The following is a 288,358-nucleotide window of genomic DNA, read 5'->3' as shown; positions in this document are numbered from 1 at the left end:
GAACATTTGCATAATAGGGCCCCTTTAAAATAAGGTTGATACTCAAATTAAAACTTAAGGTTTAAGACTTAAACATTTAGCTGGACTTTTGATTATTCTTGTCTCGAAGTACTGCATAAGTTCTGAGGTAACCTTTGGGAAAGGAAACTCTTATTACAATTGATCATGGTTGACCTGAACTGATCCGGTACAGTGGATCATATGGGGAATAAAACACAGATCTCAAAGAATCAAAGGGAGAAAAACGTATCCATCCGCACTACAGTAATATCATTATCTCTGCACTGTTGCCACAAAAAGCTTTTTTTTTCTTCTTTTTATTTCTTCTTTTGATTGAAATGCATCCAGTTGATCTATCAATGTTGAATATTCACCTGCAGTGCTTCACAAAGAGATTTTCAGTGAATCACTTTTAGTAATGGAAAACATTTCATAACAACTTGTTGGTCTGGGATCACAATTTGGAATTAATAGTTCATACCTATTGAACAGAACATCAGGGCGAGGACGCAGACTGACCTAATCGCTCAGATGTCATTTTTTTACTTGTTGTTGCTTCACCTCTTGGCTTCCTGTACAAAGTTACGATTAGGGAAACTACTGAGTGGCCCAAGTACACGAAGAAATAAAGAAGACACTTAAAAAAAGATGACGAATCTACAATATAACGTTCTGTGTCTGATGATCCTGATGACAATAACAGGAAAACCAGTGACGCAGAGTTGTGATCAAACCAATCTTTCAAGAGAAATTAAAGGTGTGTGCATGTTATGTCAGTTCATCTAATGTCTTTGGCTTTTTATATGGAGCCAACACTAGACACAACAGCACCAGACATAATGCTTTTACGTCAGGCTAGAGAAACAATGAGGCATCATTCATCGACAGTCTACAGCTGTGTGAGCTCTACTCCTATGTTCTGTCAAATATCTCTGCTCACTTATCTTTTTACTGCAACGATTACCTCTTTAAGAAGTGGGAACTGGCCACCTTACTTTGAAAAAAAGGGGGAATTAGGAATGGCATTCTACGGAGCCCCTAAAGGGACATGAAAAAAACAAAAAAAAACAGAGATTTTATTATTATTAGTTTTATGAAAGAGATGTCCGGTCACCAAGGCGCATGATGGGCGGACTGGGACTAAAAATCAGCCCGGGAATCTCACCCAGCCCAGCCCACGTAAACTGTCAACGGAGGGGGGGCTAGTGAACTGTCAACGGGGGGGAGCCTCGCTGCGGGGAAACGGTGGCCCACTTCGGTACCGGCCCATCGGGATTCGTCTCGATGGCCAGTCCGCCACTGGCTCTGTGTGTGTGTGTTCTGAGTGTTTGTTTCCCTTTAAAACAGCTGCGGGCAGCAGGTAGCCTACTCTGAGAGTCACGGACATTAATTCATAGATCAAAGCAGACTGGTTTACAGATTCTCCTGTTTTGCCAATCCGGTGCTTAAACAACTAGCTCTACACCCCTGGCCGAAATGTCCTTAAAATTAAGTCTGAGTTCGAAATATATCTCAAATAATGTATGCACTGTCATTTCCCCACGTTAACATAACAGTCTGCAATAAAATGGTTGTGCGCTCCACTTCCTCCTTGGCGCACCGGTAACTTTCTCAACAAAAAATAAAAATAAAGTCGGGATAAAGGGTTAGTTTTTCTCGTGCGCACGAGATACTAACCGTTATCCCGACTTTTTTTCTCTCTCTCTCTTTTTTTTTTTTTTTTTTCATGTCCCTTTAGGGCTCCGTAGAATTCAACACAACAGGAAGACAAAAGGACAGCAAGGGGTCAGGCAAAGATTAAGGGCAAAAACAGGTGTATTACTGCCCTGTTTAGTAAATACTGAGATCCAATCTCTCAGCCTTCCCGTTCCGCTGTCTGTTTGAGGGTAAATACCACCATGTGGCCCTGCAGAATAAATAAAGAAATGACAAAGCACTTTTGCCTAGGGAGCAGGACTACTGGAATAACAATCCTAAATTAGAAGCTCCCATTGGTCGATATGAAATATCCTGTAGTCCTCACTAGCTCAATCTATCATCATACCTCATTATAGAGAAATCCAAACATTCCCGATGTTTGGGTGTTTTTACACCACCAGTATTGGACTCACAGATGTGTATGCTTTGAGCGCCTGGTTGCATGCAAAATGACATAACGTTGACAGCACATGCTCTTGCATTACGTTCCTGTGTTTGGGAGTGTTATTCACCGAAGTAGATTACACTTATTTTCCATGCTGCTCATCCCCTGTGATGTATTATCCACCTAATTCAACTGATTATGAAGTCTTGTTTAATGTATTTAATCACTGACTTAAGATGAGTCTGATTCCACTTTGCGTCTCGTTGGGTAGCTTTTTGCTAGGAATCCACTTTGAAGTGGAAAGCCTTTTTCCCTGAGTGCACCTTGCAGAACAGCGCTGGTGGAGGGGACAATGTTTTAGTGACAACAAAGGACAAACATGACATAAACACACAGTCACGCTGCAAGCTATTTGCTGCACCTTGGAAAGAGTGTGCGTTTCATTAAGGCTATTCGCTCATCGCTTAGATTTTCCTAAAATCAAAAACAAGAAACTGGTCGTGCGGATTCGGGTAAGGATGCTGAATTAATCTCCATTAAGAGTTTACTTGGAGGTTAACCCTTACAACCTCCAGAGAATGAGCTCTGTGTAGATATGTAACACACGATACATGTGTAAAATAGCGGCACAGAGATTTTTCCCACCCAGATGGGCTGTTTGGATCTTTTTAAATGCCTGTTTTACCTGACTTCCACTTCAAAATGATTACCTCCTGAGAGGAAAAGAAGGAAACATGGAAAACCTTTGCAATGGAAACAAAAATATATGCTCTCATGTCAATTAACATGTTTGGATTTAACTTAAAGGACATTTTTGATTGAGTTACCATTCACTGCGGATGAAACTGGAACTTTGTCGTCTTCATTCAAAGCTTGTTTCTAATTTATTAAGCTTCTCTAACAAGGCCTTATGCGTTGACATTTATATGAATTCTGCAAAGAAATCCCCAGGCAAGAGTTTGATTACCGTACATTAGTAAGAAAATGTCATCACTTACCAACTTGCAGAAAAGATAATCTGATTCAGAGGTCAGCTTCACAAATGAGTCCCAGGGGCGGATAGTGAAGACAGGAAGTGCATCAGTCCTTCTGTTTCCTCCGAACGTAACTACAACAAGTCGTTGTCAAAGTGCGAGACTTGACTTGACTAAATAATGATTTATATTTATTCTGTTTCTGAAAACACTGTTTAATGTATAGTATAGAGTAAACTATTGGCTTTATTTAATATAAGGGATATTAAATGTGCAATGGAGGAAGTGGTTTCCAATCAATGAGCTGTACAATGGGCCGCACCCAGCAACTTTCTTTGATACTTAGAATTTCACTTTTTGTTTTTTACAAAGCATCCAAATCTGCTCTTACCCATGATAGCTGAGTAATGAATCATACCTGATCAGTAATCGTCGTAGTTTTTTTTGCATAGGTAACACTAAATAAGGACAGGTGTTTCTGGCACATGTCCAACAATTGGAGAGAAGCCTCCAAATAAAAATATTTAAGAATAGGAATTTAATGCAGTTCAGAAACTGAATGCATACAATATCATCCATCAATAGATCAATAGTTAAATTGGAGCCATTCACAAGTTGTAACAATTTTACAACTAATGTTATAATTTCATCATTATGATACTTAATTCAACATGTATATCTTGCCATTTGTTTTATGTTCCTTACCTTAGACAAACACTTACTGTAGTGGATTGTGAATTGTTAAATTGTTATCTTGACCACTTGTAAATGTTTCTCCAATCATAGAAGAGAACAAAAGTGGTGAAGTGGTGAATACCAAAAAATGATTTGGAAATTAGCCCTTGAGTTGCTTCTTGCATGAGGCCCCTTTGAGCTAAATGCTAACATGCTCACATTCACATCGCTAATATGCTGACACTAAGCAGCAGTTCAGGGTTTTTTAAATACTCATAACCCAATCAGTTATGAGAGCCTATCCACACTGCCTGACATGCAAGAATACGCGTTAATCAACCCACCAAATTCGACCGAAATTAGCAGATTTTCTACAAAAAACAGAGCTTCTGCCACACCTGGTGTCGATACCAGTATTTGTTTCCCATGTTTCCTACTTCCACACGCTTGGGCCCATGTAGAAAAGCAGTGTTGAGCAGGCCCTGCAGGAGAGAGATAGACTAAGCACAATTAGGGGGCTTGCATTCCTCTCGTTTTTCTATAAATACCCTGCACATTTCCTCTCTTCTGTCTGTGATTCTCATTAAACCAGTGGAAAATCTGCCTGCCTTGGCTGCTAGAGAGAGCCCCTTTTATTTTTCCCGGCCTCTGAGAGGGGACATACTGGGTGGCAGTGCTGGAGGGGAGGGGGGTGGGGGGCAGGCAGGCAGGCATGGGGGAGGGTGGGTTAAAAGAGCCCTTATTGGCAGAATTAGAGGTATTGGAGCAAGCATTAAGTTAAGTTAAATCACCTGCTACGTGTGAGGATTGCAAACTTTCCCTCTTCAAAAAATGTCATTGTATGCTCAGGCTTTGAATTATGAGTTCCCTGAGTTCGTGTGAACTTACAGAGCTGTGAAGTTAATGTCCTCTAAATGCCCCTAAGAGACCATCCCAAGAAAAACAACATATGTTTATGTTCAAGTGACAAAGCAGGCATAGTAATTATGCAGGAGGAAAGGACACATTTTCTTGACTTTCTTATAGAGCAGTATCAGCCACATAGGGAGTGGAAAGGTGAGTCAAAAAAGTTGACTTCATAAAAGCATCAGACATGTGACGCCGCTGTCTGTTTCCAGTTTTCGTCCAAGAGTCACTTATATTCAACCTTGACCACAAACCTGGTCATTTACCCCATTTTATTATTATTTAGGTAGATTTCCTTAACCCTGACCAAACTTTAAACGTAGCATTGTTGCATCGTAAAACAGAAAGAACAAACAATGTCACCTTGCAGATAGATCCATCGGATCAGAAAAACCTTATGACACATTTGACACATGCTTTATACGACATTTACTTCCAATTTGCCAGGATGTGACTTGTGTTGATCCTGGAAGTTGCAATACCCCATGAGGCCACAACAGAAAAATAGATCACTTTTTGAATTGCATATGGCTGTTCATGGCAGAAATGAAACAGATGTCCCAATTAGGTACATCACGGGAAACGTCAGTGCCCTCTTGAGACTAGCATGAAACATTGTCTAGTGAAATTGTAATTCAATTCTCATACCATCGTGGCAGTTTAGTTTTTAGCATGTCTTCTGTGTTTCCCCCCATTTCAATACAGCAATACTTTGTCAAAGGTGCACAAAATGCAAATTCAGCATGTGGCTACGTACACATGTACACATGATAATAAATATACTTTTAAAACTCTACAGACAAAGCCCTACATGAAAATAAAAACCTCCTCGACTCATGTGCAGCTAGCAACAATGTTGGGATATTTTGAATGAACAATAAAATGAATCCTACTGGCAACAAAATATATTTGTTGTTGTTCCCTTTTATTAATGTAACCTGCAGTAAAATCCAACGTGCACAAGGGAGGAGGTGAAAGGTGTGTGAGGCCTGTTAAAAACCTAATGTTCTCTGTCACTTTGAAACCAAAGGTATTCATAAAATGGAAACGTTTTTTATGGTCCGAACAACGGAAATGTTTGACTCAGCTCAGCCTTTTCCCCAAAGCACAAACCTGGAGCCCTGTGGACATAATAATAATAAATGCATATAAGCAAACACTTGATATCACATCATCATGCTCAAGTGAATCATAAATGCTTGGACATGAGATGGTAATAATGAGATGAGGAGAGAATGATCGATCCGCCCTGGTGATATGAGGTTCAGTGCATGCAGCTCTGACGTCAATAGGAAACAGAGCTGCTTCTCGACGGGTCCTGTGGTTTCGCTACATGAAAGGGACGGTGCAGAGTCCACACGAAAACGACTCTGAGAAACTCTGCTCCTACTCCTTCAGTTCTGGCTGTCCTCTCTGTAGCTGCAATGAACTTTCTAAAACCCGATGCCTTCATGGGAAGAGCTTTGTTTCATTGACCAGTAAAATTCTTTCTAATTTAAAGTATTCTGCTGAGCGGATGGAAGAAAAATCCCAAAGTGGAGCACTACTGCATGGATGGATGGATGCAATACAGACAAATAAAACATTAATAAAATAATAAAGTCAGAGACAATAGGTGTAACGACAACAAGGACCGTACTTTAAATGTAAATAGTTCTACTAGATAGTGCTAGTACTGCTATTTCAGGGTGCGATTTTGCCACAAATTATTAGGTTTCAATGTGAGTCAATTCACACATTTATGGTAAATGCACAACAGCCAACGAATCATGTGCAAAAGATTCTTTGAAAATGTTATGACTATCATTGGAAACGTAATGATACGGACAGGCGCAATCTTTTGCAAAGGACAACAAACAGTGGTGTCACCTAGTGGTCATTAGAGGACATGGATGCAGTGTCTTTTTTTATGTCTGTCTATTTGCACTTTACGGCTTAGTGCTCGCAGGTAGACCAGGTTTTCTACAGAACCGCTGATCCATATCACTTCACCTGCAGCACTTCCTTGGGTCCCAACACACACACCAAGTGCGAAGTAGATCTTCTAGTTGTATCTGATATTTTATTAATTGTAAAAAACCTAGAGAACAAGGATGGCACAACTCGGATAGTTTCCTGAGATTCCTAGTTGTTGTTATATCTCACAGGCTCCGCCCTCTACTGGACTCTATGGGTACTACCCATTGACCTTACTATGCGAGCGTTCACCTACTGAGATATCTTTAAATGTAGGCGGGCCTACCTGAGTGCGCGCGCAAGCCCACCCTATATAAGGCGGCCTCGCCTCCTGACTTTCATCCTTTTCTCTTCAGCCAGCAGGATAAACAACTGAGAGAAGCGGAAGAGAAGGAAGAAGAAAGAGTAAAAGAATGGACTCAACAATCCTCGAACACCGACACTGTCCTACGTGCACCGGCCTAATTGCAGGTGCCGATCCCCACCGCCTTTGTTTCGAGTGCCTGGGGCCTGAACACGCCGGGGACGGCCTGACCCAGTCTCCCTCCTGTAATGCCTGCCGGATGCTACCACAACTTAGCCACTGGCACCGCATGGAGCATTTTCAGGCCTACTATGTGTCGCCGGAGGAAACGGACGACCACGTGGACCTCGAGGTGGTGGAGATGGAGGATGCGGCTGGGGGGTGCCATTCGTTTTCGCCATCCCGGCATCCCGGCGGGTAAGTATGACAGGTATCTTGAGGGCGCAGGGCCGCTCGGACATGGTGTGTCCTGGCGTGCCCCCCCTTGATGAGAGCCTGGCGGCCCATCTGCTGGCAGCTGGATGGGCGGAGGGGAAAAAGCCTCTGCCCCCGCTGCCTCGTGACCGGGAAATGCTGGACTATTTGGACAGAATATTCCGGCTCGGTACGCAGATGGCAGCAGCGGCCAATAATCTCGGTGTGTTGGGCATCTCTCTGATTTCCCCTCAACAGGATTATTCGGACCGCTGTATTGGTCAGATGAACAATCTGACCCATGGTGTAGCCGCCGTGTGATGTCCCTGGCCACAGTGGCGTCACGTCACGTGTGGCTGGGACTCACTGCACTATCCAGGAAGGACTGCAAGGATCTCCTTGGGGCCCCCGTAAACACGGAGGGGCTCTTTGGGTCGATCACGTCGGTCACCCAGCGCTTCCGCCGCCTGGAGGAAGAGAGGCTGCAGCTCAGCCGCATGCTTCCACTGGCTCTACCTCGAGCTCCTCCGCAGGGGAGAGAGCGTGGCGCGACGATGAAGAGGAGAGAGAGGCGACGGTATAGAGCCCCTTCGGCTCCCGTTGCCCCCTCCACCTCCGCGGCCGGTCCCACGGACCCGGCTCAGAACCTGCAATTGCGGGTACGGACTGGCCGACCCCGGCAGGTTTCGGCTCCGGCCCCACCTCAGCAGAGGGCTGCGGGCTGGGGTGCACCGTCCTCCTGGAGCTGACTGGCGGGGGAAGGAAGCGCCCGGGCGGAGAGAGGGACCTCCTCCACCCAGGACGCGAGGGCGAATCCCTCCTCCTCCCTCTTTAATCCAGAAATTGTTAAATGCACATTTAATAAAAAAGATGATTGCATTTATCCCAGTCTAAATGTCATTTCTTTCCACAATTCCACACTTCCACGTAAAGGAAGCAGCTAGTGGGCATGCGCAGGTGAGGGTAATAAACCGCAGGAAATGCTATCAGAGCGCTCTGCGGGTACAGGGGCATTATGGCCGGCGTGTTTTTGTCAGGAGGCACACAGCACTTAGCGTAAAAACTCCGATTAATGCTTCTTTTCGTTTGGGTGAGAATTGCATTATGGCAGAGCGCGCGCTCCCACGAGAACGCGCAGCGGTGCGTTCAGGGACCTCAGTAGAAAATCGGCCCTTTCTGTCAGCCCCCCATCGGCCGAACTTCCTTTCATGGGGAGTTTGGCGGCGGAGTGGGCCACCAGGGAGTACCACAGCTTCCTAGCTCCACAGCTGATGGCTCATCCCCTAACACTACACTGGCTTCCAGTTCGGTTCAGAATTGATTTTAAAATCCTTTTATTTGTTTTTAAAGCACTAAATGGGCTGGCTCCAGCCTATATAGCTGAACTCCTCCAGCGCTACACCCCAGCCAGAGCTTTAAGGTCTGCTGACCAGCTGCTGCTGGTAGTGCCCAAGACCAGGCTTAAAACCCGAGGGCACCGAGCCTTCGCAGCAGCTGACCCTAGGCTCTGGAACACTCTGCCCCTCCATGTGAGGTCGGCCCAGACCCTAGGGGTTTTTAAATCTACACTAAAAACACACTTCTTCTCTCTGGCTTTCTAGTTAGAGCGGAGCACAACTCCTGACTTTTTCTTGTGTTTATTTTATTTTATTTTTTATATATATCTGTTTTATTGTGATTGTAGTAATGTGTTTTTATTACATGTACAGCACTTTGGCTCGACCAAAAATCGCTTTTAAATGTGCTATATAAATAAAACCTGATTTGATTTGATTTGATTTAGTTATGCGGAATGGAAGCACAGCTGTGTACTAACAGAGTGGATGGACAGGACGCTGAAACAGGCGTAAGAGAGACAAATCTACCATCCCAGGAGGTGATAGGTTTTCTTTCAGCTGAGATTCAGACCCTGTTACAAAAACAAGTGGTGTCTGTTGTGCACCCCCAGCACAGGGAGAAGGGGCGTTATTCTATGTACTTCCTGGTTCCCAAGAAGACAGGAGAATTCAGACCCATCCTAGATGTCCGCAGCCTAAATCGGCACATCGCCTGCAAAAAATTCCAGATGTTAACTGTGAAACAGTTACTGGGGCTGGTGCAGCCGGGCGATTGGTTTACAACCATCGACCTAAAGGACGCTTACTTTCATGTCGAAATTGTTCCAAGACACAGAAAGTATTTGCGTTTTGCCTTCCAGGGGATAGCCTACGAGTACAACAGACTGCCGTTTGGCTATTCCCTATCCCCACGCACGTTCGGCAAATGTGTGGCCACGGCGCTTCAGCCGCTTCGCGACCATGGCATGAGGGTTTTCTTTTATCTGGACGACCTCATAGTCATGGCCAGGTCCAGGGAATGGGCAATGTTTCACACAGCCCAATTGATCCTACACCTAACCAAGTTGGGTTTTGCGGTCAATTGGAAGAAGAGCAATCCCATACCTCACCAACAGGTGCAGTATCTAGGGATGGTGCTCGATGCAGGCAGGCTACGCGCCACCCTGTCAGAAAGCAGACAGGCGTCCCTGCTGCGGGCAGTTCGCAGACTGCGACAGGGGGCAACAGTGACAGCTTTGACCATCATGCAGACTCTGGGTCTCATGGCGGCTGCTCACTCCATGGTGCCGCTGGGGTTGCTGCATATGCGCCGTCTACAGAGGTGGTTTGCCGGCCTTCGTTTAGATCCCAAGAGGCACAAACAACGTCTGGTGACCGTCCGCCCCTCAGTGGTGGGCAACCTCCGGTACTGGGGGTCCCCAGTGCATCTCCGGAGGGGAACTCCACTGGGGCGAGTGACCTCCTATGTCACGGTGTTCACAGACGCATCCGTGACAGGATGGGGGGGGACCTGCCTAGAGAGAGCTATAGGTGGTCGCTGGTCTCAACGGAGACTCAACACAGCAACCTTCTAGAGCTGCGGGCAGTAGGATTGGTCCTCCAGCACTTCAAACCCGTAATACAGGGCAAACATGTGCTGGTGAGGAGCGACAACCGCACCACAGTGGCGTACATCAACAGGCAGGCTTGTTGACCACAGCAGAGAACCTGTGGTTATGGGCCTCAGAGATTGTGTTGTCTCTGAGAGCCCTCCACATCCCGGGACTGGAGAATGGGGGGGCCGACCTCATGTCAAGAGGCGGGCCCCTGCCACACGAGTGGGTGCTTCACCCGGAGGTGGTGTAGCAGATCTGGGCCCAGTTCGGGAGAGCGGAGGTGGATCTGTTCGCCAACAGGCGAAACAGCTACTGTACCCTGTGGTTTTCCATGGCTCAGCGGGACAATCCGCCCTTGGGGGTGGGCGCGTTTGCACACGTGCCATGGCCAAGAAAGCTGTTCTACGCCTTTCCACCGCTGCGCCTCATTCCCCCTCTCCTGGAGAGGGTGAGACGAGAACATCTGTCAGTCATCCAAGTGGCCCCAGACCGCCGCATGGCGCTGTGGTTCGTGGAGGTGACACAGATGATGGTGGGCCAGCCCTGGAGCTCTCCTCCCTGAAGGCGCTGTCATTAAAAACAGCGTTGCTGCTGGCCCTGACTTCGGCCAAGAGAGTGTCTGAACTGACCGCTCTGTCGGTACACCCGAGTTGCCTGTGGATCCGGGGTGACCGTAGCGGGGCGACACTCAGACCGAACCCCTCCTTTGTTCCCAAGAGCCTAAGGAGTTAATTCAGGTCAAGGGCTATACAGCTGGGTGGCTTTAGTCTTCCACCCCATATTGGGGACAGGGAGGCTAAACTGCACCTCCTCTGCCAGGCATGTTATGTGGAGCGCACGGCTGCCATTAGGCGCACTGAACAGCTGTTTGTGTGCTTCGGGGGTGGGTGTGGCCGGTAAAGCTCTGTCCAATAAACGCCTGGCAGGATGGCTCTGCGAATGCATTGTACATGCCTACGGTCAGGCGGGGAGCGCCTTCCCCACGGGGGTCCGTGCGCACTCTACACGGGCTATGGCTGTGTCAACAGCCTTATTTAGCGGAGTGAGTGTGGAGGACATATGCACGGCGGCGTCTTGGTTCACGCCAGGCCCCTTCATAAGGTTTTATCTCTTGGACATGTCTGGCTCCTTCTCATCGTATGTGTTTGCTGGGGCAACACAGGACTGGTGAGGGGGGGAGGCTGGCTGTGGGTCAGTAGATGTCGGACCTCCCCCACTCCCTGGACATAAGGCACTTAAGGTTTCCCATGCTCCTTAGGGACCCGGGGAACATGGTGCGCAGTGAGACCCATACAGGGCTGGAGGATTCTCCCTGCCTACCTATGGGCAGGCGGGGGGGAGCCTTCCTCACTATTTTCCATGCACACTCTTCACGAGGCAAGCGTGTCTGAGTGTGCTCTATCAGCCAAGTAAACTGCGGCCCGACTCCTCCACGGTCATAGCCGAGGGAGGAGAGGTTGCGGTGCAGTGGCTGCTAACCAAAAAGCCGGTCAGGGGCAGTGTGATGGGTTGTTGGACGACAGGGCGTGTATCCATCAGGGCTCCACCCACTGTACCCATAGAGTCCAGTAGAGGGCGGAGCCTGTGAGATATAACGATGGGTTACGTATTGTAACCCTAGTTATATAAGCACAGGCGGAGCCCTCTACTAGGGGCCCTGTCTGTCCTATGCTGCTCGCTGAAGAGGGTGTAGGATGACAGTCAGGAGGCAAGGCCGCCTTATATAGGGTGGGCTTGCGTGCGCACTCAGGTAGGCCCGCCCCGAAGGACCGGCTACGTTTAAAGATAAGGTAGGTGAACGCCCGCAGAGTAAGGTCAAGGGGTAGTACCCATAGAGTCTGTGCTTATGTAACTAGGGTTACAATACGTAACCCATAATTTTGAGGCCCTTTTACCCCCAGTCGAGACCATTAGGCCTCCATTTTCCTCCCTGAACACCCATTACATGATGAGGCCACACACCATCTAATTTCATACCTGAGCGCATGTCTTCAATATGTGTAAATACTCACTTGCATTACAGGCCACTTTTAGTTCTGCATTATCACCTGCAGCGGTGAGCGGAGCAAAACACACACTTCAGGTTTGAAAATCACACTTAGCTATTTTAATTACCTCTCAAACAGTACCTAAACTAGTTATAGATATGTTTATTTTTACTGTCGGGTCACTCATTACTGGATCAGCGAGCTGCATGAGATACTGACGGGCTGTCAGCAGAGGGAGAGAGCGCTCCGTTTATTATTCCCGTGTTATTGTAAGTTACTGTACACTTTTGAATAATGTAGTTAATCTCTCTAATATTGAATCATATCAATTTGTTTTAAAGCTCAATAAATAACAAAGAAGACCTTTGACTGGCATTTTTCTCATTTAGTCCGGAATATTTCAACTTTAACGGACATGTTGACCGGCAGAGAAAAATTATAATGGAAACTCTGGGCACAACAACTATGAAAAGTCACCTGAATGCTGTAAGTACTAGCTTTGCTTAGATGTTGTCCAGTTGCCATGATGAAGCTGCTTTATCCGCAGTTTAAACAGTAACGTTGCACATGATAAAAACTTGCGCGCGCCGAATATTCGCTGCTGATTACTACTACTACCAAGCTGTGTTGTGTTGGTGAGTTCAGAATATAGCACTGGAATGAAGTTGGTCCTATGACCTGTGACCTTTAACCTGTATTAGACATTCTTTGACTATTACAAAGGATTGATAAAACAAAGGACTTCAGTCCTGTCTCAAACTCCTATGTGGAACACTACAGTATGTTCCCCCTAAGTTTAACATATAAGCATGCTAACATTAGCTTATTAGAACTGATGCTGAGGGGAACAGTTTTGCAGGTATACAGTCATAAACCCAAGTATTGGACAATTGATGTATTACTATTTCGGCACTAGCCAGATGCCAGAGTGGCTCCATTTTCCGGGTGCCGAGTCCAGCCGCTGAGCACTGACACCAGACTGCCCGGCCAGACGCAGTCCGCTGGCAGAATGAAGCAGCTACTGCTCCTTTTTATGAGTCTCCACGGCTGTTTAGCTCCAGTCTGGTAGAATCATTCTGGTGTATTATTACTAAGTGTGCATGTGCACTACATGTGTGTGCTGTAATATTCAAGTAGTTAAACAAAAAGGTCTCCAAAGCCTTAGAAATGACAACTTTTAATAGGATAAGGGACATTTGACCGTTGGCTGACGTTAGACACTGTAGGAATCGGAAGTCAGGACATTTTAGTCGTATTTAAATGAGTTCTTCCTTAATTGTCAAACTATGAGCGATTGTGTGGTTTTCTAGAAGACTATTGGGATCAATTCAGAGCAGCACATCCCTGCAGCCCCTGTTTGTGAACCTGGAGACGATCAAAATGAGAGGAAAATGTGACATCATGAAGCATACCATAAGTCAAGACAGAACGTTTGTGGTTGGACATGTTTTTCAGTAGTTACAGAAGCCTGAGTCGCGTGCGCATGCCTCCTTTGTGAATAATCTCTATCTGACAGTATTCATTTTCTGTTTTACAGTATTTGTTTTGGTGGCAGATTTTTGTTGATTTCGATGCAGTTTTTTTTTGTTTTTTCCACTTGTGCCAGATCTTGTGGTTATCCATGACGAAAGTCCGCAAGCACAGCCTTTTCCGGAATAGGGTTCACAGACCCGGCCAATAGGTCCTTGAGTTTCCACCGCATAACAACAATGTTTCAATTTGTCTAATCGGGGGTATTTAGGCTAAGTAAACTATCACTCTTCGGGATTTCATCTGCAGCCACAGCCCAGTCATGCAGCCTTCTTATTCAAACCATTTGTGTGCGGTCGAAAGTGGGAGTGGAGAGGGCCGCCAGTGGAGATGACAAGGGGATTGGATAACTCAGGGAGAAAGTCTGGGACGCAGAGAGTGAGAGGTCTTGGCAGGGACCTGGAAACCACACGCAGCTTGCGTGATTGTGGTTCTCTCACAGACTTCTCTGCTTTTCCCTCTTCACTTCCTCCTGCAGCTCTCTAAAGCACCTGCAGGGCTTGCTGCTTGACCTCTTTGACCTTTGAACTTGGCCAGAGAGACAGTTCTCATGTAACTTCTATTTGCCAGAATATCGTGGTCTGTGAGTATTTAGACAGCAACATATACATTTTCTATGTTTTTGGCCATACTTAAGCATATTAGATTTGAGACGAATTACTTTGATCATTGAAGTGACGTCTTTCAGTAAACATTGTAAGATTCATAGACTTTCTTACAGTATATCGTCTAGCTCACTGGAGTTTCTCAAAAAGAAGCGTCCACTTCTCGTGCATAAAGTTAAAAAAACATTTAATCTGATGGCTGTTTCACTGTGATATTCAGAAAACATAGACATCCATCCATCCATCCATCCATCCATCTTCTCCCGCTTATCCGTGGTCGGGTCGCGGCCCGAAAACATGGACAATGCAGGTTATTTGCTATCTCATTTATCTCGCGAATTGGAGGTTTTCTTTTTTTTCTTCTTTTGTGTGCAAAAGAGCACATTCATAACACTTTTTCAAACCTTCAAGCAGACAGGACTTTTCAATTGGATTTTTGTTTGTATGGAGCTCAAAATTACGAATCAACAAATGCTACCAAGTTTAGGGCTATAGCTACGTAGAGTACCTTTTACTTGTCCAAATTAAAGGTTCTCAATAGTAACAGTATTTACAAGATATCTATGAGAGCATCACTGTTAAACACAAGATTAAAAGTGATGTTTTTTTCATGAGTCTTTGTGGAGAAACTTAGTTTAATGATCTTTTGGTTCAATTAAATAATCAATTGGTATGCAGAATTTTACGAGTGTTGGTTGACAAAACACACTGTACTAAATTAGGATCACTTGACAACCAGGAAGGCACTCGAACAGCACAGATCTCGCTAAGGCCAAGTGTCCTATCTTGCAATGTTACAAACCGTGAATGATTATGCATGAATCTGCACCGTGTTTCTGAAACCGCTCCAACATTTTATAAATATTTCCTAGACAAAAAAAACAAATGGAAAGCAAAATCTTCTTGGTGTAAGTAACTATAAGCTAGGCTAGTTGCTAAGCTAACAAAACGGCAACAACAAGCTAACATCTAGCAATGGATCAAAATCTAAAACGTACTTGCACTACATCAAATGAAACTCCATTGTCATTGACCTCCAGAACCACCGGCCGATCTCCAACCTTCCCTTCCTAAGCAAAACTCTAGAAAGAGTGGTCACCGGCCAACTCCATCTGTACATGTCCAACCATGAGCTCTATCAGCCCTTCCAATCCGGCTTCAGACAGCAACACAGCACTGAGACCGCCCTCATCAAGATCACCAACGATCTCCTCATTGCTGCTGACTCTGGCCGCCTCAGCATCCTCATCCTCCTGGACCTCTCTGCAGCGTTTGACACCATCTCTCACAACATCCTCCTCACCCGCCTCTCAGACCTCCTAGGTGTCACTGGCACAGCGCTGTCCTGGTTCACATCCTACCTCCATAACAGGAAACAAGGATCCCTCCTCTGTTGCTCTCCCCGAGGTTTCTCCCATTTTTTCCCTTTAAACTGTGGGTTTTTTCTCTGGAAGTTTTTCCTTGTACGATGTGAGGGTCTAAGGACAGAGGGTGTCGTTTTCTCATACTGATATTCTGAACAAACTGTGCTGTTGTATTAGCTGTAAAATGTCTTTACTGTAGGGTATTTTTATTATTTGTACAGCACATATAAATAAAACTTGATTTGATTTGATTTGATTTGATTTGAAACAGTTTGTCTCCATCAGTGGCTCAAACTCACCCCCGGCCCCAGTCCACCACGGTGTACCCCAGGGCTCTGTGCTTGGCCCCCTCCTGTTCACCATTTACATGCTCCCCCTCGGCCAGATCATCCGACATCATGGACTCAATTTCCACTGTTACGCTGATGATACCCAACTGTATCTCAGCACCACTCCATCCTCCCAGCTCCCCCCTCAGTCTCTCATCAACTGCCTGCATGACATCAAAGCATGGATGTCTTCCAACTACCTTAAGCTAAAAACCAAAACTGTGCTGCTAGGGTACTCACACACACAAAGCCGTGGCAGCACATCACTCCCACACTCATCCACCTCCACTGGTTGCCGGTCAAGTCCTGCATAGCATACAAAATCCTCCTCCTTACCTACAAGTCCCTCCATGCCCTTGCCCCCCAGTACCTATCGGACATCCTTCACCCACATGCCCCACCCCGGAACCTGCGGTCCTCAGACTCTGGCCTGTGTGACCCACACAAAGTGTAATCACAATTGTATGTTTATATTTAATATGATTTTATATGACCTGTTTAACAATGGACAGCAGGGGGCAGTAGATGGCAGGGTATCACTGCCGCAAAGGGGTTGGTTATTATTTACGCGTCTGCCGTAAAATGTCTGTTGTTAGCTTGCCATTCTGGCAAGACCCGCCAAACGAGCAGCAAAAGGCATTCTCTGCTCATAATTTCTCCTGTTCTACAGGTCAGTAATGTGTACAGATTGTCACAAATGTTATAAATCGCAATGTCTTAAGTTTGAAGTGATGTTTAGATGTTGTTTATTATGTTTAATGCCGCGTAGAAGACCACCTCGTGGTGGCTGTGTGTGTATGTGTAATGGCGGTCGCTATTTAGATGTAAGACCACCTCGTGGTGGCTGTGTGTATGTATAATGGCGGTCGCTATTTAGATGTAGTAGACTCACGCTCCCTGATGAAAGTGAATGCAAGTTAATTGTTTATAGCTCCTGTGCACTTTATTAGCTACCTATTTTCAGTGTTTATATTCCAAATGACAATGTGTGTTCTGTATTATCTATAGCCTATGTGTACTATGGTCAGTCGTTCTTTAATTATTGTAAATGCTTGTTAGATGCTAATGCTAGCACATTTTAGACTAATGCTAATAGTTATCCTGAAAAGGTACTTAACAGTACATTCTTATTTTTAGTCATGAAGTTAATGACATTTGGTTATAGACAAATGTGTTTATTTTGAATACTTCAAGCATGTTAAAAGTATATTTTGAAGACATGAACATATAAACATGTGTTTATATTGAGAGTAGGAAAAGGGCAAGAACAATTGTGTTTTGTTTTGTGCCAATTGTGAATAAATTCTGGCAAGACCCGCCAAACGAGCAGCAAAAGGCATTCTCTGCTCATAATTTCTCCTGTTCTACAGGAATATAATCTGTCATCGCGCCCTGCATAGCGGGGCCTGCTACACCTGCTTACAACCCCCCGCACCAAACTGCGAACCTTCGGGGACAGAGCCTTCAGTGTGGCAGCCCCCACCTTCTGGAACGCTCTCCCTGCGGAGATTCGCAACATCCCCACACTTGACGCCTTCAAAAGGGCCCTCAAGTCCCATCTGTTTGCCAAGGCTTTCGGCCCCTAATCGATCTGTTGTTTTGTCTGTCTGACTTTTGTTTTGTTATGTTTGTTTTTGCCCTATTATTTGTAAAGCGACCGTGGGTTCCTTGAAAGGCGCTATATAAATCCAAGCTATTATTATTATTATTAGCACTTAAACTTCACACTTCCTTTTTAGTTCATGGAATATAAAGTACATTTACTTTGTTAAGTATGGACTTGAGTATTTGAATTTGTTGCCACTTTATAGACTCTTATAGGCTGTGACGATGGTGCAAATAGCCACACAATCACCAGTACTACCTTTTTAATTTGTGAGGTCATGGCACCGCTTACCTTACCCAACTCCTCCATCTCGGTTTCCTGCATCGATTTAGAATCATAACTGGCCTCATAAAACTTTGAGAGGGGACGTGAGAGCCAAAATCCAGACCCAGCCAGCGAGTTTTTAATGGTACAGGTTTATAATGAAACACTCCTTGAGCCTTTCTCCCAAAGCGCTGACGTTATCCACTGGACACACGCGCATATTAAAAGCGCACGCTATTTATAAAGTGTGGGACTATCAGCGAGGCAGGCTGGCGGGGAGTTGAGAGGATGTGGAAGGCATTGTGTGAGTTAGTGTGTGAGAGAAAGTGCTTCAAAATGACCGCTACCCTGAGGTTTATCTGCCTCAGTTTCACTGTAGTTTGAGCGGATGAGCGGAGTGCTGTGTTGTTGTAAAGAGCAGATGTTTTGAGGTCACTGCTTCTCGATCCGCTTCCCTGCAAGTGTTGACACTTGTGGGTAGGATTCATACTTAATGAGGGATTCATGATGTATGGGTTGTGGCCCATAGGAAGCACAGAATGAGCGGCTGGTCATATACTCAAACTCCGATGATTAGCTACAACTACAATTCCCATCGTCTGATCAATGTGCAGTGACATTTCCGCAACCTGAGATATTTTAAGCCACACAGAAGGAGGTTCTATAATTGTTCAGCCACTGCAGCGTTTTTATTTCCATGTTGTTCATCCCTGTTTGAGCCCATGGCCTCCAGCTGCCCTCTCCACTCAGACTCTAATGATTTCTTCTGTAGTTCAAATATTCCCATGTGTGGTCACCTCCAGTCTGTGGCGTCTGGTTACCACTCTCACCCAGAAGGCTGCTTTCAACATTCCTGCACTGCCCGGTCAACCAGCAAACACATGTGATGTCATTTCCTGCTCCAGGGGCTCCCGCTCTTACCTTCATGGTTAACGGGAAGTTTTTTCCGTGCAGCAGACAGTATCTCAAACGTGACTCAGGTTAGTCTTGATCTGATACCTCTGAGCGTTACCTCCTGAAAACAAGTCTTCCCTCAAAGTGACTTGAAAATACTCGCTGATCAATTATGGTTGTTGCACCAAACAGCACGCAATCTCCAACAGCTGCTAACCTGCCCCAAACTTTAATGCGTGTCATTTTTTAGCCAAACACTCCCAGAGGAGTGTCATGCAAAGATGAAGTCGTCATTTCACATGGCTGTTATCTCGACCCGGCAGCACTGACACATGGAGAACACAATGACTTAATGCATCACAGAGGCTGAGAGGGCCCTGGTGGCTGCGGACGTGATTGGTGGATGCTGAGACGGGAGTAATGAACTCACTGTGGGTAATGAGCCAGAGCAGGAACTCAGTACAGTCTAGTTATTTTTGTTGTGCTTGTGCTGCTATCTGCTGGTGAAAATGAGGAATATTCCCTTTCTAACAGCCATTCACCCTATATTTAAAATTAGCATTTCCTTTTTGAAGTCAAAATTAAAACATGTTTCACTGCACTTTTTGGGATATCTTTCCTCCATTAAATTGTGTTAATCAATTAAATTAATCATTTATTAGGTCACCATACCAAAATACAAAACATTTTCAGTCAGGAAGACTGGATTTACATTAATTCATCCCTCAGCTGCATCTAATCAGCTGATTATGGGCGTCCAATTACATTTCATTCCGATCTCCAGCCGCCAATCACAGTGCTGCAGTCAAAATGTAATTTATTGTCTCCTCTCTCCTGCAGTCAGCAGTCATTTCAGGCTTAATGCTGTGGCCCTCCTCCACCTCCAGTCATCATATCCAGTGCCCAGGTCTCATCCAAAGACCAATCTTTATCAAATCCAGATCTTCAGCATCTTCTTCATCCCATCTCCTCATCAAATACAATCCCAGCTACATTACCACCAGTGTTCGGACCCAGCGGGCGTTTTAGACTCAATGTGAAGAAAGAGTGCATGTAAGGATGATAGATTATCAGATTTTAGGGTTATTAATGAAGGTTAATGGATGTTTAAAATGGTAAAACAGTGTCTTACAATATAAAGTCTACATAGAAAACAGATGACATGTGCAAATGGTTCTCTAAATACATGGAATAATATTACATATGCCAGACTAAATGTATGAACTCTCAAACACAAATGTAACTAAAAATTAATTGATATTATTACAATAACAGTCTGTATAAAAGTAACCAAAGTTGATACTGGATAAACGTTCAAAAGTATTACAACATCACACAGTATACCAACACTTAATTTATCATTAGAAAAAGTTGTAATGTGGGAATTGTTAAAAAAAGAGTTTATATAATAGAAAGATCATGTGCACTCTTTAGACTTGTCGAACTTCCTCTGACTTCCAGGATGTTTGATCGTGGAGTAATCCAGTCTCCCAGAGGAGACAAACGGACCGCTTCCTCCTGGATAAAAATAAAGAAACCTGTTAAATTTAGTGGAGGGAGGGTGTTTGTATTTGTACAGCTGCTGCAAGGGGTTGATATTTGTGTGTGTTTGTGCACGTGCTGCTCTAAATGTATGTGTGTTGGTATGAACGACGTGATTCACACAACGAGGATGGAGGGACTGAGGGGGAAGTGGGGTCAGACAGGAACACTGGAGCGGACTGATGACTACAGCTTTCTGTTCAACAGTTCAATAACTATGGGATTAGTTTTGTTTCATAAAGATAAAGCATCACTTTCTCAGAATCAAGCAAAACTAAGAGTTTAAGAGAAAAAAAAACTGAGTCAAGCAAAATAAATGTAATTTCAAAAATAAAACTAGAAGTTGCAAACAAATCATTTGTGTAATCATGTAAACTATAAGTCTTTTTTCTTTGTTTTAACATATCTTTTTGTTTGCAGTTCTCTTTGCTTCTTTCTCAATGATCAGACTTTTGGTCTCGCTGCAGCTCTTCTCGTTTGCACTCCCTCATTTTTTGTTTTAGATTCTGACACAAACGTCCCAGCTGGGCGGGACTTTCAGGGGTGCGTCCCCATTGGCTACTCAGTTTTTGAGTGACAGCCCACTACACCACAGATCATACAGTCCAACTCATGCAGCAAACTCCGGAGTCCACTCGGCCACGTTTGTGTTGGCGTCTCCTGAGGCCTGTACTACGAAGCCGGTTCAACCTAACCTGGATATGTTAGAGTTACGCGCTCTCGCTAAACGGTCCTACGACGCTGGTTATCAAGTGGATCGCTCAAGCCAGCCGTGCCCTATCTAGTTAGGTGCGCGTTCATATGAAAGGGGTGGTATTTGGAGCATTCGACCAATCACAAACTTGGCCAAGCGTACTGACAGCGCAGCGTCATACTTCCTGAATGAAAAGTGAACTTTAATATTAGTCAAATATGAAGAAGTTAAACTTTAAACATCCATGACTTAAACACTTTATCCAGGATAAAAGCCACATAGCTGCACCTGCAAGGTGAATACAGCTGGTAAAAGAAAAAGCGTTTGAATGCGTACATTAACAGGTTTATGATATCACTGCCCCGTCCAAGACACGAGTGGATCTGACTTTAATTACATTTGACTCGAGTGTTTCGTCAACTTAATGTGTTGCTTAAAATAATACTTCTGCATACAGTATGTGACACTGTGAGTGTTGCACGGCCAGATACGGCTCAAGAAGCTGACTCAGATAAGGAAATATGATACATTATGATGTGATATGATATGAATGATAATGGGACACATCGACGTCTGCACTCACAGTGCTGCGGACTGTACTTAATGTTACTCTGATCCGGTTACTTATGTTGTGGCAGATATTTAAGTAAGCTTTCTTAACGCTAATGTTATAATAGTCAGATTGCTCTGAAGATGGGAGGTGATATTCTATTCATTTTCACGTTCACACAGTCAGTTGATTTTTGCCGGCCGTCTTTCTGTATTTCCTTTCTCCTGTAATATTAATTGATCGCTTTAAACTCCGCACACTGAGCTCTGATTGGTCAGCAGGCGGTGCTTTCACTGAGTTGATCTCTTAGCCTGCAACCTAACCTGCTCCGGAGCAGGTTAGCCGCTCAGCATAAGTTACCATGGAGATCTAGCCCGCTAAAAAGAGAACCAGCGTCGTAGGACCGGAAACCCCGAGTTTTCCCTGAAGCTGCTAAGCGAAAATCCGGCTTCGTAGTACAGGCCTCAGGGGAGTTTTCATGAAAATATCGGATTTATCTTATGGATTGCTGTGCATTATACTTGTGTTGTGTAGTTTAGTTTATACTTTATTCCAACTTTAAATATTTTAATACCTGAACACACTGCTGCTGTAAAATAATTTCCCAATTTGGGATTGATAAAGTGTCTGTCTGTCTATTTATTTATTTTATAGATAAAAAAAACACATCTATGTATTTTCAAGCTAAAGGCAGGGGCGGCGGGTAGAGAGGCGTGTGGCATAGTGGGTTGTCCGTAGGTATTCGGATCAGGGGGTCACAAGTTCAAACCCCACTGCAGTCAGCATGTCGTTGTGTCCCTGAGACACTTCACCCCAAATTGCTCCTGTGGGGATTGCCCACAGTATTGAGTATGTAAGTCGCTTTGGATAAAAGCGTCTAACAAGTAACATGTAATGTACTGTAGGCTAGGGAAGGCTTCCCAAATATTTGTGTCACTGCATCCTGGTAAAATAAATATATAATGTATAATGTTTGTGTCTTTGACATTAGCGCTGCTATGCAGCCACCTGTGCCCTGTGCACTACGAAGCCAGTTCAACATACCCTGGATATGTTTGAGTTATCTTAACTAACCCTAACAAACGAGATCTCACTAAGCGGTCCTACGACGCTGGTTATCAACTCGGTAAATCAAGCCAGGGGGTGTTTCTCAATCGCGAGTACGCTTGCTTGGTAGCACATGTCTGCCGAGCATCTTGCTTCAGAAGCGAGGCAAGAATACTTCCTGGCATTCGGAAAACAAAGAGTGGAACAGGCTAGCAAGTGTGCAGGTGTGCGTCATATGAGAGGCCACGCCTTACATCTTCCGCCACAGATTTGGGGAAATTGGTCCGTGCGCAAAGCATTGTGGGGATTTTAAGACCGCGGAGTCTACACATGTGCAGCCTCGAAATTTCTCCTAACGAAGTACGCCGGGCTCGGTAGATTTCCAAGTATGCTGGAGATTGGAACAGCACTTCGGCGGCACTCGATGACGTAGTATGCTTGAAACAGTGGCTCTGCAGCAGCTTTACTCGCGCTTGAGAAACACCCACGGTTTCTCTCTCCAGCTGAGAGCGCGTTCACGTGAAAGGGGCAGGGTTAGCTACATTTGACCAATCACAAACAGGGACAAGTGTAGCCTACTGACAGCGCAGCGTCATACTTCATTTATGAAAAGTAAACTAATATTAGACAAATATGAACTTTAAACATCCATGATTTAAACATATAATCCAGGATACAAACCACATAGTTGCACCTGCAAGGTGAATATAGAACAACTGGTTAAAAAATAAATAAACGATACCGAGTGTTTGAAAGTGTACAACAGTTTTATGATATCACTGCCCCGTCTAAGACACGAGTGGATCTGACTTTAATTACATTTGACTCGAGTGTTTCGTCAACTTAATGTGTTGCTGTAAGTGATGCACGGCCAGATACGGCTCGAGAAGCTGACTCAGATAAGGAAATATATGATAGGCCTACATTATGATATTATATGATCGATGATCTGATTGATGATGTGATGAATGATGAGTGCGACACATCGGCGTCTTCTCTGCATACGGCAGTTTAAACTGTATTTCCTTTATCCTGTAATATGACTTGATAGATTTAAACTCTGCACACTGAGCTCTGATTGGTCAGCAGGCGGTGCTTTCATTGAGTTGATCTCTGTTCTATAGACGCCGGAGGCGGGCAGCGTCAGGTTAAAAATAGTTATTTAGCCTTCCCAAACCTGAGACTCACGCGCCACCTATGGCTAAAGGTGATACACAATATAAACTGTATACTGTTATTTTTTCAAAACATGTTACATTTCAAAAGCATATATTGCTATGTTTAGGACAGACAATTAAAGACTGCTTTCATTTAACAAATTCTACAATATAAAAGTGGCAGATTTGCTTTATTAAACAGACCAGACCTAGGTTGCATACCAACACAATTAGGAACATGCTCACATCTTACTATGTTGGTCTGAAGAGCTGAAGCATTCATACACAATGGATACAAACTGTGTTGTCTCCTTCTATATCCTGTGAGAAAATGATATACATTTAGCATTAAAGATTCGACATACTATTCCTAGCCTGAGGAAGATCTGAATTATCAACAGATTTGAATGGAATCTAACATTTTCATGTAGAATAAAGACAAAAGAGTGATTATACAAATTACATTTATTGAAATTTTAATCAGAAGATGAAGTCTCAAATAATGTTTTAAATAAAAGGACATAAAACAAAAAGGTGGATAATAATCAAATCTATTAAATGTATATGTAAAGACATTTGGTCAAATGAAATGACACTGAGCAAGTGATAACAGCAACGCCCAGCGTGGATGAAGCTGGTGCAGGTCTTTCTTCATGCCCCCCCTCCGTACTGTCCCCTCAGAGGAAGTGGGAAAACGGGATAAGACCTCTGGACACCACGCTGTCTCAATGATCCACACTGTTAATATGAGAGGAAAATAAATGTTTTAGGAAATGAAAAATATGAAGTTAACAAATAAAACTCAGCTCAGGGGCAGTCATGGACCGTAGGTTTTCCTACAAAGAGAAGTAGTTAACTCAGCCTCCATTGATTTTCACATCAAATTAGCGTGTTAATAAAATAAGCTATCATGGCTTATACTTGCATATCTAAACAGTATCATGAAAGCCTGTTGGTAGAGTCAGGCACACAAGTTCGTTTGAGTGTGTGCGCTGGTGTCTGAACGCTCACTCACTGCTACGGTAGCTATGTAGCTAACTGTCCCTGCTGTTAGGCTACTTAGCTTGCATTGTTATGGATCTAAAGGTAGCAAAAGCTAACTTTCATAGCACAGCTTTTCTTTACTTCTCACTTAACACAATAACCCACCCTTTTGGAAATGTTGGACTTTTAAGGGATGTCTTGAATCCGTCCCTTGAGGGGGGGGTTATGTAATGATTTGAGTTTTATGTGTTAAGTTTTGGGTTTATTTTGCTGTTCTGTGTTCCCTGTCTCATGTTTTCCTCCTTGTGTCTTGTCTGGTCCTACTTCCTGTGTGTGCCTTCCTGTCGTTAGTTTCCCTGGTGTGTCTGATTGTCTCATTGTGTTCACCTGTTGCCCTTGTGTTTCTCCCTCCTTTACCCAGCTGTTTCTTGTCCCGTGATTACCCCTCTCTGTATTTAGTCTTGTCTTTCCCTGTGTTCCCCTGTCGGTTCATTGTTTGTCTTCCCTTCACGTCACGCTCCATGTTTGTCCTTGAAGTTTTTGATCCTGGATTCTTTACTCGTGCTCCCCTGTTTTGGTAATGTTAAGTTTGTTTCTTGTTTTCTTTTGTCATCGGCTTTTTGTAAAATAAAGCTCACTTTTTGTTAATACTGCATTTGGGTCCTACCTTTTCCACGCACTTTATCAATTAATATCTTTGGACGTCCTGCACTAAACTGTTTTATTGTAGAGATCACTTACAGTATCTTATTGATATGTTCTATTCTATATTTCTATAATTGACCTTCTACTTTCCCCATATGAAAGTATGTACTCTTAATATTTTTATGTTTTCATCAAATATAACTTATCAACAAAAAAATTAAATAACGTGCTTTAACCACTAGGCGGTTACAGCACTCAGGTTTACAGTGTTAACACAATAAAATATACTGCTGTTTCCAGTTTAGTTTATGATGGATGTATTTTGTTATCTACACATATATTGTTTTTATATTTGTAACACCAAACCGACAGAAAAGATGGTCTTAACATGACCCAGTGGTCTAGTTAATAAAAAATATATTATCAAACATAATATTAAAATGAACTCTTATTTTGAAAATACAGCTTCCTGTGTTCGAATGAGCTGCTCCGACCCTCAGTCCTGACGGACTCAAAGTCCGACATTATACAATCAAACAAATACATAAACACAAGGATAATTGTGTCTTATTGTTGAGTAAATAACAGTGTGTGGTTTAGAAAGGAATACAAAATTAGAAGGAAAAAACTATGAAACAATACAGATTTCAGTTTTCTGAGCCCCTACTCTCCCCCTAACTGACGGCAACAAAAGTCCTACATTATTCAATTAAAATAAAGAAGTAAAAACAATAAGTGTGGCTTGATATTGAGTTAGAAAAAGGGTGATAAACGCTGTGAGAATGGGTCTGCGGAGAGCATTTCGCCGCGATCCCAACTCGTCTATTACCAACGTTCAGGGAGCTCTATGCAAGTCAATGGGACTCCCTGATAGTTGAAACTCGACGCTAAAGGCCCCCCCCCCTTGCGTTGGAAAGTGACGACAGGGACCCTGACATAACGTCAACATAGGCCGAGTTGGGAGTGAGAATGTGTTGGTATAGTACAGCACAAACAACACAAATGATCAATACTTACATATATTTTCACTTGTAGTATTATAATAATTGAAATGCTGGTTCTTCTGGGGGTGTTCTATCCACGCTCAGCTACCGCACCGCAGCTGCACTGTACAATCGCTGGAGGACTGGGCTGTCACTCAAAAACTGAGTAGCCAATGGGGACGCACCCCTGAAAGTCCCGCCTACCTGGGACGTTTGTGTCAGAATTGAAAACAAAAAATGAGGGAGCGCAAACGAGAGAGCTGCAGCGAGAGAAAAAGTCTGATAATTGAGAAAGAAGCAAAGAGAACTGCAAACTAAAAGATATGTTAAAGGGCCCATGTCATGGCCATTTCCACTGATCATAATTACATTGTTGAGGTATACTAAAATAGATTTATACTGTGCAATTTTCCAAACTCACATTGGTTTCGCATACAGCATCTCTGTAAAGTATGTGTATTCAGCAGTATTCACTCTCCACTAAACGACTCGTTGGAGCACTTGCCCCCCCCTCCCTGTGAGCCTAGTGTGCTCCGATTGGTCAGCTCGGCCACTCTGTTCTGATTAGTCAACCACCAGAGAGGCTCCGCCCATGTCTAACAGTGCTTTTTTCGGCTCGCTCTCAGCGGAACATCAGTCTTATAATGGCGTCGGTACAGCCGTATATTTTATACGCTAACTAACCGAACTTTACCTACAACTGTTGTTATAGAAGAGTGTGACGGCCCCAGGGCCTTTGTGCAGGTGTGTTGCAGGCATGGGCGTCGCAGCCATTATATGAGGGTGGGACAAGTCCCCCCCACTTTTTCAAATGATTAGTTTAGACCCCCCCACTTTTACTATGTGGAAAGTCCGTGAATCGGTCTATCCACTCGCCGCACTTTGTAGAGCGCTGTGTCAGTGCTTCACTATCAAATGAAATCCATTCCACTTGCTTATTGAGAGAATGCCCAAATCAATGAAACTCTGTACCATGTTTTCACTGCTACTTTGTACCAAGGCAGATTCTCACATAGCGCGCGCATGTTCAAGGAGTGTTGTCATAGTTGGACAGCTCAGATCTGTTGTATGAAGCGATGCCGGTAGCGGAGGTAAGGCACACACACCAAATGTTCAGGAAATGGTTAATACAGCGAAAATCAAAGCTGACGATCTCTTGGTTTGATATGTTTTCTCCCCCAGACAACATGGACATAAGAACATTTTTTTCAAAGAAGAGGAAAGTAAGTCATCAGCTGGTAGCAGTTAATCAGTTAACAGTGATGGCGGCGTCTCACTTCTGGAGAGGAGTTTCGTCTTTATGTCATGATAGAGAGATACAAATACTGAATAGTTTTAGATGAGAAAAGGCATCGAAATGCCAGGTTACTAGTATTTATCATGTAAACAGGGAACATGAATAACCCGATCTCTCTGTGCTCATGTAAACACCATATCCCCAATATGATCATAACCGGGATAATACTCATAAACGGCTTACTGATGTCCATGTAGAGAGGCAGTCAGTGTGTTTTACTGGAGCCTCAGTTCGATAAGAGATTCTTTTCTGAGTTCTTTAACTTAGGTACTCTCAAAATGGTAATGTGCATTATGTTTTAATTATACTTATCATTCAGAAGCTTTTTGTGTGTGTTTATGTTTTACTGAGTGCTTATAGGCTATTTCCATCCCAGTATTCAGTTAACTATTTATTTTCTGTGCACATTACATAGACTAGCTCATATTCTACCTACTGCTTGGGACTTTGAGTCTTCAAAATGTCCAATGTCACAGACTGGGACTTACTTTAGAGTCAGTTGTATTTACATTCAGTATGACTTGTTATGATTCAATGTGAAAGAGTATACTGCTCAATAAATAATTATCACTTCACCACCTCTCTTGACATCTAGGCACTTGAGAGTGAGTCAGAGGCAGAATACAGGGACAGTGGAGAGAGGTCCATTGCTGAGGTGAGTGATGAAAGGGAAATGACAGTTGAGAGTAAATTGTGATGTGGACTCTCATCCCAGGATTTTAAGGAAATCAGTGGGGATATTGAACAGGAAACATTTCAGTCAAGGGGCATCATATGACCAATATAGACAGAAGAGCAACATTTATTTGAACATTTAAGTCAATGATACCATTCCTAGGTGAACTTAACATCAGTATGGAGTCAGATCAGTCTCAATATTAATAAATGCTCACAGAAGGATTCACAAATGTATTTTGCGATTTATATATAAATGACTCTCCACAACAATATCTCTCAATGCACTCACAAATATTTATTGTTGTATATAAATGTACAAAAAATGGGCATTTAAACTGCTTTTTATTAATTCATAGACAGCTCTGAATTAATAATCAAATATGTTTCCTTTCTTTACTACTGGATGAAATTACAAAATGTACCCATCATTTTCCTCATGCTAGTATAGCCACATAAAAGTATCAAACCACCTGTTAAAATGCACCAGAATACAGGAAATCTATATTGTTTCGTTAAAAATGTCCCCCCCACATTCAGGATGCTTCCTACGCCCATGGTTGCAGGTCTTACGATGGGGTGGAGCTGAAGAGGCTAATCAGCGCGATCACGGACACCTGGCCGGAGCCGAGGTGCTATTAAGCCCAGCTGCCCGGAGTCACACGGCGGCCCCTGTCTCTCTCCAAAGCGGCTACAGAAGGACGAACTCGGCGATCCTCTCCCCTCGACCACCTATCTCTGCATTTACCACAATAAATGTGCCGTGGTTTTGTAAACTCGTGTATGTCTCCTTGTCTTTCCGTTGTGGCCTACGAGCCGGTCATAACAAAGAGTAAGTTATTTTTACCTGTAATAAACTACTACTGTTTGATGAGAAATCAAATCATGGTTTGCTATATATGAATGATATGTTATAGGAGCAAATAATTCAGGGAAGAAAGGATAGGCCTACTAAGTATTTCCATTAAACTTTATTTTTAGAAATGTACAAATGAACATAAATATACATATATACACGGTATATCATCAATTCCTCCCCGTTGTCGGCATCTTGCCTATAGCAGCCGGGGCTTTTTAGGACGATGCATCAGTGTGGTAGTCCCGTCATGTATTGTCCGGCAGGATCTCGCTGGACGAAATCAAATGCAAATCACAAAATATTAGAGAAACTTAGTTGTTTTAGATTCGTTAGTAGTAGTTGTGGTAGGAGTCTATCTAATGAACACAGTAAGCTTGCCAGCTAATATGCTAACCTAGCTTTGTTTACTTTGGTAGCTAACACGATATGAACGCTAGCTCGGAGGAACGGCAACTATAATGTAGAGTAATAAAACTACTATGGACAAAAGCTAGTGGTTCATATTAGGCTAGTAATAACGTGTTTATAATTGCAATCTTATACGGGTAGTCTGCTACGTTCGGTCATTCATTGTAACTGGCATGAATACATTGTTTTTGCGCTAGCATGTATAGCTAGCCTCGTTAGCTATACATGCAGTATGTACATGTACCGTCACAATGTACGGTAAATCACCCGGAGTATACTGTATGAGTATTCCGTGTGTGACTGCAGACATTCTCCTGCCATGACAAACATGTAAGGCCATCTGCTGACATTGTAGTTGATATATTTAAACGCTAGCAACGTCGTTAGCCCAGTAAGCTGGGCTTGTTTAGTGTAATAAAACCACTATGAACAAAAGCTAGTGATTCATATTAGGTGTTTACAAATGCAATCTTATACGGGTAGTCTGCTACATTCATTGTAGCTGGCATAACACAAAAAAATTCCAGAGCAAACCCATGTCTAGCTCCGTTGGTTAGCTCGGTAGCATATACGCCAGCTATAATGTAATTACGTTTTGCGACTGACCGTACGGCAAATCACCCGGAGTATACTGTCTATGAGTATTTTGTGTGTGAATGCAGACATTCTCCTGCTATGAGATACATGTACTGTATGCAAGGCCATCTGCTGATATTAGAGTTGATATATGGAAACGCTAGCAACTTAGTTAGCACAGTTAGCACTGTGTCAATGGCTTAGCAGTCCGACACAGTTTATACATTTAAACAGTCTTGTTTGATAAATACACAAATAACAATGCAAACTTACAGGTTGTGTACCCGAATCTTCCCCTGTTCCAAACGGTCCAAACAAACTAGGAATAGCATCGTCCTTCAGTTTCAAATGCTGTGCATATCCGGCCTCAAACTGGGCAATGTTTTGGAAGCTTTCGTCTGTGAAATGCCGCGCACACAGTAACGTTCTTCGAAGCTCTGAAGGAACAGTGTTAAAAAGAAATTTCAACCACTGACTTCGTCGTGGTTCTTCCGTCGGTAGGACAAACAGCTCAGATTTCTCCTCACATTTCAGGAAACAGGTCCTTGGCATTGGCATGACTGGATCGATTGTGAACTGAACCAGAGCTTCCAACAGTAAATGTTAGGCTGGCAGAGGGTGCGGCCAGCGCCGCTGGGTGTGACCATAGCTCTTCCGGATTGGTCCATTTTGTTCCGGGTACCGCATGACATCATGCCGTACCCGGAACTAAATGGAAGACTCAAATGGGCAGTGACGTATCTCCAACGAGGCGTTTTGGGGAGGTATTTTCTGTGTTAGAGTTTTACTCCCTACAGGGTGTACTTTGAGGGTTTTGACTCTGCACACCGTTTACATGCATAAAAACCTTCATAACACACAAGGGGACGGGTAATAACCGGAAAAGCATGACATGGGAGCTTTAAAACAAAGAAAAAATACTTATAGTTTACATGATTACACAAATGATTTGTTTGCAACTTCTAGTTTTATTTTTTAAATTAAATGTATTCACACCTAATAGTCCGTTTTCAGGTGCGCACCAGACGACAGTTTGTTACATTGTTACATTTTTCAGAAGGTTCGGTTTGCGTTCACACGGGCAAAACTCAAACGGACCATAAACTTTAAACACAAGTCATGTGCACGGAAATGCTGTTCAACCATTGGTCAGACATTAAGGGGGTAAAAAGGCAAATCCCGACAATTTCTACCGGAGCCTCCGCCATGGAGCATCGGCACTTTCGGCAGGTTATTTTCATGCTGCTGTTAATCTGGAGATCAACAGACTCTATCGGCCCGCGCATATGATTATATAATCAGACAACGTCCGTTAAAAAAATTATAACACATAATGAGAGACGTTCTGCAGTAAGAAGGAGGTTTCACAGACGACAGGTGGCTCTGACTTTTATGTATAGTTGACGGAGCATTTACTGTTACGACACTGTTCAACACTTCATTCTGCTTCACTCTTTAACTAAACAACCGCGGAGGTCTTCAAAATCTTTAGCGAAAGAGTCTTTCGCTAAAGATTTTGAAGACATCCGCGTTCTTGTGACGCGTAAATATTACGCTTCCTATGTTTTGGTGCGGACTGCGTTCACACCAGCGATTAACCGCTCCGGAGTTCACTAGCAAGCGCTCCGAGACCGCCTCTTTTAGGCGGACCAGAGTCCGGTTGTTTAGTTCACTTCAGAGGTCTCGGACTGCGTTCACACACCAACCCAAACGAACCGCACCAAGCGGCTAAACGCACCAGGGTTCGATTCAACCGGACTATACAAGGCTGGTGTGAATGCGACCTAGTTTTGCTTGATTCTGAGAAAGTGTTGCTTTATCTTTATGAAACAAAACTAATCCCATAAATAACTCCTATGCAATCCTGGTTAACGATAATCAACCACTGAAAGTCAAAAGGTAACGTTTTCTTATTGATATTAACTTTATATCTCTCAAAACTCTTTAACATGAGGTTTTTTTTCCCCCTATCGTAAATTATTTTTAGACTAGATGAGATTAGAATCAAAATTAAAATAAACAAACAGTATATATATACATATTAACAATATAAATATTTATATTTGGTATCACAATAAAAAAATATATATACAGAACATGTAATCTGTAGCATAATCGATAATGGAAATAATCATTACTTACAGCTCTGTTTACAATAGATTATAATAATTTTAAAAAATGGGTTACTGCACAGGAACCATCTCTAACTAAATTAATTGATATCACTGATTCAATGTTGGCGGTTTGCAGGCCAGCAGAGGATGAGCAGAGGGAGCGAGAGGGGGTGAACTCCTGAAGGAGGTCAGCTAGATAGGGGGGCCAGGTTGTGGAGGGCTTTGAATGTGAGCAGGAGGTTTCTGTAATCTATCCGGTGTTGTACAGGGAGCCAGTGCAGTTGCATGAGGACGGGGGTGACCCAGCCAGCAGAGTTCTGAATGATTTGGAGTTTATTGAGGAGTTTGATGGGAAGGCCAGAGAGGACAGCATTGCAGTCAACACAGGATGGGATGAATGTGTGAACCAGAACTTCAGTGCTGGATTGAGTTTTGTTTTCAGTCCATCTCACATACAAATATGAATCAAATCTCCAGAAAATAAAAGTGAACAGTTCAGTTATAACAACATTAATTCTAATAAAATATTGAATACATTAATTACTTTTAACATGGGAAAGATCGCACAGCATATTGCCCTCCCACCTCCTCTCCTCCTCTCCCTCTAACGGCCTGTCCACACGGCGGCGTGCGTTGTCGCTTGCTGGCGGGGGGGGGGCTGAAACTCGACCAACAACCAATCACATGAATCTCCCGCCCCGGACACACAAGCACGAGGTTTGATTGGCTAGAGCTTGTACTGGCATATGATTAGATTGGCTGACGCTTCCGCCGAAGCTTCAAAAGTTGAACATTGCTCAACTTTCGTCGCGAGCAACACGAGCAAATCTACGCTTCGCTCCCACAATGTAGTTCGGCGAAACGTGACATCACCCTATTCAAAGTGAATGGGCAGAAGCGTTGAAGCTTCAACGCACACCGCCGTGTGGACGGGCCGTAACAACAAAAGGGAATAATAGTTCAAAACGTAAAAGTCATACAGATAAACTAAATTCCATGAAATGTGGTACTAACATCAAATTATTCGATTTATACCTATTTTTGTGAGAGGTCAAACTTCATTTTCCCTCCCTCCTCCTCCCCTCTCAGGTCTCTGGAAAAAATAAAGGGACTACATGTTAAAATCTTCAGATAACATGTGAACAGAACTGTGTGAAAATCTAGTATCAATATTAGATCCTTTGATTTGTACCTGTTTTGCGTCAGAAGTCATGCCTAGTTGTGCCACTCCACCTCCTCCTCCCATCCCCTCCTCTCCACCTCCTCTCCCATCCACCTCCTCTCCCATCCACCTCTCTCCACTCCACCTCCTCTCCCATCCCCTCCTCTCCCATCCACCTCCTCTCCCATCCACCTCCTCTCCACTCCACCTCCTCTCCCATGCCACCTCCTCCTCCCATCCACCTCCTCTTCTCCCATCCAACTCCTCTCCACTCCACCCTCCTCTCCCATCCACCTCCTCTCTCATCCACCTCCTCTCTCCTCCACCATCACCTCCTCTCTCCCATCCACCTCCTCTCTCCCATCCACCTCCTCTCCCATCCACCTCCTCTCCACTCCCCTCCTCTCCCATCCACCTCCTCTCCCATCCCACCTCCTTCTCATCACCTCCTCTCTCCCATCCACCTACCTCTCCTCCCATCCCACCTCCTCCTCAGACCACCCTCCTCTCCCATCCACCTCCTCTCCACTCCACCTCCTCTTCCATCCACCTCCTCTCTCCCATCCACCTCCTCTCTCATCCACCTCCTCTCTCCCATCCACCTCCTCTCCCATCCACCCTCCTCTCTCCCATCCACCTCCTCTCTCCCCCATCCACCTCCTCTCTCATCCACCTCCTCTCTCCACTCCACCTCCTCTCTCATCCACCTCCTCTCTCATCCACCTCCTCTCTCCCATCCACCTCCTCTCTCATCCACCTCCTCTCCCATCCACCTCCTCTCCACTCCACCTCTCTCATCCACCTCCTCTCTCCCATCCACCTCCTCTCCTATCCACCTCCTCTCCCGTCCACCTCCTCTCCCATCCACCTCCTCTCCACTCCACCTCCTCTCTCATCCACCTCCTCTCTCATCCACCTCCTCTCTCCCATCCACCTCCTCTCTCATCCACCTCCTCTCTCCCATCCACCTCCACTCCACCTCCTCTCTCATCCACCTCCTCTCCCATCCACCTCCTCTCCCTCCACCTCCTCTCCACTCCACCTCCTCTCCCATCCACCTCCTCTCCATCCACCTCCTCTCCCATCCACCTCCTCTCCTCCACCTCCTCTCCACCCTCCCCTCCACCTCCTCTCTCATCCACCTCCTCTCCCATCCACCTCCTCTCCCATCCACACCACCTCTCTCCCATCCACCTCCTCTCCCATCCACCTCCTCTCCACTCCACCTCCTCTCCCATCCACCCCTCCTCTCCCATCCACCTCCTCTCTCCTCCACCTCCTCTCTCCCCATCCACCCCTCTCCCATCCACCTCCTCTCTCATCCACCTCCTCTCCCCCACCTCCTCTCCTCCACCTCCTCCATCCTCTCCACTCCCCCCCTCTTCCATCCACCTCCTCTCTCCATCCCTCCTCCCCACTCCTCTCTCATCCACCTCCTCTCTCCCATCCACCTCTCTCCCATCCACCTCCTCTCTCCCATCCACCTCCTCTCCCATCCACCTCCTCTCTCATCCACCTCCTCTCCACTCCACCTCCTCTCTCATCCACCTCCTCTCTCATCCACCTCCTCTCTCCCATCCACCTCCTCTCTCATCCACCTCCTCTCCTCCACCTCCTCCCACTCCACCTCTCTCATCCACCTCCTCTCTCCCATCCCCTCCTCTCCTCTCCACCTCCTCTCCCGTCCACCTCCTCTCCCATCCACCTCCTCTCCACTCCACCTCCTCTCTCATCCACCTCCTCTCTCATCCACCTCCTCTCTCCCATCCACCTCCTCTCTCATCCACCTCCTCTCTCCCATCCCCCTCCACTCCACCTCCTCTCTCATCCACCTTCTCTCTCATCCACCTCCTCTCTCCCATCCACCTCCTCTCCCGTCCACCTCCTCTCTCATCCACCTCCTCTCCACTCCACCTCCTCTCTCATCCCCCTCCTCTCTCATCCACCTCCTCTCTCCCATCCACCTCCTCTCTCATCCACCTCCTCTCCCATCCACCTCCTCTCCACTCCACCTCCTCTCTCTCATCCACCTCCTCTCCTCCCTCCACCTCCCTCTCCCGTCCACCTCCTCTCCCATCCACCTCCTCTCCCATCCACCTCCTCTCCCATCCACCTCCTCTCCACTCCACCTCCTCTCCTCCCATCCACCTCCTCTCCCATCCACCTCCTCTCCCATCCACCTCCTCCTCCTCCCATCCACCTCCTCTCTCATCCACCCCTCTCTACTCCCATCCACCTCCTCTCCACTTCCACCTCGTCTCTCATCCACCTCCTCTCTCCCATCCACCTCCTCTCCCACCACCTCCTCTCCCATCCACCTCCTCTCCCGTCCACCTGCTCTCCCATCCACCTCCTCTCCCCATCCACCTCCTCTCCAATCCACCTCCTCTCCACTCCACCTCCTCTCCCGTCCACCTGCTCTCCTCTCTCTACAAATATAAGGAAATGATGTTAGAATCTTCAAATAACATGTGAACAGATGAACTGAACTTGCTGAAATCTAGAAATGATATTGAATAACTTGGTGTTTACCTTTTCTGCATGAGAGGTCACGCTTGATGTTGTCCTCCCACCTCCTCTCCTTTCCTTTCCATTCCTCCTCTCTCTAAAAATAAAATGGAATAGTAGTTAAAATCTTCAAATAACTTGTCAACAGATAAACAGAACTTTGTAAAATCTAGTAATAATATTAGCCCATTTGGTATTTACCTTTTTGTGTGAGAGGCCACGCTTAATGTTGTCCTCCTCTCATTGTGTCCCACATCCTCTCTTCTCCTCCTCTCATTGTGTCCCACATCCTCTCTTCTCCTCCTCTCATTGTGTCCCACATCCTCTCTTCTCCTCCTCTCTCTTAAAGCAAATGACAAACAATAATAAATAACAGTTAAAAACGTACAGATAGCTGAATTGTGGTAATAACATTAAATAATTAGATTTATACCTTTTTTGCATGAAAGGTCATGCTTAATTTCCCCCTCCAACCTCCTCTCCTCTTTTCCTCTCCTCTACCTTAAAACAAAAGGAATAAATGTTCAGATCTCCGTAACGTGTGGACCCTTTATATATACAGTCTGTGAACCCTTTATATACAGTCTGTGAACCCTTTATATACAGTGTGTGAACCCTTTATATATACAGTCTGTGGACCCTTTATATACAGTCTGTGAACCCTTTATATATACAGTCTGTGAACCCTTTATATATACAGTCTGTGGACCCTTTATATATACAGTCTGTGGACCCTTTATATATACAGTCTGTGGTGTGAACCCTTTATATATACAGTCTGTGGACCCTTTATATACAGTCTGTGGTGTGAACCCTTTATATATACAGTCTGTGGTGTGAACCCTTTATATATACAGTCTGTGGTGTGAACCCTTTATATATACAGTCTGTGGACCCTTTATATATACAGTCTGTGGTGTGAACCCTTTATATATACAGTCTGTGGACCCTTTATATATACAGTCTGTGGACCCTTTATATATACAGTCTGTGGTGTGAACCCTTTATATATACAGTCTGTGAACCCTTTATATATACAGTCTGGTGTGAACCCTTTATATATACAGTCTGTGGACCCTTTATATATACAGTCTGTGGTGTGAACCCTTTATATATACAGTCTGTGAACCCTTTATATATACAGTCTGGTGTGAACCCTTTATATATACAGTCTGTGAACCCTTTATATATACAGTCTGTGAACCCTTTATATACAGTCTGTGAACCCTTTATATATACAGTCTGTGAACCCTTTATATATACAGTCTGTGGACCCTTTATATATACAGTCTGTGGTGTGAACCCTTTATATATACAGTCTGTGGACCCTTTATATACAGTCTGTGAACCCTCTATATATACAGTCTGTGAACCCTTTATATATACAGTCTGTGGACCCTTTATATATACAGTCTGTGGACCCTTTATATATACAGTCTGTGGTGTGAACCCTTTATATATACAGTCTGTGGACCCTTTATATACAGTCTGTGAACCCTCTATATATACAGTCTGTGAACCCTTTATATATACAGTCTGTGAACCCTTTATATATACAGTCTGTGGTGTGAACCCTTTATATATACAGTCTGTGAACCCTTTATATACAGTCTGTGAACCCTTTATATATACAGTCTGTGAACCCTTTATATATACAGTCTGTGAACCCTTTATATATACAGTCTGTGAACCCTTTATATATACAGTCTGTGGTGTGAACCCTTTATATATACAGTCTGTGAACCCTTTATATATACAGTCTGTGAACCCTTTATATATACAGTCTGTGGACCCTTTATATACAGTCTGTGAACCCTTTATATATACAGTCTGTGGACCCTTTATATATACAGTCTGTGGACCCTTTATATATACAGTCTGTGGTGTGAACCCTTTATATATACAGTCTGTGGACCCTGTGGAACTGAGGTAATGGTTTTTGGAGCCAAGGCAGAACGTATAAAAGTTAGCGCTGAGCTTCAGTCTGCAATGTTCAAAACAACAGATAAGCCAGAAATCTAGGTGTAGTCATGGACTCTGACCTGAGTTTCAACAGTCACATTAAAACAGTTACTAAATCAGCCTACTATCACCTAAAGAACATATCTAGGATTAAAGGACTAATGTCACAGCAGGATTTGGAAAAACTTGTCCATGCTTTTATCTTCAGTAGACTCGACTACTGCAATGGTGTCTTTACAGGCCTCACTAAAAAATCTATTAGAAAGCTTCAGCTGATTCAGAACGCCGCTGCTCGAGTCCTCACTAACATTAAGAAAGTGGATCACATCACTCCTGTTCTGAAGTCCTTACACTGGCTTCCTGTGTGTCAAAGAATAGATTTCAAAATACTGCTGCTGGTTTATAAAGCTTTGAATGGTTTAGGCCCAAAATACATGTCTGACCTACTGCTAAATTATGAACCATCCAGAACCCTCAGGTCTTCAGGGACTGGTCAGCTTTCTGTCCCCAGAGTCAGAACTAAACATGGTAAAGCAGCATTCAGTTATTATGCTCCAAATATCTGGAACAAACTCCCAGAAACCTGCAGGTCCGCTGCAACTCTTACTACTTTTAAATCCAGGCTGAAGACTTTTCTTTTTGCCGCTGCTTTTAATTGAACTATTCACATCTTAAACTGCACTGTAACTTTTAACTTTTATCCATGTATTTTTTCTTTTAATGTTTATTTTATTATCTTTCCTTTTTAATGACTGATTTTAAATGCCATTTTTAAAATGTCTTCCATTTTTGTAAAGCACTTTGAATTACCTTGTGTTGAAAGGTGCTATATAAATAAACTTGCCTTGCCTTGCCTTGCCTTGCCTTGCCTGCCTTGCCTTGCCTTGCCTTGCCTTGCCTTTATATACAGTCTGTGGTGTGGACCCTTTATATATACAGTCTGTGGTGTGAACCCTTTATATATACAGTCTGTGGTGTGAACCCTTTATATATACAGTCTGTGGACCCTTTATATATACAGTCTGTGAACCCTTTATATACAGTCTGTGAACCCTTTATATATACATTCTGTGAACCCTTTATATATACAGTCTGTGAACCCTTTATATATACAGTCTGTGAACCCTTTATATATACAGTCTGTGAACCCTTTATATATACAGTCTGTGAACCCTTTATATATACAGTCTGTGGACCCTTTATATATACAGTCTGTGAACCCTTTATATATACAGTCTGTGAACCCTTTATATATACAGTCTGTGAACCCTTTATATACAATCTGTGAACCCTTTATATATACAGTCTGTGAACCCTTTATATATACAGTCTGTGGACCCTTTATATATACAGTCTGTGGACCCTTTATATATACAGTCTGTGGTGTGAACCCTTTATATATACAGTCTGTGAACCCTTTATATATACAGTCTGTGAACCCTTTATATATACAGTCTGTGGACCCTTTATATATACAGTCTGTGGACCCTTTATATATACAGTCTGTGGACCCTTTATATATACAGTCTGTGAACCCTTTATATATACAGTCTGTGAACCCTTTATATATACAGTCTGTGGACCCTTTATATATACAGTCTGTGAACCCTTTATATATACAGTCTGTGAACCCTTTATATATACAGTCTGTGAACCCTTTATATACAATCTGTGAACCCTTTATATATACAGTCTGTGAACCCTTTATATATACAGTCTGTGGACCCTTTATATATACAGTCTGTGGACCCCTTTATATATACAGTCTGTGGTGTGAACCCTTTATATATACAGTCTGTGAACCCTTTATATATACAGTCTGTGAACCCTTTATATATACAGTCTGTGGACCCTTTATATATACAGTCTGTGGACCCTTTATATATACAGTCTGTGGACCCTTTATATATACAGTCTGTGAACCCTTTATATATACAGTCTGTGAACCCTTTATATATACAGTCTGTGAACCCTCTATATATACAGTCTGTGAACCCTTTATATATACAGTCTGTGAACCCTTTATATATACAGTCTGTGAACCCTTTATATATACAGTCTGTGAACCCTTTATATATACAGTCTGTGGACCCTTTATATATACAGTCTGTGAACCCTTTATATATACAGTCTGTGAACCCTTTATATATACAGTCTGTGAACCCTTTATATATACAGTCTGTGAACCCTTTATATATACAGTCTGTGAACCCTCTATATATACACAGTCTGTGGACCCTTTATATATACAGTCTGTGGTATGAACCCTTTATATATACAGTCTGTAGACCCTTTATATATACAGTCTGTGGACCCTTTATACAGTCTCTGGTGTGAACAGGTGAGCTGAACTAAAGCCACCTGGTAATGACATTAGGTATTTAGACTTTGACCTTCTTTCTGTGACGGGTCACTTCATTTGGCCTCCCTCCTCCTCCTCCTCCTCCTCCTCCTCCTCATTTCCCCCCCTCTTTGCTCCTCTCTGGAAACAACAACAAATGCAAACACTGGTTCAAAAGAAGTGCAGCTTATCGAAAATGTTAAAATGATATTTACCTTTTTAATAATGAGAGGGCTCACACGGGCCCTGCTCCTCTCTCATCTCTTCTCTTTACTCTTGTTTCTCGTCTTCCCTTTCTGTTTCTACTGGTCCTCTTCTCATACTTACGCTTCCTTTTTCTGTCTCTTCCGTCTCTTCCGTCTCTTCTGTCTCTTCCGTCTCTTCCGTCTCTTCCGTCTCTTCTGTCTCTTCCGTCTCTTCCGTCTCTTCTGTCTCTTCCGTCTCTTCCGTCTCTTCTGTCTCTTCTGTCTCTTCCGTCTCTTCCGTCTCTTCTGTCTCTTCTGTCTCTTCCGTCTCTTCCGTCTCTTCTATCTCTTCCGTCTCTTCCGTCTCTTCCGTCTCTTCTGTCTCTTCTGTCTCTTCTCATCTTATTTCCTTCCCCTTTTTCATGGAACTCCATCCATTTCTAATGTAATAACCCTTTCCTCCCATTTTAGACCCTATTGATGGCAAATATCGTCTTGTACCACTACAGTGATCCATCACAACTGAGGCCCCTGCTCTGTGGCCCCTGTCTCTGTGGCCCCTGTCTCTGTGGCCCCTGCTCTGTGGCCCCTGCTCTGTGGCCCCTGCTGTGTGACCCCTGCTCTGTGGCCCCTGTCTCTGTGGCCCCTGTCTCTGTGGCCCCTGCTCTGTGGTCCCTGCTCTGTGGCCCCTGCTGTGTGACCCCTGCTCTGTGGCCCCTGTCTCTGTGGCCCCTGCTCTGTGGCCCCTGCTCTGTGGCCCCTGTCTCTGCAGACTCTTCTTGGCTGGGGTGGGCGTCGACAGACATATGGACCCCCATGATATGGTGTCGCCATCCTTCTCCTTCTCCACACAGCGGGGCTTCACTGATACGCTTTCATTTCATTCAGTCCAATACTTACCGTTCACATTAAAAACGAAGCAGTGCAATTTAAAAATATGAATTTATAGAAATTCAATTCAAACAAATGTAAAAATGAATAATAATAATAATGAAGTGGAAGGTCAGAAGCGCTTAGCTTCGTTATCTGCAGCCTCGGCTCCTCCCTTGCGCCACCTGCTGCCCACCTGGCTCCTCTTCTTCACCAGGAGCCGGACGCTCTTCATCCACTGCTGCTCCGGGACCCTCCTCACCGGCCGAGGCTGACGGAGGGGCTGGGTCGGGGGGAGGAGCCAGACCGCTGCGGCCCCCGGAGGACGATCCTGGTGGGATGAGCACACGGCACCAGAGACCAGCCCTCCTCGGGAGCAGGTGGGGGGGGTCTGCAGGAGAGGTCAGGGGAGGAGGGGCAAGAGGAAGAGCAAGAGGAAGAGCGAGAGGAGGAGGAAGAGGAGGAGGAAGAGCGAGAGGAGGAGGAAGAGGAGGAGGAAGAGGAGGAGGAAGAGCTAGAGGAGGAGGAGGAGGAGGAGCCAGGGTCAGACTTACCTTCATCTTCAGCGCCTCTCCTGCCCCCCCCACTGCCAGCCTGGTCCCTCCTCTTCATCAGAAGCCTCAGGTTCTTCTTCCACTTCGGCTCAGGGGCGGGGCCAGCTGGGGAGCCGGAGGAGGAGCTGGGGGAGGAGCTGCAGACGGCCCTGAAGGGGGAGCAAGAAGAAGTAGATCCAGAGGCAGCTGTACCTGGGGAGCCAGGTGAGGAGCTGCTCTGGGAGGGCAGGGCTGGGGTCCTGCGCAGGATGAGGCGGGGTCCACTGGGGTCTGGCAGGAGGACAGCTGTCCACATGTAGCGCCGGTCCATCTGAAGGTAGAAATAAAAACAACAATCAGACCACTGCTCCACGTCATGACGACACACCAGGGAGGGTTACACAATCATCACTCTCTCATCACATACTGAATGAAAAGGAGGACAATGCAATAATACATTGTTCAACAAACGCTGCATAAAGTGAAACACACACGAGAGCATTTTACTGCAATATGAGCAAAAGAAAAAGGAAGCTTGCAAGAAACAGCCATGGCTGTAATGTGCAAACTTTAAAAAACATGTCTTGCCTTTACTTTTGTCAAGGACAATAAATCTGGGGTTTGGGAGGAGGACAGATGTCCACTTGTTTGCTCGGACCAACTGAATGTAATAATCACATCACATCAGGTTAATATACCATGGAGTGTTATATCAGATTGACTACCACATTTTGCATTTAAAAGATCAATATTGCAATGCCAAAACGTGAAAAAACATGCACGAAAACTAAACAAGAGCAAGAGTAAAGAGTGTTTGCAGTATAAAATAACTAAAGTTAACTTTTTGTTCACAAAATGGTATTTCTAATAGGCCTAATAGTTTGTACTGCTCAGTCTGCAGTAGCTTTTTTACAGTGAGGTTTACATAAAGCAGGCCTATATAACTTTTACAGAGGGAAAATTATGCCACAATGTCATCAACAACATATGTATAATTTATATAATGTTTTATCTCTTTTTTTGCAGTTATTTCACTAACTGCCGTATTGATCAAACACGCAGCCAATTAAACATGTTTGTGTTGTGTAAAATACTCGTAAATTACCCTAATATTTGTGAATTTCAAGTATATTCAAATATATATATAATCTATATAATATAATATAATAATGTTTACAATGCTTGAAACACTATGGTATACCGAATACGTAGCACTACAAAGTAAAAAGAAGGCTATGCACATATGTTAGCATGCTAACTTTTTCAACAGGTGAAACGGGTGGTCAGTATTTGATCACAACAGGATTATTTAACTCAAATTTGATGAACTAACACTGAAGATAGAATACATAGGCAATATTGTCAGTTATTTCGGTGATTTTTTTAGGGATTTCGGAGAGCGTCCATGGCAAAATTAATTTGATAACAATGGGTGAAAAAAGTGAATAATTGTATCACATCTAACCCGAAAAACGTCCTGTAAGTTTTGACAGTAGGGTTTAGGGAGAGGTCCGGAAGCAAAAAGTCTCAGGTTTGTGGGGTTTTTTCAGAGAAATTGTCGAGTGAGAGCAGAAATGTTGAGTTTCTGACCGTCAGCAAGTTTGTGTTTTTTCAAACTAAGCGCATAAAGGTGCAGGCTGCATAGCAACCATGGATGGAACCCCCAAGTCTCGCGCAGAGCTCTCGTGAGGCCAGCTCAAACTGTATTGTTTTCACGTTTAATTTAATATAATGGAAATACCTAGCTTGGCAAAACGAAAATAAAACAAAAATAATGCTTAAAACTAGATTTTGAATCATGGACTCCTGATATAAACGAACCTAAAGACGATCTAGATGTGCAAACACAAAGTTTGACAACATTTGAGAAAAATGCAACCTTGCCATTAATAAATGATCCACTTATTGCAAAACACTGTCCTTGACCATGGGAAATAATATATATAAATGCATGAATGAATATCACTAACCTTAATACTTTAGTTTCCATCACAGCATATGGGCCTCCTCCTGTAATACAGTTTCCTCCAATGATGCAATTTGAGAAACACATGGACGATTTTCAGACACAAAATAACACAATTATTTTATTTCGTAAGGTCTGCATTTTGTCTTTTTTCATGCATAAGTAAACTATAAAATTAGATCTACAAGGTTAAAATATGTTTTTTACTTGAAGAAAACAGCGTTAAACACTTCTTTGTATCAAGTGCAGTCTGTTCGAAGGAATAATCTTCATAATATATATTCTCTGCAGGTATTTTTAGTCCTTGACAATTTGACATAGTCCAGACTTTGTATGGAAGTGTATATAACATGATAAATGGCATGGTTTCTTTTCAGGAAGTGAAGGCACTTATTTGTGTGAAATGTCGCCACCCTTTGGCGTCTGTGCGTTACTACTGTTTGTTTTCCTCCATTACAGTTAACAGTTAAAGGGGACCTATCATGCAAAATGCACTTTTGTACGTCTTTTATACATGAATATGTGTCCCCGGTGTTCCAGGGAACTCACCAAGTGTCAGAAAACACAACCCTCTCTATTTTCCTCCATACCCAAATCTCTAAAAAAAGGGGCTGCAACGGATCTGATACAGACTGATCCAGATTTGAACACTTCTATGACGTCACAGAAGTGGCGCTACGGCTATTGGGCCAACTCTCCACCTATCAGGGGAATGTGGGGTTGGGCCACGGCCGGCCATTGCCGCTCGAAAGCGCTGGAGACGCTGTAGTACATATGCCAGGCCTGTAAGTAGCGGAGGTGGGCGTATCTGAAGCTTGGGGATTTTTTGCGAACAACCAATCACATGAATCTCCCGCCCGCGACATACGAAGCAAAAAAGTTTGAAGTAAACTGGATATAAACTCCCCAAACAGGCGAAAACATACCACTGTCTCTGCCACCTCCCTCCATGCCTGGCTCCTCCGGTTTATATCCCGGTAGGTAAATAGGGACTGGTCATAAAGCACCGGGTGATTCCCTACCGCTCATTTCTCCTCCATTTTTTGGAATATGAGGAAATGACCTGCGGTATGTCTCTCCCAGCATACACGCTGTTTGATTGGCTAGAGCTTGAACTGTCAGATTTGCGTACACGGGATTTGATTGGCTGACGCTTCCACCTCAGCCTCAAAAGTTGAACATTGTTCAACTTTGAATCCTGAAAATCCTGAAAATCTCCGCTCGCCTGCCCACAATGCAGTTCGGCGAAAAGTGAGGGAAAGTGACGTCACCCCATTCAAAGTGAATAGAGTGGCGAAGTCCCTCCCACTTACTTCTGGGGTATGGGACCTTATTTCGGAAAAATTATGCATTGAAGTCAATGGGGAGAGAAAACTTATCTTTCGATCCCGTTTGAATTGTGCCATGAATTACACATATGATGTTTGTCAATCTTAAAAAATCATTTCCATGTCAAAAAAGTCACAGTTTGTCTTAAAACTGTTGAAATATAAGACTTTGAAAAATACGAAACTAGAAAGACTACAAATCCCAGAGTCGCGTAAGTGATGTCACAATTGAGACACTACGATACACGTATAATACCGTATATATACGATCAGCGCCATATAGATAGAATCTATCTATATGGCGCTGGCTAAGATAAGATAACTTTGTGCCTGTGTGCTTAGTACCAGGTTGTTATTATACCAGCAATGGGTCTTGCTCGTTCTTTCGCTTCCCGTCTGATGAAAGAGGAGTGTGTGGATCAAGTTAGCTACCTAGCTAGTAGCTAGCACGTTAGTTAGCATTACAGCCTTGTCATTTTTATTAGCCTTAACATGAAGTAACATTAAGTAACCCAAAATGTTAAACAGTAAGAGTAGTAGTCATATTTCGTGAACCCTTTGAATAGTACTGTCACCGGTGTGATCATTCTATAATACACAATTTAAGCCCGGGGGAGAAATGCTAACGCTAACGCTAGCGATCTTCTCTACTTCATGCTATCTGCACAAATGGTTGACATTAAACATTAAAACGACCAGGCAGTTCAGAGAGAATCAAAGGAAGGAAGGCAGGCAGCTTTGCATGACATTCTTCAGGACGTGTTTCATTGTAGTGATAGTGAGGGTAGTCTCTTGTGTTGACAAGACAGTAGTGACGGCCATCTTGGTGACGTGTGTTGTTGACCACAGATCAGATGTAGTTCTTTGAGCGTTTCACACAAACAAATGTGTTACTTCACAGTTTTACGACACATTTTTTTTTTTTTACTTGCAAAATTATCTTTTAAATTGACAAACAACATATGTGTAATTCATGGCACAATTCAAACGGGATCGAAAGATAATCTTTCTCTCTCCATTGACTTCAATACATAATTTTTCCGAAATAAGGTCCCATGGAGGTCCACCGGAAGGGGAGGGACTTCGCCACTCTATGGGCAGAAGCGTTTCAAGATTTTTTTAACGCTGCTGTGTAGACGGTCCGTCAGTGCCTCACCAGCCATGAACCTCACCGCACGTCACTGTTAAATATGTATATGATGTCACCAGACATGGTTGTGTCCAATACGCTGAAGCAATGATATGGATGTGACCTTTTGTCTGGGGATGAAGCAGTCCTGTCTGCAAGCAAAGCTGCAAGGGACACAGGGCCACCACTTGCTAAGATACATTTCACTTTTGTGACCACTTTTGTCAAGGCAATATCATGCAAGTGTGCAGATCTGTGCTCAGTTTTAAAACGATTAACTTATTAATATTATCACAGTACAAATGTGTGCAGCAGACACAACCTCCATTCAAATAGCACTGCTGCAGTCGCTTTACTGATATCACGGTGTAAATACACAGCAGACATGCAGTAAATGATATCCAGCACCAACAGTGCAGGGGGCCATTTTGGCCAAAGGGGGGCGGACTGCTCTTATTCTCACAGATTGAAATAAAGAGGGTCAACAGGTGACTGAGAACAAGCAGTTGGGTCATTTGGCTCGTTTTGCTCAGTCAATGCAACCCTAAACAGATGAGTATTTTTATTATTAGAATATAGTCTTTTATTCTTTAAATAAAAGGTATTTTCCTGGTCCACACTGAATTGTAACTAAATTAATGGTGGCTTTTTTATTTATATATTTTGCAAGGCAAAGCATTTTTTTTGCAATATTTTTCTAATCGTGTTGTGAGGAGTGTGAAAGCCTCCTTTAGTCCCGTACTGTGGAGGCTTGTTTCACAGTCAGTTGAATAATCCGGGTCCGTCTCCTGTTGCGCTGAGTCTGGATATGGAAATGTCGCGCGCAAACGCACGGCGCGTCTCCATGAGCCTTTCCTTAATGTTGTTGGACGGATTTCGGACCGCGTGAACTATGAATGAATATAACCTAAAGATGAATCTCTCCTTGGTGAACTCCTCCTCTTGGAAAGCGGAGTCGCTGGTCATTTCTTTGGGCTTTTCGGTAATTTTCCTGCTCGGCACCGTGGGAAACTCTCTGGTCCTCGCGGTTCTGTTCCGTAACGGGCAGATGAACACCAAAACCACCAACATGTTCATCTTCAACCTCGGGATAGCAGATCTGTGCTTTATTGTTTTCTGCGTGCCCTTTCAGGCCACCATCTACACCCTGGATGAGTGGGTGTTCGGTCCTGTGGTATGTAAGGTGGTGCACTTCATCATTTTCCTCACCATGTACGCGAGCATCTTCACCCTGACAGCTGTTTCCCTGGACAGGTACGTCTGCTACATTTTATAAAAGTATTCCTAGATAATAAAATGGTTCCTAATTACACAACCTGCACATTCAAAGGAAAACATATTATATGTTGGAGGTGCAGTTGGCACGTTACTTTAAATGTTAGGTAACACTTTATTAAATTGTCAGTACATGTAATACCAACAGGGGCGTTTCTGGATTATAGATGGATGGATAATTCCTTACGTGTTACAGCAGTTTGTTCACTTAAGACATAAATACTAAAGTATGTAAGTAAGGTACAAATAATAAGCAAAATAATGAACAATGAAAGATTGAGATGGAATTAAACGAAAACTCCGAAAAAAAAGTGCCACAACCATTAAGGCTTTGCTTTTTGACAACAAAGCCTTAACAATACAAAAAATACATACTGTTTATTTGCAAATTATAAAAAAATAATATTGCAAACACAATCCAAATTATTGAAAGCAAAATCAAATCAATTTGAAAGGACAAGATATGGACATAGATAATTACTTTAATATCAGGTTTATTAAATGTAAAATGTTTATGACATCAACGCACTTTTAAATCATATGTTGTATACGCAAAATTAGACTCAGTCAATATGTATGGGTTTGTTTTCTTTTATTGGGCTTCATGGTATTTTAACAAGTACCATCCTCGACATGTACAATACATAGGCTAGGTGAAGATTATTGATTTGTTTAGTTGTATAGAAATCAACTTGAGAATCACCTTTAGTAACTGAAAACAAATTGTCCATGCAGAGTATCACCTTAATCAAACCACAAACTACTAATGATTCACAGTAACGAACATCTGGATCTCTTGCAGGTATTTAGCTATTTGCTACCCGCTCCGCTCTAGAGGGATGAGAACCCCCAAGAACGCGGTCATCTCCATCTGCCTGGTCTGGGCCTTGGCGCTGGTTTTCTCTGGCCCATATCTCAGCTACTACTCACAGATGGACCTGGCTGGCACTGTGGTGTGTATTCCTGACTGGGAGTCCAAGCCACGCATCATCATGGACGTGTGCACCTTCGTCTTCGGCTACCTCATCCCCGTCCTGGTGCTCGGCCTCACTTACGCCCGCACCATCCGGTACCTGTGGACCAGCGTGGACCCCGTGAAGGACATGTCCGAGTCGAGGCGGGCCAAACGTAAAGTCACCAAGATGATCATCGTGGTGGCGGCTCTCTTCTGCCTCTGCTGGCTGCCCCATCACGTGGTCATCCTCTGCATGTGGTTCGGAAGCTTCCCGCTCAACCACACCACCTACGTCCTGCGCATCCTGTCCCACCTGGTGGCCTACACCAACTCCTGCCTCAACCCCATCGTCTATGCGCTCATCTCCAAGCACTTTCGCAAAGGTTTCAGGAAGGTGTTCAGCTGCTCCCTGAGGAGGAAGGAGGTCAACAAGGTGCACGTGGTTCAGGCGGTGAACACGGTCAGCAGCATGGAGACGTCCAACTGAACACAAACACATTGAACCTGACAAGATGGAGGACAGGATGAGCCAACTGAAAATTATGAACATACTCAAAAACGTGCTTTAGATGAAACTATGTCCCAAAAGTATTACATTCACTGAACTAAAAGCATCAAGCCTGTGGAGCAGACTTGTCTTTAAGGAAAGACCCTAATGACACAACTGTTACAAATGAGAATACCTTAGACCTCAGAAAAGCTGAAGAGGCTTCCTGCACTGAATTATTGACCGGTAATTACAGAGAAACTGATGAATGGAGAAGGGATGTCAATGATTAAACACTACGTGACGATTAACACAAGTGTTTTTGACCAGTGACGCATGTAGGTCTAGAGGTTCATTTACAGTCTAATTGGGCTGTTCAGAGAGGATGAGCTTCTCCAATGAACCCAGTGAGTGTGCGTCCAGCTGTGTTCGCTCTCAAAGCTAATTATATAGCAGGCGAGAAAGCAAGCAAATGATTGTTGAAAACATTTCCATTCAGAATCTATGTCTCATTTGATTGGACTTTAAAGAGACAAGAAAATCCTAGCGCCCGAAAACAGTCAATATGTGATCGATCATCGCATGCTTCACAATGACCAAGATCATTACCAACAAATGAACATTTTGGCACAGCCTTTTTGGCACTGCCAAAGCTCATCAAGTCAACAAAGTGCCATACCTAAACACTTTTTGTACTTCACTACATTTTGTGTTTTATTTCTTTAAAATGTACTGGGTGGCTACCAGTCAATGGATGTTGGGCTAACACAAGCAACATTCCTCTATATTGACCTCCCTAGAATGTATGAAAACCTTTACCTTTGAGGAAAATAAATAATACTGTATTTGAAACAAAGAAAGGAGGGTGAGGCTAATGTTTTAACCATGTTTTGGTATATAAATGGATGGCAAAATACGTTTTTCAGAATCAGCTCAGACCATGACACAAATTGATTGATCAAGAAATTGCTAGGCCTTCACTTTTTTTTCTGTGACCCAGAGACATTTCAGGAGCATGGATCTAGAGTGGGTTTGCCACTTTGATCCAGACTGAAATATCACAACAACTGGGTTGCGATAGAAATTGGTAGATACATTCATTATCCATCCGGCTTCTACCGCTTATTCGAGTCGGGTCGCAGCGGTAGCAGTTCTAGTAGTATATGCATTATCCAAAGAGGAAAGAGCATGTATGTTGTTGTCTTCCCCTTAATTATCCTCTAGTAGGAGGGGGGGTTGACATTTTTCATTTTGGTTCAATGTAAGAGTAGTTATCGCCTAAAGTGACATTGACATTGGCACAGATAATCATGGTTCCCAGAGGATAACTTGCTATGGTTCTTCTGAGTTTGCCACTACATTACATTACATTACATGTTACTTGTTAGACGCTTTTATCCAAAGCGACTTACATACTCAATACTGTGGGCAATCACCACAGGAGCAATTTGGGGTGAAGTGTCTTGCCCAGGGACATAACGACATGCTGACTGCAGTGGGGTTTGAACATGCAGGATCCGAACACCAACGCTCTAGTCTACTGCGCCACAGCCTCCCTATTTATTCCAAATGCCTGAAGGACTTATGGCATTCCCATCCGCCTCAGCTGTATTTCTGTTTAGTGCTGATCAGCTAAGTTGCTAACACACTAAACTAAGACAGTGCACATGTTAAACCTTTCAAAGTTCAATATTTTAGACCTTGTGAGCATCTTGGCTTGCTCACATTAGCATTTAGCTAACATAATCATGTCTGAAAGAGCTGCTAGCATTGCTGTAGACTTTCTGAAGCACATCAAGAACAAATTGTAGCAAAACCCAAGTGATTACTTATTTAGATCCATTTTAAAGGTATTATTCAATAGGACAATAAGAGAGTATGACCTTCATTCATGTCTAATCAATATTCTTTGTGTCAGAAACTAGCATACTGTAGGCCTTAACTGCAACAACATGTCTAAACACAACGAAGCAAGGTGTAAATGATTCATCTAATACTATGAACCTGACTTATGCTTGGCCAAATGATGAAGTACCTTTCCTGGAAATCACATAACTTAAAAGGTAAGACCCGCCAGACAGAGCCATGTTAGTAATTTACTTGAAATGAAATGAGCTGAGTAAGGGATATTACCACTATCATATTCTGTGACTTGAAGTACTTAACAGAAAACAAATCAAGTTGTAAAGATGTTTTTTAAAGACAATGCCAGATAAAATATGAATGACTTAAATGAAGGATTTAATACTCAACTAAATACAAAGCTAGAATGTAAATATAAAGAGCTACCTTGCCTGATCAGGGTCACCCAAAATAATAAGAACTTTCAAAAGGAGTGAGTCACTACAGTTAAGGGTTGAAACGCTCAAAGGAGTCCTGCATCGTGAGGGTCAGTGGTACAAAATGTGTCTGGAAGTTGACTGAGAAGCTGTGTGTGAGAGTTGCTCTGAAACAAGCTGAAGTCAGATAGATTTTCAACTCCAGATCTGAACATTTATCTGTTGTGTAATTCAGCATTTTGTACAGAAACTTCTACGAGCCCAAATGTTCTGCGTGATTTTTACTTGCTGCATGATAATTTGTCGTCATTGGAAACCTCAGTGTTGTATGTTGATTATATATGGCTGTGAATATATGATAACATAAAGAATATGCCTTGGTGTTATATACAGTTAACAAGTTTCTTTGTGTGTTTTCTGGCAGTTTTATTGTGACAGTCGTTGAAATAATAAAACCATACATTTGTGTCTCCATTTCCATAGCTCATTAACTTCAATTCTGACATGTGTTTTAGCTCCAAGAGCTGATCCTTTTGAGATATCCTTCTGAGATGTCACACATGACGAGTGGTTCCTGTTACTTGTCATCGCATAATGAGCTGTGCTGCTGAATATGTACACTTATACGGGTATTGATCGTTTCTCAGATGTACAACTCACGAGTTTATGAAGGAAGATGACAGTTTCTGTTTCATGAGGTACAACAAAGATTCCTGAGCTTAGGCGATCGTTTTTAGTTGTTTAATATTTATAAATGTTTTAAAAACTTTGAGCTAAAATGGGAATTCATCCACAGTAAAAAAGTAAAGTAAAAATAATTCCTCCTGACTCTACTGACTCTAAAATGACCCAAAAACATGCGGCAATGTTGTTTGGCCCATTTGCCTGAAGTAAATGTTGTCTTTTTGCTTTGTCAGAGAGTACCAGAATGCGTAGTTTACATCCCCCCCAGACCCCCCTGCAGGGATTCGGTTTGCAAAAATCGTTTCCACAACATGTGAGTGAGCGTCGCTGTCGAGAACAGGTGTGTTCAAGACTCTTAAATCATTGGCTTCCTCAATAATTCCCCCCTTTTTGGGAGGATGTTGGGATAACACTGTGGTATCGCTCATGCAACAACTTTTTACTGACATACTAAACCCAGCAGTGTTATGGCACCCTATGCTATGACTTTTGTGTGACTATGTGTTATATGATGACCTTTTATCATTACTTTTTAATGACATACTATTATTGTTATATACTTGTGAAATTCATCTCTATGACTTTTTTGCCTGACATACTCTACAAAAACTCCTTGATGGCATTCTCTACCGTGACGTTTTTAAGACATGCTATACAGACAGACAGACTATATCAGGCCCCTTTAAGGCATGCTCTGACCTCTTTGTGATATACTATGACGTTTTTTGGATTAATTATGCTATGGATTCCTTGTTATACTATACTTTAACAGAGTATAGTATATTCTATACTTTACTATGAATTTTTCTATACTTGTAAAAATGAAATACTATTTAATGACATACAAACTATGACTTCTATGTGTTTTTAGTGGAATATTCCATCATTCTTTTCTCTCTGTTTCCATTTTCTCTCATGGCTCACGCATGTAGCCTTTGGAGTTGCTTTTATCTCTTTCACATAGCTGTCTCTTTCTATTTCAAATGTTGGCCAGCACAAGCTTACACAAGATGGTGGATTGTCCAGGGACACCTGGAAGTCCAGTATATCAGATGTAGTTCCTCTGGCAGACAACCTTAAATTATGGACAAAAGTCTTAATATTAAGAATGTTAATTTATTCTTTCTGAACTAGTTAAAATCTCTGACTAAGGGAAAGATTCTTCAGAATTGGTTTGGGGAACCGCTGTGTCACCCTGTGGCTGCAGCAAATGTCTTTGTCAGTTCTCCGGCCGTAACTTAGAATAATCCTTCAGCTGTTTGCCGTCAGTTCCAGCTCTCCCGTGTTTCGTTGTGTTTCGACTCCATTGTTTCAGACGTTTCCCATTACATTGTGTATGACATATCAAACTAATACCTTTTAGTGACATGACATTATTATGGCATTCTATACATGTGGTTTAATATTATTATAAAGCAAACTATACTACAAATGTTTTATGACTTTTTTAAATAACATATAAACTAGAATGCTGAAATCATTGACTATAACTTTTTGATGCCATTTTTATGACGTGCTGTAGTTTATATAATGCTAATGACTGACTATATAATGAAATCTTTAATGACTTTTTATGACAACATTCAACAACACGCATGGTCATGAACATGAACTAATATTTTGTAACTTAAATCTTTAAAATGAATAAAACAAAAAAACAATTTCAATAGGAGTCATAATGATACTTGAAGGCATAACCAACTGTTTTCTTCATTCCCCATCTAAGATTACCTTCAGTCAGCAACACGCTCATTTTCACCCCAACAACCTCAAACCTTGTAACATGGAGAAGGGAAGAATGGATATTGGACACTTTTGTTATCACCATGGAAACCTGAACCTCATGAAGGTCTGGTTGTCTTGGTGATCCCAAGTGCTGTCTTTGACTCTCCAGCAGCACACTTCACCTGTCAGAGGTATAGAGACGCAGCCTGCCGTCCTTCAGACAGCACTCCAGTTTTACATCTTTTACTCAGAGATGTTGTTGACAGGAAAAGTGAAATGTACCATCAACAAAAAGTGAGATCTATTGATACTTTTCTTGGTCTTTTCACAATTATTTTTCCGTTTTTTAGGATTTTTTTGACACACTATACTATTGTTTTCTTCAATATTATTCACATACAATACCGAGTGCTTTATTTTCTAAACATATTGAACTATGTCGTTTTTATCTGATATTATTGATATAACATACTATGATTTATTATTCAATGTACTATACTTTTAACTTCTTACATTCTAACTAAGGGATTTTTTAAATATATATTACTAAATGCTATTCTATGACTTTTTCAGATTTATTTAACATACTAAACCATGACTTTTTTTTGGTATAAACTATACTATAACTTAACCTCTTCCTTTTTGTGCGATCAACGTCTGTAAATATCTCAGCAGCTATAACACTGCAGCAGTCGTTCCCATGGAAACACACAAGCAGGATCTACCACTCTAACAGCAGGCTGTAAACTCCCCACACATGCATTTGGATTATTTGGGCTCATTAAGTGTTTTTGTCACCAACACAAAGGTCCCAATCCGGTGAAGACATCCCAAGTGTTCCTCCTACAGGATGTTCATCGGGAGGCTCTAATGATGTGATTCTGAACAGAGGTACAGAACATCTATGTCAACGTTGAGTTCAAACTGAAATAAAAAGGGAAGTTGTATAGAAGTTGCATAACAAGCTGCGTCTGGCACTCATTCATGTCAGGGATGCAGTCTAATTACATGCCTTGTGTAACTGTCAACAACAAAACCAACAACGACCCCGCTGCTTCAGAGTCCCTTTATTTATTTTGAAATGCTGATCTGGAACGGCTAAATTACATACATACATCAGGTTCATATCTTTGTACAAAACATCCATCAGACACAGGCAGGGTGAGTGCCAGGTGAGGGTTATGAAGTGTCTGGAGGGGGGGTGGGGGGAACATGAGTCGGGGGGGGTTTAAAGTGCAGCTCAGGCGGACGTGTCGAACAGCCTCCCGATCATCTCCTCCACTTCCTCCGGACGGTACTTGTGATACTTCTCGGGGTTCTTAGTGAAGGAGACGTTGGCGCACCTAGAGAGGAGAAAGGGTTCAGAGTGAAGGGTTCTGATTGGCTGGTAGATGTAGTGCCACATAAGAGTGATTTCTACATCCATCAAGTCTGATTTTGTTAAGTCATTCTTCAGTAATGTGTGAATGAAATTGATCACATGTAATTAACAGGATAGAGACACGCTTGGGAAATAATGGAAAACATGTAACAGGATTACATAATCAGGATGGAAAAAAAGGTGCCTGTATTCCCTTATAAACATAACACAACAAATAAGGAAGTTTGTGTTTGGTAGATTATTTCTTTGTTGTAACATGCTGGCATCACAGGCTCTGCCCTTGCATGGTTCAGGTCCTACCTGACAGACCGTAGCTTCTCAGTGCAGCTAGGTGCCTTCTCCTCTGCAAAAGCCCCTCTTACCTGTGGGGTTCCCCAAGGCTCGATTCTGGGCCCCATCCTTTTTCTACTGTACATACTGCCCCTAGGTTCAATACTCACAAAACATAACATTCCCTTCCACTGCTACGCCGACGATGTACAGATATATCTGCCTCTCAAAGCAAATGTCACACACTCACTACAGCAGCTGATGGACTGCTTAGCAGAGATAAAATCCTGGCTGAGCAAAAACTTCCTCAACCTCAACGAGAGCAAGACCGAGGTCATCTTTTTTGGACCCCAACCTCCAGCCTCTCCGGTTGATATTCTGGGCTCTATCAAAAAAAACATCCTCCCCTCGGTCATGAACCTTGGAGTGACCTTCACTAGCACTTTTAAATTCGACAAGCAGATCAGCACCGTAGTAAAATCCTGCTTTTTTCAAATAAGACTATTGGCCAAAACCAAGTCGTATTTATCTTTTAAAGACTTAGAAAGGGTTATCAACGCCTTTGTAACCTCGAGACTGGACTATTGCAACGCTCTGTATGTGGGTATGGACCAGGCCTCAATCAAACGCTTACAGCTAGTCCAAAACGCGGCTGCACGTTTGTTGACTGGTCACAAAAAGCGCGACCACATCACCCCTATTCTGGCCTCACTACACTGGCTTCCAGTTCGGTTCAGAATTGATTTTAAAATCCTTTTATTTGTTTTTAAAGCACTAAATGGGCTGGCTCCGGCCTATATAGCTGAACTGCTCCAGCGCTACACCCCAGCCAGAGCTTTAAGGTCTGCTGACCAGCTGCTGCTGGTAGTGCCCAAGACCAGGCTTAAAACCAGAGGGCACCGAGCCTTCGCAGCAGCTGGCCCTAAGCTCTGGAACACTTTGCCCCTCCATGTGAGGTCGGCCCAGACCCTTGGGGTTTTTAAATCTAAACTAAAAACACACTTCTTCTCTCTGGCTTTCTAGTTAGAGCGGAGCATGACTCCTGACTCCGTGTGTTTTATTCTTATTTTGTTTTGTAAGATATATCTGTTGTAATTTATTGTCGTTTATTGTGTTTTGTAGTAATGTGTTTTTATTACATGTACAGCACTTTGGCTCGACCAAAAATCGCTTTTAAATGTGCTTTATAAATAAAACCTGATTTTGATTTGATTTGATTTCTTGGCATACATCTTATGTCGTTGGAAAGCCTGTTTATTTCCCTTTCAAATGGTGCCACATTTGTGAGGAACATGCATTTTCAAATTGCCAAAATGTCTTGTTTCATCAGACTTCAATCATCCAATCCACCAAACAACACCAAACAAGAGTCAGCAGCAAAACAAAGCTGCTGAAGCTCACATGGGCGCAACCCACATACTCCGCTCTGCTGCCCATCCCACAAATGCATGTTCCTCACTAATGTGGCACCATTGAAATAAACAGGCTTTCCAACATTTATTGCCAAGAAGCTCTGTCAAATAAATAATCTACCAAACCCACATTTCCTTACTTTTTGTGCTATGTTTAGTTTCATAAAAAAAATACCTTATCAGATTACTGTTACCTTAAAAAAAAATGGGGGGATTACTGGTATCCCATGGTAGCATCTACAAGTCTTTCAGCACATGCACATTGTTACAGTGTTACAATCACAGCATTTTTGGGACTGGCTACAGCCACAACAATTGATTTGTTCAAATATTTAAATAGTTAGTAAGGATAACAAAAATAAATGGTTTCCTGACTAGTAGTTTTTGAAACAATTACTCCTTTAATCCTATTGGAGCCGGTGGTTAGTCTGACTCTTGGAAGCCTCTTTTTAAATCGTTGTGGAGACTTCACACTCAACGTACTGTACATAAACATCTCGAAGGTAATATCATCTCTCAGGAATATGAATTAGTTGAAACTAAACAGCTGACATTAGGACTGGTCCCCCCCCCCCCCACCTGTGCAGGAAGGCCCTGTAGGTGTCCGACACCACCCTCCTCTGGGCCTGGCGGATGAAGTCTCTCTGCTCTTTGTCTGGGATGGCCCAGCCCTTCTGGATCTTACACAGCTCCTCCAGCCCGTCATTAAAGCCCTGAGGGGGGGGAGGGGGGAGAGAGAGAGAGGTCAAGTCTGTTTGTTCTTCACATCCATGCTACCAAAGACACTGTGGGATGAAGATATTTGACAACGTGGTGCCAGCGTCGTTCTGACCTCACCTTGAATTTGTCTTTTATCACCTGCCGCTCCTTGTCCTTCAGCTGGAGGAAGACAACATCAGTTACAACATTCTGCCAAGACACTGCAAATGACTCATAGTGAACACTTTGTATAGACAGAGTGTAGATATGTTTAGGACATTAAAGGGATGGTTTGAAGTGGGGTTTTATGGAGTACTTGCACATCTCTCCAAGTCTTTGGAAAGGGAGTCGTATCAGTTGCTTTCCCTGAGGTTCCTTGGATTTGTTCACCTTGTTTAATGGGCTACTTTGGGAGGAGTCTTTCTTTATTTGCTGCAAAAGTCTAAGGTCACATACAGTACAATTTGTAAAGCCCCTTTAGGCCTTTTTGTCATTTATGATATTGGGCTAGAATTAGATCATTTATAGACTGGAGATTGCAGTCAGCAGGTCCCAAGTTTGGAGATACCATGGAAACCAAGCGATGTACTGCTTTGGACTGGAGCAGCAGCAAAACATATTTATATCAACCCAACAAAAAAAATCAGTGTAAGTGTATTTGCACTCTTTAAAAAAAAAACTAGACTCTATTGAAAAAACTGTAATCTTACCCAACAGAAGATGGGACTTGCTGGTCTGTTTGTGTAATTGTTTGAGCTGGTAAATCTGAAAAAAGGAAAGAGGCAGCGAAACCCCAGCGTGTTCTGCAAGGTAACATTGTTGTCTTTTTCAATGCAGTCTGGTAGCTGTACTGATCACACAGATAACAGTTTTAGCTCCTCACTAGAAACATAGACTGTGTAAATGTTTTACCACAAGGTAAAGTGGTGAAAATATTCAAAATATAGATAGAAGTAGATATAATAATTGTTGCAGCTAAGACTGTACACAGCAGTACATGCCGTCTTCTCTAGGTAAGTACCTCACACATCCCCATTTAAAACATGTTGTGCTATCCTAATGTATTTATATGTGTTTCTACAGTGAGCACATGTTGGTACTGAGTGCTGTGGTGATGGACCTGTAGGAGACACACTCTGTTCAGCTGGCCCACTACCACCTGATCTTCAGTGGTCAAAATTATACAGGCGTGTTAAAGTCGACACTCCTGTTCCAAAGCTGGTGCTTTTCTCAGAGATGATAAAGTTCTGACCTTGGTGCCGGGCTGGAAGACGGGCATGTTCCTGTCCGTCAGGTGCTCCGTGACCTTCAGCCAGCTGAGACAGGGTCACATACAGCAGTCAGAATGAGTGGGTTAAAGACATAAGAAATGATAACTCTGTTTAGAGCTGTACCTAATGTTTTTAACCTTAATATTGACTTTCAAATACTACAAATGTGTCTTTTTTTTTTGCACATTTATTCATTCTATTTAAACTGTGCATTTGCAAAGTTTCAGATAAAGATTTGGCACTACTAGACTATGATTCTATTATTATAAGCCATTCGTAGAAATAGAGGCAAATGCGTAGGATTTGTTTTAACTTGTTTGTGTGATGCAAACATTTCCAATATATCATAATACTGTACATTAAAACTGTAATGCAAATCATAAATGCGGTCGTTTCTAACATTCACAATACATTACATACAACAAAAATGAGTTTTATTTTATATATTGTTTAGGGTGGTGGCATTATAAAATATAACGACTGACCATTGAAGCTTAATTTGAAAACTTTAAAAAAATGTTTGCAGTTAAAAGAATACAATGTGGTGCTGCCCCTCTGTATTCCAGATGTTTACCTGCGCTGGTACATCTGGATCTGCTGCTCGATCAGCTCTCTGTAGGAACCCTCAGCTTTCTTCTGAGTCACCGTCACCAGCTGGATCAACTCTGACCTGAACCGATCACACACACGACACATTAAACGTTTAAATACAGATAACAGATCTCTTACTCTGACTATCATTCCTGTGGTTTGAACAGGATGTTTTAGACCACATCGAATCCATCACCACTTACTGCACGGCTTAGAAGGTTAGCAAACCATGCTGCTGCCTTTTTAAAGAATAGTTGTCATTTCTTTGAGCTTCATGCAGCCGTTGCTTTTCATTTATTTCTGCAGCGTATGGAAATCAATAATGAAACTTGTTCTTAATTCATCAGTGTGAGCCGAAGGGTCTGCAGTTAAATAACTCTTGTTCAACTCTGACAACATGAATGCAGATGTTCACTGTGATTACACACGCCTGTTTAAGAAGTCTGCTCATAGATCCTCATTACATACAGAGATGAATGGAAAACAATGCCATTTATCACTCTTTTATAGTACCAATTCATTTGTATTAATGATATTTCTAAAGATGGTATCTTCTACTCGTCTGTCATTACACTTCATCAACACTCACTGTATGTGTAACCCCCCTCCTTTATCCTTTACCCTCAGTGTTCGAACATCTTAATGAGGAATAGTTGTTGTGCAGATGGTTTCTAAATGCGCTCATGATTTATTTCGCTACATTCTCATGAATGCCAAAATTAACATAAGTATTCAAGATGTGCATATTGAATTAGCGCACAAGGTAAATGAGTAACATCTGATATGATATGATTACAATCAGCAAGTTTAATATTTTCCTCTAGGTCTGCAACTAGCAAACCTTTTTTTTGTAGTAACCGTTTTATTTATCAAAAGTTCAAAAACAGATTAAACTGGTCATCATGTCTTTGACAACAGGACAATAATGTTGTCAAAGCTGGTGTTTTTGCTTAAAATGTAGTCCATTATTAACATATATTAAGATGGTCGCTAATTTAAATTTCAGTTTGTTAATGTGGTTGTTTTTTCTTTCTCCTCTACCGTCATGCATTTGAAAATGATTGGCAGAAATATTTAAATTTGAATAAATGTTTAAAGGTAGGGTAGGTAATTTTGGAGAAACCAGCTCGAGATCGCTAGAATTTGAAAATACACAGCCGGAAAAAATCTGCCACTTCCTTACAGAGCCCCTCCAACACACACGAACGCGCACATGACCAATGAGGGCACGAGATAAGTTTGTGCACAGATGGAAGGCTGACAGGCAGGTAGGCCATCCAGTTATTTTAGCCGGGCCGGCTCAGGGGCCTCATTTATAAAGGGATATACGCTCAAAAAATGGCGTACGCCAGTTTCTACGCAATGTTTGCGATTTATAAAATACTAACTTGACGGGAAAATGTGCTGTCCTCCACGCAAACTCTAACCCATGCGTACGCACTAAGCATAACAACGGGAGAGACGAGAAACTGCGACACCGTTGGCAGAAGGAAGAATGGAGAGAAATATGTGGAAATAAATCAAATGTTACCTCTCATTTATCATATGAAGAATTCATTTTCAAACATTGATTAAAGCCAATCTTAAAATGATTAAACAAACGCCTGTTTGAGACTCCTCAGTGCACACAAAAACATAACTTGGAGAAATAAATAAATACGGATATGTTATTTAAAACCACCTCGAATATGTTGTGTTAATGTTATGAAATGTTTTCTCATAAATGATGCGGTAAGCAGGAGGACAGAATAACGTCTAAACTGACGCCGTTTTGCATTTCTATAGGTTGTAGATACGAGCATGGTTTTATATCCTATCACGTTTAATCGTGTTTTATGCCGTTTGCCAAGACTTGATAAGTCGCTCGTAAAACACAGGAGGTATTGAAACTAAGAACACCATATGTGGTAAATTGTACAGCTAATATAACACAACACATTGTATTTCCTTTAACTGGTGGATTATGGATATATAGTTGCTGATCGACAGCTGGAACACAAACCACCAAATACAACAAAATAATTCAGATCCAGTCGTCATGACTCCACTCCGGAGGGATTCCCCGATCATTTCTTACAGTTTCTCATCAAGGGGGTGTCTCCTGTCCCCGGGACAAACACACTGCCTGAGGAAGGTTATGTGTATTTGTTTTGTCATTAACTTTTTTCGGACCACTTATTTATTTATTTTGGTGACGATCCGACCTCCATGCTGCTACTCTGGTTCAAACTGCATCCACCAAACAATATGATTTATCTCGACCTCCCCAAAATAACCAAAATCTGACACGGTGTGAGATGTCTTTTTTAGCTGTTCTGTCGTCATTTCCTAAGATCTTCTTCATGCAGTCAGTCAACATGAATGAATGAATGGGCGTTTCTTTGACTATGTATAGGCAAATATGGGCATTACGAGTCGATTGTGATTTATAAAGGGAAACAGGCGTAGGGAGTGCCGTACGCACTTCCCTCGCCGGTACGCAATGTTTTGTGAATCGGAAAATGGCGGAAAATGTATGTACCTATTTTTGTGCTTTGTACTACGTAAGCAACCTTCCTACGTCAATCCTACGCAAGGCGTTATAAATGAGGCCCCAGATGATTGGTCGTGCTCTTCACAGTGCTACGGCTTCCACAGATGACATTTTTTTATGTATTTATTGTCAAAGCATTTAATATATTCATTGCTATCGGGATGTTAAGAGCATTCCATGGAATATAACAAAAAGTGTTTCTGAAATAAATGACCTACCCCACCTTTAAGGTTTAGTCGCTAAACAGTGATGTAGCCCATTCAAGATAGTCCTGAAGAATATACGTTACTGTACACTGAATTATTAATATCTCCGTCTCCATTTTGTATTTCATGTCTTTATAATGGAACCAGTTCATCAGAATGGCGATTGCAGTTCATCTACACCAGGGGTGCACAATACGTCGATCGCAAAGGTAGTGTGGGTAGATCGCATGGCATTGAAAAAAAAAGAAAGTTAGCCTTTCATCTATCCTTACTATGGCATTTGCCACTTGATTGACGTACAGGTAAGCCAGTCTGTGATCTCATCTTTTCGCATGCGCAGTTCACCACGCATGCACGGTCAACCGCGCCAGCTGCAAATCACCGGCGAGCTGATTACCTAGTTAGCCTTCCAATTTATACAATTCTACTAAAGAAAGGGTATAAAATTGACGTAATGACCAAAGATGTACTGACTTGTATTGTGCCATACGGGTTCATGCATTTATGCAAGGTACACCAACATCAGGTATACTCAGTATATAGATAAATAAATATATGTTTAGCATTTTTAATGTAGGTAGATCATTTTGACTTGGTCATTTTAAAAGTAGCTCCCAAGCTGAAAAGCGTGGGCACCCCTGATCTACACAGATATATATATAAAATAAAAAGAAGGAAGCATACTTCTCCAGAGACTTGAGGGTGTAGTTGTAGTTGTTGTGCAGGAAGATGGCGCTCAGAGCCGAGTCCTCGTACACTTTGGATTTACTGAGCAGGTTCAGCTGCAGGTTCCCCAGTACCTTACCTGAGGAGGAAGACTCGCATCACTTTCCAAAACTAAAGCTGGAGATTTCACAGCAGAGAGGAGGGGGGGTGTTTTGTACTCACAGATATAAGTGCTGAGGAGCCTCTTGTTGAACTCCGAGGTGTAGCTGACGGCTGAAGAGCTCGTCTCTGGAGATAAATACAGACGCTGTTAGCATCTGCTTCAGATAAACTCAATGACCCACAATGTACTACTTAATTGGATCTATCAGTACGTATTTCATGTTCTATTTAGATAGAAAATCTCCACTCAAACGAAAAGTATTCACAACAGTCAAAGCACTCATGTTCCCATGGTAGCATCTACACGTCTTTCAGCACATGCACATCAGATGAGGGGCTAATATGGAAGAATTATCTGCAATTATGGTAAAATAGCATCAAAATAAAACACTGTAACTCCTCACCGGGGGCCTACACGTGGCCTTTTGCTTACCTCGGGGGTCTAAAGGTATATTGTAAGTGTCCCCCAGTACTATTAGGGCCGAGGCAAGGCAGAAGAGAGAAGAGAAAGAGGCACAAGTGCAAAAGGGTTAGAAGAGATTTGTTAGTGCAGAGTAAGTCATCAGCCATGCATTGAGGGTGGAGGGTCCGAAAAGAAGGCAAAGCAAAGCTGAAAACAACAGGAGGGAGCCACAGAGCATCACAGAGGGGTTAGGGCTGCACAATTTAACAGAACTAAATATCAAAAATCAAAGTAAGCGCAGTATTTGGTAAAGGCAAAATAAGTGATAAAGATCATTCTGAGTTAACCCCGGCCTACAAACGGTACAGACTTAAAGGGGTCCTCTTATGCTCATTTTCAGGTTCATATGTACTCTGTGTCTCTCCTGGGACATGCTCCTGTCTCCATGCTTTAATGTTCAAAAAGCTCTTTATTTCTCTCGTACTGTCTGTGCTGCAGCACCTCTTTTCACCCTCTGTCTGGAACCAGAGCCCAGTCTGCTCTGATTGGTTAGCTGGCCGGCTCTGTTGTGATTGGTCAACTGCTTAGAGATGTGACTGAAATGTTCCAGCCCTTAGCCTATAATATACAATGTGTTGGAGCGCTAGCCACTAGAAGTAATGAGTGTTACATAGTGATGTCACCATGTTATGGAAGTAAACAATGGAGGCGTTTCAGGCAGAAACCCAAAAAGCATAATAGGGTCACACTAGGATCATTTACATTGTTCAACTGTTATGTGATTAATGTTTAAAAAATGTACTCTTAAATTGTATCGCAATGCATTTCTAGTCAAACCAATCACAATTATTGATTTGTTTCGAAATCATGCAGCCCTAACACTTATTATAACCCTACAACAACAAATCAATAAAGTACATCTTATCTTTACATTAGAGATGATTAACTGTAACAAATGAATACATCTTTGAAGAGATTATCACTGGGACTCGTGCAGTGAGTGTAATCACGAGCTCCCTCTGGAAGAAGAGCAACGTTTTGGAGCTGCAGAAGGAGAGTTTAAAGGAGGTGACGGTGAGGGCCGTAACAGACACAGACAGCCATGGTGTGAACACAGAGGAGATAATAAGGGTCTTTCGCCCTCATACATCAGGACTAGGGTTTCAGATACACTGCAGTCTCAGTGACGGTAACAAGTGTTCCTGTTTCCACTCTGTACTAACATTTGGATTAAAGAATGAGGTTAAAGCAGATTTGTCTTTGGCTGCTTGGGAGAAGCAACATGTGCTGTAAACACAACATTGACATAAATCTCAGAATATATGAATTACTGATATGAGTTTAATAGAGCTGCAACAATTAGGTGATTAATACAAAAAACATTGTCTATTATTTTGAAAAAACTCATTTCAGCCTCCCAAATAGAGTATTTCCTGCTTTTCTCTATATTAAAATCATAGTTAAGTGAATATCTTTACATTTTGAACTGACAAAATACAATTATAAAGACAATACCTTGGACTTTGAAGAACTAGGATGGACATTTTCCTCTAACAACTATTTTGTTTTCAATGTTCTATATTACTTGACAATCTGTTTACAATATGATTTTTACAATTGTCTATTATTATACTGCTGCCTTTCAAAGTATTTGATTTTATAGTGAATTTGTTTTTTATACTTTTGCTGCTGGACTATGTCTTTCACTTATAATTGTTATGAAAATGACAATAATTAACTTGAGCTTTATTATCTAAAATCGTATTAACGCCCGCTCTGATAACCTTTCACCTTCATCCTTCCAATAAACCACTCTTATAATCTAACCCTCAGCGTGAAGGACTCGGAGCTGGAAGAACTTGAGAGACTGTTATAGTTGTCATGGTGACTGACCCATGACTTAAAGTAATTTTCTTCTCAGCCCTCCTGATTATTTTTAAACGGTGTGACCTATAGTCTGACCAAACCAGACATTTGAAGCGTAATGCAGAGCTGACAAACTGGGATGAATATTTATCCAACATGTCGACGTATTATAGATTTATCCGACAATTCTTTTTTTCAATGAATGGCTTAATTGATAAAGAATATTGATATTATTTTGGTTCGACAAAACAATGTGGACTCTGACAAACTATTTTTTACATTTTATTGACTAATTAGACAACTATTTTTTCAATGAATAGTTAATTGATGAAGAAATAATCAATGATAGTTGCATCCTAACATCTTTACTAGGAAATGATGGAAAAATGATGAGACCAGAGAAATAAAGTGTCGATAAAGTCATGCTGATTTTTAGCACTTATTTGTTTAGGAACATACTTAAATAAATCGAAGGAAACAGGATTTTGAACATATTGTATACATTCCAACTGAATGTGTTGCTGTACTGTCCAGATACTCTGACAGGATACTAAGTGTTATTTGCAAAGCTACGCTGAGGTTATTTCCAGCTCACAATAAATAGCTTAGTTTAAATCACAGACATGCACCACTGGTGTTAGCACTGAAGCAAACAGCCTCTCAGCAGGATAGCAGGGGGGTGGGGGGTGCAAGGTAACGAAGGCTAACGCTGCTGTGGGGGGGTCTGTACCTTGTGAGGCCAGCATGGCTCCGGCTGTCTCGTGGAAGTCCAGCAGCTGCTGCAGGAAGAGGATGGCCTGCAGGACAGAGGGCAGGGTGAGAGGGGCCCCCGCTTATTCATTACACTGAGGGCTGTTCACCGTTTCCATGGAGACCACCCGGATCCACGGAGACGGACAAAACAAGCCTCACGGAAAGGTGTTGAGTTTGAAGTGCAGAGAGAGCAAATAAATCCTGCCGTGTTACGCAACAGGAGTGAGTGAGAGTGAGCTTACATTGCTGGTCAGCTCGTGCACGGTTCCATCCTTGGGCATGTTGTACTCTTTATCCGGATCATTCTGAGGGTAAAAAGAGAGCAGACATTTACTGAATGAGTCATTGGTGACAGAGAATGGTGAAAAGTGACGAAGTAGTACATCAACTCAAGTAATGTAAAGAGGCCATATTAGGCTTTTTGGAGTGTTCCCTTTTGTTATTATTTTTTTGTGCATGTAAATGGTCTGCAAAGGGGGAAATCCCCCAACCTGCCTGAAATGCCTCCATTGGACTTGTTTGTTTACTTCCTTCAAATAGTGACATCACTCTGTAACATACACAAATGTAATTATGACGCACTATTATAGATTAAGATACAAGGTGGAGATACGTTTAATAAAAAGTAACGTATGTCCATCTTTACCTGATGCAGAATTGAAATGGTTTACCATGAATGGATATTTAATTAGAAACCAGTGATATAATATATACTATTCCTAAAGTGGCCATTCTATATAATGAGTGACTTTGAGTTTTGGTACTTTGAGTATATTGTGATGGAAATTAATTTGTACCTAAGTAACATTTTGAATGCGAGATTTGTACTTGACGTAATAGAATATTTCTACAATGTGGTAGTATTCCTTTTACTTAAAGGGGACCTATCATGCAAAATGCACTTTTGTACGTCTTTTATACATGAATATGTGTCCCGGGTGTGTCAGAAAACACAACCCTCTCTTTTCCTCCATACCCAAATCTCTAAAAACGGGGCTGCAACGGAGCTGATACAGATTTGAATTTTTATGACGTCAGAAAAGGGGTGCTCCGCCTATATGGGCAACTCTCCACCTATCAGGGGAATGGGGGGTTGGGCCACGGCCACGGCCATTGCCGCTCGAAAGCCCTGGAGACGCTGTAGTACATATGCCAGGCCTGTAAGTGGCGCTCTAGTCTGCCACAAAAGCAGCGAAGAAGACTTCTCACAGAATCAGCCCTTGCAAAAACAGGGCTGGAAAAGAGCAAATAGAGCGAAATGAGGCATGGCTAAAATGCATGATCTGTTTGGTATTTTGAAAAAAAAACTTCACAGACATGTTTTATATAGGTATGGCCCTACAATATATTATTCAAATATAGCATGATAGGTCCACTTTAAGTACTGGATCTGGGTACTGGGAGACCGATGTTAAAATATGAGCGTCTTGCCTTGATGCTGTCTGCGAACTCCTCCAGAGCTTTGGCTCCGATGGTTTCCATGGAGGTGATGAGAGTGGGCAGCTTGTTCTTGGTACTTGCTGCTGTTCCCTGCACACACAGTTACATTCAATTGAATTAAATCCACATATCCAGCATGTTTACTTATCATGCTGTGCAAATAATGAGACTCAAGTGATGAAGACCTGCAGCGTGGAGTCAAACTCAGCCTTGTTCATCTTCAGGTGTCTGAGGATGGGGAAGATGGTGAGCACGGCTGAGTAGTCGTGGCGCATGATGGCTCTGCGAGCTGCAGACACGATGTTGTCTCCCTCCAGCATCAGGTTGTCCAGCGCCTCCTGAGGACAGCAGAAGGAAAAAGGAAGCAGGTTGTTTATAGTAAAAACTGATGAGGTGCGGAGGCAGCTTCAGACGTAAATTATATTAACGTGAAAACAGGTACAGATCACAGTTTAATTACTATAAAAAGCTTCTGTTTCAAATCAAACATCAGGCAATTTAATGTGGCTGAGCCCAGGTTATTCACTTAACATCTCAACATGTTAATACTCATTAACATCTTCCTAAGCATCTCCTAAAGCAGTCAATCAGAGGGTTCCACATAGAGACAAGCAGTCCTTTCATACTTACATTTCTTTATGTATTTTTCAATATACTAACCCCCAACAAAACAGGGCTTTTGGCCATTATTTAAAAATGTTAACTCACAAACATTGCTTTCGATGACGATGTCAATGGCTCTGGCTTTTGGAAGCAAAACAAGCTCTCACACTTGGTTGTGACCCCTTTAGAGCTCACTAAAAACCTGCTGTTTTATTGATATCTTATGATGCTTCAAACATTTTTTACGTCAAGCAGCAATATTAACCTATCTTTGTTTACTTGTTAAGAGTCTATGAGATCAAATGATATGGTCAGGATCCCATAGAAATCTAGGAATTGAGTAAAACGCCTGAAAGTCATTTAAAATAATTGAAATACTACTTTAAATAAGTCACACTTAGGGGGAATAATCAGAAGGACTATTTAACAGTTAGAAATCCTGAGTATAAGCCTCAAACGTTTTAGTATATGACCTATACCTTACATTTGAATGAATGAATGAGTGTCACTGACCTGAATGAGAGAGTCGAAGGTCTTCTTCTGGTGGTGCTCGGGGATGATTTCTGCCAGCAGGGCGTACTCGCTCTGGGCCAGCTTGACGAAGGCACTGATGCAGTGGATGTAGGAGTCGATCTCTATGTCCAGAACATCGTCTTTTCCTGAGAGGTACACGACCAAAGATCCAGTAAACAAAAGATTTTTCTACAATACATGGTCTGTGGTGTTCTGGATGGTCATGAAAAGACAGTTACTGAGTTTGTGTTTGACCTGCAGGCTGTGACTCTACTTGTTTGGTAAAAGAAAATAAGATGTTTTATTAAAGCTGCAGTCGGTGATACATTTATATATCAACTATGGAAGCCTATTTATGCCATTAAAAGACAAAAAAAAGTCTTGTGGAAAAAAAAACAGATCCTGTATTTTATGATGATGAACTTTGTCAAATTGATTACTAAGTTACTTGAAAATATGACTTTCTGAGTTTCTCAAAATGATGACAAATGTTCTTACAATAATTGGCCTAATATTAAATGCCAATGACATAAACATTTAAATTACGACTTAGTATTTTTGAAATAATGACAAAGTATCTCAAAAAAATAATTAACATTTTGTAGTAATGACTAAGTATCTCAAATTAATGACTTAGTATGTAAGGGATAATGTGCAGCGAGGCGGTCATTATGGGGAAAAGAACACCCGACGGGCAGATCAGGATCCCGACGCGTAGCGGAGGGATCTTGATCAGCATGAACAAAGTTCTCAACAAAGTAACGACATGACTCCCAATATTAATTGAAATGCTTTTATGGATTTAGAAAATGTTTTTATTGATTTAAAAAATAGTTGTATGTATTGATTTAAATTGACATGCATCCGCTAAGAAAAATAGTCCGTTGTTACCGTTTGAAAAACGTAGCAACGGCAGGAAGGCGGAGCTTTTTGATTACAGATTTGAAAACATCGTTGCTTGCTTTAAAAGTAGCACAATTCATTATGTCAAACCTTGGAAAGTATCTAAATATCCCTGCCCTAATGCCAAAGTAACTGGCAACTGAATATGTTTTGCCGTTTGATGTCTATGTCTGGACCGCTGCGTAAAAAGGAGGGTTTCTGCCCCTTACTTCTCCGCTGTTTTCTTGTCGCTCTTGTCTTGTCAGTTCGAAACTGCCAACTGTATACAGTTAAATCAAAGTGTTGTGCAGATGTGAGCGTCCTTAACAACGGTCAATAAGTCCTAGACAGCGGTCTGTCTGTTCTGGATTAACAACGTGTCACGTGTTCTGAATTGACCAATCAGAATCGGGTATTCAACTAAGCCATGTAATAACTGTAGATAATGACTTAGTATTTAAAATAATGACTTAACATGTAGTAGTCATGATGACTAAGTATCTCAAATTAATGACATAGTATCTTAAAATAATGACTTATTTTAAAATGACTTGGTTTAACAAAATAATTATAGTATAGTATTGCAAAATATTATTATTTAATAATAATTGATATTATAATACATTTTAGATGCTAAACCTTATTAGAAAAAGTCTTCTCATTATGATGACATACAGGATCCTCTCTTTTTCATCACATTGGCGGAAATGGGCTTCCATACATCAGTTGTTTTGTTGGATGTGTTCCTTCTCTTTCCCACTGTTCCCCTCACTCACCTGCGGCGGCCCCGTGCTTCTCGGTCACGGCGTCAGAGAGGTGTTTGACCCGAGAGTCATGATCGTAACCTGGTGGGTGGGGTGGGGGGGCAGCAGGGACACAGGCCGAGTCAAACCTCAGAGGTCGTGACTAGGCCCATAGTGAAGGGGGGGGGGGGGCAAACCTGAACCTGGATCATCTGTACCGACCACCACCAAGCACCCAGCAGGGGGGGAGGGAAGCAGGGGACACCCTTTGAAGTCAAGTGTTGGGATGTGTGTGTGTGACTCATTAAGTCAGTGTGTGTTTCAGCTACATGAGAGCAACGAGCTTCAAGAGAAATGTCACAACAGCTTTTGATCCCTGCAGCTCTATGAGTTCTTTTTCATCCTTTCACACTTTGAAACTGTTAAATATCAGATAAGAAATAAAGCTTTTTTTTATTTTGGGGTACCAAAATAATACAATTTGGCCAATTTCCTATAAACCTGACTTGTCACTTCTAGTTTTCCCAGAATGCCATTCCCCAACCCCAGTTGGATATTTATATGTAGCAGAGGACACAAAACAAACAAAAGGCCCAAGAGCTCTGTACAGCACCTCTAGTGGCTCAAAACTCCACAGGTTGCCTTTAATATGACTTGAATAGTTCAATTGAAAAATGTTATATTGTCTCCTATGAAAAAAAAAACTTGGTTTCAAGTAAATTATTATATATTTAATTTTGTCGATATAGTACACTAGTTCTTTTTTTTTCCAATTGTTTCCCCCTTTTTGTGAGGTTATATTGTCATGTTGTATTGCTGTGGTCATGTGTAAAAAATCAGCAAAATATAACTGCCAGTTTTGACAATAATGCAATACCTTGTCATTTCTAAATAAAAAATTGGAAGATCTGCCACTTATGTGATTTTTTTGTTTTAAAGGTAGGGTAGGTAAGTTTGAGAAACCGGCTCGAGATCGCTAGAATTTGAAAATACACAACCGGAGAAAATCTGCCACTTCCTCACAGAGCCCCTCCTCCAACACACACGAACCCGCACATGACCAATGAGGGCACGAGATAAGTTTGTGCACAGATGGAAGGCTGACAGGCAGGTAGGCCATCCAGTTATTTTAGCCGGGCCGGCTAAAATGATTGGTCGTGCTTTTTACAGTATTACGGCTTCCACAGATGACATTTTTTTATGGATTTTTTGTCAAAGCACTTAAGATATTCATTGCTATCGGGATGTTAAGAGCATTCCATGGAATATAACAAAAAGTTTATCTCGAGCCGGTTTCTCAAACTTACCTACCCTACCTTTAAGTATTAAGGAACTCAATGTTTTCTAATGCACATTTAATGCAATTTCAATATTTGACGGTAATTCTTAATTTGTTCAAAAACAATTCACACCTACTGTTAAGATAACAGACATGTTGTAGTTGTGCTGTATGTTGCTGTGATGTCTACATTTAGCTAATAATCCATAGCAATTAGTCAAATACAAAACAGAGATTCAGAAATGATAGCTTTGCTAGTTATATATTATTGCTCATATCATTTTTAACAGTGAAAAGGGTTTTAGGGTGGATTTCAATGCTTTAAAACATTATATGTTTGGCTTCATACATTGATAGGAGACAAATACAACCATATTTAGCTTCCTTTTTTGAGGATTTATCAGATATTTGTATGCTTTTATGTAACATCTGCCTGATCTTAAAGCTGTTGTGACGGTTCTGAGGAGATGTATGTGTGCCTGTTGCTCTGAATGAGAAACATGGAGGCACAACATAACCAGTACACTGTGAGCGAGGAGGGAGAGAAGACACCGAAGAGAAGACAGAGGTGCGTTACCTTCCAAAGGAGTGAGGTTAGAGCCCCCCTTTTTCCCATCCAGCCCATGCTGTGAGTACTGTTTCAGAAGGTTCTGAGCCTTGCGAATGGTCCCTGGTCCCATAAACACAGAGATAGAGTCCAGAGGAGGAGGGGGGGGCAGCGAGGTCCAGACAGCCAAGAGGAAACAGAAGAAGGAAGAAGAAGAAGAAAAACGGAGAGCTAGGAAGTGAGTGATGAAACACAGAAACCACCACCGAGACAGGCAGCAGAGGTTTGTATGTGGAGGGGGGGGGGCACAGCCTAGCACCACAGCTACACAACAGGATGACCAGGTGAGACAACTACAGCTAGGTCATGAAAACACAGCTGGACACATGTGCTGCACACACAGTGCCCAGGGTCATGTAAGAGCAGAATACACAGGTTAGGTCAGGAGTACACAGCCATCACAATTAATACAATTAACAGTCATATACAGGATTAATATTACCATCACATTCTAGTTTAGACAGGCACAATCTACAGAACATTAATATTCTCAGGATTAAACAACAATATATTAGTTTGGTTAGTGAGATTGTTAGCATGTTGCACACTGAAAGCTGCATTCATTGATTTGAAAAGATTGGCTTTGTGGGAAGAAGAAATTCGCAAAAAGCTGAAAACTGGCTTATTTCCGCTGGTGTAATGGCTAGCGTTTAAGCAAACAGTTGTCTACATACACATGCAGCAAACACACAGCAATGTTATCATCTAATTGGAGTGTCCAACAAATTAATTAAAGTCCAATACTAACTAGGGATGGGAACGATTAATCGAATATTCGAAATTACTCAAGTATTGTAATTATTATTATTTATTTTTTATTTTTTTTGAGAATGAGTATTGAATAGCTGCATTCTGTGCATAGGCCCTGTTATAGGTTGTTGATCTCTGTTGTAATAGGGTTACGTTACCTAACCCGTTATGTTGTTCATGTATGATCCCTCTTTCATTTAAAAACCAAGTTATGTTTTAAGCATGAAAGCTGTAGGCCTATAGCTGTGAACTGTTCAAACTGTGATCACCAGTTCAATACATTTGACAAATTCGACTTGGTTTCTATACTTATTTGAACATGTATTTATTTATTTTTCAAAATTAAAAATATACTTTTTTTTTTGTAAATTTGTTCCCACATTTTTATTTTTTTTTATAGGATATGTACATTTCGGTTAATCGGTTAACCGTTTTTTTTGGGGGTCGAATATTCAAATATACATTTGCTTTCAAATTCCCATCCCTAACCAATTTTAGCTCCGGTTTGGTCTCCACCACGCGTCATTTCAGCACACTATACTGTTATCTAGCCATGTTTTTCCTTTGCAAACCTTCTAGATGTTATTTTAAAAAGATGGATCCAGTGGTTTGGATCTTTAAAAAGGTATTTATGTGATCTGACAGATGCCGACATGAAAAAATAATAATTGCCCAGGGTTTAACAAACGTTAAAATATGTTGTTATTGTCCAAGTGAAGACCGAACACAGTGTGACAATTTGTTCTATATCTATATATATATATATATATATATATATATATATATATATATATATATATATATATATATATATATATATATATTGTTGGTTATGTTCGAGGGATACTTTTTTGTATCGATCCAGTTGAATAGAAGACATCTAGGACACCATTCCCATTCTCATAAACATATAACCTGCAGCTGGATGATAGCTTTAACATTTGACTATGTGACTAGATAAAGAATTATTGGCTGAGATGCCATTGAAATCAAATCTCCATCTACTCCTAAGAACAAATCTGTCTCCATATCAGCTAAATGCTTTACTTTACTCAGCAAGTTAAAAGTGAACTGTGTCTGTCTGCAGTTTGATGGTAGCAGCAGGTAGCGTACTAGCTATATCAGAGCTTTTTTTAAATAAAAAACAGTTGGCTGTGAGACAGGAACATGCAGTAAAGGTTCTGTAGAACCAAAAGGAGCTAATAGAGTATCATCACTGTAAACGACATATTTTACATCACAGTCATCTGATCCATTTATAATAATACTAGTGATAAGTGAAGCTTTCAAGAGGGTTAGATTAGGTAAGAAAAATATGTCCAAACTCTTCACTGCCAGGACATTTCTCTTGACTATATCATTTTTCTTGTAATGGCGCTGTTATGTCACCGCACCGCATGTCCAAGCTGTTGGTGGAGCTCATTCAAATCTGAACTTTCAACAAAAGAATAAATTGAATTTAATAAATAAAAAAGGCTGTTTCATTATTTCAGTGCAGACGGAATTGGGCCTGAGGTTCAGCTGTGTAATTGCTATTTCTGATCAACACTACACACAGTTCTGTCACAGCACACACACTGAAAACTCTACAAGCTCTAATTTCATGGTGGCTAACTGCTGGAGATGCAGAGGCGGATGGGATGTTTTGTGTATGCCTATGAGCATACCAGTGTTTTCATTCTTTTAAATATATATCATTTATTGGGAACACGCTTGTATATGACACTTTATTTCAGGCACTACGAGTCAAAAGACTAACACATCGGCAACTCAAATTCTTTTAAATTTAGCAATAATATATTTATTAATAATAGTAATAAACCACCAAAAATATATATTGTAATATACATATTTTTACATCTTTATGCTTTTTGAATTGTTACTTACCCTAACCCTAACTTCTTATGTTTACATAAATATTTTTATTCTATTTTATTTGATCTTTTTATTTCACATTTTTTATTTAACTTCTTATGTTTATATTCATAAATGTATGCTATTTTGTTTTATATTATATTTTAACTGCTCATGTTTAAAAAAAATATTATTTAAAAATATCTTTATTGATTTTTTTGTTTTATTCTAAAGTAGAGCAACTGTCTGATTTGGATTCTTAAAGGACTTCAATTGTATACTCATAATATTATCAGTGACACTGAGGTAGTCTGCTATTTAAATTGTAATTTGTCTTTGTAAATGTTGTTCCTTATTATTAATTTATTAATTTAATTTTGTAATTAGTATAGGTTTGACTGTCTTTTTCAAAGTAGAGGCTTAACTCTTGAATATTTGGCTCTTTTCTTCTCCCTTCCACATACAAAAACACACCCCACATATGTGTGATATAATATAGACATACAGTCACGACAGCATGGGAGATACATTTACTTATTTTTAGCACGAGGGAGCACGTTTCTGTCACAGAGCTGCCAGTAAAATCTATTTCAAAGCTGGTTGAAAGTCATTATTTTTAATAAATTCCACTTTGTCAATCCCATAACGCTGCGGAGGTTTCCAGCAGTTCATTAACAACAGTAAAACTAGAGGACAACCAACTAAAACTACAACATACTACATGTCTCCAGAGAACTAATACACTTCTAACATCCTGCTTCTCACTGCTAAACAAACTCATGCTGCCTTTTATTTGCCGTGAGGTTTCACATTGGACGGACAGAAGCAAGCAGGAGGCACACTAAAGCTTTCTGTTTACCTGGGATGTAGACTGTCATCATAACATAGGGATTATAAAAGAGGAAAAGGATGAAGGATTAGTTGGAGATGACTGTAAAATCAAAAGGAAACACAGCGTGGAGTGCTAGTGAATAGGATCATTACAAAAGATGGTGGAGGATGCTTGAAACGGAATAATGTGGCTGGATGGTGATCTGATCAAACAATGGAGTGACGGTGCGGCTATAATGAAATAATCAACATTATGCAGAATCATGCTTGTTTGTTAGACTAATCTTGTAAGGAGAGGCTTGTAAATCAGAGTGTTGAGAGGAGTGCAGTGATCATGGGTGTCGTCTGCTGCTGACCTGGTCTCTTGGGGGCCTTTTTGGTGGGCGTGTCCTTGCGTTTGGTTTGGACGGCGGGCGAGTAGAGGATCCCAGAGTTGGCGCTGTTCTTGCGGAAGTGATCCTTCAGGCCTTTGATGGAGCGATCCAGCTGGTTGGACCTGATCTGGAAGTAGACGTTCATGAAATCTGCAAGAAAGAGAAGAAGAGTTTAAGAGTAAGGTCGAGGTTCATGGGGTAACTTCAGTAATTTTTGACAAAAAACTGGACATCATTTCCGAATGACTGATCAGAAAAAGAAGATTTTTGATATTGGTCCAGTATTGAGCAATAGCGCTGCAGCTTCTGTACAGTCCGTGGAAGTCTTGCTCAATACAGGACCAATGATGATGTCTCATTTTTGTGTCTAAGTGAGTCATGGAGACAACATTTTTTGACATTGGTCAAGAGAGCTCTGCAGCCATTAATGGGCTGAAATATAACCCTAAAAAGCTAACTGCGCAATGTCGGTCCACTAAAAGTGCTTGTTTTTGTCTGTTGTTACTATTATTAATGTCTGACAACATTAGGGAATTGAACCTACAAAATAATAAAACTGAATTGCTTTGCAAATAGCGCCCACAGCTGCCGCGCTCTCTGGTTCAATTTCAAAAATAGTTGTCGATTAGTTACTTGGACAAAATACATGGATACAAAAATGAGGTTTTTCTTTCAAATATGGAGCTTTATCTTTAAACGGCCATAAAGTTGGAGACGTCGATGAGTGTCTGTTGACCGTGTTTTTTGCAATGTGCTCCACAACACTTTTCACAACAAACAACTGATTATCTGTTCAGCTTGTTAAGATAAGATAAGATAAGATAAGATGGACCTTTATTAATACCCGTGGGGATTGTTGTCCTTAGTTTGATCTTTATTGCCCTTATTGTAAGTTGCTTTGGATAAAAGCGTCAACTAAATGCTATGTAATGTAAAAATTGAAATTCAATAGGGCACACATGGAGTCTATTTAAATTGTTCGTCTTCATCTCATCTGATCATTCTAAAACACAGATATTTTTACAAAGCCAGGGCCATCTGAAAAAAGGCTAAGAAGTGAGTTAAAGTGGTTGCCAAAACGGTATTTCCCTTAATACACGCACATAACTTACGTTGGCTGTAGTCTTTGCGGCGTGTTCAAGTAGGACTTTTTGGCTAAGCACAGGCATTGGGAGGCAACAAGTTCTTTTGACATTGGTTTTGTGTGTCGCTTTCACACCAAGTACTTTTCCCAGGAATAGTTCCCGGAAGTCTTTAGTTCCGGAACTATCTAGTAGATCGTGTTCACACCTGAGGGAGGATTACGTAAATGAAGCCGTTGACGTCACTTGTTCTTCTTCGGCTGCTTTGGGTTTACTGGCAGGCCGCAAACAACTTCACGGGCGTATACTGGGGGACTCGAGACTTCGAGTGGCAGTAAATCACGACCCGAAGTCCCGGGTAAATCGCCAGAAGTGCCGACACCTCCTCATCACTCCACCGCTCCCACGTTTTATTTTGTGTTGCCATAAGTTATTCTCTCTCCGTTGGTGCGCTGGGCTAATGCTAATGCTAATAATGCTAATGCGAGCAAATAAAATGGCGGCTTCACAAACATTTTCGGAGTTTTACGGGGCTTGGTTTGCAATTCGCCCAGCCAATCAGAAATTGGAACCTTTTCCTCCCCAGGAAAGTACCTGCTCTCTAGCAGGGACTGACAAGGGGTGAAAAGGTTCCCGAAAAAAAGTTCTAGTTCCTGATCTTTTTGGTGTGAACGCAAAATCCCAGGAACTATCGGAACTGTTGCTGGGAAAAGTACTCCGGTGTGAAAGCGCCTTAAGGCTAGTACACAGCGTAATTTCAGAATAGATGTTTTCTGGTTTTCCCACCTGAACACAACATCTCTCTCTGTGTGAGACATGGAATACAGGAAAACTAAAAGACAAAAGGAAGGAAAGCTAGAGTAGGAGCAGTATGGAGAGCCCAGCAGGAAACCCACCCTGGTTGCGTCCGTACTCCACCAGCCAGCCGGCGATGCAGATGATATCTTGGAGCACAGCTTCTGGCAGATGTTCCAGCACCACATCCTCCTGGACCTCCAGCTCCTCGTCCACACTGATGGCGTCCAGGATGAGGATGGGGGGAACGGGTTTACTGTAGCGGGTCAGGAGGCTGCGGAACTCCGCCTCCAGCAGCTCTTTGCCCTTCTCAAAGCGCGCTTTCTGCACAAAGGAAACATTTGTCAATTTCCTGGGAATTTGACTTTTGTTCTCTTACACATAAAAAACGTATAAACCTGCACTGCTTGTGATATGTATATCTGGCTGGTTATTTCAATGTAATTAAGGTCAGTTTTACATTTAAACAACAAATGGCATGATTTCTTTCTCATTTACACAGATTTTTCTGCATCCAGCACCTCATAGACTTTTGGAAGTAAGATATTGTAGAAATATATTTACAAGGCAAATCATGGCATTAATAATTGTAGTGACAATAATCAAAGATCACTGCTACAACGGAATAAAATGTGAGGAATGGGATGCAATTCATTCGTTTTAAAGCCACCAAGAAAGAAAAAAGAACGTGTGTCAAATATGAAGAAATACTTTGCCATTTTAGAATTACGCTTATTATCTTTCTTGCAAAGAGATAGAAATGAAGATTGATACCATCCTTATGTCATATTTGTATGTTAAATGTGAAGCTCGAGCCACTTAGCTTAGCTTAAAGGCTAGATGTAAGGAGAAAAATAGTGTCACTATCTGGTTTGTTTTACTTTATACGTATAAAAAAGTTAAATTATATCTAAATCTCAGCAATGAGGCATGTAATCGTTTACCAAAATGTACATACATATTCAAATAAAGCTGAATACTGTACCACTGTGTTGAGTTCGGGGCTGTCAGGGTTGTTATCCTGGAAATATTCCACAGCTTTCTGAATCTTTGCAATACAAGCAAGGTACTCATCCAGTCTGCCTGTCGGCCTGAAACAAAAGGATTAAGGATACGTCAGTTTTCTACATCTGCTCAAAATCCATCAACTCTGCCAAGAAATGGAAGTTGTTGTTGTTGTTGTTGTACCGATCAGGCAGAACAACCCACGATCCCCTCAGTCTCACCCCTCTCTGATGATCCTGTCTGTGTCTTTGGCCACGTGGTAGTAGCTGATGACGTGGTCCATGCAGGACAGAGTCTTGTCCACGTTCTCCTGCAGGCGCTGCAGGTTCTCTGTCTGCTTGTGCACCGGGATGATGGAGTTCTCCAGCTGCATCAGGCGGCTCTCGAACGACGACAGGATGGAGACCTGGAGAAACAAAATCATAATAAGTATTTATCCGCCGACAAGAAACAAGAACAAAGACCATAACATCCCATCTCTTCTTTTTTGTTTTTGGTGTTTGAAGCTGAGATCTGAAGAGCAGGAGGGTTTTTTAAATCGAAGCACTAGCTAGATTAAAATGGTTGTGCTTAGACTTGTCAAACCTGGAAAACAGACTATAAAGACTTGTTAAAACAAGATCATGAGCCTTGCTTTTAACTTTCATTTTTTTATTCTGTTATATCTTATTATTGGTTGGCATTGTTTTCTTATTTCTAAATGTTCACCCGTACCATTGTATTATTTTTGTTGTGTCTATTGTGCATATGAATATAAAGCCTTGGATCTCTTGAATGTTTTAATTTTTAAAACACTATATGTAGTCCTTTTACGACTGGACATGGAAACTATAATATCTTTTTTTTCCTTGTGCAGAAATCAAACTAAGTAAGGTGTTTACTGGAATAAGGTCAATCTTAGTGTGTGTGTGTGTGTGTGTGTGTGTGTGTGTGTGTGTGTGTGTGTGTGTGTGTGTGTGTGTGTGTGTGTGTGTGTGTGTGTTTGTTCATACCATGCCCTTGGTCAGCTGATCACTCTTCTCCAGGTTTTCTCGGATGAATGACAGCGTCTCTTGCTCCTGTAACATCATACAGAAAAACATTAACTTCACATTCTCACGCTGTCAGTGGGAGTTAGCATGTTATATGTACTAATAATTACAATGCATACAGCAGGTTAAATAAATATTCCACTAAAAGGCTCGTCTGTGATGCTTCCTTCCTCTCCAGCCATAACTGACCTGCTTCAGTTTCTCCTCTATTTCCCGCTTCCTGGCGGACGCATCCTCGGTAGGAATCATCCTGGAGGTAATGCCCATCACAGGACGGCCACCAGTGTATTTATAAAGATTAAAAGCTCGATTAAAGTCTTTAAAATGACAACAATGACGAGCAAAACGTACTGTTGTGGCTAGCTAACAGCAACGACGTCAAGCTAGACAGTTTTACGATTACAAGAGAGAGTTTTCCGGTTTGAGTTTCAAAGTAAAAGACACTGTTATTGAAATGTGTCAAGACGTTGTTTCAAATGGAAATTACTTACCATACTAAACTAAGAAATTGATAATAACCCTAAATGTAAGTTATATTTATAACCCACTATTAAAGAATTTTCAACAAACGTGACACTAAAATATGCAATTATTCGTCCAAACAAAGATATGTAGTTACTAAGTTACTTAATTTAAGTCAATTTTGCTTTTGCGTGTTAATCATGTTTACAAATGTACCGCTCAATAAAATGCATATTGGACTGTTTACTAGATGAAATGTGAATGGTCTTTATTTTGAAAATAACATCTTAGTTCCGGTCTACATGTACACTCAAGGCTTCTCTTCCGTGTCCGTCTCATCCTGGGAGTGTTTGGAACCAAAATGACGCCATTTAAGTTTTGGTTGATACAATAATGTAGTTAATAATTGATACATTAATCTGCATAGTATTTGTGAAATACTGTCAGGTCTTTTATACACACTCTATCGGTTAGCAACAACATAAAGCACTTTCATTCAATGACCTAAACAAACCTCTGGTAGTCGCTGTAGTACACTCAATGATCCACTGTTTTCCAATGGCAAATACTGATTATCTCAGTTTACTTTATTTTTATTTTCAAATTGTTCCCCTAAGCTTTTTCCTCAATCTGATTAAAGTGATAGATAATCACACATGGTTATCTTGATTGAAGACAAGGATTTAGTGATTTTAAAGTGGAATTGGGTATCGAAACCAGTCTTTTAGAAAATTATGTTTGAAATCAAAGAAAATGGTGGAATTAATCAAAAATTAAATGCAACAAAATCTCAGTCCTTGTTTGTATTAATTCATGTCATTTTTTCTTCATATGGTCTTATTTCACTTTGAGTTTACATAGTTAAATTCCCTGACTTTTAAAATAATTCCTTTTCACAAGTTGAGCAGTGAATAACAACTTTTATCAGAAATAAAAACAACCACGCTGTTCGGAAAAATGTTACAAATGTATTTGCACATAAGAAGGTGTTCCACATAGTTTCTTTAAATACATATTTACAAACTCCTGGAATACTTAACACTGTTACTTTACAAACTCGCCTGTTATACAAACAAAAATGTTTGTACAATACCTCCCAGAAACCACATTATTAGTTTTATAAAGATAAAATAAAGAAAACAAATAATTAAAACAAACTAAATAAGATACATCAGTGAGCTGAGAGACTACATGACACATCAAACTAGTCAGCTTAACATTTCAAGCCATTACGCCCTTTTTTTTTTTTTTACTCATGCACTTACGCTTAAGTATCAGTTAAAGTCAGCGAGGGTTTATTGCTGGTGTGCAACTGCCACACCTCTGTGGAAAACAAAGAAAACTCCATATGGGGACTGGTTGAGTCACACAGTACATTAGTAAGAAAAGAAACACGATTTTTATCAGTTCATATAGCAAAAAAGATGTCTTCCCACGGATCCACTTGGTAAAATAATTGATTTCCTAGCATTAAGAATAATGCAAACATGTTAAAATCGCAGAGCGGCACCCTACGATTCCTCTTCTTTAGACATCGCCTGTGGATGATAAACATGACACAAGTGAGAATTTTTAAAACAACAAATAATGTGACTTCACAGTATATTACTCAAAATGTAAGTCACCTGTTTGAGAAACTGTCGTCCAAAATAATTTGTAGCCATATTCTTTAGGCTGGTCTTGCCTCCCACTTTACACTTCACATAGCCATAGAGGTTGGCTCCTTGTAGCACCACTCCCATGATCACCACCGGCTGTGTGGAAGAGGACAGTCACAGTTTGATTTGACAGCACTAGCCAAAATGATATTTCTCTCATGATGAATAAATCCCACATTAAGACCAAAACCAACCATCATGAATCTGCTAACACGTTTTGTGTGTACCAAAGCCTGATATATCTGCTTCCTTTGTGCCATTGTTGTCAGAAAAACTGTCACATCAATGTGCCATGCTGTTGACTTCATTATCATAGAAATACACTGTAGTTTATTGTGACTTAATCACACATACACCACCCTGCTGCCACAAATAGTTTGCAGAGACCCAAATGTGGATTGGTTCGTCACTGAAAATAGTCCCCAACAAAAGCTGTTTTTTACATTTATTTTAAAGACTTGCAGACTGGCAGGCTCTAGGGAACCCACGCAAGGCAACAAAAACAATTTGTTTAGTGCCAAAAATATCTCCAAATATCCATTCCAGTGTTTTTATGAAATGGCCAAGTGTCTGTGGTTACTCTGTATTAACAGTAGGACATTTAAGTGTCTGTTATCTAAATTACTGATGTCAGTTATGAAATGAAGTCAAGATAGCCGTGTTGGTAGTCTACCAGTGACAAACTTGCTCTGTAGTGCTAAAATGCCAACTTTTGTTTGCTGTGCAACATCAGAGGTTGGTTAAAAAACAGATATGGGATGCTGTTTTGCCCTTATTGTTTCAGTTCAGCTTGCTGGAAGTGACGTCCTTTTAGTCCTGGAGTGTTTTGGGAAAAACATCTGATACATATTATAGATTGGAATTTGGTGTGGTGTAATTTTGTGAGCACATTGGGCTTTTTATGGAATTTGTTGAGATAAGAATAATACAAAACATATATTTATCTTTTAAAGTTGAGAACTTACCACCCATTTAAGCTTGAAGGAAAAGAGGGTGCTGAAAGCAAAGATGACCCAGAGGATGGGACAAACGATCAGACCAATCCAGAAGATTCGGGACTCAGAATCTGACGCTTGTTGCTTCACGGTCCCCTGAAGAAAAACAGGATATTCTCACAGTTAGGACATCTGCAAATACTCTAAAGATTGTTGAGAAGAAAACAAGTACATATATCAACTCCATAGAGTACAAGAGGTCAGTATCATGAGGGGTTAAAGTCCCAAGTGTGGGACAGAACCACTGCTTAAACACCAACACTGTGTCTCAATGTAGATACTCTTCTTAGTATGCTGTCATGTCGTACACTGTGAACACTTGTGCAGTGTCTGAATTTCGGCCATGTTGTTTGTTTCAAATCGCAAGCCACTGCTGTGACCTCAACTTAAGTGACCAATGCTGCTGTTAGCTAGATACCTAGCAACTAATATTGTTCATGGAAGCACATCCTTACAGAATGTTCAATTAACCCAATCAAATTAACAATGGCTCCTTTTCATCAGTAGTACATTAATATATGTATTCAAATATGAAATAATAAACACTTCTACACAATTGCGGCTGATCCCGCAACTTCCATTATGTACTGTAGTGAAAACGGTGGTTGTTGAGTGTGACAACTTACTGACCATTATAAGTGCCATATTTCGTATTGGGAAGCACGTATGCCCTCAAAATGGCACATGTAATTGGTCATATTGAGACACATCACAAAGCAACACATCTTACCTTCCTAGACTCAAACACCCAGTGGCTGCGTCCATCATCGTCCACCTGGTTCCACCACCTCAGACCCACCAGCAACCTCCCACTGATGTTCTGTTAATACACATTATATTTGTGGTCTTAAATTAACATCAGCATTATGAAAATATTTCCTGTTCTCGACTAAAGAGTACTAAATTGACTAAAACGTATTGTGTAAAGTGACAAGACACACCTTTACTGTCCAGAAGTCACATGAGAGCAGGAGGATTATTGTGACCATGCATGCGATGAATGTGCTGCTGAAAATCTCACAGAGCAGGTACACGATGACGGCGCTGACTCTGAAGAAGAGGTGGAAGAAGCAGGCCAGTGGATGCCTAAAAAAACGATTTTCAACACATTTAATGCAATGTTACAGTACGGCAGGGATGCAAGTTAATATTATTCTATTTATTTACGTGAATAAAATGAAAATTCTTGATGTTTGGTGCAACAAAATAAATTGAACAAAGTACAGAAAGTGTTTTTACAATATGGCATTAGTATTTTTACTCGAACATGTTTTCCACTACTGCTATCATATATGAAAACAATCTAATCCTTTCATTTGAGAAGTTGCAACTATCACATATTTGGTTTAAGTGATAAGCAAGCACTGAGATACAGTAATAGCAATCGGTCCTCTGTAAACTTACTTCATATTTGACTTCTTTGACCTTTTCCCTGCATCTTCCTCTGCGTCAAACAGAGACACGTCTTCATCATTATCCTGAGGGATCAATAAGGAAGAGGATAAACCCACAGAGACTCAGTACACAGACATATTTCAACTAAGGCTTCATCTTTGTTTCCATACACACTATTCATGGCTCATATGAACTTCGGAGGTAACTGCATGTTTATTTAAATCCAGAACATTACATTTAAGTTACTACAAGACTTCATAATCAGGAACAGGTGTTTACAATGGGATGAATACAATAAACGCATCAGGGTGAAATTAACACAGGCAAAGCTGAAGTCGAGAATATAATAGAACCAGAAAAATAACAATACAAATGTGTAAAATAAAATACTTGGCAAATAATTGTACGAGTTTATAAGTGTAATTTTGATTAAGAACAGTCAACTGCTCAAAGCTTATCCATACACCGAAGATATTCGCTTGCTAAAATAAAAATGGCTAATAAACAAACAACAAGTCAACGTCCGGTTTCCCAGTGTTGTCGTAGGTTTTAATGCTTCATGATTATAAGGACGGGACCATGTAGCTAACTTTAGCTAACGTAAGCTAAACTGGAAAATGTAAAGCTACTTGCTAAAGTTAGCTGGCTATTAGCTACTATGCTTGAACATATGTAAACAAGCAAGACATTTTATTACAAGTTAACGTAATCGTTTAGTGGTTTGGGAAAGGTAAAGCCAAGATAACGTTAGCTGTAGAAATGTAAATAGCTACAATAGCTAGCGTGCAAGCTAACTACTTAGCACTACAGATATTCCCCTCAGCTGGAGAATATTACGTGTTTACGATTTCATTAACTGTCATTGGTCCTACAAGATGAGGCTAAATTAGCTGAATGACATATTTTATTTAATAGATAAACGATGAACATTACAAATGTGTCACTTACTTCTCTTAGCATGATGAAATTTGCAGTAGCAGTCTCTCTTCCTGGTTACATGCTCAGTTGGATATCACGTCACTGTACAAGGTGGTCAGGTGACCCAAGCGTGCCACGTACATCGCTACGTAAAGACAGTAATGAAATACATTGAAATTGAGTGTTGACATTGTATGACTATAATATTTGATGCATCTTATTACTGATATATTCATAGTAGGCCTACTGTTTGTAATTAATTTGTAATTATGTAGGTTATGGTTACTACCTTTACATGTAGCCTATTTCTACTCACAGAATGTTATTGGATAATAATAAAATGCTTATATAAATAAGAATACACATAATAATAATACGCTTTATTTATAGACCACTTTTAAAACTAGAGATATAACTCAAATGTTCTCTACAAAACAATCGGCAAATGCAAATTAACAATAAAATTAGACAATAAAAAGACATTAGAATAAATATGAAGTGAATGTCAGTGTATTTAAAAACGGAACAGAAATAATGAGAGCTTGTGAAATATTACAAAACGACGAATCTTTAAAATATGTCAATCCCAAACTATTAGGTGCTTTAAAAAACTTTTAAAATATCCCTAAAGTTCATTCTAAAACATAGGAAAATGTTAAAATGGTTATTGGAAACTTTTATTATGCTCAATTAGACGTTTTAGAAATTTAGAGTGAACATCATGTTTCTACATTATTTTTTCATTATTTTTTCATACAGCACATCATAATGTGTAAGACTGCACTCTATTATCATACACCACTTGCACTTAAACAGGCAAACATTAAAACTTACCATATGTGATTATGACAACGACATCTCTCAGACTCTTTTTTGATTCAAGAGCCCAAATACTTCCCTCTACGTTGGTTTGTGTCACAGATTTTCCATTCATCGTTTGGAGAATTTACAAAGTAATCGATTATGGTTAAAATGATCCCAAAAATTATTTAATTTAGGATGTTATTTTAATGATGTGTGAAAGCTCAAGCTGTGAACAAAAACAGACACAAAAGAAAATGTAAGTAGCACTTTTTTATTTTCAAGGAGAAAAACATAGAACACCTCTGAATTCACAGTAAGACCAAAGTAACAGAAGTCCCCTACGAAGAGTAGTATAAATACGACTTGGGCCAAAAAAACATGATAAACATTCACAATTTATCCAAACAATAGGTTGCTGTAAACAGGTTTACCATGGGAAGACTGTCCATATTTTAGAGTTAAAATAAGTCTATTGTGGGATAAAACATTATTAAGTCTCACCAGGTTGAATGGTGACATAAATGATCCGGAAAGAACCGACTTCTTATCAATGCTATGCCGCTGTTTTTGGAACAATTGCTCCGTTTGCAGGTGAGGTTGGAGGAGAGGGGCTTTTGAGTCGTAATAGCTCCCCTGGTGCCACCAAGGCGACGATGTTCTCCTTCTTGGACAACCAGAAAGCCGGGTAAATAGGCTCAAGGAACTCTGCCTTGTACTTATGTATGAGCGTCATGGCGTCATCGACACCGTAGAAAGCCAGGAGGCCTCTTGAGTAGTCCACGTAAACCCCGATACGAGTAAACTTCTCCACATTGAGAGGGGTTTCCACGTCGCTGTGCCAGGCGGAGAAGGTGCGTCCGTTCCACTGTAGACACCAGGAGAAGTTGTTTCCCGTGATGCAGCTGTTGCTCTCGTTGCCCTTGCGGTCGATGCTCTTGTAGGTCAAACCCAAGTGCGTGCCCTCGCCGCTGATGTCCACCTCAAAGTAGTGCCGGCCCAGATAGAAGCTCTCCGTCGCCAGAACTTGGCGCCAGTTCTCGAACCTATCAGGTACGTCAGGGTAAGGGTGCTGCCAGGGTGTGGTGTTCGTCACCTTCCTGTTTTCTTCCGTCAGCCGCAGGAACTTGTGGGCGGTCTCCGCGTCAAAGCTCACGTTGGTGGAATCTGGGAGAGGATTGTATAAATGTTATATGTTGTAAGAGTTATGTAAGACTAGTCAGGAGTGTAAATACCACTGAGGTCCCAGAGGTCATACCCTATAAAGTGTTGCTTTTGTTTGTTTCCATTTTTATTTTCAGTCACAACTTTGGCTTGTGACTTTGTACAAAGAAACATGTCTTTGAGGCCCAAACAGGGAAGGGATTTCATATTCCAAAATATAAACATAACTGTGTGAATCATAACTTAGTTTTTCCTACATTTCTCTGCTATTAATCATCTCACGACCCTTTCACATTTATCTCGTGACCCTCCAGAGGGGCCTGACCCTAAGGTTGGGAACCACTGGACTAACTGTATACAAAGTAGTTGTTACTCCTTCTCTTAATAATGTCCTATTTTGCTGCAGAGCAAGAACCTATACTTTTGATAGGCTTGGCTGATAACACTATATATATATACTACTGTATTTAAACAACGTGTTACTTGTGATATAGTATTTATACATTGGTGTGCTTTTAAACATTGTTGTCTCGCTATTTTGTGCCTCTACTGTGACATGTTTACATGCTTTAATGTTTAAGGGAGTGTGTGGGAGAGAAACTCCCTCTGGAAGGAACTTTGGGATTTTAGCCTTTGCAGACCATTTACATGCACAAAAACCTATAACAAACTACAGGAAAGGGCTAACCCCCAACAAATATAATGTGTCCCCTTTAAACGCGAGTCATTCCAATGTTCTCGAAAATGTAATTCCGATCAAATTCAACGTGTTGCTTTTCTTAAATGGATTTAAGGGTAGCAGGATGTTAGGGAATGGGGACTCATTATCTCATATTTTCTAAATTCCTCACTCCAACAATGACTGCAGTTTCTCAGCCAGATGGCTCATATTCAATTACCGAAAAGACTTACACTTGAGGAAGTCGGTGTGTGTCACTGGATCCGGTATAGTCATGTTCTGTTTCGCTGCAACAATTTCATGAACTGTTGTCTTGATTCCCATTTTGTCTGCAATTAGAGAAAGTTCATTTCAGTTAGAACATAACTCAAGTTAGATTTATTAGCTTTGTCATCAGCTGGCACAAGAACGCATCACAGGGAAACTAGTATGAGCTGTCTGTCGGCTCTGTAAGTGACACACATAAATAGGTGTGCCTCGAAGCCCACAGGTGGTTGGAAAGCATATTTGTGCGATAACGCTATGACACACAGGCTGAAAATTCTTTACATGTGTGAACACGTCCTGACAGCGAAACAACTATCAGTACATTTATAATTAAGTCAAGGTTTTTGAGTTTCCCTACTGGTATCTTTTCTTCAAGTTTCTCCTACCGTTCTTGCAGGTCTCTTTCACTTTCTCTATGTATGAAGACACCAGCATGGCACACAGCTCGTGCGTGGACTCAACGATGACGCTGCTGAAGGAGGTCAGACGGTCCATCAGGCCGATGGAGACCCCAGGCAGAGAGTTATCAGTGGCCTCTTTCTTCCACTCCGAATACTCCTGTAAGACAAACACAGCAACATTCAGGTATAAGAAGATTTTAGCCTTTGGTTTCACTTTGTCCTTGTCTTGGCTTTGTTCCTTACCTGTAAGAAGTCCACATCATTTTTGTTCTTGGAGAGCTTCTCCACCTGCACCTGCGTCTTCTTCAGCTCCGTGCACCTCTGCTCCAGGTGGACCCGGATGCCGTCGGCCTGCCTCAGCGCCTGCTTCTCGTCGGCCTCCAGGATCTCCGTCACCTCCCGCTTCGCCCTCTCCATCACGGCCTGCAGCTCCTCGAACTGGGTCTCGATCACCGCCTTCACCTCTGTCACTGAACTCTGTGGGACAGTCAAGTCAAGTTAATTGATTTTATACTGAAACTCTGAAATGAGAGCAAACTACTTTTGTACATTTTTCTGTTATACTCTTTTTGTCCTGTATATAACTTATAATGTCTGTAACTCAACTAGATCTTTTCTATTTATCAGTTCTGACTTAAAGAGGACAATGTGCTTATTTTCAGGTCCATATTTTTATTGTGTGCCTCTAGTGGGACATGTCTCCATGCTTTAATGTTCAAAAAGCTCTTTATTTTTCCCATACTGCCTGTGCTACAGCACCTCTTTTCACCCTCTGTCTGAAACCAGAGCCCAGTCTGCTCTGATTGTGTGGCTGGCCGGCTCTGTTGTGATTGGTCAAAACCGCTTAGAGATGTCCCGCCCCTTAGCCTATCATGTACAATGTAGTTGTGAGGTCACTTTATTATGGAAGTAAACAAAGGAGTCCGATGGAGGCGTATCAGGCCTTTGCAGACCATGTACATGCACAAAAACCTATATAGCACTACAGGAAAGGGAAAACCCCCAAAAAGCATAATAGGGCCTCTTTAATTAAAGGTCCCATGTCATGGCCATTTCTACTGATCATAATTCCATTGTTGAGGTATACTAGAATAGATTTATATTGTGCAATTTTCCAAACTCACATTGGTTTCTCATACAGCATCTCTGTATAGTACAGTATGTATAACCCCAAACGCGGTGCACCTACAGTGTAAGCGCGCCACAGTTTTGCTGCTGCGAGAGTGTGTGTGTGTGAGGAGCTCCACGGATTGGTCCATTTGGACCAATGGGTCCATTTGGGTATGGTCACGTCACTGTACCCAGGAAGAAAAAGAGAAATCTCCAACGAGGCGTTCTGGGGCAGCATTGACAGGTCTTTTCTGTGTTAGAGTTTTACTCACTACAGGGTGTACTTTGAGGGTTTGTGACTCTGCAAACCGTTTACATGCATAGAAACCTTCATAACACGGGACGGGTAATAACCGGAAAAGCATGACATGGGACCTTTAACATTCTGTTTGTCTTGAGCCCAAATATTACTATTCTGTAATATAATTGTTTTTATTTATATTACTCACATTTCCTCACACTTCAACACAGTAGCAAATACTGTGTACAGTATGCCTCTTACATCCAAAGATCTAAACAGTAACTATAGAGGTCACATTGTGTGGACTGAGGATCATTTACATTCCCAGAGAGGGAGTGATGCATATCTACCGCTCAACAGGTAACAGGTAGGGAGTGCATGAAGTCACATGATAATCTTACATAACATGCTCAGTGAGGAAATGACATTGACGTTCCCTCCCACACCTCAGGGCAACTTCTCCTCTTGGGGCGGCTCTAACACCTCAGGGCTTACACGGGTGGCTTCTCAAGCCAAATATAACTGCTGAGTAATGAAGTATTGTGACATCCATGTGTCACACACACAGTGAGTCCGTTTCACATTACTCAGACGGTGTGTTTGTTTACCTCGATAGTCACTGTGTTGAGTTGGAGTTTGTTGATGGCGTTCTCTGCTGCGGACACGGTCTTCCCCATCTCCGTCTGCTTGTCCCTCAGTTCCTTCTGTGAACACGAGGAGAAGAAAGAATTCAGCATTTAGAGTCTTCACAGTAACCACAAACCATGCTGTCATGCTGAAAATATGTCAGATCCTGGCAGACGCAAACTGAATGTATTGATGTAATGATGTAAACATCGTATTCTGCACTGTGACATTCGTAGCTTTCAAAGCGTGGCCTTGTTTTATGATTCAAGTCTGAATTCCTCGGCAGGTCCAGACATCTCTGGAGCTGAAGCTGGTGAAAGAATTATTTCCAACCTTTCTGTCTAAAGGTTAGACCCTGAGGGGGAATCTACAAATCCCTTACTTGAGACGTAGTAATAGAGCATCAAGTCTATGTCTTTTCTAACTTACATTTTTTAAATGATTATAGACATCTGCTCCCCTACAGCTAAAACGTATTGTCTGAGGAATTTCATTTGGAGAGAGGTTCCAGACAGGGACTACTTCCTCTCTCAGTTCTGCTAGATTTGTTGTTAAGTGTGACATATGTAGGGCCAACAAGGACTAAAAAGACAACAGGAAATGCAAGTGCAGTGGTGAAAAACAGAAACATGTTAATACAGTTAAAGGTAGGTAAGAATGGAGAAACCAGCTCGAGTGCGCTAGAATTTGAAAGTCCACAACCGGAAAAAATCTGCCCCTTCCTTACAGAGCCCCTCCTCCAACACACACAAACGCGCACATGACCAATGAGGACACGAGATAAGTTTGTGCACAGATGGAAGGCTGACAGGCAGGTAGGCCATCCAATTATCTGCCGCGGGCCGGGGCAGATAACTGGACTTGCTTTTTACAGCGCCACGGCTTCCACAGATGAAATATTTGTATATATTTATTGTCAAAGTATTTAATGTATTCATTGCTATCGGGATGTTAAGAGCATTCCATGGAATATAACAAAAAGTGTTTCTGAAGTGAATTACCTACCCCACCTTTAATACAACTTTTATCAATTTATTTGCAGTTGATATTCTGATATTTAACCAATTTGGAAAAATAAATACCATAACTGACAGTATATCAACATTTTTGCTGTAATGTTTTTTGGATCTTGCTTGTATTTTGTGAAGAACTTTGTATCTATATATGTATGTCTATGAGATTAAAAACATGGCTTTGACATTCTATTCATCCATGTTAGATTAATTGATTCACCAAACTCAGGCCAAAGCATAAGCAAAGTTTCTGAACCACAATGAAGCTATTACTGTTACTGTCTTACTTCCTTTCCCAAAAAACACCAAGGAATGCTTAATTGTTGGTTAACTGGATAGGAAATACTGTCACAATTTGAGCAACAAACCGTTATTTGACCTACAGCGAAAGGAAACTTGTTTTAATCTAGACTCAGATGACAGATTCTAGAGGTCAATTATGATAACAAAAAACTCTAAATTCTTCAAATATTGCATATTAATCTTGACTAAAAACAGATGCTAACCGTTGACTCCAATGTGACGCTAACACACATGCTAACACACAAGATGCATCCACTGGTGTCTGGTTTCTCCCCCTGAAAACATTGCGGGAGTAGACAAGCGAAACGGAAGAGTGAGACATGTCATGAGTTCTATTAAAGGAAGAGTGTGAAAATGTGGAACATGACCCGAACAGGAAGTCATGTCACTCACACTATTGTCTTCAGGTTGTCATGTGGAAATACATATTTTTTGAAAGGGAAATGATTGAGTGCTTAAAACATGCAACTTGATGTCCTCTATTAGAATCTATTTGACTTCTTCTTTTCTATGTATAGACAGCGGAGGATTCTTTATGCAGCTCACAAACTTAACCTGTTAAGCCCCAAGCCTGTTTTTCAGGTTTCAGGCTCGAAAATGACATGCCCAAAACAAATGACTACAACTTAACTTCTAAAAGGGTTATATGAATAATTTCTTTTATCAAAGCAAGGTTACATCTGTGAGTTGGATGTAGAAGTGTCAGAATCAATATAGATTTTTCTCAGTCAGAGTAAATTCAGATGGAACATAGCAAAAAAAGGTAAATTCTTACCTCCGCCTAAAGAAAAAACATTACTTATAGTGAAAACCACCTTTGAATGATGGGATAGTAGACTAAAAGCTTTAGGAATCCAAACTATAACATATAATAAGTACCCTGTATCGAGATTGAAGCAAACAAGTTAAATTTGACCTTTTTAGAGAGGTTTAGCAAAAATAAGTTCCAGGCGGAATAAGCTTTCGGCACATTTGGGTACATCTGGTTCCATCAGTGCCATTTTACCTTTTTCAGGTACCAGACTATAAAAATGGTGTATTACATTGAATTATCACCATAGGTATTCATTCCATCATTTTTTTTCATTTGTGAAAAAAAAAAAGACTCGCCGACGGGGTCTTTGGGGCTTAACAGGTTAAAGTGTGTGAGAAGCATCCATGGTATTTGAACCGTCATTCTCAAACAGCTCCAGTGAGCCACCCATCACTGTTTGATGTACAGCTCTGATGAAGCACTTTGAGGTTGAGCAACAACACACACTGCAAATAACAGGTGTAAGCTAGAAGCTACAGCTCCCTGCAGGAATCTGGACTACAGTTGTTTAACCTGAGGGTCATGAGCTGTCAGAAAAAGAGACTGATGACTCTGGAACTTTGTTTCTGCGTCAGAGGGGCTAAATAGAATTTCCAGAGAACCAAATGATGTTGTTAATCACACAAAGCGAGCCTAGAATATGATGACCTTTACAGTGGATATTAAGTGAGAATTACTGTCCTAATTAGGTTTAAAGAGATTATAGATATCATTATTGGACATGTGAGAACAACTGTGGTGTATTTTGAGGATACATTCCCATCTACACTGGTGCTCATCAAATCCTCTCAATTAGACACATACCTCTTTTCTATTACATGAAAGCAGGACTTGGGATATCATTGAAAAGTAATTACACTTTTGGTTGATTTTATGGCTCAATAAAACATATTTTAGCCCTCATGTGTCTGCTCAAACTGTAATGGACTCAGCCTTTGCCACACAGTGAAAAATCGATAACAAATAAAAGCATTCATCGAGGTTTAAGATAACAAAACCGCACTCTAGACATGCTGTAATATGAGAATACGTTGTTTTGTTCAAATCTGCTGCACCCAACAAGGATTATAATCACCCATATATACAATGTCAACATTTTGTAAGGGAAGTCTTCAAATTCCCTGTTTAATACGAACAATGCTGAATATAGTCTGGATTGTTGGGTTAAAACAAGCAATATATATTGAATATATGATGACAGACAGAGAAAAGCAACCTGCAGCCAGTGAATATTTGAGAAATTGCTTGATAAGATAAGATAAGATCTTTAATTTGTCATTGTACAAGTACAACAAAATTACAATATGAACTCAAGGTGCCAACACGCAACAACAAGACAATATGAAAACAACAAGACAATATAAAAACAAGAAATGGAACTTAAATAGACATGATAGGGAATATGTACATAAATAAATAATACATTAAATTGCACAATTCCCCTCATATTGCACGGAAGACATGATTATTGCACGGAAGACATGATAACTTAAATATTAGCAGCGTTAAGTGCACATATGGCCCTGGTGATTTATGAACATTATGTACAAAATTAGAATTTTCCCTGATTTCTCTTTTTCTTTTGTCAAGTCAAAAACTGGACTCCTTGATCATTTGAGGTAACACAAATATTTCATAAGGAGAATTTCTGAATATAAATGAATTTATGACCTGTGATGAGTTTTTTTAAAGTTAGTTTATCAACTAATTACTCAAAAATATAGTTGTATCATACAAGGGACTTATTTCTTGATATATAGTATTGAGGAGTTCTAATTAAATACAAAAAAAGATTATTTTTGATAAAAGTATCACTCGCCTCTATCCGACTGCGAGCCTCCACCACAGGGATGGTGTTGTGGCCCTTGTGCTCCTCCGTCACACAGTCCTGACACACGCAGCAGGAGTCGGCGCAGCAGAACAGCTCCAGGGGCCACTTGTGGCTCTCGCAGGTCCGCCTCTCGATGTCCCTGAGCGGCTCCACCAGCCGGTGGTTCTGAAACTTGGGGTTCTCCAGGTGGGGCCGGAGGTGGGCCTCGCAGTAGGACACCAGGCAGGTGAGGCAGGACTTGAGGGCCCTGCAGGGGCTCTCGATACAGGAGTCACACACCACATCGTCGGGGCCCAGAGGTTCCTCCTTCACCTCCTCTTCTTTCACCTCTTCTTTCTCTCCATTTGTCTGTGGTGGCCCCTCTTTCTTCTCCTCCTCAGGCTTTTTAGGGTCTTCAGACTCCTTCAGGTCTTCTTGGATTTTGATCTCCCCCGTTGTTTTAGGGTCTTGCTCCTCTTTGCTCTTGATCTCCGGAGTTTCAGCCTCTGTTCCGTTCTGTTTGGGTTCAGGTTTAGGCTTGTCTGAGCTCTGCAGACACTTGGGACATCCTTTGTTTTTGTCCCCCAAACAGGAGCCACAAACAGAGTGAGGGCAGGCTGCTGTCAGTGCACCTGAGCAGACAGCACACTGCTGCTGGGAGACTGGAGCTGCTACAGCTGCTGTGTCTGCCATGTCTTCAGAGTCTCTGTCTGTCAGCCTTCTCTCTTCTGCTCTCTGGAGAGAACTGGCTCGGCCACTCTGTCAGCCGGCAGTTCCTGGATCAGTCTGAAGAGCCTGAAAGGCCACACCTAGAGGATGTGAGCGGGAGTCAAAACCCATAGTTTCAGTCTAAAAGCTCTCCGCCCCTACACATGCAACCAGTGATACAGCCAGAGACACACACACACACACACACACACACACACACACACACACACACACACACACACACACACACACACACACACACACACACACACACACACACACACACACACACACACACACACACACACACACACACACACGCCCTCCCCTTCCCCGAGGAAAAAGAAGCCACAGGGTGGAGCCCACACTGTAAATGAGGAACAGAGGTGTAGAGTTGCATTCCCCCACATGCATTGTGGTTGAACATGAAGCGAAACACACAAATCTCTTATCTTACCCTTACTGTTGTTTGTTTGTTCATGATGTATCATCGTGATTAGACTGAGCAGATCACTGCTGCAGCCTTTTGTCTGCCAGCCTGCTTCCTCTCTAACACCATGGGAGCATTTCTGTGCTCCAAAGTTCAAGTGGAAGTGAGAATGCAAATAGTGAGTGAATCAGCGGATCAGAGAGCAAACATCAGGGCAGCTGCTGCCATCCAGTGACCAGCCCGTCACAAGTGAGTTATTTGCTGAAGTGGGGATTTGGAAATGTGGAAACATGTGATTAATCACATGTGTGCTCAGCCAACCAGAGACAAGTCTTTTTTTCATTTTCTCTTTTTGCAAAGGTCTACAAAATATTTATATATTAAAGGGGACCTATCATGCAAAATGCACTTTTGTACGTCTTTTATACATGAATATGTGTCCCCGGTGTTCCAGGGAACTCACCAAGTGTCAGAAAACACAACCCTCTCTATTTTCCTCCATACCCAAATCTCTAAAAAAGGGGCTGCAACGGATCTGATAAAAACTGATCCAGATTTGAACACTGTCCTGACGTCAGGACGGTGGCGCTACGGCTATTGGGCCAACTCCACCAATCAGGAGGAGACCGCCACGGCCATTGCCGTTCGAAAACGCTGGAGACGCTGTAGTACATATGCCAGGCCTGTAGATGGTGCTGTTCTCATAGAATATGCCCTTGCAAAAACAGAGCTAAAAAATTGAGCAAAATGAGGCATGGCTAAAATGCATGATCTGTTTGGTATTTTGAAAAAAAAAAAGTATAAATATGCCTTATATAGGTATGGTCCTACACTATATTATTCAAATATATAGCATGATAGGTCCACTTTAAGGAAATTCACACATGAAACTAACAAAAGTTCCCAATAGTGGTAACTCAAAAAGAATGTAACTGGAGCAAGAAAGACAGTCTGCTTCTAAGGATACACATTCAAGAAAAATATATAAGAAGGGACATTTAGAAACATGTTGAAGTGTAAAACAAACATGTGTGGGAAATACCCTTGTCTAAATGTACCATCATTTATTCAACATCCACTTTTCCTTTTTTTATCCAACTTTTTTTCACATTTCTTTTATAATTATTATCTAATGCACCTTTTTTTTATATACATTTTCCTGTTGTCTTTATTTAAAGTGAACATAGAAATAATTACAGATCGGAAACTAATATGAACTTATTTTTTTCCCTCATACGTGTATGATAATTGACCCTTTAAAAATAATCGGTTCATTTTAAGTAAACATTTTTAAATATCTTTTAATGTCTTAAATACTTTTCCCTTTTGTTCAACTGCATTTTTTTACTTGGAATACCCAAAAAGAAGAAACCCTGTTTTTGGAACCTGAGGAAGACAACAAAAAAGGAAAAAAGGCTGCGGGAACATCCTGAATGTATCTTAGAAAAAGTACGTAAAGAAAAGTTATGTTCTTAAAATATACTTATTGTTTAAAAGAACATGGGTGTTTCTCAATGTCGAGGACGCTTCCTTGGTAGGACATGTCTTCTACAAAAAAATCGCTCCGTGCGCAAAGCATTGTGGGGAATTTAAGACCGCGGAGGATACACATGTGCAGCCTCGAAATTTCCCACAACCAAGGACGCCGGCCTCGGTAGAATTCCAAGGATCCTGGACATTGGAACAGTCCTTCGGCGGGATTCTATGACGTAGCATCCTTGAAATAGTGGCTCTGGAGGAGCCTTCCTCGACATTGAGAAACACCCCATGATTATCAATCAATGACAGATTTGTTTTAAAGTCCATAAAATTGACAAGAGAGTGAATATTATACTTACATTTTGCATCTCCTAATCAATCAGAGAGGTGGGGACTCGAGTCACATGACTTGACTCGAGTCGGACTCGAGTCGCATATTTTTGGACTTGAGACTTGCTTGACTAACATTGATAAAAGACTTGACTTGACTTTGACTTGGTATTCATGACTTGAGACTTGACTTAAGCTTGAGACAGATGACTTGAAAGGACTTGACTTTTTAAAATTAAATATTTGCGTTTGTTTTTGTATTGAGATATTACATTTAGTTTTTTCGAAACGTGATTGGGTGATTATAGCGCCGTGCGCGCAAACCTGGCAACCCACTAGACGGCAGGAGTGTCAGTTAACATGGCAGCGGCTAGCGTTACTCCAAAAATAGTCAAGTTTGGATTCAAGGATTATGTTGTCGATGGCGCTAATAAGAAGAGAACAGCGGTATGCAGGGTCTGCAGCATAAAGATCAGTGACACGACCACCACAACATCCAACTTCATTCGTCACTACAAAAAAACCCACAGAGAAAGGTGCGTGAATGTGTTGTGTTAGCTAGAAAGCTAACGTTAAAGTGGACCTATCATGCTATATTATAATAATATAGTGTAGGACCATACCTATATAAGGCATATTTATACTTGTTTTTTTTCAAAATACCAAACAGATCATGCATTTTAGCCATGCCTCATTTCGCTCAATTAGCACTTTTTTACCCCTGTTTTCGCAAGGGCTGATTCTGTGAGAATAGCACCACCTACAGGCCTGGCATATGTACTACAGCGTCTCCAGCGCTTTCGAACGCCAATGGCCGTGGCTGTCTCCTCCTGATTGGTGGAGTTGGCCCAATAGCTGTAGCGCCACTGTCCTGACGTCAGGAAAGTGTTCAAATCTCGATCAGTTTTTATCAGATCCGTTGCAGCCCCTTTTTTAGAGATTTGGGTATGGAGGAAAATAGAGAGGGTTGTGTTTTCTGACACTTGTGGCGCGTTTCCACTACAGCGCGGAGCACGGTTTAAGAGGGCTGTGACGTCAGCGGCCCGTTTTTGGTTGCGTTTCCACTTGGCCTAGTACCGGCTAGCGGGTCCTAATTCACAGTTTTTCTGGCCTCATAAAATCGTGGTTCTAGGGCCAGGGACAACCAGGCCGAGTGTGTGACGTCAACACTCTCGACTGCTGATTGGTCGGAGAGAATCGTCACAATCGGCGCGCGACATAATCCCTAGCGTCGCATATATATATAGCGAAGCTTGCAGCATTTTTGTTAACAGAGGAGCTACAACAATGGCAAAGAAAAGCACGCCATGGTCGGTCGAGGAAGTGACGACGTTCCTCCATTATATTGCAGATGATAAGGTCCAGCGGGAGCTCGACGGGACAACTCGCAATATCAAAGTCTTTCAGGAGGTCTCTACACAGACACTGGACTCTGCAACGGCGTTACTGGAGTACGTTTTTGCTAACGCTCTGTTATTTGCTTGAAAGCTTTGTGTCCCTATCTGTTCTAAAGCTCACTTCTAACAAATAAGTCTATTTTATCCTTACATTTATGTTTGACAACCCATGCTTTTATGGAGCCCCGAAGGCTAGCTAGCTAGCTAAGGCAGATAGCATTAGCTAGAGCTATTGTTTGCTAACACCATATATGCCATTGTTTACGTTCAGTTTGTCTTTTCTATAGTTGTTGTTGCTATTTATAGTATTGTGCTGCAGTAGTTTGTGGAATTTACAAGTCATGTTTCTGTTCTAGATGATTACATTGGGACTAGCGAGGAGGAACAGTTCCGAACAACGTCTTCTGCATCGACATCCTCCACATCAACAGCACAAACTGGTGCAATGCCATGCCTTTTTTATGCTGCTGCAAGAAAACACTTCCCAAATTGTGTTAAATAAAGTACTTCTTTGACTTATCTTATTGCTTGTTGATAAATAATTGCACCCAACAGCGATCACACAGAAAGATGGCATCATCTAGGCGTCCCTCTGCAGTCAGAAATATCATAAACACCATCATCGTCCACAAAGCACTGTACAGGGGTTTATGGATTTAAGAGAATACTTATCACAGTGAAACCTTTATCATCTGTTGCAATTAAAGCAAATAAGAGAATAAATACTTGGTTAAATAATACATTTTAAGTCTTTAGCAGGACAACTCTGCATACTGTTTGAAATTGAGTTTGCTAGCTTGAGGTCCTCTAAAACATAACATTACATATTTTGTAATGGTATTAAGAATACATGATAAATAAATACATGTCGTAAAAATTACTCAATTGTAATACCCTCGTTGTGCTAGACTCAAACACATTGCTTATATATTTAAAAGAGAAGAGAACAAAAGAAAACACCTATACAAAGAGAGCGGTGCACAGCGCTTAATATTTACTTGCACTATATTTCTGTTTATCTGGGTTATTGTGTTGCACTGTTGGAGGAGCCTGTGACCTAAGATTTTCATTGTCATAACTACACTGTAGCTATGTTCGTATGACAAAATAAAAAACCTTGAACCTTGAGGCTGTGTCTTTCAGACAAACCATCATAATCATATTATTTTATGCTGTGGATACTTTAGCCTCCATCCATGTTAACAATTTTTTACACTTGCATTTATGAATATAGTTCTGCTGTGTTTTACACTTTTGTATTTATGTTTATAGTTTGCTTTGATATTTGCTTAATTTATTAGATTATTATTATTATGGGGCAGTAAGTACTGGTGCTTGAAATTCAAATATTTACTAAATAGTCAGTTCTGATAACATTTTTTTGGTTTAAATAATTTGACAAACACATGTATGTGAAAAAGAAAAGATTTATTTATGTTCAATACAATACAATGAATATTTAGGTATTGCATTATACATTCTAGGTATTCAGGTAGCGCATCAGACCCTCTCGTATGTCCCTGCCCTCCTCTGCACCTTGTGCCACTGCTACCCCTGGTAGACGTAGGTTTCCTCAGACATCCTGAAGTTCTCCACCCACTGAATGTGTGTGAAAGATGGAACAATCACATTCCACCACTCGGTAGCTCGGTCGAGCATCCAAACACACAACACAGTCTCACGGCATTTCGTGTTATAGTCACGAAATTAATCTATTGATTCGTGTTCACCAACACGATTTCGCCATTCTTTTCGTGTCACACAGAACGATTTTAAAAGCAATGTAAAGAATAACAAATTAGAAGGAAAAAGACATTTAAAAAAATACAGATTTAAGTATTCTGACACAGAACGATTTTAGAAGCAATGTATTTATATTGGTAGTATGTTTCGTGCCTTCACCAAATAATAACAAATTAGAAGGAAAAAAAGATGACATAAAATACAGATGTCAGTATTCTGAGGCTCTGAGCCCCATTTCTTTTCCTCACTGACGGCAAAAAAACTCAGACATTATACAATTTAAAATAAAAGGGATAGGGTTAGGCTTAGGGTAAGATATTGAGTAAGAACATGTTTTTATGAACCACACAGCTTCTGGTCTTCCAAGACCCGACCGGACAAAAAGACGTGTTGCAGGCACGAAACATACTACCAATAGAAATACATTGCATTTAAAATCGTTCTGTGTGACACGAAAAAAAAGGTGAAAATCGTGTTGGTGAACACGAATCAATAAATTAAATTAATTTTGTGACTAATAACACGAAATGCCGTGAGACTGGGTTGAAACACATGGTCTAAGGCGGCGACGTAACTTCTGAAATACACGCAACTTCTGAAATACACAAACAAAAGCATACATATTTTAATACGTAAAAGTGGTAGCTACAATTAATTAAATACTTGAAATACTTTGGTCGTATAGGGAGCGTGAGCCTAAACACATTGCTAGTTAGCGAACGCTAGCTTACCAAGTAGCATTGTAGTTAGTAGTAGTGATTCGAGTCGTCCTGTAGTCTCTGCGGCGTAGGACTGCCCGAACTCTCGCGTCAGCTTCTTCTATACCTCGTCTTGCTATAAGTCGCCTCTTTCGAAACAACTCTTGCCTATTTCTTGTGATAATAAACCACACAGCAAGAAACAAGCAAACGATCGCTTCCACATCTCCACATCCTCCATTGTTGTGTGTTGTGTCGCATTGAAGATGACGTCACGGCAGTTTTAAGCAGCGTCGCTCCGCCTACACTGCGTTACTATAGATACTACCCCAGTTCCTAAACTGTAATGGAAACGCGCCATAAAGTGAGCTGGTCCTAACGAGGCCAAGCGCGGCCAAGCGAGGCCGTGTAGTGGAAACGCGCCATTGGTGAGTTCCCTGGAACACCGGGGACACATATTCATGTATAAAAGACGTACAAAAGTGCATTTTGCATGATAGGTCCCCTTTAAGTTTAAGCTACGTTAGACTTGGTTTCAAATCGATTAAGTATTGCAAAGAGAAGACAAAACGGTAAATGAACACTAGAACCTCCAAGGGATTCATTTGTACTAACCACCCTGATACTGACGGGCTGTCAGGAGAGGGAGAGAGAGAGAGGAAAAGAGATGCCTCGTTTATTTCCCCTGTGTTATTATCAGAAGTTACTGTAAACTTTTGAATAATGTAGTTCATCTACTTTTAGTAGTTTGTTTAAATGTTTTAATTATGTTGTTTTTGTTTGTAGAAGTGCATCATTCCTTGATTTATTGTAAAATGAATCTGAACTTTTTGATCTGTTATGATGATAAACTGAAGCCATTTCTAAATTAACCCAATTAAGTGAGTTTTAAATCGTCCTACTTAGTTTATAAGGAAATTATGAAGAGGAACAAATTAAATGATTTGAAAATGATATCTATGTAGGTGCTGATGCTGTTAGCGGTTCTAGTGTTAACAGACATTTAAATTAAATGTGTAATGGCAAATGCCATATATCATTTTCTTACCTGGAATTCTGCCTTTTTGAACAGACTTTTTGATTGAGTCCTAGCTATATTGTCTGCAGTTCTAGGGTTAATATGAATCTAATATGATTGTCATCGGTCTAAATTAGATTTCAAATGATTAACTGTGTATGTAATGAAGATCATAGTGTGGGTTGAATCCATTTTCATAACCACTGTCTTTTAACTGATTTAAATGCGGAAACTGGGCTTATTCATCAGAATTTCGTATGACTTGACTTGACCTGAGCAATGACTTGACTTGACTTGCTTGACCTGAGCAATGACTTGACTTGACTTGCTTGACTCTCACCACAGTGACTTGGGACTTGCTTGATACTTGTAGGTCAAGACTTAATTAATAAAAAAGATTTTTTTTTAAATGTATTATTATTAGAAACACACTGAAGCACCTCTGTGTGCATGTGTATTGTAACTGGAGCTGAGGAAACAGCAAATGAAACAGTAAAAACATATTTATTGTACTGCTGTTTCTATTATACTACAATTGTGCTTTATTAATTGTTATGTTATTTGTGCTATAATAACTCTATCTCCCTTAGATCCTAAAATATGATCCTCTAAATCTCCTGATGATGCTAGAATGTGATTACATTTAGAGTTAAAGGAGGTGTTTTGAAACAATATCTACATTGACTTATACATAATCAGGTCAACTTTTGGTTGAGTGCTTATCTTTGTGCTATTCATTAAATTACCGCTAAAAGTGCAGAACATTCATTCAGTTCACATAATGATATTTTCTTTTTACATAATGGATGTAGCTCCTAATATCAAACTACATGTGTGCTATTGATTAAAGCCTATATTCTGCATGTTAGAGACTTAAAACCTGGACAGTAGGTAACACTTGAACACTAGGGCTTGTGCTTTGGAGCAGCAGCAGCAGTCTTTAGTCTGGGCAGTTTGTCTCCTTCACTGCACCCCCACCAGCTCTGTGATCGGCGGGGCAAACACCATCAGTTCCTGGTATTTGTTGAAGAAAAGACGGAGGCGGGAGAAGTAGCTGTCCTCCTGGTACGGGAGCTTCTTTTCCGTCAGATACTTGGAAACAACCGGCTTCACCTGGAAAGAGGAGGAATATATATATACAAGTCACATGTCATTTCTTACTAACTAAGAAACAGTATCTACAGTAAATGGGCATGCAATACTACAGATGATATGAGAAACAACTGTATTTGTATTTCTGGGCAGCAGACAGAGTGAGAAGAGGGCAAACATTAAAAGTCTAGGGTTCAATCACAATAAGGTGCAAGTCCAAAAGAAAGGTGATAATCAATGAGACCCACTACAAAAAGGACCACATCAAAATCTTAAATTACTTTGTAACTGGAATTGAGTTACTCTCTACTTTCAGATATAAGTGGTTATAAGTGGATATTTAGTTTAAAAACAAATATAATACTTCAGAGAGTATTGCTCTCCTATTCAGTGTTGTATTTTTTGATGTTTTGGTTGCAAAATTAGTGTTTAGCTAGACATTGCTAAAGTTAGAAATCCTCAGGAAGTAATTGTTCCTCTGGGATTAGGGGTAATTCTTTTGGAATCACAATCCGATTTATTGCTGAGAAGGTTTAAACGTACAAGGGATTTGCTTTGGTGTTTATGGAGCTTACATACGCAGAGTCAGAGGGCTTAAGTTGTGAAAGAAGGACCAAAGTCTAGTATCAAGACTATTTTACAAACTATTATTGGAATAAATTGATTGGATTCTGAAGTTGATTTAGATTTTCTGTGTCATTTTTGCTCTTAAGTAAGACTTAGTGCTTTAATTAAATGGGTGTTCTTTATTTAAATGAATCAGGTTTGAACACTTGACAGTTCATAAGAAAGAACTGGCAGGCAAAACGCTTCATTAGACGGATAGCACAATTGCAAAAAAAAAAAGGTATATGGTCAAATTAACCAATTCTTTTTTGGATATGGGCTATATGAACACTAACAGTGTGCAGGGTATATATTTTTTTTTTATTCTGTTTTAAACATTTAAATCATTCACAAAATAGTTTTGTGGTTAGCTAACTGACCATATTATACAGCGTTCAGGCACATGCCGATGGGTTGCACCTAAAATCAGGGTGGTGTTGTTCGCACACGCTCAAATGTCCTCAAGAGAACTCACCATGAGGAGTGAACTGACATGCATGTGTAATATCTGTGGGTGTGTTTTTACAGCCTCCTCTACAAATGATGGCCCACAGAATAATAAAGCTCTGTGAGCCCAGGGAGATTCAAAATCAATATCAGTGTTGATCCATAATATTTGCTTTAAAGGTGCCTGTCATATCTACTGTAATATATGAGTGTAATTATCGTAACAAATAAAAAATGTGATTTCCTGCCAGATGTTCTTTGATAAAGATATTCCCTAATTATAATACATTACTTATTATAGGCATTCATAAAGTAATTATTGATACATAACTGTAATTCTCACAATATAAACTGGATTTCTTTTTTTTTCTTTTACAGGGAAATTAACGAAAGCTATTTACATATAATATTCCACTAATTATTGCTGCAGAAAATGCCATTATACATTTTAAAAATGTGTACAAAGTATTTGCTTCGCATGCCTTGTAAAAACACAACTAATTACCCAATACAAAATTACAATATTAAAATAATAGTAATACTCATATTATAGGCATGGAAAGCTTTCATATAGACTATTTCAAACATGTTATAAGGGAAAACTCATTGTAGTAGGTTGAAACACGTTTAAATTCATATGTAATGAGTGACAATCTACACAAGTACTTGGTAATTAGGCTTCTGTTTTAGCTAAATACCTATTGATTTGTCAGTAAATGCTAAGCAATTATTCTAGTTGACAATAAAGTTGCTTTGTGTTAATTCTCACCTTTTAACTCTCAAGTAAATAATTATCTTTTTTTGTGACATAAAGCATAAATCTCCCTTTGTGTTGCAAAACAATCCTCTAGATCTGCAGTGAAAGTCCATCTAGCATGTGCAAACTGATAATATATAATGATATGGGGATTAAACGTCACCTTTAGACACATGTTATCAGAGAGGAAGGGGAAGAGATGGTGCTCCACGTGGCAGTTGATAAGCGAGTGTCCAAACATCCAGTCCAGCAGGGGGTTACGCGGCAGGTTCAAGACCCCGTGGGTCATCTGGTAGATCCTCTTGGGTCGGCTGGTCGCAGAGAACATGTGGAGGCCAATGTGCTGTCAAGAACACAATATTTTAGACAAGTTGAGTAATAGTATATAAGAAATGACAAACTGTAGGTTAGATAATTTGTTGACCACGATGTCCAGGTTTACAAAGTGTACAAATGTGTAAAACGTGTTTTCTCCAACATAAAGAAAGAGTTTTAGTACACAATGTTTACAAATGAGAGACAAGGTTATCGTCGGCTAAAGGACAGTAACCTTGTGTTCAGGGGAAAAAGATAGGACAATGGCCAACAACAGCACCAGGATCCAGGGGAGGGCAGGTTTTCGTGACCCCCCAAAGAGAACAAACAGAACCTGCCTTTTCTAATCCACCTTCTCACACTTTGATCAGAACAATGCACAATGACTTGCAGCACTCAGACTCCATGTGGGAAATCATGCATGAATTGTTCCTTTTTATCCCTTTAGTTCACTGGCTGGTCTGATCTATGGGAACACAAGGCTGCGCTGAAAGAGGTGCACTCATGACTGTTTGGCATGAAATGACCCAACCAGCATTCTTCACCAAATCTGTGAGAGAGGAATGTATTGCTAGCAGAGTAGAAGTTGATGTAGAAGCTGTTCTGGAGAGTTCATTTATAAATCATAAAAATCGAAATATTATAAAATCAGTAGCCTATATCTATATTTGTCAAACAATTCGATTAGTCATTATGACATTTTCAACAGATGATCGCGACTTTTCATTGACTAGCAGGTTGGCGTATTTTTGGAAAATATTGGCAGGTGATTGGATGAACATACTGTCTAGCAAAGTCTATCGCAGGCTAACTTCAAGCAACCAATCAAATAAACTCATTCAATATTTAAAAGTCTTGAGAAGGGCGAAAACATATTTTACATGGAGAAAAGTGCTATTCTTTGCTCCTATATCTGATAGAAAATACTCTCGTTCTGATATACCTGATACTATTGCAACATCTAGGCTAACCATCTTTGGAGTTACCATTTTATTTTTAAATAATCAGATGTCTTCGCTCACCTAAATGACGCATGTAGCTATTTATGTAGCTCTTCACAGGATGCTAATTGAAACGCTGACAAATTATGATACCTTAAGCCTGATAAGTTGGATTTTTGTGTGATCTAATCATATTGTGAGAAAGTAAATTAGTTTGGTTCGTGAGTGCAAATTTAAATCCTTGAGATCAATTTTCCTCTAGCGCCATCACCGTGTCAAAATTAACAAATGTTAGCATGATAATAGCATTTTGAAATTATAATAATGCTGCACTTTATGCCTGCTAAACATCAGAAAAGTATCATTATCATAATCTCTGTAAACAGATGTGAATCTGTAGACAACTGAGCAAGATTGTTGGAAGCAATTTGGCTGATCGGTGTCGAGAGCAAAAAAGCTTTTGGCGCATTTCCACTACACGGCCTCGCTCGGTATGGCTAGGCCTCGTTAGGCCTTGTTAGGACTGGCTCACTTTATGGCGCATTTCCATTACAGTTTAGGAACTGGGGTAGTAACCAGAGTTGGGTGTACTTTTATAATTCAGTAATCACACTACAGTTACTAACATTGCCCCGACACGCGTTACTTCGTTACTTTTATAAAATCAGTCATAATCACACTGACAGACAAGAGGGGTTTCCGCCGCAGGTTTATATGTACGTAATCTGCGCGACTTGCGCGTCCACATCTCCACGTGCAGTGCTGCATAAACATGGCTGAGTCAGCGATAACTTTCGAGGGGTGGAGGTATGCCCATTATTTTGAGTTCGTCCGAAGGATAGACAGGAATGTGACGGTGAGGTGCAAACTGTGTCCAGGCCAGAAGCTGTTATCCACTGCTGCAAACACCACGTCAAACCTCAACAAACACCTGCAAAGAACACATGCTAAGGTGAAGCTAATAGCTAAGGACCCCGAACCCAGAGTGAGGATGTTGTGAGTGCGCCGCCGCCGACTCAGAAGCTGCAAAAATTAGAATTTGGAGGACCGGTAACCAAAGCAGAGATGGACAGGCTTGTAGCATCCTTCATAGTAGAGGTAATGTTGCCCATTTGCACAGTGGAATCACCATCGTTCAGAGATATACTGCGCAAAATACAGATAGCAGGAGACAGAGGACAGCCATAGTCAGAGCTATCTGGATCAGTCTTATGCGACAATGGAAACTGAACTAAAGAGAACATTTGAAACTTTAGCAGTCTGCGTGATCTGCCTGTAGGGAGGGGCGGGGCGGCCCTGCGAGTAAAGTAACGAGTAAAGTAACGAGTTACTTTATGTAGAGAGTAACGAAGTAGTGTAATATGTAATATGTAAATATATTATATTTTTTTTAGTAACGACCCCATCTCTGGTAATAACTATAGTAACGCAGTGTAGGCGGAGCCGTGACGTCATCTTCAATGTGAAACACAAAACCAACATCAGCCGTTAGCTGTTAGCCCTCAGAGCTCACAGCTCCTCATATCTGTTCAGAAACTAGACAAAAGTTAAACAAGTACAAACCACAGACTGTCTGTGTCATGGCGAATACAGTCGCTGGTTTATTTATGTCTGTAGGCCGTTGTTGTGAGTGTGGACGGTCGGAGCATATACAACGTTAGCTTAGCCAATCTCCATTTAGAAAACACGCATTTTAAAAGGTTTTTCGCCTGCCGTCTGTCTGCAGACTTGTCAAAGCATTAATTCATGGTTTTTACTAACCGGTATCAGTATGTTGTTACTTCGGCATCATTTTGAAACGTGTATTACAATTAAATCACGGTCAAATATGTTCATCTTGTTGTAGTTGTAGCCCCCTTGCCAGCGATTCTCTCTCTAGTTTAGCATACTCAGCCCGACTCAGCATGGTTGTTCCTGGCCCTAGAACCACGATTTTATGGGGCCAGAAAAACTGTGAATTAGGACCCGCTAGCCGGTACTAGGCCAAGTGGAAACGCAACCAAAAACGGGCCCCGCATGGCTCGGCGCGCTTAAAGCGAGCTCCGCGCTGCAGTGGAAAAGGAAAAGGCGCGTTTCCACTGCAGCGCGGAGCTCGCTTTAAGCGTTGCCTGAAATGCAATCTCAGAACCCATTGGCCAAAGTCTGATGATGAATTAGCTTTTTATTAGCTCCAAATTAGCTTGCTAACGTAACAAGTGTGAACATTTCTGATCTTGGACATTGGGTTTGAACTCCATCCTCTCGCTTCAAGTTGTTTACTTGAAAAATAGTATTTGTTAACGAAAAATAGGCTACAGAAACCCCAAAGATATGGCCCCTTGCTCATAGAGGTTTATCATCGTTGGACTGTTAGCAAATGGGTGGCAATATTGCCATTGTTATAGTAAGCATGTTAGCATGCTGCTGTTAGCATATAGCTCAAATCTGTGTCCAAAAATACCCTTACAATGTAGCTAGCATGACTGCAGACTCATCCTTGTTTGAGGATGTGCACTGAACATGTAAAGTACAGGTGCCTCCTGAAGGTATTTCTCACCTGGAAAATGTTGACATGGATATAGGTCACAGAGAACATTGCTCTGCACACAAGCATACAAAGCAAAGCGCTGAGAGGCGACAGGAATCCGGAGACGTGTATCAGCAGCCAGTACTGGGAATACAGGCCCAGTGTTACCATCAGGACGGTCCGGACCATGACAGCCACAGAGTTTCCTCTGAGGTGAGCTGCAAAGCCAGAGAATCACATGTATAAGAATAAAGTTACAGCTAAGTGAGAGAGGCGAGGTAGCAGGGGAACTTGAACAGGATCAGAGGGTAGGAAATCTCAACTTTATGCTGATAGTCACATTTAATGTTGAAGTATTTGAGCAAACTCATAAACTGTCTGGACTTCCTTTGGTGCTTTGGCGCCTCTTACCGAGTGCAACAAGTGGAGTGATGATAGGCACGGCCAGGGGTGCTATGAACAGGTAGACAGTGCGAGGCAGGAAGGGGGCCTTCCACACGCTGGAGTCCCCCAGTCCAATGACATTAGTATGAGCATGATGCATCTTAATGTGGCCTTGAATGCCGGCTTGCGCTGAGAATGAGCCACAGATCTGAGTGGATGAACACAAGCACAGATGGGTATGATTATGAACATCAAACAACAAAACCATCACTGATGCAACTTATAAAACAAGCAGGGAAATAAATAGGCTTTGCATGGTATTGATGGACTTTACCCTAGTTTTGTAAGGCTGTTTTGCTGTTTTTTGCTTTCATAAGCAGCCAATAGGGGCAAAGAACAGAATTCACAGGTTCAAGGGTTTACTGAATTGATTATTCTAGCACTGGGTCAATGCCTCATTTGTTGTTGTTTTTTCATGGGGATATGGATAAGGCCTAGTTAACATTTCTTTAAACCCTATTAACCTTTAGTGTCTTGCAAAGATTATTGTTGTTTTTAGAACATTGTCTTTAATTGATTTTGTTTTTACAGTTTACAAAGAAGAAATACAATCTGATACATGTAATCCATGACTCCTTAAGCCTGTTAACAATCCCTCGGCATCCTCTGTAGGTGCATTCAATCACAGGAAATCACATTACACCTCCCAGCTTTACAACAGAGGGGTTTCTTCATATTTATTGTATAGCTTGGTTTATTTCTGATTTATCCCTAAAAACATGCAGAAAATGTAGTTTTTTTATGGCTGCTGGCAGTATATTTTGATGTAAAGTGGGAATACAAAGACATGTCCAGAGCTCCCTTTTTTATAGTTCCTTGTCTCTAATATGTTAACAAAACAAACTGTTGAACCTGCATGTGTGTATGCAAATGAGCAAATATTTATTAAAAATAATGTCTCATTTGGATATATAAATACAATATAGGATAACTTGTAATAGAATAATGTTTTGTCCCGAGCATGTAATCAACTGGGGAAGTTTCACTGTAACAGCTGGGAGTTTGGTTAATTAGTCTGACATAAATACAATAAGTTTATTTACTTTCCCGCATGAGAGTTGGATAGGAAGATTGATAGCACTCTCATGTCTGTGCGCTAACATGTAAACAGTTAGTTAGCGTAGCATAAAGACTGGATTTAGGGGGAAACGGCTGACCTGGCTCTGTCCAAAGGGAATAAAACGCTCCCACCGGCATCTCTAAATGATAAACACTGTACATCTTGTTGGTTTTATTTTTAGAACTAAGTAATAAACAGATTAGGTTTTATGAAGGCTAACATTTCTTGGATTTGGCAGTGACTTCCCGGAGTCAGCTGGTGGTTTCCAAGAAACCAGCAGAGCCAAGAATGTCCGGGACATAACAATCCCTGTACATAACTTCCCTGTACACCTTGTCTTTTGTGTATGAACGGCTTAAACAAACAAGACATGATTGTTGAATTACTGACCTTTAAAGCTAATCTGTTACACTACATTTGGACACGGGTTATCTGGTCCCCCTGTTTGCAGGCTTTTAGGCTAAGCTAAGCATGCTTGCTTTGGCAGATGGTTCAGAAATGAGATAGCACTATGAGAGACAATTTCCTGTATCTGTGTAGCTTTCTCCACTTTCCTGTTCCATTAGAAGAGAACAGAGATGCTGTGGCTCATTGTGCAATCATTACCTGAGAGGAGTCGTATTCCAAGGAAAATGATACTTCATGCTAAAACAATCACCAAAGCCAAATGAGTCCACGCATTATGTGTGTGAGTGTTTTTGTCAGTTCTGTGGAAGTCACTCATCCTGACAGGGTGACAGTTTCATTGGAAGAACATTGAGAAAGAATTGTGGTGCAAAAACACCGATTTTAGCTGATTCTTGCGACCAATTGTGAGTGACTAAGGTAAAAATTGGGCCCATTTTCACACTTCTCAATATTCTGACACTAAAATGACATTTTTAGGACGAACAAATTGAGAGAAAATTAACTCTGTTCGAGACCTTTCTCTGTCCAAGCAAGGTAATGTTCGCTAACACCCTTGCCAACCTATTTTCAGAAAATAAATGCTGCTGTTAGCTGTGAGCAAAAAAAGTCTAAAAGCCTTGTCTTAGCACAGCTTGTAATGCAGTATCTTGAGTTAAAAGCACATTTTCTTCAGTTACATATCTTCTTGTTTAACTCTTTGCAAGAAAGCAAATTTGATTTTTTTGGCCAAATATTAAAGTATTTCTAAGTTCCTATCGCATTGCCACTTTAGCAGTACTGTAGCAACAAAGCTACAGTGCAAATAAGCTTCAAGTGTCTCATCATAATCTGTGGTTTAAAATTATTTCTGAACATCTCACCTCGATAAAGAAGACAGCCCAGACCTTCGCCCAGGCCTGTGACTCGCTCAGGGACCCGTGGCTGGCCAGATGTGTCCCTTTGAAGGTGATGACAGCATGAGCCATGCCCATCAGCAGCATGCCCGCCGAAAAGTACAGAACCTGAGAGGAGCCCAGCAGCAGGAAGGCTGCAACACAGAGCACAGGGACCTTCATCTACACTTCCTTTATAAGAGGTACGGGACACTTATGGAAGAGTAAGAGGGCATGAGGAAAAAACATTTGACAAAGATACTTTAAAAAAAAAAAGTTTGCATAGTGTCTATATGTGAAGACTAAAGTCGAAACTTCAGTATTAGTGCCAGGCTTTGAAGTCAGTAGACAAAACGTTTTGAATGAACAATATGAAAGTTTGGGAATAAATCTGCCGTTAGCTCTTATACTGAAAGTTTAGACTTTATTTGCAAGATTCAGACTTGTTCTTGACAGTTCCACTTCACAAAACTTCAAATGTTTAACATAAATGTTCCTCCTTTTGACCACCTTACACCTGGCACTGTAGTAAGTCACAACAGACTAAGGACCCACACTGCCAGGATCAGTGTTTCTGTTATCAGTGAGCATTAAATGCAGCAGCGGTGTGACTTTCAACCATGACATGCAGGAAGATCAGATGAAAGAAAGTAACTTCATTCTGCATCTTTCACACCTTTGCATGGCGACATTGCCGTGTATGAAAAGCAGCCTCGATGTAGCCTCACAGATTTACTCTTTAATTGTACACAAGCAGCCGGTGAGGATCCTCTGTCTGAATTTTACCGCCAGGTTTTAGGTGATGTGTTTCCCTTCCTTACTCAATAAAATGGTGCTAATATACTGCACCTCCTATTTCAAAGCAGACTATTTTGAGGTGATAAGTCACGGTCTGTGATACACAATGACAGATGCCTCCTTAGGCTCACAGTGAGATTAAAACCCCTCTCTCGGGATATTAAAGATAGGGATATGCTGTATGTAACTCACTAATTATAAAAGCTGAAGAAGAATGCCGTAGTAAAAATACATTCACATGTAAATGTACATTTCTGCCATAGTCTCTCAATAAAAACAAAAACAAAAGACAGTGTTTGGTTAGCGTTAATTGTCATAATGGCACTTCATTGTTCATCATTCAGGATGATTTGACCAGAAACCAAATATCCACAGTGATCCTCTCCAAAACAAACACTCTGAATAAAGCAGCTTCACTTTAAACATCAGTGTTTCAGTGGACTGCTACTGTAGCTAGCCGCTACCGTTAGCTTAGCTTGTTCCTCTGATCATTTAAGATTCAGGCTAAAATCCTTCATTCAGTCAGAAATATATAGTTAAAAACAACAAAGATTTAAAATGTACTATAATAATATGGCCTAAAACTGGATAAAATGTTACATTTTGAACGCCTCTGACAAACATAACGCTGATGTAGGTCAAAGGGGATACAACGTCATTAGTAGATCAAATAAAACCATTGCATTTGTATTAGAAATACAGATTTGTATTGCTTATAAAATGGTTGGATATCTAGTCATCTTTAAGATCTTTTAATGAGGACATTTTAGGCAAGGCAAGGCAAGGCAAGGCAAGGCAAGGCAAGTTTATTTATATAGCCCCTTTCAACACAAAGCAATTCAAAGTGCTTTACAAAAAATGAAAGACATTAAGAAAATATTTTAGATATTGAACCTTCAATTTATCGTTTTAGACGTATTTTTTATTTGTATTTAGTGAAGCAAGATATGACATAGAGTGACATAATAGGATCAACATTTATGGGCAAAACAAAAAGATAAAAAAAAGATAATAAGTTTAAGACCTAATGGTGGGGGGTGTGTATTAGTGAGGGTTCAAGGGCAGTCTATTGTGTAGGGCTTAGTGGGATAGAAGATCCATAGTGGGATACATATATAAAACATTGTATTTTCCTGGTTGGAGTGGCTAGTCCCAGCTGCATGCTGTAGTAATGTGTTAACTGGCAGCCAGTCTACCAGTCTAGATTACAGCTGCAGCTTGAACCAGGTGTCCTGCTGCTGGGAGCTGTCACTTCCAATGATCGAGTGACATGAGTCACAATAGGCATCAGTCCTAATGAGGTCAGTAACTGACCACCAGTGACCCAGATACAGGGATCCATAGGATGCTGTGAATATGTAATGCACTGATGGATAACAACACTGTTGGACTGAGACTAGAGAAAGTTGCATTTATATTTTCAAAATAGCGATTTAAAACATGATTGATAAAAAAATAACTATGTTTAAGATGCCAATTTTTTTTTTTAGTTGTCTTAAAGGTGAGTTGCTAGCCTATTTTGGACTTTAGGTGATTGTTAGTATACATTTTTCCCCAAGTGTTTTTGTTCATAATAGTCTATTAATTAATAAAAGAATGGACAGACTTATATTGAAATAGTCCTTAGTTAAAGCCGTTGATATAAATATCTTGTAATTAAAATCAACATTAGTTAACATCAATATGATATCTGCAGTCCAAGTTGATGTGTCTATCTTTTGTTACACAGTCCAATCCATGAAAATAAAAAGGTTGATAGAAAATAACAAATTAAGATAAACAATAACATGTATAATAACAAGTACAAGACATCCTGTATAACGTATACAGTACTTATTATCACCCCAACATTTAAGATGAGATACTGATGGAAAAAAACTTTCTTCAGACACTGGTCAGTTTTAAGGGTTTGAGCACTTTTGCTTTCAGACTAATGGAAAAAAAACATCCACATCTGAACCTGGCTTTATCAAATGTTTAGATTTATGTTTGAGAAAAGAGGGAACAATAGCATATTTAATACAATAATACCATACATGCATATTCAAACATACGTTTTCAGAAAACCTTTAATACAAAAAATGCTTGTTCCAATGAAAGTAATCTACCTGGGAAATGTCATAATGATGTTCGTTTGATTTTTCACCAAAGCATGCCTGAAGTCTTACCCGGGGCCAGACAGAGGAATGCTGCTGCCAGTATGCTGCAATCGATCCCTCTCCTCTCCCACCAGCTGCTCTCTTTCACAACCTTCTGCACCAGCTTGGTCAGCTCCATCATCAGCGACTCCTTCTCCCCCTCTCCACCTCCTTGCCCTTCATTCTTCTTCCGCTCTGAGTCCACCTTCCTCTTCACTACCATCTCCCCTATCCTCTCCTCTCCTTCCCTCCACTCCTCCGGTACATTCTGCATGTCGGCTCCCGTGCTGGTGACCGGTTCACAACAAGCTCACCATGCGGTTAGTGTCCTCTTACAAACAGCCGGAGATAAACTGCCTGCACGCTGCGCCCTGAGAATAAAGTCCACAAGTCAAAGTATGCATTGCGAAGGTCTTTATTGGCTACACGAGCATTGTCAGAGAGGCCCAGCCCCCTTCCTTCTGCTTCATTAGCTCCTGCACCCTCCTCCTCTATACCACCTCATCTCTTACTCTTTCCTCTCCTTTTCCCCCCAGTCAGCTGACTCCTGACGCAATCCAGAAGCATCCGAATGTGTTGTCCCACTACCCAAAGATGTAATGTAATGGATATCTTTGGAAAATCCTGTCACAGGCTGTCTCACAAAACTGCAGCTGCTCCGCTCAGAGTGAACCTCTCCCTCCTCTGAGCTGTCTACATTCTGCATGCGGCTCACCCCCCCTGTGCTTCTTTGTGTCAGCTCCCCTCCCCTCCCCTCCCCTCCCATCCCTGTAACCTTGGCAAATGTCCTGGGAACGGAGAGGGAGAAAGGAGCTGATTAACAGTGGCTGTTCAGTAGTTTCTTCACAAGGAGAAGGTTCAGAACTGAAAGGAATAGATGCTGATGTGCAAGAATGTGTTCTGACAGTCGGGGTGTGTGTTTATGACCAGAGCATATGTATCTGGTGTCAGTGCTGCCTTTTTGTTTCTGGAGACAGACCAGTGTTCTGGGCTTGAGGCCAGGCGGACTGCAATGTGCTCTTTAAAGTATACACAGTGTGTATTTTTTACTCTGAAGGACAGCAGATGCTGCAGAGGAGAGGTCTGCCAGCTCAGCTTTCACTCTCCCTCAGCCTCAGCTTGTTGTTTGCTTGTTGCTGTGGAGATGCCCCAGGTGAATAGGTGAAACAACATTTCAACAATTAGATACCACCAAGAAACTTTCTGCGGTTCAACCTGTTGAGCCCTGAGCCTGTTTTTCAGGTCTCAGGCTCGAAAATGACATTCCCAGAACAAATTACCATATCTTCACTTCTAAAAGGGGTAAATTAATCATCTTTTTTCTCAAAGCAAGGTTACATCTGTGAGTTAGATGTAGAAGTGTCAGAATCAATATAGATGTTTTTATTTTAAAGTAAATTCAGATTGAACATAGTAAAAAAATGTAAATTATAGTGTCCGTCCAAAAAGAAAAAATTACTTATAGTGAAAACCGCCCTTGAATGATGGGATAGTAGACTAAAAGCTTTAGGAATCCAAACTATAACATATCATAAGTACCCTGTATCAATATTGATGCAAAACAAGTGAAATGTGACCCTTTTAGAGAGATTTAGAAAAAAAAACACTTCTGGGGTCATTTGGGTGCATTTTCCTTATCTCTGGCCCCCCTTGTTTGATTTTGATGATTGACATCTCTTTTGAACCATTAGAGCCAATAGAATCGAGGGGAAGTTCCTAAAATCCATCTAAACATTACCCATTGGTGAATGAGTGCTGCGCAGCCAGAATGCCCCGGAACCGGAAGCTGCGATACACTCTGGTGGCTACCATTAGCAGCTAATATTAAATCTCCAATTTTTACATAAAAATTGAATGATGGATTATCAGTAAGCATTTCAAAGTGACAGACACATTGGATTAATCATTGGATTAACCTTCAGCAGCGTTTTTATCATTTGAATGCCATTGAACACGACTTTTGATCAGAATAACAGCTAAGGTGAGACGATCTCCCGTGTTTGCTCCATAATGCAACGTGTTGTGATGTCTGTGTTTGCTTCCCCTGTCGCGAGTTCTGATCGCTCAGTGATGATACTAATACCTATATAATCTGTGGAATCTCAGCTTTAATCGGATATCTTGTATGTGCAGTTACGATAAGTAATAAGGGTATTTTTACCTTGAGTTCTGTGCTAAGTGTGTTAGCATTTTTTCACTCAGGGGTCATTTAGACGCTTCTTATGAGACTTGTGTTTTGTTTTGGTAAAAATGGTTTGTACTGTCAGTTAGCTGAGTTTCTTCCCATTAATCTGGTATGACACATTAATAGGTTTTTAAATATTAAGAAGCCCTGAGACACAGTTTCGTGAAAAAAAAACCCCGCAGGCCCCTCTACCGGGGGCTCTCGGGCTTAACAGGTTAAAACTATTTTTCTTTTTGTATTACATGGAACAGAAATCTGTTATTGGACAGGTAAAACAAACAACAGTTTAATTTTTGTTGACATTTTAGATTTTTACAGAGGGAAGTTCAACTAACAATACACTTTCCATAGTTCATTAAGACAATTGTTTTTTTGTGTTACACGGAATGGAAGAGGTTAAAGGGGCCGTATTTTGCTCATTCTAAGGTATATTCATATTGTGTCTCTACTGTGACATGTTTCCATGCTTTAATGTTCAAAAAGCTCTTTATTTTTCTCATACTGCCTGTGCTTCAGCACCTCTTTTCACCCTCTGTCTGAAACCAGAGCCCAGTCTGCTCTGATTGGTAAGCTGGCAGGCTTTGTTGTGATTGGTCAACCACTTAAAGATGTCCCACCCCTTAGCCTATCAATTACAATGTGTTGGAACGCTAGCCAATAGAAAAACGACTGTTACGTACTTAGTGATGTCATTATGTTACGGAGGTAACGGAAGTGGATGGTTTTTTTTGTAGTCTAAAAGAAGGCATGTTATGGAAGAACAACAGCCCAAACAAAATGTATGTGAAGTGCATCAAAAATCAATGTTTTTGCCTTTGGTGTCTTGCCTTAGTGTACAATCATAGTGTATTTTTACTCTAAAGGACAGCAGATGCTGCAGTAAAGGACAAACAAGATCACCAGGCGGTATGCCAGCTGCACTCACATCCTCCCATAGGCCTTAGGCCTGTTGTTTTTATTTATTAAAAGGACTAATCATTCATCAGTGTCACTCATTTTAACAAAGAATGATAAATAAATGGTGCAAAGGTCAAGTTTATTTTCACAGGTTGGTATTATCGACATGTATTCACTCACAAAACAATAGTACTTTTCACTTTATTTTAATAAAAGATCATTATAATTGTGGGTACATCTTTTGATACAAAAACAGTCTTTTACAAACATAAAATGGACATTCATGCACATCCATACTCTCAAGTGCACAGACACAGACCTTCAGTGAAACTAAATACGCCACAGAGCAACCATGAGATAACAGTGTTATCTAACGCACACTCACATAACATTTTCTTAACTGTTGCAACAGAGCTTGCAGACATGGCAGTCTTTGAAATAGTCCATATATAGTAAGTCACCATTGTGTATGTGCCATGGAGTAAAATAACATGTTTGAAGTAAGAAAACTGCACAATAAAAACATATAAACAACATTTTCAAGGGTTATGTGCATTCAGTAATACATGAATCATTCACATGTAATAATATGCAAGGATTACACATGAATGTCATTGGAAGGGAATACATACAGAAACACTTGGTATCTGTGTGTTTGTATATGTGGCAAAGCTTTCCTATGAAATGTCTTCTTTTCCATGTTTCGGTCTAGATTCCATGTTGACTCCACTGACAGGATTAGGAAATGATAATTGTACATGGAGCCAGCATCTTGAATGCATAATACCTTCAATGTGTGTTTATCCTGTCAATTAAAAGGAGAAAAGGATGTTTTCATATGAAACAAACACATGTGTCATGCTAATGGTTTACAGGCCTGTCGTTATATCAAAAGTCACCACTAGATGGTGCCATTCAAAAAGGCTCCACTGCAGACCCACACAGGTGCTTTCAGTTATACTGTGATTAGATGTCTGCATCTTAGCTGTTTCATTCATTGAATTGGTCTTTTCTTCCTAGCAAACGGGATGAAAATAGATGAAAATAAATATTGTATAATGTGCCTGTTGCAGGACTGTATAACTTGACGGAGTTATGTACACACTGGATTTTACTGCTAGCTTGACAGCTGTGAGTATTTACAATAACCAATGTTTTCTATGTTCTTTATGACGTGTTTGCTATATTTATGTTCATGAAGATGATTTTGGGGGAGTGGCTTTAGAGCAGGGGTTTTCAAAGTGTGGGAAGGTGAGCCTCCCCTCAGAGAACATAAGAACAGCCGCGCCCCCCCTCCCAATTATTATTGCAATTATTATTATTATTATTATTATTGTTGTTGTTGCTATAATGCAGGAGTATTCAATTGCATTTGAAATGACTCCGACTGTTTCTCTCTCCTTGTCTCGTCTCTGTGTGTGTGTTTGAATCTATCGTGCTGACTCACTGATTGCACCGATTTGATTGGCTGAGTAGAGTCACCTCCTTAAAACATTAAACAATAACTTTTTAAAACCTTTTTATCTTTATGTTTTAAACATTTCTTTTTACATTTTTTAACATTTTCAACATCGTGGATAAATCCTTATATGCTCCCGGCAACACACTGAATGTCAACTTTGCCTCCAGATTACACTCACCCCTACTTTAGTGGGAACAATGAGTCTGCGTCTTTGATGCGCACAGGCGGATGATGCGGGGATGCATTCATGTAGACAGGAATAAACGCAGATCATCCTCTGGCTGCAGCCTTGACCGGTACTTGCTTTTGATCAAAGTCAATGCTCTTTCTGTCAAGGAATGTTTCCAAATGTTTGGAAGCCGGCTGTAGTTATCCCAATCTTTAAAGGTGGAGAGCCAATGTCTACCAATAACTACAGGCCAATTAGTATCCTTCCTACAGTATCAAAAGTTGTTGAAAAACTTGTAGCTGAACAAATTATTAACCATCTGAATAACAGTGCATTTTCTCTGCATCCAATGCAATTTGGCTTTAGGGCCAACTACTCTACAGAAACAGCCTACTGTTTTTTCACAGAACAAATCAAATCCAAAATGGATAAAGGTGGTGTTGTAGGAGCAGTGTTTCTCGACTTAAAGAAGGCCTTTGACACTGTTAATCACAAAAAACTAATATCTAAGCTATCCAGCATTAACTTCTCCACACAAACACTTAAATGGATAGAATCATATTTGTTCAACCGTTCTCAGAATGTCAGAGTACAGAATAATCAATCATCTAACCTCCAGCTGTCCGCAGGTGTCCCACAAGGGTCAATTCTGGGTCCATTGTTATTTTCATTGTATATAAACGACTTACCATTGATATGTCCTGACACAAACATCCAAATGTATGCTGATGATACTGTCATTTATGTTCACGGAGGCAGTCTGACACAAGTGGCTAATGAACTGATGAACAAGATGGTTCATGTAACAGCTTGGTTGGAGCAATGCTGTCTGCAACTAAATGTCAGTAAAACTGTATGTATGTTCTTCACCAAAACCAAGTCCTCCTGCGTTGAGCCAGATGTGTTTGTGTCCGGGGAGAGGCTACAGGTGGTCTCACAGTACAAATACCTGGGGGTCTTAATTGATTCAAGACTCAATTTTAAGGCTCAGGTGAAAAAGGTCTGCAACAGGGTCAAATTCAGTCTGTCAAATTTGAGGTTACCAGAGACTGCATGTCAACAGAGGCGGCTCTGATGTACATGCACTCTATGGTTCTATCTCACATCACCTACTGCTTAACAACCTGGTCACATGCCTGTACAACCACTCTCAGGCGCCGTTTACACGAGGAGAAAACTGCTTGTATCTGCATAGTTTCGCGTGCGTATAGCCCTATTATTTACACGAGGCCGATAGAAACTGACCCCACAAACGATAACGGGTCCCAAGGTGGATAGATTTGCAAACGAAACGCTCTGGGGGGTCAACCGAGTCCGTGTAATCACCTCTATACGAATATTTCCTGAAAAAATAACGATAGCCCCGCCTCTCCCCGCCTCTCCTGCTCACTGCTGTAGCAACTATCAAAAATAGCTGTGTTAATTAAACGCACAAGGGGTTCTTGAATGAAATAATATTATAAAAGGCAAACCAGAATTGTTAACGCCCAATATACTCCTTAAACAAAATAAACAGAGTCAGATTTCATGCATTGATCCATTATATTGACAAAGGTGCGATCTCACCCGGTGTTTGTAGAGAATATCTCTCTTTCTGCACTTTTCTGAGCGGGTCCTCTCCACAGAGACGTGCTTCTTGGTCGGTCGATGCAATATCCACAGATTCGGTTTCTTTCAGTTAACTTCCCCGTTGCATTTATCCATATGCTGAGGAAATGACTATATCCCGCTGAATACCAGCAATCGCCACACACACTTCCTCCTGTCAGTAGCTACTGCTAGTGCTACTGCTACTGACCATGCTACAGATATTAGTGCAAAATCTACAGCTCCTCTACCACAACCATCAGCAACAAGTGGACATGGAGAATTACATGAACTACATGTTGCTAAATACACCGCGGGGCTTAAACAGAAGGGTAGCCATGGCAACATTGCAGCGGGGCTGCTCGGGCTGCTCTTCTTCGCGGCTTTTGGTGTATTTTGGCGGAAGTTACAGCGCCACTTACAGTCCCGGCATATGTACTACAGCGTTTCCAGCGGCCTCGTTTGAACAGACACGTTAAATGAAACGAATGCATGTGAACGGAAGACTTTTTTGAATACGCATACTGTGCATAAACGCAAACGGTCCCGTGTGAGCGGGGCCTTAAACCCCTGGAATCATTATACAAACAAACACTTAAAATAGTAGATAAGAAATCAGTTCATTCTCATCATTGCCCAATACTCGCAAAATACAACTTGTTGAGCTGGGAAAATGTAATTAGATATGCAAATGCTTGCCTCATGTACAAAATAATACACGGCCTTACCTCACCTCCGCTCAGACATTTTATCCCCATACGCACACCTGTAACTAGGTCAACAAGAGCTGCAACAAGAGGAGACTGCGTTGTTCCATTAAGGAAGAGTTCATTCAGCCAATCTTCATTTTCTTTTAAAGCTGCACAACAGTGGAACTCAATCCCAGTAACGATTAGAGAACAAAACACCTGCAGTTTATTCAAATCTAACTTAAAAACATGGTTAGTGGAAAATCAGCTCTGTCAACACTGACACAATCTGCACTTTACAACGCTCTGTTTGTACATGTGCCTTGACCTGTTGCTATCTGTCTGCTTTGTGAATATGTATTTTCGTTTTTATGTTTTTATATATGCTTTTATCATAATATAAGCATCTATGTTGAATGTTGCTTTACTGATTGTGTTTACCTGTCATTTGAAGTGACATTTTTCTTTAGGATGACTTTCAACATCTGTCCAGGGACTGCAGATGAAAAATAGCCTGTTGGCTAACTCTGGCGCATTTACAGAAATGTTAATCAATGATCACTGTCCCTGTCAAAGAAAAAAAAGCAAACCCGCACTCACACAGGTAGGTGGAGGTGAAGGGAATGAGCACGTTTACAGCCTTTTTGGCGAGGTGGGGGAACTCGGTCTCCACAGACAGCCAAAAGTGTGCAAGTGACGTTTTCTGCCAGACGCTGTCTCCTCTCTCACTTTAGGTAACTTCACTAAAAATCGATCCATGTTGCCGCTCGCATAAAGTTAGCTGAAGTTAACTAGCTAGATTTAACTGTTTCTCGTTATTTGTTTCTCACGCTGTGCCTCCCCTGAAGCTCTCTGGCGCCCCCCCCCCGGGGAGGCGCGCCTCACACTTTGAAAACCGCTGCTTTAGAGGAATGCCTGAAATGTGTTGCTAACTAGCGACTCTGGTGATCTACTGTAATAGCATTGGCAAAAAAATTGGCAACACTTGCCAGGGTCTTATGGTTGGATCATTTCAAAAACCCATCTTACTTTTGCGGTTTCTCTAATGATACCTGCCCAAGCTTTAATGGTTTTCAACTTTTACATCGATAATATATAAAAGTTTGGTGAAATTGGAGGAAGGACTCAAAATGGCGCCCTTTCGCAACAATCAAATCTGCTTGCAAAGCACATAGGTCAAAACGTTTTCTGGCTTCCGGGTTTTTCTTCTGCGTTATATCACTGTTGGGAAAAATCGAATGTTCCTTCTATATCAGAGTAGCACATGCTAACAGAGGCCCTACGTAGCTGTGTACGTAGCCAGATGTATGGCCACATGGATGACGCTCATGAGACACTGTGTTGAAGTTATGATAGCTATGTTCCTAAGATTGGCATGATGACACAGCCCCTAGAGAGATAGGCATATGACTGTCATGTTTATTGCTTACGCAGGCCTTAGCTAATCTTTACTAATGTCAGAATACTGCTCTGAACCGGTATTCCTCCATCTTGTTGACTGTAACACCCTCTCTTGTATATAAGCATATCAAGGACTCTACTCTGGGAACTATTTGTCCCACGCAGCTCGGTGTGTGAACTTCCATTTTTGCAAGGATAATAAATACATGTATATATGTGATATTTTTCTAACAATCGCCATCTGCACAAGAGCATTAGTGTTTCTCACTGGTAAAATATGCTAAAGACTGAAAGCTAATGGAACAGAATCTATAACCACATGTGCTTCTAGGTCAGGGTTGTTCCAAAAGGGCCACATACTGTACAGAAAAACATATGAAGGTCTGGGCCACTATCTAGAGGTGAGGTATATTGCCTCATAAGTTAAGTCATAAGTTAGCAAAATCAATCAAATGTATGTAAATTATTCTTGATACTTGAATAAGCTTTGAGAAAACAAACAGCCTACTGTACATCCCAGATTTTCAAAGGTTTTAATTTATTTTTTACAATAAGTATTTGCAGTTCATTCCTTGAAACAGGAGCCTCTAATTTAAATAGGAAGGGTATATTTCAAGCCTGTTATGCAAATAAGTTATTGGGCTTTTTATTATCAACTAAGATCTGTTACAATATTGTTTCAACTTTAATTAACTGAATGAATTTGAAAAGTGGCCTTATTAACAGATGACTACTGTGTAATATATGTTTAGTTATATTTAAGAAGTGCAATATAAGAAAAGCATACCTTTTGAATTAGCTGAGGGCCAATCAAAAATGGACAACGAGCTGCAGTTGGCCCCCGGGCCGTAGTTTGGACACCCCTGGTCTAGATCTATATCTCAATATTATCAGGTGGAAACCACTAAAGTTTGTAAATGTTATCCATTACAGATCAAATAACCACATGGGACTGTATGAATGTTTGGTAAAAGATCTCTATGGGACACTGGATACATAACGTCTGCTCATTAGATCTAGCTTGGTAAGAATGGCTAAATGTCTTCCAGTTTACATATTTCTTCCTATTGTTGTATGTGTATGTGATGCCTTTTAGATTTAGGGACAACATTAAGCCATCCACATCAATTCAAATTTTACAATTCTCTGGTGTCTGTCATCCCCATTGAATGTTTTGTACACAGTATGCCTATGCATGTCAAACAAAGGCTGATGTGGTAAGTAAGGAGAGTCCTTTATTCTTTTCCAAACATCATGTATTATAACACTGACCTTCAGAGCTCAGTGTCTTCAATGGCCTCTGGTTCGTCTATGGTGTCCAGGCGTCTCTTGCAGGCTTCCAGAAGTTTCTTCCTTGGGCCCAGAGGGATGTGAATGCTGGTAAGATCATGATCTGAACAAAGCAGCAGAGCCTCCAGGTCGATCTTCTCTCTCCTGAAGATCAGCATGAACTCACTGAGGCTTTGAGAGGCCAGGAAAGTGTCCAGAGGACTGCTCTCTAGCTCCAAGTCCTCATCCATCCCAACGTCCGTCTCCTCCCATGGCAACTCCTGAAGGTTCCTTTCTTGCAGGCTCAAGGCACTGCCAATACTGTCCTCATCCAAGCTGGGCGAGCGTTGAGGCAGAGGTCCTCGTAGTCGAACATTAGGTGCCCGGCCCAATGGTTCACTTCCCACTACACTCCCTTCATCCCGTGTACCAAACATGGCTCCAGTCAAATAGTTCCTCCTGAACACCATGGTGCCAAGCCCAGGTCGGGTGAAGAGGGAGTCACGTCCGGAGTCTGCGCTGATCTCCGAATACGCGGTCTCGTGGAGGCCTGGGTCGCTCATGGCACGAGAGACTGTGTCGACGTCGTCGTCATGGTCACGGGCGAACATGTCGCGGATGTTGAGGCGAGATCGCTCCTTGGGGTTGGCGTATGTGCCCTGTTTAAGGAACATGACATCATTGCCGAGCTGCAGACCAGACAGCGAGCGCACACTTTTCCTCCCGTCCTCGTAGATCTTGAAGGTTCCATCACCCTGCTTCTTCTTCTCTAGTTTCCTCTGTATCTTGGCCTTGCCCTTGGCTGTGGATTGCAGCGTGGCCTGAGAAGCAAGTATAGAAATGAAGAATTAAGAAACACTCATTTAGATCAAGAATGGATATACCCACAAACAATCACTGGTGTTGCAACTCAAACAACGACCAAGTCCTTAAAGCTGGTACCACTAGCACAATAGAGGATAACTTTCTTTGTCTTTCTAAAAACTTGAAACATGATCCTGGACTTCTATGATTCATAACCAAGATAAATAAGATATTGCTGTACTAGACAGTAGAATGTAAGCATCTTATTGTTTTAACTAAGATAAAGCAATACATTCATTAACATGAAACTCCTACAGCTAGGCTGATGTTAAGCAAAGACTTTACCACCATTGGACTTTATTTTGGAAAGAATGTGTACGGAAGTCAAGGGCAAGAATTGTGCCATGAATACACACTGTATATGATGTTCAAATAAAAGGATCATTTTGCAAATAAAGAAAGTTCTTGTAAAACTGACCGAGTTTAAAGACTTTGAAAATATGTCATTGTAAAGATTACACAGCCAAAAAATATAAATGTGTGCCTCATGTATTGTACGGGGTATTGCTAATTATTTGGCTTCCCGGCTGATAAAATGACCAGGAGTGGCTGGATAAAACACGGTAGGTAAGATAACGTTACATTTGCAATGGTTTATACCTAAATGTACTAGCTAGTTTCTAGGTTATCTCTATTGTGCGAGTTAGATGCCATTCAATGAGCCGTCTTGCCAAAATGCAACGGTACTGCATCTTTTGTGACTTGAGATATGCATGGCACATTTAAAATGTGACTAATCATTTGTTTCATGCCTTAAGCCAGGGATGGGCAAATGGCGGCCCGGGGGCCGCATGCGGCCCCCACCTCCTCTTTTTGCGGCTCTCAGATTAATTTATAAACAACGTGATTAATCAAATAAAATAAAAATTAATTTCTAGTTACGTCACGAGCTGCGTACATGATTTCGTTCGGCAGCCAAATACCGCGAAATAATCTGTGACGTGTTTGTGTGTATTGTGTTTGTTTCCCGGGGAAACACTCCCAAGAAACACCGGCTGTTGTTATGCCTGCTGTGACGTTAAGTTGCCGCTTGTAATTATGCCGTTACAAGCTTCAAAGTTGTATTTATCATCTGAATTTGGCAAAACAAGTTTAATATTCTAAAAACCAAGACTTTGTTTATTTGAAATCAGATGAAAACAAACTGTCACGGACCCTGCCGTGTTATCTATGATTACTATACGCCTTACATTCATAATTTCAGCAGGAGGGAGGGGGAGCGGCGCTGAGGAACAGCAGAGTGTCTTAGCTAGGTTCAAGTTAGACAACTACAATTACATACAATACATGCAATTTGTGTGTGTGTGTGTTCCAAGTGAATCTGCGGCCCCCTGGTGGCCAGTACATATATTATGTGGCCCCCACCACCATCCAAGTTGCCCATCCCTGCCTTAGGCTATACCAACATGCTTTTTTCTGAAACAAGGTTCCACCCACAAAGGGATGGACTTTGTATGTTTATATATTCCATTTTAACACCACTACCTGCGAGTATGGCATGTTGGAGGTCACAGTGTTGAACTTGCGGCTCAGTGTGCTGCCGCTGTTGTAGCTAGAAAAGCTGATAGCATCCAGGTTGTCTAAAGCTGCTGACTCCTTCATGAATTTCCTCTCCATGTGTTCACGGTGCTTCCTCTGGAGCTTTGCACAGTCTTTGATTCGGCGCTCTGCTGCGCGAAACGCCCGGTCTTTGAGTTTGGTGACCAGCTTTGGGTTGAGGGTTATCTGCTTGGCAGTGATGGAGTCCAGGTAGCGAACGCAGTCCATGTGTCCCTTGGTGGCGGCCATGTCCAGCGGTGTGTGATAGTCATTGTCCAGACACCACACGTTGGCACCGAAAGCCACCAGGAAGGACAGGCAGTTGTGGTGGCCGTTGGCAGCTGCCAGGTGGAGCGGGGTGTTGCCCCAGATGTCACACTTGTCCGGATCGCCTCTGAAAGACAAGACGCAACGTAGGATCTCAACATCACTGGATTCACGTATACAGTATGATTTCTGTCTCAAGAACCAAGCACATTTTTCACAGGTTTAAGCGATTTGAATTTTAAAACAAGCTATATGGTGACAGTAAATGGACACCCCTATCCACGTGGCTACTTTGCAACCCTTTCTCCTATTAAATGAAGTTCCCATACAACTAAATGGGACTTCAGAGTAGGGACCAAGTGATATTCTTGTACATTTAAACAAAAACACAATAAAATTGCAAAACAATACTTGGGAAAGTTATGTTTGTTGTATTTCTTTAATTCACCGACATACATTAAAATAAGTCTCCTGGGAAAAGATCTCTTTTTGTTTGACCCACCCATCTCGACCTCCTCCATAAGCACTTCATTTTGTTTGGGTGAGAAAATACCTTTTCCCTTAAATTGTCAATGCAGCAAATTGGGAACAATTTAATACCAGGCGGACTTTTGGTTTGGGGTTATTTGTAATATTACACAATACAAGAGTTAGGGGTGATGTCGAGCAAAGTCCAAGAACCAATCTATATTGTGGACATTTTCCGTAGATCGTAGTTATTCTATCTTATACACCAAACAGATGTTTTTAGCAGCGTTCTGGCATGCTGCAGACACTGAGAAACTCAACCTCACTTGCTGATCGCCTTACAATACAGCTTGAACTTTAGGAAGTAAGATGACTCGCATGACCTGCAACTCTGTCAGGTCATACAGTGAAAATGACTCTAAGTTTTACAGTCATTACTTGAAAGGCAGTGTAATAGTAACATCAGATACATCCTGATCAATTTGACTTTTTTTGATTATTTTCTTCATTTTATTTCATTGTGAACTGAATATCTTGAGGTTTTTGCTTGTTGGTCAGACAAATAAGCAATCTGAAAATAATACATCTTTTTTTAATCACTTCTAGAGTTAAAAGAAATATGATAATGATTTAAAATGTATCTAAATAAAATATAGATTCAGTTATTAAAAAAACTTAATTTATAACCTTGACATTTACAGTGCATCATCAGTATGTTTGTAGTCTTTTTTTGAACCCTTGTTTAATGACAAGGATGCAATAAAATGGCAATATAACCAAGATATCAGTAAAGCACTACCCACAATGCAGTGCAAGCAAGTAAAAACAGGACACAAAACCACAACACATGCTGGACTTTGTTCCACAGTGCACGGTACAGTTTGTTTGTTTTGAGTCCCTCCTCTTCCTGTTTACTCTCCGCCCTTATGACCGGGCCGTGGCGGGCGGGGGCCTGATCAATAATTGAAGCGCTGCAGGTTAAACATGACAGAGGTGACGATGCATTATTTATCCCACACACCAAGAGCCTTTTTCTGCAGACACCTAAAGGCACAGTTACCACACGCTGCAGAGTCACTACTTTGATCAGCTTGATCCTTGATTTCAGATCCTTGGTAACTGCAGACCTGGCAAATTGTACAAATGCCCCATTGAATATTACATCAAATATGATGTGGTTTATTTTTATGTTCAGAGCATCAAATGTTCCTGTTTTATATTTCCCTGACAGCTGAAAGGGCGATTAAGCGGATCCAATTCCAATGGTACAAGCAAGAAATCACACCAAACTATCTCACACGGTAACTGGAACCATCTGCAGCTCTGACTCAGAGATGATACACCAACCTCAAACAACCACCTGTTTACTCTGAAACTTTAATACTGTTTGGCACCAACCGAAACGTATCCTCGTTCTCTGTGAAATGTTGCCCGGAAGTTCCCACTGACTACAGATCACACATCAGACTGAACAGGAAGATTCATCATTTTCAACCAGACCCAGAAAACAACCATTTATTTGTATATAGTATATAGCAATGCCAGTCAGACTGGCCCCAACTTTGATTCAGACTGAACATTTTCTGCTGGATCCATTACCATAAGATAAGATGGACCCTCATTTATCCCAATGGGGAAATGCAGGAGTTTAAATCAGCAACAGAGTGAGAGTGAAAAACAGGACAGTATAACATTATATAAGTAACTGTTAAAACGAGATATCACAACAAGGTAAAACGTTGATATTTGAGTCCTCCCCTCAGCCACCTCCTCCAGGTTGTCCAGTTTTATGAGCTTGTTCAGCATCCCTTTTTTTGGTGTTTCCCCCCCAGCACACCACGGCAAAGAAGAGCACACTGGATAAGAAGTTGTATGGACATACATGTTCCCCAGAGGATAAGGTGTATTTTGTTTGTGATAATCAGGTCACAATTTGAATGTGTCCAACGCTAGGAAACAAATGTTGATAACATGCTCAGGGGACCATGGTAGACATGCAAAACATCAGCATGTTCACTGTGAGCATGTTGTTTTTGATGTACCTATAGGAACAGCCTCATAGAGCTGCTAGCAGGACTGCATACTCTTAAACTGTGTATGACTGATGATATGTGTATGTCTCTTAATGTCCACTATGTTTGTATATGTACATGTATGCGGAACTGCAGGACGGAGTCCAGAAAAAATTTCCTTACGGGGACAATAAAGTATATCGTATCGTATCGTAACTGTGTTCCAAATCATATACTAATGTACTGTACTTAACTGCATTGATCACATGACTGTTTCTATCACTATATGCAGAGGTGGGAGAAGTACTCAGAACTTGTACTTAAGTAAAAGTAGAAGTACCAGAGTGTAGGAATACTCTGTTACAAGTAAAAGTCCTGCATTCAAATTGTTACTCAGGTAAAAGTACACAAGTATTAGCACCAGAATATACTTAAAGTACCGAAAGTAAAAGTAGTCATTGTGCAGATTGGTCCATTTCAGAATAATATATATGATATGTTTTATAATGATTGATCATGAAAGTGTTCTCAAAGCTGGTAAAGGTGCAGCTAGTTTGAATGACTTTGTATACTGCAGGGTAGCTTGTGGATTTACTCCAGGTGGAACTAAAGTCTGATTTAACACTTGATTATATTTCACATCATTCATCCACATCTGTAAAGTAACTAAAGGTATTAAATAAATGTAATGGAGTAAAATTGTACTTAAGTAGGCTACAGTACTTGAGTAAATGTACTTACGTTCCACCTTTGACTATATGGGGCAGTTGATGATGTCCACCAAGCTCACGCAGTGTACTCAGCAAAACTTTGCTAATGTAGTATACCTCTAAGCATTTCTCACATACACAATAGTTCGAACACTATTGTAACGCAGCACTCAATTTCTGTCTTCCTATGGCCTACAATGAATAGTAGGTAATTATGCAATTTCATACTCATAGTTTATTTAGGTCATTTGATTAAACCAGGGTATATGCAGGAAGCCTGAAGTCAAATGTAATACCTTTTAAGACCTTTTTTAAGACCCTTTCCATACATTTTAAGACCTCATCGCCACTTTCAGTTTTAACCGGTTACATTGGCGACACACTTTACCTCACATTTACTATATACAGTATTGATTGTCCTTCCTCCTTATCTTCCAACCATTTGGACGCAAACTTGCATTTCCCCATAACGATGTTGTTTAACAACCGGCGTAAACGGACCTTCGCGCGCTATCAAGCAGTGAGCGTGCGATGTCCTGTTCAGATGACGTCCAATCCAACGGGATGCCATAAATAAACTACACAGAATCACACTACACACCTACGCAATGATTACATTCAGGCAAACTGTAGAATACAACCTCTTTGGACAATTTATATACTTATTGAAAACAAGCTACAAAATGTAATACCTTGGAAAATGCCCTTTAATACTTTTTAATACTTTTTAATAGCCTTCATTTTCGCTAAATTGATTCATCAACTTTTAATACTTTTTAAGACCCCACGGACACCCTGTAAATACAACTTATGTACCACGTTAGCAAAATATTATCTGCAATAATTAATTTCTAAAAGTGCCTGAACATTTTTTCTCAATCAGCTCCTCACAACGAGTGATGGCTCCCACATGAACAAACTCTTTTCTGCCATTTTGTTTCTATTTCTTCACTGGTTTAAAGGTAATGCTTTATGCATTAACTTTCAATTACCATTAGATGTTTTTTTAGACTTTGATTTTGGCTTATTAAGTCATGAATATTTAGGATAAAAATACTAGTTTAAGTTTCTTTATTAATACATTTTTCATATGGCTGCTCAATTAAACGGTTCATTGATATTCAGTAATACTAAGGGATCTGTTTCAGCTGATATTGTGCCTTAGTGGTACACATTCAGTCAATTGGGGTGTGGGGCATCAGTTCTGATGCCTACAGAAAGTTGTTATGTATATTTGTTCTTGAACCAGATATTTTACTTGTTGAATCAGAATTGTTATTTTTCCCCCTGTATTTTTGTTAGTCAATGTTTCTTACATGACCAACATTTTGGCTACCTTATTCTGTTGAAAAAATGGTTTCAGTTCTAATGTGTATAACGAAGAAAATAAAAAAAGTACAATCTGAAAAGTTGATGAGAAATTACACATTTTCTTGCTTACAACCGCTACTGTTTTCCTCATCTTCTGCTGTGAATTGAACTGCAGCTCAGTTTACTATTCTGTCTTTGCTTCATGTACTCTTTACACCACATGCTCCATGACCCATTGAAACAGTCTCTATCCATCACTGTGACCTTTCCCTCTGTCTGTGTCCCTCCCAAGCTGCCCTCCACTTTACTGCTCGCCTTATAAACCTGCCACCAGCAGCATGACATACTGCACTGTGCCCTGCTGTGAAATATCACACTGCTTCCTCTCCTAAACCTTGAACAAAAGCCTTTATCATTATCTCAGTTTTCTTTCACAAATATGCAGCAATGCATGAGGCTGTAAGAACGCAGATCATATCCACCGCATGTGATGTGTCAGATTTAGTGTGTTATACCTGCACCTGAACTGGGCCTATGTCATGGATTAGCCACACATGTGACATTCAAATAAAGTAATCATGCTTCAGTCTTTCTACTGCTGTGTTTTACTGTATGTTTGAGCATCAGCTGCAAGTGACCTTTCCTTTGTAATCAGGCAGTTAAAATGTATAGCACTGCATCTCCAGCAACCCTGATTACATTAGCAATGGGGGTGGGTTATAAGATTTTTATATTCATGCTAATATAAGCAGGCACACAGCGCTGAGGTCAACAATATTCCATTTGTTAATATTTATTTGTGTGAAGCTTGAGGATCAGGGAGATTGGCGTTAAGACATTTTATAATAACAAACAGCAAAGTGGGGACATTAGTCTCTTCTTTCTAAATGTTACATTTTTACATCCTTTTTGTTTATAGAAAATTCCACAATACTTGATTATAGTTGGTCCCATTCAAGCCCAAAGAGTTACATTATTACATATGTGTGCATATCTTTCGTATTCAACATATAAATACATGTAAACTAAATAGAAAGAATAGTCCTATGTGCCCAAAGGCACAATATATTATGATAAGAATAACTCACAATTGTTTTTAATGTCATCAGATTTGTCCTTATGCAAGAGTAGAGAACAGTTCTACCCTAGACATGTAAAATATAGTTCAATATGTAAAGGTTTTTTCCTATAGCACGTGAAGTAAATAGAACAAATTTCACTTATTTACATACAGAAAATAGCGTCAAAATAATATAATAAAAGGTAAACAATAACTGTTGGTCATGTAAACAGACACATTACAATAGTTTCCCTCTCGGACATTTCTGCTGAAATGAGCAAACAGGTGTTAGTGGATGAACTATCTCTCTGGTGAGGGGGGATGCTCGGACTCACCCTCTCCCCACGATGAGCCGCAGGGCCTCCAGGTTGCCGTGGTACGCGGCCCACAGGGTCGGTGTCATCCCATCCTCATCCGGGGCGTTCAGCTCCTTCCGTGTGGCCTCCTTCAGCACATCCAGGTAGCCGTCCCGGGCCGCCCGGTGGTACCGGTCGTTCATGGCGGCGCCTCTGCTTCGGCAGCCCGCCTGGCTCACTCTGGGTTCGGTTCCATGGAGGTTCCGGAAGGTTTGCCTTGTTAGTAAGGCAACTTTTAAAGTCCGGTAGCGAGGTGTGAGCAGCGGTCCGACGGCCCGGAGAGGCACGGAGCTGGCTGACAGCCTAGTTGCTAGGAGACGAACACGAGGCGTGCTGGTTGTCAAGCAGGGGCGGAGCTATAAAGAAAATACCCGCCCCTTTTAAAAAATGAATGGCATATGTTTCTTTGGTTTGATTTAATTATAACATCTATTCATTTTATTTGAGTTTCTTTGTAATTCCCTCGTTCTCTCACACAGAGAACGAAGAAAGCACGTTGTGGCAGTAACAATTGCACTGAAAATAGCAATATTAAATATAAAATGGGGTTAGTAAAACGTACATATGCATTTTCTTATTAACTAATGATGGTGTAGTTATTAAGGAATGATGCAAAATTGATATTTTTTTATTTAGAACAATAACCCAAGTATATCCTTAAAATGTTTGCAATTTTGAAATCCCTAAAGTCAAATAACGTATACTTTAAATATAGAAGTAGCTGTATTTTGCAACCCAATTTCAGACTTTTGGATATATTTTTCCTATACTGTTCCAGGCATGCTTCCCATTACTTTCTGTGTGTTTGAATGCATATTGATAAAAAATGCAGCCCCTGTAATCTTTACCAAAAATAATGCAGACTGAATGTGACCAGAATGTGGTCTGATGACTTTCAAAACTCAAGCTAGTTCAAAGTTCTACTGACGTGTGTTCCCCTACAATAGGGAAATGCATGGAAACCAGCACCTTTCCTAAATAGCGGAAACAAATACAATGACATTGCCATATCAAACGCAACATGTTTACAAAAGACAAGGCGTGATGTAAAGCAGGCCTACACTCAATTGGTTTTAAATTGGCTAAAACATGCAAAACCACCTGCATGAACATTTGAACGTGACGCTGAAACTAAATCCAGCAGTTTCAGCAGGTTATCAGCTGTGACTGAACTATTAGCTGCTACTTGAAGTGATAAGAGTAAGGTTTCATTTATTAGTCAGTTTCTGGTGTAGAGTGAACACAAACAGTGGCACGCTGGCAGAGAGCCCGGCTGATAAACCCTTTCAAAGTAAGATAACCTCACTGACCAAAAAAAACACTGCCCAAAAAAATTGTTCCTCAGGAATTTAAAGTACACAGTGTGAGTAATTCATATACAAATGATCCTTTTAAGCGTTTGTGTTTAAGTCTTTTAAACTAACAAAAGCTGTATATAGACTAAGATTCTGCTCAGCTTCTTTGGGACCAGGAAGCGACTTCAAGTAAAACTAAGGTCAACATGAAAAGTAAACACTACACCTGTGAAAGGTGTGTTATAAACGTTGTGAACACACCTATACTGGTGTGGGAGGCGGATTGCAGCACCCTTCAGTTGCAAGCCTTCACATGTCGAACTGCGGGAAAGTAAAAAGAGAAAGTCCTTAGAACTGAATGGAAGCGAGGAAAAGAAGAAGGAAGGTGAAAGGAACTAAGGATTGTATCTTGAAGTAAAATCATGAATGATAACGGCTTAACAGAGCTGGATTCCTCCTGGGGGAAAGCTGGAAATCTCCAAAATGATGAACCAGTTAAGAACTCAGAACTTCAGATCCAGGAGCCGGAGCAGGACCCGGTTCTGGTGTGGGTCCCCAGCGGGAGGCGTCTGATCTCAGGTCTTCTGGGTCTGAATGTGATGCTGCTGGGGGCCGCCCTGGTATCCGGGCAGGCCTTCAACCCTGAGGGCCTGAAGCACCAGGAGCCCCAGGTGTTCATGCTGCTGCTGATGGGGGCCAGCGTGCTGTGGATGCTGTGGTACCTGCTGTGGGCCAGTAAGCAGCCTGGCATCTGCCCACACAAGGACCACCACGCCGGGGGAATCACTGTCACCGGTAGGCTCCTGTATCATTTTTGACAGAATACTAGATTATATTAGTTTGAATCCTGTAATAAATATGTCTTTCTCTCTCTGTGCTCCAGTGGTGCTCATGCTGTTTGCTGCATTCAGTCTGCTGCTGTATATCTTCAGGGTTGGTTATTTGATCAGCATGAGGGAGTGTAAGCCCGCTGCTAAAGTGCTCTCTCCATTCATCGAGGCTCCCTTCCTCGCGCTGCAGGTACGGATTTTTATACTGTGGGAAAGAGAACATCAGGCTGCTGGTTCACACTGAACAGGGGCTACAATGAGCAAAACTAAAAGGAAAAAAGATGATTGTGGAAGAAAGGAACATGATCATTGTGATGTAACAGCTATTCATATGAATATTCTAATCTATTATAAAAAGAAATAAATGGACAAAGCATGCCATAAGTATAGAAGGTGACCTTTTATTGTTTTATCACTAGGCCAAGTGGAGGAATGTGTTATTATTTAAACAGCCCTTTATTCTGAGTATAAAAGGGAAAAAATGCTAAATGTACATTTATTATTATAGATTTATCTTGATTGAAACAAGAAAAAGACAAAAAGTGCAAATGTTGAATTTTAATAAGCATGCGTACGAATAGAGCTTCAAACATCCCTTATAATAATCTTTGAATTGCTTTAAAAACTGCATAGTCTTTAAAATCACCCCACAAGTAAGTAAAGTCAGGAACTGTGTCACAAAATAATATAAACTCATAGGTCTACTTACCAACTTTGTCGAGAGATTTCAACTACAGCTTAGAGCAGGGGTCTCAAACTCAAGCCCCGGGGGCCAAATCCGGCCCGCAACTTCATTTTATGTGGCCCCGCAAGAGCTTGCAAAGAATATAATACGTTTATTATACGGTTACATGCCACTTTACAGAAGCAGGTTGCCCATAAACTACATGTCCCACAATGCATCTCGTTTTGTGACATGCGCACTGAAGAGACTTGCAATTATTTGCCCTGGACTTCTGCTTTCAGACGTAGTTAATTACTAAGTTATTATCCTATCCGATAATAATCCAATTCAGAGGAAATAATGTAATATAATACATTATTTTATATATATATATATATATATATATAGTTACAACCGGCCCTTTGAGTGCAACCTTTATGCGAATGTGGCCCGCTTAGAGTGTCCATCAGCCAGTGAAATTGGTTTGGTCATCAAATATTTATTTTTTTGAAGTTCTTTAAAAATGTGAAAGATCAAGGGATAGATAGCTTGAATAAACATTCCATTTAAAAAAATATTGGTTTATAATGTGACAGCTCAAAAACGATAAGAAATGTCTATAAAAGTTGAAACGTTTAAGGTAGATAGAATCTAGTTCTCTACTACTGCACACCAAAAATCCAAAACGGAACCAAAGTTTAATTCCAACATGTCTTGGCTCATTTATGTGTCCTCTATAACTTTTTTTCTGTAGCATGACAATGTTATTTAAAAAAAGTACTTCGTAAATGTATAGTGCTTTATTGTATAACTGGTTATACTGGTTTTATTTTGCAGACATATTTACTGTGGGCTCACTCCAAAGACTGCATTCACAGACATAAGATCATCACCAGGTGCATCACTATGTATATTTTCCACACGTTTAATATTCACGGGAATGTTATTGTTGCATTTGTGTTTTTAACCTTCTTATTTGCCTGTATGTGCTGCAGGTCGGGGCTGATGGTCATCCTCTCCGCTGACCTGGTGCTGTGGCTCAACGCCGTGACGGAGGACACCATCCACGAGGAGATCGAGTTAGAGAAAGAAGACCGGCTGGACTTCAGCAACATAAACTCATCTGAAGCAGACAGCTCTGATTTAGCAGGTAGGGTACTTAAACGTCTCAGGTGGAATCATGCCCCTCCCCTTGTAATCAAACACAATTACTTACTTTGAAAAGTAAGTACATTTACTCAAGTTTTGCAATTTTGAGGCACTTGCACTGTTGATTCATATTAGTATTAGTTTTTTTCCTCATACTACATTTTACTTCTACCCTACTGCATCTCAAATGGAAATATTGTACTTTTTACCAAACTGTGTTTATCTGAAAGCTTTATAAAATTACATTTGTTTGCACAAAATACATGAAAATGTGCTATTCCAGCTGAAATGATTATAAGATAAGCTGAAAATGAATTGCCAACTATTTATAATTTAAGATCTTTTTAATGTAAAAAATATTTCATGGTTCCAGCTCCACAAGAACATGCACTGATTTTCTTTTAATATTGATAATAAGTGTAATATACTAGTAATCATTTTTAGATTTGGGATTTCTTACTTTTTTCACAAAGCAACCACTCAATCGATTAATTGAAGAAAAATCAGCGGATCTATATTCTTAATAAAGGAAATTATGTTTAAGTCCTGGTTTTTCATTCATTTTCAGGTACCAAAACTGGCATGGTATAATATATAACAGTCACAGAGGAAATTATGAATACTTACATTTTCATTTTACTGAATATACTTACTTGCGTTACACTTTCAATACAGAATTTTAACTTACTAACAGGGTCGTTTTCTGTATAATCAGTCATTTTACTCAAGTAAATTACTTGAATGTGTCCTCTACCACTGCTTGTACTATATGTCTATATTTTTTTTAAAACATTCCTCCATGCCTGCTTCAGGACTTGCCAATTCCACCTGGTGCCAGTGCAGTGCGAGTGCAGGCTGCCTGATCTTCAGGAAAGGCCTCGAGATCCTCTACCCCTTCAACATGGAGTTCTACCTGATGGCAGGCTGCTTGATCTACGTCATGTGGAAGAACGTGGGCCGCAGGATGAGTCCGGGCCCCCACCACGAGTCTCAGAAGTTCACCTTCCAAGTTGTCTACCAAGGGGGGGTCATATACGGGCTGGTGTTGGGGGCCCTGGTGCTCGCAGCTGGGGTGGCCGTCTTCATTCTCTACCAGGTCTGGGTGGGGCAGCAGCAGCTCCGCCTCACCGCCTTCCACATATTTTACGGGTACCACCTGGTCGTGATGCCTGCCATGTCTCTGTGTTCCCTGGGCGGGATGCTGGTCTACAGGCTGGAGAGGAGGGCCAACGAGGGGGGGCACAACCCCACCCGCAGCCTGGATGTTCTGCTCCTGGTGGCAGCTTCTCTGGGTCAGCTCGCCCTGTCCTACTTCTCCCTGGTGGCGGCGCTGGCTGTGGGGACCCAGGGGCCCCTGGGGGACCTGGACCTGTCCTACTCACTCCTCAGCCTGCTGGAGCTCATCCTCCAGAACATCTTCATCATCGAAGGCCTGCACAGGCACCCCAACCTCTTCGCCAAGAGGAAGGAGAAGCAGCGGAGCAGCATCTTCAAGGTACCTGCTAGAGCTGCTTTTAGTTAAATACACATGTTAAGTCTTATTTATATAAACATTTCATATTTCTTTCATCAAGCTTTTGCTAAATAGCTTATTTACAAGAAATGATAACACCATTTTTAAACTCTGCCACAGCCTAAGAAAAAGGTTGCTGCTCAAACACCAGAAGAGAGGAAGACAGATGTTTCGCTGCTGGAGGGGAACACGTCAGCTGCTGCTGAAGAGCATGATGGGAAAAAACCCTGGACCAAAAGAGCCATACAAGAAATCTGTGCCTTCCTCATCCTTTCTAATGTTATGGTGAGTGTCTGTTGTCTGATTTAATAGAATTTTTATTTATTTCTGATTATTTATTTGACTTTTTTAATGATTGAGCATACATCTTGTGGGGTTGTGATTTTTTTTTGTATTTGTTGCTGTCAGTCAGTACCCTTTAATAAGTCTTATGGGGTAGGGGTGTAGCGGAAGTACAGGCTGTAAGACCAACAATAATCCCATAACACTTCACATACAAATGCTATTTTAGTTGTTTTTATTGAAAATGATTACACTCTGAAAAATAATGTTAGGTAGTAATAGGTCTGATGTTGGTAAAATACTTAAGTCAGTAAAAGTGAATATAATATTAATGTATAATATTTTTCTAGCAGTTGAAGGAAGGGATACTTTTTTTAATTAATACTAAATGCATCTTAACTCATGTTGCTCATCATTGACATTTCCTAGACTTTGAAACAGAACAACAATTCTCCCTGGCTATTTACATTCAATTTCAGTGTTTTAAAATACATTTAAAAAAATCTGTATTTTGTTTTAAGAAGTGAAAATGGAAAATAATATTTATAAACTTTTTGGGGCGGTTTTTTATAACTTTTTTGTCCTCTATGGACACCTAAACATCTCTCCTAAAGCGAGGCACACGTGTTAAAAATAAATATAAGTTTCTTTGTTATTTCTGCTGTATAAAGTTGATATACGTTCCCTATTGTTGCAGCTGTGGGTGATCCCTGCGTTTGGAGTCCACCCCCAGTTTGAGAACGGCCTGGGGAAACAGTTTTTCGGCTTCTCCGTGTGGTTTGTTCTGGTGAACCTGGGTCAGCCGCTCAGTGTTTTCTACAGGATGCACTCAGTGGGGGCTCTGATGGAGCTGCTCATCTCTGCCTGACCTGCAGCAGAGGCATAACTCTGACCAAATGACTGTTATAGCAGGAAATATATAAAGGCTTAGTGGAAAAACAACATGATACTCACTTATAAATGAGTTGGTTTATATATGAAATGGGAGTTTGAAAAAGAGTTTGAGGATTTTCTTTTTCTTTTTTTAGGCTGTTTTTCATGTTTTTTCCCTTTAGTTCCAATAGTCCTTAAAGGCTTAAAGGTGGGGTAGGTAATTCACTTCAGAAAAACTTTTTGTTATATTCCATGGAATGCTCTTAACATCCCGATAGCAATGAATATATGAAATGCTTTGACAATAAATACATAAAAAAATGTCATCTGTGGAAGCCGTAGTACTGTAAAAAGCACGACCAATCATGTGCCCCGGGTCAGATAACTGGATGGCCTACCTGCCTGTCAGCCTTCCATCTGTACACAAACTTATCTCTTGCCCTCATTGGTCATGTGTGTGTTCATGTGTGTCGGAGGAGGGGCTCTGTAAGGAAGTCTGAAGGAAGGGGCAGATTTTTTTCGGCTGCGTAGTTTCAAATTCTAGCGCACTACCTTTAAGACATTTTCAAATTGACATGAACATGCTTCAGTAAACCCTTGAATTTGGAAGCTTAAGATGGGTGGTTGCTAACAATTGGCTTAATCCGACTACAGAGGTTCCTTTAGGGACATTAAACATCATTGCTAGTCCAATTTAACAGCTCTGTTGTGTATATGCTGGCGCCTCTTGGAATAAACAATGTGAATCAGAATACCTTTATTCGTCCCACAGAGGGGATATTTACATAGACTATCCTAACCAAAATGTTCTAACTTGTAGATTTATCAATGTGAAGTTTTGTTTGATTGTCGCGAAATGCAATCGCAAGTTTGAAGCTTAGAGGTAGTACCGTTGAAGTTATACGACATTGTGCCGATTGTACATTGCCTAAGTTGAATCCTTAGTTTTTTACTTTTAGGATTCCCTTTGTACACCTACTGCTACTTAAAGGTGGGGCATGTAATTTTGGAGAAACCAGCTCGAGTGCGCTAGAATTTGAAAGTACACAACCGGAAAAAATCTGCCTCTTCCTTCAGACTTCCCCCTCCTCCAACACACACAAACGCGCACATGACCAATGAGGGCACGAGATAAGTTTGTGCACAGATGGAAGGCTGACAGGCAGGTAGGCCATCCAGTTATTTTAGCCGGGCCGTCTAAAATGATTGGTCGTGCTTTTCACAGTACTACGGCTTCCACAGATGACATTTTTGTATGTATTTATTGTCAAAGCATTTAATATATTCATTGCTATCGGGATGTTAAGAGCATTCCATGGAATATAACAAAAAGTGTTTCTGAAATAAATGACATACCCCACCTTTAAGTAGTGTTGAATGGTAAAATCTCATTGCATCTTTGGTGAAGGAACCACCTTCAATCACCAATAAAGGACATTTAAAGGTTCAGCAAACATTTGTATCTGGTTGGAGAACAACTAGGATTTTCCCACTTTCTGTCAACAACAGACAACTTTCTGTCCTTTTCCTGTTTCAACGTGAAAGTGCCCCCAGTTCTATGAAGACAGTTCTGCTAGTCTGGAACAGTGAATAAAAAAAATTAAACCCATTTCCTGATTGTCAGATTTAATGACGATTTGGCAATGTTAATGACAGTGATTGTATATGATGCACAGTATGTTTTGACACATTAAAACATTCTGTCTTTTTATCTGAAACCTGAAAGTTGGCAGGAATGAAGTACAAGATGATCTCTGCTTGTTTCAAATAGCACCAGAGAGTGTGAATGGTTCCTCTGAGCAAAGTTCAGGTGTGAGGAAAGTAAAAACCAGCAGATCCTGTTGTTGGTGAGTGTGTGAAGAGAACAAAGTGGACACCTTCAACAGCTGCTCTAAATCCTCTGGATCTCAAAGAGCCGGATGTCCGTGTCATACCAGATTGGAGGATCCACATTGCTGTAGTAACAAAAATCAGGATAGAGAAACAAGTCAAATCTATTGTTCTCTCTATGTGTTTATGACTGAAGAACAGGTGGAAAATAACGTTTTTTTCAGAATAAGCTTACAGGTTGCTTTAAAAATATCTGTGAATTTGATACAAATGATGTAGCTTGTGATAAAAGTTTGCAGAGATATTTAAGCTCACGTAGAAATAAACATATATACTTTTATTCCTATTTCGAAAATAAAGTATGATTGAACATCAGCCTCTTGTGGCCAAACAGTATCACAAAAACCAACATTTAATCCTGACAAAAGAAAAAATGGGTTTTTTCCAACATGTTATCATAAATCAAAATAAATAACTTTGATAAATGATCCTGGCATCCGTTTCCCCTCTCCCAGTTTTTACATAATGAACACAGGAGAGAAACATTTTTAGATCATAGAAATAAATGACCCACATTTTGTTTTTCTCACTTGCCTCTCAGGGGCTCCGTAGAATCGCCCCAAAATATAACACGTAAAATAAAGAGGTTTCATACAGGCTTATATTCATGTTTGTTTACCGTAAGTAGATGACCCCCCACATGTAGGTGCGGAACCACATGGCCGTGCCGGCGTTGGCCTGGTACTTCCTGATGAGGATGGGATGAGGGACGGGCAGGAGGCCGACCAGCGTGCCGTGCTGAAGGAACTTCAGGATTTCTGACTCGTCTGTCAAACCCCTGATGATGACAACAATATATATTAACTCATCTGAATCATTAAAACTGCACTAATTATTGTGTGATATGAAAGGTGTTGCAGTGATCAAAGGATTTTGACCAGTATTGCAGTTTTTCAGAGCTGTACATGTTGGTGTCTTTCAGCCCATTTCTTTGGTTTACCATTTAACAACATAAAAGTTTTGGTTTAAGATCTTATAAACCCATTATTTAGACTACCTGACCAACACCAAACACAACAAATATAGCACTAGCTAGTGAAGAGGCAGGTATTTCTCTTAGGAGTTTGTTGAAACTAAAACAAAGCTAAAAGACTGTAAATATTGGACCTATAATAATCAGTTGGACACAAAGATGGTTATGTCGCTGTGTATCTGCTTGATCTGCAAATAGGTAACTGGTTGCTTAAACATTCATCATAAGAGATGCAACAATAAGGGGATAATCCATTAGTGAATTGACAGACATTTTGATGATTGATTAATCATTAAATTAAAATGTTCATGCAAAGGTTTTACCCAAAACTCCTAGTTCCCTGGGGAAATCTAGCACAGAGAGCATGATTTATTTTAGCAGCAGGAGTTTGCTGCTAAAATACAGTTATGTTACCAGAATGATAACTGGTTTGTTAGAATGAGTAGCAAGAGCGACCATGACTGAAAAAGATGGCACTAAACTGGCCATTTACCTCTTTTAAAATAGGTCAGTAAATGCTTCTGAGATTAATACGTGTATCAATTCTTACTTGTCAATGCAAATCTTCTCCACCTGAGGCACCAGTACTTGTAACAGCCTCATGATGGTCTGTAGAGGAAGTTTGGCTTTCCATGACAACACCTGAGAACACACAAGCAGCATGATGAGTATAATAAATACAAATAGAAGGAATAGTAAAAAGTAGAAAACACTTCCACTAACCCAGTCTGTGTTAGCGCTCCAGGCTGCTGATGATGATGATGCACTTGATAACCGACTCCTCGCTGCTTCCGACTCTGAATGGTATGCCTGATTATAAAATAAAAGCACAGGACTTTAACTTTACCTGCAGTAAGAAAAACAGTAAGATAGAGTGATGTGAAGTGTGATGTACCTCGTGGTCTCTCTCTGAGTTGGACTCTGTGTCGCTGGCTCCGCCCACAGCACTGGTGTCAGCAGGAGAGTCAGAGGTAGGCACGGTGATCATGGTGCCGTCCACACTCACCTGGGACTTTGCCGTTATCTTATCAATTCCTAACGGATAAAAACATTCTTTTTTTGAATTGCAGAGAAAAAGAGAATTACTCAAATAAATATTGGTAGTTGAGTATTACAATCTTCAGCTCTTTACAGGCTTGAAAGGTGGCTTTTTTTCTGAAAACTTCATGGGGCACATTTGACAACTTGAATTCACAGCTGTTACAACTGATTTCAATGGAGATCCAGAATAATGATAATAATAATGACCAAAAGAGACACAGAGAGACTCACAATGAATATGAAAAAGGGAAAAACAAGGAAACCCTAAAAGAATACAAAGAAACAAAAAATAAGAAAAAAGAGTGGTTGTCTATATATCATTTAAAGACCGATATGATTATTTGTAAAAACATGGAGACATTTTTTTTCTTTTCAATGTGGCGAAAATGAGATATCCAAATTCCCCACAAATGACTCTAATATGTAAAAAAAAATGTATGTTGCAGATACTGTAATACAAAGGTAATATTCTAATGTAATTTAATCAACTGGGAATGTTTCCTCTGTAAATGACTGTACTGTCTCCTTTCTCACCTGGAGTAGCCACTAAGCTGGCTTTGAGTGTTCCCGGCTCAACAGAATCAGCAGGTCTGCTCCTCTCTATGGACTCTGCCTCTGTGGAGTTTGCCCTGGAGATCCCAGACTTCTTCTTCTTCTGTAGAACCCTCTGAATAGATGCCGTGTCGGACGGCAGGTTGGCCAGCTGGTGGAAAACATTACGCTTCCGGATGATGGCATACACGAGGTTGGAGTTACCTGTGAGCGAGATTTAGTCAGGAGTTTGAAAGAGCCACATATCTGATTTTCATATTTGAGGATTTTTATATTTGTTGATGTTAACATGACAGAAAACATATAGAAACAAAAAGGAGCTGGTTTAAGTCCTACTTATAACTATTTTTAACGGTCTCAGTTTGTACGGGTCATTTAATCCTCCATGCAAACTAAAGTTAGACACGGAGTTCCGCAAGGCTTTGTACTTAGACCTACTTTGTTCACCTTATATATGCTTCCGTTTTACTTTACTATACTATATTTACTTTCAAGTTTCACCCGTCACCCGTGAGTGGGTTTTTCACAAATGTTGGGAATTTTAACGACACAAGTCAGGACTTTTCTGATATCCGCGGCCTAGGAACGTGGTATATTTAACAAACCGCCACTATATTGTCTATTTTCTCACCATCAAACTGATACTGGATGATGTTGTTGAAGACCTCGAGCAGGAAGAAGACGAGGTGGTGGTTCTCTTGCGAGGAGAAGAGGAACCAGGGGGTGGTGAAAGCCTCCAGGAGGTGGAGCAGCTTGTTGGCCGCCACCATGGACAGGCTCTTCAGATAAGGTGAAACTGTAGAGGGCAAAATAAAAGTCAAAATGACACAGAAGATTTCTCTGCAGTTCTGACATCAAGCCACTAGGGTGCGACATTTCCTTTGTGGTACTCACTGTTCACTATGATTGTAAGAAGGCAGTCAAACAGAGGCTGCAGACGCTGGTGTCCACTGGTGGTGATCTTGTGGAAGATCTAAAAATAATCAAATAAAATGTGATTACATAATAATAATACAAAAATAAAACAGAGGGAAAATGTTGAACAGACAGCAGAACTCTACTCATACTTTTAGTATTTATTATTATTATTATAAACAACAGCAGTAATATATATAAATGTTATATTATTACTATTATTAATCCAATAACTTTATTTATAGAGCTCCTTTAGAAAAAAAACATGACATAAAAAACAAGAGTCGAAATGACACATGGAATATATAGCATGATTTGTGTGAGACTTTGTAAACAAATGTTGTGTATAAAATTTTTCATAAATTAATTTGGAAAATCATTTCATCATCAAAAAAATAAATTCAAGGTAACTTGAATGTAATTGGTATACAACTCATCTGTTTGGGGCGAAGTGTTTTTAAATAAATAATACAAACTATTCTCTAACATTAAATGTCTTACAACAATGAGCAGGTCTGCGTGGGTCCCTGTGAAGATAGGGATGTCCATGGGGACGTGCAGAGTGAACGGCTTGTTCAGACGCACACCGAAGTTCCTCTCCCCGCTCAGAAGCAGCAGGATGAACACGCCGATGTGCATGAGGCCCACACGAGCTGCAAACACGCGTATAAAAAGACAGATTATTCAGGGTGATAAAACAACCATCTATGCTAGTTAGCACTCATCTCAATATGCATGTGCAAATATAAGTAATCCCTGAAACTCACACGGATCTGCTCTGGCATCATTCAGGCTGAAGAGGATGGGAACCAGCACGTCCAACACGTCGCTGCTCTTCAGCACGAAGAACAGGAATTTCTAAAACACACAAACACACCTGAGTTTACATATTCATCCATCTTACTCCCTCACATCAAGAACTACATGTGATGATGAATTTCAGAGCTTTATTTTAAAACAGGGCTTTGTCGGAAATCCCTTTGATATTATGTGGCGTTTTTAAGCGATGCTGCTAGTATAGTAAGGCAGAAGATTCAAAACTTATGTTGACAAAATAATAAATCAAATAAATTGAAATCGCAATATGGATTAGTGCAAAATCGCAAATCACAGTAATCGCAATATTTGGTAAAGGCAAAATATGTGAAAATATCTGAATGAGGTATTGTGGTGCTGCAGAGAAGTCGTGGCCTAAAAACAGTGTTCTACAAACTTAAAATAAATCCTGCATATTGCATATTGCAATATCAGTCAAAATTATAGCAACTACTTATTTTTTTCCAAATCGTGCAGCCCTCAATGACACCACTATATTTTCGGTGTTCATTGCTAAAGTTGCTCCATCTTGTAGCTTTAGCATCATTCAGATAAACCGTGCTCCACACCTTGTTGAAGTCACAGAACTTCCAGAAGAGGATGAGCAGCTCCTGATGGAACTGGATCTTCTTGGTGGAGCGGGGCAGGTAGGTCTGCACCAGAGGGTTGTTCATCAGCCGTCCCAGACCCTTCAGGATAAAACTTAAGTCCTGATGAACAGAGAATTAGATGATATTGTAGGCTGTTAAATAGTTTTGGACGGTGGAATATTACTCTTTCATTTGAATTATTTGATCAGATTCCTGTCTATTGGTATAACGTTTATTCAAATATATTCAAAGCTCAGATGTTGTATACTCTGATCTAACATTGTATTTCTATTGTAGGGAGCATAAAAGTAGGTGACATCTCTCTCCTCGGGTCAGATTATTGTCTCCAAAATATAGTCACATAACATAGACGTGCTGAACTGTCGACCCACAGCTGATAAGAGTTAAGACTAGCCAATGTTCTCTGACATGGAAGGTCAGGAAGATTGAAAGTCTATATGATGTGTTTTTGTTGGACTATATTTGAATGCTTTTATTGTTTTTTGTAACATACTTTGAATGACCTTGTGTTGAAATGCGCTATATAAATGAACTTGCCTTGCCACAGCACACAACATGACTTAGTTATGGAATACTGCTGCTTCTTTTATTTAAAACTTTTCCACACATTGAACTTTTTAGCAGCAGGTTTGAGCACCAAGGAAACAATCAAAATGATGTCCTTGGGCAAGATACTTAACACCAAATTGCTCCTCCTATAGGCATGTCTAGGGTATTAAAAAGTATTTAAGTCGCATTGGATAAAAGCATCAGGTAAAAGACATGTAAATGTAAAAAAATAATAAAAATGTAAGTCATTTGAGTTTAAAATACTGGACATACTAGACTAATGGGTCATGTCAGATTATGATTTTTCCTACGATAGTGTATTGGTCATTATTGATTCTGAAATCTGATTGGCACATCCATAATTTACCTCTTCTCTGTGTATCCTGGAGAGATAATTCACAAAGAGGTTATCAGGTCCAGCTGGCTGAAAAAAGAACAAATACATGATTTTAAACTCTGAATCAGTAAACCATTACATTTTATTCTAATAATAAAAATGATCCCCCTCTCACCTCCTGCTCCTCCACCTCTGAGGGGGCTGCGGAGGTGTCCAGGGCCTGGAGGGCGGAGCCTGTGGCCGACCCGGCCTCGTGCTCCAGGGTGACGATCAGGATCTGCACCGCCTGCTCCACCAGCTGCTCCCGGTGGTCGGAGAACAGCAGGTGGTTGTAGGGGATGCCGTAGCCCACGGGGTCGTAGGCACACACCACGTTGAGCAGGGAGGTGAACAGAGGCAGGGCATGTCTGGGGGTGGGGGGGGTGGGGGGGCAGTGAAGGACAGGTGGAGGTCAGGGGCATGGAGGGCTATCAGTGTGTTCAGAGCAAGGGGCTCTTCAGAGGGGGCTGCATGTCCCATAGTGTGGGGTAATGCATAGCAGAGGGTGAGACATGTTCAAGGACGCTTTTCCCACTGGGGAATTTCATAGTTCTATTTTTATCTTCCTCTGTTTTGACATTTTATGCTTATTTTTCTCTTAAAATGTCTCCTGTGTGGACATATCTTAGTCAAGTTTAAAAGCGTTCAATTCTTTTTAGAAAAAAACCCCACTTTTATCAATAGTCAAAGCCAGGATTTTTAAACAATTTGGAAAAAAGTGTATTAAATCTCTTCCATTCACTTTTTTAACACTGCATATATGTGCATTTCTTTTGTATTAATTTGTTATGAGTTCATAGATACAAAATACTTACTTGTAGATATGACTCCTATTCATAAATATATGGATATATATTTAAAAATGGCAATTAAATTAAAAGAAAACCAGTTTGCAGCCAATTTATTTGACAGATTTTTGTATCAACATTTTACAAAATATTTCCTGTATAAAGTATATATTTACAGTTATTATTGTTCCAAAAAGGTACATCTATGAACAACTGTCATAGACTAGTAGTACATTTGCAAAAACAATGTTATCTTTCCAATAGTATCTCTAGAAGAAGCTGCACTAAAGATGATTTGAGGGTGCATCACTTTATGCACATGTTGAGGATGTGTGTGTGTGTGTGTGTGTGTCACCTGTTTTCTGAGGAGCAGAAGAAGGTCACCCAGGGGTTTGGGTTCTTACTCTCAGAGGAGGGGGGGAGGTACATGGCCTCAGAGAGACAGGTGAGGAGCAGCTTCAGCAGCTCTGTCCTGAACAGACAAGAAAACTAAAGTAATCAATGTTATTGAAACATTTACCAGAAAGCTTTTATAGCCTGACCGATTTGAAAAAAAGACCTGTCAGTGCTCTCTGGTAGACAACCCCTTCAACCAGGTTTATTATAAACTACCACAAACATATCTTTGGTATTATTTGACTGTTATTTCTTGTAACAAGTTTTAGCTTGATTTTTCAGATTGGCTGATGGTAGCGATGTATTTGGAGGACAATGAATCCAGGGCTGTTGTCCCAGACAAAATGCCATCAGACTTGGTTGTGAAATAACAAAAACAAGTTACCCAATTGTTATGGATGGTTTTGATTGCAAACCTTTCTACCACAATTCTTTTTAATTGACATGAACAAGACAACTAAAACTAAGTTCTCCACAGTCCCTGCTGGGCTGCACCCTCACCTGTTGATGTCGTGGATGTAGTTCAGAGGAGGGGACTGAGCGAAGCCCACCCCGGCCTCCCAGATGTACTCGCAGCTGTCTATGGAGCGAATGTCCTCGGCTGTGTCCTGCAGCAGAGAGCAGAGCAAAAAATAATGAACATCATGTCAAGGACAACCTGACAATGACTAAGGCATACACATTTTGTTGATGTTCTCATTTAGGCTGCCATACCATTTCCAATTTTGATAATTGATTTATAATTTAAGTCATTATAACCAAGCCTTGAAGCACTCGCACTATTTATGTCATTGTATTTATTATAGAAAAATGTGTATTCAGTATTGGCATACAATATACCCGGAATGTATCGGCTAGTAAATAAAAACAATAAGCAGAACTTAAAACATTCTTTACGGTTCAAACTTCTCTATTATTGTAAATGTACTTTTGGAGGAACTTGAAGGCATCACCTTAAACCAGTGGTTCTCAAACTTGTTTTGTCAGGCCCCCCCCTTTGTAGAAAAAAAAAAGTTGGGCCCCCCCAACACAAATAGTCACGTAATGGGCTAACTTAACATTTATTAAAATACACCAATATGAACGTGAGCATTCCTTTAAAAAAAAAAAAAAATGCCTTTGCTAGAACATTGATAATAAAACAATGCTCCATAAGTCTGTGTGCTCCAACAAATTAATACATAATACAATTGTGCAATCCCTTTGCTAGAACAATAAGTTATAATACTTTGCAAACAAATTAAAAGAAAGAAAATGCTGATATTTGGCAAAAAAGTGTGTCTTATCGCAGCATTTGCAATGAGCCTGTTTTGCACTGCAGACTTCTTCAAAACGGGGTTGCAGGCTCAGTGGCAGCGCCGCCAGAGATTTTCTTTTGGGGTGCTGTGGGGTAGTTTGACGTTTCATAGAGGGTGCTCAAACATGTAGGGTTTCCCATTAATGTACCGGTCGCTACAGTGGAATGTTCGACTGCAACAATCCCCACACGCACACTCAGTGTACCCGCGACTGTTACAATGAAGGCTCGATAATCAGCTCACGGCATATAGGTGTAAGCAGGGGTAAAGTGCTATTTTAGTGGTGTGTGGACCTAATATCCTCTAGGGGGGTCCTTTCCTCCTCTAGGGGGGTCCGGGGGCATGCTCCCCCGGGAACATTTTTTTTTAAATATTGAAGTTAAAAGCATCAATCTGGTGCATTTTGAAAGCAAAATGAAGAGATCTATGGATACATCTCTCAACACCCATATGAAACAGAACTGTAAACAGATTTTATTTTTCTTTATGGATATTTTACAAATCACTCCCCTTTTAAACTTTATTCTTGTTTTCTGTCATATAGTATTTCATACCTGTTTTTCATTTATTCTCTTGTTTTTTATACCTATAATGATCATATAAACGTGTGCCTCGGAAATAATTGTTTACATTAATCGTGACCAAACCGTTTGAGACCCACTGAGATAACTTAGACTAAAGTTAACCCCCCACTTGGAGAAACACTGCCTTAAACTCTGGGGAAACAGAATTAAGAGAATATTCAATGATGGAAATATCTGTAGGCTCTCTGTTATAATAAACATTGGGAAATGAAATTACCTAATTCTGTTAGAATTAATAGATATTTGAAATTGAGGAGATGTCTGGACTCTCAAACACACACAATATCCTAAAGAGAGGTCTACACAAAAGGAAGCACCTGCTCCATTGCATTCAATTACAACAAGGAGAACAGGAAACAATAGGTTTTCAGCCAAAAGAACTGAACTGCATTGTTTAACTGTGGACTCACTTCTTATTCAGAGCCATAGAGCAATATCAGGTTACATCAATATTTGCAAAGGGCCACATTTCACAGCTACAGACAGTGGGACTGTGTTCACACCTACTTTACATCATGGGAATATACAAGAGGACTAAGCTGACAATATCAGCATGTGACACCTCAGCACCGATAACTACAGTGTCATTTATAGATGTGACAAGGTGCTGCCATTGTTCTCTATAAGTAAACTGACAACAAAGGGCACCCTGCCATACCACACAGAAATTCACTGGTGATGATGCAAACCCAGGAAGCATCAATTTTGTGATTTTGGATTGTGATTCGAAAACTACATCTTTGTCACATTCATATGACTTTTTAGGGGAAATCTAATTGTATAATCTCGATGATTTAAGATCATTGACGGAATTAAAAGAATCCAGTATTTAACTGGGGAGAAGCTAACATAAAACAAAAAACAGACATACTAACAAAAAAATGAACAGAATTGAACAAAAACTACCAAAAAGAGAGTCAAGATTATTATAAAAAGAGAAAACAACTGCAAAGATGCAAAATGTAAAAGAATACAACCACAAAGAGATGCTAAAAGGGATAACAAAGACATGCAAAACATCCTAAAAGAGAAAGAAAAATACTAAGAAAAGACATGAAACAACCAACAAGAGATGAAATACGACTACAAAGAAACACAAAAACAGAGAAAAGTGATGCAAACTACTAACAAAAGAGAGAAAATGACTACAATGACATGCAGAACAACCAAACAGAGACTCAAAAAGATCATGAAGAGAAACAAAATGACTACCAAGAGATGCACAATTCCCAAAAAGTGACAGAATATGAGTAAAACAGAAAAATATCTTCAAACAAATGCAAAAAGAGACACAAAATGACTATGAATGAGATGTAACACTACCAAAAATATATTTGAATCCGTGGCTCTCGCGCCAAGGCTTTATCTTTTGAAAATGCGTCCATTTCTTGGTATTTTGGGTGTACCGACTCTTTAACACATATGCCTTTTCACCTTGAAATCACCACACCTTTACTGGAAAGAGAAAACTAACCCTAAGCCAGGTTTCTGTGTGTGCACGCTCCACAGGTCACAGAAGCAGGTGGGAACAGACGACAGCCGCTGGGCATTTTGAATTCTTCCTCGGGGCGGCTGACAGAGGTGTGAGGAGTGCTCCGACCATGGAGAGGTTAAAGGTCACCTATTATGCAAAATCCACTTTTTCATGTCTTTTATACATCAACATGTGTCCCCTCTGTGTAAAGAGATTCTGAAAGTTTCAGAAAAAAAGATTCTTTCACTTTTTGTCCTGATCTATTTATATAAAATCCTGTCTGAAAATGAGCTGATCAGATTTTGGCCACTTTATGATGTCATAACGATTTTTTGGCTTGTGTAACCATTAGCCAATCACCAACCAAGGTAACCCCCGCCCCACCTTATCACCTGAATCTCCTCCTAGACCACAATTCTGTTTTTTTTAAATCAAATATCTCTCAGAGAGGCGTGGGGAGGGGCTCCTTATTTTCATCTAAAGTAACAGACAGAGAATCAGCACTTTTGAAACAGGGCTGAAACAGAGGGGTTTATGGGATGCTACAATGCATGATCTGTTTGGTATTTCGAACCAAACACTTCAGAGACATGTTTTGTATATAGCTGAGAACTATAATATATTGATGGTAAACCGTATAATAGGGTACCTTTAAGACCTGCAGTCACCTCCTATGCTCTCCAGCACCACACATGTTTGCTCAGCACGATTAAGACGTGTCCACCCTCCTCTCCTCAGCCCAGTTGACAAACATGGCCACTCCTCCCCCCTCTGTCTCAGGGAGAGTCACTCATTAACTCCAGCTACTGAAGTTTGTGTGGAGATAAGAACAGTGACTGTACCGCCTCAGGGCTCAATAACAGGGACTAGCCTTTTACATAAAGGTATTGACATTGTTGTAGCTTAAGGGCTAACACATAAAGAAAGGTGTATTCCTCCTTCTGTGGAAAGACTCTTGAAGGACCATTACAAATCTTGGAGAATACTTGTTTGCAAGTTAAATGGGAGCATTGATATCAATTTAAATGTATTTGCTAGGGCTTCATCTCTACAGTATGCGATGCAGAATCTTTATTGTATTGAAATTGCATTAAAGATTAGTGCAATACTCAATTCGGAAATAGTGCTATATTTGTGAAATGTGTGAATATACTATGAAGTATTGTGGAGATGTGGACAAATCATATACGGACTTGACAAAACATAGTTGTTTGATACAGAACTCAAGAAAACCGAAACGTGATCATTTCAACATATTTTTCAATGATAATGAGAATAATGATGCAAAATGACCAAACTTTCTAATATTGTAAATAATATTACATTTGCATTATCATTGAAATAATTGCATTTAGTAATTTTCTGTAAATCGGTCAACCTTAGCAAATGAACAGGTTCAGAGTACAGTTGTGCCTTTTTCTGCTTTCAGTATACTGACACTGACTTTTTAACTGAGTCATCATCACCATTAACTTCTATGCAACCAATGTATGCATGCATGCTAAATCACAAGCTTGAATGCAGGAAAAACAAACAAAAAAACGTTTTTTATTGTGCACTAGACAAATTTGTTTAATTTTTTTTGGTAATCGTTCTTAAATAATTAGAATCTCATTATCATAAAGGGCGTCAGTAGCTCAATCTGCAGGTTCTTTGCTTTAGAACTGAAGGGTCGCCAGTTACAGTCCCCTATTAGAACAAGTTCAGCTCCAGACCATGGCAGCATTTTTGCTCTGAAACCCATCAGCTAATGCATGCGTTTATATTAGGTGTGATGTAGTGAGAATTGAATTTCCCCCCGGGATTAATAAAGTAAAATTAAGTGTTTTCGAAATAATCAGAATTTTCCCATAATAATTCTGTGTTAAACGTCAAAAATGAGATTGATATTGATCTGATTGGAACATAAAAATGACACATAATGTTGACTATTGTTCTTTTGAGACCAACACATGTTCTGCAGAAATGTCATTCACGGATAATGAACAAGCCCGATGCAAAGCTTTGGTTCTCCTTGATTAGATTCTGAATATTGGCAGGTGTTTGGGTCCAGCTGCACTGAGGGATAATCAGGCCACAGCTGAACGTCTGCCACACATGAGTGGCTGTGTAATGTAGAAGGGTACTGTGCACTCACCGGGCTGTTCTTCTTGTGGCTCTGAGCGGTGAAATCTGGACAGAAGAGCAGGTCAGAGATGGCCAGCAGCAGGGATTCAGCCAGCGGCCGTGATTCAACATCAATACCATCTTCATCCAAATGCTGGAGGACAAAGAGAGGAGATAGAAGATGTCTCATTTGTAGTTTTGCTATTATAGACACCATATGTGAATTAAGAATGTGGTGATTTGTGGTTAAACAAGAAAGTATTACTTAAGATCATTCCTCAACAGTAAAGTAGCAACACTACTTAAATTACTAATAACAAGTAATCAACCTGCATTCATATTGTTATTTCAGTCAAAGTAAACAGTATTAACAGTAAAATGTAACTAGAAAATGCATTTCCTGCAGAAAATGCGTGCGAATGCTGTAAACTGTGAATGAATTTAGCTGAAAATGCAGAAAAAGCTGAATATGTTATTAGCTGAATGGTAGCTGCTTTTAGCTACAAAAATGCAGAAAAAGCTTAATATTTAAAAGAAAAGATTTAAAAAAACATGTATAGCCTTGATGTCCTGAAATAGCTGAATAATGTAATAGTTGAATGGTTTCTGCAGCTGAAAATAGGCTGAAGGAGTTAAATATCAGATGTAAGTAGTAGTGAATGAATTTGTATTAAGATGAGAAAAGAAAGTAAAAAGGCTTGGGAAAGCAGCAGAATATTTGAACTGCAAACTTTTGAACTAACTTGATGGTGAATTATCTGTCGCGATGGCAACGGCATTTGATGACACCCCATAATACGCTTAGATGTGTTGATGGCTGCATCGTTACCAAACCTGTGAAGTTTTGGGCCATTTCGATCATTTTCACTGAAGTTATGAGAAAACCGTGTTTCATGGTGAGCATTGTGTTGCCATGGCAACGGCATTTGAAGAAATCTCAAAACTGTCCCGTATATGTCTTCACGGCTGGACTGTTAGCACACATGTGAAGTTTGAGCACTTTTTGAACATTCATAGGAGTAATACATTACATTAGGAGGTTACATTACTCTCTCTCTTCTCTTGATCGCCCTCTCTCTTCTCTTGATCACCCTCTCAATCTTCTATCGCCCTCTCTTTCTTCTCTTGATCGCCCTCTCTCTCTTCTCTCTCTCTTCTCTTGCTCGCCCTCTCTCTCTTCTCTTGATCGCCCTCTCTCTTCTCTTGATCGCCCTCTCTCGCTCCTCTTGATCGCCCTCTCTCTCTCCTCTTGATCGCCCTCTGTCTCTTCTCTTGATCGCCCTCTCTCTCTCCTCTTGATCGCCCACTCTCTCCTCTTGATCGCCCTCTCTCTCTTCTCTTGATCGCCCACTCTCTCTCCTCTTGATCGCCCTCTCTCTCTCTTCTCTTGATTGCCCTCTCTCTCTCCTCTTGATCGCCCTCTCTCTTCTCTTGATCACCCTATCACTCTTCTATCACCCTCTCTCACTTCTCTTGATGTGTCTGTGAGAGAGAGGGAGTGTGTGTGTGTGTGTGTGTGTGTGTGAGAGAGAGAGAGTGTGTGTCTGTCTGTGAGAGAGAGAGAGTGTGAGTGTGTCTGAGAGAGAGAGAGAGAGAGAGAGAGAGAGAGAGAGAGAGAGAGAGAGAGAGAGAGAGAGAGAGAGAGAGAGAGAGAGAGAGAGAGAGAGGTAGTGGTGAATGTTTACAAACACCTGTGTGTGTAAACCCAGAGATGAAAGGTTACCATGGTGACGACTTATGACAATTTACCCACTGCAGCACTGAGTCCCATTAAGAATGCATTGAGGTTTGTATCTGACAATTTTGCCACCTGTTCAAAAACCATGGCTCCTATCAAAAAATGACCAGACCGTGAGCATCAGGGAACCCCAATGAACTGATATATGTTGTTTTTTTTGGTTTTGTGTGTAAAATGTGGAGATGGGAGCAGTTTGTCTAAAGTGTACTTCTCTCTGTTCTGAAGAAAGTTCCGGAAAGATTTAACATGGGAATCAATTGGGAGCTAGGTGGACTTTTTGTCTCTTCATGCCCTCAAGAGGCATTTTGTTTAATATTTCTTTTTAATTTTTTTTAATTTTCCAACCTAGGAGAGGTTTTCCTACGTTTTTCATGAAAAAATATGTCTGAGGAGTGTAGGGTTTGGGAATTATGGCAAGTTTAAAACATTTTTTGGGGAGCACTGCTGCACTCTGTTTTGAGATCAAAGCACTCTAGACTTAACGAGCTGCTCCATCCACACTAATGTTAAAATCTGAAGAAAGCCTCTTTACCAAGCTCCAAACAAAGTTAATTATCTCAAGAAGTGTAAAAGATATCAAAGATAAAAGTCAAGTTTGAATAGCTGAAGGTGTTGTGATCATTTGAAAGTTGGAATGAAGTGTCTAGCTGAAAGTATGTGGAAGGAGTAGCATTTGGCGCAAGGTGTAGGAAAAGAGGATTTGAAGGCATCTCCCATTGACTTCCATGTTAAAAAAAGAGTTTAAAAAGCTGAATATTTCAAAAAGTATAAAATATTTTTAAAAAGTTGAAGGTTTCCCATCGATTCCTGAACAGGCTGAATAGTTTAATATTTGAATGGTTTCTGTAGCTGAAAATAAGCTGAAGTTATGGAGTGCCAAAGTATTGGCTGAAATAATAAGGGGAAGAATAAAGATTTGAAGTACTATAGTGCAGGGGTTCCCAACCTTTATTGTGCCAAGGACCGGCAGATACATTAAAAAAAAATCGCGGACCGGTTGTCAATTTTAACTGATTTTAATATTTACTCACCACCAGCAGGTAGCAACAGAGGCTAATTGTATGTAACAGCCTGAACAAATACTAGAACAATATGCATCCAAAACATATTAACAAAGTTTAAAAAAGAACCGGTGTTGTTTTTTGGTTTTTCGGAAAACCAAAAAACCGACGTTATTCAGTTTTTAAACCAAAACGGGAAAACAGATAAATCAACGTTTTGGTTTTGTTTGTATGATTTACGGATAATCCAGTGAATGCTGGGAAAACGAGGAGAAGGCGCATTATGAAGGAGATGTCCGGTCGCCAGTGTGTGTGTGTGTGTGTGTGTGTGTGTGTGTGTGTGTGTGTGTGTGTGTGTGTGTGTGTGTGTCACTGGCATTTGTTTTCAGAAGATATTATGATAGTGTCGTTCGTTCCGGTGCACTCCCGACAGCATAGCACTACATCGAGATTAAGATTAAACTAATTTATTTTGGGAACAGCCGCATATGCCGGTGTCGGACAGACACAAACACACCGAACACACAGAGCTGAGCTGAGCAGAGCACATACACACACACATCATGCGCCTTGGTGACTGACTGGACATATCCTTCATAAAACTAATAAAAGGGGGAGTAATCGGGCAGTTCGATGTGTGTAGATGTGTGTGTGGTTAACACGTAGCAGCCTGCAGTCACTCTTAAACTGTTCTGATTAAGTTAAACACAGCGAAGGCGGTGCGTAAAAAGGCACAGCTCTTTACCGAGTATACGTCCCGCTGCCTCCTGATGCTTCAGCCATTTCATGAAGTGAAGGAGGGTTTCCTTCTATAAAACAGCTGCGGGCAGCAGATACCGTGAGAGTCCCGGACATTAATTCATAGATCAAGGCAGACTGGTTTACTCTCCTGTTTTGCCAATCCGGTGCTTAAACAAATAGCTCTACACTCCTGGCCGACATGTCCTTAAAATGAAGTCCGAGTTTGAAATATATCTCAAATAATGTATGCACCACCATTTCCCCACATAAACATAACAGTCTGCAATCAAACGGTTGTCTCCTGTGCGCTCCTCTTCCTACTTGGCGCACCGGTAACATGCTCGTGCGCACAAGAGGCTGAGACCTTAGGCTGAGCCGCCGAATCCCTCGGAACATCATAAAAGCCATTTTCAACGGTTTTCTGGTGAAAGATTAACTAGCTACTGGATGAAATAATATGACTGGTGGCATAGGTGCGAAAATTAAACACTTTTTGAAAAAAATATTATGATAAAATATTTTTATATATTTATAATTCTGCAAATATTACGATAAACTCACAGCTATTTCGCGGCCCGGCAGTAACACCTCCGCGGCCCGGTACCGGTCCGCGGACCGGGGGTTGGGAACCCCTGCTATAGTGGAATGCTGTGGCACAGCATTCGCACTAATAAGATATATGCATAGAGATATGTAATCTCGAGAGTTTCGATGAAAAGATTGATTTGAGTCTCGTATCTGAAAGCTTAGCCACGTCCAGAAAACTGTTAGCTTAGCCTAGCACAAAGACTTAAAAAGGAGGCAAACAGATACCTTGTCACTTCGTCTCCCCAATAAATTGTTGCAAAAAAAAACATATATGTCGGTGTAAAGATTTGACAAATGAGTTTTACCTGGTTAATACTTGAGCTTGAGAGGTGTTTGTAGTTAGCTTTAGTTAGCTTCTGACAGAGCCAAGCTAGCAGTCTCCCTGTGTTTACAGTCTTTCTGCTAAGCTAAGCTAATGGATTGCTTGCTACAGCTTCAAATGTATCATACAGACTTCAGAGTGGTATCAATATTCTCATCTAACCCTCAAGTTAAAAGTGAATATGACTGATAGCAATTAAACAATTTGTTTTCTAAATGTTCTATTGATATTATGGTATTATAGTCATCGTGAATTCCTTTGACCACAATATGTATGTGGGGAAAATCTGATATCGTGACCGCCCCTACTATAAAATCGAAATGTTTCACTTTTGTTCCCAACATATCAAATCAATAGCAATTTCTCCCCACAGAACCACAAACTGATTTCATACAACTACCAACAACCTGTTCCAACTGCTGCAGCTCTGCACTTTACTCCAGTCCCACACTGTAATTAAGGGACATTCAATCCCTTTTAATTCAACCACTGGCCAGGAGGAGGGATAGGGGGGGGACAGACAATATGGGCAGTGTTTGGATGGTGGGTCCCTGGTCGACCAGGTAACCAGAGAACCAGCAGCCGTCAGGAGGCAGAGATGAGGGAGAGATCAGGGGGAGGGAGGGAGGGGTGGGTTTCAGACACTGACGTTGACAGCAGCAACTGTCTCATTTTACAGATCCTGCTCTGTCCATCACTTCTAACCACTGTGGATTATTATACGTGCTAATATCAAATCCTCTGATGTGTGTAAAGCTGAGGGGCTGCGGACAGATTGAACTCTGCAAACTGTCTGCAGTGGGATAGGATTTCTCTGACTGCTGTTCTCCTTCAGGTTCAACTGCAGGTTTGGCAAGGCAGCAGAAGATTTATATATTTCCCTCTGAGAATAAGTTTAACGGTACAATTTTGATTCGTTGTTCTTTTGTTATTTAAATCAACCAATAAAAACATCAAGGCTTGTTATTTTCCCAAAGATCTGGAGATTTCTACTGCTTGGATTTAGCATTCCCTTTTGCAAATTATGTGCATTTTGAGACATGCACTGTTTATTTGGGAGCCGTCATCTTCTACTTCTTCTTCTTCTTCCCCCCATACAATGTGAGTGTTTGCCACCAACTGATCAGTAGTGTAGCACAACACTACGATCCAGAAACACATCACGAGCGTGGGACTGCAATTATTGTGAGCAAAGCACGTTATATGGGTATTCTCTGAGCACTATTAAGGGAACTTTAAAATTCAACATGAACACCATTCAGTAACCAGTGGAGTATGAAAGCACATGGCAATTAGATAGATAGCTAACTAGCCAGCTGTTAAATTAGTAATATTTAACTTTGCTTCATCCACACACTCTGGACCAAAACCTGACCAGTATGAAAACTGATAATACACAAGTGCACTGGTAGAGGTAGAGAGGTCATATACCAGTCGTAAGGTCGGAAGTTAGATCCCTAACACCTGCAGTCAACATCTTGCTGTGTCCTTGGGCAATATTCTAAACCCCAAATTGGCCTGGCCATAGGTGTGTGAAAGTGAGTGAGTGTTTGTCTCCCTGAGCAGGTGGAACCTTGTATGGCAGCCTCTGCCTCTGTATGAATGTGGGTGACTGCTGACTTGATAAAAAAAAGTCAAAAATATGTAAAGCATTTTGAGGAGCTGCAAACACTGGAAAAGGGCCATATAAATGTAGTCCATTTACCCTTTTAACCCGCACACAGGTTTGTGATTTTTGTTTGAATATTGCTTCCTCAATGCATAACTTTCCTATTACAGTCCCCTCCCAGGACTGAATCTCTCACAAGCTTCAATGTGAAATCATTAATGATGCAGTTAACAGCCTGAAGACCTTTCAGTTCTGGAGCTTCCCCCTCCTCATGTCCTCTGATCAGACAGGAGGCAGACTAAGCGTCAAACAGGAAACACACCAGAAAGTGCAAGAATGATACAAGAGTGTTTCTGCTCAGCACTACTTCCTGGAACAGATTGAGTGTCAGTGTGAGTCGTACCCCCGCTCGACCGGCCCCGGGCACGGTGGACCAGAAGAAGCCTCTCCAGTCAGCGTCCTCAAAGATGTAGGGCAGGATGCGTGTGAGCAGGCGGGTGCAGTTCAGGACGATCTGACGCTCTTTCTCTGAGGGGCAGCCGGAGTCAGCCCCCTGCACCAACCTCTCCACTGCCTGCAGAGAAAAACACATGTCGAAAACTTAAAACCAGAACAATACTATAAAGTCAGGTGTCTATACATTTATGATTTCAATTACGATATATTTATTTTGTAAGATTCTGTGTTCAACATCAATATTCTCACCATCCTGTGCCCCCAACCTTAAGCAGGTGTCATACACATATCTCCAAAGTTAATTTGACTTAATTTTAAATTTGTTTTTGAGGAATCAAGTGATACTGGTGAGCCTTGCAGGCAGCTGACATTTCTAGACCTATCTTCCCTAAAGGAAGATTTTATTGAATTTGTTGGTTCTGATTAACAAAGACAGCAGCGATTGGTGGTGAGAGGTCATTAAAAACACCATGCAGACAAACATTGTTCAATCCCACAGATATTTATGTCAAATTCTAGTAGATGTTTGAAAAGATACAACATATAACAGCAACATGTTTTGGGAAGTGTGTCTAAAATGGCAGACAAGACATCAGGAATACCCCTGTTTTACAAGATGGTGCGGCCATGAGAAACACAGAGTTTTGGGATTCAATATTTCACTCAGTTCAAACATCATTAATAGTTCATAGTGAGCTCAATCAAACTGAAAGAGAATATAGAGTACAGTACATGATACTGTTAGACAGAGTGGAATAACAATAACAAAGCTTCTAAAAGGAAAACTTGACATTAAGGGATTAAAGTGTTCAATGTCCAACTGTTCCTTGCTGTAAGAAATGCAGGTTATCCTGTCTTACTGTCTCTTTGTTCCTTTTGTTGAACATTTTATTTGTCAGCCAGGTCTACAAGGAACACCCCATCTGCTTTACTCAAATAACCTTTGACCTTTACAAACACTGATGTGTGTAACGTGTAAAGTGTGTGAACAAACAGCAGCATTCCTGTGACTCTGACAGAAGAATAGCTGCACTAAGACAACACACTTTTGTTAGGTAAAAACATATTGTCTCAAAATTCCAGAGAATGGCTTGTATATTTGAGTCCAGGACATCTCTGACTGGATACATACTGAAAACCATCATTTACATCTCCTCCCCATCCTGATGAATGCAGGTTACCTTGTAGCAGAGGGTTGCCAGGTTGGATGGAGACTCCTCTCTCACAGCTCTGATCTCTGCGGCCGGCACCAGAGCGAACACATCCTGGACCGTGGTGGAGGTGTCGGCCCAGAACTGATCCCAGAAGGCATCGTCTGTGGCTTCTACAGGCTGCAGGAGAGGACAAAAAGTCATTATTTGTGTGTGTTTATCATGATCTCCGTCTGGAGAATCATCATTTTGTACTGCTCATTACTGTGCACCTATTATTGAATACAGTTTTCTCGAATCAGCTATAGTCAGAAGAAAACAGAATATGTGTCTTTTTATTTTAAAACCTTTATCATTTATTAACCTTAGCGTATTTATCCCTTTTGTTTACTGTTCTTTTGTCCCATTTGTCTCTGACTTTATGTTGTGTTAAACCCTATAAAGTCTATGGGAGTACTGTTTTTAAGTACAATTTCAAGCTACTTCTACTGATACTTTTATATTCATTTTATCTAAATACTTCTCAGATAAATATTGTACTTGTGCTCCACTACATTTATATGAGAGCTGTAGTAGATAATGTTTGCTTTTCCAACATGACAGTCAGACATTACATTCTACATATGATTGGTTCTGTATTTAACATAGAAAGAGAATATGTAGGACACAAAAAACACAAGCAACCAACTAAGGATACTTTTCAATACCAAATAATCAGTCGGTTATTTATTGAGTAAGTGATTCATCGATTAGTCCTAAACATTCAGAAAATGTGAACATTCTTTGGTTTGTCCAAAAAAACAGAATACATGTAAGCCTACTATCACAGATGTATTTTTCTTTTACTTGAAGGTAACTCGATGAATCGATTGTCGAACACTAAAAACAGGCCTGAGTGCAGAGTCTGTAGTAGATCCTTATCAACTTCATCTAGTTAGTTCCACCTTAAATGCACCTGCGAGGGAAACACTTGCTGCCTGCAGGAAAACTAATTAAATTCAACATTTAACAATCACATGTCACATGTTCAAGTTATTTAAGGATAATTTCACAAAACAAACAAGACAGGTGAAGGACTCAGAACACCAATAGGGCCAACCTGCCTGTTGACAGTCTCTTAAAACGCAACAAATAGAGGAAAATATCCATATTTCACGAAATGTATGTATATTATGTCAGGACATCTTCATTTGTAAACTGACTGAAGTGTTTACTTGACTTCCCTTCCACTTTGTGTCATTGAGGCTTCAGTTAAGGCTACCATCTGGCACTCTAACTTTATCTCCACAAGCTGAATTTAAAACACAAGCGACGTTAGTTTTTTCTTTTTAAATAACTGACCTGTGTTTTGGTTGTGAGCTGTATCACCGCTTTCCTGAAGTGCAGTTTGGTGTCGGCGTTTCCCATGTTGTGTCACAAACCAACACCTCCTGTTAGGATCCGTGTTAACAGCAGGTTAACAGTCGCAGTAAAGGAGGATAATCTCCCTCATCCACCGCTCTGTTCCTGCTGCGTTCAGGGCCTGCTCGGAATATCCACCTACAAAGGGAATGTCATGTAAAAAATAGCTGCTGTTGATGTTTTTTAATGTTTTTAACATGGGTAATGCTTATTCATGATGTTGTTTTTATTAAAAATGACATGTGGTGCAACTGAGGAACACATTGCTGTACATTTTATGATTTGTAAATGAATGATTTGTATTGTAAATACATTTACATTGACCTGCATCATTTATAGGCAATAGAAAAAACAAAAGACACCAACTTCACAATGATCTCAACAACAAGGTAACACAAGTAAAAAGAAAACTGATAATAATTGTATAACACAATAATAATTATAATAATAAAATAATATTTATAATGATACGCATACAAAAAAGGGCTTTACATATGGAAAAAAACAAACAAATAAACATCAGTTAGATGGTAAAATTTATAAAAATACTCCTAAATAAACTAACAAAAAATAGATAATGTTGTTAAATGAAAACAAAATAAAAAACGTATTGCTGGAATAAATTAAAGAAATATATTTTAACACGGTAATTTAAATGAATTAACTGTTTCAGATATATTGACATAAAATATTTACGTTGAATATAATTTGTTCTAGATTCTCTATCTATTGAAGATAATCTAATTATTCCTGCGGCCCGTAAAGGCAACATTCAGCCAAGCAGGATCCAAACTGGACGACTTCCGGGATCCTAATGTACATATCATAGGTACATATTTGCTTTCATTTACACTGTTCATTTAAAAGTGGCTTAATTTGCGTGGGTCAGTGATTCAGATGCAAGTAATAAGAATGAAACAATCACATCTACATCATCATCATCATCATCATCATCATCATCAGCATCATCATCATCAAATTATTTCATCGAAATTCGTTTTTCTTTTCACGAAAAGTTATTAGTAGTTTTATTTTCTCCAATTACATAAGGAGTCATCGGCCAATGGAAGAACTGTATGGGAAGAACCCATCATGATACTTCAGGTACAATCAGGATAAATGAACTCTTGTGTTTACAGAGCAACAGTGACATCCAGTGACACTTTATTACAAAACGGAGCAATTTAGCAGCTACAACAGCAATCAGTGTTCTTATGTCATCGTTTTTATTCTGATAGATTTTAATATGAGTTAAAGTGTTTTATGTTTGGTTAGTATCCACTTCCTGGGCCAACAAACACACCAACATATTCTACAGCTACCTGCCCTTAGCTGTTTATAAAGCTCATAGCATTAGCCAACAACATACAAGCTAACTGCTAAAATCATATTAAGGCCACCATGCTGCCATCAAAAGCTGCTTCTTATAACAACATGTGCAATTAACCTGATCATGATGTAAAACAACTGATGGTGTGATTAAAAATATGTATGCAAAAATTAAAGTCTTGCAAGTTTACAAACTATTTGATACTGTTAGTGTCTTGTTGTCCTACTAAAATTACCAACATTTGACAATAGTTTCTTATTTAGAAAAGTAAACCTGAGTTAAATAACCTTAAGTTTTCAATTATTGGGTTTCCTTCCATTTTCTGATCCGTGCAGTTTTTTTTTTTTACAATTTCAGTCACTACTCTCATTCCTAAAGATCTTTAAAGGACCTACCAGGTTTATAACTTAAAGCATAATCAGAAATGTATTTTGGCCCAATGCTGATCACAGATTTGTAAACTAAAATAAAAATAAAACATCTAAAAAAATCTAAAAACATATTTGTCATTTTGAAACTCTAGGTACTAGAAACATAATCTTCACCAGCAATAAGAACACTATATGCAACACATTTAAATAAAACAGAAACAAACCACAATATAAATGTTTATCTATCCATTTTTTTTTCAAGTGGATCCATTGAGCTTAATGACTTATATTAGATTTTTTTATTTAGAAATAATAAATAGTTTCCAAATTTGCCATCCAAGTCCAATGTGTTACTGTCTGCATGTTAAGGATCATGGTAGAAAAATATAGTTTGACTACTTATTTCTATAATATTGTGGTATTCCTTAATAATTCTGTTGCCTCTTATTTATTCTTACATAGTGATGAGAGAGACAGATGCATTTTATTGCATTTTAAAATAAATGACGGTAAACGTGACCGTGGTCTTGATTTAACACTGTATTACAGAGACATTATGACAGGGAATACACGCCTTTTCAGAACAGAAACCATTTCTCCTTCCTGTGGTCTTATTACTTAATATCAGTATCAGTTTCCCAACTGGTGGGGTTGTGGTGTCACTGGTGAGGTCTAACAGGGCGTGGGCACCAACATCCTGCAGGTGTATGATGTCCAGAACCTCACAACATGTTTCACAGTATTATTTTATGACTCATATGCATCCAGAATTTGTGAAATTCTCCACTCAAACAGCTGCATATCCGAAATGACGTCCCAGCATACCAAAGTTATTGATATGCTTCCTGGGAAATACTCATGTAGCTAAACAGCCTTAACTCACCCACTCACCCTGCAAACAAATATTACTTCACATCATATCAAGTGTGCCAGTCTGTGGGAAAGTTCCTCAGCCAATCAGGAGCCTCCCCTCCTCCCTGCACACAGTAGACAAAACACGTTACCCCCGAGGAGGTGCACACACTCTCTGCAGGCACGCTCATGCTGCTGGGATTCCAAACATGGCAACGATGAGAAACTTTGTTTTAATTTGCACCCTGGCAGCCCTGTCAGCAGCTGAGGCAGTAAGGACATTTCTACTGTGATTCTTTTGAAAATTGCATTTATATTTGTGATAATTAATCAAATGTTGGTACTTTTTAGGGATTATTGAGAGAAAAAAGAGGGCATACTTTTCCTCTCTTTTCTTCCTCCCACTCAACATCGTCCTCTTCGTCTTCGTCTTCATACTCCTCCTCCTTTGAAAGTGCAGGTGAGAATTCACACTCTGGTTATGTACAGTACATTAAAACCAGGCTGTATTGAAGTGTATCATTCAAACTACACAGCTATTTCAGTTTAATTCAAATAATTTGTAAATATTTGAGTAGGTCTTTCTAAAAATGATTTGATGTGTTTTTAATATATAATTTTCTTCTATTTTGCCTTTTCTCTTTTTTTGCACTATTTAAAACAAATGACATTGAGTTTTTCTTAGTTTATGGTGTGCAACAATACACTGAAGCATGAAACCTAATAAGTTCTAAATGTGATTACGATTTGTCTTACAGGTAGGATCTGTCTTAATGGAGGCAGCTCTGTCCCGTCCCTGACTTCTGGTGAACACATGTTCTGTTTGTGTGCCGAAGGTTTTGAGGGGAGACAATGTGAAAAAGGTCAGATCTAAACTAACAAACCAAATTCACTTTTTATATAATTTATTAAATCAAACCCCCTGCTGTTCCTGTAGTGAAAGCCGGTCAGTGCTTCGAGGGGGTGGGTCTGTACTACAGAGGAACCGTGGCCAAATCAAAGAGCGGACGCACATGTGAGGAGTGGGATTCAGACACCAGGGAGCTCTACCTGTCAATAGATCTCAAGTCAGGGAGGCACAACTACTGCAGGTAGGCTGACACCACTCTGAAGCTATATATACAGCCTGAACCATAAGATCGTTTTGGTGGGACATAAGATTCAAGTTTCAAAGCTTTATTGTCATTTGTACATTAGCTACAGTGTAGATATGTCAATGAATAACTTAGGTCACAGGCTCCTCCAACAGTGCAACATATAGGACATAGAACAAATAAACAGATCAAATAGTGCGAGTTAATACAAATAAAATAGAAATAGTGCAAGAAGAGTATATATACAAGTAAATGGAATATGATATATTAGATAAATAATTAGCAAGATGCAAACAGATGAATGTTTATGGATGTTCTTTCAAAAGTTCAGGTGTTTAATAGTCGTAGGTACTGATATATACTATAGTGGGTTGGCCACCAGTTTTGGGACTTTTTGTCATTATTAGTTCTAGTAAAACCAAATAAGGTGTGTCAAAGAAATTAACATGAAAAGTCAAAGTAAAATACAGAAAAAGTGATGTTTGATAAATACAACAAATATTTCATGCATTATTTTATTGAAAAATTCAACTGAACACAAAAAGAATGCATCCAACAAAAAACATTTGATTATAAATGACAGTTTTCTACTAGATATTGTTTCAACTAACTCAGAAAATATGTTTGTGTAACATCAAAGTATTTTAAGATGTGTTTATTAAAAAATAGTTGTTACTGAGAGGAGGAAGAAAGACAAAGGTTGTTGACTGCAAACATGATGTTAGAAAATTGAACAACATGTTTGCTATAAACACCTACAATTATATCAACAGCAAAAGAGCATATAGATACTAGGAGGTCAAATCTACTATATCACAAAATCCTGCCTGAGAATGTGGTTTGATATCCTTACTATCTCTCTGTAATATTTAAGTTTAAGTGCTCGAACTTCAAAAAGGTGGGGGAGCACGAGTAGACCGACCGAAACACAAAGAAAGCTATATGGCTGCTGGTCAGGGCTAAAAAGATCATAGGAAGCGATTAAAAAAAGAAAATAGGATCCCTTCAGTAATTCCAATAATTGACAGTAGGGATGCATTTAGTAACTGAAATGTCCATGTGAATATATGTTGTTGTTTTCCAGGAATCTGCACTACAAGCGGCGTCCGTGGTGTTTTGTGTGGAAGAACCTGCAGCTGGTGTGGGAGTACTGTGCTGTCCCCCGCTGTAGCTCTGACTCATGTGAGTGCACCCCCTCTCTTTAGTCCTCCAATAAAATCCAAACCAAATGTCATGTTCCTTCGTGTTAAACACCCTCTAATCTTCTAGTCCCAGATCCACCCACTGCACCCACTGAGCCTGAGCCAGGTAAACCCCCTCCTTTACTGCACTCGCTGAATCATCCCCATGGTATACTCTTCCACTGTTTCACCCCTGTGTCTCCCCCCCCCCCCCCTCCAGCTGCAGAGTCCACATGTGGCCAGCGCTCCAGGAGAAAGCAGACGAAGATCGTGGGAGGAACAGTTGCCACCGTGGAATCCCACCCGTGGGTTGCTGCCATATTTTGGCGCAGCAAGTCCAAGGAGAAGGTTTTCCGCTGCGGGGGGAGTCTGATCTCAGCCTGCTGGGTGCTCACAGCTGCTCACTGCTTCCCCGACGGGTAGGAAGTGACATCACACAGCAGGTGCCTGAGAGTAACTAAGTACATGTAATCGAGTACTTTACTTACAGTGAAAATACAGAAAGGTTGACTTTAATTTAATGTATTATGTCAACAGATTTCACATAACTGTATTAGTTTAGTTTAAAGCAATACTATTAAGTTGAACCTTATATTTCTTATTTAAACTTAATATTATTGCTTTCAACTAACCTAATACAGTTATTGTTGACATAATACATTTAATTATAGTCAATGTTTCAGTTTTTTCAATGTAAGAACAATTCCAAGGTACTTTATTCCATGTTATTCTACATTATACTTCACTACATTTTCTACATTTGAGAGCAATGTTGTACTTTTTAGTCCTGATATTTGTCTGACAACTTAAGGTTCTTCTACATTGCCTTCCTTTCCAGTCAAACCATGTATCTCCAGATGTGTATATTTAATTGTGTTCGTTTAAGTGTTAAGAAAATATTTGTACTTCTTATTATAGAAAAACTCCATTTGGATTTAGATTTGAATGTATTTTATTGATCCAAATTTGAGAAATGTCTTCATCACAGCAGCATGTTAACAAGGCATTTTGCACAACATTTATATAATAATAATTAATGCAGCAGTAATATTAATCCGAAAACATTATTTAAAACATTAATGGTTTAAGATATACAGCATAATCTGGACTGTATGGGCCGGGATCGAATCCGCAACCTTCAGATTGTTAGACGGCTGTGGGAACTTCTGACAGCAGGTTGACTTGACTTTCCTGTGACTTTTCAGCTCCCTAACCAAAGCGAGGCGCTTCTCTGTCATCCTGGGGAAAAATATGATGAATGAGAGCGACCCGACAGTGGAGCAAACATTCAGGGTGGAGGAAATCATCCTCCATGACGGGTTTGTCCAAAATGGAGAGAGTTTTAACAACGACATCGGTATGAGCTTGTCTACAGAGGCTTCCCTGTTGATTCTGTAATGTTAAACAGGCAGTGACTCTTTGATGAATGTCCTGCAGCTCTGCTGAAGCTGAGGGCCAGGAGTGGGCAGTGTGCAGAGGAGAGCAGCTCAGTGAAGAGCGTGTGTCTGCCGCCGCCTCAGCAGAACCTCCAGCCTGGAGTCTCCTGTGAGATTGCTGGATATGGGAAAGAGAAATTTGGTGAGAAAGTCTTCTGAATACTGTTATTGTGTCTAAAGTGGATATACACTGTGTTAGTTTTCCAAAACCAAAGGGTCTTGCTCAAATTGTTGCCATAATATTATCAGCAAACCATACGCTAAAATAACTCAACTCAAATGAACTCAACTTAACTTAACTCAACTCAAATTAACTAAACTTAACTCAACTCAAATTAACTAAACTTAACTCAACTCAAATTAACTTAACTTAACTCAACTCAAATTAACTAAACTTAACCCAACTCAACTCAAATAAACTTAACTCAAATTAACTTAACTCAACTAAACTCAACTTAACTCAACTCAACTTAACTCTTGCAAGTCTATAAGAATATGGCCAAAAGTATGGGGACATACTTCAACCCATATAAAATAGGTCCTGTAGCTCTGTCTAGACTATTTAAATGTACAATTAGTAAAAACAGCCATATTATACTCAATTTATTTCTTGTGTGAGAAAAAAAACATAGCATCAAAAATCCAGTTACTAGCCCTCCTGAGCTTCTAGCTTTCAGTTCTTCTTCAGTTCCATTCACTGAAGAGAGATCATAACATTATACATGATACATTATTTGATGACTACATTTTTTATTATGAATCTGAATCTTCAAAGTAACGTAAGTTATCGAATAATTGTAGTGCAGTCAAAAGTACAACATTAACCTCTGAGAGGTAGAGGAGTAAAAGTATTAAGTACTAGGAAATGGAAACACTCAAAGTACCTAACATTTTTTCTTAAGCACAGTACTTATAGTGTACACAAATCATCATATCATGATCAAATCTGGAGCTTTATTGTAATTACAGTAATTAGATAAATGTAGTGGCGTTAAAGAAGCAGCACTGAAGTGAATGTAATGAGTTATTCTATAGCCAATTGTATGTATTATACAAGCATTAACTTGTTCAGGGTTTAACCGTTTGTTTACTTCTTCAGGCTTGTGGTATAAGTCTCAGTTTCTCATAGAGGCTCAGGTGAACCTCATCGCCGACGATGTGTGTCGCAACTATTATGGGAACATGATCAGTGATAACATGTTTTGTGCGGGACGTCCCGACTGGAGCCAGGATGCCTGTGAGGTATTTACCACAAGTCCTAACTCGATCAGGCTTCCACAGAACCATTTGTTGATTTCCTCTAATGCTGCTGCTCTCTCGCCCACAGGGAGACTCGGGGGGGCCTCTGGTGTGCGAGGTTGGCAGCACGCTCTTCCTGTTTGGAGTCATCAGCTGGGGCGACGGCTGCGCACAGGAGAATCGACCCGGCGTTTACACCACAGTGACCAACTACAACCAATGGATAGAAGAGAAGACGGGGCTGACCTCCATCACTGCTGGCTCCATGTTTCCTCAGAAATGAAGACTATTATTAACTGTTATTACTGCTGCTGTTTTCTAATTTTCTTGGTGGTCTTTAAGGATTCTTGCAGTATTTCATATGTTTCCCATTAATAGAACCAAACCAACAATTCATTCATTTGACTAGCTACTATGGTTGAACTAAAGCCTTAGTTTTCTTATTCCTCTGCGCAATAGAGTGGTTTAGTAATGAATCATAAATCCTGGGAAATCCTTTTTTTGGGAAGCTGTGGCAAGAAGCAATAAGGTCTGTGGTTAACGTCTTGATGTACGAAATCTAATATGTCAGTAAATACCCCACTTGGGAATATCCGAAGCTTATATGTGACATGAAAACGGCGGTTGCTAACAACTTCAAGTGACTAATTTATACTGCTAAACGTCATTATGTGGAACAGTAGCCGTCTTTAGCTTAGCGGTGGGGGACACGCAGCCATGCAACTCAGGTGTAGTTCATTTATAGCATTACATTAGCCTAAAGTTGTGTAGAGTTGGAAATCCCATTGGATTTTTAATCAAGGCAGCACATGCAATGGTAACTTCCGGGTTGGCTGCAAACATATGTCATCATAGCAGCACTCCATTGTTGTTCCAAAACTATTAACAACACTAAACACTCCCACATTTTTTCATGTTCAAAATTATATATGACCTAAAATTGTCTCAATCGCGTTACCATACCGACCCCTACGTTATCCGAATATGTTAAATATCCACCAAACGCCTTTAAAGAGTTGATTGAACACTTAGAGCCACTGTACATGCACACGTCATCATCCATAATGGCATCTGATTAGCTTGTTTACTTCCAGCACAAAGCACTTAGGGAGACCAGGGACAGTTGTAACACGGGACAGTTGTAACGCCTTCAATATCTCCAATCACAAACAAGCTAGAGTGATGAAACTCACTCTGCACATGCTCAGTTAGAGCCACGTTTAAATCTGTCGCGAAAGGTATCAGCAAAAGTGTGTTTCTGAGGTAAAACATTATCAAAAATTATATGATGTATTTTTTGGATACTGTCTTGAGGTCAAATGTCTAGGAATCCAAACTAGTATTATTAGAATCACTGTTTTGTAAGCTAAACATATAACTAGCTAAATATGAGTCAAGCTAGCAATCAGGGAGGTTCACAGGGGGTGAAAACATGACTGGTGGTCCTGGGACGGTTGTAACACGGACCACCTGGGACGGTTGTAACACGGACCACCTGGGACGGTTGTAACATGGCACATTTACAATGATGGCTCATTTGCTCGAATGATCAATATTGTTGATTGGTGTGCATTGTCCCTGTAAAAATAAAAATAATCAAATACTGTACAGTAAAGTGTGTGCGTGTGTTTACAGTATGCCAAATATCAGAAAGAGGAAGACAGACAGGGGAGTGCCACTTCCTCTGCTGCAGAGGGCCTCAAATGAAGTTCAGGAGGGCAAATCAGTCAGGGCAGTGGCAAAGTCCCATGATATATGCCATGTCACCCTGTACCGGTTCCATAAAAAGAGGCTGAGGTTGGAGAGTCAGGGATCCAAATCACCCCAAAGAGTAGGCTACTGGACACCCAAGAAGGTGTTCTCAACAGAGCAAGAGATGCTTTTGAGAGACTACCTGATGGAGGCAGCTGATTTATACTATGGTCTCAGCTCAAAGGAGGTAGGTCTACATAATTAAGGTAGAATAGGCTATCTATACAGATGGAAGTGACTTTTACACCTGCCACAACTGTGAATCAGATTAATTCCATCTGGTGTTCTGTTTTAAGCTCTGTTCATTGTTCATTGTTTGTTGGAGGACGTGTGAAACCCCATTAAAATCTTGTTGCCTTAGAATTTGACAGCTTTCCCTCTTATTTGTCATGTAGTGTGAAAAAAGGTAACCGTTACAACCGTCCCTGGCATGTGTTACAACTGTCCCTGTACACAGGGACGGTTGTAACAGTTGAGTTAAAAAAAATATATACATTTTCCAACCTGTACTTATTTCATAGAAACATCTTAAATACATTGTTTCAGTAGATGACACATTGAGAATGTATAATATAGCAAAATGGCTATCCTAGTGTAAATGTTTTTTTACTTATTGGGGAAAACCCAAAAAGTGTTACAACTGTCCCTGGTCTCCCCTAAATACCCCACTTGGGAATATCCGAAGCTTATATGTGACATGAAAACGGCGGTTGCTAACAACTTCAAGTGACTATTATAGTGATTATAGCATTACATTAGCCTAAAGTTGTGTAGAGTTGGAAATCCCATTGGATCACATGCAATGATAACTTCCGGGTTGGCTGCAAAAATATGTCATCATAGCAGCACTCCATTGTTGTTCCAAAACTATTAACAACACTAAACACTCCCACATTTTTTCATGTTCAAAATTATATATGACCTAAAATTGTCTCAATCGCGTTACCATACCGACCCCTACGTTATCCGAATATGTTAAAAAAATATGTTTCACATCCACCAAACGCCTTCAAAGAGTTGATTGAACACTTAGAGCCACTGTACATGCACACGTCATCATTCATAATGGCATCTGATTAGTTTGTTTACTTCCAGCACAAAGCACTTACTTTAGAAAAGTAAGTGAACAGCCATAATGTAAAATGCACATAATGTGTAGTTAAGAGCTACAACGTTTTATAAAAGACAACAACAAGATGTTTTGGTCATTTAACATTATTTTTAAGCTTTATTTTTTATACTGAAATGTAATTTAAATACTGTAAATACAATGCAGCTTGTTCTTTAATGGCAGGGCGTTTCATGCTTATCTCAAAGTGATTTGGTACTTACTGCATTTAATGGCCAGCTACTTATTTGTATCTTTTATAGAGTAATAATATACTCTTATACAGAAATATGATTGACTTTGTTTAAATATATTGTTTCTTGTTCATATTTTTTCAGTTTTTACATTTTAAGGGATTTCTTTTAAGCGTAGCCCATCATATTGCACTTCCAAAAGGTTATACAATAGTGTTACATTGTGTATTAATTATACTACCAACTTGTAATTCATGCTGATTGTTCTGTAAGCTATTTGAATATCCACCGGCTCATACATTTTAGGAACTACTGATTTATTGTATTCTTTATGTTGCCTACTTTTGTAAATGTTTTATATCTTGTGTATTTTATGTGTTGTTTTACACCAGATTGTAAATAACTGTTAATCACTTGCTGTAATATGAATAAAGATAATATTCTGTTAAAGTAACACAAATGAGGATGTAGCCCCCTGTTTGCTGTGCCTCATTCTCTGCTCCCTGATTGATGCTCAGCAGATTCACCTGCTGGTGTTAATAATAATAATAATTCCTTATATTTATTATAGTGATTTTCAATGACTCAAAGCGCTTTACAGAGACACATTATTACACATACATAAGGGTGTAACTTTGGTTTGAGAAGTGGGGGACACACAAAACAGGGGGTCCTCTGCAATGAAACAATTTTCTCGATTTAATTCCATTTCCTGCCTTTCTACAAATATATTAGGGACTACGGTGTTAAAAAATCCAAGAAAAATGTGTAGTGTATATAATGAGAAGATTTTTTTGTCTTTAAATTGAAGTTAAATGCATCAATCTGGTGCACTTTGAGAGCAAAATTAAGAGATTCATGGATACAGCTCTCAACACTCATATGAAACAGAACTGTATATATTTCAATACTCTAAAAACCATTAGAATATGCTCACAACCAATAACACATAATTGATAAACTCCTCTCTCCTATCTTAAACTTCTGCATTCTTTCTTTTTATTTATGCATATTTTACTAATCACTCCCCTTTCAAACTGTGTTTTTTATTTTTTTACTGACATTGGAATGATTTCTTAACTTATTTTGAACAACTATATTAAATAGATGGAAATATTTGTTTACATAGATGACCAAACCGTTTGAGACCCACTGAGATAACTTAGACTAAAGTTTACAATCTAATCACTCAGCGAGTCCTTTACACCACCTAAACCAGGGCTCTCCAACACGTCGATCGCGAGCTACCGGTAGCTCGCGGGCAGCTTTTCAGTAGCTCGCCGCTCGATTATCGATTATAGCGTAGTAAGGTTGCTTATTGATTTTTCGGCCGCGGCTGGACAATAACGTTTTTTTATTTTAGAATTTTTTTCTGTCACACGAATATCAAATGGTCGGTGACGCAGAGATCAAGGAACAGACGTGACAGCAGCACAGCGACAACACACACGGAGCAGTCTGCTTTCTCCACCAGCACCAGTCCAGAACCAACAGCAGAATGACCCGCTCTGAATCAGGCCCTGTCGCTGCGCCTCAGAGACACACAGGGAGGGATTTGTGTTTTTTGAAAAACACTCGTTATCGTCATGTCAGGTTTTTGGTGGATTTAATCAAGTCTTGGATTGCAGAGTATGAATGTCCTCTTGCTATTTTCAGTTGATAAATACTTGTGTAAAGTTTGTGAAGGCAGGAGGAAAGCTTCCGCGATCACCGTCTCCTCTCCGTTCCTCCAAACCCCGCCCCCTCCCTGAAAATAATGAGTGACAGGCTGATAGTGACCCGATAGAAACTTTATTATTCACTTAATCACTGATTGAGATATGATGAAGCTAACTTAATCTCATACATTCATGGGATTTATGTAACAGTAAGACAGAGAATGTAAGTGTGCACCCACATGCAGTATTTTTGTTTTTATAATGCTATTGTAAATACTCCTGCTGTTTTCAGACTCAAGTCCTGTGTGTGATGCCACATTCAAGACATTCAGTGTCTTTTTTTTAACAGAAGACCGTAGCTAGAAGCTGCAGCTAGACTGCAGAAGTATTAGTTTTTTGTTTTTGAGGATGGAACCATTTTCACACACAGATATAGGGAGGCTAGACCTATACAATTGATTTATTATGGTTTATAATTTAATGTCAAGACGAAGAAGAAGAAGAAAAAGATGGCTGAACAACTGTTCAGTGTCAATCCTGTGGAGATCTCCAAAATAATGTTCAGCTTAAGTCTCAGCAAAACTCACAACATTTCTGGAGCCTTGTAGACCCAGAAAACTATAAGAACATTCACCAAGCAGCACTGAAAATGTCTGCTTTATTTGGTTCTGTTCTACATACCTTTGTGAAGCAGCTTTTTCTGACATGAATGAAATCTAAATACAGAACAAGACCGACTGATGAACATTTAAATGACTCTATTAAGTGAACCTAAGTGGGTCCAGCATACACCTCTATGGTGGACTGCATGCAGTGCCATTCATCTCACTAACAAAAGAGTGAAATGCTTGTAAGGTGGTGATTAAGGACACTTATGTGAATGTTCAGTGATGTACTTATGATATATGTGATGTGGGCCATAATAATATGTGAGAAATCTTTGTTTTCTTGGACCTTATTTTTGATAAGCTTTAGGTATTGCAATTTCACACGTGTACAAAAGTATAGCTTAATTCAACTGATGAGGGCTATGTGAATAAATGTAAGCGATGTGATGCAAGTAGCTCTTGGCCACTTTCATTTTTTGAAAGTAGCTCTCAGATGAAGAAAGGTTGGAGACCCCTGACCTAAACTGACGCTCTCCCTCTCCTTATAAGTACGGTGAAAAGTACTCCGGTGTGAACGCGGCTATGGTTCGACCGCTTGGATGCTTTGCTCGGCCACAGACCTTCATTCTCCGGGACAGCATCTAGCCTTGATTCGGGCAGTATGGCATCGGAGGCCGCTCCAACGGCGGATTTAGAGGGCGACCACGACGAAGGTAAAAGCAACTACATGCACTGGGGTTTTAATCTGCACAATAATGGTCTCAGATGTACTTTTATTTGCTCAGTAGATCAAGCTAGCCATGCTAGGCTGAACTAGCTAACACTGGCCCCGAGCTGGCTAATAACATCCATCTAGCTAGATATTCTCGGCCGCTATGAAAACGTTTTGACTTGTGAATAACTGTGCAGTGTTTCTGTAATTTGCTTCACTAACTCATGGCACTAATCGTGTGTTTCAGGCGAGGAAAATCATCAACTCTCGGGATTGGAAACAAGCGAGCTTTGCGTTGAAGATCAGAGCGCTTGCTCGTCTCCCTTACCGGCAACCAAACGGTACACACACTGTAACTTTGTCTTGAAAGAACGTTACGCATGGAACTGATGTTCACAATCATGTTTATTTCCTTCTTGGTACAATTATGAAACAGCGTTAAAAACGTATTCGCCTAGACCGGCATTTACACATTTTCGCGCCTTTTTACTCTCTCACAAACATTGTAAACATCCGGGCTAGAGGTCACATGACTTCCGGTAAGAAATCGCTTCCACTTGGAGCATATATCGCCACCTACTGTTGATTTATTAAATGTTTTTATTAAATCCTTGTCCTCAGACCAGTGCTTTTGAAGAATTTGAAGATCAGCTTGTTTGCTTCATTTCTTGATTTACTTCATATATTGACTTGAAATCCATGTCCTTGATGTTGAGTTGTTCCAGTGCAGTTTTCAGAATGAGTCTTTGTCTGTTATAATCCGGGCAGCTAAAAAATACATGATGTATTGTGTCTGGTTGTTGATCTTGTATCTTGCTTATTTTCCCCTCTTAGGAAAGCGGACACAGGATGCACTTTTCTTTGAGACCGTCCAGGCGTTGGAGGACCGGCGTGCCGTGGTGAATGAGTCGCTGCGCGGAGATCAGATGGTGCAGTTCACCAAGGCCCAGGAAACGGAGGACAAAATGCTCACCTCGATGGAGCGCCAGGCAGAAGTGTTCCAGCAGCAGATGGAGCGCCAGCAGCACCTGGATGAAGTGTGGGCGCTGCGCCATGAGGAAGCGTCGGCGCAGCGCGAGCGGCGCCAGGAGCTGCGCCAGGAGCGGCAAACTGCATTTAATAATGGGTTTCTGGAAGTGCTTTCCCAGCTAGTGAAAGCCAACAGGTCTTCCTCCCTTTAGTTGCCACTGTTAATGTCTGCTGCTGAGCCTATGCCTACACCTGGGACAGTTTATTTGGTATAGTTTTTGTAAATACTGACACACGACACACAACTTTGCACTAAGGTGTGTATGCTGCTGAGACTATCCCTACACCTGGGACAGTTTATTTTATATTGTTATTACTGTTATCACTTTATTTTATATATAATGTTTACTGACATGTACAACTGACACTTTATTTACATTAAAAAAATTTCTATTTAATGTTATGTCTTGAGAGTGCAATAAAGAAAACCGACATGGCGATTAAACAGATCCTGTATCTTGCTTATTTCTGACACTTTATCTTTAGTGACCTGTGTAGCATCCTATACATCACATTTAAGTGATTATTCTGATACCATCATGTTTCATCGGTTATAAACTGGCAAAGCTTTATTTGTCATTTATTTATCATCAATGTTGCAACCTTGTGGAGGAATGGCAGGGGCACATACCAGGGTGCGTACGGGTGCTGGAAATCCTTGAAAATGCTTGAAATTGTACGAGGTGTTTTCAAGGTTTGAAAAGTGCTTGAATTTTGGGAATGGTGCTTGAATTTGGGATAAAGTGCTTGAAATTGTAAATGCTTTACTTCGCTTTTTAGATTAAAAGAAAATAAAGAAGTCGGAGCGCGCTTAATTGCTTCGCTTTTACATAAAACAGCTCCGCTCCGGCCTTCCCGCGCAATGCGTGTGACCGGCAAGTGTTTTTGTTACGTGTGTGACCTGGGCATTCTGATGAGAGTGATAGATGACAGTATGCCAAGAGGTTGCCGTTTCAACGAGCGTTGGCTAGCAGAAGACAAATACAAGCCATGGCTAAGACGAGGGTCAAGCGAAGCCCAAGAGTAGCCTCCTGCAAAGTGTGCAACAATAACGATGCGAGAGTCTGCGCTGACGAGCCACACACCACACGAAAGGTACGCCATAGTAGAGCATTTTAGATTAGGCTATCGTTGCATGTAAAATACATGACACTTTTCTCTGTGCGCGGCAAAACAAGCTCGCCAAAATGGCTTCACTAGTCTGGCAGTATTTTAAGTGTCCGAAAATGACAATAAAATAGCGGTATGCAACGTGTGTGTGAAGCAGAAATCCTGCAGCTCCACCCGCTGTGACGGACCGGTGAGCGGAGCAGAACACACATTAAGAGTTAGACCTAACACACTTAGCTATTTTATCTACCTCTGGAACAAGATAAACTAGTTATAAATATATTTATTCTTCACTGTCGGGTCGCTCATTACTGGATCAGTGAGCTGCAGGAGATACTGACGGGCTGTCAGGAGAGAGAGAGAGGAAAAGAGAGCGATATCGGTATCGGCCGATACTGATTCCGGCGATCGGCTCCAAAATTGGCGATCGGAGCATCCCTAATAATTGTATATGATATGTTTTATAATGATTGATCATGAAAGTGTTATCAAAGCTGGTAAAGTTGCAGCTAGTTTGAATGACTTTGTATACTACAGAGTAGCTTGTGAATTTACTCCAGGTGGAACTAAAGTCTGATTTAACACTTGATTAGATTTCACATCATTCATCCACATCTGTAAAGTAACTAAAGGTATTAAATACATGTAGTGGAGTAAAAGTACACCATTTACCTCTGACTTGTGTTTACTGCCAACCTAAAAGTACCTCAAAAATAGTAATCAATAATATATTGAAAAGTTATTTGGCTGATTGTTTTATATTGGCTCAGCCAGGTTATATGGGATGCCCAGTCTACGTACAGATGGGTCACTCATTTTGAAATATTAAACTTAGTTTTCTTTTCTAACATTTTTAATTTTTCATCCTCATGTAGAATGCTATTATGAAACACACATTTGGTTGTTTATAGCATAAAGAACATCTGATTTAATGTGAGGTAGGGAAATATTCATTTGAGTATAAGTATGTGTATATAAATATGTAATTTACAACAGCTGTAAGATGCTTGAAAAGCTTGAAAATGCTTGAAAAGTGCTTGAATTTGACTTTGGAAAAGGTGTAAGAACCCTGACATACACAAATATGATAATTTATATCATTTTAAATATTATTTGACCTAAACTTTTAATTGCCCCCCATTTCACACAACACAACATGGAGTCCACTATGGGCCAAAACTAACATGTATGTTAGTTTTGGCTACTATTACACTATTGTAATGTTGCCTGTCTTGACTGCAAAATGAAAGAGAAACAAAAGCACTGTACAAATGATCAGCTTTATTGTCAATGTTTACATTTATTGTTTACAATGTACAATTTACACGCTGTTCAGATGCCTCATAAGGGCTGTGCGTGTGTCTTGCCCCCCAGCCTCGGCAATGGCTGGCGCTGGCCCATCAAGCTGGGTCGCCGGTAAGGCAGTCCATTCGTCCCTGTACTCATCATCATTACTCTCACAAAGGTTATGTAATACGAAACATGCTGCCACCTGGATTTTGATCTTGTCCATCTTGCAGTCGTTTATTTTCATCAAGCACCGCCACCTGCCCTTCAGTCTGCCAAAAGCGTTCTCCACCACCACTCGTGCTCTGCTTGTTTTGTGATTGTACACAAGTTGCTCGGGTGTGAGCCTTCCTTGGAAAGGTTTCATCAGCCATCTTTGCAGGGTGTAGGCTGAGTCACCAAGGATATAGTAACCCACATCATGTCCACCAATATTCCTTGTTACATGAGGAAGTAGACCACCCTTATCCACAATGCCTAACACTCTGCTATCATGCATGCTACCTGGTAAGCCAACAAAAACATTCCAAAAGAGGCCTCTACCATCCACAACACCCTGCAGGACGAGCGAGTGCCAGCCTTTGCGGTTGAAATACTCGTTGTGGTATTCCTCTGGTCTCAGAATGGGGATGTGTGATCCATCTACTGCACCTACACACTGTGGCACACCCCATCTGCGCTCAAAAAATAACGCCATCTCCTCTAACTTCTCAGCGTTCGGCCATGGCATGAACTCAGGAAGGAGTAGCATCACAACAGAGGAGCAGAACTCGTGCACACAGTAACACACTGTAGATCTGCCGACTCCAAACAAATGAGAGATGGTCCTGTACTCAGAGTTGGTCGCAAGTTTCCACAGTGCTATGGCGATTTTTTTAGGCACAGGGACACACTCCCGGAAGTTGGTGTCGCTTCTCCCCAACGTTGCTTCCAGGCGACTACAGAGGTATTGGAAAGAGTGCTTGGACATTCGGAAATCTTGGATCCACTGCACATCGGTGTACGTCGGCACCACGTTCTCCCACCAGGCCGAGGTTCTATTGTTCACCCAGAGAGAGCGCGGGACACGACGCGTCCCGTAGTATTTGCATATCTGGAACACATACAAAGGCGCAAATTAGCTCTACATAACTCCACAAATCCTACATTAGATAGTATTAATAATTTACTGAACTTACCATTGCTGTTCTTAGGGCGTGAAAACGCTCATCGTCATCAGCCATCCTACGGTGAAACATGGCAATCATGTGTGCTTTCCGTCGGCCAATCCTTTTCCTAAGGCTTTTAAACTGCCTTTGATGCTGAAGAAACTTTGCGGAGCCGCCACACGTCGGACGCCTAATAGGCTCAGGCTCAGGCCGCATTAACGAAGTTACAAACATGAGTATGTATAACATGAGCACAAACAGCACAACTTCAGTCGACTCCATCTCCATCATGTCTGAGGTCGGAAGGTAAACAACAGACAGTATACGCGGGAAGTTTTTCTTCTTCTTCTTGTCTTGTTTTGTAGCGGATTGCAAACAACTTTAAGGTGCATACCGCCACCTACTGTACTCGCCGTGAAGTGGTTTGTGGCCTGCCAGTAAAGCCGAAGAAGAAGAAGAAGAAGTGACGTCGAAGAAGAAGTGACGTCAGCGGCTCATTTGCGTAATCTTCCCTCAGGGAAAAGTACTCTGGTGTGAACGCGATCTGTACTAAGTGCCCTGGGGTTAAAAGCGCCGGGGCTCTTAGTGCCGGAACTAAGTACAGGAAAGTACTTGGTGTGAACGTGGCTATTGTTGAAACAGCTTTTCTCTCTCTCTCTCTCTCTCTCTCTCTCTCTCTTCCTCCCTCCTCTCCTTCTCTCTTCCTCTCCTCGTCGCTCAGCTCCTCGTCTCTCTCTTCAATCTCTGCTCAGTCTCGTGCCCCTCTAGCTTCATCATTCTCATCTCAGCTCTAACTAGTTAAGCTCTCTCTCTTCTTCTCAGCTCTCGGCTCGTCTCTCTCTCTCGTCTCTCCGTATAGTCAATATTATTTCGGATCTCTCCTCCGGTCTGCTCTCTCTCTCTCTTTTGAGAATCAAACAAAACAGATTAAAAAAAAGAAAAATGCAAACAAACAAGTGAAATGAACTAAATTGCTGAATTGCTTTTAATTCACTGGCAGGAGCGACAAGTGAGGAGGGGCAACAAGTGAACAACGAGGGAGAGATTGAACAAAGAGAAAGAGTAGAGGACAGAGAGAGTAATGAACAGGAAGAAGACAGAGAGACTAAAGAAGATGGAAGAGAGGCTGCAAAATGAATGTTGACAATGTTTTGGGATCATTTTAGCCTCTTCTGCATGTCCAGATCATTCATAGTAACAATTAACTGATTCAAAATAATTTATGCTGCAGCCCACTGACATGGTTTGAAATCGATATATTATCCAATTTGTGACCCCCCACAGGACTTAAAAAGCACCTAACTACTGTAGATCATGGAAATCCCGGAAATCTCGGGGGAGTATACCCCCGAACCCCCCTAGCATGTTTGGACCTCGGTATTTAGGAAATCCTGGATACGACCCTGATGGTCATGTACTGTGGACAATACCCACAGCAGCAAGTTCAGGTGAAGTGTCTTGCCCAAGGACACTTTACAGACGCAGCGGCGGCGGGTTTCGCCCCCTTGATCTGATGATCAATGCACAGCCCACTGCGCCACACCGCCCATCTTCACACCTCGAAGTCATCAAGGCGCTTTACAAGTACACATTAATATCATACATGTACTGTGGACAATACCTTTTAGCCATGTCAGCACCATCTTGTGGTATATTCCAAAACATCAGGAGGAAAGACAGAACATCTCTAGCAGAAGTACTCCTTTACTTGAGTAAAAGTAGAAATGACCATGGTCTAAAGATTATTGGTTTACCTTCCTGAAATCAAAATTGTACTTGAGTAGAAGTAAAGAGGTAAATCAGCCAAATGTATTTCAGGTAAAATCCCTCGTTTGATATTGAATGTGAACATGATGTTTTTTATCCTTAACAAATACTTTTTTTTATTGATATGTATTTTAATTCAATTTGCATACTAACTGAACTAAAGAAAATTGTGGGAGTTTTCCAGAAAATATTTTACTACAGGTGAAGTTTAATCCCTAATCTTCTGATTGCAACTATTATTTTCTGAAATACAATGTTCTGTTTGTATATTTCACTATATGAAGGCGTGTGGTGCAGTGGATTGTGCGTTGGTGTTTGGATTAGGGGGTCACAGGTTCAAACCCCACTGCAGTCAGCATGTCGTTGTGTCCCTGGGCAAGACACTTCACCCAAAATTGCTCCTGTGGGGATTGCCCACAGTATTGAGTATGTAAGTCGCTTTGGATAAAAGCATCTAACAAGTGACATGTAATGTAATATATTGAACCATGTTGGAATCGTAGACTGTTAATAATCCCTCCACAGGTGTCCTTTCACATTACTGTTACTAGGTTATTACAATACCTCGGAAAATAGATGAAATGCTAGAAATCACGTTACTGTTAAATGCCCATTGAAGGAGTGTTTGCCAGTGCTGACACATCACACTTTTGATTTCAGAGGGATGAGTGTCAGCTGTATTTTGATTTATGTCCCAACCATCGTCTATAAAGAAAGACAAGAGGTCACTATTTGTTGTCATGAAGACAGCCTAATGTTTGATTGAAATGACTTCAGTGATGTCTGTCTTTATTTTCCTCACTGTTTTGATTTGAACACAAGATGGTGCTAATGTAGTAAAAGTTGAACAAGTACCTCAGTAAGATGTATGAGTGTGCTCTTCCTCCTTCAAGATGTGTAGAATTTAGAGACCAATTATCCCAAGTGTGTGTAAGTGTGTAAGTGATGGCATCGTGATTTGGGTGTTTCCAGTCTGTGAAACTGTGACTGAGCTTCTTCTAAACTCATCTAATGAGCTGTATGTAATGACACTAGAGAAACCACAATTACGACTGTAACTCTCCACTGAAAAGACAGTTTGTAAAACTCTATAGTCTGACATGTGTTTCATTTGACAGTAATACCGCACAAACTGCATGTTCACGCTGTAGTGAATATGTGCTGCCTCCCTTGCATGGAAACACAAAGAAGATACAGACACTTCACCTCATCAAGTAAATACATAATAACACATATAGGAGTACATGATAAATAAGGTAAAGTAAATAAAACAAACAAAGAACTTCTAAAATGTACATATATTTGAAAGACAGGAGCTATGAAGTAAATATAAATGCATGTCAACATTGAGCCATTATATTGATTGATGTAGTATAAGTACAAAAGCATAGTTTAAGTAAAGCATAATGGTATAAGTGACAGGGTTGAGCTTCGAAATGTTGAATGGCTTTCAATAAAGTAAATTAAAGACATTTTTAATAGTCCATAAAGGCAACATGATTTTGGTTAAAACAGATAACAAACACACACGGACAGATATATCCAAGCAAATAGCACAATAGCATAATGATCTGAATAAATAAGCTCCACAAGGCATGTATCGTATACTGTGTTGTAGAATGGCTTTTTGGACCCGGAATCAAATCTGATCCTGAGGAAATATTGATGATGGATTAATGTTGACATTTTGTATTCGCTCTGCAAAAAACAGCTCCTCTCCAGGTGTCACTGAATGGTGGCTAGCAGCCCTATATCCTTGTAACACAGTAACCTAACTGGAGTGGGTCAATGAGGCACCAGGACTAGACATGATGTGGGACTTGATCTGCTTCCCTATAACTTTCATGACCAGAACAATAATTGTACTCACAAAACACTTTATTAAAGTTATTAAATCACATCATTCAAAACAAAGCAAAACACACTCCTGTTAACTTTGGCTAAAGTTGCAGCACAGTGTTCGCTGCAACACATCAACACATCATAGCTCAGAGTTACAGGGGCACTGGCCCTCGTACCTGTTGGCCCCTAGAACCTTCCATGGTGGTTTTGGGAGCAAACCTTGTCTTTTCTGCGGATGGGGATGGTGCCCCCCCTCCCCTGGTCCTGATCAGCATTGAGCTCTAAAGCACCAGTGCTTTAGCATTTCCTTTTTGAACACGTTTTTCATTGTTTAAAATATATTTTAAACAATAGTTAGATTGATAGTGTTTTTTTATTTGCAGACATGATAAAATTCCAAACAGCAGAGAAATGTTGTGATTAAGGGAGTGGCGATGACATGTTGTTCTGCAGGCTGGACCAGTGTCACATATATGTCACTTTGCTGTGGGAACGGAGCATTACAATGTTAGAAGGGTCATTTCAGTAGATATCTGTGCAACATATTAGAAAGATCTTTGACATAACGTCAACACTGTTACTTCTTCTTCCTCGTTGATAATGTTGTAAATGTTTTAAACTAAAACTCTGGCAAAAGTTTACACATTGCACCTTTGAATGAAAGTTTGGAAATTAAATGTCTTCTGGGTGGAACCTCTCACAGCCCAAAGACACACCTTTTGGGAGAAATACTGCTTTAAACCCTAAAATCACACATATTTAATGAGTTTAATATATCATCTTAGTATTCGTTTTGTGATTCCTCTTGGTTATTTTGCCCAGGGATATATGACCCCTTGACCCCTTTGTTAAGACTGCACTATCGACTTCCTCATATGCTATCCATCACATCCTTCAGTGCATGCTGGAACAGGTTGCACAAACATAAAGTTCTTTAGAACAATAAGAAGTTTGTTGCTCCAGATATATCATTCATCAACTTTTGGCACAAAAATGTAGTGAACAAACACAACATGTAAGAAATCATTCCCATGAACCAGTTCAGGAGTTTCAGTAGGCTTCATCTTCATCATCCCTATTGAGTGTCTGAAGGGTGGGGCTCTTCACTTTTTTCAATCTACCCAGACTTTCAGGTTATTCCCCCATCAACAGTCAGCTACTGGGCTCACCCATTGTACGCCTGTCAGAGGAGTACTTTTCCATCTTGTGCCAAAGACATGATAAGATTTCTAAATATTACATTAAACACACATATTTTTATACTGTCTATTTCAAATACATACACTGAAAAGGAAAACACACAATTATTTACATTTTTGATTTTGGGCTATTTTGCTTCCATAACATGTCTTATTTTAGATAAATGCAAATACACAAAAACCCAAAATACACATTTCAGTCTTTTAACTTTGTTACATGTTCTGTCAACGTATATGTAAATTAACACATATACAAATTTAACAATTTTCAGGAAACCTGTTGTACAAATGCCTTCTTTTTTATGCTGCTGCAACGCAAACATTTCCCAATTTGGGATCAATAAAGTACATCTTATCATCTTAACTTATCTTTATCTTATCTTAAATGTGCCTTTATGAAAGTAATCAACTGAACGATTAATGGTGGTAACAGTTGGTTGAAATTGTAACTCTTTGGCCTCCCTAACTTGTAGTGTCTTCCCTTAAACTGTCACACATACCCAGTATTGCATGTCAGCACAGACACACCTACAGTGTGTGTGAAGGGTGACTCCCCCTGTGAGGGTGTGACTTTGTCTTCGTCTCTGAACCAAAGTCTGACCTGTTTTCAGAGGACTCTCTGCCATCCCGTGTGTCACATAAAGTAAAGTAAGTACATTTACTTTCAGATTAATATGAAGTTTTCACCAAAGCTGCATTTACTTTGAAGAAAATAATTCCCAGTGCTAATATTATTAGATCATATTTTGAAATACTTCTCAGTAGATATGGCTTTTGTTCTTTATTTTTTGTGTCAAGTGAAGCATTGTGCCGGGTTGGTGTCATGTTGGATGTCCTCTATGCACTGTAATTCGTTCCCATGTCACAGTATGTGTTGATCAGTGCTTAGCATTAGCATTGGGTATTCATTTTAAATGATGTCAGTTACTGAATACATATGACATTTTTCACATTAAATTAGTAGTTATCCCTTACAAACAAATATATTTATGTTTAGAATTGAGAACTTAAAATATTGCACTAATAGCATCGTTTATTGAAAATATTTGCATTATTTAAAATTGCAATATTTTAGAGAAATCATCAAAAATATGTTGCAGTAATCATATTTCATAGTTTCATAGTTATTGACAACGTAACTTTCACTGATTCACAATTTATGAAATGTGTTCCAGTTTTTTTTGTAACCTGATTACGTAATCCCAATTACATGTCGTTCGTTACTACCCATCCCTGGTGTTGACAACAATTGTTTGCATGCCTTTAAGCAGCTTGTGTCACTAGAATAAAACAATCAGCTAATATGTAAGAAGGAAAACAAATCTATGTTAACAAACATTAAATCAGCAGCAGTTTCTGTTTTTCTAAACTCTTTTTTTGTACATCCATCAGTTAGCAATCTCCACCCGCCGTCATCATGCAGACTGCAGAGGCCCACTCCCACATCCTCACCACCAACCGCAACTGCACCATCGAGCTCACCAATGTCAGCTCCTCCTACTGTCTCGTCCACCCCAAGTAAGAATCTGTTAGACAGCGTGAACAGTTTTTTCTAATTTGTGTGTTAACCAATGAAGACAGTGATTATCAAATTCCTTCAATGTTCTTGAATCCATGCATGCATGACTACCTGTGGTATACAGTTAATACATCTTACATATACTGTGATTTAAAGCACCTTCACCTAGGTTGGGAATCATTGAGCGAAATTACCAGTACTGTTAATAACACATTTGACACTTTTGCACTTTTACTCAAAGAGGATTTTTTTGTGCAGAGCATTAGCCCACTTATAAAGGAGTAATTTGACATTGTGGTATAAGCACAACCTGAGTAGAGGTTAGGGTTAGGGTAAGATTTGGGGTTATTGGGGTTGGCGTTTGGGGTAAGAAAACGTTTTGGTCCACTCATCACTGCATCTCTTTTACCCTGCAGGGTGCACTTGGAGAGTGGCTTCACCTTCAGCCCTCCCCAGCCCACCGTGCGTACCCAGAAGACCGAGGTGTGCTCCTTCATCAAAGACGACCACACGGCATCGGGTGCCGTCGGCGTCCTGACCTACGAGCTGTTCGACATGCGCAACCGCCACTGCAACGAGGTGATGGCTATCATGTTCTCGGTGCCGTACGACTACAACTTCTACAAGAACTGGCTTGGGGTGGGCATCTTCGAGCACACAAGAGAGTGCGACGAGAAACTGTTCAAACATATGTACAACGAAAAGGATTTCACCAACTTTTTGCGCCACGAGGCCGACGGCTCAGGGGTGACGTACAAGGGGAGGATGGTGGATTTGAGGGCCTGCATGTCCGACGAAGGCAAAGCCATCATCAAACTGGAGCTGTACGACAAGATGGGCGGTTGAATGTTTGTAATGAGTGCATTGGTGTGGAATAAAATGTAAGAACACAGTTGAAGCAGATGTTCCTGAAACCTACATACAATTGGTTTGTCAATGTATGAGTGCTTTAAATGAATAAAAAACAATACAATGGAATTCTTGTCCTTGACCATTTTTCATTTTTATTTGAGCCATCAAAAATGGTCACAAATGTTTACAGGCAATGAAAAGATTGAAATCTCCTCAGCAGAAATAACATGAGTCATACTTCACTTTGATTTATAAAAGTATAAACACAGCCAGACTGTGCAACATGCCGTTTAGAGGTGCAGCATGTTATTGTCCTCATGCAGACAGGAAAAACCGCATCACGGCAGAGATAAAAGTTGTGGTGCATAATGAGACGATGAGATGGTAAACAATCTGCCTTATGCAGCAATGTTTTCTTAAGCAAGTCAACTCCAGATGCACTACATTATCTTAACAATCTAAATCTGCTTTATCCAGTTGGGCCGAATGATAAATCCTACTTGATAAGAAATGTGAGTATTATCATACAATGCACCTAAACACTATATAAGGGCTGGGCATTTGTAGTGCAAAGTGAATATTCTCTGGCACATGCAAATTGGAAAGATTTGGAAAAAGGTTTAGCTAACGGGAGATTTTTCAGAGCATCAGTACTGGTGTTGCAGGAAAATCAAAGAGCATCTAAGAGCAGTATGTAAGTTATACAGAAGCTGAAAGCATAACGTATTATCCTCCAATGGTTTTTATAGTCTTAACTGGACCAATGGACCAAGAGTATTCCTTTAGCTAACAAGTGCAATAAAAGATTAAATATTCTAAATGTGATTATTATGTGCATGCAGATTCTTTTTTTCCCCTCAACAAAATGAAAAAAATGTCCATTGGGTTGGACAATCATTTTGTTGACGGTAAAATGTTTTTTTATTATCTTGGTAAAAGTGCTCTCCACCAAATATACCGATAATAAGAAAACATTGGGGAATCCAAGAAATCAAAGCGTATTAACAAAAATAAGAACCAAATGGTTGATGGGTACCAAAATAAGAGGACTTTGCTTCCTGCATGGTTACTAAGGACATAGGAATAAATCACGGATATGAAAGAAACAGGTTTGTTCGCTTCTTGCATGAAGCTCAAACTTGATCGTAGCTAGGCAAAAATACACATTATGAAAACAAAAAAAATACCATCCTTATGTTGCAACTGTTGGCTACACCCTGTCTTTGAGCCTCTGTCTACATACCTCAGGTGAGAGGCGAGAGGCGAGGACAAAAAGCCAGTAACAAGGAGTAGGTGCGTACTGTGGGTGGAAACACATTTGGGTGGGGTTACTGTGTCACACATTTCCAAACAAGAATGATCTAAAGAGAGAATCCTGTGTTTCAAATCTGGCACTGCCCGAGCGAGCAACACACCTAGGATCCGGACAGGTAAGCCTGTTTAATACTGGGCTGTATTTGGAGGTTTGATGAAAAATATAGTTTTTATGTAGCATTTAGCACTGTGCATAATTTGTTATGGACACTGTTCACAGCTAATTGTATTCACTGCATTGTAATACAATGTAATTCTGCTTTGCTGCAGCCTTTACAAGTAACAACATGGGTGAATCAGCAGAGGCATTGGCTGCTAACCTCAAGAGCAGCAGAAATGTCACCATTGAGATCACCAACCTCACCAACAGCTTTTGCCTGGTAGACCCAAAGTAAGTGCAAATCTAAAAGACAATATGGTTTAGAGTATTCTTAACAAAATAATGCATCTTAATTCAAATATGTGTGTAGCCTGATAAAAAGAAACTAGAGATGAATTATCCAGTTTTTGCTCTTAATTATTATTTTGTTCTTCTTTTGCCTTTAAATAAAAGGGTGTACCTGGATAGTGGGAACTGCCATAGCCCACCCCAGCCCACCGTGCGCCCTCTGAAAACCGAGGTGTGCAACTTCAGCAAGACCAGTTCCAAAGCCACCGGCGCTGTGGGCGTCATGACCTACGACCTGTTTGCAAGAAATAGCAACGCCCCTACAGAAAAATTAGCCATAATGTTCTCTGTGCCCTACGATAATAGCTCCTACAAGAACTGGTTCGCCTTGGCAATCTACCCCGTGTCCAAAGTGTGCGATGAGAAGCTGTACAAAGAGATGTATTACGACAAAGAACCGAAGGCCTTTGTGAGGCAGGAGTCCAATGGCTCTGATCTCACGTTCCAGGGCGCAACATTGGACCTGAAGGCTACCATGTCCCCGATGGGCAGGTCCATATTGAAGGTGGAGGTGTGGGACAAGCTGTTCACTGCAACAATGAACCAGCAGCATCACTAAGCCAGTAATTCATTTATATCAAAACACAGTTTGATGGGCAGTGTGTTTTATTAAATATGCTTAGCCCTAACACCTTTGCTACTGTATCATCTATTCATGCAATAAATCCAGTCTGATATACAAATAAATGTGTGTCTTAGTGATCATTACAAAAGGTCTTGGCAAAGCTTCAGAACATTCGGGACCAACTGGTGGAACAAGTTAATCTTTAGTTTATCTAAATGTGGTATCTCTACCATGGCACAAATGTAACTTATTTATATCAATCAGCAGCCAATTGATGTGACATACAAAGTTGAAGTGTAGTTTATTTTTTTAATATGAAACGAAATATCTTTGACATTATTAGGTAAATAATAAGATGAAAGACAGAGATGATTAGGTTTTGTATGTAGTTTTCAACAAACCCTACAGTGTGTGCAGCCTGCAAAAGCTGCATATGATCGACATGGTTTGCACGAAGTCACCATCTAGTGGTTACAAGGATTCAGAGCATGCTCACCTTCAAACCTTTCTCAGAATTAATGCACACGTATGTACTCAGATAAAGGGAATAACATCATATAAAAAGTAGCAATGTTTATACATTCTGTTAAGTTTATTAAGTTGAGATGAATTATCTGAGGTCAAGTTATAGCATTTACACACACAGCAACTCACTTTATTGCCAAGAGTTAGATGAGAAAATGTATACCACTCTCATATCTGGAGTAAATATCAAGTTACAGCAAACTTAGCTTAGCATAAAGACTAGAAACAGAGGGAAATTGCTAGCATGGCTCTGCTCAGTCATAACCAAATCTGCACTTCTAATATGAATGTGTGGTATGTTTTTTATTTGGTCTGGATGAAAACCTAAGTGTAAAAATATCAAGTAAAGATGTTTGTTTTGTTTTTTTATTGAGGGAACTGGGCTAGCTGTCTCCCGCTTTTTTAAACGCTAAAACAACTGTCTCCCAAACTCAATTTATTAAACAGACACAAATGAGAGAGGTAGGTTATCAATCATCTTACTGTTAGCAAGAACATGAACATACACTGCGAACAGGTTGAAAGTAGCATGAATGCTACACATAAAGGTGAACATTATTTGTTTCCACAAAACCATCACCAGTGGAAAGTTTCCGAGAAAGAATCACCATTTTTCTTGATCAAAGACACGTTAATGTAAGGTCATCGTGCAACAATGCATCAGCAATTTTCTTAGTTTATTAGCAACAATATTTTAAATACATGATTTTTTTTTGTATTTGTGTCTGCAAAATCAGTTGGATTGAGAGCACTGCTCGTAAAAAACACTGACAACAGTTTTGAATCTGTCCTTCAGATACATTTCGAGTGTTTCCAGTGCCATTGTTCTCACATCATACCCTCTGAACTGTTTCTTAGCCTGCTGGCTTACTGGCACAATCTCCTCTGTGCTGTTGCAGTCATTGCGTCCAATGGCAGCATACGTGGGAAAAGCATCCTTCAGTACTTTTGGTAGACTGTTGTTGTAGTTTGGGCAGCAGTAGGCGGACCAAATATACTCAGGCACGGCTACACGATGATTCCTGAGCCAGGGCTCGTCGCTCTGGTAAGGGATGATGCCAGTCACTATGTAGGCGTCTCCGAGACAGTAGGTGCCTAAGGTTTTGTTGACGTTTTGCTCCAGGGCTTTCCATGGTCCATCATTAGAGCCTGCCATTTGAGGAACCACATTAGTCAGGGTGAAGGTAGAGGCGCGGTCCTCGTGGCTCTTGTGGTGGAGGCTGGGGTTCATGTGTCCACGAGAATAGGTGGAGTTAATGTAGTCCAACTCCACTCCCTGGCTTTCCACCACGTTCTGATCCAGATGGCCCAGAGGGAAGGAGAGCATGTTTCCATCAGCTCCTGGGTAGGCTAACTGTTCATGGTGGGGGTCAGAAGAGAAAAGTGAGGAACATTGCATGTAGACCATATGATAAACTGTCATTTATTTATAGGAATTCACTGACTCAAGGAGTGAAGCTGCTTTTAGAACATATGTGGACATCACTAAAGCAACAAAAAGACTTAGCTAGCTAAAAAATAAATACAAATAAAAAGCCTAGCTTGAATTGTTGCTTAAAACAAACACATGCATTTCACCAGCAAAACAGTACTTTTTCTATGGTAAATGTGTTTCTTTTCTGCGCCGCTCAATGCATTTAAGATTTTAAAAATTCTAATCTTAACATATCAGTGTCTCACCTCCCAACAATTTCAAACTTGGCCCAAAAAAGCCAAGCAAATCAAGCAAGAGGCAAGCTTTACTAATATACTACTTGCAAAGGTGTCGGTCATGCTAACAGCTTCCTGTACTCAGCACTAGTTTATTTTTACCATGGGGAATTAATAGACCGACAGTACAAACATGAACCAGTTCCCTTTTACTGGGGCTCATTTCCTCATTTGTTTTGTAATTTACTTAAAAATAATGTTTTTATTGTGTGTGAAGTATGCTTAACTGGAACACAACGGTACACCAAACAAGTCAAATGTGTTTGTTCGTTTTTAGTCTTCTTTTTTTCTTGAGTACCTACTTTTTTTTCCAGAATAATGTCATGTTTCAGTGCAATACTGTGTCATAGAACTAAAGACAGAAGTTGGGACATTTTGAAAAATGAATAATACTGATAAACCAGTAAAATTATATAAATAAGAATGTGACTGTTTAACACTTTACTGCAAATATTAAGTATTTTAATATATATATATATTACCTATTAGTTTTTGTTATATATTGTAGTACAATGTGCACATTTAAACTTCTCAATATTTTTTATAAACATCTCTCTTATTTTATTTTTATTTATAGCTGCTGTTGAGAAATCCAATTCCCATCCAGCGATAGTAAAAGTAGTTGAATTAATAATAATATTTGTTAAGTCTTAATAGAAAGACAAATAGCCCAACTTTAAAATAAATATTTTATAGAATCATAATAACTTTTTTATGATATCATGATTGGCACAATTTTAGACTTACCTGTGGCTCATACTTCCAGAATGTGTGGGGTCTCTTTCCTTCTGGTGTAGCGTACAAATAGGCCGAGAACCATGGAGTGCGGCGTGGCCGACTGTACAGCGTGGCAAAGCGGTACTGGTTTTGATACCGTTGGCAGATCGGGGTCCCCACCAGACCTTTAGGAGGCCAGGACCTATAGAGGCTCTCAAGGCATGGAGCAAAGTCTCCAACATCAGCTGCACACATGCTCCAGAATCCAGTGAAGGCCAGGATGAACACAGCCAGAGCGAAGTGATGTGCCATTTAAATAAAGACCAGTTGGTAGTGAAATCCAGCAGTCAAATGTCCAGATATGATTCATGCCTTCATACAGTGTCCGTGTGATAAAGTGAGGCTTGAACGTACTGATAGCTGTTCTCCTTTTCAATAAGACATGACCTTTTGGTGAAAGCAGAAGTAGTTTCAACATTAGTTTCAGTCATCCCTTGTTTGCACACACTCCAGCAGTAATAAAATGCAGCCTCACTTACTTTAAACTACAATCAATTATTACACATTCCCTGTTAAAAACATATTAAATACTTACTACTTTGCAGGAAAGTAACATTATTGCATACTTAATCTGACGCTGAAAATTGTCCCCAACCATTGCACTGTTTCCTCCTGATTGAATAACTTTTGCATCAACAGCAGCGAGTTACCGTACAGAAGAGGGAAGTCACAAAGTAAAGACAAACACATGGTTGGTTTCACTCTCTTTTAAATACAGGAATAAGACAGCCTTGATATTTTATTTTAGCAGAAATGTAACCAACATACAGGTCCTGATTCTTTTTGTATTCCTTGACATACCAAATTTGGAACACTTTTTTTAAAGATGGTTGAAAAAGATGATTATTGACTGAACAGGAGTGAATCCAACTGCTCTGTATACCCAGGCACTCTCATACTCTTTCACAATGTGTACTGATTGGGGTACAATTACGTTTTTCGTGAAGCCAAGACGCACAGAGCAAAGAGATAACCTCGGGTCAGTTTAATCCGGAGCCAGCATTCCAGTCTTTTTAGCTACAGAGAGATTTGCAGCCTAGTGCAAATGTTAATGTTTTCATTGTTTTGGAATTGTGTGTCAGTTTGTGGTTGTTTTGCACCTCTTTGTAATATTTTTGGGACTTTTGTTGTTAATTTATGTTTCATTTTGAGTTTCTTCCTGGTTGGTATGTGTATCTTTTAGGGACTTTTGTAGATAAAGGCCAGGGTTATTTAGGGTTATCCATGATAACACTTTATATGGTGCTCATGTGTTTACAGCTCATGTGCTGCTCCCACAGGCAAACACAAACAAAACCTACATTTATTTAATTAAGTCAAGATATTAGAAAGAATATAAAGCACTCAAGGATGTTGGGTCCATTTAAAATGACTTTCTGCAGCATGAGCTCGTAGGTCACAGCAGGTCACCAAAAGACTGTTTTGATCCAGTATTGTGTTACTTTCCCTTGAGTCTGTCTGCAGCCCAGAGAAAGAGGGTGGGCTTTGTAGGAAAACTTTGCCTTTCCTCCCCTCCAAAATACTCACATCCTGAAGTTCATGTGTTGCTCCCCCCTCCCCCAACACCCTCTTCTCTTTATGTAACACATTCATCGGGTTTGGAGTTTGGATTCTTTTCCATGCAGACGCTGGCCTTTACTTATCCGGAGGAAAACATTTCTACACTATTTCAGGGATTAAAGGTAAATTTGAACACTTTTTCTTTATCTACAAAACATTGCAAATTTCCCCTCTGTGGGACTAATAAAGGTATTCTGATTCTGATTCTGATTTAAAGAATGCCTTGACTGAAAAGAAGATACTTACTTGACACTGCTGAGAATAACTTGTGCAGGATTGGGGTTGATCTGCAGGAGAAAGTGTACAATGTTAGGTTTCCCTTTTAACTTTCTCAACAATAGACATGCAGAAAGAAAACTAGACACATTATTAGGGCATGTTTTCTTCTGAATGTTATGAATAGAGAGTGTTTCTGCCTTGTAGTAAGTCCCAGCTGAGTGCAGAGGATCAGATTAGAGATCATAGTAGCAGCAGGCTTTAGTTAGCCTTAGTTCATTCCTCTGGACTTTGAACATTTCAGGGTGTTCTTTTAGTACAGGCACTGTGGCTATACAAACAGTCATTTACTTCTGGTTTCACCTAATGAATACTAGGCACATTATACAATTTGCATTTTTATATGCAAGACTGGCAATAGGCAAATGTAGAACATCCACAATTGTATACATTTGAACTTGTTAATCAATAGTTGCTTGACTGTATTGTAACGCCAATGTTTACTAGAATATAAAACCCTCTGCAGAACATAGTTGACTCAGTGCAGTAGAGGGATGTCAGTGTTTGTTGTGATTTCCACCTGATAGTGGGACATGCATTCAATAGAGATGATTAACACATCAAGTGTGACACCTTGTCCTTTAAGTATGGAAACATGTCAACCTTTATCAGTTGCTGGGGAAAAAGTAGCAAATGATAAACATACATTATTTACATGTCCAATATTAACACCCTTTTAGAGGTCTAAAAACCCTTAAGTATAGTTTTGACTAGAACCCATTTTGGGCATTCATTTACTAGAAATTACAAAATTGGAAGACATTAGTAGTAGTTTGTAAGAGAGGCATTTGAAAAGGACTTGGAAACAATCAAATACACCACAACTAAGTTAATGGCTATCAACAATAGAACACATTTTTCACATAAACACATTTTAACTCACCCATTCCACATCCGACAATGATGTAAGAAACATTTCACAAAAGTATTATACAAAAATATTGAATGTTTGTTTTTTCCTTTAGGGTTGATCCATGGGGAGCGTCCCAGGTGTTTCCCTTCTGCTTCTGGTGGTGAGTCTGACCCTCCTGTCCAGCCCCAGCGTCCATGGAGGAAAGATTCTGGTGTTCCCGGTGGACGGCAGCCACTGGGTCAACATGAAACTCCTGATCCAGGGCCTCCATGCCAGAGGCCATGAGATCACTGTTGTCCGAACAGCCTCGAGCTGGTACGTCAAAGAAGACTCTCCTCATTACAGCTCCATCACTGTCACCTTACCAGAAGCCATCGACATAGAGGAGCAGGACTTCTTTGTAACCTTCCTGTTCAAGATGCTAACAATTCAAAAAGAGGGGGCATCTCTAATCACCTTTGTGAAGTTCTACTGGGAAATGCTTGGTGCACTGTCGAACATTCACAAACAGGCCAGCCAGTTGACGGTAGAAATGTTTGAGAACAAAACTCTAATGCAGAGTATTCGTGACACTCAATTTGACGTGGTTCTCATCGACCCGGGTTTGCCTGCTGGAGTTCTGGTGGCTCATGAACTGAAGCTGCCAACAGTTTTTAACGTGAGATGGATCACGAGTGGAGAAGGCCATTTTGTGGTGGCACCATCTCCAACATCCTATGTTCCAACTTCAGGAAATGCCATGTCGGATAAGATGAACTTTGGAGAAAGGCTCAAGAACACATTCTATTATGTTTTCAACACATGCATTGACAAGTTAATAGTGTGCCCTCACTATGATAGACTGGTAGAAAGGTACTTCGGTCCAGATGTGAACTTCTATCACCTTCTACAAGGAGCAGACATCTGGCTCATGAGGGTGGACTTTGTCTTTGAATTCCCCAGACCTACCATGCCAAACATCGCCTACATTGGTGGTTTTCAGTGTCAGCCTGCTAAACCTTTACCAACAGAGCTGGAAGAGTTTGTTCAAAGTTCAGGAGAGCACGGATTCATCCTGATGTCTCTTGGTACGCTGGTTCAAGGCTTACCTGTAGAGATCACTTCTGAAATTGCTGCTGCCTTTGCCCAACTTCCTCAAAAGGTCATATGGAGGCATGCTGGTGAGCCCCCCAGCAATTTGGGGAACAACACCCTTCTGATGAAATGGCTGCCCCAGAACGACCTCTTGGGTCACCCAAAGATTAAAGCCTTTGTGGCTCATGGTGGCACCAACGGGATCTACGAGTCCATCTACAATGGAGTGCCAATCGTAGGCATCCCCCTTCTGTTTGACCAGTTTGAGAACTGTTTGAGAATGGAGGCGCGAGGAGCCGCCAAGGTGTTGGATGCCACCAAACTGACTCGTCAGAACTTTTTGGAAGTGATACAAGAGGTAATACACAATCCCTCCTACAGAAATAACATGAAGCGTCTGTCGGCTCTCCATCGGGATAAACCGATGCATCCTCTGGAAACGGGCCTTTTCTGGATTGAGTTTGTTATGAGGAATAAAGGAGCTTCACATTTACGCACTGAGTCTTATAAGATGCCCTGGTATGCCTATTATTCGGTAGATGTGATATGCCTTTTGATTACAGTCTTGTTGATGTTGACTGTCATTGTAGTGGGATCAATACGATTCCTTTGCTGTCGACTATGCAGGAGAAGAAAAACCAAACAGGAATAGTTACTCAAATTGTATAGACTACTCATATGGTTAGCCATGGGACAATTTTGGTTTTGAGTGAAATGTTTTGTCAAGAGGCGTGTTCCAAAATGTTTTGTTAATCCCTAGACTTTTCCTCCAGCACCATCAGCAGGTCAGTGTCAATTTTATAGATAGATTGTCCCAAATGTTGTACAGACATTCATCCTAATGTCTGCAGTGATTGACTGATTGAGTGATTTGCATTTAGCGCCACCATGAGGTAAAGAAATATTGCATTGATTTTCATGACATTATGATGAAATGTATTAAACCTTTGTGATCCCATAACGTTTTATCTAGAGTGATTAACCCTATACTTTGTGTCATGACCAAATACCTGCATAGCTAACTGCATTAACTAATGACAGAAATGTAAGCTCAGGAAACTTTATATTGCATATATCAAATGGTGAAAATGTGCGTGTACCTACTTCCAACAAAAGAGTCAGTTTTTAATGTTGCACTATATAATATAACTTGTGTATTATATTGTACAGATTTGAAATTTGACAAAAGGAAAACAAATAAACAAAAAAGGCACTTATGCTTGTTTGAAGGATCAATATTTCAAAATGAATGCTGCAACTTTATGATGTTTATTATTAGTTAAGAATGATAATAGCCTGTTACACAAACTAAAATACTAAAATCTGAAATAAAAAATAACAAATACAAACTATTCTTTGTAGATACTGTCTTTATTTCCTGCAATATAGCACTGTACAACTGGACTCTGGATACTGATAATTGTTTTATTTTTGAAAGACAACATATTCTACCACCTATCAAAGGTGGTAGAATAGCAGAATGTACGTTCAATAGATATAGTATTTTTTTTCATTCATATAAACATTTTAAGTATGAAATTAGAAAACAAAAGTGTTCTTTTCACAGATCCATCTATAAGGTGTCTTACAGGAACCATCCATCCAGGAGTGCAGTTTGTCTTCAGTGTTGTCCATGTGTCCACAGTCTTCTCCCAGAGGGTCTTCCAGCTTCCAGTCATCAGGCTCAGCCTCCAGCCCCTCTCTGCTCAGCCAGTACCTGCAGGAGGAGACATGTTACAATCCTCACACTGTCTTATTTAAAACTATTACTGTCAGTTACAACACCAAATGGCTTACATTCTCCTGCTGGTCAATCGATGTTGATCCAACTCATTCAAATAGCAGGAAACAGGAAATGAAGCCTAATTACCAGTGCTTGTCAACCCAACAACTAACATATTTTGTTTATTTATTAATGTATTTTTTTCAGTAATAGTTTAAACTGTTATTGTTGTTGCAATGCACTTAATGACGTAGAAATAAAACTAAATACTTTAATAGTGGAAAATAATAATGTCCTGTTTTTAGAAGATATTGGATGGACAGTGAATACATAAATATAGAATCGCAGTAGTTAACAGTCAAAACTGTTTTAAAAAATGTAAATAGAGAGAAATATTTTCTTAAGCTGGACAGTGACAGACCTTGATTTAAAATAAAATGTCACTGTTACTATATTACTTATAGGCGGAAGCAAGCACCGTTTAGGGCCAATTCTGGTCAAAAAAAGAAAAAAGAAGCATTTCTGCCAGAGGTGCTACCCCAGTGTCCCTTTGCTCTGACTTACTGCTCATCTGAAGTAACCAGGCTGCCATCCACCCATCTCCACACCCCCTCCTCCTCTGCGTCTGTCAGACCCATCCACAGCCGGCTGCTGCTCGGCTCCAGAGTCTTGCTGCTTTCCGAAACAAAACTCTAAAAAGGGGGAAAAAATTAGTTAATTTATAATATCTGAAAAACTGTCCTGCTGTCACATGTTCTTGTTGTACTCTACCTGTTCTGGTCCACTGTTAATGATGAGCAGGTCACCCCCCTGTGTCTGGCACCAGTCTCTGCTGGAACTCCAGGTGAGCATGCGGGAGGAGATGTAGTAGCATTTGGTCTCAAACAGTCTCCAGCTCTCCTGACACTTTTTGCAAATTCGTTCTGTAGAAAAAAAGTTAAACTTATTATATTATGTGTGTTTAGAAGCCTGATTTACTGTATTGTCTTCCTCTGTCCCATAGACCTCCACCAAGGTCAATTGTGCATATGCGTCCAATGTGTGTTTCACTGCGTTTCCAATATTTGCTTGACAACAAATAGCAGAGGAAACATAATTTGAGCCAGGAAACATAATTTGAGCCAGAAGATGTACAAAAAATGTTGAAGACTTTTTTAGTTGCTGTTCAAGTGAGTTTTCTCAGTTGGGAACACATTATTTCCATAATTCTGACCGACAGACGGAAAAACAAACCAAGAAACACACAAATAAAACTCATAAGTACCTTTTGTATCGTGATTTGCCACAGGGCAGTAGAGGTCAAGGGAGTGGAAAGCCTCATTTATTGAATGCATGTCCACCATCATTCGCTCCATCTCGTCTTGCCTGGTTTCCTCTTGCATTGCAGCTTCCTGCCTTTCTTTCATCAACACTGTGCTCAGGTTCTTGTTTTGTTCTTGAAGCTCAGTTGATCTCTCCAGGAGCTGCATGTTGTCTTTTGATGCCTTCTCACAGTCGTCGTTCATCAAAGCTCCAATCTGCTCACTCAGATTCTTAACTTCCCTTTCAAAGTTGTTGTTTATTTCCAGAATTTCTTGAGTATTATCCTTTAATTGAGCAAGCTCTTCCCTCAGAAGGCTGTTCATCTGAAAGAGTCTGTGTCCCTCCTCCTTTTGCTGAGTGTTGGAGTCTATCAGAAGTGTGATAGTTTGAGACATGTTTAGTTTATTCCCCTTAAGATCAGATGTGTACTGCACCAACCGCAAGTGTTCTTCTGCTTGTTGTGAATTTGTGGATGTTAGATTCACAATCTGCTCCTTAAAATGGCTGCTTTCCAAACTCAAAGCGATATTACCAGACATCAGATTAGCTGAAGTTCTGTTGAGGGATTTGGTTTGTTCGTGCAGCCAGGCGCTCTGCTCCTTCAGGAGTTCATTGTCTCTTCTCAGGTCATTGTTTGCTGCAGTTAGGCTGAGGTATGTGTCACTCATGTTCTGGTAGTCAAAAAGGAGACTTTTCCATTTTGGCTTGCTGCCTGACTCATTGTTATCTGAAAGGTAAAGATAGAGAATCATTACAACTCAAAAGACTTCTACATAGATAACCTGCATGCGTACACCTTTGAAAGTGAATACCGCGCTGTTATCAGGGAAAAGCTGTAAAAAGCCACTGTTCAGCAGGAGACAAAGGGAGCTGATAAACATCGTGGCAAAAACGTTTAGCAGCCAAAGAGACAGATATTTCCCTCAGAAGATGGTAACAGAGCTTAAAGATAGAGAATTTGGGACTTATGTTGGTCAAGTGGACACAAAAATGTCTACAAATGATTGATAATGTTGCTCTGTAACTGTCTTAAATGATATGATGAATTGGAAATGGGGGACCCTGATGTAAACAAGACGAAAGTCTTTCTCTGGTCTGCATCCCCTTAACAATTGTATGTTTTGAGCTGTACTGTACTGTACCCAATATACAAGCTGTTAATAAACTTTTCAATCAATCAATCAAGGCTGTGAGAAATATGGGACCAAATAATTAGCATTATGCTTGTAAACGTGTTTCTGCTGTCACCATGTGGCCAATATTAGGTATTGCCGGTTTAAGCAATAACATAATAAAAGCTGTTTCCCTCTGCTTTTAGTCACAGGTCATGAATCCAGCTCTTTACTAATTTGAGAGCCAAATCAGTAACTTGTACTTACGCAATACAGAGAGTGCTACACAGGTCACGAGGAGCAGCAAGCAGAGTGATGAGAGACCGACCACTGGACATAAGCGGTGACGTATCACTTTTGGTCTGGTACCCAGGCATGGTAAAGCTACAAAAAAACAAACATGTATTATCATTCATAGAAGCAGTTGAATTACCCGTAAAAGCATTAATGAAAACCACATTTTCTAGAGGTATTTTTCTTAATCATTGCTGGAAAGTTCTATTATTTAGGTATTATATGTTCAGTTTTTCTCTTTACACTCTCCTTATTATCAAGTCAATTGTGTATGCAATCATGCTTTTAATCATATTTTTTGTAAAAGGTCAAACAAACCTCTTAATAAAAACTACTTTCATTCCATAAAAACAACCTGTTTTTCAAAAGATTTCCCTAAAATGTAATGTTTTTTGTGCAGCAAAGTGCCAAAACAAAGAAAGTCCTGAATTGATCGAAACAGATAACTAATGGTATTATAAACACATTTAATTATTGGTTTTTTTCTCGCACAATGTAGTTGTATGCAAATATGAAACCATTTTCTGAAACAGAATTTTAGAAATTATAATTTGTAGACATATTTTATTTAAATAAAAATGTGTTCTATAGTTGTTAACAAATATATTAATGTTTATATCTGCTTAAAACTGCAATATAGTGTGTTATAAACCATTTATGAAATGAATATTAGCTCATGAATGTTAAATACTGTGTTGCCATTTATGAAATTGTTATATTACTTACATTTTTCCTGATCCTGCTTGGCTGAAGTCACTGAGATTGAGCCGGAGTTTGAATTATTGAACCATTGATGACCGACCATTTTACCTGAAGAGAGTGTTAGAGGAGCAGAGAAACAAGAACCCTCCTGAAGTTATGGATGAATTACATAGCATTTTAACCAAGTAATTGCAGAGTAGATAGATATCGATAATTGTATTAAAGTTAGGTTGGGATCCCAGCAGGTGTGAGTGATAAATGCCCTGCTGGTTGTAAATCCTCCCACACATCCTCAGGCAAACAGAGTGTGTATTCTGTGTCGAGACATCGAAAACACACCAAATACAAAAACATCTTTTAACTTCTTCTTAACTTTGGCGGTAAAAGTGTTTCTGTGGTTTTCCTGTTATCATCATCAAAGAGTTTATAGTTTATAGTGTAGATGTACACAGACAGTTCAGACAGTTTGAGAGGAAATGTGCTGATTTATATGCGTATTATTTTTTTAAATTTGAACTCCAGTTACATTTTTCAAGGGCTTTTTACTCATTGTATCTAAATGTTTTACTTCTTAATCAACTACGACTTTAAAATACATTGGACATATTGTAATAATAATCCTATATAATATAATGTATTGTGTAAAGCCTCATTATATAACATAGTAAGTAAGTAGAATTAGGCACATGTCCTAGATTTGTTATTTTATAGAACTTTATGTCCACTTTAACTGCTCTACATTCATGTAAAAACTATAATATTTAACAGGGATCGCTACATGCATACATATGTGTAGTTTTCCATCTTAGAAAATAGGATGCATTGTCACAGATTTAAGGTGTTAAACACAAGAATAGGGTTACCATTCAAAATAACAGATATTGCCATAAAACTTCCCCATTCCATTACTTTTTTTAGATTTTCCTTTACTGTTATGTTGAAATATGCAGGCTTTATTGCTTGATTTAAAAGAAACCTAAGACACAACTTGACAACGTTTGCACCTAGATGTGTATTTTGGATGTTTTCTCATCACTGGTAGACATAATCTTAAGAGAACATTGCCCAAACTCTTAACATTCACTCTAAAAGATTACAAAAATAAATCTTCTCCTTCAATACAATGATGCAAACCATGCTTTTTCTTATAATACAGTAGTGTGATTTTGCCACTCTTACTTAAATTGGCAAACTCAATACCCTTTACTGAGCATAGCACTCTGATATACACCTTTTTGCAGTTATAGGCTAACTGTAACAATTATGTTTTCATTGTCATACTTAAACTGAATACTTAAAAAAACAAAAAACACATACTTTCTCCACTAATGTATTTCCCACATGAAACATCCTGCTGCTTGTGACTCACCTCAGTTCGTTGATGCCTTGTCTCAGTCTGATGTCTATAACATGTGTCCTGGTTGATTCTCATCTCATTGAAGTAGCAGGAATCACTAATAAGTTCACATTTATAGCTCCTCGCCCCCCCCCTGCTGCTTTACGTCCAATAGGAGCAAAGAGACTGTATTAATGGCCCATTCTGTTTGATGTCACCTTATCTCTCACCTAACAATGGGCAGTGAAAGGCCCCACTGTGTCTCATTGTGTGGCTTTTAAGCAACAAATAGTTTCTTACATGTAGGCCTAAGCGTGTCCTTGAGGTGTTTTGATAAATGTATAAATCAAGTTCTAAAAGAGTAAAATGTTAATACATGACTCATTTCCATCGTAAATCATTTTATTTTACCTAATGTCAACCAGTAGGTGGCAATATATCTTTTTGAAGTTTTTTAAGTGACTCTTCACATATTCTTTTGCCTTTTTTCGTTCACATGGTTTTTACCTCTTGATTGCAATGATGTGTAATCTTAATTTTAGCATACCATAATACTTGATAAGAAATCCTAAATGACAGTTCATATCTAAAATCTTAGTTTTTATATGTTAAGAATGATTTGACCTTTTTTTGTCTTTTCAGATCCCTCAAAGTGATTCAAATACAGCAAGAAACCAACATAGTTTGGTGTATGCAGTGGGGTCATATAAAGACAACTTTTTCATTTTGAACGCCTAAAAGGTTTCAGACAAGAGAATGTTTTTAACATATCCTGTGTGTCACTTTCCTGTTTCATGATAATGTCCGTAAGCCTGCTCCGTACAGACACTGTTTGTTTGGTGTGGACCTTATCACCAACATCAGTGTTGACTGAAACCGGAAGCACACCCCCATGGGTCCCATGAGATGTTCAAATATCACATATGGATGTAACATTGAGGTGCCTAGTACTTGTGGCCTTATTGTATGCATATCTGAGGAATCTCATTGGAAGGATATTTACCTTGCAAAAAATGATCAAGCACTGGGTGTATTTGATTTCTTCAAAAAAAACAAGACGTTCCAAAAATGTGGAAATTGTATTACATGCCAAACATGCTGATGCCAGCAGGTCATCTAGCAACAGAGGGTGTGAGATAAGAGAGACAATGCTCTTTCTCTGCTGGGAGAATCATCCCTGCAGAGACCTGCTCTAAACAAACACGATGCCACTGAAATGTGTGAGAAAGGAAACGCAGACCATCATGTTTTAACAGCCCCGGTCTCCTCTCTATTTAACAATACATAGTAGAAAGTTTGCATTTCAAAGCTAAACAGCAATGTCTCTTTCCAGAAACCTCATGGTTACTCACGATAATGTCAAAGCTAGAATTCAGCCAAGAATGACTCTATTAATGTTCCTACACAAAACTGAGAGTGGTGTTTTTCTCTGTGGATTATCTAAAGGAAAGAGGTCAGGATTTCTGGAAAAACATGTGCTGTTGTGTTTTTGTAAGTATTGTTATGGCGCTTTGAGCAACACAAGCTAAGTGCCATCTAGTTTCATTATTTTTAAGACAAGGTAGACATTTCAATGGTCAATATCTCCAACACAAAGTCATCTTCATTAATAAATAGCAAGACAACAAAAGAGGAAAATATGTTTATGAGTTTGTGGAGAACTGTTAATTTAACAATGATATAAATCCTTAGAGCCATCAAATATATTATATGAGGATCAGTGCATTTACCCTTTATGAGAGATTATGTGTTAATTATAGGCCAACATATCTTTAGTTAAGGTACCAAACAAAAAGAAGAAATATGTGTTATTGGAAATCCTGCTAGGCCGACTAGAAAGTGGAGGGCTTGACTGTGAAGAACGAAACTGTGTGTGTGTGTGTGTGTGTGTGTGTGTGTGTGTGTGTGTGTCACCATTCATTCCCGTGCATACAGAGGACAGGCCTTGCTGGTGTAAGTGAGACTCTGTGCTAATTTTTCCTCCGTCTTCTAATCTTCAGCATCTTTTACAACCTATCAAGAAGCATCAACATCACCGGGCCTTTGCAGTAGATTACAGAACATGCATCAAGTTTATCTACCCTCTAAGAGCAAGGAGTTGCTCATGAGTTGCTGGTACTGCTGTCACAATCTGTAAGTCTGATACTCAAGCTGTCCCTCACCGAAAAGCCCACACTGCACTACTGGGAACCAAAGCAGATACAAAACACTTTTCTTAGAAGTTTCAAAGATGCAACAGTGTTTTGTTTGTGTATGCACTTTAATTATCCATGTGGGCACTTTCTTTTTTCTCTTGAACGCTTGAATCTTTCTGCAAAAGAAATGCAACTGATTGCGGTACCAAATCAGGCTGACACATTTTGTGAAATGTATTTTGATCTTCAATGATTCTTGAGATAATATACAGTATATCCTAGAATATACACAGAAATGTAGTATTTTTGAAAAATAGATTAATAAAAACAATAATAGAATGTAGGCTCTGTTAAAAACTCAAGGTGATTCAGATGGAATACAGTTCAGCAAGTAGGGTCGTTTTCAACAGATTTAAGAAGGGTGTCTGTATGTGGTTAAAGCTGTGATTCACAGTTCTTAAGCGTGTGAAATCTGATTCAGCTTACAGTCATTTTTAAACAATAGTTTATTCTCACCTTTGTATCAACACCTTGTGTGTGTCTCCTTCAAAATAATAGAAATTACTCATTATTGGTTTTATGCAGACTATTTCTTGACAGGGGGGTGTGACTTACTGGATACTGCCACACACAACCTATATTTCGGACTGTGTACAAATTAAATAAGCAAGATATAATGCATAAATATAAATTAGTGAGCTTTAGATGCGCTGATAGGTACGTTTTGTGATCTTCGAAATACGGCAAGACTGTTGTTTTCCCCATGTTAGCTTGAGATTCAAACTAAAGAGACAAACAATGAGAGTTTTATCAATCTTCACATCTTGGGGGCTGGATTTATGGTGCATGAATTAATCCTGCAAGTGTTTTGTGTTCAATGTAAACGTACAGAAGACAGCCTCAAAGAGCAACAACCCTTTTTTTCAGAGTCATGGTGCAAGGTCTATGTCTTGAGTTACATGTTGCATGCACAGCATATCATGTGACAAGGAACATATATCTTCCTATATTATCAGTTCATGGTAAATAGGGAGGTGAAGAATATCACATTTTCATTTTGGGAACACAGTTGACATGATCACATGATCATTCTAATCTTCTGCTTTAGTGTTTCACAAAGTAAAGGTATGCACACACACACACACACACACACACACACACACACACACACACACACACACACACACACACACACACACACACACACACACACACACACACACACACACACACACACACACACACACACACACACACACACACACACACACACACACACACACACACACACACACACACACACACACACACACACACACACACACACACACACACACACACACACACACACACACACACACATAAAGGCGAAGACACTGCTGCCTGAGAGAGACACATTTATTACACACTTAACATAAACACAAAATATAAAGATCTGATGATACAGTAAGCTAGTTTTGGTTGCTTGTCAAAATCAGGCCAAACCTGCCTAACTTAACCTATAATATCCTACCAGATTGCATCATACAAAATACACATATTCTCAAAATGATAACATGTACTGTGTTGAGGCTCATCATAGCATGATTTGTATTTATTTATAGAAGATAATTAACCTTAGCATATTAGTCCATCATGTAAATGTGCCATATTTAGCCAAAAAGGCACATTTTCATCTGCAGTCCCTGACAGGTTGTTAGCAATAGAATAAAACAAACACAATAATGTAAGCACACAAAAAAGACATGAGCACAGTTTAAACCATAAGGACAATGACGCACTATTCCAGCAAATAGCCACATTTAAATATTTGATATACAAACCCACCGATACCCAACAGACAGAAGGACCATACATAAGTTCTGATAAAAGCTAATAGGCACAGACACTATGAGGATCTATGACTTACTCTTGGACTTTGCTTTTGAACACCACCAGATAAACCAGTACGGGGATGAGGCTCACAGGGATGAGAGTGAGGGCGATCACAACGCCCTGAGGTGCATCCTCTAATTCTAATGGAATCTCCACAGAGCAGTTGTTGAAATACATAGTGTGGATGGTGAGGAAAAACTCTTCGATGGTGGGGTTTGGGTAATAACAGCGCATTAAACCTACCAGCCACTCCAAGCAGTTCGTCAGGTCGTTGTATGGTCTGAAGAAGAAACATAAACCAATGTATTAATGATGAACAACCCTTGATTAAACAATTGTTTCTTTAGTCTACTGTTCTAATAATTATTTCACAAGTGAAGTAATTTATGAAGTCATTGTCGTGACTGTGAGCTCTGGGGAAATGTGGCAGGCAGTTGTTACTGTTTTCTGATGTTTAAAAGAACAAATGGTTTAATAATTGCGAAAATACATGACAGATGATACATTTTGTGTGATAGAAATGTAAAACTACAACAATTGGAGTTGGTTTTGGTATTTTAGCAACAGTTTATTTTATTATATTTACATATATTTAATTAAATAAACAAACAAGAAAGGACAGAAACAATTAACTGATTATAATCAAAGACTTATGAAGCCAAAAAGAAAAGTAGTATAATGAAGAGAAATAGTTAACATTATATTTTTAAGTGATCCAATTTCATAAGAAGTGGGATAGACTATACGCACATTCAGGTAAAATACTCACTTGGAGTCTAACAGTGTCTAATTTTATAAGAAGATAGTGATTTTGAGAAACTACCTACAGCTACCTTTAAATGAAACTCTCATGTTGGAACATGAAGCACTCGAAAAGTGTGGCACATTTATCTGCGACTTGAAACGAAACTGTCAAACTATTTCCTGTTTGAACATAAACAGAGCAGAAATGATTGAGTCTGTGCAAAAGGGTGGGCAAACGGAAGAGACCATTAGTCCGATTTATGCATGAACTCTGCAGAGGGAGGCACTAACTCATGCTGCAGCCGTGTGCTGGGCCCGGTCCTGATGATGGATATTTCCCAGTGCCCCATTGCTGTTCATGGCGCACTGTTGTTAAAGGATAAGGCTGGTGTTGTTCTATATTGCTGTCAGCTAATCTTGTGATAGGAGTAGGACAAACAATAGTCTCAATTATTTCGGAATTCTCTATTCTGCTGCTCTCAGTCTCAAGCCAATTGCTTCATATTGAAGAAAAATTAAAATTTTTAAAAATATGTATTTCCTTTTTAATAAAACAATTAAAAAAGTGCATTTGTTAAGGAGTATTTATTTAATGTAATTTTTTGTTTGTTTTTATTTATGTCCTAATTGTAATGCATATTAAGCATAATTTGTTTTATTATTATTGTTATTATTATTATTATTATTATTATTATTATTATTATTATTATTATTATTATTATTATTATTATTATTATTATTATTATTCTGCAGCCCTCTTTTAATCTCTTACATTTTTTTAATTACATTTCCTCAAGTTAGTGAAACAGCGCCTCCCTGTTTTTTTAGCGGCTGTTAAACGTCAGTGTGTGTGTGGCCAAAAAGGGTAGTGCACTCACGTCCCACTAGTAAAAGTTAGATGGAAAAAAATAACAACAGTCAGAAGTTAACCATTACTTAAGTAGAGTACCGTACTTTATTCTTACAAACAAACACGGGAAAGTGAAAAGCATAACGTTTTTTGAAACAACTGGAGAGTTAGTAAGCTAGTTGCACAGTGTTGCTTATAATAGCTAACGTCAGCTAGGAAAGATAGAGGGCAGGAGGATGGACTATGTTAACAAACGAACAATAAGTGTAGCGGTGTATAATTATCAACTGTGTCATGGATAATATCCAATTTGTCGTCATGGGAGAAAGGAAAAATGGCCTTCGGCGTCGAACGTGAGTGAACTACTTTCTTTGTTTGTTTCTGCCTGATGTCTGTCCTGATAGTAGGTTATTGTTGTATGTATTTACACAGTGTATGGCTGTGTCTGTGTGTCATTTATTTTATCCCTTGCTGTGTCCTTTTATTTTTATTTTTTTTACTCAACAAACTGTATTGTGATTAAGTACAGCTATGAGGTATGCTTATGTATCACCCCACCCACTATTTTGGGTTGGAATATTTGACTTTTTAGTCCATATTTGCTGTAGTAAATGTCCAGATGCATTAATCAAGTGATCTTGTACCCATAAGCAGGGCACGACATTAGCACCAGAGGCTAGCAGAGAAAAAAACCCTATGGCAATCTTTCTTATTCTGGTAAAATGTGTAGTTTCACTAGACAATATACGTTTGCATCCTGGATAAACACATTTATATACATCAACATTCACAATCCAATAATGTACTGATCTTTCTGGTATTGTGTGTATTCATCAGAAAACAAAAGGAGCTTGTGTAAAAGTCAAGGCATCAAGAACAAATGTTACCCTGTAGATATTTGGTATTCCTTACCTGATTATATTGTCAACCTCACATCTGTCTTCTGTGCTGATTGACATCATTTTCATGTGAAAATCGTCCCCACATAAGTAAATCGACTTTTCCAGCTCGGACACATGGCAATGTCTGACTGGGTTCCGCATTTCTTGGTCCTGAAAATTCTCTGCAATAAATAAAAATATATATTTGAGACATGCATGAACCAAAAGCAACAGAAAAATACAATTAAGGCTATATCATAACGCACAAACGGAGTGTTTTGCTAAATTAGATGTATGAAAGTGGATTTACTGTGTCAAGTGGCTTAATATACAGTACATGTTCTTTGAATTGACTCCCATTTCATACTTTTCATGTCATAAGCTTATTCAGTAGACCAGTACACTACCTGAAAGTGATACATTCCTGATCACATAGTTTTCAAATGTATTTACTTGCATCCACAATAGTCTTTTTTTCGTCCCATTGAAACAAACCCGAGGGCATTAGCCCTCTTAGTGCTGTTTTTTATTGCGCTGTGTTTCTGCGATAAAGCCAAAAACCATTTGAACCAATAACTCAAAGCGACCATTTATGTGTAATTTATTTGGTTGAGGTGTTTTCTTTTCCTGTTTTGGTGACAGGCGAAAAAGTTGCCAATTCAAGTGTTTGCTTAACCTGAATATGATGAATTAAGGCTTTATCAGACCACAATTGATTCCGTAATAGCTGACTCCGTGGTCCCTCTGCCCCAGGTGATTAGTTTGAGTGTCAGAGTGGGGAGCAGCTCCGTATTCTCCAAGCGCTGCCACTGTTCACTAGCCTGCTTTTTATCTTCAGTAACCAGTGCAGAATGGAAGCACTGTGGATTAAGCAAGCTACCTAGCTATCTACCCAGCCCCTAAAAGATTAAAACATTTTGTATCGTTTGAGTTTTGCCTTTCTGAACGCACACCAGTCAGAAAATGTAAACATGTCATCTTCCTATTGGTGCCATACCTTTGGTGTGAACCCACCATTAAGTAAGGAATTTAAAGGAACTGATAAGGACTGAGGGGTTTCCTTTCTTCGCACGGAATGAGTAGAAAAACTCACCATTATCCTCTGTGATACCAGATGTTTGGTTGTGTTCCAGTTCATCCCCAATCAGAGTCTTCTCTTCTCTGTATGTCGAGTTGCCTGTTTCCATTGTACCTGCTGGCAAAAAGTATTGTTTTTATTTGAGCAATATGCTTCATATTTGGTGAATGAATGATATCCAATCCACACAATGACAACATCATCTTATTAACACGGCAAAATTGCATGTGTGAATCACAAATGAAGAGCTAATCATACAATTAGAGGGAAACGTGATCAACCAATCAGTTTTGTTCTATTGGCTTTTGCAAATATCAGGACTTCCTGCTTTTCTTTGTGCGATATTTAACTCCGTTTTGGAAATGGTTTCAACATAACACTTAGTTATTGATTGTCAGACAAGTACTTGCAATTTTTATAATTGATGAATCATTGAACCTACATTTGACACAAATTGCGTACATTTCACTAGTTTTAGCTTCTGTGATGGTTTCAGAAGTAAAAATGTGATGGTTTTTCTCAGTCTTTAATAAAGAATATTTTAAGCTTTCGGATTTTTGTTCAAACATAATGAGAAATCTGATGTAATGGAAATATTAAACTATCTGACATCTTACATACCAATTGACAAAAATCGGCACTCGGGTATTTGAAAATGAAGAAGGTCAGTAATTGCAGCTCTGCTCATGCACAGAAAATGAAAACAAAAGGTCAGCCTTACTGTTGTTGGTTTTTAACTCAATGAATGTTTGGTTCCCCCAATCTCTGCTCAACTCTTCCACTGTCATGTTGGCTGTTTGTGATTCCACATTATCTGTAGAAACGGATTAAATGAAGCAATTTAACATCACACAAACAATTCCAACCCATTTAAAAAAAGCACTCGTACCAGCCTTTTCTTCGCCAAAACTAACCCCCCACCGCACCACCTTCTTCCTTTATCTATCCCACACACGGGGAAAACAATGGACATTTGGAAACCCGATAAAACAGGAAATACTAAGAAATAAAACATCATCAAACTTAAACCATTGAGTAAAATAAAAGTTGTATACGTACTGAGGATAAGAACAGGAATAAGCAGGTACAGGATCATGGTGCAGCGGTCAGGGGATCAGCAGTGACTTCAGGGTCAGTCGGTGACCTGAGCTGCCATTACTGAAGCTCGAGGTCTGAGAGCTGAGTGGGTTGAGGAAGCCCATCCCTCTTTATCTTAGCACTGCTGTCTGGGTTTGTTGTGCATGTGCATGGGTGGGTTTATTTATTCTCCCCTGATGAACAGATAGAATGATAGCAGAGAAAGAAGTGTGATGAAAGGGAGATAATGTCCTCATCATGAATTTAAGGTATCCTGTGGAGGGGTAAGAGGAGGAATCAATACAAACTGACTGCGCTTACATAATATCTGGTATTACTTATAACTTTTACTTTTTTTCATTTTAGGACTTATCATTTTTTCACAGCATCGCAGATTTACTTTTACTGACAGCTGCCAAATAATGCCAGCACCTTAATTTTAAGTCAATATAATATTTCCAAAGCTCAGACTGCTACTGTATGAGTCTTTACACATCATAAATAAGATATGTTTTTAGATACATTTTATAGAGTTATACTACTGATAGATTACTAGAGTATCAAATTATTCACAGATATTATTTATCGGCTCAGGAAATACTATCAATTAAACATGCATTAATTTTTTTTGTTGCCACTTGAGGGCAGCACAAGTAGGAAAAACATGACATAATATGTATTTCTGTTGTTGGCTAACATTTTAGCAACAAGTTGACTATTTATACATCCAGCAGACACATTCGTGTTCAATTTGAGTTGTTTCCAATATATATATATATATATATATACTGTAATATATGTACGGTAAGATCTCAATTGAACCGACTGATGGGAAATATTCTGGCTAAATATGATCTGTGTTTATTATTGACCTTGAAAACAATTGATAAAAAAGGTTTTTTAAAGAATTACATAATAATGTAGATTTCTAATTTATCTAAATGATCTTTGACAAATGTTAAAGCCTTCATAACCGAAGGGCACCTATGACGCGCACGGTAATGGCTCGTTTTTAAAGGATATGCAACCGCTGTTAATAAACTCTCTCCAGCCAGAATTAGCACAGCAGGAAAGTGAGTAAACGTCCGGTCATCAGTGTGACCATGTAGGAGAGACGATAGACAGGTAATATTCATAAAGTACCGCCAGTTCGATATAGTACAACCTTTCACCAAACTAACTAGTATTGACGTTAGGCCACAGTGAGTTCCTGTCGTTAACTCATCCTCCATCTTTCTTTGTGGGGATGTAGGTTCTGTCTTTGCGCAGGGAGTAACTGAAACCTTTTGTTCTTTTTACTCTGAGCGCAGCCTTAAAGATTTACTTTTATTTGTCTGGTAAATACTGGCTAATGGAAACACTGTATATAACCGGTACTTTCTGCTCTGTTCTGGTCTCCTCCTGTTGGAAATATCTGTCTCTTAAGCAAGGGGGAAAGATGACTTAATCTTTCTTATTGTCAGCAAATCCTGGGTGCAGTCCCTACCCAACAATTAGTTATTCCTGCCAAGTATTATCTGTATAAAACGGATATGTTCCTGTGTCACAGTGCTCTATTGTTGGCCAACATTTTTTTAAAACATATTATAATCAATAGAACAGTTCTTTAAGGAACACACTGAGCTTTAAACGCAACTAAAATGATATCAGAACGGTCTTTAGGAGGAATACACACAGTCAGGGAAGAGAAATTCAAAGAGGCATTTATTTGAAGTCTGTGATTTGTCCAAATAGTTGTATAAGGTTAAGTTGACTTGAATGACATAAGACAAACTGCAAGCCCATATTTATCAGTTAAGTAAATATGTGTTGGTATGAGCTCACAAACTCCTGTTGGCCATTAACTCATGATAATACAGTGATATAACTGGTGTGGGGCTGACCTGCTGTTGGTGGTATTGTGGGTAAAAGGAGGCAGCACGTCCCTGTTTCCTGCTCTTGTGCAGATAGTTAGTGAAAACACTCTTAAGGGATTTCCTCCTGCATTTAGCAGCAGGGAAGGCGGCCTGGGTAGCAACATGCCTGGAATCAGGAAGCTGCTGCGACAATAGCAATACCTCAGTGGGCTCATAGAAAGCTGTTTGAATGAGGACAAAGTGCAGCAATAATAATACAGACACAAAATACCAGCACGTTTTCTGTATTTAAACCATGTTGGTTTCTTTTATTTTGAAGAAAATGTGATAAATCTAAACACAGAAGTATGCATTTGCCTTTAACACACTTACTACAAGTCTAAAACAACTTCCTGTGTTTTGTGGTTTTTAATGAGCAGGAAGTCAGAGCTTTTAGTCATGGCTTCTGTCTTTACCTCAGCTCGCAACCTTGGAGCTTTGCCACCCATGTTGAAAGACATTTAGGGACATTTTTGGAAGTCAGAAAAGCAAGTCAAGGATGTTGATCAACCAAAGAATAACATCATGACACCTGACTGCTGTTTTTACAGATTTTATAAATGTAAGCAGAATTTGTGTTGCATATTTACATCGTTTTTCCATTAACTTGCTTATCAGTTTTGCATTTTTATATATCTATGTGTTTTTAGGACAAACATGCTTCTATATGGGACATTTTCATGGAATACAGTATGCTTTTTATAGTCTGTATCAATGTTAATGCTTTCATTGTCCCAAGTAAATGTTTACCTACTTTTTTTACCTCAAAAAGGCTCATGCCACCAGAAAAACTGTCTTATTTAGACTCACTCCCATCCCGTCTTGCTTTTTGCCAAGTTAGCAGATAATAATTGTTATTATTGACCTTCACCCCATACTCATTATTCGTACTTTTTACCAAACAGAGCTTGAATGCATTATGCTTTAAGCTTCTTTATTTAGCCAAGCTACACTGTGCTGCCCACTGGTTGCTAACAGCTAACAGCTAGCTGTTCTCATTCCGATTTTGCCGTTAATGATTGGCAGCCAATCAATCAGAGCGTCAATATCTTGGGGCTACTGGCTGTAGTATGGTCGTTTTTCAATCAGAAGTTTGTGGCCCCTGCAGTCCACATGTCGATGTATCCTTGGGCCATATGATGTAACCCCGATTGCTCCCAATGGCATGGCCAACAATTAAGCACTTGAGAAGTTGTAAACACAGGATAAGGTGCTCAATGAGTCCATTTACATGTAATATTATTATTTTTTAACCACTTGGTTCCAGCTTAACCTGGCATTCCTTATTGTTGAGCCCTGCTCTCTGAATAAATCCATTCACCAAAGTATCAGTTCCTTAGCCGCGTTCACACCGCAGTACTTTTCCCACTTTAGTTCCGATATAGTTACGAAATGTCGCGTTCACACCAAAAAGAGCCGGAACTAAAATTAGTTGAGAACCTTTTTTACCCCCTTTTCCGTCCCTGCTAGAGGGTTATGGCTAGAAAGGATCCATCTTGTGTAAATATGACGTCACGTTCTCGTTGTAACTCTCGTTGTAATCGGAGCGGCTCGGAAACACATCTACAGCAGTAACATGCAACATACACATTAATGCAGCAGCAATATTAATAGAGAAAAATCAGACATAATAGTAAAACACTGAAAGGGAACATTTTATTGCACCAGGAGGCAGAGCTATCTTGGGACTTTTACTGCGACAACGTTGACTTGCCTGTGAATAAAAAATAAACCATAGTGTTGGTGATCTACAGTGTTGTCCAGGGGTGTCGCCTGGACCTGAAAACATTCGGGGCTTAGCCCACAGTGGCGGCGGCACTACAGTGGCGTTTTTTACTGCAACACTCCCCACACGCGCACACACAGTACACCCGCGACTGTTACAATGAAGGCTCGATAATCAGCTCACGACATATAGGCAGGGGTAAAGTGGTATTTTTTATGAGTGGGGGGCTCACCTCTTCTAGGGGGGTCCGGGGGGATGCTCCCCCGGGAAGATTTTTTTTTAAATATTGAAGTTAAATGCATCAATCTGGTGCACTTTGAGAGCAAAATGAAGAGATCTATGGATACCTCTCTCAACACCCATATGAAGCAGAACTGTAAACAGATGTACTTTTTCTTTATGGATATTTTACTAATCACTCCCCTTTTAAACTCTATTCTTGTTTTACTGCCATATAGTATTTCATAACTGTTTTTCCTTTATTCTCTTTTTTTTAATAACTATAATGATCATATGAAGGTGTGCCACGGAAATAATCTTTTTAATAATTTGTGACCAAACCGTTTGAGACCCACTGAGATAACTTAGACTAAAGTTAACTATCTAAACACTCAGAGAGTCCTTTAGCTCACCTGAGTCTCTCAGTCTGAGAGGAGAGGACTCTCCTCCAGCTTGTTGTGGAACAAACAGCTCCTTATGTCCGTTAGTGCAGCTAGCTAACCAGATGCTAACAACACGGTCCATGCTGACACAGGTCTCTCCCTCCATCCCTCCCCCTCTCTCCCTCTCTATCACACTAAATGCGCTATTGCCACAAACACACACAGAGCCGAGCTTGAATGACACAAGCACACGTTTATTTCCATGCAACTCTCTGATTGGTCTGGTGTCATGCCTCTGTTGCATTCACTGAACACGGGAAATTACAGTGCTGCCGTCCTCTCTTGTGTCATGATGAGGTTCATGTAAAGCACGGTTAATGTATTATATTATTGAGGGAGAATTGTCCGGGGCTACAGAAAAAACATTCGGGGCTAAAGCCCCGGATGCCCAGGCCAGGCGACGCCACTGGTGTTGTCATTCTTCTTTGAACAGCAAGACCGCTAACACCCTATTTCAACAATCACACTCCCTGTAATTGACATAATTAATAGATAGTTTAGCTTCTCACCATCATTTGCTGTGGCCCACTGATGTTAACGATCGTAACTGAAAGGCTGCCTGCCAAACGTAAACATTCAGCCACGTGACTTGCAAACTCTCGCGAGAGTTTTACACAAGAGCCATTTCTAGCCATAACCCTGCTAGAGAGCAGGGCTGCGTTTCACTTCTCTTATTTTTCATTTCCTCGCTCCTCGGTCTCGGTCTCACCGGAAGTTGATTTGTCTGCGCCATCTTGAGTACCGTCCCAGTGGCCTTATTTTTGCCGGAGGACCGAGGATCGAGGATCGAGGAGTGATAATGGAGGAGCGATAATCGAGGAACCACCAGACCATCCTCCGATGAAATCCTCAGACACTCGCCCCGCCCCCTTACTGTGTATCGCTCACTGATTGGACGATGCAGTGCATGCACTGATCTGATGCTTCTTGACATGAGAGCAGTTTAACAGCGGAGTGAAGAAAACACTTGGAACTCACGGGAGTCACTCCTCAGTTTATACTGTGTTTTGTTTCAATGAATGCATCATTCAGTTACAAATATGTGATATATCTGAACAACAAAGTGGTCAAAAATCATTTTCTTCATTTATTGGAAACATTTTCATGATCGCTTTTTTCGTTTTATATTTTCATTTATTGTCATTTCCATTCAGTCAGTCATTAAGTACTATTTAAAATGTTAATTTGCTACATATCCACACAAACAAACAAAGTGTGCAATCCAATGAATGTTAATCTAACTGGGTTTTGATAGATAACATATCTCTTTTTCTTCTCTCAATTATTTTATTTCTATTGTGCACTCTAATTAATATTAATCTAACTGTTCGTTTATACATTTTAAGAATGGCGTTTATCTTTTTTGAGAATGAGTTCTTATTTTATTTTAACAGATGATACAAATGTTTATGTCTTTTTGTGAAAATAACAGGGACAGAGCTGGCTGCTGTCAGACGATCAGCTGTGCGGAGTCATCACAAATGGACGTCGCTTCACGTGACGCTCCGGAGGAAAGGATGTCCCATTGCTCTTAAAACTCATTTCCCTGTTTCTCGTGGTTTCCTTGCATCTCTCCATGCTTCCCTGGTGGGAGGGACTAGTCGCAGGGAAACGACGCAAATGAGGGACGCAAGGAATCCATTTAACCGAAGTGAAACGCAGCCCAGGTACTTTCGTGGGAGAAAAAGGTTCCTATGTCTGATTGGCTGGGCGGAATGCAAACCACGCCCCGTAAAACTCCCAAAAAGTTTTGTGAAGCCGCCATTTTATTATCCTCGCATTAGCATTATTAGCATTAGCATTAGCCCAGCGCACAAACACAGAGAGACTAACTTATGGCAACACAAAATAAAACATGGGAGCGGTGAAGATGAGGAGGTGTCGGTGTTCTGGCGATTTACTCGGAAGGCTTCAGTAGAAGCTGCTGGGAGTCCCAGCAGCTTCTACTGAAGCCAGTCCCCAACTCCGGGGACTTCCGGCCGGGGACTTCGGGTGGCAGTATACGCCGTGAAGTTGTTTGCGGCCTGCCAGTAAACCCAAAGCAGACGAAGAAGAAGTGACGTCAGCGGCTTCATTTGCCTAATCCTTCCCCAGGAACTTATTCCGGTGTGAACGCGATCTGTACTTAGTTCATGAGAACTAAAGAGTTCTCATGAACTAAGTTCTCATGAACCTTTGTGGGAAAAGTACTGCGGTGTGAATGCGCCTCTTCTCTGGACTAGAGAGACTGCAGCAGACAGAATGACTCATAACACACCTGTGGGTGAACACATCTTAACACTTATCAAACTTCCTGTTACTTGTTCAACATCAAATAAAACCACTACCCGTTCTTCCCCTGCAAATACCTGTGTCATACTGAGAAAATAAAAATATGGTAAGACTTGAAAAATGTTATAAGAAGGACGTTCTGACTGAAATGTAAAATATGACATTTAATAAGAGAAAACCCCCTAAATATGTTTTGAAATGTAATATATTTTTGAGGTATTTTTCAAATTGTTGGCTTGATTTTGAATCCCAAGTTTACTTATTTTTTTTTTATTCACGTACATTTATATTACGTTTGAACGGCATACATTGGAGACTTTCTCCTTCTGTTAAATGGAACAAGTGTTTTATTTCTTTAAGTAGGGTTTAAAAAAGCAATGTTCTGAAAACGTATCATCACAGTTCAAATGATATCTTACAAATTACTCAGACTTTGAAGAATACAGATATTAGTAACACTCAGAGACAAATCCACTGCCAGCAATGTGACCATCTCAGTGTCGCTGCATAACATATAGCCTATATGTGTACAATTGAAATAAAGCCACTTAAACACTTTTTGAGTTGTAAATTAATATTCAGTGATAAATGGCTTTATATGGTTGCACAGTCCTTGTTTGAGTTGTGCTATTCTGCAATAATCACTACAGCTGGTTCCAAATCGCCCTCCAGTGGTGAAAGTGAGCTGCTTCTCTTTGCATTTTTTCATTTTGTTCTAAATAATGTGGTCACCCACGCGTCTTGCTCTGAAACTCGTTTTATTTCTCACCATTCCCCCTTGCTCTCTCTTCACACCTTCAGCGGCTCTTGTTTTAGAATCACACAGACAGACAGTAGGAGGCTTAAAGTAAGTTGCTTTCTATTAATAATGGATACTCTTCTGTATTTCAATTACCCCACCTAATAAGTGCAGTGCTGTAAAGCAAATTGCAGAAATAAAATGAACAATTTCATATTCATTTAAAAAAAATTGCTGCGCTGAATAATTAATTACTAGTCAAAATGATCTTTCTTTGTAAGCAGACCTGGAATCTGTACTGTCCAACAACCTAAGCAATGTTTTTTTATTTTATTAATAACCAAGGCATATTTTATTGTATAAACTTTTTTCTATCCATTTTTTAAATATAAATTGAGCCTCAAATTCTTATTTATATTTAAATAACAATGATAGATTTACTTGTGTGTTTTACAGTGGTAAATAAACAAGAGAAACAAACTAACAGGCTAATTAGAAGTAGTTCTGAATGATGGTCTTATATAATATGCACCGCACATTTTGCAATTGAAAATTGGGATTGCTGCTTTGGAAAATTAAAGTATGACCATAACAATAATACTCTGCCATGAATACTACCATTCATATTTGTATATATATGTAACACCTCTAAATATATATTGCAGTCCAGTGCAACACCACCTGTAACTCTGACCTCCGTGCTTATTTAATTAACCCTAACCCTAGGACATTTCCAAAAAACCTAAACATTATAGGCATCATAAAAATAGACTGTGCATAAACAGTAGTATTGGACTGTGCATGTGTATTTAATGAGTAGTCACTGAGAGTACAGCCTAATTCATCAATGCAAAAAGCAAAAAGCAATATTATGCAAAGAAAATATATCATGAATAAAATATAAGTTAATGCTATGGCAACAAAAGCATTAGAAAAACGATGAAAACAGCTACAGACAAACATTGCAGTATGTTATCAATAAGCATGAGAAAATGAAAGGTTTCAGTTTGCTTTTGAATATATAAGTATCCAAAAGCTTCACCAAATCTGGATCACTCTGTGTACAAATGGAAAACCTCCATCTGAAAGTGAGTTTTGTAATTGATGAGCAGGTCAAAATGAAATAACTGTTACCGAAACATATTCTGTATTTTACATGTTGCTCTGTATAGGTTAATCAAAACTGACCTCATGAGTTATAAGGAAACATTATGGTCACTTATTTTAATTATCCAATACATTTTTTTGTTATCCTTCAAGCAAAATTGAGATAAAATCTAATCTCTCTGCCTCAAATATGGGAGTATTTGCAGTTTTTCTCCTATGTGATATTGTATTGAATCTACTTAGATTTTGCACTGATGACTGGCATTTATGATTTTTTTGATGGCAATAAGTAAACCGTTTTTTCTCATCAAGGAAAACTTAAAAAAAACGGAATAACATGTATGATTTAAGATCAATAAGCATTTTATTAGTGACCTACTGACATAACTGCCAATCTAATAGCTTTTAATTGTGCAAATAATGTCCTGATGAATGGCATATCAATCCATTGATGACATTTTTGTGTTGAACAGTGAAAAATGTTATTATATTCAACTCAGAAATTCCTTAACAAAGTATGCATTATGAGACCAAATAGTTGTCTGAAACCTAATGAAAATAAGTTTTTTGAATACATTCAAAAAAAGAAAGTAGTTCTGAGTAATGTTAAAGCTTGATGGGAACCATTTAAGAAAGAAACAGCCATCCTGCCGAGGAGCCAATCACTGTTCAACCTGGTTGTTGTGTTTACAGGTTGAACATTGGGTCACCAGTTTCACACTATACAATAACCACATATACAAAACCACACTGTTGATCAAGAACAGTCAACACCTGGGCCAAGCGGTAACCATGTCAAACAGTTCTCACGGGCACAAACCATTTATCGAACAATTGTACCTTTTTCTCATGGTCTGGCACCAACAACTGAGGCAAACATTGTGGTTAAACGATCATCAACGTTAACACCTCTGTAGCCATCTCACTATATGTTTTCAGCGTGGTTTATCACACACTTTGTAACACTTTCACCACATGCACAAACACATGCTAATAATGCTATCTGTTCCATTTGAGGCAGATGTGTATAGTCAACCATTTACCATATTGGTGATATGTTTTATTATTCTAATCATAATCTGGATATTCATTTCACATTTGTATGGCTTTTAGTAAGCAACAACATTGTGCTGAACTCTTGGTAGATCTGTCCGTGGCTTTAAATACAGGGCGTCTTTGTGCTGTGCATTGATTAGTACTGTCGCCTCAAAGCTACAAGGTTCTGGTTCTGATTTGAATTATCTCTTACAGTCCAAAGCAATTACGGTTTGGTTAAAAATCTTAAATATCCTGTGGTTATCAGTATGTGTTAGCCCTGTGACTGAATGGCTACCAGTACACCGCTTAGTTGCTTTCAAAGTGACAACCATGAAACCTATCACGTAATAGGTGAGCTTTGCAACTATTTACATTTTCATTTTTATCATTTTGTCATTAAAGTCATTTTTCTTTTTTGTAACTGCTCCTTAAAGTAGACGTATTTTTGGTGTTTCTGTTTTTATATCAGTATTTGCATACTGAATATCATTGGGACTTTTTGAAGCAGTGATTGGAATTTCACATTATATACAATAAGGAAATAAATGGTACATTTCTGCCCTAGTGTAATCTCTTTGTAGGTCAGCCTTGGAGAACATGTCTTGATTTCTATAGAGTGGGGCAGGAATGAGTCCATAACCCGGAGATTAGTTAGTTTATTAGCACTCCAGGGTTCCCTCGTCTCTTTGTGAACAGTTTTTTATATTTTCATCACTGCACCACTATTAGTATAGAAAGAGCTCAACTAAATGCAAGTTCAGCTTTGAACTTTTTGGACCTACCTCTAAGATGTTAGAGGACCAATTATTCAGAGCTGAATCAGATAGATAGATGCCTGATTATTCAACAAACAGTCATACAGCCCTAAAAAGAGGTCAATGCAAAGCTGTGAATTTGTTGTGGTGCCAGTCAGCAGACACACCCTCATGTTTTCACATGGTGGTCGCCCGTTGAACCTGCAGCTTGATGCTGTGAACTTTGTGCCTTTTGTGCATTTAACTGAAATGTGTCTCCTTGTACAGGAACATATATATTTTTTTTCATAAAATGTAGAGCAAATCAAACGGTGATTGTGGAAATGTAAGATAAATCTACTTAATACAGATTGTCATGACAAATATCTATGTGCAGTTGCAGTGTTGGATACATGCAGTATGGTTGCATTGATCTGTTGACTTAGAAGTAACATTGTTCAAATCAGAATGCCAATAACACTTGTCTTAATCAGATATTTTCCAAATGAGAGATCATATGTATCCTACAGAGTCAGTCTCAGAGATATGGCAGTGCCACACGTGCATCATCACATCCTTCTGTGAATTCTTGTGACACAAACAACCAACCAAAGAGGGTATGACAAGGTCAGCAAAACACAAAGCTGGTTTCATTGGCTGGGTAGGGTTAGGGTTAAACCTGCTGGCTTGTTTTTAAGAGTGGCAGGCTCTGTATCTCTACCTAAGACACAGGAGGAGGAATCTGGACATGCTGAACTACTCAAACATTACAGGTAAGGTCACTAAGAAATTCTGGGGACTTTTCAAATAACTGATTGACTGTTTCACTTCGGCTAAATATTTTTAAGAATACCAAAAAATTACTATTTTTAAATGTATACATTTAATTAACATGACTACATTACTAGATTACATGTACCCATTTTGAATTAATACACATTTTATTTGATTGATTTAAAACTTCACTATTTAAAATGAGTTATTGGGGACCGCAGATCATTTTAGAAAAACTGTTGCAATTATGGTGAATCACGAATTAGAGCCTACATAAATCGCTCATATTCTGTTAAATTCATATAAGAATCTGTATACATGAACAAATAAATGAAGAATTGTCAAAATGATTATCTTTTTTAAATTATATTCTAAGGCAGCTACTGTTAAAGAGATTTACTGCAAGGTCATTCCCTCGTGACAAGACTCATGCCGGTAACAAGGAACAAATAAATAATATTATTATTCACCCAGCTGCTTCAGTGAAAGAAGAAGAGAAACTGACTATTGGCATGTGTCATGTGTGCAGATCTTAAAGCTCCTCACGGCTTCCCTCATGCCAACAGCCTCGCTGACACCATGTGAACAATGACTGAAATATATATAACTGCTTCCCACTCAAACTGTGCAACTGGTTGCCAGATATGAGTTCACTTTCAACGTGACTGCAAAGGAGTTGTTATTTCATTGTCTCTTATTAATACAGATACAGTGAGAAAGGATGCAGGACTGGCTATAATATTTAAAATAAAGTTGATAGTGTGAAAATGACAACTGATGGCAAATTTGTAGAATGTGTAGAATGTGTTACATTTAGAATAATTAATATCTGCAAACAAACTTCTTGAAAAATGTAAAACCTTGGAGCATAAAAAAACAAATTCAGATTTCCAACTTTAAAAGTCATCACGAATAAAAGAAAAATATATGTATACTGGATCTTAGAGAATATTATAATAAAACAAAATGTGTATTACCATGTATTACTTGAGATGTCAACTGCTTTGGGAATAGAATAGAATGTGATTTATTTAAACGTAATTGAGTTATTAGACTATTACAAGGGTTATAGACATCTGGTAATTAGCCTTAACAACGTTAGTTCAATTTAAACTGTGCGTAATGCATCAGCGCAGTCCTGCCATTTTTTGCACGCACAGAACAAATTTCTATGGTCAATAATCTTTCGAAAATGTTTTGAAATTGAAACGTTTCAATGAGAAAAAGGAGGCACTTTTGAAACTGTTATGATAAAGCTTTTTTACACAAATATCATGCAATGTGTTTCCCTTTAAATATGATGGTCCTCCAATAATTCGAAAGAGAGAAACGTTTGTGAAATTTGGCATGGATTATAAAAACAACAATTATAGACTTTGTGTACTTTCACACGTTCACACTCTCCCATCTCCACTCAAGCTTTTACACAATGTTCCATAATCAAGTAAAGAAATAACAGTGGAGTGTATTATAACTCTAACACTATTAGGGTAGATTTAATGCTGAATTTCGGAAGCCTGTTTACAGATAATCCACATAACCTCGACATTCATTACATTCAGTATACATTTCCGTTATAACCAAAGATAAAGTTAGATGTTTGGAATACAATAATTCGTTTTTTCTTTCTGCATTTAGGACGCACATATGATTGAGGAAAGAGTGAAGAGACTTTAAGCCTCAATAGGAGTTGAATTGACGGCCCAGAACATATCATCGGCATAATAATTGACATTAGAATACAGTGAGAGATGCGGTTATTTGATAGAGCTACAAATAATGTTATAATAAACATTTTTGGCATCCTAGATTTAAAGTATGATTAGAACCATTGTAATATAATCTTATAGACTGCAGTTTGCTGAAGATGTTTTACTTGGCAAATTACCTTATCAGCGTATTGTTGTTCCTCTTACCTTCAAGGGAAATACCATCATGCCTATATCCACCATCAAATAGAGATTAAAGAATACAAGAGAAAGAGAAAGATGTAATATGCACATAGTTTTGCAGACATAACCGAGTTGTACAGTGGAAGATGAAATGACAAAAGGTGATTATGGAAACTGCCTATAAAGGCTGTTGGCACGCGACACTGACTGATATGTAGAGGCTCGCGCTACCCACGACTTCCCCTGTGCCAACGACCTGGTGCCAGTGGAACGCAACCCAGTGCAAAATGACTCAAATATCACAGAAGCTAAGTGAAACTGAGAAACAGAGCGGCAGGTCTCTAAACTTTCAATCCGATTGAGGAGGAGTTGCTACAGTATGTCCTGATATAGCGACATGAAGTACATTTTTCTGCTTAAAATCAAACCAGGTGAATGTTTATAAGAAGCCCCATTTTTTTTTCAAACAATGATAAGTCCACACGATTTGGTTTCACTATGACATTTTGTAGAAGCCCAGACTGACTCATAATAAAAGATAATCATAGCAGCCGTGCTGCAGAAGTCTTAATGACATGGTAAGAAGTGTTAAAACTCCTAGACATTGGCCCCATCAACCCTTACATTCGGTTTATATGTGTGGACACAAAGACAATATGACCATTCATTGGGTAACATGTCTCAGACCAGTTTCATGGTAATTCAACAAATACTTTTTCGTTAATTTAAAAAATATATATTTTTAAAAAGAGGAAAAGTCAGAGGATCACCAAAGCTAAAATGTTCACAAAAGAATATTCCAAGCTTAAGTCAGTTCTAAACGTATGATCTTAAAATGTTTTTTTCAATAGTATCACTGTTCTTCTTTAAGAGAGTTCTTCTTTCAAACCTTTCTTATTTTTTCCCCACCAGCAATGGAAATCCGCCATGATGAAGACCATTATGACTACAATGATTACCAAGAAACTTACTATGACTTTTCAAACTACTCATTGTGGAATATTAGTAACTCCACATACTTCAACGAGAATGATACGGGCCTTTGTGAGGCTGAAGATCAAGAGTTCACCATCAAAATGTTCCAGACCTGCATCTTCTGCCTGATTTTCCCGTTGGGCGTGGCGGGTAACTGTCTGGTCATAGCCACCTTTGCTTTTTCCCGCCGTTTCCGTCTTCGCTCCATGACCGACGTCTTCCTGTTCCACCTGGCGCTGGCCGACCTTCTCCTGCTCCTCACGCTCCCATTACAGGCTGTCGATACACACCAGGGCTGGATCTTCCCTAATGGCCTTTGCAAGGTTCTGCGTGCATGCTACGCTATCAACACATACAGCGGGCTACTCCTGCTAGCCTGCATTAGCGTTGACCGCTACATTGTGGTGGCACGTGCCCAACAGATGCACCGGCTGCGCAGTCGCATTGTTACAGGCGGGAAAGTTGCCGCTGTTGCTGTGTGGTTTGTTGCTATGCTCCTGAGTTTGCCTGAAATCCTCTACTCTGGAGTGTTAGTGTCTTGGGATAAAGCATACTGCGGCATGCTAAAGCGTGGAGCAGTCAAGATGTCAACCAACGGAGCCATCATTGCTGTCTTCTGCCTGTCCTTCTTCATTATGGTGACATGCTACTCTTTGATAGCTCAAGTGCTGTGGGAAGGGAACAAAAATCGGCGGGGGAAGCAGTGGCGTCGGCAGCGCACCCTGAAGCTGATGGTGGCGCTGGTGGTGGTGTTTCTGGTGTTCCAGCTGCCGTACACTGTGGTGCTGTCGCGTAAAATGGCGGGGCCGCTCTGCGCTCTGCTGCTGGAGTACATAACCTGCACTCTGGCGTACTCCCGATGTTGCCTTAACCCTATCCTGTACGCTCTGGTAGGCGTGCGCTTCCGTAATGACGTGGTGAGGCTCATGTACGATTCAGGATGCCAGTGGGGGGTCCGGTCAGCGCCACAGACAGTGAGCTCCAACTCCATGTCCCCCACATCCCCTGCTCTCAATGTGTTCTCAGCTTGCTCGCCAGCTTCCCCTGAAAGCAGCAGCTCCATGTCTACCATCAAATTTCAGTTTCCGGGAACCAAATAATACTTAATGATGTGGACTTTATTTGTTACATTCCATTTTTAAATCTTTATTTTCTGTTTAAGTATACATCATGTGTTATTATTTGGAAGAAATTAACTGAATAATTAGAAGGGGTTGTAAAGGTGTGCATTTCATCATTAATGATTGTATGAAATACAAGTGTCGAAACCAAGGCTCCAACTTAATTGTTTACCTGGGAGAGGAAATAATAGCAGGATGGACGGTGACCCAGAGTCTAGAGAAACATACTGTACATCTGCGATTGAACCTAATTGGTCAATCTGGAATTGCGAGAGAAAACACTAAAGATTGCGCAATCACTTTGTCAAACACAGTGACGGATGTAGTGCCTTTTTTTATTTGGGAGTGTGTGTCATTTTATACTTGGGAGGTCATCATTCATTTCGATAAAATGTAAGTAGGGAAAAGGTTAAGTTTGATCCCTGGTTGAAACAATATAGTACTTCCACTGTATAATACACTTGTAAATGCTATACTTGGACAGACTTGTTTGTAAATATTAAATGAGCTTATAGACAACCCTTCTGAACGTGTAGTTCGCTCTTTCATGTTTTTAAATGTAATTTGTTAATAAAACTGTTTTCAGTATCATGGTGTGTGCTGGAATTATTTTGGTCATCTGACTCATTGATTATATTTTAATTGTCATTTTTATGTTTTGTCTCATTCATATTTTTTTCCTCCTGGATCCAAACTATATATTTATTATACATTTTCAATTACTTTAGGCCCATTTGTCCCTTCCTTTGTAATTTTTATTTGTAGATTACTTTCTTTTAATTGGCTAATTGAGATATTTTAAATATATTTCTGAACACATAAGAGAGACGAACTACAGGAACGGTTAGGCATTTAAAGTTTTCAGGCTGGATACAAAACAGTTTTGATTATACCCCCCACATATCATGTATATATGAGTGAATAAAATAATTTTAAATACAGCAAATAATACAAAATCTTTCAGAGTCATTAGCTAAGATGGTTGTTTCTACTTCTGCTTTATGTGGTTAAACCACCTAGATGACCATGTGGGTTTAGGTTTAATTTTAACTGATTTTTTTCTTCTGTTCTCTTGCTATAGCGTAATCAAAATATATTTATATGAGTATTTGGTTAAAACGTTGACACAACAAAATCATTAAATGAGTTGCAGTCATGAGTTTTATTAGCTGATTACTGTTGACACATTTCCAAAAAGTCCTGAGTTTTGATACCCAGTGCAGTCACATTGTCCTTATGGCCAAACATAGTCACAGAGACATGATCTGGTCACATTCTCCCTACAGTCCTATTATATCAGGTGACCAAAAGCAGATGATCAGAGCCACAGAGTGACGTAACACTAACCACAACCTCATGTTCAACCCTATGCCTGCAGCACCATGTTTTTATTTTAAGGAACTGGAATTCCATACTTGACACTGTTTGCAGAAGTGCTTGTTGTCCAGAATATTTGTTGTGATTAGTCAACCTCTAAGCCAGTGGTTCCCAACCTGGGGGGCGTGCCCCCCTTGGGGGGGCGCCAAAGATCGCAGGGGGGGGCGCCAGGCCTCAGATGATTTGAGGCCAAATATCATATTTAGACTTTTTGTTTTGTTTTGTTTTTGTACATATAATTGTAACGCAATACATGATTGTCACTAAAAGCCTTGTCTCTACATTACAATAAAATATAAAAAATAATTGATTAATTCATTTGAATACAAATTCAAGTTAGTAGCTATTATAGGCATAAAAAGACAGAAATGTATAATTCTTTTTTTAATAGAAATGTTTCTTCTGCCCGTAAAGTGTCCAAACCAGGCTTTTCTGGATAAGCGCATTTTTAAAACATAGTCATTGTCCATGCCGGTTTCAGATTATTTGTCACAGTTGCTCCCATCAGATCGGTCTCCTCCATTTTGTAGATTATTTACGACTTTTGAATCCACATAAACACATCGCTATAATCCGGCTTACTTTGAGCATGTGTTTTAAACAGTTTGATCCCTTTGTGAATTGTTTCCACTTGCGCCGTCCTTTAATTTCTTCATACAGCGGGAATCCAAATGAATTAATCCTGAGTCCAATAACCATCAACGTCACTCCAATAGTGCGCCTTCATTACGCTTTCATCCTCCTTTAGCAAAATACTTCACATTCATCCAGTTTGTGACAGTAGTTGTAGCATTTTTTAGACTTTTAAACTTTAATTACCGCTGTTGCGCCCCCCTCCCCCCCCCCCCTTGTGTGTGTGTGTCGGGGGCGCAACTTCCAACAGGAGTCATTTGGGGGGGCTCTTGGGAAAAAAGGTTGGGAACCCCTGCTCTAAGCCTGTCAAGTCAAATGTGTTGGAGCGCTAGCCAATGGAAACACAAATGTAACGTAGACATGAACAACATTTCTTTATAACACACTACAGCAGGGGTGTCAAACTCAAGGCCCGGGGGCCAAATCCGGCCCGCGACTTCATTTTATGTGGCCCACAAGAGCTTGCAAAGAATATAATATGTTTATTATACGGTTACATGCCGATTTACAGAGGCACGTTGCCCATACATGGAGCACAATGCATCTCAAATTTGCCTTTTTTTGCAGAATTTGATTTGATTTGTTCAAAATATGCCTTTTTTCTCAGAATTTGACTTGACTTCTTAAATGTTACTTTTTTTTCAAAATGTCACTTTTGTTACATTCTCACTGAAGAGACTTGCAATTATTTGCCCTAAACTTCTGCTTTCAGTCGTAGTTAATTATGAAGTTATTATTACCCTATCCGATAATAATCCAATGCAGAGGCAATAATGTAATATAAAACATTATTTGATATGATATATTTATATATGTATTTTTTTACATAGTCTTAAAGTTACAACCGGCCCTTTAGAGTGCAACCATAATGCTGATGTGGCCCGCGATGAAATTGAGTTCGACACCCCTGCACTACAGGAAAGGGAAAACCCCAAAAAGCATAGTAGTTCAAACCTCAACCCTAACCTGACCTAATTTCTAACCAAACCCAAACCTTGACCCAAAAACAAAACTAGACTTCTTTCTACACTTATTTATCAGTTAAAAATGAAATACTTTGCTATAAATTGCAATTTATCATCGGACTATAAAAAAAAACACGTGTATCACAATTTTGCATTATCTATAACTATTATATAGCAAGACTGGTTGGATGTGTGTATCAAAGACTCTTTTATACATGTATTTTGTATTATAGTTATTATTGTAGTTGTCTTCACTTGTCTGTAGGAATCAAATGTGATGCATTTAAAAACCTAAAAAAAACAAACATTATTTACAGCACTTTAGGTAAGTTTGAGAAACCGGCTCGAGATACACTTTTTGTTATATTCCATGGAATGCTCTTAACATCCCGATAGCAATGAATATCTTAAGTGCTTTGACAAAAAATCCATAAAAAAATGTCATCTGTGGAAGCCGTAGTACTGTAAAAAGCAAGACCAATCATTTTAGCCGGCCCGGCTAAAATAACTGGATGGCCTACCTGCCTGTCAGCCTTCCATCTGTGCACAAACTTATCTCGTGCCCTCATTGGTCCTGTGCGCGTTCGTGTGTGTTGGAGGAGGGGCTCTATAAGGAAGTGGCAGATTTTCTCCGGTTGTGTATTTTCAAATTCTAGCGATCTCGAGCCGGTTTCTCAAATGTACCTACCCTACCTTTAAGGCGAGCTATGCATTAGATTCAAGCACATTTTGCATTTTGTTTTTGTCAGAGGTTTTGCATTTTCAGTTTAAAAACAAGTATGTAACCACACACAGTTCACCCTTGAACTCAGTGTTCAAGGGGGGAAATTGCCTCCAGTTTTCTAGGAATTTGACTCATGAAGTATAATCCATTATATTAAATTATCTCTATTTTGGTCTTACATTTAAGATTATGCTGTCACAGGTACAGCATGTTTGGATCCATGTTGGTTAAAATCAGCCAGTTAACCTCGTATTGAAAACGCCCCATGGAAATCCTTGTTAGTTGTTACCTTTATCATCACAGTTAATCCAAACAATTAAAATGACTTGTTATTTTACAAATAATGCTTTCATAAAGTGCAGTTCATCTCCTCATTTCATTTCTAGTTAATAAAAAAACGTAAAATGTAAAGATTTGAGTGCTAAAATGAGTTAAAGGTCCCATGTCATGGCCATTTCTACTGATCATATTTCCATTGTTGAGGTCTACTGGAATAGATTTAAATTGTGCAATTTTCCCAAATCACATTGGTTTCTCATACAGCATCTCTGCATAGTATGTGCATTCACCGGGTATTCACTCTCTGTCCTAAACGGCTTGTTGGAGCTCCTGCCCCCCCCCCCCCCCTCCCTGTGAGCCTAGTGTGCTCTGATTGGTCGGGACGTTGCGAGGCTCGTTGCGAGGCTCGTTGCGAGGCTCGTTGCTGCTCACCGCTGCTGCGAGGAGCGGACAGGTTTCCGGGCCGGGTACAGCGAGAACAAGCTAAACTCATCCTGAGCACACACAAACACTCACAGCCGAAGTAAAAACAATAAGTGTGGCTTGATATTGAGTAAGAAAAAGGTTTATAACGCTGTGAGAATAGAGTGGCGAAGTCCCTCCCCTTCCGGTGGAGCCCCATGGGACCTTATTTCGGAAAAGTTATGCATTGAAGTCAATGGAGAGAGAAAGATTATCTTTCGATCCCGTTTGAATTGTGCCACGAATTACACATATGATGTTTGTCAATTTAAAAGATAATTTTGCAAGTCAAAAAAAAAATAAAGTGTCGTAAAACTGTGAAGTAACACATTTGTTTGTGTGAAACGCTAAATGAACTACATCTCTGGTCAACAACACACGTGACGTCACCAAGATGGCCGTCACTACTGTCTTGTCAACACAACGACCCTCACTATCACCACAATGAAACACGTCCTGAAGAATGTCATGCAAAGCTGCCTGCCTGCCTTCCTTTGATTCTCTCTGAACTGCCTGGTCGTTTTAATGTTTAATGTCAACCATTTGTGCAGATAGCATGAAGTAGAGAAGATCGCCGATGCTAACGTTAGCGTTAGCATTTCTCCCCCGGGCTTAAATGGTGTATTATAGAATGATCACACCGGTGACAATACTATTCAAAGGGTTCACGAAATATGACTACTACTCTTACTGTTTAACATTTTGGGTTACTTAATGTTACTTCATGTTAAGGCTAATAAAAATGACAAGGCTGTAATGCTAACTAACGTGCTAGCTAGGTAGCTAACTTGATCCACACACTCCTCTTTCATCAGACGGGAAGCGAAAGAACGAGCAAGACCCATTGCTGGTATAATAACAACCTGGTACTAAGCACACAGGCATCTTGTTAAAGTTATCTTATCTTAGCCAGCGCCATATAGATAGATTATATCTATATGGCGCTGATCGTATATATACGGTATTATACGTATATCGTAGTGTCTCAATTGTGACATCACTTACGCGACTCTGGGATTTGTAGTCTTTCTAGTTGCGTATTTTTCATAGTCTTATATTTCAACAGTTTTACGACAAACTGTGACTTTTTTGACATGGAAATGATTTTTTAAGATTGACAAACATCATATGTGTAATTCATGGCACAATTCAAACGGGATCGAAAGATAAGTTTTCTCTCCCCATTGACTTCAATGCATAATTTTTCCGAAATAAGGTCCCATACCCCGGAAGTAAGTGGGAGGGACTTCGCCACTCTATGGGTCTGCGGAGAGCATTTCTCCGCGATCCCAACTCGTCTATTACCAGCGTTCAGGGAGCTCTATGCAAGTCAATGGGGACTCCCTGTTATGGCGCATTTCCATTGCAGCGCGTAGCTCGCTTTAAGCGTGCCGTGTCGTGCCGTCCCCTTTTTTGGTTGTGCTTCCACTAGGCCTCGTTCCGGCGCGGCACGGCGCGGGGCCACTTTTTCCCCTCTTTTCTGGCCCTAGAAAATTGTGGTTCTATCGGGGCCAACAAACAGGGCTGAGTCGGGCTGAGTATGCTAAACTAGAGAGAGGAGCGCTGGCAAGTGGGCTAGAACTACAACAAGATGGACATATTTGACCGTGATTTAATTGTAATACACGTTTCAAAATGATGCCGAAGTAACAACATACTGATACCGGTTAGTAAAAACCATGAATTAATGCTTTGTCAAGTCTGCAGACAGACGGCAGGCGAAAAACCTTTTAAAATTCGTGTTTTTCTAGATGGAGATTGGCTAAGCTAACGCAGTATATGCCCCGACCGTCCACACTCACAACAACGGCCTATACAGACATAAATTAAGCAGCGACTGTATTCACCATGACACAGGCAGTCTGTGGTGTGTACTTGTTTAACTTTTGTCGAGTTTCTGAACATATATAAGGAGCTGTGAGCTCTGAGTGCTCACAGCTAACGGCTGTGTTGTGTTTCTGGATTTCTCATTGAAGATGACGTCACGGCTCCGCCTACACTGCGTTACTACCCAGTTCCTAAACTGTAATGGAAGCGCAGCATGAAGTGAGTCGGCCCTGTTAAGGCCCAACGCGGCCAAGCCGTACCGAGCCGTACCGAGTGTGGCCGAGGCCGACCGTGTAGTGGAAATGCGCCATAAGTTAGCCAAGGGATCCTGGGGCCGTTCTCATTTAATCAAATCCCCCTCCTCGACTCCTCGACTACTCGGTCCTCCGGTAGTGACCCGGAAATGAATTTTAGCGCGCCATGTTGAAGGACATCTCATTTCTCTAAATGCACATCGAGGACCGAGCATCGAGCATCGAGCGTCGAGGAGGCTCTCTGGAGGAGCTATAACCGAGGATACACTCCACGGTCCTCCACGGCTCCTTCGTGGATGCATTTCCGGGAACAGAGATGTTTCAAAGAGTCGAGACGCGATGTTTACAGTGAGAACAGCTGTGAGGTCCGTGCAGAAAGCAGAGCAGTGTGTATAATATATATCACTCAGTATAACAGGCCTACTCTCTTTATTTGCTTTAGTTTAGTAGATATCTACAAACAAAGAGTCGATATTTTTCTAAAACCATTTAGTGCTTCACATAATAAAATACACAACGGCTGTAGCCTGATTATATGCTTTAGGAGCTGTAGGTGCGTGTGTGTGGTGTCCTCTGCTTACTTTTAATACTTGCAAATAAAACTTTTGGCCCGCAATTTATTTTCCTCATTATAGCGACCAGAGAGGGGAGAGGGGGGGGGATATATCCAGTCTCTGATAGTGTTACGTTATTATGAGAGTGCTCTGTTTGATTCTGAAATTGTATATATTTATATAAATATATATATGTGTGTGTGTGTGTGTGTGTGTGTGTGTGTGTGTGTGTGTGTGTGTGTGTGTGTGTGTGTGTGTGTGTGTGCGTGTGTGTGTCCGCATCTGTAGCCTGTTATTGTCTCATTATACCGCACTGTCAATGAATTAAAAGTAAATATATAAGTCGTCATGAACACATCTGTCCATCAGACAGAGGGCTGCTGTGCCTCCTGTCATCATTAATGGACGTCTCTTTAAAATGACCACTCAGAGGAGAGGAGTTCTCATTTATCTAACCGCCTGCTGCTTCCCCTCCTCTCTCCTCGGTTCCCCTCCTCGGCTCCTCCGCTCGCATCTCCTGTGGGCGGGACTAAGTCTCGAGGATAGGAGTCAAGGAGGGGAGTCGAGGAGGGGAATTTGATGAAATGAGAACGGCCCCTGGTGTGTGAGGTGCTCCGTGGATCTCCAACGAGGCGTTCTGGGGCAGCATAGACAGGTCTTTTCTGTGTTAGAGTTTTACTCGCTACAGGGTGTACTTTGAGGGTTTTTGACTCTGCAGACCGTTTACATGCAGAAAAACCTTCATAACACACAAGGGGACGGGTAATAACCGGAAAAGCATGACATGGGACCTTTAAGAGCTCTTTTGCTGTAATACCATGTGTTGACCACTAGGTGTCAGTGTGATGCAGAGGCTTACAACATGACATTACTCTATGAAGAGGACAGAGACAGGGATACAGTGTTGTTTAACAGAAAAAGTGTACAAAGCAAATCTTTTTTAAATAATTAAAGGTGACAGAGAAATTATAATTCACCCACACATACCAACACACAGTTTCACATTCATACTGACATAAAGTACTGTCCTCATCAAGGCCAATAATGATTTGTTATGAAAATATAATCAGAAATTCAGTCTGATTATCAGCTGAATTACACATTATGTCCGCAACTTAAAAAACTGCAACTTTTTTATTATCAATGAATTATTATTAGTTATTAGCTTGATTAACTGATGAATAAGTTGTTGTTTTGATGTTTCAACTCAATCCAAACAATGGATATAATGTAAATGCAGAACAGTTCAGCTGTAAAAGAGGGTAATGTTTTTCAGGAGAAGCTGAGCTGCAACTGACAATTATTCTTTGATTACTGTACCGTTTTATATTCAAGTTTAATAGTTGGGTCTTCAAACATTAAAACATAACCTTCCAAATAGTGCCCATTACAGTTTTCTAGAGTCCAAGGTGACATTTTAAGTGCTTTTTTTGTTGTCAAAACAGCGATATAAAACCCAAGGATATTCAGTTTCATTGTACATAAGACAAACAAGCTGCACATTCTTAAATAAAAACAAAACAAAGAAAATGGAATTAACCAAGAAAATTACAATCAGTACATCTCTGTAGTTATTGCAAATACGATATGTGAGAAAACTCCATGACTGCATGTTATGATACAATCTCCAGTAAATTCTTTAGAGTATAAAAATAAGTGTACATATATTGTGATCTTTATTTTGAGTCAGGGTACTCATCATATAGTAGTGTGCTGTACTTTTGGACTAGTCACTCCAGACCATTATCTGTTAGAAACCTCACAGAGCTCCTCATCCCTTTATTCTTGAATTCAGACTAAACCCAGTGACAGAGTTCCTCCAGTAAATGTGTCACACTTTATTATGTCCTGTGTGCCGCTGAGCAGGCGTGTCCAGACATACATGTAGGTATCAGTGTGACACTCATCATTTATTAACGTCTGCTTCCACCTTTCCTGTTACACCCTGTAGCCAATAACAACACCATGAGGTCATCACTGCAGCCACACAACATATGATTGTGATTAAGTGTGTGATCCTCTTTAGCAGCCACTGGTTGGTTAGGATGCAGGGTATTATGAGTTTCTGATGACGCATGTTGGTATGAATGAGGCTCTTTGAACTGCCAATGTTTGGCCTTTTACCTGTTTGTAAGAAAGATGCCTACTGCTGCTTTTATTTACAGATTGTACCATAACTTCATGTAATTTACAATTAGTCCAAATGAAAATTCACATCCTGTTTCTAGCCTATGCAAACATATAAAATAACTTGTAATGATCACATAAAAACAATAGGTCCTTACAATATGTTCATCACACTAATACATTAGCACAGGAGTTACCAATATCATTAAATATACCTTCTATGTAAGTGTCCCAGTAAACCATGACTGTGGGAAAGCTAACCATACCAGGCCCCTAAACTAAAGCTGCTTAACACATTTCAGACATCATTAGTTTTCTTTCTTTCCCACTGTATTGCGACATCAATCCCAGACTTCCATGCAAAAGGCAAATTTTAAGCGCCATAATAATATTTCAAATGTTTTCTTCAAGGCTTTTCTGGTCTGTGACAATATTTAGTGACTAACAAGGCTCAGTAATCTCCTTAGAACTATGGCAACTTTAGTTTTTTTCAAGCGTTACATAAACAGGAAGAAATCCTGAATTGGTTAGGGACTATTTTCCTTGGCGGATTAACACACATTTTAAGTATTTTTGGCTATTTTCAGTATTTCAAAAATAAACTACAATGTGTGGGTTAATGATTATGAATGAACACGTCAACCGGTGCAACAGTGTGACTCAATTAAGGTCTATTTAATATTTTTTGGACCACAATAGAGGAAGAAGATATATCAGGGTTTCTTACAAAAACATGATATATGTTTGTAGATGCATTCAGTGTTTGTTTTGGTATTTTCTCTTGATAGCAAAGTAAGAATAGTACATGCTTTAACCAGAATCGTAAATTAAATGAATACGAAAATCAGGTGCCATGTTTTCACTGGTTTTGGTGTTCTGTGGGATTTGTTGATACAACACACACACTACCAAAGAGCCTTATTATTAAAAAAAAGCAAAATCATCTTAATTGTATCACATTTTCATGTTTCATGCCAAAAACTCTGGGTAAGCCAATTTAGCCCACTTAAAATTCTTATAACTAACATAAAAGTCTGGTCACTAAAACACCATAATGGCCCCTAAAGCTACTCAAAAATGCAAAACATGTAAGCAAATTGTGGTTATTACAAGCCATAATACCATTATAGAGGTACCTTTAAAATTCCTGATTGGGCATTTGAAGACATGCTTAATTCTGTGTCTTTTCTGTAGCCTACTGAATTAACATGTTGCTTCTAGTACATGGAGGCTTTAGGACCCAGGGTGCTGGATCTGGCTGGTCTGTCGGCTGTGAGGACTGCTGCCCTCCGTCTCTGTCTCTGTTTCGGATAGACACAGTGCTGCCTGCTGGATCTCTGCCTTTCCCTCTGTTCCTCTTTTTTTCCTCTGGATATGGAGATCAAAGTCCCAGAGTCTCCCAGCATCCAACAGCAGATGGAGGGCTTCCACGGACTTCCTGCACGCCCAACTAAGACTCATTACCCGAGAGCACTGCAGCTTTTGGAGTAGTTTCCTACAGAGTTCTCTCCCCACCTGTGCAGCGGGAAGTGATACCTTTCTTGGTTAATCCTATATTTGTTCTTCCTATTGCAGCCTCGTCCTGCATGCAGAGCTCCAGGCTTTGAACTTCATCTCCTCCCCTTCTCTTTCACTGGTTCAGCTGTCACTCTGTCCGTCACTCTCAGGATATCCCCTTCCCTCTGTCTAGGGTTTCATAATGCATCAGGATCTCATTCAGGGGCAGGGGTGCATTTCATCCCACTGCTTTCTCCTTGTTTGAGAGTATGGACCAGTAATGAATGCTACTTCATAGGATCAACCAAAAGCCTGTGGTCATGGAAATAACAAAAGGTCACGGGCCACACAGAGCCTCACATGTAACTTTGACAAACTAGATTCAAAGTTATATTTGGGAGACGTTTTTTTTTGTATGTGTATTTTCTTGGATATATTACATTTACAATCATGGGAAATGCAGCAGGAAGCATGGAGGTACCCCAGGGGAAAGAGGGCAAGGCGGTGTCGGCCCCTCCAGGGTCCACGGGCTCCCAGAATCCATCTGCAAAACTCCCGATGCCACCTGAAGAAGAACTCGAGCAACGCTTCAGTGCAGTGCTGGTGAGTTGTGCACTTGGCACTTTACAACTTTCACATAAAAACAAAGGGACACAAGGCAAACAGTTTATAAAAACTAAGAATTTGGAATATGTTGGAAATGTGCATGTCCTTAGAACCAGCTTATCACAGTGCCAGGTACACAATGCCACTGTGGAAAGATACATAAGAGGTCCTTTATGCTGGAGCTTACTGCAGCATTAGGCTCACTGCATGGTCTGCTGGAGGATAAATGATAGAGGGGGGGTCAGATCTGTTTACAATTTCATAAAATGTGCAATTTAGCTTGACTTTGACCATCAACGCTTTAAAATCAGCTTAGAATACCTTGTATATCACTATTATATTTGATTTAATGCTCTTTTAGAGAGTGCTACAATGTTACAAAGAGTAAATACACTTAATGACCAATAGAAAGTGGGCACCATTGTTGACACAATTTGTGTTTACTTGGTTTGGTCTAAGCCTTAGTCCTGCTTAACAGGAATGTGTGATGACATGCAATTTATGTACTTCTAATTTAGTTTCAACAGTTCATGTTTGTCGTATGTTTGTTCCAACATGACAATGCCCCTGTGACAAAACCAAATCCATGATTAAATGTTTACTTCCAGTTTAGTGTAGAAAAACTTGACTCATATGCACAAATCTCTGAACGCTAACCCCTCCAACCCCATTCGGATGTAACTTGAACACTTTGCAAGCCAGATCCAACTGTGTCTTCTCCAAAATAATAATATATCTTCAAAATAAGTGGAAAGGTCTTCCAAACTAAATTGCAATAATATAATAAATATAATAATTTCTAATTGTGAAAACAACTCACTTTGCAGGTACAACATACTATTCACACCTACATGTTATTCTTGTTTTTTTACACCCCATCTTTTAAAATGTTTACATGTTGTGTTATTCACCAAAACACATTTTGTGTATACTTGAGATGTAACAAAGGCATCCAATGCATGCAATTGACAGGAAGTGGATGTAGGATACTCTCAGTGACCTGAGATTTAATTTTTGGTTTTAAAGCCACAAATTTGACATTTGATTTTGGCCATCGCCATCTTGTTTTTTAGGAACCAGAAGTAACACAAAAGCGTGCAGTGGCTTCACTTTCCTGACATGGATGTTTCCATTTGAATAAAACACTTAGCAAAAGTCTTCTTATTAATGACTTAGCTGGTACATGTTTGTGTTTTTGGTGCATCACAGCCACCTGTAGATCAGTGGGGTAGTGATACACCATTGGGACCATAGTCAGGTTCAACATCTGGTAAGATCAAAGTGGAGTGTAGGTTGTCATAGCAAAATTATGTCCAAGATTTGTGATACCTTGACATATTCAACTATCACATTTCTGATACATTATTGAGGCGTCCACATTCTTTTGACCAGGTCATAACTTTCTTTAGCCGAGTGGTTAGCAGCTGTGTGCTGTGGTTTTATTGAGAATAACTCTCCCTGACTTTCATTCACCAAGAAGCCTTCATGTTTCTTGTACAAAAATTATATTGACATATTGTGTTAAATAAATGGACTTTGTTTATTGCCTGGCCCTTCGAGTCAAAGCCACAAAATGATTCTCATACCAGAACAGCACTCCTCGTACTACCGTAACTTAATTTATTCTTCATTACTTCCTTCTGTCTCGTGTTTGTGACAACATACAGTATGCAGTGACAAACTGAACTCATGCCTTGGTGGTGACAGTCAGAAAAAAACAAGGGGAGACGGTTTTGAGTCTGAGAATGCAGCTATGTATGTGATATGTGGCCGGACGACATTATGTATGATAAGCTGCATTCCTATTGTGTCCTCATCTCTGAGGTGATGGGTGATATGTGTCATCACGTTGAGCTGGTCTGTGATTTTAGCTGGGAAGATAAAAACACAGACTTGGGTTTTTTTTAGTCAGTGAGTATACTTACAGGAACAGCTTCCTTCTAACCCTCCTGAAGGTGAATGGCAATCAATTAAAGCCCTGATAAATGCTGCTCCCTTCCACTGAGGCAGGTCAATCAATGAGTATGAGCATAAAACCCTCCCTGATAGCGCAGAACCCAAACTCTCATTATGCCTGCTCAAGAGCTAATGGGTTTTCTCAATAGGGAATCTCTCAACCGTACTCTGTGAAGTCGGAAATAGTTTCAGTCAGCCTTTTAATTATATTTTCAATTATTTTGTATTTCCACACATTGTCGCCTGGAGCTGAAATACACTACATTGATTGTTAAGAATTATATAATAAAGTATATTATGGTTCCATATGATTCCAAAACCCTGGAATAAGTCATGTTCAAAACTCCACAGTTTAGTCAACACAAAGTGCATTGAGACCGGACAAGACCTCGGTAGCAACCTGTCAATCACAAGGTAGCCACGCCCTAAAGCAGACCCTGCCATATCTTCTATTACTTTAAATGTGATCATAATTTAAGATTTTATCACCATACTGTATTGAATAAGACTTGAAACGATTGAGACTATAAACATATTAGATTAATGTTTAGTATGGTAATAAATCCAGTGAGAAGTAGGGTCATTTTTTCATATACTTCTATGCAATCAGACTTCTTTTTGCAGCCAAAGGAATTGCCCTCCGCTGGTTGAATAAATTCACTTTTGAAGCCCTTCCACATTGGCTTCAAATTTCAATACAGGACGTTGTGTAGACAAAATCACGTACACCCAAAGTGTTTTGTCAGAGATATCTACATAATTTTGGCCATATAATATACATGTCTTTTTAACATTTGACCTTCTCTAGAAGGTGATTTAATTAAATATAACATGTTTTCTTATAAACAAGGTATTTTAAGCTATCTCTTTCATTCTTTGCTGTAGCATTAGTTTTTCCAATCATTAGAACTGAAGGGCCAAAACCATAAAAACATTATGTGGCCACAATATTACATGTTCTACTATTCAGAATAAATAAACAGTATTTATGCACAATGTCTGATTCCAGTTTGAAACATAGTCTGTTAGTTCAAATGATGCTGACTATCTGTCAGTGAGTGGAGGTCAGAGGATATCTCCTCATCTAATACTGCGTTCTGTTCTTATCCTTGTTTTGCATACAGGAAGTCGTTTGCAAAGGATGTTTACCTAGAGTGCATATCCATATTGTACCCAGAGTAGATTCAATCCCTCTGGCAGTGGAATGATTTGTGTGTGGGGTCGTGGGATGACCACAGCAATGAATGAATGTGACACCAGCATATGCCCTGTGCCAGCTGCTGCAGGTTTTTCTGCTTCAGCATGTGTGGAGCTGCAGTGAATGTGCACTCTTTCATGTTCAAAAAAGCAGGCGTCACTCTGCAGCACTTTAACTGCATCTAAAATAATTTCTCCTCCCTTTGCTGAACACATTCCCGGCATTCTTTTTTTTGCAACATCATCATTGCATCCCACCAAATGTACGTAGATCATTTCTCCCACACATCCCCTCCTCATGCAGTCGCCCCTACATCTTGTGCTGAGTCTGCACAGCAAATCTCCTGTGCTAAACGGAGACGATACTCTGTCTGCATACAAAACATGCGCCCGCCTGTGTGCGGGATGTTAAAGTGAGGGATGCTCCAAAGTGTCACTGCTCTTATTCTTCTCTTCTCAAAGGGACAAGAGAAGAGGTGTGGATTTGGAGGGGGAGGATAATGTGTGTGTGCATTCTCATGTACACATTGGCATGAGGACAGGCAGTGTTTGGGAGTTATATAAGCCAATAGGTTTCTTTGCGAGCAGCTTTCATCAATGCTTTATTCATGTGCTGATGGATGTGTCTGATGCCACTGCAGTGTTTTCATAACTGGGAGAATCAATATCGAATCAACAGAAATCTACGCAGTAGTGTTTGTGCCAGTGTTCAAACGCTTTAGGCACAGCCAAGTTAGCGTGGAGCACTTTTCCCACTTTTACATAACACTTTGCATATTTCCCAACAGGGAATGCGGCAGTGGGTGGAATTGCAAATGTGCATCTGTCGATTTGTGTACTGTGTTTACAGACTGCGACAGGAAGAAAAACCACAGAACAAAATACGCACTTGTTAGCCGTTCTAATCATACAGCTGGTTAAGAGTTAAGATATTATACGATTGTTTGGCAGAATTAATTGAGCAATAATGTCATTACTGTGTTTTATCCTAACTAGGAGTTTTAAGACTGACATTAAAAAACATTTCATAGTGATTTAGCAGGATAACCAGATAGTGAATTACGTCTCCTATAAAGAGTTAATTTCTTGTAAGACTGCACAACCAAAAGTCCCACTCCCAAGCTCCATTTAAAAAAAATATGTTTCCAGTTTGGTGTGAAATGGACTGGCCCGCAGCGAGCCTTGAACAACCTTTGGGATGATGGATAAACAACCCACCAGGAACAGTCCTGGTGATAATGTTGGTATAGTGGCCAGAGACAGAACTCAAATCAATCATTACACAATATATGCAGTTAATGAGCATTGCAAATTCCCGCAAATCATTCTTGGTAGGATCAGAATTTGACTTTTACAATTTATTTCGACCTAATGGGTAAAAAAGCCTTATAAATGGATACTTTTCATGCCTTTAATCTGTAAAGAGAGTGAATAGGGAAGCCAAAGAGTGACTATACTGGAAGGGTAAAAATACACACAAGCCTGAACATTTTATTGCACGTTGGAATTATTAATATCACATTTTCGCTACACAATTATTGTTGCCTACAGAATTCGCAAACATTTTTTATGTTTGTGCACATTTTCATATTATTTTTCAAATTCAATATCTAAATGTTTATATCATGGTTAACTTCAATACCGATACATAGAAACACCCTTATTGGATGCAATGTGGTACCAGTTACAAGGCTCCCTCCACTTTTGCCAGTATAGCTTATTGCATTTTATTAATAATACAATGTTAAGCTTCTCCGGCTCCTTCTGCACCCCTATACAGTATACTCTTGCATGTAAATGTATATTAAAGTGTATTTCTTAATAATTAAATATATTGATACTGAAATTAGTTTTAACGTGATTACATGTGTTACAGTGAAATAAGATTACATGCAAAACAGACGCAGACTTCCACTGTATGAGACAGCAGGGCAGGGAGAGAAATAAGGACACAGATTTAGCAGCAATTATTCAGCCTAGATAGCAAACGCAGCTTGTTTCTGTTCACATGATAAATCCATTGATCATGTCCTTTCGGGATAGTCAGCACATTTAGGAATTCAGAGTGCATCTTTCAGCGACACAACATTTGTCCCATTTCTGTCCGCTGAATTCAACACATTGTCTTCCCGCTGCCAGTTTTGAGCCCTGTATTCTTGAATGTACCACTCTTTCCATTCTGTTTTAACCTCACGTGTGGTAACTGTCCAGTCACTCAACATAGAGAATACAATCAGGTGTAAAAGGTCCTCTATTTTCTTTAAATGCCTCTAAATCAGCATAATGGAGGCTGTGTTAGAGGGATTCTAAAGTAGAGAATACTGAGGCAGTAACTGTGCAGGTTGTCATGGTGTCGTATTGAGTGTGACAACATGCTTTCACACTTAATGAGGCATTAGGGTGTATAAAAGGATCACACGGTAAATCAGCACGCCAAAGATGAAAATGGAACTTGTTTAAATACGGAACACAGGTTATACTTCAGATGTCTGACCCCACTTCAGTAGAGTGGTTCTTCCATCCAGACAACACACCAGAGACTGATTTGATGCTGACCGGAGCTCTTGGCCAGGTGCTTTGTTAATGTAATCGTTCATGAAAATAACCCAACACAAAAAGCAGTGTTACTCATTTGTGTGTATTCATGTTAATCAATTTTCTGAGTTTGATATTATTTTCTTCATCTGGAAAAACAGGTGAAAGATGTAATCTTCATTTCAGCCACACATAACTGAAGAGCACCACTACCCCATGTTCTAAATCGGAGTCAAATCTGCAGATTAGCACAGATTAAAATACATTTCTGAACAAATACAACATTTAAATATACATTTGTTGCTTGGACACAAAAAGGTTTGGGTACCACTTATATTCAAACTGATATCAGTACCTGTAATTCAGTACCAAACAGTACCTTCTTCTGTATTTTGCTCCCAAAAATTGTAATTTCAGTCGTACAAAATAGGTCTAAAATTCAGCATCTTTACAGCAAACTTAGTCAACGTCCAGTTTTGAAGAGTTTAACTACACTAGTGACTGCTTTTGCCTAGTCAGCACGGATGACTCACTTTCTCTCTGCCAAAGCCTCTTACTTGTACTGGGTCATTCAGATGCATTGTCTACTGAAATGTGGCACCTATTGATTTAATGTATAGAAAGACGCAGCCCTTTAAAATACAGAGTTCCAAAGCAATGTTTGTATTGTGTTTAAACTCACCTGAAAGAGAAAAGGAATAGCTTTAGTCCTATTTAGAATAAAACAATCCTGACAAAAAAAGATCTCCCTAGCAAAATCTTACTCAGCACAAAAAACCTCTTAGATCAGACTTTATAGAAAATATATCTCCAGATTGTCCTCCCTTTCTTCCTCGCAGCTCAGGGATTCCGTATGTTGTTCTACGCTTTGACGTAAATGGGACAAGCTGACAACCGTGTAAGACTTTCTGTACTTTTAACAGAAAGCTGTGCAAAATCAGCTTCTCTGATTCTTGAAACTCATGTAGGACAAACTTGCTTTTGATATTGTTGGATAAATGTGGCAATATACTAGTGAAGTACTTCAATTCTGCTCACATTTTGTGAATTATTCGGTAACTGTCACAGTGTTGATGGAGCAGAGTTTTTAAGTGTTGAACTCTTCTTAAATAATACCTTAAAATCCTTTTCAAAAGTTGATAGTTACCTTTGCAAACATAATTATTGAATGTTATAGACAAATACATACTTGTCATTTCAGGGACTTCTCTTGCAGTATTAGAGTTGTTTTTCTGAGTGTTCCAGCAGGCCTATAACCGGCACATATTGACCCAGCGGCTCCATTAATCAGGTCTGATTTATCAGATTCACATCCAGCCTCACATTGATTTGCTGTGCCATTTAGAATTTCCTGAGCCACTGTATTTCACTGTAGCTTTCCCTGCGTTTCAGCTTCAGCTTTGACGTCAGGATAACATTGAATGTTGTATAATGATTGTATAATTTCCATTTTATAAAAGGACACATTTAAAGACTTATGTGGTTAAGCTTGGGCTAATCTCCGCGGCTCAGAGGTAAAATAAAGTCAAGTCAGCAGTAAGTAACCACTGCGGGACATTCCTCAGCAAACTGAGTCAGTGTTGTGGCACGGGCCTCGTGATGAGACACTCTGCTACAACTTAGACGAGAGAAGGAGTGTGAGGGAGGAACCAGATGAGATAAGAGGAGGATATGTAGCATTTAAACAGTGAGCAGATAGCTGACTGCACGTCGCCCTTGAGTAGATGTCTCCTGTCGACTAGCCCAGTTTCGTGTGTGTGTGTGTGTGTGTGTGTGTGTGTGTGTGTGTGTGTGTGTGTGTGTGTGTGTGTGTGTGTGTGTGTGTGTGTGTGTGTGTGTGTGTGTGTGTGTGTGTGTGTGTGATGAGAATCTTTCTTTGGAGCCTCTCAAAAAATGTTGTGAAGATCACCAAGGATGAAACGTTTTTATAAAATATATATTTAAAAATCCACATAAACAAATGTATCCTCAAACAGCTGATATTAAGATGAGCCGTTTATCAAAGTATAGTATCAGGATGCTTTTTTCCAAATCGATTATTTTCATAGACTTTTATAGATAAAGCACACAAAGCAGCATTTCAGATTTGCGGTTAATATATTAGTAAGGTAACATTATATCACTGTTTATGAGAAGGTGAATGACGTGCTGCGTCGATAGCAACAAAACAGTTATTGTGTTGTGACGACAGCTTTGCAGAATTGCAATGTTCACCTAGCACCAGTGACTTCTGACTCATAGTGACTGAACAGGAAGGTCATGACCATGAAAACATTCATTATTGAAGAAGGCTCCATAGTGGGGAACTGTCCACTTGTGTTTGTTGTCATGTTGTTTCTAGGACTGAGTCTGCTTAGTTCAATTATACCATGAGTTTGGAGGTCCACAACTTGACCCGTGGCCATGAATACTTAAGACGACATTAACTAATCCTGCCATAAAATAATGTAAGACCATACAGGTCACTTAACATGAGTGGTAAGATTTTGAGAAAGGCAAGGCAAGGCAAGGCAAGTTTATTTATATAGCACCTTTCAACACAAGGCAATTTAAAGTGCTTTACAAAGATGAAAGACATAAAGAAAATGGCATTTAAAATCAGTCATTAAAAAGCAAAGATAATAAAATAAACATTAAAAGAAAGAATACATGGATAAAAGTTACAGTGCAGTTTAAGATGTGAATAGTTCAATTAAAAGCCGCGTCAAAAAGAAAAGTCTTCAGCCTGGATTTAAAAGTAGTCAGAGTTGCAGCGGACCTGCAGGTTTCTGGGAGTTTGTTCCAGATATTTGGAGCATAATAACTGAGCGCTGCTTCTCCATGTTTAGTTCTGACTCTGGGGACAGAAAGCTGACCTGTCCCTGAAGACCTGAGAGTTCTGGATGGTTCATAATTTAGCAGGAGGTCAGAAATGTATTTTGGGCCTAAACCATTCAAAGCTTTATAAACCAGCAGCAATAGAAAGCATACTAACTGTTAGTTTGGAATGGCTACGGACAACTTTTTTATATATTTTTCTAAAATCCATCTTTATTGACACTTTTGCAAAAATAATTTGCACAAAAGTAAATTAATACAACTAAAGGGGAGAAAATAAAAACACTTTTGACTTATCTATTTACATTTATTCTGATAGTTAAGATTGTCACTGTTCACAAAAAGAAATGTTGCAAAGGTTCCATTGAAAATGATAATCATACATTAGTTTGACATGGGTTTAGTTATAAACTTTTGTGAACAACATTTGCTAACTAACTAGACATTTATTAACACAACTGTTCGACCAGTTAACCACTTAGCCATATACTATGTATTTATTTTCTTTAATAAGTCTTTCTTAAAATAAGTTTTCCTAAAATTATACAGGTTATTATTTCAATTTTTCACCACCTTTAAATGCAGCAAGGAAGCAATGTACTCTTAATTGCTTAACTTTGTTAGTCACAGAGAACCAAAAGGGAGGTATTGGTTATATTTTAGTTTGGAAAGACATTGCCTCCTGTCTGTGCCTGAGTGAGTCAGAATGCTGTTGATTCTGTCTACGCAGACAAATAGGTTATTTGCATATGACCAACCAAATGTTGTCATTTTTGCTTAAAGCAGTACACGTGTCTCTTTTATTGTTGACTCACAGACTCTGACTAACAGCTGACAGCAGCCTGAGCTTCCCAGATAATCAATGTGTCCTGTGTTGTATGTTTGCATGTTGAATGCTCACAGTAGCAGTTAAACAATAAAACAATCTGCAAATATAACAATTATTAGTTTATATACAAATGTACACTGTGAACTTTCAATACTGCTGCTAACAAGAGGCCATATTTCCCAAAAGTGTTTCTACATTGTTTCTCAGTGCATCTATATTGTTGTTCCTTTTCAGTAATAGATAAACAGTATAATACTGTATTATATTTTCTATCATGCCGCAGGTTCATATATTCTGCCTCTTTCTATCTAAAAGCCTGCATCTTGTTTCCTCTTTCTCTCTGTTTTTTAGAACACAATGAATCTTCCTCCAGATAAGGTGAAGATCCTCAGCCAGTATGACAACGAGAAGAAGTGGGATCTGATCTGTGACCAGGTGGGTGTGCCCTCTAGATGTACTGCCCAGGCTGTCACCATGCACTTCTCTCTGCATATTTGATTACAATTGGCCAAATAAAGGCACTTGTTTTGTGGTTGGCTGACGTACAGTGATGCAATGTGGATGCCACACACCACACTAATCCTCAAACACACACAAACATGCAGAAGCTCATTAATATTGTACATCACCCTAGTAACCAAAGGAAGGTTAATAACAACCTGCTACATGATGGGAGAGTGACAGTGGACCCCTATCCCTAACAAACAGAGATTCACTAACCTTTTCATTTTCGTAAAATTAAAAAGAAAATGAAAGCCAATAGAGTCAGCCACCTTTAAGATAGTACGTTTTCACTTTGAGATAATAACTCATTTGACAACGTTTCTCAATATTTTCCATACTAAGTCAATATTTCTGAAGACCTAAGTTATTATTTTGAGATTCCAAGTCAGTGGTCTAAGATACAAAGTCATTTTGAGATACTAAGTCATTATTTTGAAATACTTCCTCATTATTTTAAGATACTACCATCATTTTGAGAATCTAATTCATTATATCAAAATACTAGGCCATTGTTTCGACATACTAAGTCATTATTGTGAGATAGTAAGTCTTTACAATGATTTGAAGTATGTTTTAGTTTTTTTGCATCACATTGGCGGAAATAGGCTTCCATACTTAGATGTTTGTAAGCTCTTATTGTTTTCTCCATGAATACAAATGTAAAAAAGAACTTAAAAGATGGTGTGATTGAAGGGACTGCTGGACTGTGTGTGAATATAACTCCTGCTCTACTGTAGAATCATTTCTCTAGAAGCATGTTAAGATCAAACCAATTTGCATAAGAGACGCTGTGTAATCAAACGGCCTGTGTGAAGCCTCGCCTGAGCTCTGCCCTCTGGACCCCCCCCCCCATCACTGCAGTACTGCAATCAGATATAATAAGGTGTGTGTGTGTGTGTGTGTGTGTGTGTGTGTGTGTGTGTGTGTGTGTGTGTGTGTGTGTGTGTGTGTGTGTGTGTGTGTGTGTGTGTGTGTGTGTGTGTGTGTGTGTGTGTGTGTGTGTTTCTCTGCTTCTTCAGGAGCGCTTTCAAGTGAAGAATCCTCCATCTGCTTATTTGGAGAAGCTGAAGAGTTATCTGGATCATGGCGGAGTCAGTCGTAAGGTACCACACTCCCATCTCACCTCTTAATATGAGGCTCACTTTCTGTTCACAAAATCCCGTTACTCCATATTGTGACTGTGTACTGAATTGTTCCTCAGATCTTATCTTTAAGATTTACAGTTAATACTATGTTTACAAACGATTAAGCTGGATCTAAAAGGACTTTTACACCTATTCTAAATCAGAAAAGTAACCTTAGCCTTATTTGTTATGCTGGTCGTGATCTAAAAGACTGTTAATTGTCTTAATTATAGATAGGGACGCATCGGAAAAAACCTTATTGACTTGGATTTTAATCCTCAGTTGTTTTCAAGATTTCCATTTTGTCAGCTCAATATTGATGTAAAGAAAAAAAGCCTATTCCCAATATAAATGTGGATAATTTCACAGAGCTGTCAATGACACCAAAGCATACATTCCTAAATCCCAAGAAACATGAATCATTCATCCTACCTGTAGCATATAACTTGAATTTCTTCATGTCTCACAAAAATACTAAAAACCCACTCATCCTCCTGCATTCATAACAATATATAGATTTTGAAAAGGTACTCTGCAGACCTAAAACCTTTAACAGCAGTCAACATTGATTGAATTAGATGACACAGTAAAACGCTAGATTCCCTTCCTGGAAACGTTTTAATTTTGTATTGCTTCATTTTATTCCGTTTATAAATGTGACGGATCGGAATGAGAAGAAAATATTCATGTGGCATGTGTTTTTGTCATTTGTGTCAGTTTCACTGGTAGGAAGCTTGTCTTTTAAATATGAATGCATATCATTGCAGTCAATGCTTTAACTCAATACATGTCTCTTAGATTTCCTGATATTGAAGCTCTTACTTACTTCACATCTTCCCTGCTTCCATGTGTGCTGTCAGTTTAAGAGACGTGTGCAGGAATCCACTCAGATCCTGAGAGAGTTGGAGATTTCCCTGAGGACCAATTACATCGGGTGAGTTTCACTCCAGTTCTCAAAGTCTTTGTCAAGCTCAACCCTCTGTTCAAGGGGAGAAGCTCATTATAACACACATTCAAAGTTGAGCCACTACATTCTGAGAAAACCTCAGAATAAAACATTCTATCTTTCTAGCATTTGAGACACTAAAGGACATGTTGAATTTAAAAGTGTGTCCATGTCTTAACACAGTATATTAAAATGTCATGTTAATTTAAAACCTCCTAAAATATGATTGGACACATCAGTCTTGCTTTAAAGTGAATTTTTCACACATTAAATACAAATTGTAATATTAAACGTTTGTATTAACTGAACATATGCTTTGAAAGTTTTCAATAATACAAATTCAGGTGATGTTAAGGCAGAAAGATGTGATTTCTGTGGCCTATAAAGCACATTTTCCACATTAGTGTTATGTGTTCTTTCTTGCAGCTGGGCTCAGGAGTTCCTAAATGAAGAGAACCAAGGCTTGGATGTTCTTGTGGATTATCTGTCCTTTGCCCACAGTGCTGTCACGTAAGTACAAGCTTGAAACAGTCAAGTCTTATCTCCTCCACACAGCCTCAACAGTATCACACTTCCCCATACATTAAATACCACCACGGCAACATTTGTTTAAATTCTGATTCTGTGATTTACAGATATGATGTGGACAATTTGGACAATGGAGTGCTGCCCACAGACAAAAGCAAAATAGTGGACAAGTCAGTGGAGGATCTGAGCAGAAGTGCCAGCAACTCCCCCACTCACAGCGCCTCCAAGGCCAGCAAGGGCTTCACAGTCAGGTACGGACAGAAAGAGGATGCTTCATGTGAGGTGGATGAGATTCTGTCCCAGCTGAGAGTGAGATGTACTGGTTTGTGGCTGATCCTGTACACATGTATATATTCTTTTAACAGATTTATATTCTATTGAGGCATATTTATTGTATTCATAAAGGGTTTAAACCTATGAGTGGATGATCAGGCAATGGCCCCCAGACCCTCACACAGGCTTTATAGTTGTTTAGCCTCTTTTTTAACCGACAAAGCAATGCATTTTAAGAAAATACCTTGGAGAAACTGGCATGGACATATTTGACTATTTTACCTGACTAGCCCTACTTAGTTATTTTTATTTCCCCTTGCAGTTGTATCGCCACTAGTAGTAGTTGTGAGTCTCTATGCAGCTCTTTGTTTTGGACTCTTTGGAGTATCACTGAATTGCTTTGTGTATTTTTCGCCTGTTCTTTAACCCCTTCATGTGATTAGAGGGTATTGTCATTTTTTTTATCAAGGTTTACAAATCAATGCTTGAGTACAGTGAGTTAGATCCATCAAGTTAATAGAAATACATATCAGTATAGTAAACTATTACAGGGTTCTTACGGTCATTAAAAACCTGGAAAAGTCATGGAAATGTAACTAAAGTTGCATCAAATATAATTTATATTTTATCCATCTAATAAATACTGTATCGTATAGTAATGAAACGTAAAATGGCATCTAACTGACGAGGTATTTTGCTGGTGAGAGATTTGAGTTGCTTTAGCGTGTAGAAGCTAGTAAGCCTACTATTGGATTTGTTTTAGATAGGCACAACATGTTTCATATGCAGACCTTATTTTCCTGTTCCATGTTCAAATAAACCATTTTCAGTGGTACCGCTGAGAAAGAGTCATTTTTTTGGTCATGGAAAATTAGGTAAAGGTCATGGAGAAGTCATGGAAAAGTCATTGAAAATCATTGGTGAAAAAGTGTATGAACCCTGCTATTATTAAAGGGCCATGTATAAACTAAGAAGATGAATAAAAGAAAGCTCATCCGGCTAGTGTTGGATGGGGTTGAGGTCCAAAAATATTTGAGCACTTAACTTTAAAGTTATCACTTGTAAATCCCTAAATAATGTACTGTAAAGCATACTTTCCTGCTTAATGAGACAAATCTAAAGTACATGTACACATACTGCATACTTGTATGTACACTTTTCCATAAAAACACAGATTTACACACACACAGAAATTCTTCATCTGCTGCACAGATTAATTTCAGAGCACACAAACAGTTTCTCCCTCCTGATCCCTCCCTCGACAGATGACACAGTTGTTACATTTTGTATTTCATAATTAATCAATATAAAATAAGGATAAAAGTATAAAATACTTTTTATATTTATATATAAATATTCAATGTTCAAATTTCAGATATTTTTTGTTTGGCAGAAAATAATTGAGTAATTGTTATTAAAGCAGCACATGAACTCTGCGGGTTTTCTTCAAAAGATGTCACTACAAATGAAGTTGTGCAGTTACACGTGAACAGTCACTCACGCACAAACACACACTAAGACATGTCATCTTTCTGAAGTGACTGCATTCCTTTCATAGTGTGGTGGGCTCTCTTCAGACTGCAGTGAGAGAAGTCTGAGCGACACTGCTGATATTAGACCTGTTATTTGACAAATTGGGAGTTTCTGGGATTTTACCTGTAATCTGCAAAATGCTAATTAAAATATTGAATATCTTTATCAACAATCCAAGCACATACAGCCACTGCATCCACCTTTTTGCTACAGAACCTTTGACAGAATAAGATCATACTTAAGCTTGTGGTTGATAAATATAGATACATATGCGTGTAGGGACAGTAAAGCTGTAACCCCACGTCTCTCACCTGCAGATTCAACTCTCTCCAACACAGGAAAGCCCTGAGGAACTCTCGTGTTGTGCAGACAGATGACGTCCATCTCTGCATCATGTGTTTACGTGCCATCATGAACTATCAGGTATTAAGAACAAAACACTCACTTACTTAAAAAAATACATACTTTGTTTTGATCAGAATCGGTTTTATTACCCAGTAGGTTTACACATAGGAGGAATTTGCTTTGGTATATGTGGTAAGACACAGAAAGAAGAATACGTAGCAAAAATAAAATCAAATAAATATAGTACTGTTATAACAGTTATTTAAAGAATATATTTTAGGAGTATTCTAACACATAAAAAATAAGACAAAATCTACACAACATATAATTATGTAAGGAACTGAGTACAGTATAATAAAATATGACAAATACTATAAACTATATTAAAAGTGGAGAGCTGTGCTGATTTAAAAGCTGGGTTGTTTTTTGAACAACAAGATCGCATGATGTGCATCAATGTAATGCACAGCTCTTACTTCATACGTCCTGATTGACCAATATGCAAGGAAGCCCATTTTGCCAGGAAATAAAAAAATAAAATAGTCATGAGATACATGAGTATTTTTGGACTTCTTTGACTACCACATTTGGACTTGTGAGTAACAAGTTACTACGTCATCATTTTGACTCTCTCTAAAATGATTAAGTCATGATAACCAGTTCATAAGTTAAAAAACAGTAATCAGAGAGTCAAAAGTCAGAATTCCGAATTAAAGGTAAAAATGTTGACACAAATTCAGATACAGTATGTGGCTTTGTTAATTAAAATGAAAAGGCAGTACATTTCATTTCATTTCATTTCAAACCTTTATTTATCCAGGTGTATCCCATTGAGGATCTCTTTTTCAAGGGAGACCTGCTCAAGTAGGTTCCACATGAAACAGAAAAACATAAAACAACAGAAAAACAAAAAGGACATCATACAGCATCATTACAGGGATTACAATTTACAATAACTATCCACATGAACAGGTACCAACAGCTTCCGATTGAGTAGCATCCAATCGAGCTTTAAAAACATTTAGTGGCACCAGATTGCTCAGTTTCCATTTCAATTGCAGACTATTCCAGGACAGTGGAGCTGCGCATCTAAAAGCTATCTTCCCTAAGACAGTCCTAGCAGTTGGCACATTTAATAAAACCACAGCATGCGATCTCAGGCAGTAGCCACTTACAATTCGCCGTGAGATCAGGGAACAGATGTAGGATGGAAGTTTCCCTAACATGGCTTTATATATAAAAATGTACCAGTGACTGAGCCTCCGTACAGTTAGCGAAGGCAAACCAGCCCTTGCATACAGGGTACAGTGATGGGTTAATACTTTACAGTTAGTAACAAATCTCAGTGCACTGTGATACGCAGCATCTAACTTGACCAGGCAATTGGCAGGTGCATTCATATAAATCAAATCACCATAGTCCAGCACAGGTAAAAAGGTCACAAAGCCTTTTCCTGGCCTCAAGTGAGAAACAGGACTTGTTCCTGTAAAAGAAACCTAGCCTAACCCTCAGTTTTTTAAGCAGGTTATTGACATGAAGTCGAGAAATAAAACTTGAAGTTTGTCTCACTTTTAGTGAGACAAACTTCAAGTTTTATTTCTTGCGTATTTCTTTTTAGCTTTTGAAAAGAGCATTACCTTGGTTTTATCAACATTTAAAAGAAGCTTTAGTTCAGAGAGCTGAGTCTGAATAATGTTAAAAACAGCCTGTAATTTAACAACCGCCTCCTTAATGGAGGGACTTGCACAGTACATCACGGTATCATCCGCATAAAAATGTAAAGTAGCTTCATCCACATTTTCACCTAAACTATTGATGTAGATGGAGAATAAAAGTGGACCTAAAACAGAACCTTGTGGTACACCATTAGTAATGTTTAACCACTCAGAAGTGAGCCCATCAAAGTGAACACATTGGGACCTTTCAGAGAGGTAGTTCACAAACCACCCCACTGCATGGCTGGATATGCCAATACTGAGTAGCCTCTGCTTTAAGATGCGATGATCGACGGTATCAAAGGCTTTGGAAAGGTCAATAAATAGAGCTGCACAGCTCTGCTTATTATCTCAAATACTCGCCATATCATTCACCACTTTCATTGTGGCAGTGATGGTGCTATGTTGCTTTCTGAAGTCTGACTGATGTTTAGACAGGATATCATTTTTACATAGAAACTCCTTTACTTGTTCACTCACTAGGCGTTCAAGAACCTTAGCCAGAACTGACAATTTAGAGATTGGCCTATAGTTATTTAAAATAGTTGCCTCCCCTCCTTTCAGCAAAGGCAGGACATACGCTGACTTCCATACTTTTGGAATTGTGTTTGTGCTGAGGGAGAGGTTAAAAAGAGAAGTGAGAGGTGGAGCAATAAAATCTGCAGCTATCTTTAAAAAGAAAGGTTCTACGTTGTCCGGGCCGGCCGGTTTCTTAGGATCTAACTTAGATAATGCTTCATGAACAACATTAACAGTAAAAGGAGTAAAACTGAAAGGGTTTTCCAGACCACATTGTTCAGAGTCACAGACTGTGGTGTTCACAGAAGCAGAGTTAGTGACAGAATCAAACAGAGAGCCACAGGACACAAAATGCTTATTAAAGCAATTGAACATGGTGGCCCTGTCCGATATAGAGCCAGATGCTGTGGTAAGGCACGGAGGTAGCTCATTTCGGATCTCACCGGTGGATAGCGATTTTATGGCTTTCCAAAATGTCCTAGGATTTCTGTGGTAACTGACAAATAGTACTTCGACTTAGCACTTTTGACATGTGAAGTGAAGCTATTCCTTAGCTGCCTAAAACGCAGCCACTCTACCTCTGAGCCTGATTTCCTAGCCTTTGCCCAGACCAAATCAAATGATGTCATTAGTTCAAATGAAGCCATTTTTAAGAACCGCACCATAATCATGATTACATTTTTCAGTCTGGGTTCAACCTGGTGATGAAGCATCCCTGCTGTGTCAACGAGATCACGCTCAGCCTCAACAACAGGAACCCACGGTACGGAAACTTTATATACTTGAATGTGTGTGTTTTCTGAGAGCTAACTTAATATCATGACTTACTTCGATGTAACTCTATCAACATTACATCAGAGTGAGCTGAGAAGGGTTGACTGAGACTGAGACTGAAAATCCCTCATTATTAATCTCATAGATAAATAAAAACAACACATTTCCTTTTCATATACTGTAAATGTTGCTCCTCAGGACCAAGGCTCTGGTGCTGGAGCTGCTGGCTGCTGTGTGTTTGGTGCGAGGAGGCCATGACATCATCCTCTCCGCCTTCGACAACTTCAAAGAGGTACAGCAATAAAACGTTGTCTAAATGACTTTCAGCAATGTTGATTTAAATTATCATAGTGATCACAGATTTGTTGTTTACACCCGTTGTATAAAATGTTGATCTATTTAAGTACTGCTAATCTAACTAGTCACAAACCACTGAACTGTTTTGGTTCCCTCTCACTGCTTCCATTGTTTAACTTTCAGCCCACATTTAGAGACTTGATGGGGAAAATGATGCTGCATTGATCACCTAATAAACTGATTTATAAGTGAGAGCTCTTATGACAAACAACCATCAGGTATAGACTTAAAAAAATAAACTATGGAGATAAAAAAGGACGTTCAAAAAGGTTACAAATCTGTTGTTCTTTGTGCTACATTCACATTACAGTCAGTAGCACTGGTGAAAGGAATACTCAATTCAGTAAAAGTAAAATAGTAGTATAATAGTTATTAAAATAGAACAGTAATAGTACTTTTGTAACACAACCTTACTTAAGTAAAGTTGTTTTCAGCTAAATGTACTTAGTATGACAAGTAAAAGTAGTCATTGTGCAGCAAAATATTCGCTGTCACGGTTTTATCATTACACAGAGATACAAGTAACTAAAGCTGTGAGACAAATAAAGTGCAGAAGAAATGTAAAGTAACATACTATGTAAGTAAAGTAAAAGTACCTTGAGTCTTTATTCAAGTACAGTACTTGAAAAATGTACTTTGCAACATTCCACCACTAGAAACTAGAACATATTAAGGTTTTTTCTGAGCATTTGATACCAATCTCTAACAAGGAAATAATCAGTTAGTCCAATCTCAGAAGTACAATTTTGGTATGTTTTAATAGTTTTACATCTTATACAGTAAACCAGGCTCTGTTGCAAAAATGCACTCACTTGATTAGACACACTCATTCCTAAAGTTCACTTTCACCACTTTATTTTTCTTTTAAATATCCATGCCGACCTATATAACCAGCATCAGCAGGGATGACTCAGCCTACATTGAGACTTTATTTTAAACCGCTCATATGCTTAACATAGTCGGGGTATTAGTGTTACAGCGCCCACATACCAGTAGCCCTTTAATGCACGGAAACGCAGGTTAAGGGGAACCCCAGAGCCACCTGCCCCCCCCTCAGCTGCTCTGCCCAGTTGTCCCAGCGCCAGAGCAAACTCACTGCATGTAGAGGTATGTGAAACACTTGTTGGGTTAACTCTGACCTCTCCTTGGCCCTCTCTCATCTTTGCCTGAGAAAGCAGCAACTGTTGCCAACAGATCGCCTCCTGCAGCTACAACAACGCAGGCAGAAAGCAGCATAAACCTGAACGAGGAGCGGCTATTATTAGCAAACGTCAAGGAAGTTAGAAATCTGCCCTGCGACACGCTCTACAGAAGGAATGTAACGTCTAGTGGCTTTTGGATTCAGATATTACAATTCAGTTCACATACAGACAAGTTTAACCAACTCAAAATATGCTAAAGTTCACCCAACTCCTAAGAAATGCTTGGAAACTGATAACTTTTTTCTTTTTAAGTTTTAGCTTCAAGTTTTTAGAGTTCACTTTTATCCTTTCTTATAATAGCCCACAGCTGTCAGCATCAACTGCCTTTTTTAATTTCAGAAAAAGCAGTTTAATTAGATTGGATAGCTGTTCCAGTGGTGTTTTACTCTTTTTTATTTGAATTTAAGTGCGTGGAAGTATCTGTCAGATTGTTTTCAAATTGTGGATTTACCCAGGGGGAGTATATCAAACAGACACCAAAACAAATTACATTTCTATTGCTGAATCAAATGAGTTTTGCCTCTACTCCGATGAGGTTATTTCCTTGTTTGTCACCCTGAGAGCGGCTGTAACCTGACACAGAAGCATCACTTACACTACACTACACTACTACACCTTTGGCCTCATTGCAGTCAGTTTCTCAGTCAGTAAGGATTCCCTCAGTATTCATCGTTCAGAAGGTTTTTACCATCTGCAGTCGTCTCTTTATCTCCAAAACAAACATACAAGCTGAATATAAAAACACAGAATAAAGTAGCTACATCTTAATAATCAGCATGTTTCTCAAGCAGACGCAGGATGTATGGGGCTGCTAGCTAACCGCTAACGTTAGCCCAACTTTTTTCTTTGAAGACCTCGGTATCTGATGATTTGAATCCTTTATCCAGCTTAGTTTAAATGACCAATATCTAAAGGATATCTTTGCAAAGTTGCTTTAATTGGATAAAAGGTCAGTTTATGGCTATTGAAACAAACCACTACTTTCATTTTAAAACAGATTTCAATATTTTACGGAAACGTTTGGGCTAATATAATACATTACTTAACAAAATATACAACATACAGTAGGTCATCATTTTTTATCCGGAAATGTTACATTTCAAACATTCTAACCAGACTTCATTTGGAAACAGCCACAGACAGAAGCAGAAGGGACAGAAAAGAAAACAAACAAGTGTCTGACGCATTAGTGATACATATGATCTGTTCCGACTTTAAAAAGAAATCTATCATTATGTAATTATTTCTTTAGTGTGTAATTACATAACAGAGCTGGTCACTAGTTTGTGTCTAACAACAGGTGGAAGTAGTGCATTGGTTGGGGACTACTTTAAATGGCGGATTAATCCACGTTTGGTACTCTTATGAGTATCTTTGGCAGCAGGACAGTGTATGTGAGATTTAGTCAGAATAAACAAAAGTGTTCACAGTAATGAAGACGCAACAGTATGACTTAATTATGTCTTTTAAATAGTTGTTAACATCAATGCAGCACTTTGGCACTGAAGACAAATATATATCAGGCTTTGATACACATACACACTACTTGTACGGATCAACTGATTTATTGTTTTCATTCAATTTATTAAGAGTGGGAGAAATGTAGAATATTACCAGACTCATCCTTTAATACAGAAAACAGAATAGGTGACAACCCCCCCCCTTGATCAGTGCAGCATCAGTTACCCCACAGAGACTAGAGTATCACAGAGTGGCTTGTTTTGGTGCCGCAGCACCGCTTCGTGTGTGTGGGCGAGAGCCAGAGATGGAGCAGCGATAAATTGGAGGCGGGGGGGGGGGCACGCAGCCAGGAGCTGGCTCATGTGTCCCCTCAGCAGCAGAACGTGGGCAGCATTGTTTTGGGTTGTGCAGGCTGTCAGGTTGGCATGCTGCATTATTTAGCAGACATGAGTGGGCAAAAGGGGGAGGCAGAGTAAAAGATCGCAAACACAGAGACTACTAACGGAAGCAGGCGGCAGGGAATCTGCTGAGCTGTGAGTTAAGGAAGCACAGTTTGGTAACAAATCATTTAACCACATTGTTCTCAAGCACATACTAAAGCCTTGTTTATGTGATGGTTCTACTGCAGAATGAAGAACAATCAATGTAGCATACTGTAGCAACAATCCTGCAACAATCTAAAGGCAACACTTTTTATTTTAATACATTTTTTATTGTTATCTTCATGTTTTTTTATTTTTTATTATTGCCATTATGTCAGTTTGTCAGTTTGTCAGTTTGTCAGTTTGTCCATTAACTGGGCCTTATCTTAACCTACAGACACAAAAGCAGATTTTAATTTAAAATAAGGCAACATGATCTTTTTGTCAGTGTATTTAAATAGTTTTCTGAAATACAGACAATTCAGATGGATAAATATATATATTATATACATATATGAATACAGCTCTGGAAAGAGACCACTGCACCATTATCATTTTCTCCGGTTTTACTATTTAAAGTTACGTGTTTGAGTAAAATAAATGTTTTTTTATTTTATTCTATAAACTACTGACAACATTTATCTGTGTTGGCATTCAACAGACACCGGAATGGAATGGCAGACGTACATCTAGAGATTAAAAAATGTTCAGATAAATAGATAGATAGATAGATAGATAGATAGATAGATAGATAGATAGATAGATAGATAGATAGATAGATAGATAGATAGATAGATAGATTGATAGATTGATTGATTTTTGTGAGCACACTGCCCCCATGTGTGTACATACGGAGAAGGCATAATACAAGTTGTTGGTATCTCATCCGGAGCATGTCTCACAGGACTTCATCCAGATTTACCTCAAAACTCAGTCAACACATAATGAATCATCCTCTGTTTCACTCTGCCCGCTGTGAGCTGATTCTAATTCTCACTCCTCTCACTGTGTTTCAGGTGTGTGGAGAGAAGAGTCGCTTTGAGAAGCTCATGGAGTATTTCTGCCATGAGGACAGCAACATCGACTTCATGGTAAAGCTGGAAGCAAACAGAACCAATGATACAAACAATCATCCAATAACACGGCATGTGATCAACGTGAAGTCTCACATATACAAACAGAGAGGATATAACTTGATACTAATGCTGGTCATGTGATAGTAGAAAAACTGATGCTAATCACCAGCTTATTGTATAGTGGAACCACCTCTCATAGCAGTAAGTAGTTAAAAAAAAAAGTTAAAATAAAAATTGTATAAAATATATTTTCAGTAAAACAAACTGAATCGGTATTGCCTGGTTAAAAAAAAAGAGGAAAAAATAACATTTAAGAAAATGCATTTCGATTTTGTGGCTTAACCATGCATTCTGTAAATACAGTTTACCTGGCTCTGAAATAAACTAAACTGATACAAACTGAAAATAGATAATTCAATCTGTAATACAAATTGTAACTTCATAACGATTTTAATATTTGTGTAAAGTCTGATAAATGTCTACCTACTGCCTGTCATTTAGCTGTACATACTTACCCTCATCTGTAATCATTATCAACCATAACATTGGCACCTGTAGTTAAAAAGTATTTCCTCTGTCTGCCCACCAGGTGGCCTGTATGCAGTTCATCAACATCGTGGTGCACTCAGTGGAGAACATGAACTTCAGGGTCCACCTGCAGTACGAGTTCACCCGCCACGGGCTGGATGAATACCTGGAGGCAAGTGTGATGTTTGTCCATTTAATAGTTGTATTTATTAAGACTCAGAAGAATCTATTGGATAACATTGATGTAGTCCCTTTGTCATTTGTTAATCAGTTACAACATGGCAAATGTTTTAATCTTTTTTAAATGTCCTGTTTGAGCAGAAGTTGAAGTTCACGGAGAGCGACCGGCTGCTGGTGCAGATCCAGGCCTATCTGGACAATGTGTTTGATGTGGGGGCGCTGCTGGAGGACGCAGAGACCAAGAACGCTCTGCTGGAGCACATGGAGGAGCTGCAGGAGCACAACACACAGGTGGAGACACACACACACACACACACACACACACACACACACACACACACACACACACACACACACACACACACACAACACACACACACACACACACATACATACACACACACACACACACACACACACACACACACACACACACACACACACACACACACACACACACACACACACACACACACATACACACACACACACACACACGCACACACACGCACGCACACACACACACGCGCACACGCACACACTCACGCACACACTCACACGCACACACACATGCACACACACACACACATACACACACACACACACGCACACGCACACGCACACACACACACACACACACACACACACACACACACATCACTCACACATATGCAGATGTACACAGCATGTAGGAAGGTAATCATAATGTATAAATGAATAATACATATATAAATATTCACAGTTGAGCTCCAGGCTTGAGGAGAGTGAGAGGGAGGCGATGGAGAAAATGTCAGAAATGGAGAAGAAGCTCATTCAGACCACGAAAGAAGTGGAGCTCTTAAAGGTACAGTACACCATTCTATTCTTTATATGTTTTTCTTAAATAAAGTATAACTTGTGTATTATTTTCATGATATTCTTTGCAGCGAAGTAATTGCAAAGTCTTGGAACATTGATTCATAAAAATAGCTTAAATATTTAGACAAAGCAAAACTAGTTTGGCCAACATACTTGGAGGAGAAAGCAAGCTTTCAGAAAAAGCACCCAAAGAATCTGTTCTGCCTGACTTTATGGGTCAGTTTTGACCTTGCATACTTGCATAGTTGTTGATGATCAGTAGTGAAAGAAGTACTAAGATCTATTACTTAAGTAAAAGTATTAGTAGTACAAACATGTTCTGTTACAAGTAAAATGTATGTAATCAAAATACATGTGCAATGGGGTCATCATTTCACTCTTGGAGCATTTAGATAAAATGTATTTGCCCTAAAATGACGTGAAGTAAATGTATAAATAGCATGAAATGAAAATACCATAAAGTTATAATTAAGTGCAGTACTAGAGTAAATGTATTTAGTTTTATTCATAACTATTTTGCCCCATATTTTGCTTGATTATCTCATTTACGAGGGTTGGTGCGGCCAATGCATACTTTTAAAGAAATACCTGTAGACAACAAACCTGTACTTCCATTTAATCTATGTTTTATACTTAAAGTTAATATTCTTTTGAAATGCTAGAGTTTGTTGTTAAAGAACATTTTTCTTTAAATTTACCAGGGCCCAAACTATTCATCTGCAGTTCAGTAGTAAAGCACTAGGCAAAACAATATATTACAATATTAATATCCAGATGTACAACGACAAAGCCCGAGTTATAATATATGCAGTAGTAGTTTTTATTTTATTCACTCGCCATAACACATCAGATATTTTGATTAGCAATATATAATGCTGGTGATGGTTATTGCTAGTATTTGATACTCTAGGCCCCTTGTGAGTTTATCGTTCTTATACTGTACACAGTTTCCTTATACATAGTGTGTATTGCACTGTGTTCTGTAGGAGGGTCTGCGTGAGTCCTGCTCCCAGGTGATCGTCCTGCAGCAGCGAGAGCGAGAGAGAGACATAGAACGTGAGAGGGAAAGAGAGATAGAGCGAGACAAGGATCTCTCCACCCAGGCCCTGAGGGAGCTGGAGGTCAAAGTTCAGGCTCTGGTGGAGCAGGGGCGGGTCCAAATGAAGCGGTCCTCCTCTGGACAGCTGGACGTCCAGGTGGTCCCCATCATCCAGCACGTGATTCAGAAAGGTCAGAGCTGCAGGCTGACATTGTGAATCAGAAATATCTACTGCGGACCCTTCTACTATCATTTCCTCAGGGCCCCTGGGCAGCTTGTTCTATCAAACAATACTACTCAAATATTTTAAGATGAATCATATTTAAGTTTGTGTTTTTCTCCTTGCAGATGAGACAAGAACATAAAGATCAAGTCACTTCTTTTAAAACTGTCTGTCCTTCATCAAGTTTTATTTTAGGGTTAGGAAAACACATTTTGTTGCCGCTGTTCATTTTGATGATCTGATTTCATGCTTTGGAAAATGTGGACAAATTGTTGGAGAAAAAAATGACCTATTTGCAGACCAGATTTATCCTAAAATAAGACCGTCACTAATGTCATCAACTGAGTTTGCCTTGATCAAGGCCCACAAGTTATTCACGTTTTTGATAATGCATTCAAAATATTTGTTGGTGTTAATCACCTTCATCTTGCTGCTTCGACAACAGTTTGTGACAATGATCGATTAGTATAAGATGAAGATGTGAAATGAATGAAAAGCTGTGATGAAAGGGCCCTACAGTATATACTCATCTGGTGTCTAGCTTTTCAGCCATCACAACAGATTGGCCACAAATGTAATTCATGCCCAGGTGGCGTCTTCTCTAATGTAGGCGATTGCATATAAAGTCAATGCAAAGACGTGATTGGACATCAAATGACTCTTCCCCTGGGGGGTTGGCATTAAAGGCAGAGATGTTGAAACTCAACTTGAGTGGAAAGCCCCCAGGAGTTCAGCTCCCTGGACATCAGTGTCAATCAGCACGAATCAACAGTACAAAGTATTTCAAAGGAACAAAGTACAATGAGTTGTCGAGCTAGTGTGACTTTAGATGCACACAATTCATCATATATGAAGAAAAAAAGTGTCTCTGTTTTTCTCTTAATTTATAAGGTTTTTCTTTAAAGGACGCTTAAAGAAAAATAAAGTTATTGGGAAAGAAAGACCCTGGGAGCGTTATGTTGAGGTATTAAGACTCCACTTTGATCCCCTGACAGCTAAAGAAGAAGCAGACTCAGGTGAAGACCCCTCAGCCTCCCCCCCCTCCTCAGACCCTCAGCCTCCCCCCTCTGAGGATGCTCTGCAGGCTGCAGTTCCTGCTCCTCCACCTCCTCCACCTCCACCTCCAGGCTTAACTGGAACTCCTCCTCCACCTCCTCCTCCTCCACCTCCTCCTCCTCCTCCTCCTCCTCCACCATCAGCACCCTCACCCCCCCTGCTGCCTCCTGGAGGTGGTACGACCCAGCTGTCTCTGACTGATGGGAGCTCAGGTAAGTCCACAATGAAGGAGAGGGGTTCTTAAAGAAGACTGAGCATGAATACTTCAGAGCAAATGATTATAGACATACTTATTTATTTAAATGTGACCTAATTTCTGACCACGAGTGAAAACAGCTGTAGGTTTATTTCTTTCTCCCAAATAAAAGAACATTATCCATCCTGAAGAGTGATTCCCAAACGCTTTAGTTTGATTTAAATACGATTTAGCTGCCGGAAGAGGTTACAATTATTAAAAAATATATTTTAGAAAGAAAAAGAATAGGGAAAAGTCAATTCCAAAATATATTCTTTGCATACAGCTTATTCCATAAACAACATGCATACAATAGGGGGGGGGGGGGGGTACAGTTTAGGAGAGGAAGGAAGCCTGACACGCTTATTCACAATCCTCCCCTTGTAAACAAATCAAAATGAAATGATTACTAATTTAAACTAAACAACGTAGATTAAAAGGAATATCTGTTTATTCAAAACACACAAGCAAGCGTGAAGTGTAGGAAAGCAGGGAAGAGGACAAAGTGAATGTAGAATAAGTAGATATGTACAACCACCAGAAGCATCTTGCTTTAAGGTTCAAGATGAAATCAGATGTTTCTTTAATCCTAGCTGTATCACTGATTCCATAACTGGAGACCTCTAAATATGATTTTTATTGTATTTGTTATTCTTTGTTCTAGGTTGTAAAAAGAAGAAGCCGATTGAAACCAAATACCGCATGCCTCTGCTGAACTGGCAGGCCCTGAAATCCAGCCAGGTGGCAGGAACCATCTTCAACGAGCTGGACGACGAGCACGTCTTAGAGGTCAGACTTCGCCATGTATACACAACATACTGTACATACTGTACATTCTTCATTGAGTATACATCAGGTCATTCTTTAAATGTTTATATATTAGTTTTATTTGTATTAAGAGTATATTTTTGGGGGCCACCACATAGCTCGATTGGTAGAGCTGCTACCAAATACTAGATAATTATTAACTAAATAAAGCATGTTGAAACAAACAATTGGCTCTTTTCCCGCCTAAAAACAGCAAAATATAAAAGAAAATCTAAGAAAAAGTATTTGTTTGATATTTTTCCAACATTATCTTTCCCAGGAGCTGAACATGGCGTGTTTTGAGGAGCAGTTCAAGACGAAGGCCCAGTCCAGCCCTCTGGAGATGGGGACCATCAAGATGAAGCTGTCCCACAAGACCCCCAGTAAGGTTTCTCTAATGGAGCCCAACAGGGCCAAGAACCTGGCCATCACCCTGCGCAAGGAAGGGATGGCTGCCTCCGATATCTGCTGTGCAATCGAGACGTATGTAGCGGTATCATTATCCTTGACTTTTGGTAAAAACATCAAATAAGCAGGTTGACGTCAAAAGGCATTGGTATGGATGTTGCAGGGGCCGCTAATGTTAGCTTAGCTTTTTTTATTGTTTTTCCGAAACCTTGGCTAAGTTTGTTTATCTGATGGTTTTCTGATTGTTTGGGGTGAAGGTCTAAAAGGTTTAAAAAGTGTTGAAAAATGTGGGATAATTTTGGTACACTATTATACCTCTAAATAATCAGGGTATGAGACATCCTCTATTGTACTGGATAATATTGGACTCTGAAATGGTTTCATTACACCATGCCTCCCCACAGGTACAACCAGAGAGCTCTGAGCCTGGACTTCCTGGAGCTCCTGGAGCGTTTCATCCCCACAGAGTACGAAATGAAGCTCATCCACAACTACGAGTGTGAGGGCAGGCCCCTGGACGAGCTCAGCGAGGAGGACCGCTTCATGGTGCGCTTCAGCAAGATCCCGCGGCTCTCCCAGCGCATCAGCACTCTCACCTTCATGGGAAACTTCCCCGAGAGCGTGCAGCTGATTCAGCCGGTGAGTAAGCCAGAGGGATGTTCACTGACCTCACCCGTCATTCAGATTATAAGGTAGGAGGCATCCAGTCTTTCAGATACAACACAGAAGAAATGTATATCTCAACCAGCAAATAATGGCGTGATAAAACAGTTTTACCAGACAATTTATAGTTCCCATTACTAGGGCTAGGTCTCATTTCTCTTCCATCATTATTTTTGCATACCCATTTTCCTCCATACTGAAAATATCTTGCTTGTCTTCTAGGTTGTCACACACACATTTCTTTTTTTTAAATCAAGCAGAAATAATAAAACAAGGAAATGCATGCAGAAAACATAGATACATATAAAACAATACACTATAGTTTACAATGGAAATATTAACTAACAAGTTTCACAAATACACAGCAACTAGAGAATACAAAAACAATCGTTTTTATATAATAATTCAATTTACTATCATTTTGGTGAACTAAATTAAAGTAAACTACAAAAACTAAAATACAACTTAAAATAAAAGGTGTTTTTTGGCAAAGGATTTCATATTTTCATATTAATTAAAAACAACCAAGACTTAATGTAAATTAAACATGGCACCTGAAACTTTATGTACGGAAGCCTTGAGACGTCATTTGTTACATCTTAAATATTTGTTTTGTTTTATTTGGCTGACAAACAATTTCCACTCTTTCTGGCAGCAACTGAACGCCATCATCGCGGCCTCCATGTCGATCAAATCTTCCAGCAAGCTGAAGAAAATCCTTGAGGTCAGTACTGAACCGTTTTGTTTATTCATTGTTGATGTACGACTAATGTTTTATATTCCTGGCACTTGTTTATGTGACTGAATTCCCCCTAAGGGATTCATAAATTGATCTTAACCTTAAAATAAAGCTGATGTGAGCCTTGGGGTCATTTGCAGAGTAGATTAACAGATAGATGTTAACTGCAAAGGCTTGAAGTCGAATAACTCTTACACCAGGAAACTGAATGCAGAAAACACAACTCTATATGACGGTGATATAAGACTGTTTCGTAATAATTGCATTCAGTTCTAAGTCCCTTTCTTTGTTATTATTATATGTACCCTTAGTTTACATCAAATTAGTACCAAACACTTTGTATATAAATTCTATATTACGAGTAATGAGCAGTAAAGTGGTAGATGGTAGTCCATATTGAAATAAAAGATTATAAGACAATAATGTATCTGATTATTTTTGTGTGCATTTAACATTACCAGCACTTCATGTTTTCAATGAGGAGAAAATAACTTGTTTGTTGAGTGATGAGACGGAAGGACATCTTAGGTTTTATGAATGTTTACCTGGTGATTTAAAGGTGTAGGATCTATGGGGATTCACTTGCAGAAATGTATCTTATATCCAAAGCTATTATTGCGTAATATGTGTGGCACCATTCTTTTACGGTAGCCCAGAATAGACAAACTAAACTGTGGCTCGAGAGAAGCCCTTTCATCTTTGTGTCTTCTTGCGGGAGGGGTGAGCTGAGGGGTATTACATAGGCTGCAATGTGCATCCTCACCACTAGATGTCCCTACATCTAACACACTAGACCTTTAGAGGAAACACTTTTTTGCTGCCTTTGTGTTTTGTAGTTTTGGGGGGAGAGTTATTAATGATAAATATAATGTTTATATAGGAGGTTTGGTTCTTTTCTCACAAACGTTGTTTCACCACTTCACACAACAACAGCACTTAACTGTCTTACTGTTTGCCTCTTTAAAGGTGCCTGACACAAACCATCTTTCTAGTCATTACTTTTAGTTTTTTGACAACATTTTCTTCTCTGTTTCCACAATTAGATCATCTTAGCGTTTGGAAACTACATGAACAGCAGCAAGCGCGAGGCAGCGTACGGCTTCCGTCTGCAGAGTTTAGATTTGGTGAGTAAAAGGCTGTTATACTCTTGTATTTTCTTATAATACTACAAACAGCTTGTCACCTAGTATTGAGAATTTCTATACGTATAGTAAGGTAGGTTTGAACAACAAAAATGATTGTTTTTTGCCCTCTACCCCAAGCTGTTGGACACCAAATCCACAGACCGAAAGCAGACGTTGTTGCACTTCATCGTCAGCATCATCCAGGAGAAGTACCCGCAGCTCCAGTCCTTCTACACAGAGCTGCACTTCCTGGACAAGGCGGCACTCGGTGAGTCCATCAGGGGCAGAGCAACAATATATTGTGGTAGGAATGGTGTGTTCAGGGGCAGATCGTTGTAGGAGTGTCATGTTGACAGGTACTTTGTAGCTTCACAATCCAGACGCATACTTTAAAGGCAATACTGTATGTGACAGATTTGAGTAAAATAAATCAAATCAAAACAAAATGAAACATATGCTAAATTATTTTTTGTAGCGCTTCAAAGAATTACAAATTAAGTATCTGTTCACTAAATAACAATAGCAGTAGTGTGATCAAGAGAAGTGTCAAACTAATAACATCCTATTTTTATAAATCGATGTAATCTTAGAATAAAGCTTAGAAATTATTATTGTTATCTTTATATAATTCCTTTTTGTGGCCATATCAACAGAATACCTTTCATTATAACTGGAAACAAGACAAGGACTTATTTTCTTTCATGTAGAGTCCTTATTACTATATATCTTGAAACTGTAAATTATTAAGAGCCTACAAATGGTGTTGGGAAAAAAGAATTATAGCTGTTAGTTTTATAATAAAAAACTACATTTTTTTATCACAGTAAAATAAAGGTAGTAGTATAAATCATAATATATAATGTTTCTAAATGTGTCAAGTTGTTTAATTTGATCATCTGCCAGGCTTTTTCAAGACTATCTAACATATATAAGACTTCTAATGATGATTTGTAGCAATTAAAATAAAGTTTATATTGAAACTGAATGGATCTATGGCTTTAAATCCAATTACACTGAGACAGTAAATCCAACCAGTGCAGATATAAGTGTGTGTCATACATCAGAAGTTAATGAGGAGTTATGGCAGTGAGAAGATGGTTTTATTCATAGTTTTCCCTTTGTGCAGGTTATCTTTCCCTTCACCCTGGCACAGTGTGACCCTTACATTACCATTAATACCATATCATGGAATTACGTTACTATCAGCACTGATAAGGGTGTTCAATTGAACTTTGAAATGACACTAAAGTCCCTCTCCTTTCTCTGGTAGTTTCTCTTGACAGCATCCTGCAGGATGTGCGCGCTCTGGAGCGAGGCACGGAGGCCGCCAGGAGGGAGTTCTCTGTGGAGAAAGACAACCCTGTGCTGCAGGCGTTCCTCAGCAGCAACACTGAGCTGCTCCAATCCCTTATCGGTGATGGAAAAACTGCCCAGGTCGGTTTTATTTACCCCAAAATAAACATAAATCACAGGTTATTGCACTGAGTTCACTCAGCAGGACATCCTTTGACTCCTAGATGATAATGTACAGAAGCCCTGAGAGGCCATCGTGCAAACAATAATTCTGTTGATCAATTTTCCTACGACTGATCTCCTGAGTTTATTAAGACTTAAGAATATATATATTTATGTCTGTGAAAACAGGTGCAATTAAGTCATTTTTCGTGGGTCAATCTTTTGTTTTTGTGATGATGATAATAATAATAGAATAAAATGTGATTTTAGGATTAAAAGAATCCATGTTTTCTTCCAGGTGAAACACAGATATATTTTATGTTAGAAAATGTGAAATGACTGCCATTAATGTTATTTCCTGAGACATTGACACCGAACAAAATATAAATTAGTGAATTGAATCCTGGAAAAAAATTAAATAAATAAAAAACCCTTTTTTAATGTATTCTTAAGTGATATACACTGGAGAAAAAACAATGTTTTCAGAACTAGAAAATAAATCATATCAATCTTTTTTGTCTATTTTGGCCTCTAAGTGCCTCCATACAATTTGCCTAGGATTCACACCCTTTTTATTTGAGTTGAATTGAAGCTAGAGATTTGTTTCCTCTATCTTTCAGGATGTGTATGACTCTGCCGTGGAGTACTTTGGAGAGAACTCTAAAACCACGCCGCCCTCCACGTTCTTCCCTGTGTTTGTCAGGTTCATCAAAGCATACAAGGTCAGATAACGCTCATCATATTGACTCCTAGCATGCATGAGCAGACAGAGCAGATAGCTGCTCCACTGATAAAACAGCTATTACTGTAAACTCTCAGCTCTATCAGTGAGCTACTGTCACGCTTTCTATTTGACCTTTACTCGTAGATAAGTATCAACCATTTCAATGATTTTCCCCCGGCAGCAAGCGGAGCAGGAGAACGAGCAGAGGAAGAAACACCATGTGCTGAACTGTGACGCTCCAACAACTCCACCCAAACCTGAAGTCATGGGGAATAAGGTACATTTCGTTTCTGCTCAAAATACAGTGTAAGCATCTACATATTCATAAACCATCCCAGTTATCATACAAGAATACTGTATAAAGGATCATATCTCTATATTGCACCTGAAATCTTTATTGACAGTTTTTGTGACAATTTCAATCACTTAAAATAATATGGTACATGCCCAGTTACTTGAGAAGATTGGACATTTATATAATATTAAAAATAAAACCAGGTTGGTATAAAAATGTTACAGTTTACCTGAGTTACAACCTAGAAACTTTAAACTCCTTCATTCAACCTTTAATTGACTCAGTTATATTGTAAATAGCATCTTTACATCAGTTTTTCCTGCAAAAAACAAAGAAAAGAATTACGTAAAAATTGAGATAAAAAGTTAAAATACTAAAAATCCAAATAAGTAAAATGTTAAAACCTCGCAAATAAATAACACAATTAAAATTAATCGAATGAATCCACTACAAATATCTGTAAGTGGAACGGGACAAAATAAAACAATTGAATGCCATTAGAATTAAAGGAGGTAAGCTTCATTTTCTTCTGCATGTTATTAGAGTTTGAGTGAAAATATGGAATTTAAAGCTCAGTAAAAAACAGCCATCCCTAAAACAGACGTATGTGTGTACTGTTCTGTACATGTGCAAACTGAGTAGGTAGAAATGAGCACAATATGCTGAATCTTAACCGGCCCAACGTATGCATTGACTGTATGCTGTTCGTATTATGAGTCAAATGTGTAATTTGGGAGATTATAACATCTAAACTGTAAAACACCATAGTTATCCTTTAGGTTTTCATCAGCAGCTTTTGAGAAAAGAAAAAGAATCAGACATGGACATGTTTGATGTTTCAGGTATCAATGGCGTCCAAACTGCCGCAGATGGACCTGATAGCAGAGCTGAAGAAGAGGCAGGTGTCTCCTCTGGTGAGGGAGGGGAAGGACGGGGCCATAGAGGACATCATCACAGGTACACACACACACACACACACACACACACACACACACACACACACACACACACACACACACACACACACACACACACACACACACACACACACACACACACACACACACACACACACACACACACACACACACACACACACACACACACACACACACACACACACACACACTCACACACACACTCACACACACAGCCTAGCTTAGCATTAGCACGGGAGGCAGGTAAAACAGTCAGCCTTAATTAGATTGAAGAAATACAATTCCTCTAAAGCTCATTGATTAACACTATGTTGTTTAAACTAAACACTAACAGAAATGTAAAGACAAAATGTATCTCCATTAAACTCAAAACGTTTTTTACATTTTTGTTTGTTGTCATTATTTAGCTTTGGAGTTGTAGATACTGAAATAAATAAAACTAAACCAATCTACTTAAAATAGTAGCTGAGAGCACTTGTCCTTTGGCTTTTATGCTACATGTCTTTATAACAAAACTGTTGCTGAATAGTGGCTAAATGAGGCTACTGAACATCATCACTCCAAACTATTGACTACCTAGTTGACCTTTACAACCTGAGTTATCAACTATTCTAACTCAAACTAACACATTCCAAGGGGTTATTCTTTAATAGAAGGGGTCAGTGCAATAATACAAATTAAAAGCTGAAATCGTAGTGGTGGTGTCGTACGGACATGCCACCATGGTGTAGCTTAATTATGGCTTTTTACTTCTGGCGATTGCATTTATGCTGTCAAAATCATAAATGTATTCATTAGGGTAAAATGATCATGCTTAACAAAATGTGTAACTATAATAAACATTTGTTTGCTAAAGTTCTTGTTTGGTTGCAATAATCCAAAATCTGAGTGACTCTTTTCTTGGGGAGTCAATTCCTGGTTGCATCGTTTCACTCCTTCACAGAGCCCACTAACTGTGTTCCTCTGCTTCCAGTGTTTATGCTAAGCTAGGCTAACCACATACTGACTTCCAGCACTGAATGAAATGGACATGATATCAATCTTCTTGGAAAAGAGAAATGTTTTCCAGTATGTTAAACGTTCTTCAAAGGGGATCTTATAGCTTAGTGACTTGTTTCTAAGTAATACCTTGGTTGGCTTCACTACTGCATAACTAAACATGTCCCGTGTTCTCTGGAGGAAAAAGTACCCTTTTTTCTAAATCCTTCACTCCTTCCTTTATGCTTACCTCACTTGTATTTGTCCTTGCCTCTCCTCCTCTCTCCCTCCCTGTGGTTTCTCTGGTCTTCAGCTCTAAAGTCCGTGCCCTTCACGGCGCGCTCTGCCAAACGCTCGTCCCGTCTCTTCTGCGACTCGGTGTTCAGCGACGAGGTGACTTCTTAAATCCCTCGCTGCTCTGCGGCTCTGTCTCTCTTCCTCTCTGTTTACTGTGACGCTGAATGAGCAGCTGTTTATCTCTCACTGCACCTTTCACAGACTCTTAATGTATATCTGTATGTTTTACGGGGAAATATCATAAATGCACTACGACGACAACTTCATTATTGTGGTTTTTCTTCAACTTGTTACAACTTTATTCTTTAAAATCCAAGAATCCATATTGGGTTTGGGGTTAACCCATCCCTACTTCATAATATTGCAATGGTTCTCTATCAATCGTGATCTTAGATCTACAACTACATTTTGTTATTTAGTTGTAACAGCTAAATCATAATGTTACAACTTAATTCTTAAAGATATTTGTACCTACAATATCTGCAAAACACTTTTAGGGGTTATTGAAAAGGCTCACTGGCTCTGATAATGTCAATATTCAAGGCTGAGACTGAAACATGGTTATTCATAAATATAACGTATTTTAGTACCCCTGATGTTGATAGTCTACACATTTCTTTGAAGGACAAAAAACCACCTCAGGAAATGTATCATAAAACAAGACATGGCCTCTACTACTACAAATATTTGTCTGGTCTTTTCAAAAAGTAATTGCTGTTACAAAACTTGGCAACCCAATAAATTCAAGACCAAAGATACACAAGCTTTGGCACTGGGTGTCATGTAACTAGTGGTGTAAAGTAACTAAGTACATTTACTCAAGTACTGTACTTAAGTACAATTTTATACTATTTAGATGTTTTACTGCTTCATACTTCTACCCCACTACAATTCAGAGGTAAATCGTGTACTCCACTACATGTATTTAATACCTTTAGTTACTTCACAGATGTGGATGAATGATGTGAAATATAATCAAGTGTTAAATCAGACTTTAGTTCCACCTGGAGTAAATTCACAAGCTACCCTGCAGTATACAAAGTCATTCAAACTAGCTGCACCTTTACCAGCTTTGAGAACACTTTCATGATCAATCATTATAAAACATATCACATATATTATTCTCAAATGGACCAATCTGCAGAAGGACTACTTTTACTTTTGCTACTTTAAGTATATTTGATGCTAGTACTTTTGAATTGTAACTGGAGAAACAATTGCAATACAGGACCTTTACATGTAACTGGTATTTCCATGTTTACTTAAGTACAAGATAAGAGTACTTCTTCTAGATGTTATTCATGTCATTTACTGCGCTTACATTCAAATGTTATTTCTACTTGAGTACATGTTATGCACTGTTGTAACTCTACAACTACATCTCAGAGGTAGATAGTGTGCTCTTTACTCCACTCCTTTTACCTTACACCGAGTTTCTGTTTGGTCCCCCCCTCAGATTTAAGGAACCAGCCGTACAGACGGGCAGACGCCGGCCGACGCAGCGCCAAGTGGAAACCAGGACAACAGCTCCACGTGTCCTCAGACATCTCGCTCTGAAAAAACACTGCACACACTGACAGCTTCAAGTAGAAAAGCACAAAAAGGATCAGATGTTAAACTCACCGGGGCAACCATCTTTCTCCCTCATGCATGTTGAGGAATGCAGAGGTGACTGATAATGCATGTGAAGCTGTTCCCTCACACACACACACACACACACACACACACACACACACACACACACACACACACACACACACACACACACACACACACACACACACACACACACACACACACACACACACACACACACACAGACACACACACACACAGAGAGGCATCTTTCTGAATAAAGTGATGACTGTAGAATCTGTGATTTGAATAATCTAATGTTGAAGTTGGTGAATATTAGCTGCACTTGACGCTAATGACACTGGATGTCATACGAGCTTGTTAGGACGATTACGTGTTAGAAGGAGCTGATTTGTAACGAGAGTGCTTCATTACCCTGCTCAGCTTGAAGTGAATCTTCAAAAAGCATTTAAAATCAACTTTGACGGACGGACCACTCATAAATCATTTTGATAGGTTTCCTAAAAATGCTCCAGACATGATTTTTTAATTGGTTTAATTTTAAATAGATTCTTAATTACTGCTATCCATCTCTCTGTCCTGCAGGAGGTCTGAAAGATTTAGGCTAAAGATTTGTAATATATTTAAATTATTTTTAATACTGAAGTGTAAGAATGATGAACTTCTACTTTGCTTCTGCATTTCAACAAATAAAGCATTTTTTACTGTGACTGCTTTAGTGTCTTTCTCTTCTTAGTGCAGTGTACGACTTAATAATAAAATTGAACAAGATTTAATGTCTTCATCCATGCTAGCTGCTCTGTGAGGCTTTTATGTGCACAGCTGTGCTTTTAGCTGAATGCTCACGTGTATCGTTTTCCATCTTAGTTTAGCATAAGAAACTTCAATTACATTTTTTTACATTTTTATGAATTTATAAACTGTGACATTTTGATGATCTTTTGACATGCTGTACTATGAATTGTTATGATTTTATTGAATTACTTTACTATAAAATAACATTATTATAACATATTGAACTGAACCTTGTTATGACATGAAAGCTCAGCGCAAGTTCAATGAGGAAGACCAAGCTCTTCATTCATATTACACGTCACTTCATTACTCTCTCCTCCCTCATTAAGTGATCGGGGGCGTCACTCTCCAGCTAACCAATCACTCCTCTCTCCATTCTCACAAGCCTATCGTTGCACCCGCTAATCCCTTTAAATCTGCTCTTCCCTCTTGTCAGCTGTCATTTCAGGTGACAATATGCAACCCTCCTCCACCCCTTTCGCCTCCCGTCTCCTACAGGACCAAGCTAAACCTTCTCCCTTCAGACCGGTCCCACCTACTTATCACCACCACCACCAGTGTCTAGACCCCGGGGGGTTTCATCAGAGCGGTTCTTCCCCCTCCTGAATGATTATCCTGCAAACTGGGGCCTAATCGCCAAACACCATTTCATTCTCCTGTTATAATTTTGGCAATCATTATTACATTCATATTACGTGTCCCGGTAATAAATATGTATTTCATATATCAACGTCTCTCCTGATTGAAATGCTATACTATGACATTAATATGGCTCAGGGCCCGTCCACACGGCGGCGTGCGTTGAAGCTTCAACGTAGCTTCCCATTCACTTTGAATGGGGTGACGTCAGGCTTTGCCGAACTGCATTGTGGGAGCGTCGCTTCGCTTTGCTCGCTTCAAAAGTTGAGCAATGTTCAACTTTTGAAGCTTCGACGGAAGCGTCAGCCAATCAAATCATATGCCAGTACACAGTGGCGGTTCTAGACCAATTTGACTGGGGGGGGGCCAGGCTGGGGCCAGTTCTTTTCTGAGGGGGGCATAATAAATGCAGGACGAAAAAGACAAAGACAGTACGAAGTCATTGAGCATAAGAAAACAATGCAATACAGTTATTGGTATTTGTTTCAGTACACATATTTATGTCAGATACTTATAGTTACAGTTTTTACGCTCTAAGGGGGTCTCCAACCTTTTTTAGGATGAGAGCTACTTTCAAAAAATAAAACAAGTCGTGAGTTACTTTTACTCCTCTTTTATTTTGCAGTGTATATATTTAGCACATTTTAACATTATTATATGCTCACCTTTAACCTTTGTGTGCTGTTTGGGTCTGTGGGACCCGTTTTCAGTGTTTACTAAAAGAAAATGTATTCAATTAAATTATTTTAACCTGCTTTATTTGGGGGTGGACCTCTCCTCCTCTAGGGGGAAAGATTTTTTTTTAAATGTTGAAGTGAAATGCATCCTCTGGTGCACTTTGAGCACAAAATGAATTGATGGATACAGCTCTCAACACTCATATGAAAGGGAGCTGTATACTTTTCAATAATCCAAACATCTTTAGAATATGATCACAACCAATAACAAATCATTTAAACTTGTTTATTCTTATCTTATGTTACCTAGTTAGCATTCTTTCTTTTTATTTATGCATATTTTACTAATCACTCCCCTTTTAAACTGTTGCAAGAATGTGATTGGTCGATATTCATTGTGGGGGGAGAAAGGGTGTTAGTTACGCCTATTCCGTCAGCCAAGAAATCGTTTAATCCTAAACTTTTTTTTTGTGGCCCCCTGGCCCCCCCTAGATCCGCCCCTGCCAGTACAAGTTCTAGCCAATCAACCGCGTGCTTGTGTGTCCGGGGCGGGAGATTCATGTGATTGGTTGTTGGTCGAGCTTCAGACACGCCCGCCGGCAAGCTTTTGCACGCCGCCGTGTGGACGCTGCGTCACTTTGAATGGGGTGACGTCAGGCTTTGCCGAACTGCATTGTGGTTCCGTCGCTTTGCCTCCGTTGCTCGCTTCGAAAGTTGAGAAAAGTTCAACTTTTCAAGCTTCGACGGAAGCGTCAGCCAATCAAATCATATGCCAGTACAAACTCTAGCCAATCAAACCGCGTGCTTGTGTGTCCGGGGCGGGAGATTGATGTGATTGGTTGTTGGTCGCGCTGCAGACACGCCCACCGGCAAGCTTCAACGCACGCTGCCGTGTGGACGTACCGTTACTATCTTGTGACTTTTTTACGACATCATTTATTTGAGATATTTGTAGCTGTTGTTTTTTATAACTTACTGAAATTATATGATTTATAGTAAAGATTTATTATATAATATGGCTTTTTCCGATTTTTAAACATTCTATACTAAGACTGTCTGATATGTTTCTCTTATTATAGGATGACTTTTTTCCAACATACAATTACTTTTTTTCTGATATTTTCAACATACTAGAATATGACTGGTTTTGGCATAATATTCTATTACTTTCTTTCTGCCGCGAGGTCAGCCTTTGTTCGGCCACTATGGGCTCCTGTAGACACATTAGACAAAGTCATTTAATGAAAACTTGAACAGTAACTTTTATTATAGTTAAACATTTGAATCTCTGTAATCAAACATTATCTGCAACACGTGTAATATACTTTTTTTAATAACATCTGTAGGCCGATTAATGTAACATCCCTTAATTAGTACAAAGGAACAAAATGGAGAAGATTTCCATAAAGTTGTTCAAACGTCATGTGAAGAAAATAACAAAATATTAAAGACAATCAGTGAGTGGTGTGTGAATAGAATTTACCGTGTTGGGCGGAAACATATTTACAACTTTTATTTTCCTTTTATTGTTATTAGGAAGGGTTTGTAAAACAGCAGTGTACCAGGTTTGTCAGGTTCTTGTTTTACAGCATCAGAATGTCCTCAATGAAGCCAACATTTTTTGCCCTTCCTCATTCATCTGCTCCAGTTCCTCTGTGATTCTCTTGCCATGTTGTGCCCATTCTTCAGCACTGGAAACAAACTGTGGCAGATCTGTGACGGGCAGAGAGTCATTCGTGGTTTTCAGCATCAGGTTCACAGAAGTCAGAGTCTTGGCAGATTGTTCGGCTACACCCTGCGCTCTGGCACTGGAGGCCATTCCTTCGCTGATGTTTTTTATGGTATTCAGCTCGGTCACCAACGGTTTGAAAGTCTCACAGAAATCTACAGTTTTCTGCAACATCTGTGCTGCTTTTGTTGATTTCTCTTCTGAAAAAGAACACAAATATTTGACAACTCCAACTGCACCCCCTGCCAAGCGCGTAGCACACAACACTCCAAAAGCACCACCAACTGCCCCACCTTCTGCACCCACTCTCCCACCAAAGATACCACCGATCGCACCACCAGTTGCAAGGCCGATGGTGAGCCACACTACCTTTGTGACTTTCCCTTTAACTGGACTGCCACTCGCTTCACCTCCAGCACAGACTGCACCGCCGATAGCGCCGCTGAACGCTCCCCCAAAGACTCCACCTAACACACTGCCGACAAAGCCCACAGTTGCTTCCGCTGCATTAATGTGGTCGAAAATCCTGGCCCAAGTTGAAGCAGCAACTGCCCCAAACGCTCCCCCAACTCCACCAGTAACACCACCAAAGCCTGCTCCAAGGAATCCTCCAGTTACCACACAGAGGACTTCGAGCACAGAAGAGTCCTCGTGCTGGTCCTGAGCAGCTGTCAGTGTTAAGCCCTCTGAGGCTTTCTGAAGGCCATCTCTGTGTTGACTGTAGAGATGAATGAAAGACGTCAAACGTGATGCGAGTTCGCCTTTTGGATCAGTTGAAGCGGACATTTCTGTGTTTTTTTCTTTCACAAAAATCAATGTGCTGGGGTATGTATTTGACTTGATAAAAGTTCTGTGTAGAGGTTGTCGGAGGTTGTTAAGGATAATAAAATAACGGTTATTTGTTGTGATTGAAAGGGGTCTGCGTCTGCTTGTGTGCCTGTGAATGAAAAACCAAAGTTGCATTTAGAGTAAAAACTTGCTGGTATTCCTTTTGTAAAATATTCGTCATAATTTCAACTCCTGAAGTTAAATAATGAGCATTCATTTTTTAAACTAAAAGTTTATAAAACCTTTGAATATTAAGTGTATTTATTCAATTTGTATTAAAAAACAATTACTTGTGTCCTTCAAGTCTAGTTGGCCAACAACAATACTTTACTCATTCAATTGAATTCAAGAATGCAAATAAATAAGGAAAAACCAAGAAGTTGCAAACTTATGTCTTTTTTTACTTTGGGTAAATGCAATACATTGGTCTGTTCTTCCATCTCAGCTTTAACAGAAATGTTCATTTTAAATTAAAATATGTGACAACCATTTACACATTATATAAAAGTCTTTACACAGAACAGCTGTAAAATGTTGAATGTGGTAACTATAATTATAAATATATAAGCTGATTACGCCAAAGATTATTTAAAAAAAATGTATTGTGCGCTTTCATTTAAAAATACAATAATTCATATATTTCAGAAGAGAGTAAGTATTAAAATGGGACATTTCTAAATTAGTATATAAAGAATTTGATATTTACTGTTTTTGAATGCAATGCCGAATGCAAAATGGTACACTTGAGACTCCATACGACAGGTGTGTAAAATAGGTGCTACCGTTGTCGCATGTTCTGTAGCTTTTCCAGTTTGGAAAGTTTCTAAACTGCATAATCTGCAGACTTTTCTATTGCTGCCTTCTGTCTGAACATGTTTTGACATACCGAATAGTACATTACAATCTCAACAAGTTGCTACAATGCGTTCTGGTGTGGAAAATAAAACAGAGGACAAAATGCATACATACATCTCTTCAAAAAGTATTAAACATGATCTCAGTGAGATAGAGCAGATTCAGAACATATCAAATTGTACTTACAGTCTGTTTCCGGTTCTATTTGTGTGAATTAAATGCCAACTGCTGTTTCCAGACACAGACAATGTTACATACTCAGCTACAGTCTGTTTTAGTTTGGAGGACAAAGTGGAAGCAGGAAGTGAATAAGTGTCAGCAGGGCGGAGCGGAGTCTCTTTTACTTCCCAGTGCCTCGAGTGCCTCAAACAACTGGAAAACTGCCCAGTTTCTATCAAACCGCAAATAGCTTTATTAGAACTCTCTCATTACATTCCGGAGACACAATGATGAAACTTTCACTTACCTGTTCCTCATATTTCACATTGCAAACATATTTCTCTCTGCCACTCTAGCCCTTTATTGTTGGCATTGTGTATATTTTGGTTTTGAATGCTTTCCTCATTTGTAGGCCTACTGTAAATGCTGCACAAGTCCTTCAAGTAAAACAAAATTCTATATCTTATCTTAGTCATATATAAGCTGTTTAAAAAAGAGTTTAAACACTAAACCCGGGAAGATCTTTTTGTATTTATTTTGTAATTAAATGCATCAATCTGGTGAATTTCAGAGCAAAATTAAGAGACGAGATCTATGGATACATCTCTCAACACCCATATGAAACAGAACTGTATACATTTCAATAATCAAATCATTGAACATGGTCATATTTTCTTTTTTTAATGCATATTTTACAAATCAATCCCCTTTTAAACTGTATTTTTGTTTACTGTCCTATAGAATTTAATTTCATTATTTCAAACCTGTTCCTCATTTATCTCTTATTTTTTTAAATAACTATAATAATTGTATAAAGGTGTGCCTTGGGAATAGCCTACTTGTTTGCATAAATCGTGACCAAAACGTTTGAGACCCACTGAGCTAATTCAGACCAAAATTAACTATCCAAACACTCAGAGAGCCCTTTGGCTCACCTGAGCTGTAGTTATCTGAGCCTCTCAGTCTGAACTGTAGTTATCTGAGCCTCTCAGTCTGAACTGTAGTTATCTGAGCCACTTATGGCACATTTCCACTGCAGGGCCTCGCACGGCTTAGTACGGTATAGTTAGGCCTTGGTAGGCCAGGCTCACTTTATGCTGCTTTTCCATTACACATTAGTAGCTGGGGCAGTAACTATAGTAACGCAGTGTAGGTGGAGCCGTGACGTCATCTTCAATGTGAACCACAAAACCAAACATCAGCCGTTAGCTGTTAGCACACAGAGCTCACAGCTCCTCATATCTGTTCAGAAACTAGACAAAAGTTAAACAAGTACAAACCACAGACTGTCTGTGTCATGGCGAATACAGTCGCTGGTTTATTTATGTCTGTATAGGCCGTTGTTGTGAGTGTGGACGGTCGGAGCATATACAACATTAGCTTAGCCGATCTCCATTCAGAAAACACGCATTTTAAAAGGTTTTTCGCCTGCCGTCTTGTCTGCAGACTTGTCAAGCATTAATTCATGGTTTTTACTAACCGGTATCAGTATGTTGTTACTTCGGCATCCTTTTGAAACTTGTATTACAATTAAATCACGGGATAATTGGTTCATTGTGTTGCAGTTGTAGCCACTCACGTCACTAGTTTAGCATATTCAGCCCGGTTGTTGGCCCGGAAAGAACCACGATTTTGGAGGGCCAGAAAAACTGTGAAAAGGTACCCGTTAGCCGGAACTACCCCTAGTGGAAACGCAACAAAAAACGGGCCGGGTTTGGCACGGCACGCTTAAACCGTGCTACGGGGGGGGGGGCTGTGGCTCAGTGGAATAGTGCGCTGAACCAACACAGTCTCACGGCATTTCGTGTTATAGTCACGAAATTAATCTATTGATTCGTGTTCACCAACACGATTTCGCCATTTTTTTCGTGTCACACAGAACTATTTTAAAAGCAATGTAAATAATAACAAATTAGAAGGAAAAACAGATTTAAAAAAATACAGATTTCAATATTCTGACACAGAACAATTTTAGAGGCAATGTATTTCTATTGGTAGTATGTTTCGTGCCTGCACCAAATAATAACAAATTAGAAGGAAAAAAAGATGACATAAAATACAGATTTCAGTATTCTGAGGCTCTGAGCCATTTATTTTCCTCGTGGACGGCAAAAAAACTCCCACATTATACAATTTAAAATAAAAGGGATAGGGTTAGGCTTAGGGTAAGATATTGAGTAAGAACATGTTTTTATGAACCACACAGCTTCTGGTATTCCAAGACGCGACCGGACAAAAAGACGTGTTGCAGGCACGAAACATACTACCAATAGAAATACATTGCTTTTAAAATCGTTCTGTGTGACACGAAAAAAATGCGAAAATCGTGTTGGTGAACAACATAGTGTTGGTAATCAATAGATTAAATTAATTTCGTGACTATAACACGAAATGCCGTGAGACTGGGTTGGCTGAACTTAGTGCGCTGAACTTTGAATCAGGGGATAGCAAGTTCGAGTCGTTGTGTCCCTGGCACTTCACCCCAAATCTCCTGTGGGGATTGCCCACAGTACTGAGTATGTAAGTCGCTTTGGATAAAAGCGTCTAACAAGTGACATGTAATGTAATACGCGCTGCAGTGGAAATGCGCCATTAGTCTGTCAGGAGAGAACTCTCCCGCCAAATTCCTGTAGAAACAGCTTCTCATATCCGTTAGCCCAGATATAATTGTCACACAGACATGCACTACACCCTGGTTATACACCTTGAGGTAAAAGGAGGCTTATAGTTGAGCTACTTTTGGACATATAAAACAAAACATTCACTCAACAGCATTCCAGTTAGGTGGATTTTATTAACTTTGGTTAGAGCCAGGCTAGCTGTTTCACCCTCTGCTTGAAGTCTTAATGCTAAGCTAACCAAAGCTAACCATGTCCTGCCTTCAGCTCCGGATTTCACACCCAGACATGAGTGGAAGCAAATAAGTGTAATACCCAAAATGTCAAACTATTCCTTTAAATTGTGCTTCAACTGCACTCACAGTTGATACCATTTCAAGAAATAAATCAACCCTTTACCCAAAAAACATGTTTTTTTCACGTATTTCTAATGACTACCTCATTATCTTACATCTTACTCATTTGATTTGTATCTTTCTCTAATTCCTCTCTGCTAATGCCATGCTCAGCTACTCCTGATGAATCATTAAACTTTCATCTAATCTAAATGAACTCCGGCCAACCTCATCACACCGCAGCTCAAATCTCTGTCAGCACATATTTGGTTGGTTTTAGGCGTTTGAACTAATCCGTGACATTTATTTGTCCATGCGGAGTTCTTCAAAGTCAACATGATTTAACGTGTTTGCACTGTATTAAATGATGATACTTTCATGATTTATTAATGGCGACAAAGCTGCATTCTTGTTCTGCCGCCTATTTTAACTTTATAATATGATGTTTTACACAATAAGTCTTTTTTTCACAAGGAAACCGATGGACTGTCCACTCCAAGTAGGGAATGAGTCCTTACCCCAAGTGAAGGAGTTCAAGTATCTCGGGGTCTTGTTCTCGAGTGAGGGAACAATGGAGCGTGAGATGGGCCGGAGAATCGGAGCAGCGGGAGCGGTACTGCAGTCGCTTTACCGCACCGTTGTGACGAAAAAAGAGCTGAGCCAGAAGGCAAAGCTCTCTGTCTACCGGGCCATTTTCGTTTCTACCCTCACCTATGGTCATGAAGGATGGGTCATGACCGAAAGAACGAGATCGCGGATACAAGTGGCCGAGATGGAGCCAGTTGAGGTGGTTCGGGCACCTAGTAAGGATGCCACCTGGGCGCCTCCCTAGGGAGGTGTTCCAGGCACGTCCAGCTGGGAGGAGACCGAGGGGTAGACCTAGGACCAGGTGGAGGGATTATATCTCTTCGTTGGCCTGGGAGCGCCTTGGGATCCCCCAGTCAGAGCTGGTTGATGTGGCAAGGGAAAGGAACGTTTGGGGCTCTCTGCTGGAACTGCTACCTCCGCGACCCGACCACGGATAAGCGGGAGAAGATGGATGGATGGACAATAACTCTTTGTCTTTAGTTCAACTAAGCAATGATTCATTAATAGACACTTGTTTAAACATGTCTTTTCTTAAGTGGCACGCATAAGAGTTTTAAGAGAACTAAATATATATTTGTGTGACTTGAAGAATACCATCTTGAGGCTGAATACATTTGAAGTCTAATTATGCTAAGAAAGTCACCTACGGTAAAATAAAACACTTTATTTTAAAGCTTCTATTTTCTCTGTGCTGATCACTCACCTTAGCATGCTAACAAGCTGGCTACTGTAACTGTCAGTTATCATGTTTGTTTGCTAGGTATTGTAAAAGAAAAGTCAGTTTATTTAAAAGATGTATTCAAACCGTTGGCTTTTGTCTCATAACTGTCTGCAAAACCATTTATTTTTCAAGGATTTGAAAGTTTGACAAGAGCAGTTTTAGAAGTTGATGGTGCAAAACAGCTACCAAGCTACAATGGCTTTAATTCCATTTTGGACTCTCCAGTTCAGCACTGCTAAGACGGTAGCAATCGGTTAGCCACGTTAAATAGCAAGGCAAAGTTCACAAAAGCAGAATTTAAAAATGTTTATGCATTTACTTTAGCCCTAAAATGGTCTAGTGATCAGGGTATTTCCAATGAAATGTCAACATTTTAAATGCTGCAGTTAGCAGGTAATTATTGAGCAAATTAGCAGTATTGCTATCGTAATAAGTCATTTTGTCAACCAAAGGTACATTTTTATATATCACATCTACATTTAAAATCTAAAATAACTATTTTGATAATCAATTCCTACTTTAAGGGATTTTCAAGAAAAAAGCCACACAAACAATGGTTGCAGGTGATACATGTCTTTAATGATGGCAAATATATCCTTTTTTAGGTTCGAGACTGGTAGTGAGACCCAGCGCCATATACGGCTCTGGTGAGACCTAACTAAATATTTATAGACTTCAAATTGAGCTCTTAGTGATAGTGATGCATTTTGCATAATTGTTGTCTACAGACTAAACAACTACACATGGATTGATAAATAATGATACTCGTTTGTTGCAGCTATAGCTCAATGATTCCTTTGTGTCCATTCACAGAAGAGTCACTCACAAGCATCATGTATAAGAGGGTCACCTTTATTGTCACAAAACACAACAGGAACGTACAAAAGCAGCAACCTTTTTTTGTTTGGTTGATTTTTCTCACACAAAGCAGCAACTTTTACTTTCCATACACAAAGTTGCGTGGTGTTTTGCACGGATTAGTTGGTCTTTAGTTATACTGACTTGGTAGTAGATTATCATTCTTCTTCACAATTCACAGACAACACTTACCTCACACAGCAAGCATCACTCTCAGACTGGAACAATATGTATTTGATATACAATTTCATCCATATTTCTTTCTCTATAATACTTATCATTTTTTCTTTATTCTGACAGTAAAAGGGGCTTTACCGACCCATTTGGAACATAATACAAAAATCTATGTTACTGTACAATTTTTGTTTACTCTATCATACACTCACAAGTATACACAGAATTATTGACAAGAAAATTTGACCTCTGTTGACCCAGCGTGCAGATTTTCAGGAATGTATACAGTATGCATGCCATTTTGGATTTTTTTTTCCCGTTTAAAAAATGTCCACATAAAATCAATTTCTGTAATATATCATTTGGGTTTATATACATTTTTTAACATCCACAAATGGTTTGAACAATCACACATTCATCAATAAACCATCAATAGTTGAATCTGTGCAGTGTACGTACACTATTGGTTATTATAGAGGAAAACAGCTACAAAATGGGGCGTCCTATCAGTGAGGCGATTGTTTTCCAGGAAGTAGATGTGCTTTTTATAAATGTGGTGGTACTATTATACACTTTTCACCTGGAGAACCTCCCACTCTGGTCTTCTACAACAAAGTTTCATCATGGTTTGTTTCTATGGTTAGCAGGAAAAAAAATAAAAATCTTTAACACAGAAAAATAAAAATGTACAGATAAAAATTGTGTTGCATGCTCATGACTCCTCTTCTTCAAGTATAAAAATACAAAAAAAGCTTGATTATATAAAACATAGATGATACCTTTCTTTTTTTTTACATGATAATAAAGAAATGTCTTCCAAAACAAAAACTAAATGGTCTTATAATATACATACAATATATCTGAGCAGTGGTTCAGGTTATACTTCAACTGCTGTTTTTTTCTTTATCCGTGCTAGCTTTTAATGCTATATCTGAGACTACTAATACATTCCAGAAATGTATTAACTATACGGTTAAACATCCGTCTGTAATTTAATTTCTGCCAGTGGTATAAATACACACTCACAGTGCGAGATTAATATTTCCCTACAGCAAAATGTCAGCGCAGCACAGAGCCTGTGTGCAGGATTATGTATCCTGTTAGTAAAGACACAGTTCACCCCAAAAACCTTTAATCTCAACCCAGGTCCAATCACACTATGCAACATCTAATACTATGTGTTCAAAAGCAGTCTGAAAATACATACATGTTGAAGGGAAACTGAAGATATTGGTCCAATTTCATACTTAATACTAGATAACTAATGTCATAGTATAATGTTTTTATTGTGTTAGCGTTAGCACATAAATAAAAGGATTTGACTGATTAGCTTCTAAAGACTTTCACTACCTTTCTCACCATAATCTTAATTTTGTTTTGTTTACAAGAAACGATAACAAATACACACATGTATTTAAGTTTACGTTAGAAATGGTACAGTAGATTCCTTTATAGCATGGTCGGCATATTTTCTATTGATAAACTGTCGTTTTAACTCCCCCAACGACAAATCGCAATATAAACCAAAAAAAGAAAATCAATAATTTGTGATTCCAATCCGCTTCTAAATGTAAGGGGCTCTTCCTTTTACCCGTGCTACACCCTTTTACCGAGTTTTATTTTGGGCTTTTTTGGGATTATGCTCAACCTGAAGTAGTTCATACGGAGTGTAGTCGGAAATGAAAACAGTTCATACCTAATCCTAACGCAATATGGTTTGAATGTGTGGATACCGGTAAACATTTTCAAACAGTCTCTCCTGGAAGACATATATATGGTGATACACTCAAATGGAGGGGAGGGAAAAGCCCTTCTCAGTTCTTCACAGTGGTTGTGATTGTAGGTTATGGAAGGTTTTGAGTGTGAGGAGGGTTGTTTCCAAAGCCATTCCACTCACAGAAAAGCTGGAGAAGCACTCTGGTTTCTTGACTAAAATATGCTATCAAGTTGCATTAAGGGAAATGTAGGTAAGAGGTTCGACCCACACTACGGACTTCAATGCAGGATACAGTATATCAACATTTTTCGCTTCAATTTTCACCAAATTCTCATTTCAATCCGTCTCTTGCAAGCCTTTAAACCATATGGAAGAAGATTCTTGGTATGGAGAAACTTTACATTTTTCTGCTGCAAAAAGAAGAAGTCATACCGACGGCTTGTTTTATCAACTTGGTCACTTTTCCAGTATAATCTACAGACTACTCAGTATTAGTTTGTATAGTAGTAAAGTGTATTAGTATGAATATTGAGACACAGATATGGGTTTGATTGTTAGATATGCTGGATGTTAGACGTAAAATCCCCAAACTGCTTCATACTGCGGGGCCAGAGCTGAAGAAATTACCTCCAAATCTTTATGAAGTGTGAAGCAGAACTGCACTATGTAGGAGAAATCTGATCATTTCAACTAATTATTGGGGTGTTATCATCCTAGATTGAGGACCTCCAGCTTATTAAGTCGGATAAATTGTTCAAACGACAAAAATCTCACACTTTCAAGTTCTGACCTAGGATCGAGTCCAAACCCAGAATGATCCGAGTGCTCGCTCCTCGCGTTATTAGTCCGGCT

The 288,358-nt window shown here is 39.8% G+C and overlaps 18 protein-coding genes across 30 annotated transcripts; 8 read left to right on the top strand and 10 right to left on the bottom strand.

Annotated features, from left to right (window-relative positions):
- Positions 1-47,098: 47,098 nt before the first annotated feature.
- On the top strand, positions 47,099-49,292 carry LOC117473957 (galanin receptor type 2). The gene is made up of 2 exons (XM_034119928.1): positions 47,099-47,593; positions 48,417-49,292. The coding sequence occupies exons 1-2, from the start codon at positions 47,232-47,234 to the stop codon at positions 49,054-49,056; spliced, it is 1,002 nt and encodes a 333-aa protein (XP_033975819.1). The 5' UTR covers positions 47,099-47,231; the 3' UTR covers positions 49,057-49,292.
- A 5,503-nt stretch (positions 49,293-54,795) lies between these two features.
- On the bottom strand, positions 54,796-80,137 carry exoc7 (exocyst complex component 7). Of its 7 annotated transcripts, XM_034119989.1 has the most exons (21): positions 79,936-80,137; positions 79,708-79,773; positions 78,937-79,121; positions 78,696-78,801; positions 77,812-78,034; positions 75,816-75,983; positions 75,488-75,499; positions 71,995-72,087; positions 70,172-70,240; positions 68,514-68,659; positions 67,583-67,735; positions 67,389-67,487; positions 66,200-66,262; positions 65,935-66,001; positions 62,996-63,061; positions 62,792-62,912; positions 59,352-59,447; positions 58,759-58,822; positions 57,645-57,686; positions 57,387-57,520; positions 54,796-55,087 (listed from the first exon to the last, which is right to left on the bottom strand). In XM_034119989.1, exons 1-21 carry the CDS (start codon positions 80,011-80,013, stop codon positions 54,985-54,987), a joined length of 2,154 nt encoding a protein of 717 aa, XP_033975880.1. In that variant the 5' UTR covers positions 80,014-80,137; the 3' UTR covers positions 54,796-54,984. The 7 variants fall into 7 exon arrangements, with proteins under 7 accessions (XP_033975880.1, XP_033975874.1, XP_033975877.1 ...); XM_034119983.1 differs by lacking the exon at positions 70,172-70,240; XM_034119986.1 differs by lacking the exon at positions 71,995-72,087.
- A 1,019-nt stretch (positions 80,138-81,156) lies between these two features.
- tvp23b (trans-golgi network vesicle protein 23 homolog B (S. cerevisiae)) lies at positions 81,157-85,313 on the bottom strand. Its single transcript, XM_034119982.1, has 7 exons — positions 85,205-85,313; positions 84,266-84,339; positions 83,803-83,947; positions 83,592-83,681; positions 82,832-82,957; positions 81,834-81,962; positions 81,157-81,746 (listed from the first exon to the last, which is right to left on the bottom strand). Exons 1-7 carry the CDS (start codon positions 85,214-85,216, stop codon positions 81,720-81,722), a joined length of 603 nt encoding a protein of 200 aa, XP_033975873.1. The 5' UTR covers positions 85,217-85,313; the 3' UTR covers positions 81,157-81,719.
- Positions 85,314-86,229: 916 nt separating this feature from the next.
- On the bottom strand, positions 86,230-95,649 carry trim16 (tripartite motif containing 16). 2 transcript variants are annotated; one of them, XM_034119981.1, is made up of 7 exons: positions 95,570-95,649; positions 94,414-95,213; positions 90,446-90,541; positions 88,730-88,963; positions 88,472-88,643; positions 88,052-88,147; positions 86,230-87,142 (listed from the first exon to the last, which is right to left on the bottom strand). In XM_034119981.1, the coding sequence occupies exons 2-7, from the start codon at positions 95,095-95,097 to the stop codon at positions 86,532-86,534; spliced, it is 1,893 nt and encodes a 630-aa protein (XP_033975872.1). In that variant the 5' UTR covers positions 95,098-95,213; positions 95,570-95,649; the 3' UTR covers positions 86,230-86,531. The 2 variants fall into 2 exon arrangements, with proteins under 2 accessions (XP_033975872.1, XP_033975871.1); XM_034119980.1 differs by lacking the exon at positions 95,570-95,649 and having other exon boundaries at positions 94,414-95,317.
- Positions 95,650-102,694: 7,045 nt separating this feature from the next.
- On the bottom strand, positions 102,695-115,230 carry fads6 (fatty acid desaturase 6). The gene is made up of 6 exons (XM_034119979.1): positions 114,622-115,230; positions 111,644-111,810; positions 109,283-109,463; positions 108,902-109,089; positions 105,273-105,452; positions 102,695-103,320 (listed from the first exon to the last, which is right to left on the bottom strand). Exons 1-6 carry the CDS (start codon positions 114,863-114,865, stop codon positions 103,171-103,173), a joined length of 1,110 nt encoding a protein of 369 aa, XP_033975870.1. The 5' UTR covers positions 114,866-115,230; the 3' UTR covers positions 102,695-103,170.
- A 2,677-nt stretch (positions 115,231-117,907) lies between these two features.
- LOC117473881 (Usher syndrome type-1G protein homolog) lies at positions 117,908-133,016 on the bottom strand. Its single transcript, XM_034119830.1, has 4 exons — positions 132,817-133,016; positions 126,600-127,047; positions 124,254-125,071; positions 117,908-118,478 (listed from the first exon to the last, which is right to left on the bottom strand). Exons 1-3 carry the CDS (start codon positions 132,978-132,980, stop codon positions 124,256-124,258), a joined length of 1,428 nt encoding a protein of 475 aa, XP_033975721.1. The 5' UTR covers positions 132,981-133,016; the 3' UTR covers positions 117,908-118,478; positions 124,254-124,255.
- Positions 133,017-134,416: 1,400 nt separating this feature from the next.
- On the top strand, positions 134,417-139,693 carry LOC117473394 (proton channel OTOP3-like). The gene is made up of 7 exons (XM_034118963.1): positions 134,417-134,927; positions 135,016-135,152; positions 136,464-136,522; positions 136,622-136,776; positions 137,588-138,270; positions 138,409-138,573; positions 139,268-139,693. Exons 1-7 carry the CDS (start codon positions 134,555-134,557, stop codon positions 139,436-139,438), a joined length of 1,743 nt encoding a protein of 580 aa, XP_033974854.1. The 5' UTR covers positions 134,417-134,554; the 3' UTR covers positions 139,439-139,693.
- Positions 139,694-141,056: 1,363 nt separating this feature from the next.
- Positions 141,057-162,924, bottom strand: hid1b (HID1 domain containing b). 2 transcript variants are annotated; one of them, XM_034120172.1, is made up of 19 exons: positions 162,760-162,924; positions 161,449-161,598; positions 160,215-160,385; positions 153,844-153,966; positions 148,852-148,958; positions 148,310-148,426; positions 147,303-147,534; positions 147,158-147,214; positions 146,200-146,340; positions 145,582-145,672; positions 145,316-145,467; positions 144,794-144,872; positions 144,531-144,695; positions 143,882-144,103; positions 143,202-143,359; positions 143,030-143,116; positions 142,857-142,948; positions 141,953-142,111; positions 141,057-141,398 (listed from the first exon to the last, which is right to left on the bottom strand). In XM_034120172.1, the coding sequence occupies exons 1-19, from the start codon at positions 162,823-162,825 to the stop codon at positions 141,335-141,337; spliced, it is 2,433 nt and encodes an 810-aa protein (XP_033976063.1). In that variant the 5' UTR covers positions 162,826-162,924; the 3' UTR covers positions 141,057-141,334. The 2 variants fall into 2 exon arrangements, with proteins under 2 accessions (XP_033976063.1, XP_033976064.1); XM_034120173.1 differs by having other exon boundaries at positions 143,202-143,341; positions 162,760-162,923.
- Positions 162,925-165,535: 2,611 nt separating this feature from the next.
- Positions 165,536-171,930, top strand: plaub (plasminogen activator, urokinase b). The gene is made up of 11 exons (XM_034119947.1): positions 165,536-165,644; positions 165,724-165,832; positions 166,131-166,235; positions 166,310-166,463; positions 167,551-167,648; positions 167,736-167,774; positions 167,868-168,066; positions 168,853-169,004; positions 169,085-169,225; positions 170,183-170,325; positions 170,411-171,930. Exons 1-11 carry the CDS (start codon positions 165,582-165,584, stop codon positions 170,603-170,605), a joined length of 1,398 nt encoding a protein of 465 aa, XP_033975838.1. The 5' UTR covers positions 165,536-165,581; the 3' UTR covers positions 170,606-171,930.
- Positions 171,931-186,266: 14,336 nt separating this feature from the next.
- On the top strand, positions 186,267-188,233 carry LOC117473320 (DELTA-actitoxin-Aeq1c-like). The gene is made up of 3 exons (XM_034118865.1): positions 186,267-186,384; positions 187,129-187,254; positions 187,672-188,233. The coding sequence occupies exons 2-3, from the start codon at positions 187,154-187,156 to the stop codon at positions 188,099-188,101; spliced, it is 531 nt and encodes a 176-aa protein (XP_033974756.1). The 5' UTR covers positions 186,267-186,384; positions 187,129-187,153; the 3' UTR covers positions 188,102-188,233.
- Positions 188,234-189,344: 1,111 nt separating this feature from the next.
- On the top strand, positions 189,345-190,556 carry LOC117473752 (DELTA-sagatoxin-Srs1a-like). Its single transcript, XM_034119549.1, has 3 exons — positions 189,345-189,537; positions 189,692-189,812; positions 189,975-190,556. Exons 2-3 carry the CDS (start codon positions 189,709-189,711, stop codon positions 190,426-190,428), a joined length of 558 nt encoding a protein of 185 aa, XP_033975440.1. The 5' UTR covers positions 189,345-189,537; positions 189,692-189,708; the 3' UTR covers positions 190,429-190,556.
- A 173-nt stretch (positions 190,557-190,729) lies between these two features.
- Positions 190,730-194,098, bottom strand: LOC117473751 (endonuclease domain-containing 1 protein-like). Of its 2 annotated transcripts, none has more exons than XM_034119547.1 (3): positions 194,013-194,098; positions 193,417-193,833; positions 190,730-192,313 (listed from the first exon to the last, which is right to left on the bottom strand). In XM_034119547.1, exons 2-3 carry the CDS (start codon positions 193,696-193,698, stop codon positions 191,693-191,695), a joined length of 903 nt encoding a protein of 300 aa, XP_033975438.1. In that variant the 5' UTR covers positions 193,699-193,833; positions 194,013-194,098; the 3' UTR covers positions 190,730-191,692. The 2 variants fall into 2 exon arrangements, with proteins under 2 accessions (XP_033975438.1, XP_033975439.1); XM_034119548.1 differs by having other exon boundaries at positions 193,982-194,038.
- Positions 194,099-194,982: 884 nt separating this feature from the next.
- LOC117473750 (UDP-glucuronosyltransferase 2C1-like) lies at positions 194,983-198,561 on the top strand. The gene is made up of 2 exons (XM_034119546.1): positions 194,983-195,128; positions 196,248-198,561. The coding sequence occupies exon 2, from the start codon at positions 196,257-196,259 to the stop codon at positions 197,859-197,861; it is 1,605 nt and encodes a 534-aa protein (XP_033975437.1). The 5' UTR covers positions 194,983-195,128; positions 196,248-196,256; the 3' UTR covers positions 197,862-198,561.
- Positions 198,562-198,607: 46 nt separating this feature from the next.
- Positions 198,608-203,762, bottom strand: LOC117473984 (C-type lectin domain family 4 member M-like). The gene is made up of 7 exons (XM_034119963.1): positions 203,712-203,762; positions 202,367-202,450; positions 201,614-201,730; positions 200,197-200,961; positions 199,704-199,855; positions 199,497-199,624; positions 198,608-198,926 (listed from the first exon to the last, which is right to left on the bottom strand). Exons 2-7 carry the CDS (start codon positions 202,443-202,445, stop codon positions 198,749-198,751), a joined length of 1,419 nt encoding a protein of 472 aa, XP_033975854.1. The 5' UTR covers positions 202,446-202,450; positions 203,712-203,762; the 3' UTR covers positions 198,608-198,748.
- Positions 203,763-207,193: 3,431 nt separating this feature from the next.
- LOC117473319 (receptor activity-modifying protein 3-like) lies at positions 207,194-212,461 on the bottom strand. 2 transcript variants are annotated; one of them, XM_034118863.1, is made up of 5 exons: positions 212,301-212,461; positions 211,963-212,055; positions 211,257-211,358; positions 210,195-210,345; positions 207,194-207,968 (listed from the first exon to the last, which is right to left on the bottom strand). In XM_034118863.1, exons 1-5 carry the CDS (start codon positions 212,335-212,337, stop codon positions 207,719-207,721), a joined length of 633 nt encoding a protein of 210 aa, XP_033974754.1. In that variant the 5' UTR covers positions 212,338-212,461; the 3' UTR covers positions 207,194-207,718. The 2 variants fall into 2 exon arrangements, with proteins under 2 accessions (XP_033974754.1, XP_033974755.1); XM_034118864.1 differs by having other exon boundaries at positions 211,257-211,355.
- A 10,687-nt stretch (positions 212,462-223,148) lies between these two features.
- ccr10 (chemokine (C-C motif) receptor 10) lies at positions 223,149-227,840 on the top strand. Its single transcript, XM_034119698.1, has 2 exons — positions 223,149-223,263; positions 226,069-227,840. Exons 1-2 carry the CDS (start codon positions 223,239-223,241, stop codon positions 227,229-227,231), a joined length of 1,188 nt encoding a protein of 395 aa, XP_033975589.1. The 5' UTR covers positions 223,149-223,238; the 3' UTR covers positions 227,232-227,840.
- A 9,935-nt stretch (positions 227,841-237,775) lies between these two features.
- On the top strand, positions 237,776-275,048 carry LOC117473383 (formin-like protein 1). 3 transcript variants are annotated; one of them, XM_034118954.1, is made up of 27 exons: positions 237,776-238,554; positions 248,243-248,326; positions 249,415-249,498; positions 250,380-250,453; positions 250,892-250,975; positions 251,101-251,244; positions 253,117-253,222; positions 256,065-256,141; positions 256,351-256,444; positions 260,611-260,685; positions 261,260-261,370; positions 261,520-261,669; positions 262,121-262,222; positions 263,223-263,466; positions 264,494-264,766; positions 265,454-265,578; positions 265,877-266,079; positions 266,409-266,643; positions 267,323-267,391; positions 268,450-268,530; positions 268,669-268,798; positions 269,801-269,964; positions 270,606-270,707; positions 270,891-270,986; positions 271,847-271,961; positions 273,234-273,313; positions 274,674-274,873. In XM_034118954.1, exons 1-27 carry the CDS (start codon positions 238,402-238,404, stop codon positions 274,677-274,679), a joined length of 3,261 nt encoding a protein of 1,086 aa, XP_033974845.1. In that variant the 5' UTR covers positions 237,776-238,401; the 3' UTR covers positions 274,680-274,873. The 3 variants fall into 3 exon arrangements, with proteins under 3 accessions (XP_033974845.1, XP_033974846.1, XP_033974844.1); XM_034118955.1 differs by lacking the exon at positions 273,234-273,313 and having other exon boundaries at positions 253,138-253,222; positions 274,674-275,048; XM_034118953.1 differs by lacking the exon at positions 273,234-273,313 and having other exon boundaries at positions 274,674-275,048.
- A 3,120-nt stretch (positions 275,049-278,168) lies between these two features.
- Positions 278,169-280,620, bottom strand: LOC117473822. The gene is made up of 2 exons (XM_034119721.1): positions 280,523-280,620; positions 278,169-279,590 (listed from the first exon to the last, which is right to left on the bottom strand). Exon 2 carries the CDS (start codon positions 279,437-279,439, stop codon positions 278,516-278,518), a length of 924 nt encoding a protein of 307 aa, XP_033975612.1. The 5' UTR covers positions 279,440-279,590; positions 280,523-280,620; the 3' UTR covers positions 278,169-278,515.
- Between the last annotated feature and the right edge of the window lie 7,738 nt (positions 280,621-288,358).

Source organism: Trematomus bernacchii, unplaced genomic scaffold (genome assembly GCF_902827165.1).
Source record: "Trematomus bernacchii unplaced genomic scaffold, fTreBer1.1, whole genome shotgun sequence".
NCBI lineage: Eukaryota > Metazoa > Chordata > Actinopteri > Perciformes > Nototheniidae > Trematomus > Trematomus bernacchii.
Note: the sequence above shows the minus strand (reverse complement) of the source record. Positions and strands in the feature narration are given on the sequence as shown.

Excerpts from the sequence above, each read along its gene's own strand:
- LOC117473881 (XM_034119830.1), bottom strand. The coding sequence starts at position 132,980 with ATGAACGACCGGTACCACCGGGCGGCCCGGGACGGCTACCTGGATGTG. Across the intron at positions 127,048-132,816 it reads CGGCTCATCGTGGGGAGAGG|AGGCGATCCGGACAAGTGTG; the intron begins GTGAGTCCGAGC and ends CTTGTCTTTCAG. Across the intron at positions 125,072-126,599 it reads CCAACATGCCATACTCGCAG|GCCACGCTGCAATCCACAGC; the intron begins GTAGTGGTGTTA and ends CTTGCTTCTCAG.
- LOC117473319 (XM_034118863.1), bottom strand. The coding sequence starts at position 212,337 with ATGATCCTGTACCTGCTTATTCCTGTTCTTATCCTCA. Across the intron at positions 212,056-212,300 it reads TATTCCTGTTCTTATCCTCA|ATAATGTGGAATCACAAACA; the intron begins GTACGTATACAA and ends CCGTTTCTACAG. Across the intron at positions 211,359-211,962 it reads TGAGTTAAAAACCAACAACA|CAGGTACAATGGAAACAGGC; the intron begins GTAAGGCTGACC and ends ACTTTTTGCCAG.
- plaub (XM_034119947.1), top strand. The coding sequence starts at position 165,582 with ATGGCAACGATGAGAAACTTTGTTTTAATTTGCACCCTGGCAGCCCTG. Across the intron at positions 166,464-167,550 it reads GGGAGGCACAACTACTGCAG|GAATCTGCACTACAAGCGGC; the intron begins GTAGGCTGACAC and ends GTTGTTTTCCAG. Across the intron at positions 169,226-170,182 it reads ATATGGGAAAGAGAAATTTG|GCTTGTGGTATAAGTCTCAG; the intron begins GTGAGAAAGTCT and ends TTACTTCTTCAG.
- LOC117473957 (XM_034119928.1), top strand. The coding sequence starts at position 47,232 with ATGAATGAATATAACCTAAAGATGAATCTCTCCTTGGTGAACTCCTCC. Across the intron at positions 47,594-48,416 it reads ACAGCTGTTTCCCTGGACAG|GTATTTAGCTATTTGCTACC; the intron begins GTACGTCTGCTA and ends GATCTCTTGCAG.
- trim16 (XM_034119981.1), bottom strand. The coding sequence starts at position 95,097 with ATGGCAGACACAGCAGCTGTAGCAGCTCCAGTCTCCCAGCAGCAGTGT. Across the intron at positions 88,964-90,445 it reads TCAACACAGTGACTATCGAG|AGTTCAGTGACAGAGGTGAA; the intron begins GTAAACAAACAC and ends ACTGTCCCACAG. Across the intron at positions 88,148-88,471 it reads GAAAGAGACCTGCAAGAACG|ACAAAATGGGAATCAAGACA; the intron begins GTAGGAGAAACT and ends CTCTAATTGCAG.
- LOC117473822 (XM_034119721.1), bottom strand. The coding sequence starts at position 279,439 with ATGTCCGCTTCAACTGATCCAAAAGGCGAACTCGCATCACGTTTGACG.
- LOC117473320 (XM_034118865.1), top strand. The coding sequence starts at position 187,154 with ATGCAGACTGCAGAGGCCCACTCCCACATCCTCACCACCAACCGCAAC. Across the intron at positions 187,255-187,671 it reads TACTGTCTCGTCCACCCCAA|GGTGCACTTGGAGAGTGGCT; the intron begins GTAAGAATCTGT and ends TTTACCCTGCAG.
- fads6 (XM_034119979.1), bottom strand. The coding sequence starts at position 114,865 with ATGCAGAATGTACCGGAGGAGTGGAGGGAAGGAGAGGAGAGGATAGGG. Across the intron at positions 111,811-114,621 it reads ATTCCTCTGTCTGGCCCCGG|CCTTCCTGCTGCTGGGCTCC; the intron begins GTAAGACTTCAG and ends TCTGTGTTGCAG. Across the intron at positions 105,453-108,901 it reads TCCATGTCAACATTTTCCAG|CACATTGGCCTCCACATGTT; the intron begins GTGAGAAATACC and ends TGTTCTTGACAG.
- exoc7 (XM_034119989.1), bottom strand. The coding sequence starts at position 80,013 with ATGGGCATTACCTCCAGGATGATTCCTACCGAGGATGCGTCCGCCAGG. Across the intron at positions 78,035-78,695 it reads GCCCCGAACTCAACACAGTG|AAAGCGCGCTTTGAGAAGGG; the intron begins GTACAGTATTCA and ends TCCTTTGTGCAG. Across the intron at positions 57,687-58,758 it reads TCTTCCAGCCCGGCACCAAG|CTGAAGGACAAGGAGCGGCA; the intron begins GTCAGAACTTTA and ends GTCTTCCTCCAG.
- ccr10 (XM_034119698.1), top strand. The coding sequence starts at position 223,239 with ATGCTGAACTACTCAAACATTACAG. Across the intron at positions 223,264-226,068 it reads GAACTACTCAAACATTACAG|CAATGGAAATCCGCCATGAT; the intron begins GTAAGGTCACTA and ends TTTCCCCACCAG.
- LOC117473984 (XM_034119963.1), bottom strand. The coding sequence starts at position 202,445 with ATGGTCGGTCATCAATGGTTCAATAATTCAAACTCCGGCTCAATCTCA. Across the intron at positions 201,731-202,366 it reads CAAGCAGGATCAGGAAAAAT|CTTTACCATGCCTGGGTACC; the intron begins GTAAGTAATATA and ends GTTTTTTTGTAG. Across the intron at positions 199,856-200,196 it reads GGCAAATCACGATACAAAAG|AACGAATTTGCAAAAAGTGT; the intron begins GTACTTATGAGT and ends TTTTTTCTACAG.
- tvp23b (XM_034119982.1), bottom strand. Across the intron at positions 82,958-83,591 it reads GGGTGTTTGAGTCTAGGAAG|GGGACCGTGAAGCAACAAGC; the intron begins GTAAGATGTGTT and ends GTTTTTCTTCAG. Across the intron at positions 81,747-81,833 it reads GACGACAGTTTCTCAAACAG|GCGATGTCTAAAGAAGAGGA; the intron begins GTGACTTACATT and ends TATCATCCACAG.
- LOC117473750 (XM_034119546.1), top strand. The coding sequence starts at position 196,257 with ATGGGGAGCGTCCCAGGTGTTTCCCTTCTGCTTCTGGTGGTGAGTCTG.
- LOC117473752 (XM_034119549.1), top strand. The coding sequence starts at position 189,709 with ATGGGTGAATCAGCAGAGGCATTGGCTGCTAACCTCAAGAGCAGCAGA. Across the intron at positions 189,813-189,974 it reads TTTTGCCTGGTAGACCCAAA|GGTGTACCTGGATAGTGGGA; the intron begins GTAAGTGCAAAT and ends TTTAAATAAAAG.
- LOC117473394 (XM_034118963.1), top strand. The coding sequence starts at position 134,555 with ATGAATGATAACGGCTTAACAGAGCTGGATTCCTCCTGGGGGAAAGCT. Across the intron at positions 135,153-136,463 it reads CTCCCTTCCTCGCGCTGCAG|ACATATTTACTGTGGGCTCA; the intron begins GTACGGATTTTT and ends TTTATTTTGCAG. Across the intron at positions 136,523-136,621 it reads AGACATAAGATCATCACCAG|GTCGGGGCTGATGGTCATCC; the intron begins GTGCATCACTAT and ends TATGTGCTGCAG.
- LOC117473383 (XM_034118953.1), top strand. The coding sequence starts at position 238,402 with ATGGGAAATGCAGCAGGAAGCATGGAGGTACCCCAGGGGAAAGAGGGC. Across the intron at positions 238,555-248,242 it reads AACGCTTCAGTGCAGTGCTG|AACACAATGAATCTTCCTCC; the intron begins GTGAGTTGTGCA and ends TCTGTTTTTTAG. Across the intron at positions 253,223-256,064 it reads GTGCCATCATGAACTATCAG|TCTGGGTTCAACCTGGTGAT; the intron begins GTATTAAGAACA and ends TACATTTTTCAG.
- hid1b (XM_034120172.1), bottom strand. The coding sequence starts at position 162,825 with ATGGGAAACGCCGACACCAAACTGCACTTCAGGAAAGCGGTGATACAG. Across the intron at positions 161,599-162,759 it reads AGCTCACAACCAAAACACAG|CCTGTAGAAGCCACAGACGA; the intron begins GTCAGTTATTTA and ends CCTCTCCTGCAG. Across the intron at positions 147,535-148,309 it reads TTCTGCTCCTCAGAAAACAG|ACATGCCCTGCCTCTGTTCA; the intron begins GTGACACACACA and ends CCCCACCCCCAG.
- LOC117473751 (XM_034119547.1), bottom strand. The coding sequence starts at position 193,698 with ATGGCACATCACTTCGCTCTGGCTGTGTTCATCCTGGCCTTCACTGGA. Across the intron at positions 192,314-193,416 it reads TCTGGAAGTATGAGCCACAG|TTAGCCTACCCAGGAGCTGA; the intron begins GTAAGTCTAAAA and ends CACCATGAACAG.